General features: G+C 39.4%; 1 protein-coding gene and 1 pseudogene across 6 annotated transcripts; both read left to right on the forward strand.

Annotated features, from left to right (window-relative positions):
* The first annotated feature begins 4,980 nt into the window (after positions 1 to 4,980).
* Positions 4,981 to 132,868, forward strand: LOC105490473 (chordin like 1). 6 transcript variants are annotated; one of them, XM_071089254.1, is made up of 12 exons: positions 4,981 to 5,187; positions 8,679 to 8,806; positions 37,737 to 37,849; positions 40,781 to 40,874; positions 86,503 to 86,645; positions 87,468 to 87,561; positions 106,118 to 106,185; positions 112,725 to 112,893; positions 117,590 to 117,784; positions 124,803 to 124,970; positions 127,028 to 127,117; positions 130,169 to 132,868. In XM_071089254.1, exons 2-12 carry the CDS (start codon positions 8,713 to 8,715, stop codon positions 130,297 to 130,299), a joined length of 1,359 nt encoding a protein of 452 aa, XP_070945355.1. In that variant the 5' UTR covers positions 4,981 to 5,187; positions 8,679 to 8,712; the 3' UTR covers positions 130,300 to 132,868. The 6 variants fall into 6 exon arrangements, with proteins under 6 accessions (XP_070945355.1, XP_011754437.1, XP_070945354.1 ...); XM_011756135.3 differs by having other exon boundaries at positions 4,983 to 5,187; positions 117,590 to 117,799; positions 130,169 to 132,865; XM_071089253.1 differs by having other exon boundaries at positions 4,984 to 5,242; positions 86,500 to 86,645; positions 130,169 to 132,865.
* Positions 132,869 to 138,757: 5,889 nt separating this feature from the next.
* LOC139360671 (uncharacterized) lies at positions 138,758 to 167,867 on the forward strand (annotated as a pseudogene).
* Positions 167,868 to 278,365: the final 110,498 nt, after the last annotated feature.

A 278,365-nucleotide genomic window follows, 5' to 3' on the forward strand; every position in this document is an offset into this window, starting at 1 on the left:
ACAAAAATAATGTTTTTGTAAACGTTAAGTGTGTAAAAGTTAAGTTACAGCTTAACTTACAAGAATACATTAAACCAAAGAGAATCTGCTCCTTTTAATTCCACCTTCGAGAATCTATAACCTACTCTTGCTATTTACTTATTTGTTTTTCCTAAAATTTCCTAAAATTCTAGGAAACAGAATTGTTTTCACTGATGCTAACAGACAGTATTGAAGGTTATACTGTAAAAATAAGCAACACATCACTTTTGTTAAGATTTCATTAGCCAAAGCAAATCCAATGGCCATGCTTAATTTCAAAAAGGGAAGAGGAGTAAAATCCTACCATGAGCTCAAAAGGAGGAAAGCTGGAAATATTAGATGAACCATACCAATTCTTTTTTCTAGCAGTTTTAGAAATGGCTAGCAGGAAGAAAATACAACAGAGAAAATTTTCAGTAACAAACAAGAACATATACAAATAACAAAGGGACTCATTAGAATATAGCTGAATAATCCTAAAGGGTCTTTAGAGAGAATTGTCAACTTCTATATATTGAATCAAGTGTCTGATTAATACAAACTCTAAGTTGGTGGCAGCTTTTCTAAAAAGAGGTAAACCTATAGTACAATATACTCATCAATCTTTATGTATTCTGCCATTTTTTGAAAGTTAGTTTAATAACCTGAGTTTTCTATGTCCCAGTGGGACAAGAAGCACTTAAAAGGCAAAAAGTCTATGCTATCAAAAAATTGTTTTGTATATAATCATTTCATAATACTTTGACTTACGTATTTATTTTTTAATTAAGTACGAGTTCTGCAACACATACAGCATAGAAGATCAGCACACAACAATTACTTGTATTCATATATAATAGCAATGAGTGTGTGGAAACTGAAATTAAAAATACAATAACATTTACAATTGCTCCACAGAAAAAGAAATATGTAGATACGAGTCTAACAAAATATGTATATAAGTCATATGCTGAAAACTACAAAACACTTGTTAATGAAATCAAAGAAGACCTAAATAAATGGAGAGATACTGTGTTCATGGATTGGAATGTGCAGCAAATTAAATCTGTCAATTGTCCCCAAATTGATCTATAGGTTTAATGCAATTTCTAGCTAAATTCCAGTAAGATATTTTGTAGGCATAGACAAGTTTATTCTAAAGTTTATGTGGAAAGGTACAAGACCTAGAGAAGCTAAAACAACCCTTAAAAAGAGGAATAAAGTGGGAGGACCCACTCTATTTGAAATTCAGGCCTACCATATGTCTACAATAATCAAGACTGCATGATACTGGTGGAGGCATAGACACATAGATCAATGGGACCGAATAGGGAAGCCAAAAATAGATTCACACAATATGCCCAACCAACGTTTGACCAAGGTATAAAAGCAATTCAATGAAAGATAGCTTTTTCAACAGATGATACTGGAGCAATTGGACAAAAAAGATAGGCAAACTATGAACATCAACCTAAACCTCATACCTTTTATAAAAATTGACTCAAAATATATCATAATCAAATGTAAAACTTAAGACTATAACACTTTTCAAACAAAAATATAGAAAAAAATATTTGGGATCTAGAGCTATAAAGATTCTTAAACTTAATGCCAAAACACGATTTATATGACAGAAATTCAATACATTGAACCTAAAACATTAAAAACTTTTGTTCTGTGGAAGTTCAAGGGAAGAGGATGAAAAGAAAAGCCACAGACTGGGATAAAATATTTGTGAATAAGATATACAGGTGTCAAATAAACAATGAAAAGATGGTAGATATCGTTAGGTATTAGGGAAATGCAAGTTAAAACCACAATGAGATATCACTATATACCTACCAGAATGGCTAAAATAAAAAATAATGACAATAAAAGATGCTGGCAAGAATGCAGAGAAACTGGATCTCTCACACATTTCTGGTGGGAATATAAAATAGTACAGTTGCTCTAAAAACAGTATGATAGTCCTTGCAAAACTAAACATGCATTTACCATACAACCCAGGAACTATATTGTTGAGTATTTATCCCAGAGAAATGAAAACTTATGTTTATGCAAATACCTGTAGACAATGTTCACAGCAGTAGTAACCAAAATCTAGAATCAACCCTCCAATAGATGAATGGTTTAAACAAATTGTGATATATTCCTACCGTGGAATATCACTCAGCAATGAAAAGGAACAAACTATTGATACTAGGAACAACCTGAATGGGTCTCCAGAGAATTATATCAGGGCGGTGAGAGAAGAGAGAAGAGACAATCTCAAAAGGTTACATACCATATGATTCCATGTAACATTCTTAAATGACAAAATTATAGAGATGTAGAACAATTTAGTTGAGTAGTTGACAGGGAGTAGGGAGCAGAGGAAGGGAAAAGATGGGTGTGACTATTAAAGTGCAATACAGGGTATCTTTGTGGCAATGGCACTGTTCTATATTTTTACTGTGGTGGTGGTCACATGAATGTACACATGTGATAAAATTGCATAGAATTATATACATAGGCAAATGACTGGATATAAAACTGGTGAAATCAGAGTAAGATAAATGGATTGTATCAATGTCAGTGTCCTGGTTGTGTACCATATTTATGAATGATGTTATCATTGGGGAAAACTGGGTGAAGAATATTTGAGATCTCTTTGAATTATTTCTTACAACTGCATGTAAATCTACCATTATCTTAAAATAAAACTTTTTAAAAAATGAGTATGATATTATGCTCTCATCCCTATTTAATAAGTAGAGAAAATAAGGCATGAAGGTAATCATCACTTAAGTTTCTATAAGACCTGGTAGGATTCTAGATTAGGACCCACCCAAATGGGAGTTCCCAATTCAGAAATCAAGATTGGAACTAATACAAAATACCAGGATGACTAACATTTACACTAATGGAAAGCCTTTCAGAGATAAGAGATAAGCATAAGAGATCCTAAGCAAGTTCAATAGAATCAACTCAATAGAACCAATTGAGAATAACTGCTTGCTTTAAACCACTAGGTTTTGGGATGGTTTGTTATGCAGTAATTAGAATTCTACACCAAACAAGGGGAGTGAGTGGTTGTAGCCAAACAGACGAACTTTTAAATCCCAGTGAGTCTATTTATTTTAAATGCCAGAATTTATGTTTGTCTCAGACTATCCCTTGAAACTCATTTTCCAGAATACTCTGTAAGCATGTTGGAAGTAATGATGGGAGTTGGGTAATGCACGCACAAGGGAAATTGAACAACCAGTCCTTGCCCTTGAAGAACTCACAATCTAGTAAGACAAAACATCACTGCATTAAACAGCATGAGAACAGTTGTAAGGCAACAAATCAAATTCAAACCGATATACTACAGCACAAATTGAATGCATGTGGCAGTGTATGGCTACCCAGGCAGCAGGACGGAGGAAGACATTTTGGGCCCTGAAGGCAACATTGCAGTAAGGGCCCCCTTTCCTTTGTTAACAGTGAAATAAACATCTCCAGCAATGCAGGGGCTAGTTGGATACTATTAACACTTCTGAAAAAGAAAAAGGAGGTAACATCCAGGGACAATTATTCTTGTTTTAATTTTTCTTTGTTCTCTGTTCCTGGTAAGTGTTTTGGGTTTTTTGTTTGTTTTTTTTTGTTTGTTTGTTTGTTTGTTTTGGCAAGCCACAATTTCTCTGAGCATCAATTTCCTCATCTACAGACTGGAGATAACAACCAGAGAGTAGTGGGTTGAAAGTCAGGGAATCTGGATTGGAATCTCAAATTTGTCATTTACTAGCTGTGTGACCTGAGACACATCATCCTCTTCCCCCAATTTAGTTTCCTCTTCTGTGAAATGATGAGGTTAAGCTGAATGGTTCAGAAGTTCCCCACCAACTCTTAACACTTGAGACCTCAGGTAGTTCGGTTGGTTTTGAGAGTAAAAAGTAATGTTGATGTATGTGAAAACACTCCGTAAGCCATAAAGTACTATACAGATGTTAGGAATATCAATATTTATCTAGTTCATCTAGAAAAAAGCCCTGCGTTTCTTCTCCAAATTTAGGGGCTTAAAATATTGTCTGTCAAGGCAGCACTTTCTTGGACCTTAGAAGTTTCTGACAATTCTTTGCAACTATCACTTGTTGAATAAACACAAATTTGGAGTAGGCAGGCCCACCAAGGCATCAGCAGTGCTACTGTGATTTCAAAGTTGAGCTCTTGGCCCAACTTAGAAGCTTAGGGACTTACCAAAAAAAATAGTGGGTATGGTGGGTGGCACCATGTTTTCTTCAAGACACTTAACAGTTAGAAGAGCCCCTTTCCATGAGGCTTGGGAGCCCAGTTGGTAAGAGAAAGCGGATTTCTAATCCCTGACCCTACACACACCCATCTCCACTCCGCCTTTAAGGACACCAAACCAAAGCTTTGTCACTCTACTAGCCACAGTGTGGATCTGGGAAACCCCCTGAAATGATAAGCAGCATGCTAGGGCATGATTTGCGAGGCCAGTTCATTCTGAGTCCAGGACACCAGCTCAGGACCAGACCAGGTGAACACCTCGGAAATGCCTTGGTGCCAGAGGAGAGCGGGTGTGGGCTTCCAGGCAGGGGAGTCCGAGGGTAGTCGGTATCTTCAGGGCGTGCGCGAGTGGTGGGGAGCTCCTAGGTGCATCCAGTGCAGAGTGGGAGGAGGGACCGGAGGAGCTGTGCGGTCCCTTTAAGACCCCAACGCTCTCCTAGCCAAAGGAGGGGGGCCTGCAGTGGGGGCGGTGTGTGATGGGAAAGTAGCCGGCTGAGTCTCACACTTTCTAACGATTTTTAAACTTTCGGGCCGGGGGAGCAGAAATAAAGCCATTGTGCCGGGGCGGAGAAAGGGTGCGTGCTTGCAGCGGCTGCGTGCTTGCGGACTTCCCGCCAGCGCCGAGTGGCCGGCTTCTTGGGCCAAGTGGGGAGCGAGCGGGCGGGCGGGCGGGCAGGTGGCCCCGGGCCGCGGCGCCCGCGCCTTGGCTCTGCCCCCGGGAGCCAAGCAAGCCGCTGCTCCCTCGTGGTGTGAGGGCGGTGATGTTTTTCCTCCCACCCACTTTTGAGTTCCCCCTCCCCCCTCGCGCGCACTCTAGCTCTCGCCACAACCTGCGAGCCCCAGACCTCGGACGAGAGCGCCCCGGGGAGCTCGGAGCGCGTGCACGCGTGGCAGACGGAGGAGGCCAGTGCCCAGGTTAGTGAGCATTGCCCGGCGCCCGCTTCCCTCACCTTTTCCAGCCTTTGCACAGGTGGGTTGCCTTCTCTTAGTCGGAGCCGTCCCTGGAAGTTTCCCCAGGGTGCCCCAAATTCCCCTGCCACCCCAGCCGGTTCTATGGTCCAGCAGCTACCAACCTGGATGGAGGTGGGGCCCAAGGCTTCTGACCAAAGCAAGTTGGGGGGTCTCTGAATTCGAACTCACAGCTCGTCCCTCCCCACTCGGCCTGCATTTCTCTCTGCTCTGACGCTTTGAGAGGTCACTTGGGTACTCCACCCTGAGCTACCCAAGGGGCTCTGCAGTCCCTTTAATCACTGCCTGTGTTCCTGAGCCTGTTTTCTCATTTTGCTGATGAATATGTGGTAAAGTTAATGTAACAGAGTAGATGGGCGAAAGGCTCCCTATCCTGTGCTCTGGCCATCTGCCTCATTTTTTGGCCCTGACTACGGGGGTCAGAATTTGAGACACTAGGCTCTGAAAGCAACGTGGTATATTGCCAGAGCATAGGGCCCGGAAAGGCTGCTTTCCAGTCCCTCCCAGCCCTGCCACTAAAGATATTTGAGTTCTCTGTGTACCCCCAGTGCCCATTTTGAAGGTGAAGTTGTGTGGAATGAAATGAAATGATAGAAAGGTGTTTTGCAAGCCAAATGCGAGGCATTGTTTGGCAGTCATAAGCAGCAATGAAGGCATTTCCTCCAACAAGAGATACCCTGGGTTAAAACTGCCATTTTCAGTGGCAACACACCACCAGTTAACCGAACTTTTCTTGCTGGGTGGTAGAGTGGGGAGAGGATTTCAGCTGATGGACAAGGGCCTGAGACTGCAGTGTCTTTCTTATTGTTTGTCGGAAAGAAAATTGCTACCCTAGGGGCTGTCCCACAGATGATAGTCAATGTGAGATTACAAGGTCAGTCAAGCCTCTCGGGAGGATTAAAGAGACACTGTGGGGCGTGAAGAACTGGCTGACATGTGTTCATCCCTTATCCTTCCTGTGGGTATGTCTCTTTGCTTCTGTTCTACCCAGGAGACCTGTTCTGAAAGTGGGCTCCTGACACTTGATGGCCCAGATTGCCTTGCAGTCACAGCTGGGCGAGGAGCAGTTGATCCCTTTGCTTAACGCAAATGAACAATGTGAATACTTGTTTCATGGAAGCACCTTAATAAATACCTTTCTTTTGGTACTTGATACATTTCTTTATCTTGTAAAACACAGGAATTCTCCCATCCCACCTCCACTACCAGTGTTGCAGAGTTTTGGTTTTTTTGTTGTTGTTGCTTTCTTGTTGGGTCCTGGATCCCCTGAAACATGTCAATGGCTATATGTCTAAGTAACCTGTAAAAGAGCCAGTGCGAGTTCAATGGCACAACAGCCTGTGTGAAGCAGACAGAGAGTTAATGCAGAAATAACTCCAGTTAACTGGGTCAAAGTATAATTTGAAAAATTAAGGACAGTTTGGCTCTTTGCAAGAATAAGAGTCGGCTAAGTTTGCTGAGCAGTGCTTGCTTCTGTTTACTGCTGCAGTCCCAACACATGTTTTGAACCACCCCCTTCCCCAAAAGAAAAAGCTGAAGAGATAAAGAGAAATTGAACAGTGAGGAGATCTGGGGAGGGAACTCTTCTTGGTTCATATTTCTGCACAGAATACAAAGGCAGGACTTCAGGATCTTGTACATCAAAAGTGAATATTTATAAAGCGATTCATTTTCTGATGTTCTCCATCACAGCCTGGGAGGCCACACAGATGACAGGAACGCCAAAAGAGATTAATTGCTCTCTAGTTACCAACTTTTTTATTTGCTTATAATATTAGTTGGGACCTAAGAAAGGCAAAAAATCTATGAGCTGCTTTCTTGCCAACTTGAGTTAGGAAGCAATGCTACTGTTCACCGAATCGCCCAACCATTGTACAAGAAAAGCAGCCCTGTTGATTCTTGCATGGGGAGACCCTAAAACCATGGTTTCAGAAACACCCACTGAAATCCAAAGTGGTTAAAAATCTTTCTCTTTCAGAGGCTTGGGGAATAAACTTATTAGAGTAGGCTCAGGAAGAACCTCACTGAGGTGGGTAGCTGTGTTAAATTGTTAATGAAAATGTTTTGTTTCAAAGAAACATGGTAGCCCTCAAGGGACAGTGACATTCTGAGTGATTGAAAGTGGGCCACAAACTCACAGAGGGGACCAAGACATCAGAACTCAGGACTTTGGATGGGTAGGAACATGTCCTAAGAGAATTTGGTTCTTTAAGGAGCAGGGAGGAGGTAAAGAAAGAAGGCAGACAGTGCTGCAAATTTTGCCTGATAGCACAAATTACTCTATCATCAGTTCTTCCTTGGTTATGCATTCATGATTTGAAACCGTGGATTTTGAATGACCCAGGCAACTTCATAGCATTTAAATAGGAGCTGTGCACCTACTTCAGAGCCCAAACATATTCAGCTCTCCAAAATGATCGTTTTGCATTCCTTCAAGTTCTTTATGTGCAATATTTAGTTTGGACTCTCTGGAAAGATCAATGAGTTCATTTCCCATTCAGATTGAATCTGGTGTTTTTAGAACATTTCAATATTTTCAGATCACCCATTGGAAGAATTTTGCAAACTCTAAAGTCTGTGGAAATGACCCATGACTAGATATGAGCTACTGCAAACTTTCTGTGTTCCAAGGTTGAAAAGGTTTAAGATTTCTACTCCTTATACTGGGAATGCCAATCTCATGTTTTGAAGAACTGTAGTTGTTTTAGTGGTTTTTTGCATGGTGGTGCAAGGTAAACAAATTATCTATTTAATTTGCCCAATTTCCCCCAAAAATGGCCCATTTGAAATCTCCATTTTACGATGGACTTCATGGGGGAGGAATATGTCTGAAACATTTTAAGCAATAAAACTTTTCAGGTGTTTAATTGCATCCATTTGCTAATTACATCTATCTTTTCCAACATTAGCTGCCAAACCAAAGATCCTTGTAGATCTCATAGAGGACAGACAAGAAACTGATCAATTTGTACTTCATTCCTAAAGGATTAATGGTAAAAGTAGTCTTGAAGCTAAGATTAGTTAACTTTCATTTCAGAAATTGCTTGGTCTCATGCCTGTTACTTTTACCTTGTTTGCTAAAATAACCGCTTTTGCAAACTAAAGTTTCCCTTTTCTCCCAAAAAAATTTCTTGAGAAATCAACTTTAATTCCCTTAGAAAGGAAGATTTCAAAATTTATTTTCATTTTCCTATGACTTGCCTGTAAGGACTTAGCCTCAGCTTTGGATAGGAATGCACCCTCTTTCACTTGAATTTTCGCCCACAAGCTTTGCAAGACAGGAGAGGCAAGTCCTTTATCTTGTGCAGGCAAACAATACTTACACTTATGTAAATTCTCTGGCATTATTTTTTCTAGCAGGTTAGAAGCCTGAGCATCAGTGACCTCTATCAGTTCCAGATCTGTGTTAAGTCTTTTTTCTGCTTTCTTCTCAACAGCTTGAAGGTTCTGTCACCTTTTGCAGTGGCCCAAATGAGTAAAAAGTGGAAAATGGGAGGCATGAAATACATCTTTTCCTTGTTGTTCTTTCTTTTCCTAGAAGGAGGCAAAACAGAGCAAGTAAAACGTAAGTGTCTTGCATTTGGAAAATAATACACTTCTTATAATGTCTTTGAAAATGTGGCTATAATCTGTAGCAATTGTGATTTAGCCCAAATGTGGCCGTGCCATTATTCTAAGAGAAGAAAGTGAATGTTACTGGTTTATGCATGAATTGATAAAAGAATGAGAGCTTTGAATCAGGCCAACTAAATTTGGGGCTGTTTTTCTGATTATCATGTAGTCTTTGTCTCATAGAACATATGACACATTAGCTTATTTTCTCTTTCCTGTTGTAAACTATACAAATCTCATTACATTTTACGTAACTCTAGAAATATCTGACAGATGAGCTGGAATTTTCCCAAATTTCAGACTCTTCAGCAAAGGCTTTCAGTTTATGAAAAATAATGACACAGAAAAAAAAAAGAAAAAGAAAAAGAAAAGCAGTCTCTGCCTATTCCCTTACGCTGAAAAATGAGGAAGGACGAAACCTTCCTATGAACTGGGCTCAGATGAAAAATCCTTTGAGGAAATTGAGATTCCAGGGACCGTTAGCAAATTGGATGCCATTTATTGAAAAGAACATCCCTGCAAAGCCAGGGAATATTTCTAGAAAGTCAGCGATCCGTGTAATGGGCTAACACATTGGAGAAAGCAGAGAGTGGCAGGAAGTGGGGGCGGGGGGATAATTAACCCTCCTTGCTGCCACGTTTAGGAGATTTATCAGTTACCGTCGACATCTCCGTTCTTGCTGCCTTTGCACAGTGTGGGTCTTACCTTCTTTGGGCCACTTGCAGCCACCTCTGAGGTAGATACTTGCTCTAAATTTGAAGGAAAAGCCTAAGCTCTAGTTCTCCTTTTTGACAGCATCAAAAGAAGCACAAAGTGGAATTGGTCCAAGAGGGGCATTCTCTGCTCCACTGAACTTATTCATGAGAAGGAGCTGTGAAAATATTCATGGTAGGAACTGAAGCAGCATCTGAAGCCCATCACTTAAACCTTTATCTCTTTTATCACATAAGTTAAATAGATCAGGCAGAAGGCTTGCTGACAAGGAGAACAGTGCCAAGCCTATTCCATCCTTAAGTGTGTTTCTGTCCCACTACAATTTTCATAGTAAATGTCGTCTTCTTCCTGGGAGAAGTAGTGTTTCATAGTGTTTTTGATTAGGCTTTTGAGCATAAGCGGTCTATGGTGATATCTAGTATGATTGGGACACAAAAGGAAGTTTAGTGGGGCATGATCTCAGCAAGGAAGCTTGGATCAGCCTTTACTCTTGTATCCCTCAAATTGCATCCTTCTTCTACCGCTTGAATATGGTTCATCTCAGAATCCTCCTCTTCTAGAAGCCCTCCTTGATTTAAGTGGATGTGACAGAAGCATCCATGCATTGTCAGCTCAGCTCACAATTAGCTGGGCTTAGGGATGAAAAATTACTCAATAAGTACAATGTACATTATTTGGGTGATGGTTACACTAAAAATCCAGACTTTATATCCATGTAACAATATATCCATGTAACAAAACTGCACTTGTACCCCTTAAATTTATACAAAATAATCTTCCTGTCTTAGAGAGAAACTTCCCTTATAGCCTGTTAATGATGACCTCATGGGGAAAGCTTGTAACTCTCAGAAGACCATCTCTTATGGAAAGCCTTTCATATTTATGAAGAATTGAATAATATTGTCCATGAAACTTAGACAAAGAAAGATGTGACTTAAAAAAAAATTATAAACCCAAATCGACTACTTTCTAATATTTCCTTGTGCAGATGAATTTGTTCCAAGCCCTTTTGATATTCAATTGGTGCCAAATTGATTATGTAACAGATGGCCTAGGGCACCAGATCTGGTCCAGTGTTTCAGGCTTATTGTCAGATGATGAGGCTAAGGTCATGGTCCTTCCCTTAATGAGCCACTGAGCATCATTATTTGTGTCCACGCCCAAGCTAACTGTTCTGAAGACATGCAAAATCATCTCTGCTAAAGGGAAAACCTCAAAGCATATGTCCTATGTATGTTGCCTTGATATATACATGCACATACACAAACACACACAATATGCATGCACAGAGATTTATATTGCAGCTCTAACAGTGAGAAGTTAGAAGCAGTGGAAATGTCAGTTCATAGATAAATAGTTACAAAAATGATCCAGGTAATGTAATGTAATGCCACCATTAAAAACACTGTTTATTGAAAATTTGGTGGCCCTGAGAAATGCTTGTTAACTTATTTTTAAGTTTCTTAAATTATAAAATTAATGTGTATGCTTATTATGCAAAACAACATGAAAGCATCTGAGCTTCATATGGAACATGTATCCCTAAACTCCCATTCCACTCTCCTGGGATAACCATTATTAGTGGTTTGCTGTGTGTTCTTCCAAACTACTTTCTTTGTTTTATAAAATTATACATACATGTCTGTACAAGTTTTTGTTTTACAAAAATAGGATATTATATACACTTTTCTGTGACTTGCTTTTGCTCAATAATGTGTGTAGGACATCCTTCCATGTCAATACATTGCAATATAATAGTGCCGTATTCTTTCTAATGCCTGCATAGTTTGCAGTTGCGTAAGTTTGCACTGGGTTGTTTAACTAGTCTATATTTGTAGATACTGAGGTTGTTTCCGGTTTTTGCTATTAAAAGTAAGGCATTTATGAACATCTTTAGGCACTTATTCAAGTATTTGTGAGAAATAGTCGAAGTGCATGTTCAGTTTTAATCTTGATAAGTACTGCCAAATTGCCCTTCATATAAGTTGTATTAATTTATGCTCCCACCATCTACGTATGAAAGTACATTTCTAATTCCTTCACCAAGATTATAATCAATCTTTATATTTCGGGGCCATTTTAATAGGACAAATAATCTGTCAGTTTTTCTTGGTACTTTTCTGTTGCTACAGCATCTTTTCAATTATGTATTAGTTCAATTTTATTTCTTCAGTGTATTGTCTATTTTTTAGTTTGGTTGCTTGTGATATTTATTTGTTAAAAACTTATTAACCTTTTATATTTTAAATATTATTTTTGATATGCCACTTGTTTTAATTTTTAAGTTGTATCTTTCCCATATAGAAGTTTTAAAATTTTATGTAGTCAGACCTGTCATTCATTTTCTGTATGGCTTCTGGATTTCTTATTCCTAGGAAGGTCTTTCTCACCCTGTATTTTTATATTTTCTTCTACTGCTGCCATAATTTTATGTTTTACCCATAGTTCTCTATTCCATCTGAAATTTATATTCCCGTATGGTATGCAATGGGGAACTAATTTTTTTTAAATCTCCGGATGGTAGGTTTATGAATGTTATTTTTGCTCACTTTTATGCTTCTGTCTATTCCAAAATTTCCACAATTGGCAAGTTTCACTTTTAAAACAGGAGAAAAGCTCTTTTTAAAGTAAAAGTACATCTTATTTCCCATATTTTTACTGTGCAATTCTAGAGACAAGTTGGTATGGGAGTAGATGAAGAAATAGAGGGGTTTTCTAAAATTAAAAAGGAAAGCAACTGGAAAAACTTCAGAAAATGGGTAAGAGTAGGTATGGGTCATAAACTCTTCATGTCTCTCCTTGTCTGACACCATTTTACCAAAAGAAGGCAAAGTTTTTTATCTTGCAGGGGCTGGTTAGAATATAAGCTTTTAGGTCAAGAATTGGGCTTTGTAGCCTGTTTGCTCTCCTATTTGGGGCATCAGGGTGGAATGACGGGGGATGCCATTATGATCAAAGATGCTCACTCAATTGATTCAGAAATCTGAAGATGTGGAAAAAATGCTTTGTTTGTGGAAAGCTCATCACAAGGAATGGTGAAGGTGGGTGCTGCCACTTGCTGGTAGCTAATTAGCCATAGTTACAATTTCTCTTATAAGAGGCAAGACAGGCTCAGGAAACCCAAAAATACTGATAGTGCGTTGCAATGGATGAATGAGCCATTTGTTGCTTACATAAAAGTTTGTTACTGTTCAGCATCAGCAAGGTTTGAGGTCTTTAGCTGGGAAAAGGTCCTTCTGTATAACTCCATTATGCTCTGTTGTTAAAGTTGTAGTCAATGAGGCCAGGAAACTCTTTTGAAGTTCAAAGGAGCGTAACATTCACAGCATAATATTCATGCAAATATGGGACAAATGGGCTGAAGAGTTTGCCCCTTTGGCAGATCTAACTTAGGTAATGAACTATTGATCAAAGTGAGGTTGAAGAATTGAGTTGTTAAGAATATTCAATTATGTATTTCTAATAGACCAGCCTGTGCCAAGTCTGGCAAAGGTTCTGGAGAGAGAAATTGTTCATGTATTTCATGGAGTCCACTCCTGCTTTACAAGGTGAGTTAACTGGATCTTCAAGGAACCAGATTGTCACTTATTTTTCTCCTCAAGAGAAAAGCTTCCAACATTCAGATTTGGCTAAAACTGGGCCTCTGGACTTCTCAGGAAAGGCAAGCCACCAAAACATTGAAGGGAAGGAAGAAGATACTTAGAAAGTTTGAAACATGTGAAGCCCACTTAGAACTTCTCTGTCTATTGTGAGAGCCAGCCAGGAAGGTGTGAGTTTTCCTGCTCCAGATTCTCCCTTGGACATTTGAGGTGATTGTTGAACAAGCAAATTAGTGGACCTGTTCACATCTTAGAAGTTTAATTAAGTGGAAGTAGAAGAAAGGAATACTTAAAATTAGATAGCTTAATGCTTTTCAAAGTATACTCTTAATTCTTTTTTATTTTGGTGAGGGGGCAGTAGGTTTTGTAATGGAGGCTCTGTAGTTAGCCTAGATCCAATCCCCAGCTCCTTGACTTACTTACGTACCTTGGGAATGTTACCTAACCTCTCCAGCTTTAGTTTTCCTATCAGTACAGTGGGGGAAATAATAGCATAATGAGCATGAGCATTGTCGTTTGAAGAAGAAACGAGATTGTGTACACCAAATGCTTTGCATAGTGGCTGACACATAGTAAGTTTTTCGTAAGTGGTTGCTATTAGAGCAACTCTCTTACAAGTCAAAGATATTATCCCCTTAATTTTAAGGTGAGAAACTTGAAACTCAATGAGGTCAAGTGACTTTGTACAAGGACAAGCAGAAAGGCCCAGCCATAGCTAGAACCAAAACCCAGGTCTCCAAATTAAGTGTTCTGTTCACTATGCCTATCTGCCTCCTGGAATTCTTTGAGAAAGTCAGTTCATTGTCTTGAATAGAAGCCCAGTCCTTTATACATGGCAGCCACTTAATACATAAGAGATGACCCAAGTAAATAAATGAAGATTTTCTAACCCAAATTCCTAAGAGGGGTAGTATACTATTTGGGAATTAAAAGACTGAGACAAGGACTAAAAAAATTTTCAGGAACCTACATTAGCTAAACCAAAGGAAAATTGTGAGGAAGGTTAAAAGTATGTGCCTCTATGTCTATGCTTCTTATATTTCCCTGACTTCTCAGTAGGATTGGAATGTTTTCATAGTTTAATGGAACGAGGACTATGCTTAAAGTCAAGAGACCTGGTTTCTGGTCAGTCTTCCATTGTTTGTCATGTGGTATTGGTTGAGTCATTCGTGTTCTTTGAAGTAAAGATTCACTACTTACAAATTGAATAGAATTATTGACTTCTGGACTGAAAACTAAAGAATAGTGTAGGGGCTGGGGAGATGGAACAAGGGAAACAAAGGCCCTGGTTTTGTGCACTTGGAGCAAACCATATGGATGTTTAATATTGTCACAAGGTAATTGCAAAGAATATTTTATCCATTTAAGATTTGTAGCCTGTCCGCTTCTAGAAAGATTAGATACACATTAGAGATGAAAGAATAGGAGCAAGATAATGTTTTTAAAGATGAAATAAAATAGAGGCCATCTGAAGAAAATAGAAATAATAGATGTTTTTAACATTTGGTTTAGTAGATTATAGCATTTATAATGTAAATTTGGCTTATGCCTCCCAAAAGGATGAAAAGAGAAACTTTGGGTTTGTTGTCAAGAGAAAATTTACAGTTTCATCTACAGAGATTATTCCCACCTTTAACCCACTCAAGCAGTATTGATCATGGGATGTTTGAATAAGGTACATTCTGGGTATCCTTGGTTTCATAGAAAATAGAATTGTCTGTTTGGCGTTTCTTTACTGACCCTCTGTAAAGGAAGAAGGCAAATATTATAATTCAATAAAGGACTTTCTATAAGCATAAGGAAATGCATTCCAGGTACTTTCCCTTTGAATGATCTAAATTGGAGGATAGAACATGGAAATGTTAAATAGATGTTTAACACGTCTACTAGACTGGATTGTCAACTATCAGATGCCCTAAGCAAGCTTTCTATTAACATGATTTGTTTCTGATTTTAAAATAGATGCTCATTGTTAAACATTCAAAAGGTGCATAAAAGTATAAGGAAAACAAAAATGAGCAGTAATCACAATGTGTATGGATAACCATAGTTAATTGATACATATACTTGTAGTCTTTTTTTCTAAGCTCAGTTATACAAACATACTAGTTTACAAAACTGAAGCACTTTTTAAACAGGATGGATCAGGGTTTGTTTATTTATTTATATAAATTTAGGGGGTACAAGTGCGGTTTTGTTACAAGGATATTTTGCGTAGTGGTGAAGTCTGAGCTTTCAGTGTAGCCATCACCTGAATTGTGTACATTGTATCCAACAGGTAATTCCTCATTCCCCACACTTCTCCTACCTCCCACCTTTCCACATCTCCAGTGTCTATTTTTTCCAAAATGTATGTCCATATATACACATTATTTAGCTTCCACTTGTAAGTGAGAACATGCAGTATTTGGCTTTTTGTTTTTGAGTTGTTTCACTTAAGGTCAATTCACAATGGGAGTCTCTAAAATGCACCTGTAGTGAAGAGATATCCCGTGATGTCTGTAAGTGAAAGCTGGGTGGTTTAGATACCAGTTGCAGGATATACATATTTGATTCTATTGTGGAAAGTTCAAGAGCTCAACTTTTATTCTTTACCAAAGGGAACAAAAGTATTCCTGATCAAACAGAAAGTCTCCCTTCACAGAGATTTGCACCGCTACAGTGCTGATAGGAAGAACAATTTGGTTTTTTGAACAGGCATTTTTATTTTTGCCCAAAGTCCTAAGTCATATGACATGGAAGAGATGATATTTGTCTGAAAAAATATTAAGGTCAGATTTCACCAGCTTAGCAGCCTTTCTGTAAAAGGATCTCCTTTTGATGGGTTTGCCCACCTGCTAATAGGAAAGTGAAATAACCACAAAGCAAGTAGTGAGAGGGCCATGCTGTGGGAGGCCCAGGCAGGTGAATCACAAGGTCAGGAGTTCGAGACCAGCCTGGCCAACATGGTGAAACCCCGTCTCTACTAAAAATACAAAAATAATTAGCTGGGCGGGCGCCTGTAATCTCAGCTACTCGGGAGGTTAAGGCAGGAGAATCACTTGAACCCAGCAGGCGGAGGTTGCAGTGAGCCGAGATTGTGCCTCTGCACTCCAGTGGGTGACAGAGCAAGACTCCATCTCAAACAAAAAAACATAAAATACTCAATATATAATTTTGGGCAGGAGGATGATCCAGCAAGAAGGAAAAAGATAATTAACTTCTGAATGAAGGAAAAAGCTGCATACACAGGATGGAGAATTTTGCTGCTTCATTACTTTCTTCTTCTCTGGTGTCCGCAGACTGGAAATGAAGTCTTAAAGTCCTGAGAAAATATGACACAGAGTCTTCAACTCTAGAAATCCAGTTGTCAGAGAAATAAGAAACGTTTTCCCCTTAACTACTATATCTTGCCCTTCCTACATTCTACTTCAAGTTTGATAAGTGACAGAAGAGAAGCACTTATGCCTTTATTTTTTCTTCACTCTTCTAGTAGCCTTTTTAAGAAATAAATAATTTAAAAGGAGTTTGTTTACTTGATGTGTCCGCTCATATAATGAATAGCAGAGATTCATCTTTTTTTTCCACTGACCACGTGTTATAATAGAATAAATATTGTTGTAATACTTACATGACAATGTGTCTACAGTAATAGCTCTTATCAAAAACAGTTCTTGGGAATTTTTTCTTGATTTTGGACTGGTGATGAAGTTACTGACCTTTGCCTAATCCTGGGAGCTGGTCAGTAATGATTGGCAAAACATTGATGGCATAGTGACACGTATCTGTTGTTGTTTACTTTTTTGTCATCATTGTTCCTATTAACAGGGGCCCCTAAAGTAGCAGAAATAGCCACCTCTAATTAGGGCAAGCTGATACGTTTGAAAAATAGCTGTGATGTTGCAGGTTGAAGGTCCATCTCACATGTTGGAATTCCTTTGGGACCAAATTTTACTCTCAGACACCATTAGTTAGCAGTAAGTCATGCATCCTCCAGTTTCTATCTCTCTGTTATTGGCAAGTGATCACCTTAATTTTCTTGCACGTATCTTCCCTGGAAGCTGGCGAGGCATCCTTATTTCAATAAAATGAGCTGATTTGTGCTTTTTGTCCAAGATGATATACTGGAGTTTTATGTATTATTGATTATACTGCATAACTCACTAAATTATCTCCTGGGTAATGTCAACAACTTTTTAAAATTTCAAACTTATAAGCATGTACTGAAATTGACTTTATCATAGTTTCTCAAATTTAGTGATTGTCCAATGTGTTCATGGTGAAATTAGTATAATTGTGCTAACCACTCAGTATTGGACAACCATGCTCAAACTTGTCTTAAAAATTATGGTGTTCCAGCACTTTTGGAGGCCAAGGTGGGCAGATCACCTGAGGTCGGGCGTGGTGGCAGGCGCCTGTAACCCCATCTACTCGGGAGGCTGAGGCAGGAGAATTGCTTGAACCCAGGAAGCAGAGGTTGCAGTGAATAAAGATTGTGCTATTGCACTCCAGCCTGGGCAACAAGAGCAAAACTCCATCTCAAAAAAAAAAAATTATAGTGTTTACTTTTTTGATGTGCTATAAAAATATGAGTGTCAGTAATTGCAGAAGCATTGTTTAATAGCACTAATGGCATTACTGTTCAGCTCCTTGTCTGCCTTCAGTTCCTAAATTTACTCCTTCCAGGAGCTGTAGGTTTCTGTCTGGGTCATAATTAGCCAAATCCCATGTTGCTGAGATAATAAGACCAATACAGTTGATGAAATACCATTATGTTTTCATTTTAGATCAGGTTTCTATCAGCATTTAGTGTTTGAGTAAGATATTTGCATCCTCAAGAAGCATAGTTTGGAAGACACTGGTATGTGGGATAAATGCCACGTGAACAAATGAGGAAAGTGCTGTTAGGTTTAAAGAGAATGAAAAATAACTTTTAGCTGGGGTAATCTTGTCTTCCCATCAAGATTTCAAAGCCCTTAAAAGCATGAGCACTATTTTATGCATTATGTATTGTCACTGATATAAATACAAAAATGCAAAATAGTCTCTGCCAGCTGCACTATTTTATATAGTCTTTGTTGAGTATTACTTGACTTCACTACAAACAACATTGATTTTTAAAAGGTGATCAAAGCTGTATTAAAAAGGTATAGTGGAAAAATAATTTGAGAAAAGGTTAGTAAAGAATATGTGGAAGCTCTTTACTTTCCAAGTTCTAAAAACAGTGACCTGCACCTTACCAACTATGTAGCAGGAGAGGCAGAATTCTGTAAAGGTTATTATAGTCCTTGGTTCTAAAGCTACAAGATATAGGTTTGAATTATATTTCCATACCTTGATTAGTCATGTCAACTTGGGCAAGTTACCAAACCTCTCTGTGCCATTGATTCCTCAGTGGTAAAATGGGGCCAATAATGAGACCTACCTTGTAGGGTTGTTGTAAGAATTTAGTGAATTGAGATATGTACAACCCTTAGAGCAGATCCTGCCTCATAGGAAATGCCCAACAAATATAACTTGTTTTTATTATTGTTATCACCATTCTCATTTGGTTCTATATTTTTCTTGCACTTGGTTCCCTGGCTGCTTTTTACACTTATCATCTACCTCCTAGCCTTTGAGCCAAATTAGGGGCAGAAAATTCAGATGGCTCAGCTTTCAAACTTTGTCTAATAATACTCCTTAGAGGCTGAATTTGGGGAAGGTGTAATCTATTGGCTGAAATCAGTTATTTCGGTTATCTGTGGTTTTCAAGAATAATGGTGAACTCACATATATTGAAGCGATCCATTTAATAGTATCAGTGAAATAATCTATCTTAAAGACTTTTTAGAGAATAGATAGCAACTTGGCTAAAAGTTACATATTAAGAATACCTTCCTCATCACATCAATATATACTGTCCTTTTGGAAGCAGACTTTCCTGCAAGTCAGAATCTTAAACAGTTTGGAAGAGAGTTTTGGAAATGTGGAAATGTGCAAATGCACTTGAAACCCACATTTGTATAGCTTGTTTTATTTTAGTGCTTGAGTAGTCTTTTCAGTGGTCTTTATCTTTTATTATCCCCTTTCTTCTTTATCAAGTAAGAAAAGGGTAGGTTTTTCAACCATGCAGAACATATAGCTGATAGAAAAACTTATTCAGTTTCATATTTTAAATAGGTAAATATTATGTCAACCTCTGAGCTAATCCAAGCAAGAAAAATAATTCAGAATCAAATGCATAATATACAGGTTATAGCTTACTCTGCAAAATGGATTTAAATCTACAAAGTAACTTTTAGCTTACCTCCATTCAAGTTTTAGTTGCCCCAGACCCATGTAAGTATGAATATTTATGCTAGCCTAGTAATGCCATTTGAAGGAGCCACCTTGTAGGATTTGCTTCCACATGTATACTCAGATTCTTTCTGAAATGTTGAAGTAAGTTGTATATTTGAAAAGCAAATCACTTAAATGTTTGTCAGTGAGACTACACATTTATTGTACAGAAACAGTAACTCTCATCTCACCGAAATGGTAGAGAAAGATGCCTTATTTAGATGTTAGTCTTGGGAAATTCATAATCATCTCTCGTCAGTTAAATATGCTGGGATTATTAACATATTTAAAATATTTCTTACCATGTCCTTGAATGTTGTGGAGCAGAGTTTAAAAAGTATTGCTAAGACTTGACTGAAAAACACTCAAATTCTGCCTTAAAAGTATGTTCTGTTTTCTTTCAACTAATAAATATTTTGAGCACCTACTTTTAGCCCACAAATAGAGATTAATATAACAATGTTGACAATGATGATAGTATCATAAAAGGGGAAATAAAAATGGTTACTAAAATGAATATATATTCAACCTTGCTGATAAGAAAAAGAAAGAAATATTGGTTCGATTTTCCCTTACTTACCAAGTTGCCAAAACTTTAAACAGTCCGTTGCTGGGCAGTCTCACTCACTGCTAATGGGAAAGTAGATTACTGCAGCTTTTCTGGAAGGTAGTCTGGTAACGTAAATAAAAATTTTGAAAGTACTCAAAACATTTGACCCAAGAAATCTACTTCTAAGATTTTGCATTAAGAAAATACCTAATGTTGCAAACAGAACTTTATATATAAGGATCTTTGTCATAATTTATTTAATGGAAAGAAATGGAAACAACCCAGTGTTCCAAGATAGGGGATTGGTTAATAAATTGTGGTTCAGCTGTGTATTGGTTTAGAACTATGTAATTAGTCAGGAAGTATGGGGAAACTATTTAATGTCACAGGAATGTTCTGATATGTTAATTTATAATGTAGTTTATAAAATGTATATAATGTATGCTGTTAATTTTGTAATAAAACCTTTATACACATAACACATGGGAAAAAAAATCAGAAAGAGCTTCCTGTTTCCAGTCTGATACACAGTGATCTTGGAGGTTGCTATTCCTGTTGTCACAAGAAAAAAAAACTGAATGAACTGAAAATCAACAATAGATGCAGTAAGATGGGAAATAGAAATAAAAGGTATACAGACTGGGAAGGAAAAAACAGCATTACCTTTGTTCATAGATGACATGTTTTTCTGCGTAGAAAATCCCAATGGATCAACAACAATGACAAACAGAATCCTGTAACTAAGAAGTGATTATAGCAAGGTTGAAGTATACAAGGTTAATATAAAAGTCAATTGCTGTTCTGTCTACCAGCAATTAACAAGTGGAATTTGAAATAAAAAATACAATATTGTTTCTATAAAGACTCCTTAAAATGAAACAGGTATAAATCCAACAAGATATGTACAATATCTATATGATGAAAGCTATAAAACTCTGATGAAAGAAATAAAAAACTAAGTAGAATGGAGAGATACTCCATGTTTGTGGTTAGGAAGACTCGATATTGCCAAGATGTCAGTTTTTCCCAACTTGATGAATAGATTCCATACAATATCAGTAAAAATGCCAGCAAGTTATTTTGTGGATATCAACAAACAGACTCTAAAGTGTATATGGTAAGGCAAAACCCAGAACGGCGAACACAATATTAAAGAAGAACAAAGTCACTACCCAACTTCAAGACTTACTATTAAACTATGGTAATCAAAGTTATGAGTTATTGGCAAAGTAATAGAAAAATAGATCAAGGGAATGTAATAGAGAGCCCAGAAATAGACCCAAATAAACATCATCAACTGATCTTTAATTAAATGGAGAAAAACAGTCTTTTCAATAAGTGGTGCTGGAACAACTGGGCATCCACATCCAAAATATAAATAAATCTGGACATGGATTTCACACCCTTCACCAACATTTACTCAAAATAGAACACAAACATGAGTGTCAAATGCAAAACTAAAAAACTCTTAGAAGATAATATAAGAGAAAAATTTAGGTAACCTTGGATTTGGCAATGACTTACTTTTTTAACTTTTAGTTTAGGTTCAGGAGTACATGTGCAGGTTTGTTAATACAGACAAATGTGTGTCACGGGGGGTTGGTGTACAGACAATTTTGTCCCCCAAATACTAAGCATAGTACTCAATAGGTATTTTATCTAATCCTCTCTCTCCTCCCACCTTCATGCTTCAAGTAGGTCCTAGTGTCTGTTGTTACCCTCTTTTTGCCCATTGGTTCTCATTGTTTAGCTCTCACTTATAAGTGAGAACATGCAGTATTTGGTTTTGTGTTCCTGCATTAGTTTGCTAAGGATAATGGCCTTCAGCTCCATCCATGTTCTTGCAAAGGACATGACCTCATTCTTTTTTATAGCCTCGTAGTATTCCATTTGTGTATATGTGCACATTTTATTTATCCAGTCTACTGTTGATGGACATTCAGGTTAATTCCATGTCTTTGGTATTGTGAATAGTGTTGCAGTGAACATATGCACGCATGTGTCTTTATGGTAGAATGATTTATATTCCTTTGGGTGTATACCCAATAATGGGATTGTTTGGTCAAATGGTAGTTCTGTTTTTAGGTCTTTGAGGAATCACCACACCGCTTTCCACAATGGTTGAACTATTTTACATTCTCTCCAGCAGTGTATAACCTTCCCTTTTCTCCATAACCTTGCCAGCATCTGTTATTTTTTGACTTTTTAGTAATAGCCATTCTGATGGGTGTGAGGTGGTATCTAATGATGAGTTTGATTTGCATTTCTCTAATGATCAGTGATACTGAGCATATTTTCATGTGCTTGTTGACTGCGTGTGTGTCTTTTGAAAAGTGTCTGTTCGTGTCCTTTGTCTACTTTTTAATGAGGTTATTTATTTTTTACTTGTAAGTTTGTTTAAGTTGCTTACAGATTCTTGATATTAGACCTTCATCAGATGCATAGTTTGCAAATATTTTCTCCCATTCTGTAGGCTGTTTACTCTGTGGATGCTTTCTTTTGCTGTGCAGATGCTCTTTAGTTAGATTAGATTCCACTTGTCAATTTTTACTTTTGTTGCAGCTGCTTCTGGCATCTTTGTCATGAAATCTTTGCCAGTTCCTTCTTCTAGAATGGCATTTCCTAGGTTATCTTCCAGGGTTTTTATAATTTTAGGTTTTACATTTAAGTCTTTAACCCATCTTGAGTTGACTTTTTGTATGTGGTTTAAGGAAGGGGTCTAGTTTCAATCTTCTGCATATGGCAAGCCAGTTATCCTAACACCATGTGTTGAATAGGGATTCCTTTCTACATTGCTTGTTTTTGTTGACTTTGTTGAAGATCAGATGGTTGTAGGTATGTGACATTATTTCTGGGCTCCTTATTCTGTTCCAGGCGATTACTTTTTAGATACAACACCAAAGGTTCTATCCAAGAAAGAAAGAGTTGATAAATTTGACTTCGTGAAAATTAAAAATTTCTGCTCTGCAAACAACACTGTCAAGAAAATAAAAAACCACAGACTAGGAAAAATATTTGCAAGGGACATATCTGATAAAGGACTGTTATCCAAAATATACAAAGAACTCTTAAAACTCAATAATAAGAACACAAACAGCTCTATTTAAAAATGGACCAGAGACCTTAGCAGACACCTCACCCAAGAATGTATACAGATGACAAATGAGCTTATGAAAAGATGCTCCACATCATATGTCATCAGGGAAATGCAAATTAAAATAAGAGTGAGATACCGCTACATACCTATTATTATAGAATTGCCAAAATCCAGAACACTGACGACACCAAATGCTGGTGAGGATGTGGAGCAACAGGAATTTTCAGTCATTACTGATGAGAATGCAAAATGGTACAGCCATTTTGGATGACTGTTTGGAAGTTTCTTACAAAACTAAACTAAACATACTTTTACCATATGATCCAGCAGTTTCACTCCTTGATATTTACATCCCAAATTTTAAAATGTATGTCTCACAAAAACCTGCACATAGATGTTTATAACAGCTTTATTTGTAATTACCAAAACTTGGAAGCAGCCAATATGTCCTTCAGTAGGTGAATGGATGAATAAACTTTGGTAAATGCAAGCACTAGAATATTATTCAGCACCAAAAAGAAATGAGCTATCAAGCTGTGAAGAAACATGGAGGAAATGTAAATGCATATTACTAAGTGAAAGAAGTCAATCTGAAAAGGCTACATACTGTATGATTGCAACTGTATGACATTCTGGAATAGGTAAAACTATGGAGACAATGAAAGGATCAGTGGTTGACAGGGGTTAGGCAAGAGAGAGGAATGAATAGGCAGAACACAGAATATTTTTAGGGTAGTAAAATTGCTCTCTTTGGTACTATAATAGTGGATACATGTCATTATATATTTGTCCAAATCCATAGAATGTACAATACCAAAGGTGAACCTTAATGTAAATTGTGGACTTTGAGTGATAATGATGTGTCAGTGTAGGTTCGTTAGTGGAAACAGTTGTACCTTTCTGGCAGGGGATATTGATAATTGGGGACACTATGCATGTGTGGCAGTGGTAACAGGGGGTATATGGGAAATCTCTGTACCTTCCTCCCAATTCTGTGAACATAAGACTGCTCTAAAAAATTAAGTATTAATTTAACATATAAAAATACATAAATACATTTAAAATATTTATACAATACTTTCCCACCCCCCACGGTTTATGGCTACATCAAATTTCTCTTCAGCAACTGCAAGCAAAGAAAGAAAGGAGTGAAATATTTAAGTTGTTGGAACAAAAAGGCTATCAATCTGGAATTCTGTATTCAGAGAATTTATCTTTCAAAAATAAATGATAAATAAAGACTTTCTCAGACAAAAAGTGAGAGAATTTGTCACCAGTAGACCTTCCTTGCAGGAACTATTAACAAAAATTCTTCATAAAGAAGAAAAATGTCGTAGGTCAGAAACTTGGATCTACTTAAAGAAAGGAAGAACATTAGCAAAATAATAAGTGAAATAAAATCTTTTTCTTTTTCTTAATTGATATAATAAAGAACAGTTAGTTCAAAATAAAAATAGCAGTGGTGTCTTACATGTCTGTAGCTTATGGGAAAGTGGAATGAGTGACAGGTGTAATAAGGAATGGAAGGGAGGAATTGAGAAAATTCTGTTAGAACACACCTATGCTACACATGCAGTGGTATAGTGTTATCTAAAAGTAAAAGTGGACTTGGATTAATGTAAATGTATATTGTAAACTCTAGGGCAGCCACTAAAAACTTCCTTAAACAAAGTATAACTGATATACTAAGAGAAGAGAGAAAATGGAATAATATAAAATGTTCAGTTAAAACCAGAGATGACAGAAAAAGAAAGGAAAACAAAAAAAAATAATAAAAAAACTAGGGCAATGAATAGAAAGTCATCGCAAATACGGTCAATATTAAACTAGCAAATCAATAGTAACTTTAAATGTGAATGGTCTATATAAACCAATTAAAAGACAGAAACTGTCAGGGGATTTAAAATCCCCAAAATCCAACTATGTGTTGTCTATAAGAGACCACTTTATTTTTATAAATATTTCTAATAAATTTTATTGTGTACATTTAAGGTATACAACGTGATGTTGTGAGATACATATACATAAAAATTGTAACTATAGTGAAACAAATTAGTATATTTATTCATCTTACATAATTATCCATTTTCCCCCACAAGAGCAGTTATAATCATATTAATTGAACAATTTGTCCCTTCAAGTCAAATTCATCAGTTCTGATGGGTCAGATTCCTCAATTGTGACCAACCATTGAAGGTGAAATTCAAATTTTATTTTTTTAGTGGTTTTATTTTTGAGAAAATTTTTATTTCACCTCTCCCAATGGATAGACATTTATTTCAAGATACACTGTATCCTCTTATTGTCAATACTTCAAACCTACCAGCTACTGACATCTTGAAACAGCATAATTTGTTATCCATGACTCCTGAAAGTTCCTCATGTCACCAACCCTTATATGACACCAATGTAAAGATGGCTGTTTGTGGAAATGTGCTCACCACATTGCCAAGTGTCTTGGGTCTCCTTTTGAAAAGAATATTTTTTTCACAAAAGCCAACATATCCCCGAAAATGCAGCTTCATCTTCTATTGGTATGGTCTGTGGAAGTCACAGAGGCTAGAATTTCGGTCCATATTATGGTTGATAACTACAATTTCTGTTGCAAAGTATGCAAGCATTACTTTGAACTGCATCTAATGAAACTTGGTGGTCTAGGCCATTACTTGCAGATTGCCAAATCCTATTTTAGGAACAATGCTTTCAATTCCCTTTTATTACATGTCTCAGAACAATATCCTGTTAACTAATATGATGGTTCATTTTACTGTATATATGAGAAAAATTTCGTGTTAAACAATATATTTTGACTTTTGGTTTTAGTATGTTTTAGTACAAATATCCAGGGACAAATTCTTCAGTTGAATACATCCAAGAGGCACATTGTTCAGTTGATCTGCTATAATCTAATCATTTAGCAAAAATTCTGAATACAGTACACTATCATTAGCTATGGTTCTCATGTTGCACATTAGATCTTTAAGACTTGTTCATCCTGTATATCTGCTACATTGTATTTTTTGACCTGTATCTCCCATTTCCACCCCTCTACACCATCATAGTCACCACTGTTTTATTCTGTATCTCTGTGAAGTTAACCTTAAAAAAAAGATACCACATAAAAGTGGGATCATGTGATATTTTTCTTTGTGTGTCTGGCTTATTTCACTTAGTGTAATGTATACCAAAGAATATTTTCAGCTATACAAAAGAGATCCTGTTATTGCCATAAGATTGGATTGACTTGGAGGACATTATGCTAATGAAAGAAACCTAGTTTAAATATAAAGACACAGATGGGTTAAAAGTAAAGGGATGGAAAAATATGTACTGTGCTAGCTCTAATCAAGAGAAAGCTGGAGTTGTCATATTAATTTCAGACAAAGAAGACTTTAGGACAAGGAAAATTATCCTGGAAAAATGAGGGGCATTACATATTAATAAAGGGGTATATTCCTCAAGAAAACATAACAGTCCTTAATGTGTTTGCACTTAACAAAGCATCAAAATATGTGAGGCAAAAACTGATAGAAATGCAAGGAGAAATACAAACTATTATAGCTGGAGGCTTCTATACCCCTTTATTAGTAATTTATAGATCCATCAGGTGAAAATCAGTAAGGACGTAGTTCAATTTAATCATCAGTCAACCAGATTTAACTGACGTCTGTAGAATACTGCATCCAACAACATGAGAATATACATTCTTCTCAAGATCACATGGAACATTCACCAAAATAGACCATATTCTGGGTCATAAAGCATACCTTGTGAAACACAAAATAATAGAAATCATACAATGTATACCTCCACGCCATACTGGAATTAAACTAGAAATCAGTAACAGAAACCTGTACAATTCCAAATTATTTAAAGATTAAAAACCACACTTCTAAATAATACATGGGTCAAAGAAGAAGTCTCAAGAGAAATTTTTAAATATTTTGAGCTAAAAGAAAATGGAAATACAACTTATCAAAATTTGCAAGCTGCAGCAAATGCAGTGCTTAGAAGGAAATATATAGCAAGGAATTAATATATTAAAAGTGGAAAGATTTAAACAATAATACAGACTGCCACCTTGGGAAGCTAGAAAAAGAAGAGTAAATCAAATCCAAACTAATCAATAGAAAATAAATTTTAATGGCTGCAAAAATACAGTTAGATAGAATGAATAAGATGTAGTATTTGGTAGCACAATGGGGTGCTTTTATGGATTGTGACATTGGTCATTTCTAAACTTTTTGCCTAAACCAGAATCACAAAGATATTCTCCTTGTGTGTTAGAAATTTTAAAGAATTAGGTTTTAAAGTCTATAATCCATCTTGAGTTTATTTTTATATATAGTATGTGATGTGGATTAAGGTTCATTTTAGTTTATGTTTTGTATATTACTATCCAAATATTTAGGCAGCATTTGTTGAAAGTACTATCCCTTTTCCATTGAATTCCCTTTACACCTTTGTTGAAAATCAATAATTGACCACATGTGGGTAGTTTTTGAATCTATTTTATTCTGTTGATCCATTTGTCTAACATTTTGCCAACACCACGTTGTCTTGAAAACGTCAGTCTGTTGTTGTTGTTTTTGCTTTTGAGACAGAATCTTGCTCTGTTGCCCAGGCTGGAGTGCAGTGGCACAATCTTGGCTCACTGCAACCTCTGCCTCTCAGGTTCAAGAGATTCTTGTGCCTCCGCCTCCTGAGTAGCTATGATTACAGGCGTGTGCCACCACGCCTGGCTAATTTTTGTATTTTTAGTAGAAACAGGGTTTCACCAGGTTGGCCAGGCTAGTGTTGAACTCCTTGCCTCAAGTGATTTGCCTGCCTCAGCCTCCCAAAGTGCTGGGATTACAGGCATGAGCCACCACACCCAGCCAAAAACTGTAATTTTATATTAAGTCTTCAACATGTTTCTTTTGCAAAATTGTTTTGGCTATTCTACTTTCTTTGCCTTTCCATATACATTTTTCATTAGATTACCAATTTTTATAAAAGATCATGCTGGTAATTGGATTTAGATTGCATGGAATCTATAAATCACATAGGAGACAACTGATATCTTAACAATTTTGTGTCTTGCAATCCATAAGTAAAATGTATCTCTCCATTATTTAGGCCTTCATTGATTTCTTTCATCAGTGTTTTTTAGCTTTCTGAGCGAAGATTTTACACATATTTTGTTAGATTTATACTTCAGTATTTTCAAGTTTTGGGGGAAGCTATTGAAAATAGTACACTTTCAACATTCAATTTCTAATTGTACATTATAAAATATATAAATGTGATTTATAAATTCTCTATAGTAACTTTTTAATAGATTCTTATAGATTTTCTATGTAGAAAATTATGTCCATTTGTGAATAGAAAGTTTTATTTTTTTACTTTCCAGTATATAGGCCTTTTATTTGTTCTTCTTACCCAATTTCACTGGCTATTATCTCCAGGAGTAGTGAAGCAGACATCCTTGTATAATTCCTGATCTTAGGGGTAAAGCAGTCTCTTGCCATTAAGTGTAATGTTAGCTATAGGTTTTTTGTAGATGCCCTTTATCAGGTTGAGGAAATACTCATTCTACTTTGCTGAGACTGTCTGTCATGAATGGATGTAGAATTTTGTCAAGTGATTTTTCTGCATCTGTTGCAGTGATTACACGATTTTCCTTCTTTGGTTTGTTGATATGGTGAATTACATTGATTGGATTTTGAATGTTGAACTAGCCCTGGATTTCCAGGATAAGCCCCACTTGCTCATAAAGTATTATCTTTTCTACATATTGTTAGATTTAGTTTGTTAACATTTTGTTGCGAATTTTTGCATCTGTGTTCTTAAGGGATATTGGTCTGTAGTTTCTGTTCTTGTAATATATTTATCTGGTTTTGGTATCGGTGTAAAGCTTGCATTAAATATTCAGTTGGGAAGTATTCCCTCCTCTTCAGTTTTCTGGAAGGGTTTGGTAGAATGTTTGATATAATTCACCAGTGGAGCCATCTGATTCTAGAATTTTTTTTGTAAGAAAGTTTTCAACTACAATTTAAATTCCTTTAAAATATACAGGACTATTCAGGTTAGCTATCTTTTTTGTTTTTTGTTTGTTTGTTTGTTTGTTTGTTTTTTGTGAGACAGAGTCTTGCTCTGTCACCCAGGCTGGAGTGCAATGGCGTGATCTCAGCTCACTGCAACCTCTACCTCCCATGTTCAAGCGATTCTCCTGCCTCAGCCTCCTGAGTATGGGATTATAGGCACCCACCACCATGCCTGGCTAATTTTTGTATTTTTATTAGAGATGGGGTTTTACCACGTTGGCCAGGCTGGTCTTGAACTCCTGACCTCAGGTGATCCACCCACTTTGGCCTCCCAAAGTACTGGGATTACAGGTGTGAGCCACCACACCCAGCCTCAGGTTAGTTATCTCTTTTTGATTGAGCTTTGGTAATGTGTGTCTTTCAAAGAATTAATCCATTTTATGTTGTTTCAAGAATTAATCATTCTGTGTTGTTAAACTAACTGGCTTATAGTTATTCACAGTGTTCCCTTTTTACCCTTACCCTTTTAATGTCTGTAGTCACTGCAGTGAAGTCCTCTTTTGTGTCTCTAATCTTAGTAATTTTTGTCTTCTCTCTTTTTATCTTTGTTAGTCTTGCTAGGGGTTTATCAATTTTATTGATCTTCCTAAAGACCCAGTTTTGATCTCACTGATTTTTTCCTATTGATTTTCTGTCTTCAATTTCATTGATTTCTGCTCTTTATTATTCTCTCTCTCTTTTTTTTTTTTTTTTGGTTATTTTGTCCTACTTTTTCTAGTTTAAGATAATGATTTGAGACTTTTCTCCTTTTCCAATATAGGTATTTAATGATATGAATTTCCTTCTAAGTGCTTTTTTAGCTGAATCCCTAAGTGATGTGCTGTGTTTTCATTTTCATTTAGTACAAAATACTTTCTAATTTCCCTTTTGATTTCTTCTTCAACCCACAGACTATTTATATGCTACCGGCTTCTAAAAAGTGGTTATCTTCCTGTGCTGGGATTATGTATAATGTTCCTTGCTTCTTTTCTATTGTTGCCCTTCTTGTGTGTTTGTGTATGTTTTCCGGTTTTCTACATTGAGCATGTATTAGCTTTCTAATTAGAAAAAAGCCAATGAATATAAAATAACACTCTACATTTTATAGCACTTTATAATTTACAAAGTGCTTCATTTAATCCTCTGACGTCCACTTGAGAAACATAATATTTCACAGATGTTGAAAAGGTTGTCAGGGTTTGAGTGACTCACCCAATGAGGTTATCAGGATTTGAGTGACTTACTCAATGTCACACAGATAGAGTAGGTTAGGACTCAAATCTAGATTTTCTGTCTCCCAGTATATTGTTCTGAATAAATTGAAAATAAAGTTTTGAAAAATAAATTGGAATTCACCTTGTGGGTATTTGGAAAGATTCATAGAGGTTCTTTGAAGCAATCATTGATACGAGGCATCTATCTCAGTTTAGTTTTAATTTAAATCTCTGATTACTAGTGAGGTTAAATATCTTTTAATATTTATTCTCTGGTATTGTTTGGCCATGTCGCCACCCAAATCTCATCTTGAATTGTAACTCCCACAATTACCATGTGTCATGGGAGAAACTCGGTGGGAGGTCAGTTATGGGGGCGGGTCTTTCCTGCACTGTTCTAATGATAGTGAATCAGTCTCACAAGATCTGATGGTTTTTGAAAAGGGAGTTTCCTGGCACACGCTCTCTTCTCTTGAATGCTGCCATGTGAGATGTGCCTGTCACCTTCCGCCACGATTGTTAGACCTCCCCAGTCACGTGGAACTGTAAGTGCAATAAATCTCTTTCTTTTGTAAATTGCCCAGTTCCAGGTATGACTTTATCAGCAGCACGAAAATGGACTAATACATTCTCTGTTCCCATTTCTTCTTTTCTGAATTGCTGTTTCTATACTTAGATTATTTTTCTATTGGATTGGTTGGTCCTAATTGATTTGAATGATTAAAATCTTCCAGTACTAATATTTTGTTTACTATTTGTTCAGAATATCTTCTCTTAGTTTCCTGCTTATCTGTTTTTATTATTTCAATTTTGATCTTCAGGAAAATGTGCACTGGAGTGAGGAAAATTCGTGTGTTTGTTATAAGAGGAGTTCGTGTGTTTGTTATAAGAGGAGTATTGCTTTATTTTGATGAAAAGTGGGAGATAGAAGAGGATGGGATTAGAAGATAAGCCACTTGATCTTGGAAATTCAATTTACCAATCATTTGTCAGTTGCTTACACTTGCATATTGCCTATAATTGCTTATTGCCCACAGTGTACTAGGCCATGTGATGAATAGAGAGTAAAGAATAAATGTTACCTACTTTCAGGGACACTGATGGAGAAATATAACATGTAAAGTAAGGCAGTTAACATGGTATGTGCTCAAGTGAACTGTGGTATAAGATAAGCAGTGGCTCTCAAAATTTCTGTTCCAGCAAAGGGGAGTGAGTGGTTTGAGTTAGTTGGGAGTTGTATTAGTCAGGGTTCTCTAGAGGGACAGAACTGATAGGATATATGTATACATGAAAGGGACTTTATTAAGAACTGACTCACACGATCACAAGGTGAAGTCCCACAATAGGCCGTTTGCAAGCTGAGGAGCAAAGAAGCCATTAGTGGCTCAGTCCAAGCCCCAAAACCTCAAAAGTAGGGAAGCCAACAGTGCAGCCTTCAGTCTGTGACTGAAGGCCCGAGAGCCCCCAGCAAACCCCTGGTGTAAGTCCAAGTGTCCAAAAGCCGAAGAACTTGGAGTCTGATGTTCAAGGGCAGGAAGCATCCAGCATGGAGGAAATATGAAGGCCAGAAGACTTAGCAAGTCAGCTTCTTCCACCTTCTTCTACCTGCTTTTTCTAGCCATGCTGGCAGCAAATTGGATGGTGCCCATCCAAATTGTGGGTAGGTCTTCCTCTCCCAGTCTACGGACTCAAATGTTAATCTCCTCTGGCCACACCCAAAAATACCCAGAGACACCCAGATACACCCATATAGGATACACCCAGAAGGATACTTTGCATCCTTCAATCCAATCAAGTTGACACTCATTGTTAACCATCACAGGAATTGTTTATGCAAGAATTCTGTAAGTTGAATGGGAGCAGGGACTTTGTATAAAAATTTTAGCTCATTTCATCTGCAGCACTTAGCATGTTGCCTGACAGTTAGTGCTCAAATATTTGTTTAATGATTGAGTGATGTTAACATGTGTAGGCAAAGCCAATTATAGAGACCTAACACAATGCATAGTCTATCGTTCCTATACCACCAACAAACAGCTCTGAGAATGTTCTGATACATCCACATTTCAGACATTAGCTTGCATTTCCAAAGAAAGGGAACACAACCTTTTCAAGAAAAAGAACACGTGATATGCACCCTTTATCATTGTAACAGAGCAGTAGTTAAAATTTTGTATTGCTGACTATGGCCTTACAGTATAGTTTGAAATCAAGTAGTGTGATGCCTCCAGATTTGTTCTTTGTACTTAGTCTTGCTTTGGCTATGTGGGCTCCTTTTTGGTTCCATATGAATTTTAGAATTGTTTTTTCTAATTCTATGAAGAATGAGTGTGGTATTTTGATGGGGATTGCATTGAATTTGCTGATTGCTTTTGTCACTATGGTCATTTTCACATTATTAATTCTACCTGTACATGAGTATGGGGTGTGTTTCCATGTACTTGTGTCGTCTATGATGTCTTTCAGCAGTGTTTTTAGTTTCCCTTGTAGAGGTCTTTCGACTCCTTTGTTAGACATGTTCCTAAGTGTTTTATTTTATTTTATTGCATCCTTTGTAAAAGGAGTTGAGTTCTTGATTTGATGCTCCGCTTGGTCGCTGTTGGTATATAGAAGAGCTACTGATTTATGTACATTAATCTTGTATCCAGAAACTTTGCTGAATTCTTTTATCAGTTTTAGGAGCTTTCTGGAAGAGTCATTAGGGTTTTCAAGGTAAACAATCATATTGTCAGCAAACAGGGACAGTTTGACTTCCTCTTTACCGATTTGGATGCCCTTTATTTCTTTCTCTTGTCTGATTGCTCTGGCTAGGACTTCCATTACTTTGTTGAAGAGGACTGGTGAGATTGGGCATCCTTGTCATGTTCCGGTTCTAAGAGGGAATGCTTTCAACTTTTCCCCATTCAGTATTATGTTGGCTGTGAGTTTGTCATAGATGGCTTTTATTACATTAAGGTATGTCCTTTGTATGCTGATTTTGCTGAGGGTTTTAATCATAAAGGGATACTGGATTTTGTCAAACGCTTTTTCTGCATCTATTGAGATGATCGTGTGATTTTTGTTTTTATTTCTGTTTATGTGGCACACCACATTTATTGACCTACATATGTTAAACCATCCCTGCATCCCTGGTATGAAACCCACTTGATCATGGTGGATTGTCTTTTTGATATGTTGTTGGATTCAGTTAGCTACTATTTTGTTAATGATTTTAGCATCTATGTTCATCAGGATATTGGTCTGTAGTTTCCTCTTTTGGTTGTGTCCTTTCCTGGTTTTGGTATTAGGGTGATGCTGGCTTCATAGAACAAATTAGGGAGGGTTCCTTCTTGCTCTATCTTGTGGAGCGGTGTTAAAAGGTACCAATTCTTCTTTGAATGTCTGGCAGAATTCTGCTGTGAATCCACCTGGTCCTGGACTTTTTTTGTTGGTAATTTTTAAATTACCATTTCAATCTCGATGCTTGTTATAGATCTGTTAAGGGTATCTAATTCTTCCTGATTTAAGCTAGGAGGGTTATATTTTTACAGGAATGTATCCACTCTTCTAGGTTTCCTAATTTATGTGTGTAAAGGCGTTCATAGCAGCCTTGAATGATCTTTTGTATTTCAGTATTTGAAGATACTCCTGTTTCATTTCTCAGTGAGGTTATTTGAATTTTCTCTCTTTTCTTGGTTAATCTTGCTAATGGTCTATCAATTGTATTTATCTTTTTGAAGAACCAGCTTTTTATTTCACTTATCTTTTGTATCTTTTTTTTTGTTTCAATTTCATTTAGCTCTGCTCTGATCTTGGTTATTTCCTTTCTTCTGCTGGGTTTGGGTTTGGTTTGTTCTTGTTTCTCTAGCTCCTTGAGGTGTGACCTTAGATTGTCTGTTTGTACTCTTTCAGACTTTTTAATGTAGGTGTTTAGGGTTATGCACTTTCCTCTTAGCACTGCCTTAGCCTTATCCCAGAGATTTTGATAAGGTTCTGTCATTATTATCATTCAGTTTGAAGAATTTTTAAATTTCTATCTTGATTTCGTTTTTCACCCAATGCTCATTCGGGAGCAGGTTATTTAATTTCCATGCATTTGCGTGGTATTGAAGGTTCCTTTTGGAGTTGATTTCCAGTTTTATTCCACTGTGGCCTAAAAGAGTGCTTGATACAATTTCGATTTTCTTAAATTTATTGAGGCTTATTTTATGGCCTATCATATGGTCTGTTTTGTAGAAAGTTCCATGCTCTGTTGAATAGAATGTGTATTCTGTGGTTGTTGGATGAAATATTCTGTATATATCTTGTAAGTCCATTTGTTCTAAGGTATAGTTTAAATCCATTGTTTCTTTGTTGACTTTGTGTCTTGATGATCTGTCTAGTGCTGTCAGTGGAATATTGAAGTTCCCCACTATTACTGTGTTGCTGTCTATCTCATTTCTTAGGTCTATTAGTAATTGTTTTATAAATTTGGGATCATTGTACTGGTATAAAAATAGGCATATTAACCAATGGAACAGAATAGAGAACTCAGAAATAAACCCGAACACTTACAGCCAACTGATCTTCAACAAAGCAAACAAAAACATAAACATAGGGAAAGGACACCATTTTCAACAAATGGTGCTGGGATAATTGGCGAGCCACGTGTAGGAGAATGAAACTGGATTCTCATCTCTCACCTTGTACAAAAATCAACTCAAGATGAATTGAGGAATTAAACCTAAGACCTGAAACTATAAAAATTCTAGAAGATAACATTGGAAAAACCCTTCCAGACATTTATCGGGGGAACACACCCCCAATATTTCAATGTAGGTTCTTTCTATTTTCCATAAGTGTCAGCTGGCTGAGAAATAAAGAGAAAGAGTACAAAGAGAGGAATTTTACAGCTGGGCCACCGGCCAGGGGTGACATCACATATTGGTAGGATGGTGATGCCTACCTGAGCCGCAAAACCAGCAAGTTTTATTAAGGATTTCAAAAGGGGAGGGGGTGCAAGAACAGGGAGTAGGTCACAAGATCACATGCCTCAAAGGGCAAAAAGGAGGCCAAAGATCACATGCTTCTGAGGAAACAGGACAAGGGCAAAATCAGAAACTCCTGATAAGGGTCTAACAAAGATCACAAGGCAAAGGGCAAAAGCAGAATTACTGATAAGGGTCTATGTTCAGTGATGCACGTATTGTCTTGATAAGCATCTTAAACAACAGAAAACAGGTTCGAGAGCAGAGAACGGGTCTGACCTCAAATTTACCAGGGTGGGGTTTTTCCCCACCCTAGTAAGCCTGAAGGTACTGCAGGAGACCAGGACGTATTTCAGTCCTTATCTCAACCACATAAGACAGATGCCCCCAGAGTGGCCATTTATAGACCTCCCTCCAGGAATGCATTCCTTTTCCAGAGTAATCCTTGCTAGGAAAAGAATTTAGTGATATCTTCCCAACTTGCACATCCATTTATAGGCTCTCTGCAAGAAGAAAAATATGGCTCTTTTTGCCCGACTCCGCAGGCAGTCAGACCTTATGATTGTCTTCCCTCGTTCCCTAAAATTGCTGTTATTCTGTTCTTTTTCAAGGTGCACTGATTTCATATTCTTCAAACACACATGTTTTATAATCAATTTGTACAGTTAACACAATTATAGTGGCCCTGAGGTAACATACATCCTCAGCTTATGAAGATAACAGGATTAAGAGATTAAAGTAAGACAGGCATAAGAAATTATGAAAGATTTTTTGGGAGCTGTTAAATGTCCATGAAATCTTCACAATTTATGTTCCTCTGCTGTGGCTCTAGCCAGTCCCTGTGTTCGGGGCCCCTGGCTTCCCGCAGCAGATATTGGCTTAGGCAAGGATTTCATGACCAAAACCCCAAAAGCAAATGCAATAAAAACAAAGATAAATAGCTGTAGCCTAATTAAACTAAAGTGCTTTTGCACGGCAAAAGGAACAGTCAACAGAGTAAACAAACAACCCACAGAGTGGGAGAAAATCTTCACAATCTATACATCTGAAAAAGGACTAATATCCAGAATTCACAATGAACAAATCAGTAAGAAAAAAAAAAAATCCTACCAAAAAGTGGGCTAAGGACATGAATAGACAATTCTCAAAAGAAGAAGATATACAAATGCCCAACAAACATATGAAAAAATGATCAGCATCACTAATGATCAGGGAAATGCAAATCAAAACCACAATGCGATACCACCTTACTCCTTCAAGAATGACCATAATCAAATGCAATACCACCATACTCCTTCAGGAATGACCATAATCACAATGTGATACCACCTTACTCCTTCAAGAATGACCGTAATCAAAAAATGAAAAAACAGTAGATGTTGGTGTGGATGCAGGAAATGTAAACTAGTGCATCCACTATGGAAAACAGTGTGGAGATCCCTTAGATAATTAAAAGTAGAACTACCATTTGATCCAGCAATCCTACTGCTGGATATCTATGGAAAGGAAAAGAAGTCATTATTCGAAAAAGATACTTGCACATGCATGTTTATAGCAGCACAATGCACAATTGCAAAATCATGGAACCAACCCAAATGCCCATCAGTCAACAAGTGGATAAAGAAATATATATATATTTTTTTCTTATATATATATATTTCTTATATATATAGAGTGAGTATATATATATATATGTTTCTACTGAACATATATATATGATGGAATACTACTCATCCATAAAAAGGAATGAATTAACAACATTTGCAATGACCTGGATGAGATTGGAGACTATTATTCTAAGTGAAGTAACTCAGAAATGGCCAACCAAACATCATATGATCTCACTGATATGTGGGAGCTAAGCTATGAGGATGCAAAGGCATGAGAATGATACAGTGGACTTTGGGCATTTGCGAGGAAGAGTGGGAGGGAGACGAGAGATAAAAGACAACAAATATGGTGCAGTGTGTACTGCTAGGGTGATGGGTTCACCAAGATCTCACACATCACCACTAAAGAACTTACTGATGTAACCAAATACCACCTGTACCGCAATAACTTATGGAAAAATAAAATAAAATTTAAAAAGATTTTGTACATCGTTGTCAGACAAACCTGGGTTTGAGTCCCATCTCAGCTTCTTACTGGTTATATGACTCTTGATTTTCCTTATCTTTAAAATGAGACTAATAGCAATGTCTACCTTATGGGTCATCGTGGTGAGGATCCAGTGAGTGAAGTATATATAACACTAATCCCCTAATAGGAATTATATAAATACTCACTATGCCTCTTCCCTTGATGTGTAATAAAATGGGTGGAACTTGTGATTGCTTTTGAATTTTGTGACTTGGTTGATGTTTCCTAACCGGCATATTCTCCATCTCCTTCTTCACAGATTCAGAGACATATTGCATGTTTCAAGACAAGAAGTACAGAGTGGGTGAGAGATGGCATCCTTACCTGGAACCTTACGGGTTGGTTTACTGCGTGAACTGCATCTGCTCAGAGGTACAATCTCTCATGACATGTGATTTCCCAGTTTGCTTCTCAGCATGCAGAGAGGCCTTCAGTGCCCAAATGGCCAGTCACTGTGGGTGATACAATCCTGAAAGAAAGTAAAGAAGCAGACTGGTCGCTCTGTCTCATGCCTATAATCCCAGCACTTTGGGAGGCTGAGGCAGTGGATCACTTCAGTCCAGGAGTTCGAGACCAGCATGGGTAATATGGCAAAACCCCTTCTCTACAAAAAGTACAAAAATTAGCTGGGTGTGGTGGCACATGCCTGTTGTCCCAGCTAGTTGGGAGGCTGAGGTGGGAGGATCACTTGAGCTTGGGACTTCTAGGCTGAAGTGAATCGAGATTGCACCACTGCATTCCAGCATGGTTGACAGAGCAAGACCCTATCTCATAAAATAAAAGAAGAAAGTAAGAAGAAGATTGCAAGGAAAAATAAACATTTTCTGTCTTCTGTCCTCTCTTGCTTTTTGGCTTGATTTTTATGGGTTCTCTGAGTATTTGCTATGGACAGATATTTATGATCTCTTAGCCTAATGATATAGGGCATGGTTGCAGAAGGCAGAAGAGCCTGATAGTGGGAGTGGAGGTGAAAGCTCAATAGAATGTTTAGATTGTAAGACAAAGTAGTTTTTGAAAATTATTTTAAGGCTGACCTTTAGGGAGAATATTAGGACAAATTATAAACTGGTTCATTGGGAGAGTGGATTTTATGTTGTCTCAGCCAATAACTGTAATTAAGACTGAGTTTGTGAAACCTTGGCCTGTACCTCTTAAGGATTAGAGTTCCCTTGGCTTAGCCTTGGCTCCTGTCCAGTCATTTAGAAAGGATTTTGCATGGCTTGAGTGCCATCTTTGCAATAGGTAAAGCAGGTTGTTCCATCTTCTTCCCATGGTCTTGACCCAGGAGCATAGCTCTGGTCCATCTTTCTGAACAAACCTCTACCATCATATGTTAGGCTAGAGTTTCTTGTTGTCTGCACTATAGATATTTGGTTGGGGGCTGTCCTGCGCATTGTAGGATGTTAAGCGGTATCCCTGGCCTCTACCCATTGGATGACAAGAGCACCATCCCCAATCATAATAACCAAAAATGTCTCCAGACCTGGCCAAGTTGCCTGGGGAGCAAAAATCACCCCTGGTAGAGAAGCGGTGCACTAGGCAAATTGGAAAGGGAGGCCTTGTACTAGGCATTGAGAATTCTGAACTTACACAATGGATCTTCAAGACCAGCTTCTTACTTGAGACCTTGTGTAAGGACTGCACCTCTTCCCTCATGCCCAGCTAGAGCAGAAACAATCACTTGCAGCCTGATTCATTTACCATTTGAACATAATTTTGGGCTGTCAGAATTTTGAGCATGTGGAAACATAATTATCAGGTAACATCAGGCAGTATTAAGAGGCTATGAGGTTCTAGAACAAAGACAGACCAAGTTTCCAACCCTGCCTCTGCCACTTATGAGCCACTGGACAAGTTGCCTGACCTCAGTGATATTCGTTCATCTTCCTCTTTTTATAAATGGGATAGTGATATTGCCATTTCATAGGGTTCTGGAACGGATTAAATTTACAAATCCATTTAAATCATTTAAAACAATGCTTAGTCATGGTAAACATTCAAGAAATGTTAATAGCTGTGATTGTCATCATTGCTGTCCTTATCATTGTGGTTGTCATCATCATTATTATTATTAATCTATTAACTCTAGAACAGAATTCAGTATGTAGCATTAAGGAGGATTCCATTTAGACCTCAGCTGGGAGGTGTGGTTTCTGATGTGCTTCAGTGATTTCAATTCAAGATTATACCACCTGCCTCTGAGAAGTGTGATATGTGAGGAGCTTCTGTGTGTTGCCAAATGCAACACTCCAAAAAAATTATTCTAGAAAGTACACAAGAAAAGGAAAAGGTTGTGATAAGGCAATTCCAATTTGGATAAAAGAAGCCTGCCTCTTTAAATGGTTAGGGCATGTATTAAATAGATCATTTGGGGATTGATTAACTGCCTGAGATGGCCTGATTTTGTCGGATTCTTGACGCGACACATTGAAGATGGACAGCTAACCATTGGGAGCTGAGGCTTCGCTGTCTGCAAGGCAGTCAAAATGTTAAAATGATTGATCCCAATGCCAACAGCTCAAGCACAAGGCATCTTCTATTTCTAGGTCCTCTTCACTACTTTATTCCCCCACAACAGCCTGACAAATACAAGTAGCCCTTGCTGCAAATGATTTATGGATGGTAAATGTAAATGAAAAATTTATTTCCGGAGTATGTCTTTCTTCTAGAAATGATTGTGAGCTGTCAGAGCGAGGGATCTTGGAATTGTAGATCAGGCAGGGACGCAGTTGCCCCACCCAGGCATACTACCTAATCAGCTAAATTGCAAACTCTAGCTTGTTCTCAGAAGAATTTTGGCTAAAAAGGAAATGAGAAGAATCACTCGGCCCACTGGGCCAAGGCAGAGTTATATGGAATCCAGGATCCATCTGCTAGGGATGCCTCCTTGCCCAGGGCTGGGTAGCAGCTCAGGGGACCCATTGCTCATTGTGTCTTTCATGTTATTGGACAGGTGATTATGAAATCAGAGTAGGTTCTTGGAAAAGACATGCAGCTAAAGCTGGGGAATGGTAGAAATGCCATAGAGCCAGGCCAGAAGAAGCCTGTCACAATTAATGGGAAGCTTTGAAAATTGGAGGAGTGGTGATCTCAGCCTTAGAAAAATATGCCAGTAAACTATCAACCAACCCAGGAGAGGTGCTGGTGATGAGAAAAGGAAAGAAAATGTTGAATGCATTCAGCTTATTGGGAATGCATTATTCACTGCCTGGGTGAGTCCCTGCATGACTGTTTCCCAAACTGGCTTGATCCCAGCGACCTTTGAAAGACATTTATTTTTTCTCATTGCCTTCTCTTTTTCAGAATGGGAATGTGCTTTGCAGCCGAGTCAGATGTCCAAATGTTCATTGCCTTTCTCCTGTGCATATTCCTCATCTGTGCTGCCCTCGCTGCCCAGGTAAAGCAGTTTGTCTCTTTCTTTCCTAGCTGTGGTTCTCTATCTTCCCTCTTCACCCAACTCATCTCATCTCCATAATTCCCCAGAAGGGAAACTTCCAGACAGATAACAATAGGAACCTTTAGGCAGTCCAAACTGGCCTCTAAATACTTTTTATAGCCCAAATGGGGTACATTCTAGGCTCTAATAAGTTATTGGGTACCCAGTAACAGATTTTTATTGGCATTTTAATCATTTGAAGGTGGGTATCAATCGGAGATGGAAATTGTGGCCCAGAGATTTTCTGCTGTAAGCAGCCTCTTCCTGCCATGGGCAGCAGGCACCAGGAGAGTTGCAGCATGGCGGCATGTGTCTTATGCAATTAGTGCTGGAATTGCATCCGAGCATAGCTTCTAAATTATGAGGGGGCCGTTCATAAATCAAAGGAGCTGACCCAGTGAGGTTTATGACAGTATAAAGCTGCCTGCCTGCTGAATAGTCACCTCCTCCAGACTGCACAGTTATTATGTACACATTGTTAAAGAGTAATTCTAAGGGGCAGCCAGGCAGAGATTTTTCGCAAGGCTGTTAGGATGTCTACTTTCACGATTTGCAGCTAGGATATTTGTCTGAGGCAGGGGCTCCCTCAATGACACTTTGTTCACGTCTGACTGGGGCCTGATTCCGACCCCAAAAGTGTGTGGAATAATTCAGAGAATGCCTGTGGGCCCAATGGCAGTCCTAGAAAAAGCTACTTGACACTCTTGGGATCTGTCAAGTACAAGTCTTATCATCCTGTAAGTTGATTCTATTTCTCTTTAGGGTGGAAATTCTTGAACTAGGGTTCCTGGGTGGGCTTTTGAGGGTCAAAGAACCCTTTAAAATTGCTTGCAGTTTTTGATGTAACTATGTATATGTGTAAATTCCTTTAGAGAACATCCGCAGCTTTATTGTCAGTCCCAAAGGGGTGTTCACGAAGAACCACTACCCTAGCTAAGGTATACACGGTGCTTTTTAAGTGGTGAGGAACTTCCAGAACTTATAAGAGAGAAACCAAATGTATCAGGGCAAAAAATCTTAGGAATAAGGCTGGGAATGGGGTTCAATGAAAACCCAGTCAACTGAAATGTTCCAAGAGTGGAGGATTTTTTTTTTTTTTTTAATGGAGAAGAAACACCCAAACTCTTTTTGTCACCACCTTTATAATATATATTTTCCTGCATCAGTAAATACACCCTAATGAACAAAAGTGATTTCCAGATGGCAGATCATGCCATATCACAGGTTTTTAAATTGTGAGTGTTAGTGCTGATAGTATATGCTTTAAGATGTCAGAGAGTGACTCGGCATATGACCAACCTAAAAGTTGCTGGGGTTTTTTTGGAATCAGTCCCTAAGCGAGGCTTACTGTTTCTGTATGTGTTCATTTGCTTCTTCTTCCTAAACTGGATTGCAAAAATGTGGTATGGGCAGCGGGGTGTGGGGGTGGGGGTGCTCTGGTAAATGGGAACAATGTTTCTGATAAAGTTGTCACTCTGGAGAGCTTTTTTTTTTTTTTTTTTTTTTTTTTTTTTTTTTTTTTTGGTCAACCTGCCAGGTAGCCTGTCAGATAGTCTTATAAAAACTTTTTATTCCCCAGAAGTCTCCAAAAGTGGTCTAATGTCATAGGAACTTATCTAAACTTCTGTGTAAAGATTGGTCTTCCCTGGGAAGAAGGTTGAGGCATGACCCAGACCCAGAGCATACGGCAAAAGAACATAGAATAGAATATGGCTGCACCTACCCCAGATGCCTAACAGGAGGCAAGTATTGAGAAAAAGGGAGAGTATAAGCTAGCAGTTATTTTGAGAGAAAAATAAAGTGTTAAAAGAACTGAGCTCAAAAATTCCAGAGGTGAGAACATTGAAAGAAATAAACACCATTATCGTTAAGACTTAAAAAGCTCATTTTATGGTATGGAGGATAGAAATAAACTATTCCTTTTCTTTTCCTTCTTGCTCTTGCAGCTCACTTCTCCATAAGTTCATTTTTCTTCTTGTTAACTATAACCTTTAACAGCTCTTTCTGTGGGTAATAGTCCTAAAATTCCCTAGTCCTTATATACCAAAAAAGTATTTACTTTGCAATCATTCTTGAATGATAATTTGTCTGGGTATGAAATTATATGTGCATGTTCATCTCCCCTCAGCACTTTGAAGATACTACTAAATGGTTTTTTGGCTTTTTTGTTTGCTTGTTTATTTGTTTGTGGTTAAGAATTCTGCTATTTGTAGTTCTTTTGTGGGTTCTTCTGTTTTTTGTTTTTGTTTTTTCCTTCTAGCTTTTAAAACTTTCTTCTTTTCATTGATGCACACAATGGGATGTGTAAGTTTGATTATTCTCTTCAACCTGCTCAGCAGATGATTTTTTCAGCCAAAGGAGTCAAATTTCTCATCAATTTTTAGTCAGTTTTTTGAAAATTATCTCTTCACCTTCTTATTTTTTCTCATTCTCAAACTTGTCTTTGTTGTATATTATTGCATCTCATTTAATTTATCCTTTATGTCTCCTTTAATTTTCCCTCCTGATATTCTCCCTAAAATGATATATTACTTCAAGTCTATTCTCCAATTCATGAATTCTTTCCATGCATACTATTTAGGCCATCTGTTGGGGTTTGTTTGTTTCCTTGTTTATTTTCAATAACCTTGTTTCCCCTCAGGTTTTCAAGTTATTTAAAAAGACATCTACATGATGCTAATTTATAACCTGTTATTGTTTTGGGGGATCTTATTCTCTTTTTTACCTCTTTAAAATATTTAAATGTTTATTTGAAGTCCATTTCAGATTGTTGAAATATCTAAATATTTTTAGATGTGAATTGTCACCTTTGCTGGGTTTCTTGACAGCTTTTCTCAGTCCTGAATTTTCCTTGGTTTTCTACTTTTTCTTTCAAAGCTCATTATCCATGGGTGTTTTTGTTTGTTTGTTTTTGTTTTTGTTTTTTCTTGCATGAGCCCTTCCTTGTGGAATGGTTGTTGCAGGCTTTATAGTTCACTTTGCTCTAAACCAGGTCATATATTAATGACTCAGTTTGGGCTGCCTCATGCCCGAATGGTCTATTTCTACCTCTGTTTTCTTGTGCACTACTAGTCTCTGATAATGATCATGGACAGAGACCTCATCTACAACTGCCTACCTTGGACAATCAGTGTTTTTTAGGGAACACTGAATGGGGAGAGCTATGTCAGCCCCTGTTTACGTGTGAGTACTATGACCCTAGTCCCCAACTTCGCATGGGAAGCCACTTGCAAGCTGCAGTTTCTCCTCAGCCATTTGGATCCAAACTACCCATATTCAGTCCCAGCTGCTGATGGACCATATGGCTTTGGCTCCCACTTATTGCTGTACTTTCCTCCTCTATTTTATTCCACAAAGAGTTTTTTTATGTTTCTGAATATGATTTTACAGTTTCCACATTTTATTTATTTATTTTTCTAGTTCCACATTTCATCTCTCTTTGTTTTGAAAATAACAGGGAGATTTCTCATGTGCTCTCTTTGCCATATTGAACCAAAATGCAACCAGCTATTCTTTCTTCCTACTGAAGATAAAGCAAGAGTAAATAGCTTTAAATCATAGCAGAGAGGAATGGAGCTTTACAAAAGGAAGAACTTTGGAACACCATGGCTGTTAAATCCTAGAATAAATGACTAAGGAGAATTTTAATCTCTTTACTTAATATTTCTAGAAATAAAAAGGTACCCACCCATCTGAGATAGAGTTGGCACAGTCGTGCTTTGAGACAGGGCAATGGATGTGATGACTCCTCTGTGTTCCTTCCACCCCAGTGATTATTAGGCATGAGGAAACTCATGCCTTCAGGGTCACAGAAATGTTTGGTCAAAGAAAAGGGCTCTGGTTTTCTGTCTTAACCCAATGGAAGGCACTGTGATGAAAATGTCTTCATTTAAGAAGAAAATATTTAAAGCCAAGATGATGAATAAGCTCTGTATAAAAAGGAGAAGACAAACAAGCAAACCATATACTCCAGATATTGGCTTTACATACTGTCCTATAGCAGTATTGACTTAGAGGAGCTTTTGCCTAGGTAGTAACAGACTCAGTGGAAGTGTCCTACCTATCATGCTTAGAGTTTAGTTTCCATTGAAGGAGACAGAGGAGCCATCTCATTTCGTTTGTTTATATATTTCCCATGGCTCTTGCTTTCTAAACTCTACCTCTAAAATTTCCAAGGATCCCACCTATATTTGAAATTGTCTCCTACAGCTCCTGCTAAACCGTGGAAATCATAGTATGCAGGCAGCTCTTCCAGAAATACCAGAGAGAAATCTATGCTGATTCCCACAAAGAGCAAATAAAACTATTTTCATCAGCACTTGTCCAAGTCTTGGCAGAGGTCAAGTCTTAGTCACATACCACAGTGCTCTACTGGGCCCAAAGAGGCTACATGGAGGCTGGAACATTCTTAATGGAAAAGTCAAGACTGCATAGGACTCATGAATGTCATTAAATTCATCCTGGTCTCTAAGCAGGACTCTGTGGAGTCCCTGATAATTAAGAGATTTTAGAGATTTGTAGGAATTAAATTCCCTATCTTCTCTTTTGGGGGAATGAAGTGGTAATGCTGGAAGGGAAAGTAAAACAACATGACTTATTTTCATAATATGTGTGTGTGTGTATAAAATATATATATTTCAGCATATATTTATTATATATATGCACAGAGAGAGAATTTTATCACAAAAAGAAGACTTTTATAGTGATCAGGAGTCTAAATCGTATTATCTAAGAGGGCTTTTTAAAATGGTCATTCCACTGAGAATTTGCTGTTCAGAATTAATAAATTTGGGTTTTCCTGGAAGTATTCCAGCATTCCTGTGTTATTAAAGAGCTCTTATAAAATTGCCAAAATAACTGATTTGATCTGGTTAGCAGAGACCTAATCCACAGTGTTTCCTTTTGGCTAGGTGAAAAAGTTTGGCACTATGAATGGTTTTAATAGGAATAGTGACAGTGTGGTTTTGCCAAGAGAGACAACCAAATCTTAGATATTCAAGGTAGGTGAGGGAAAAGACCTTACCAGTGTTGCACTATAGTGTGTGTTCCCATAAGGAGAATGTGGGAAGCCCTGTGTCATTTCTCTTTCAACAATGGTTGGGTTGTGAGTGAGCTAGCAAACACAGGTATTTCTGCCACAATATGATAGGCACATATCTGAAAATCCTCACATTCTACAAAATTGTACACTGAAAAATAACAGGGCTTAAGGAAAAAGTAGCATTGGAGAAAACCACTCAAAACGTATGCAGCTTTGTAACCAGAATACTAACAAAGCAACTGTACTAATGAAATACTAACACAGTTTAAAAAGGCATCTTACATTTCTAATAAAATATTACAGTAAATATAGACTTCTAGAATTCACCTTTTAAAATGGTAACATTAGCTTGGAGGAAGGATGTTTAAGGAAGAATTGAAGCTGCTGAGTTATAGAGACAACAGTAAATTGCTCAAAGATCAGGGAGAATCATGTAATAAGCACTTATAAGACAGAGCATGCGGCCCAACTGAGGCAAGAGGAAGAATGTAGGGCAAATGGCTTGCTGATTTCAGTTGAGTTAGTGTACTTGGCTTTTAGCTGCAGTCACTTGGTAGTGCAAAATATTAATTTGCTGGGTAATCATATATGAATTAATGCAATTTCTATTTTATACCAACTTCATTCCCTTATTTAGCACTCACATATGAACCACTTGTGTTACACAAATCCACACTATAGTGCAGACTGTGTAAGCTGAGGTAGATACATGGCATTTGACTTTAGACAAGTTTAGAGTAAGAGTTGAAAATCACTTGTCTACTCTGAATTTGCTTTTTTTGTCTTTAATCACTGACCTATCTGCCCTTGTGTTCCCCTTTTCTCCCATCCATGCATTTATATTAAAAAGGAATCTAGAGTCTAGGTCTATGACTATGTCTGTCTATATCTGTGACTTCCACTGTTACAGTAACCAAGTAGACAGGCCTTTTGTGTTTCCTCCAGTTTTTATCTAGGGCAAAGGTTCAAAAGAGAGATTTATTTATTTTTTTATTGTAAAACATGCACAACATAAAATGTATGATTTTAGTGAATAATTCTGTGGCATTAAGAACATTTACAATATTGTACAAGTGGTAAGAACATTTACCGCTAATCTAGTTTCTGAAATTTTTCACCACCCCAAAAGGAAACCTATTACACAGTCACTCTCCATTCCCCTTTTTCCCTAGCCCCTGGTAGCCATGAATCTACTTCTCTATGGATTTGCCTATTCTGGATGTTTTGCATAAGTGGAATCATACAATTTGTGGCCTTTTGCATCTGGTTTCATTCACTTAGCATAGTGTTTTCAAGGTTTACCCATGTTGTAGCATGTATCAGTATGACTTTTCTTTTTAGGGCTGAATAATCTTCCATTATTATGAATAGATCACTTTCGTTATCCATTCATCTGTTGGTAGTCATTTGGGTTGTTTCCACCTTTTGGCCACTGTGAATAATGCTGCTATGGACATTTATATACAAGTTTTTGTGTGGCATATGTTTTCAATTATTGTGTATATACCTAGGAGTGGAAATTCTGGATCTTATGGTAATTTTGTCTTTAATTTATTGAGGAATCACTCTTAAATTTTAAGGTTGCCCCATCTTCTTTTAGTTCATTTCTTTGAGTACCTACTGCCAGCCATCCCCATGGTTGCTGCTGATTTGCTGCTGTTGCCACCATCCATATCTGATCTCCATTGCTCTCTTCTCTCTTCTATTCTCTTCTGAATTCTATATTCATTTGTGTCTTGGATTTTATCAAAAAAGATCAATTCCTTGTTAACAGTAACAGTCAATTCACATATTGTTTTCCTTAGTAAGGTGACTACAATAGCTGTAATGTGCAAGATGATCAATCAGGGTCCACTCCTTTGCCTGCAAAAGATTGGTATATATATTACACATAATAATTATATATATGTATATATATACACACACACACACACGTATATATATATACACACACACACACGTGTGTATATATATATGTCTTTATGGGTCCAGAGTTATCCAAAAGCCTAAGGATTCTGAAATGTTGGTGTCTGGAGAGCAGATATTTTGCTTTATTATTATTATTACTATTTTAGGTTACTGAGGGGTTGCCAAAGGAGATGTTCACTTTTGATCACTAGACCTTCCGTGTCCATACTGACTGTTCTCTTAAACCCCTTTAACTATTTCTATGCCTTATTTCCACTATTTTTCTCATACCATTGGTCCTTGGACACTTGACACAGTACAAGGGGTTAAAACCTTCTTCAAGAAAGTAGCATTCACAGGGCGCGCTGGCTCACGCCTGTAATCCCAGCACTATGGGAGGCCGAGGCGGGCGGATCACAAGGTCAAGAGATTGAGACCATCCTGGTCAACATGGTGAAATTCCATCTCTACTTAAAATACAAAAAATTAGCTGGGTGTGGTGGTGCGTGCCTGTAGTCCCAGGTACTCGGGAGGCTGAGGCAGGAGGATCGCTTGAACCCAGGAGGTGGAGGTTGTGGTGAGCCAAGATCATGCCACTGCATTCCAGCCTAGCAACAGAGTGAGACTCCGTCTCAAAAAAAAAAAAAAAAAAAAAAAAAAAGTAGCAGTCAGTTTACCTTTACCAGATGAGGTGATCTTTGTCTCTGGTAAACTCTGGGAATTTAATTTCTTTTTAAAAAGAATGTGATTTCCTTTTGGTATGCTAGAACCCTTATGTCGTGTAAGAACAAGGCTTTTAGGCGCATTATGGCCTTCCATTATGATAGAGCAGAACTCTTAACTTCTATTTCTTTCAGTGAACATTAACTAAAGCTAGCCTCACACAAAAGTAAAGAAGGCAATACCACATTGAGGGATATCAAGAGGCCCATTGGTCCCAAATAAATCTTCCATTTGCTTTCTATATGCAAGAAACTGCCACCATTATAATAGTTTTCCAGGGTTAAGATAGTGTTTCCCAAAATTTGCTCCAGAGAACATAATTTTGTGGGATGGTAATTGAGTTTACTAGGGAAAACATTTGTATGGTAAAATAAATTTGAGTTTCTGAATTAGAAAAAGTTCAACGTGTGATTTTCAATGTAAGACTTCTCAGAGTCACATACACACACACACACACACAGACATATACACACATTTATAATTTAAGAGGAATAAGTTTTTTATTTTTTAATTGACACGTAATAATTGTACACATTTATGGAGTACAAAACATAGGGATATTTTGATACCTACAGTGTGTAGTGATCAAATCAGAGTATTAGCATATCCATCACTTCAAACATTTATCATTTCTTTGTGCTGTGAACTTTCAAAATCCTCTCTTCTGGCTGTTATTGTGTATCATTTAACCAACCTCTCCCTATCCTCCTCTTTCTGCTACCCTTCCCAGCCTCTAGTAACCACTATTCTACTTTCTGTTTCTATGAGATCAACTTTTTTAGCTTCCACATATGAGTGAGGACATGCAGTGTTTATCTTACTGTTCCTGACTTATTTTGCTTAAGTTAGTATTTTCTTTTTTTTTTTTTAATTAATTTATTATTATTGTACTTTAAGTTGTAGGGTACATGTGCATAACGTGCAGGTTTGTTACATATGTATACTTGTGCCATGTTGGTGTGCTGCACCCATCAACTCATCATTTACATCAGGTATAACTCCCAATGCAATCCCTCCCCCCGCCCCCTCCCCATGATAGGCCCCTGTGTGTGATGTTCCCCTTCCTGAGTCCAAGTGATCTCATTGTTCAGTTCCCACCTATGAGTGAGAACATGCGGTGTTTGGTTTTCTGTTCTTGTGATAGTTTGCTAAGAATGATGGTTTCCAGCTGCATCCATGTCCCTACAAAGGACGCAAACTCATCCTTTTTGATGGCTGCATAGTATTCCATGGTGTATATGTGCCACATTTTCTTAATCCAATCTGTCACTGATGGACATTTGGGTTGATTCCAAGTCTTTGCTATTGTGAATAGTGCTGCAATAAACATACGTGTGCATGTGTCTTTATAGCAGCATAATTTATAATCCTTTGGGTATATCCCCAGTAATGGGATGGCTGGGTCATATGGTACATCTAGTTCTAGATCCTTGAGGAATCGCCATACTGTTTTCCATAATGGTTGAACTAGTTTACAATCCCACCAACAGTGTAAAAGTGTTCCTATTTCTCCACATCCTCTCCAGCACCTGTTGTTTCCTGACTTTTTAATGATCGCCATTCTAACTGGTGTGAGATGGTATCTCATTGTGCTTTTGATTTGCATTTCTCTGATGGCCAGTGATGATGAGCATTTTTTCATGTGTCTGTTGGCTGTATGAATGTCTTCTTTTGAGAAATGTCTGTTCATATCCTTTGCCCACTTTTTGATGGGGTTGTTTGTTTTTTTCTTGTAAATTTGTTTGAGTTCTTTGTAGGTTCTGGATATTAGCCCTTTGTCAGATGAGTAGATTGCAAAAATTTTCTCCCATTCTGTAGGTTGCCTGTTCACTCTGATGGTAGTTTCTTTTGCTGTGCAGAAGCTCTTTAATTTAATGAGATCCCATTTGTCAATTTTGGCTTTTGCTGCCGTTGCTTTTGGTGTTTTAGACATGAAGTCTTTGCCCATGCCTATGTCCTGAATGGTACTACCTAGGTTTTCCTCTAGGATTTTTATGGTATTAGGTCTAACATTTAAGTCTCTAATCCATCTTGAATTAATTTTCGTATAAGGAGTAAGGAAAGGATCCAGTTTCAGCTTTCTACTTATGGCTAGCCAATTTTCCCAGCACCATTTATTAAATAGGGAATCCTTTCCCCATTTCTTGTTTCTCTCAGGTTTGTCAAAGATCAGATGGCTGTAGATGTGTGGTATTATTTCTGAGGACTCTGTTCTGTTCCATTGGTCTATATCTCTGTTTTGGTACCAGTACCATGCTGTTTTGGTTACTGTAGCCTTGTAGTATAGTTTGAAGTCAGGTAGCGTGATGCCTCCAGCTTTGTTCTTTTGACTTAGGATTGTCTTGGAGATGCGGGCTCTTTTTTGGTTCCATATGAACTTTAAAGCAGTTTTTTCCAATTCTGTGAAGAAACTCATTGGTAGCTTGATGGGGATGGCATTGAATCTATAAATTACCTTGGGCAGTATGGCCATTTTCATGATATTGATTCTTCCTATCCATGAGCATGGTATGTTCTTCCATTTGTTTGTGTCTTCTTTTATTTCACTGAGCAGTGGTTCGTAGTTCTCCTTGAAGAGGTCCTTTACATCCCTTGTAAGTTGGATTCCTAGGTATTTTATTCTCTTTGAAGCAATTGTGAATGGAAGTTCATTCCTGATTTGGCTCTCTGTTTGTCTGTTACTGGTGTATAAGAATGCTTGTGATTTTTGCACATTAATTTTGTATCCTGAGACTTTGCTGAAGTTGCTTATCAGCTTAAGGAGATTTTGGGCTGAGACAATGGGGTTTTCTAAATATACAATCATGTCATCTGCAAACAGGGACAGTTTGACTTCTTCTTTTCCTAACTGAATACCCTTGATTTCTTTCTCTTGCCTAATTGCCCTAGCCAGAACTTCCAACACTATGTTGAATAGGAGTGGTGAGAGAGGGCACCCCTGTCTTGTGCCAGTTTTCAAAGGGAATTTTTCCAGTTTTTGCCCATTCAGTATGATATTGGCTGTGGGTTTGTCATAAATAGCTGTTATTATTTTGAGGTATGTTCCATCAATACCGAATTTATTGAGCATTTTTAGCATGAAGGGCTGTTGAATTTTGTCAAAAGCCTTTTCTGCATCTATTGAGATAATCATGTGGTTCTTGTCTTTGGTTCTGTTTATATGCTGGATTATGTTTATTGATTTGCGAATGTTGAACCAGCCTTGCATCCCAGGGATGAAGCCCACTTGATCATGGTGGATAAGCTTTTTGATGTGTTGCTGAATCCGGTTTGCCAGTATTTTATTGAGGATTTTTGCATTGATGTTCATCAGGGATATTGGTCTAAAATTCTCTTTTTTTGTTGTGTCTCTGCCAGGCTTTGGTATCAGGATGATGTTGGCCTCATAAAATGAGTTAGGGAGGATTCCCTCTTTTTCTATTGATTGGAATAGTTTCAGAAGGAATGGTACCAACTCCTCCTTGTACCTCTGGTAGAATTCAGCTGTGAATCCATCTGGTCCTGGACTTTTTTTGGTTGGTAGGCTATTAATTATTGCCTCAATTTCAGAGCCTGCTATTGGTCTATTCAGGGATTCAGCTTCTTCCTGGTTTAGTCTTGGAAGAGTGTAAGTGTCCAGGAAATTATCCATTTCTTCTAGATTTTCCAGTTTATTTGCGTAGAGGTGTTTATAGTATTCTCTGATGGTAGTTTGTATTTCTGTGGGGTCGGTGGTGATATCCCCTTTATCATTTTTAATTGCGTCGATTTGATTCTTCTCTCTTTTCTTCTTTATTAGTCTTGCTAGTGGTCTGTCAATTTTGTTGATCTTTTCAAAAAACCAACTCCTGGATTCATTGATTTTTTGGAGGGATTTTTGTGTCTCTATCTCCTTCAGTTCTGCTCTGATCTTAGTTATTTCTAGCCTTCTGCTAGCTTTCGAATGTGTTTGCTCTTGCTTCTCTAGTTCTTTTAATTGTGATGTTAGAGTGTCAATTTTAGATCTTTCCTGCTTTCTCTTGTGGGCATTAGTGGGCATTTAGTGCACACACTGCTTTAAATGTGTCCCAGAGATTCTGGTATGTTGTATCTTTGTTCTCATTGGTTTCAAGGAACATCTTTATTTCTGCCTTCATTTCGTTATGTACCCAGTAGTCATTCAGGAGCAGGTTGTTCAGTTTCCATGTAGTTGAGCGGTTTTGATTGAGTTTCTTAGTCCTGAGTTCTAGTTTGATTGCACTGTGGTCTGAGAGACAGTTTGTTAAAATTTCTGTTCTTGTACATTTGCTGAGGAGTGCTTTACTTCCAATTACGTGATCGATTTTGGAGTAAGTACGATGTGGTGCTGAGAAGAATGTATATTCTGTTGATTTGGGGTGGAGAGTTCTATAGATGTCTATTAGGTCTGCTTGCTGCAGAGATGAGTTCAATTCCTGGATATCCTTGTTAACTTTCTGTCTCGTTGATCTGTCTAATGTTGACAGTGGAGTGTTGAAGTCTCCCATTATTATTGTATGGGAGTCTAAGTCTCTTTGTAAGTCTCTAAGGACTTGCTTTATGAATCTGGGTGCTCCTGTATTGGGTGCATATATATTTAGGATAGTTAGCTCTTCCTGTTGAATTGATCCCTTTACCATTATGTAATGGCCTTCTTTGTCTCTTTTGATCTTTGATGGTTTAAAGTCTCTTTTATCAGAGACTAGTATTGCAACCCCCCCTTTTTTTTGTTCTCCATTTGCTTGGTAAATCTTCCTCCATCCCTTTAGTTTGAGCCTATGTATGTCTCTGCGTGTGAGATGGGTCTCCTGAATACAGCAGACTGATGGGTCTTGACTCTTTATCCAGTTTGCCAGTCTGTGTCTTTTAATTGGAGCATTTAGTCCATTTACATTTAAGGTTAAGATTGCTATGTGTGAACTTGATCCTGTCATTATGATATTAACTGGTTATTTTGCTCGTTAGTTGATGCAGTTTCTTCCTAGCCTCGATGGTCTTTACATTTTGGCATGTTTTTGCAATGGCTGGTACCGGTTGTTCCTTTCCATGTTTAGTGCTTCCTTCAGGGTCTCTTGTAAGGCAGGCCTAGTGGTGACAAAATCTCTAAGCATTTGCTTATCTGTAAAGGATTTTATTTCTCCTTCACTTATGAAACTTAGTTTGGCTGGATATGAAATTCTGGGTTGAAAATTCTTTTCTTTAAGAATGTTGAATATTGGCCCCCACTCTCTTCTGGCTTGTAGAGTTTCTGCCGAGAGATCTGCTGTTAGTCTGATGGGCTTCCCTTTGTGGGTAACCCGACCTTTCTCTCTGGCTGCCCTTAAGATTTTTTCCTTCATTTCAACTTTGGTGAATCTGGCAATTATGTGTCTTGGAGTTGCTCTTCTCGAGGAGTATCTTTGTGGCGTTCTCTGTATTTCCTGGATGTGAATGTTGGCCTGCCCTACTAGGTTGGGGAAGTTCTCCTGGATGATATCCTGAAGAGTGTTTTCCAACTTGGTTCCATTTTCCCCCTCACTTTCAGGCACCCCAATCAGACGTAGATTTGGTCTTTTTACATAATCCCATACTTCTTGCAGGCTTTGTTCATTTCTTTTTGTTCTTTTTTCTTTTGGTTTCTCTTCTCGCTTCATTTCATTCATTTGATCCTCAATCGCAGATACTCTTTCTTCCAGTTGATCGAGTCGGTTACTGAAGCTTGTGCATTTGTCACGTATTTCTCGTGTCATGGTTTTCATCTCTTTCATTTCGTTTATGACCTTCTCTGCATTAATTACTCTAGCCATCAATTCTTCCACTTTTTTTTCAAGATTTTTAGTTTCTTTGCGCTGGGTACGTAATTCCTCCTTTAGCTCTGAGAAATTTGATCGACTGAAGCCTTCTTCTCTCATCTCGTCAAAGTCATTCTCCGTCCAGCTTTGATCCGTTGCTGGCGATGAGCTGCGCTCCTTTGCCGGGGGAGATGCGCTCTTATTTTTTGAATTTCCAGCTTTTCTGCCCTGCTTTTTCCCCATCTTTGTGGTTTTATCTGCCTCTGGTCTTTGATGATGGTGATGTACTGATGGGGTTTTGGTGTAGGTGTCCTTCCTGTTTGATAGTTTTCCTTCTAACAGTCAGGACCCTCAGCTGTAGGTCTGTTGGAGATTGCTTGAGGTCCACTCCAGACCCTGTTTGCCTGGGTATCAGCAGCAGAGGCAGCAGAAGATAGAATATTTCTGAACAGCGAGTGTACCTGTCTGATTCTTGCTTTGGAAGCTTCCTCTCAGGGGTGTACTCCACCCTGTGAGGTGTGGGGTGTCAGACTGCCCCTAGTGGGGGATGTCTCCCAGTTAGGCTACTCAGGGGTCAGGGACCCACTTGGGCAGGGAGTCTGTCCCTTCTCAGATCTCAACCTCCGTGTTGGGAGATCCACTGCTCTCTTCAAAGCTGTCAGACAGAGTCGTTTGCATCTGCAGAGGTTTCTGCTGTGTTTGTTATTGCCCTGTCCCCAGAGGTGGAGTCTACAGAGACAGGCAGGTTTCCTTGAGCTGCTGTGAGCTCCACCCAGTTCGAGCTTCCCAGCAGCTTTGTTTACCTACTTAAGCCTCAGCAATGGCGGGCGCCTCTCCCCCAGCCTCGCTGCTGCCTTGCCGGTAGATCACAGACTGCTGTGCTAGCAATGAGGGAGGCTCCGTGGGTGTGGGACCCTCCCGGTCAGGTGTGGGATATGATCTCCTGGTGTGCCTGTTTGCTTAAAGCGCAGTATTGGGGTGGGAGTTACCCGATTTTCCAGGTGTTGTGTGTCTCAGTTCCCCTGGGTAGGAAAAGGGATTCCCTTCCCCCTTGCGCTTCCCAGGTGAGGCAATGCCTCGCCCTGCTTCAGCTCTCGCTGGTCGGGCTGCAGCAGCTGACCAGCACCGATCGTCCGGCACTCCCCAGTGAGATGAACCCAGTACCTCAGTTGAAAATGCAGAAATCACCGGTCTTCAGTGTCGCTCGCGCTGGGAGTTGGAGACTGGAGCTGTTCCTATTCGGCCATCTTGCTCCGCCCACCCCTAAGTTAGTATTTTCAAGGCTCTTTCATGTTGCTGTGAATGACAGGATTTCTTTCTTTTTTATGACTGAATACTACTCCATTGTGTATGTATACCGCATTTTCTTTATCTATACTTCTGTTGGTGGAAACTTACGTTGATTCCATATCTTGCTATTGTGTGTAGTGCTGCAATAAACATAGGGATATAACTATCCCTTTGATATACTGATTTCCCTTTTTTTTTTTTTTTTGGATATATACCCAGTAGTAGGATTGCTGGATCATATAGTAGTTTTATTTGTGCTTCTTAAAGAAACCTCCATACTGTTTTCCATAGTAGCTGTACTGATTTACATTCCCACCAACAGCATATGAGTTCCCTTTTCTCCACATCCTCACTAGAATCTATTATGTTTTGTCTTTTTGAACATAACCATTCTAACTGGGCTGAGATGATACCTCATTGTGGCTTTGATTTGTATTTTCCTGGTGATTAGTGATGTTGAGCATTTTTATATACTTGTTGTCTGTTTATATGACAGAGCCTTGATACATTAGTATACATTATGAATCTACCAGAGAGGTATATGGGATGTAATGTTGTCTAAACTTATTCAACCATAGGAATAAGTTTTTTGGAGGCACTTTGCAGAATTAGGGTTCTTTATTATGTGCTTCGAGAAGTGTTGTATTTTGCCATTCAATTTCTAGGAGTAATTTATGTTATAGCAATAAGCTATTGGAGAAGTTTGTTAGGGTAGTAGGCAATTTTAGCCCAAGACCCTAAACTAGTACTACTCAAATTTTAACGTGCTCAAGGATCACCTTGGGAGATTTGATAAAATGCAGACTCCCAGACCCTACACCAAAAATCCTGAATCATTTAGGCTGCAATGGGTATCATGCATTTCACACAAGCATTGCAGTTAATTCTAATGCAGTCGGATTGAGGACTGCACTACAGTAATAGGGCCCAGGGGAGGTTTTGAGAAAGGAGGTCAAGAGAACTGCCCACAGAAAGCCGTTCTGGGTAAGATCTTGCAGCAGTGGGATCTCCAGAGGGCTGTGGGCAACATGACAACATCGTTTCACTGATAATGGAGCACATAGACACTCTGGAAACACATTTTCCTTGTGTGACATTTCCCCAGGACCAACCCTGCAGTAACATGTGCACAATGTGCCATCTGGCCTGCCCCTCTGCTTTCCCAGAGCTCCCACCCAAAGGCTGCCTCCTCTGCCATCTTCCACATTCAGAGTCCTTGGCTGTCATGTCCAGAAAGCAAGACCCTCCGTAGGGAGCTTCCCCCTCTACCCCGCCCATTGTTCATGACTTGTTGTTGGCGAGAAATGAATGGCATTTCTCGGAATTAGCCCAGGAATTTCTGCTGATAAACAAATGAAACTCTCAAAGGGAAAAGCAATCAACATAGTTTGAAATAAAATCAGCGTTTTCAGCTTAGTCTGTTTTTAACTTAGTTTGAAATAAGAGTCACATCTAGGGTACTTTAAGGAAAGAATTAGCAAAATATCCTGTGGTGGGCTTTCATCTGAATTGCAGGATTGACCCTTGAACCAGGGCCTGTTTTCTTCTTCAGTAAGCAGAAGAAGCAATTATTACCTTGATTTCCTGTGACCTGTGATTCTGAGACCTGTCCAGCCATCGGATCAGCTCTGCCCAAGCCCACCCCCACTTCCCTGCCAAGTTGCCTGACACCTGAAATTGTCATTACAGCTTAATCTTTTAAATTTAGGCCTTGTCCTGATAAATTCACCAATATTTGAAGGTAGTAACTTAACTCTTATTAATCATTTTTAATTTCATCTGAACACAGGATTTAGAAAGCAGAATTTGATTGTAGAAAGAGGAGGCAGGTGTTGTAGGGGAAGATCCCGAGGCCGCTAAGCTCAGCTGGGCACCTAAAGAGTTACAAAGGGATAGGGGCCTGTTGAAGGAAGGGTCTAGGGAGTCAAGCTGTACCTACCCCGAAGTCCTGCAGAACACCAGTAGTATTGAGGATAAGTTCTTTATTTGTGGCAGAGGACACAGTGGTTTCTAGGATGAGTTGCCAGCTCTCAAGTTTTTCACTTTAGAGTTGTTAATTTAAAACCAATATGTTCTCAAAGTAGCCAAATATCCTTGCTATCTGTTGCCTAGAGCCAAAGAGTTTCGCTTCAGGGTTTTGGACGCGAAATGACTATAACCCAAAAGGTTTGCCAGATTATTTGCAGCCACTAAGATAAGCAGTTGTCTTTATTAGAATGATTTTTGTCTGATTTTTGTATTTAGAATTTTATACTATCAGCTATTCCCTAAAAGAGATTTTAGGAACTGGCGGACTTAGGGTGACAGTTACTGAAATCTGTTCCAAAATCCGTCTCCTCACAGGACTCCATTTTTGGCCATCAAAGTAGTCTATTTTATAAATGTCTTGATGTGTTGTCTTTTGTCTTTGCCACATACACTCTAAGACACAGAAACTGGGAAGTGGTTCAGCAAATATATGTATGGTTAGGGTAATACTCCCAGAATTGGAGATAGGCTAAGAAATATATGTACTGTATCTCTCAATAAAGGGCTAAATCAAAGCCGTCTGCAGGAGGGGGAGGAAGAAGGCTGTTTGGATTTTAGTTTAATTGGGAAGACAGAGAAATACATCAAACTTGGGAGTTGAGGTTGTTTTTTGGAACATGAAGATAATGTAAGTATCCCCACAAGCTCTTTCTCTTTTCTTCAATAAATTCATCCCATTTTGATTTCTCCACATTCACAAGATTGTGCCCTCAGGGATCTAAGGCCAAATCAGAGTCCACACTCACCATCATACCTTTTATATAGAATATTCATTTATTATTTTAATAGGAGAGAAATGGATATTGAGAAAGAGAGGGCAAGGAAATGTGGCATGCTTTCTTCCTTGTTTTCTTTCTTTGTTTCCCTTCTTTCCTTCCCTCATTCCTTCCTTTTTTATTTTCATTCTCTTTTTTGTTTAATTTGTGATTATTTTCTTGTGCTAAAATATCCATAACATAAAATTTACCATTTTAACCATTTTTGTGTGTACAGTTCAGTAACATTAAGTACATTCACACTGTTGCACAACCATCACCACCATCCATCTCCAGAACATTTTCGTCTCCCCAAACTGAAACTCTGTACCCGTTAAACACTAACTCTCCACTTTCTACTTCCTGTCTCTATGAATTTGGCTACTCTCAGTACCTCATATGAATGGCATTATGCTGTATTTATCCTCTTGTGGTGTATGTTTTTTGCTTACCATAATATCTTTAAGGTTCGTCCAGGATGTAGTGTGTCTCTTTTTTAAATGGGGAAGAGAGAGAAGAAATTTGAGAAGAGGCTGGTGGTAGAGATGAGGAAGTGAAGTCAGGAGACAACTAAGGAGTCTTAGAGGAATCTAGCAAATGTTGTTTTCAAAGCACATTTTTTCTGGAAGACTCCAGAGACCACACTGTCTTTGAAAATGACAGGCATGACAAGCAGTAACTAGCATTGCTGCCTGTGTGAAATGCTAGGTTTCGAAAGATGTATTCCTTATTAACATTCCCCAGGGAACTTCAAGAGTGTCATCTATTAGGAGGTGATTACTGGCAAGTTTTGTCATCTGCTTTTGGAGAAATCCATAGGAATAGAACAGTACCCGTGTTTCTTTTTATCTGGAGAAGTACTTTTCCAAAAGGGCCTCTTCTGACATTGCTTTCTGAGGGAAATTGTGTCTGGAGCCATTCAACATAGCTTTATTAGAAAGATTATTAAAGGATTAGAGTATGAAACCTATGAGTTGATGTTGAAGGAAAACTGTAATTACTGAAACTGGTGAAAGAAAGACCGGCCTTCACTAAGTTTCAGAAACATAAATGGGTCTCAGAGGAGGCTGATCAGCTTTCTCCTTCCACCTCCAAAGGGGAAGAAAGAGTAGAAGTGAGCTTCAGTATAAGAAACTTAGGCACAAAAAAGTAGTTCTGGGCATAAATAAGGGGAATGAAGTCATTTTATAGTCAATATATTAATAGCTCAAACTCAATGCTGAGTAAACACAAGACACACATAAATGCACAAACGCATGCAATATGATTCCATTAATATCAAGTTCAAAATAGGCAAAAGTAAACTATATTGTTTATGGATGTGCATAAATGTGATAAAACTACAATAGAAAGTGAATAATTATCACAATAGTCAGCATGGTGATGAGTTGACCTCCATTGGAGGGTGCTTCTGGGGTGCTGGCAATGCACTCTTTCTTGATCCATGTGGTAGTCACATGGGTGTTTGCTTTGAAAGCATCAGTACAACTCTACATTTATGTTTTAGGTATGTAAGTTATATTTCCAGTATAATATAAAGTGGGATTACATTTTCATTTGTTCCTGATGGTTCTGATTGGAGGCAAAAGTACCAGAAGACCTTGCAAGATTACAACAAAGCATAGGATTTTTATGTGCATATGGCAGTTTGGGGGGTTGTTATATTTGTCTACTTGTTTGCATTGTTTTGGTCTTCTTGATGTTTGGCTTTTGTGTGTGTGTATGTGTTTTGTTTTTTGGTTTTTGGTTTTTGGGGGTTTTTTGTCACAAAGAAGAGAAGTACCAAAACCTAGAGAAAGGTGTGTTCCTTGTCCTTTAAGTGGGCTCTTGGAATTAGTAAGTGGGCATTGATTTCCAAGTTGTAGAGTGCACACTATATCGGCATCTGGATGAAGTCATCTGGCTCCAGGCTTTTATCACTGACCAGAGGACCAGAGGGCATGTTTGGCTTCCAGGAAGTCAGGCTGGTCAGGACCACCTTTGGGAAGGAAGGAGGGCTTTGGACCTGTGGGGTATGCCTGCCCTCCCTCAAAGTGAGGTTGTATTGTGTTATCATGGGGGGAGGAAGGCAGGGGGGCTAGTAAAGAGATGGAGCCTAGCTCTGCTCTCCTTCCAGTTCACTGTGGGACATTCACAGAGCTGATTAACCTCTTTGTACCTATTTTCTCAGCTTGTAAAATGAGATGATAATTCCTGACTTCTCTTAAAGTTTGCATTGACAGCAAACGAGAAAGTTGATATGGGAAATTGCTTTGAAAAGTGTAAGGAGGTATATATAAGCAAGGCAGTGCTCAGCAGTGAAAAGAAGGTATTTAAATCCTAGGTCCCCAGATTTCATCTGGGCATATCTGCAATATGGGCAAAGCCTGAAACCATAGCATTTTGGTACGTGTTCCTCTAGATCCCAATGATAGCAGCCTCATAACCAGGCATTGACCATGTGTCTCCAGCCTCAGGGAAAAGATGAGGGGAGTCTAAAGGAAACAAGTAACAGGTTTAATGACTGTCAGGCAAAAGGTATTAAATTAATGGCATCACCTCTGCCTTACCTTTCTATTTCCTTCTGATTAGATTTCCAGAGGTGCCTGTATGAGTATGCTGCACAATAATGCTGATATTCTCAAAGCTGAGTGAGCTCTTAACAGAAACATAAGGTAGTGTTGTGAATGCACTCAGAAACAAGGTAAAAATCTCTGGACTGCCTTGAAAAATTGAGAGGGATTTTTCTGGGGGAGGACTAGAACTGATACCTCCTCCCTCCTAAATCATAAAAAGGGAGTGCAAGATTCACCATTATGTGTTGATTAGGCTGCCTTATTCCTGTTTGGTTCCTACCTTCTGCTAATTCGTGCTCTTGCTAGAGGCTGTCATCTGGCGCCTCTTGCAGGAGCACAGTGTGCCCCTACTGCAGGGGGCCTCTCAGACCACTGGGATCAGGGAAATGAGCCATTGCTGTAGTGTTACTTCCAAACCAGGGAGGATCAGCACACACACACACACCCCTTCTGCCCCCACCAACTTCTCCAGGGCTTTAGAAATGTCTGAGGACTGTTTTGTTCGTCACAGTAATGGGAGGATGTCGTTGGCATTTAGTGGGCGGCAACAAGAGATGCAAAATGTTCCACAATAAGTAGGAACACAGTGCATGGAAGAAGTGTCCCACACAAAATTCCAGTGGTGGCTCTATTGAGAAATACTGGACAGCAGCCTTAGTCAGAGAAGCCTGGGGAAAGGAGTCTCTTCCTAACCAGAAGTTGGTGGTGTAGGTCCACTCATTCATTCATTCACTCACTCACTCATATTCATTTCACAAAAGTTTACAGAGTATAAGCTTTGAGACAGATCCCATGTTGGTGCTGAGGTTTCAGAGTTCCTTCCTCGAGGAGTTCACAGTCTAGTGGAGGAGACACGCATAACAAGATTATTAAAATGTAATGTGATGAGTACTCTGGTAGAAGTGTGGACAAGGGCTATGTAGGCAGAGAGGGGAGAAGACAGGTACTCTACAAGAGCCAGGAGTCAGGCACAGTCCCAGAGGGGAGTGGACATTTGAGCTGGGTTCTGACAGATGAATGGCACTTTGCCAGATGTAGAAGAGGGAGGTGGGGAGGGCACATGCAGAGGCATGTGTGGGATCCATGACTGCAGTTGAGTATGGTCTGTGTAGGAGGGAGGAGGCTGGAAAGGTCAGATTGATGGAGGCCCAGTCTCAAAGGACCTTGTACATCCTGTGGGTAGACATTATTTTGCAGAGCCAGCCCACTGCAAAAGTAGGGAGGAAGTGCAGTTTGTCTTTAGTGTTCTTGGATGTCTTTTTGCACCCCCTTTCCTCTCTTGCAGTCCCTCACATCCTCACCTCTCTCCCAGCCACTTACATAGGCAGCTGATGAGACTCCTTCCAGCAGAAAGGTCTTAGCTTAACTATAAGAATTAACTAAGGATAGAATTCCAGATGTCAGTGGGAGAGTCTTTGGGCAGAGAACCTGGAAGAACTGAGCACTATGGAGATAGGGCAGAGGAGCTTTGTTCAGTTTACACACACTTGATGTAAGTGTAAGTGTATGTAAGCATGTGGGTGAGCGTGTATGTTGGATTAGGTGACACTGTGTGGTATGTATTTGTGTGTGTGTGTGTGTCTGTGTGTGTGTCTGTGTGTGTGTGTGTGTGTGAATGAGAGAGAGAGAGAAACGGGACAATTATAGTTCCTATCTCAAAGGACTGTTGTGAGGATTAACTGAATTAAGATATCTAAAGGAGTTAGCATAGTGCCCTGCCCGTAGTATACCCTCAATAAATGCAAGGTATTGTTGGTATTATTTTAGAATGCAGGGCCAGAGTTCAGTCTGGAGGAGGGGGAACATGCTTACTACCAAGATGGAGATGAAGATTTTACACTAAGACTTAGTGGCTATGTCTGACTAGTTTCAAGTATGTACCTAGGACACATTCTATCACTGGGATAATATAATTTTGCAGCATGTTGGCTTATCAGAATGTTCATGTTCCCAAGTGGAGTCATAGCATTATACTGTATATATTTGGGTACTTTCTCTATCTCTACTCATAGAACATATGGCAGGTGTTTTACAAATGATGTGGACCTGTCTTGAGGCCCAGATCAGCTGGTCTGTCCTCATGTATAGGAATATAAAATAGAAGAGCCACAGCACTAGGGCCAGAGCCAGGGAGATGCATTAGAAAGGAATTAACTTGAGAGGATCTGAATTAGGGAACAAAAGTCCTAGCCGGAGAAGGAAGGAAGAAGCAAAAAGGGGGAAAAAAAAAACAGGACAGGATACATAAGATCATCCAGCTGCCCCCAAACTGAACTTACAATGTTTTCTGTGTTCTCTTTGGAAGAGGAGTTGGCTTGTCCAGAATTCAATGGAAACTTGTTGATTGACACTGAATTGGGCACAAGTTCAATGTGAGTGCGCCTTCAGCTATTTATTTGATTTTTTTTAAATGCACCCTTTGCAATAAGACTGTTTAGTTTCTACTGGCGCCCTGGGGCAGTGAGTTTAGATTGTTAAAATAGCAGCCATTAACACTCTCTGTGTTATGACACTGTCCTTCCTACCCCCCTTTAGAGGAATCAGGCATGAGGTTGTTTTACAAAAGTTTAATTCTCCTCTCCCCACCAAAAGAAACTGAGATTCCTCCTCTGAGTCAGAGGCACGTTTGCCCAGCCCTAACCCTGAAAACCTCCAAGTCTGCCTACCCGCCTCACCACCGTCCCCACAAACACACGTGACTCTCATGTACATCTGGAACACACACACTTTCACATACACTCTCACAGGCTCACACCCACACCCATCCCACAAGCTAGAGGAGCCCTAGGGAGCCCTTGTGCTTGTCTTGCTGTTCTTTTGTTTTGCTTTCCTTTATTTGCTTTGTTTTGATTTGAAATCAGTCTTTGGGATTACATTGGACAATTTTTTCATGTTATTAATAGTGCTGTGCAGGGAGCATGTAAGGACTTCCTCCTCAGTCCTGGCCATGCTTCCTTCTCCAAATACAATGCTGACTCTCATTGATCAAACTGATCTTTGTCAGACTTTGCATACAATACCTCTTGGGCGAATAGCTCAGGGAGCTCTAAAAGATGCATGAATTCTGGGATTATCTAGACTATTCATGAGTCTGCTTAAAAGGAAATTTTTCATGAGAGGAGTGGATCGTTATGGCTTTCCCAAAGGCCCTGGGGAAAAATCAAAGGAGCAGAGACAATGTAGAAAGTGTGGAACTGCTCAGCTCCCAGAGCAAAGCAATAATCTGACCAATCACAGAGCCCCCACCCCCACCCAAAGTCAGCATTGGTCAGGCTGAATGGCCATCATGAGCAGAAGCCTAGGAGGCATGGAAGGAAAGTTCTGTGTTCTCTGGACATCTATGATACATGTTGTCTATACTAGCACTGTCCAATAGAACTTTTTGCAATGATGGAAACATTCTGTATCTGCACTCTCCAATGTGGCAGCCATTAGCATAGGTGGCTGTTGAACACTTGAAATGTGACCGGTGTGAGACTAAGAAGCTGCGTTTTAAGTTGGATTTAATGTTAATCAGTTTAAATATGAATAGACATATGTGACTAGTGGTTACTGTAGTGTGTGGCACAGCTCTATCCCATTCACTGGATACTTTTGTGCTGCACTGAATTTAATTTTGTACCTCTTCTCTGTTCAGTGTCTTGCAACTACATCATAAACTTCTTGAAGGCAGGAATCATATATTCTACAACTACAGAAAGTTATACCTTGAAAAGATATTTTTTTCCAGCTGCCTCTCCCCATATTTGACAAATAGGGAGACTGCAAAAGACTCTGTAACTTCCCTGAAGTGACAACACTCATTAGTAACATTACCTGAGCCTGGAACCCAGGTCTCCTTGCCTCCCGGACTGCGCTTCTACCACTTCTGCCTTGTAGACAAGTTTTCAAAAGAGGAAGAGTTTTCTTCCTCTCCACTTTCTTCACTGTCTATATCTGAGATTCAGCCCCTGATACTTGGAAATAATTTGGATCTCAAGTCTACATTTATCTCCTCATCTGCCAAGGCAAAAAATAGGCTCTGGACAAATGTCTATGGGGTGGATTAATTCTCTAAGGTCTTTCTGTTGCCTGTTATCTTCTGTATTTTTAAAGAAAATCTGTTTCTGCCTCAGTGTGTTTGAGACAACCATTACTTATGCTGTCTCAGCCCAGGGAGATGGAGCCTCTGTAGATGCGGCCCTGGCCTGTGCAGGTGCTCAGGTATACATTAGAGAAGCCTGTGCAGTGGCCTGGCAGGCTGATAAAAAGACTGTAGCAGTTTGAGACCTGAGCCCCTCTGTCTTCTAAATTCTCTGGACATGATGGTAGACAAGGATGTCATCAGACATAGCGCCCTCCCTTCACCACATTTTCATAGTAACCTAGAACTAAAGGTGCCTCAGGGAGGACTCCAGGGCCACATCTTACTGGTTACTTTAGAAAGTAAGAGAAAATACCCAGTAGAAACTAACCTCAGAATCACCTCCTAAAAGAAAGAACAATTCAACTTGTAGGTCCAAGTAAAGTATCCTTTCATCTCTCTTCTCCTTTCTCTGTTTTCCACCCCAGGCCTTTGCCCTCAACCCAGAGCCAACCTACAGTAACACAGCAATAGCTGAATTGAAGCAAAACCTGTTAACAGTCATCAAAGGCTGAGTTTCAGCCAAGCAGATAGCTCCTCCAGGCAGCCCTTTCAAGAGCCAGTCAGAGACAAGGGGGCAAATAGCCTGTGTCCTATCTGCAGTAGAATGGCCAGATTGTTTGGTGGTACCACCAAATGAAGGAGTGATCTGGTACTAAGATAGAAGGCTTCCAGAGACCCTCCCAGCCCTAAAAATCTTAAGCCCAAATATAGTCACCAGATGCCAAGGACACTGGAGAAAGTCTCTGGAGCATGTAGAACACCAAGCCAATTGGAGTGCCTGCTAGGCCAGCCCAGGATTCCTAGCATTCCGGCCACGCCATTTACACCCCCACCCCCGAAGGGCAGCCAATGGCCACAGCAGAGGCCTCAACCAGCAGGCTGAGACCCTCATCAGACCCTCCAAGAGCCTACTTCTTTACTTCGGGCCTGCCTGCTTGCACTGTGCTGAGTTCAGGGAGGTGGACAAACTGTACCTCCCACTTTAGCCTAAGAATCTGACTTGCCATGAACTCTCCAGGCAATGAATCATTTTTAGCAAGCACTTAAGCAACTTTCCACTGAGTCATTCTGAGGACTGTCAGGTTTACTAATCCTGATATATACTGTGTATATCCTTTGTTCAGATCCCATACCCATCCTGATATTGGAGGAGAGGGGTTATAAACAACAGAATATTAAGGATGCGCTCATTAGAAGTCATTTGTATTAGGGTTCCCTTTGTCCCCTGTCTCTAAAAAGACCTGAAGCACTAAGAGAAATCCTGCTGGTACCAACTTTTGATCTGTGTATGCTTTTGGTTACATAGCTACCTAGAGTATGTACTCTTTACTTGGAGTGGCAGTGCACATTGGATTTCTTTTCCAGACCCTCCATGGATCTGTTTTCCTTTGGCTTCTTTTAGACCAGAGGGCAGCATTTTTTTTTTTTTTTTCTGTAAAGGGCCAAATAGTGTATATGCTAGCATTAGCAGGCCTTGCAGTCTCTGCTGTAGCAACTCTTGCATTGTAATATGAAAGCAGTCATAGGCAATATGTAAATGAATGGGCATGTCTATGTTCCAATAAAACTTTATTTACAAAAACAAGTTGCCGGTCATATCTGGCCTATAACCCCTGTTCTAGACACAACAGGCTAAGTCAAATTAGTAGGTGAGACTTAGTTTCAGCTGCTAGAGTGCTTGTGCATGTCACATTGGGGAAAAATCACTCTTATCCTCCATTCCTTTGGGGAAGAGAGGTAGAAATTGTAGGAATATTTTCATCTTTCCCATTTTGAATATCAAAGCCCATTCCTCATCAAATATTACATACTCTGTAGTAATCAGAATTGGCTAAAGTATGATGCAGTAACAACCTACAAAGTTCAGGACTTAAAACAACAAAGATTTATTTCTTACTCATACTACCTCTTTGTCTTAGGTTGGTGCATGTCATTATCACCAACGGACCCTGGCTGACAGTGCCTTGCCATCGGGAATTTAGTTCCAAAACTATGGGAAGGGAATATAACAAACTGTGGACAAACTGTGGCCTGGCTGTTTAAGACTTTTGGCCAGGAATGACACAGGTTACTTCTGCTCCTCTGGCATTGGCCAGAGCCAGTCACACGACCATGACTTGACTTCTACAGGACAGGGAAATGCAATACTACCATGTGCCTGGAAGGAGGAGAATTTGAATATTGATGGAAAGCCCTAATGACAACCACACACTCTAAGAACTCCTTTTCAGTTTCTTCTTCATGTGATTCCTTGCCTACCTTTAGGTTATCTGGCCTAGTTGTATCTTTTGTCTGACCCTACCTGGCCTTCCTCAGCCATGCTTGTCATTGACATTGATACATGGGGGAGGGACAACTTAGGGACTAAAGCACTGGGACAGCAATTATTCCCTAAAATGCTGTGTAGACCAGCATGAACGTGAAGTCAGGCCTCAGAGCCAGGTCTTACATGCCATTGGATCCAAGGGTTGATTGCCATTGGGCAGCAAGCCTAGGAAAAATTGGACCTCCCATAACTCTGGTTTTGATTTCACTTTAGTTTATTTTTAATGGGAATTTAAATCAGAGAGGAAGTTCTAAGCATATTGACTTTAGGCAGTTCCTTCCCTTAGTGCTATGGAGAGCAGTTATCAAGAGGGAAGAGGAATATGGAATGTGAAAGGTAGAAAGTATAGGTGATATTAATGCAGTATTATGGGCTAAAGTGAAATATATGGCCCATGATTTTAGAAGAAGGAATATATTTGCAAAGACAAAAGAATTAATCGGGGTAAGCCAGTTGCTCTAACAGTCCCCAAATCTCAGTGACTAAAGACAATGAATGTGGGAGTGGAGGGGCCTATAGAGAGGGAGGGCTTTTGCTCCATGCAGTCATTCAGGGACCCAGGCCCCTTTCACTCTAGTGGTCTTTCCTTCCTCTAGAGTCTCACAGTTTATCACTGGAGCCTCTGGTATGTGGTCCTTAGTTTAGGGAAAAGAAAGCAAGGAGAGTTTTGCAGGACGTTTTATAGGTCAGTCTTCTAAGGCATGTTTATCATTTCTTCCCACATTCAATTGACTGGAACTCATTCACATGGCTCCACCTAACTGCAGGCGAGACTGTGGAATGTAGTGTAGCTGGGTGCCAGGGATGGAGGATGGAGATGCGTTTAATGAGCACACAACATTGTGTATTCTGCTGCATACTTGTCTTGAGCAAGGGTGATTCTTTGTAGGAAGGGTTCAGTCTGACTGAGTCTTGACTGAAGTCTTCACTAACATACTCTCAATATTGAAAAGGTTGCCCCTTACAGAGCGTTGTAGGCCTTGGTTGAATGGGAGACTAGTCCTGACCGCAGAAGCCTTAGATAAATGCAATTTCCCCAATTCTTACATTTTACTTCATAATTCACATGGCCTCTGGACCCATATGTAAAAGCACTTGCATTCTCACTGATACAGGTTTGGGATATGTATCCTGGGGCAGGAACGTGAAATAGATGACATTCAGTGGTATCATGAGCAGTGATCCTAGGAAATTCATTCTGAATCCTAAACTGGGCATAAACCATTCTTAAAAAGTAAAAGGAAACCATTAAAATTGGAACTATAGAACTAATCTTTGTTTCATTTTTGGCCTGGCTACTGGGGCATTCAGAGTCCTTTAACACACATAGAAGAATTATGTTAATCCTATTCGTTTTTTTTTTTTTTGAGACGGAGTCTCACTCTGTCACCCAGGCTGGAGTGCAATGGCCGGATCTCAGCTCACTGCAAGCTCCGCCTCCCAGGTTTATGCCATTCTCCTGCCTCAGCCTCCCGAGTAGCTGGGACTACAGGCGCCCACCACCTCGCCCCTTTTTTTTTTTTTTTTGAGAAGGAGTCTCTCTCTTGCTCAGGCTGGAGTGCAGTGGTGCGATCTCGGCTCACTGCAAGCTCTGCCTCCCGGGTTCACGCCATTCTCCTGCCTCAGCCTCCCAAGTAGCTGGAACTGCAGGCCCCCAACACCACACCCGGGTAATGTTTTTGTAGTTTTAGTAGAGATGGGGTTTCACAGTGTTAGCCAAGATGGTCTCGATCTCTTGATCTCGTGATCTGCCCACCTCGGCCTCCCAAAGTGCTGGGATTACAGGTGAGGTATTTCTTATAGCTACTTCTCGGTTCAGGTTTTTTCTATTTTCAATTACTTCATGATATATGTTGTTTGTTGAGAACAGGAGGAAAAAATAAAGCATGGCTTCTTCTTGTTTTATTTAATGCTCGGTTTGAAGACTGGTATTTGTGAAAAAAGATTTTTCTGTGTCTATCGTGACTTCCTGAGCAGTTGGTTTTATATGGTGTAGTTTTGGAAATGAACTTCAGCTCAAAGAAAGGCTCAATTCTAAGTTTGATGTGAGCCAAAGGAGTGCATCACCTCTTCGAGGACAGCTAAATCTTTGCTCTCTAATCTAAAGCTGTTCACAAGAATGGTAAAAGCACTTTTATGTTCCTTTTCTCCCTAGCTATATTTCAAACATTTAGGAATTAGATGATTTGTATCTATTATTTTTTCTAGTACAGAGCTTCACAAACACTTTGGGGCCAGATAATTCTTTGTCATATCATCTATCCTGTGCATTGTGGGATATTTAGCAGCTTCTCTACCCACTAGATGCCAGAGTACCCTTCTCAACTCGTGGCAACGAAAAATGTCTCCAGACATTGCCAAATGTCCCCTGGGAGAAAGTTGGCCCCAGTTGAGAAGTACTACTGTAGTTGTAAAGTTGTTTTTTGTTTTTTTTTTTAATTGGAGGTAGATACCCTCACTTTCCTAGAATCCTGATCTGTATTTGACATTTCTTGCAGAGATGGGAGTTGGAAACAAAGGTTATGGATGGCAAGGAGCTCAGTTCTAAGATTGCCTGCATTTATACCTCACTGGCGTGTGGATTGAGGCCATATGGAACAAATATGACATATGTTTGTCCAGTACAGGTAGCAAAAAGGTTTCTCAATACTCATTAACCTTTGAGAAGCTGACTTGTTTCTACAGCATTATTGAAGGTTCTAATTAAGATGAACTCTTAGAATCTGAATCACTGGGAATCTTATTGAAGTGCAGACGATGATTCAGTAGGTCTGGAGTGTGGGTGTGAGATTCTGCATTTCTAACCAGCTCTCAGGTGGTGTTAATGCTGCTGGTCCCCATACCACACTTTGAGTAGAGGGCTGGTGGTCTCTGGAGAAGAGGAGCTGGCTATCTAGACATGATTTTTAGGTTCTGCAGAGGGAGTTGTTCTTTCCAAGATTGTTCTATTGGCCCAGTAAATAGTGAAGTAATCTGCAGTTCTTAAACATTCCTTCCTTCTCCTCTCAAGAAGGTACAACCTGCAGTGATAGTCTCCCTCCCCTCTCTTTCATTCTCTGCAGCCATTTAAAGGTAATATGAGATAAGTTAGTCAAGTACTTCCTTTTGAGTAGCTACCTCATATTCTTTGGACCTTCTATATGCTCATGTGTGAGGGAGAGTACTTTCCTTTCTGGAGGAAATAGTGGGAAAAACTTAGGAAAAGCCATAACAGTGTCAGAAATAGGTGGCTATTTTATCCTAGCTGAAGTTTCAGATAATACAAAATCCATCTCTAGAGAAATATAGTATAGCTCCACTTCTGGGGTCACTTCTGGTTTGACCACTTCTTAGCCTTTGTTTCCTCATCTATAACTGTAGGTAATAGCAGTAATCACCTTAGAGGGTGAACGTAGGAAGAAAAAAACTAATGAATATCAACTTGAAGCTCTGAGCACAGAGCCAGCTCAGTGTAAGCACAAGCCAGTAAATATTAGTTCCTAATCTTATTGGTGTGATTATTGTCATTATTGGAACTGTGACCCTCAGACTCTTTTTGCCTCTAAATTGTTTGCATATGTTATACTCCTATCAGTGACATCTTTCATCATGTGCAGTGATTCTCAATCAGGGATGAGGTGGTAGGTATAGTTTGAAACCACTCCCACCAGATACCATGGTCTCCTTGTTCCCCTTTTGAGAATTATTGGTCTAAAGCAATGACTGAATCTCATATTGTTTTCCCAGCCTTGGTAAGTCCAAAGATGATAATATACCTTATTTATTTGTTTGATCTCTGACCCCTATCATCACTTTTCACTCTAATCACTTTAATATGAGCATCTGGCTGCCAAAAGAAGAAGCCCAGTTTCAAACTGGAAATTTTTATTAATATTTGACATATTTTTACTTTTCACACCTTTCTTTCCTAAGGAATTGTCACCATCCCATGGCAATCAGTGGTGGAGTTCTTTAGAATCTAGATTTCCTAACACCTTCCCTTTCCTTTCTGTGTATTGTGTAGTCTTAACTAAATGACTCTCCCCGCATCAGGAATTTTGGTCTGGGTTCTTAAAGAATTTCCTAGGAGAAGCAAAATGATACTTTGTCTTTTCCTCTAATAGTTCCATGACATGGGAGATGAGCTGCTTCCCTTGGTCTCCAGGAAGAGGTAGACTGGATATTCCTAACAGCATTCCCACTGCTCTAGCAGCCTGGAGCCTTGTGTGCCACCACCTTCCTTGCAACCTCTGCCAGTGGCCTCCAGGGGCCACTTGCTGAAACCAGCTGCTAACAGTTTTCCAAACAAAATAATATGTGCATTGGGGGATAACTTTTCTCAATTAATCCTCAAGTACTGAATGCCTCTTTTCTTCCTTTAGTGCGTAATCTGATAGCAGTGGGCTCTTTCAGTCACCTCCTGACATATTCTGCCCCCAAGTTCATTATCTCTTTTCTAATCATCTCAGAATAGTTTTTCAAAAATGTAAATCTCATCAAATCATTTCACTACTTAAATAACTTCCCTGGCTTCTCATCATATACGGGAAAAATATCACCTCCTGGACTTGACTTCTTTGTGTCTCCAGGTGCCTGATGTCATTGGGCTGTTGTTGCAAGTGGTTCTGGTTATTAGCACTATAGAGTATTTCACAGGGGAGCGTTTTCTCTTGATTTATAGGGCTTGCTAATGAAAGAAAAGATATTGGAGATGCTATCAGTCATCTAGGAGAAACATGTTAGGTCTTAGCTGAAGGTTGAGTGTGACTAAAGTTGGGAGTGGGGTCCTGGATTTGGCAGATAGTAGTGTCCACAAGATGGCGAATATCCAGATCCTCAAAATATCTAGGTTTTGATGTGGTGCAGGGCAGTGCTTTCCAAGGAGTTTTTCTGGGGCATTCATAGTTTTTACTTAGGTGAAAAAAAGAGTCTGGTGGATAAGTAAAGTCAGAGAAAATGCTGAGTTGTTATTAAACAGGTTTCTTTACTATGGGACTTGTGAGATCCTTTTAACACATTGAAAGGGACACTGTGAATGTTGAATATGGATCTTTTCCCAACCTCATTTAAGCACAGAATTTTGTTTTCACAGAGCATCTTGTGGACTAGTAGTGCTCTGCAGAGCAGACTTGGGAAATGCTGGTGTAGGCAATACAAAGGAATGCTTGACTGAACTCCCCACTGTCTCATCCAGATGCCTCGCATTGTTTCTGTAAATGCTGCTTGAGGGTAGTGACTAATTTGTCCATTTCAAAGGGTCACTGACCTTCAAAAAAAAAAGCCTAGTTCTCAAAGGATTAGAACTAACCAAGTAATAGTAGGACTCATTCTTAATTTATTCAGGGAGAAGAGGAAGGCAGTGAGTGACACATTACCACACAACCTGTCATTAACAATGAGGCATCATGAAGAATCATTGATTTAACATTACACCTCCTGGTAATTAGAGATTTTTAAAACCCATAGTACAGTAGCAAAGGAATAATACAAATCTATCAGATTCACCACGGAAGGGATTCTTTTTATTGAACTACATAATCCAAGTTCACATGAAGATTTGAGGTTGAGGAATTAGCTTCTGAAAACAGAGAGATTTGTGTTTTATCTTCCTCAATTATTAGACTGGATTTTAGTGGGCTTCTCTAGCCCTCATGTTTTGTGGCTCTAGGTAAAATGAAGAGACCTAAATTTGAATCGTTGCTTTGGCACTAAATAGCAGTGTCCCCTTGGCATCTCTGGGCCTCATTTCCTTCTGTCAAAAGAGAAGGCCATTTCCAGTTTCCTCTTGGAGATAGAACCCTAGGAGGCTTATGTAATGAGATTGGAATGGTCCATGAGCTGAATAATGGAGCTGATGATAAAGCTGTTCAGTAAAGTGAAAGAAGAAATTTTGACAGGAAAGAACATAAAGATTGTCTCTGAAGATTGGATTATGAGAAACTTTCACAAGTAAGTACTCTCAGCACACAGAAAGCTGAAAACAAGTGTGCATAACCTTAGAGCCATAGAATCTGGACAGAGTTGCTTGCAGAGATCTCATACGGCTGAAGTGAAATCCACAGCCCCCCTGCTTTGTATGGCAATAGAGAGGGTACTTCTTTTGGGTCATGAAACACTGAGAATCATGAAACACTGTGGATTCTGATTGAACCCACAGACCCTTTTCCCAGAAGAAATCGATTCTGTAACTCATGTCTGAATCACTTTTGAAAATCATACTTATTTCTCTCCAGCTATCTGGCCTTAAATGAAGAACCACCTTGCCTCTGGATATGCGTATTTATATGTTAATGGAGTTAATACTGTATTAAAATTAGCATGTATGACTATTTGAATATTTGTTCCTTCTTGCCGTGCTCTGTTCTTTTTTTTTTTTTTTTTTTTTTGAGACGGAGTTTTGCTCTTGTTGCCCAGGCTGTGCGATATACAGCACAAACTGTGCACTGCAGCAGTGTGATCCCGGCTCACTGCAACCTCTGCCTCCCAGGCTCAACCAGTTATCCTGCCTCAGCCTCCTGACTAGCTGGGATTACAAGCACCTGCCACCACACCAGGCTAATTTTTGTATTTTTAGTAGAGACAGGGTTTCACCATGTTGGCCAGGCTGGTCTCGAACTCCTGACCTCAGGTGATCCACCCACCTCAGCCTCCCAAAGTGCTGGGATTATAGTTGTGAGCCACTGCGCCCGGCCAGCATGCTGTGTTCCAATGCTAGAGCCAGCAGGAGATAGAGAAGTAGAAGGCATAAACCCTGTTTCCTTTGTACTTATTGATCAGTTAAAAAGCAGCATACTTTTATATTAGGTGCTAGACTGTAGGATACAGACAGGCAGACCATGAGAGTTGCTGCAGAAAATCACAGTGTATTTGATGGGCCCTGGGGGCTGCATGTGAGTAAGCGAAGAGTAGTCTGTGGGGAAAGTTGGGGCTAGCATGAGTCAGGGCAGAATTGGCCAGTCAGAGGTAGAGCTTTCTTTAGCCAAGTGGCATATCCTCAGGGGATACATTTTTGACATGAACTTCATGACCCTGGCTGGGCCATGCTGTGATGTGGCTCCCGCACATGGAACTCCAACCTTTGGGTGTGCTTACTCACAAGTAGGTGACGGACACTACAAGACTAGAGTTGCTACCTGTAAGGCAGCACATCACAAGCTGAAGGGACTTTTCTAACTTCTATGGGATGTAGTAACTCTGGACACTGGACCACCAAAGCAGACAAAATTATACATCTCTTTTTGCCTTCAGATAGAATGTATTTGGTAAGCAGGAGATAATCATAATCAGTTGGCTTTGTTGTATGTTGCTTCTTTACTCCCTGAACCTTTTAAAAAAACATAATCATTTTTGTTCTTTATAATATATCCCTGTGAAAGAGAAGCAGGTGAAATGATTACCTCCGACACACACATACACATATCCACACAGAAAGTTCTTTAGAAACTGAAGCCCAGAGATGCAAAGTGATAGCAGTTCCATCATACAGCAAGCAAATAGTGAAACTTAGCTAAGAATACATGGACTCTCCCCCCGCCCCCCAAAAAAAGCCCAAATCTATACCATTTGCAAGCACTCTGCTTCACAGAGACATGGCCCTTTCTTGCACATTCTCTCCTCAAGCCATCCTTCCTAGCCATCTGTCTGACAAGATGGCATATTCAGGCAGGGTCAGCTACTGACTGACAGCAGCTGAAACATTGACGGAAGTGGGATGAAAAACAGCCTGCAGATGGGGTCCGGATGAGGAGGGGGAGAGCTGGGATTAGACTAGGGTGTGAGCTTTCAGCGCCCTCTTCCACTCTCTTCTCGCCAGCTGGAGCAGCAGATGACTGTTTCCTCTCACTCGGCACCTTCTTGGTTGGGACAGAGTGTTGTGTCTGTCTGTTTAGCTGCAGAGTGATCTGCTGAATCTGCTACAAGAATTTCCTGGCCTGGGACCTCACTGGGGGTTGGGCCAATGGTAGAAGTAGGGAGGCCACTAGTCTTGTTGAAGATGTGATCCCACAGAGTCTCCTGGAAGCTTTCAAGCAGGAAAATCTTCCCCCCATCACCCCCTCCTTTAGCTGAGCTGTTTGGCTGACCCACTCCATCTCCCAAAGTGGATACACCATGGCTGGGGGCACTGGGCAAAATTATGACTTGAGATTGATGCCCTCTACCCATTTGTGATTCTCCTTTTCTTTTTAATTTACCTTTCTCTTCTTCACCTGCCTATCACCTACAAAGCACCTTCATTTTTCCCAGGCCTGCTCCAGTCTGATACCCAGCCTTTGTGTTTGTATTGTATAATGTTTGGAGGTTAGTTTTTTTTTTTTTTTTTTTTTTTTTGGTAACAGCTTTATTGAGGTATACATACATACTGAGGTTTACATGCTGTAAAATTCACCCTTTTATGTTGTAAAGTTAAGTTGGTTTTAGTATATTTACAAGATGTTGCATCCATCGCCACTATCTAACTCCAGAATATTTTCATCATCTCTAAAAGAATCCCCATACCTACTAGTAGTCACTCCCATTCTCCCCTTCCCCAGCTCCTGGCATCCACTGTTCTTTCTCTCTGTGTGGATTTGCCTATTTTGGACACTTAATGTAAATGGAATTATATGGTATGTGGTGTTTTGTCACTGGCCTTTTTTTTCACTTAGCAGAATTTTTCAAGATTCATCCATTCTAACAATAATATTATATTTTATGGATATACCATATTTTGTTCACCCACTCATCTACTGATGGACATTTGTGTTGTTTCCATCTTTTAACTATTATGAATAATGCTGCTGCTATAAACTTTCATGTACACATATCTGTTGCAGTTCCTTCTTTCAATTTTTTTGTATATATACCTGGGAGTGGAATTGGTGGTTCATATTGGTAACTCTATGCTCAACTTTTTGAGAGACTGCTAGATTATCTTCCAAAGCAGCTACACTATTATTTTTTTACATTCTCACCAGCAGTGTATAAGGGTTCCAATTTCTCCACCTACTTGCTAACCCTTGTTATTATTGTCTTTTTTATTATAGCCAACCTAGTGGATGTGAAGTGGTGTCTCATTGTGGGATTCCCCCCAACAGCGCCTTTCTCTTTACTGGGGAATAGTTCCAGTCTTGTGCACTCATTACTGTGAAGATATTAAACCTCTCGGAAAGATAGGGCCCTTCTCTAACTAATGATTGAATCTGGGAGCATTTCAGGCATTTTGGCAGAGTGGAGAGGAAGAAAGTTTAGGGACATGATGAACTTGCCACTTTTGGAAGCTCTACCATCGCAGGAGCAATCTGCTCTGCTGATTGTTTTCCCTTCCCACAAAGAGACCATCAAGTGCAGAAGTAATGAAGTGACGTTTTCTTGAAAAGGCAAGACAAGAGCTGGGCAATGAAGGGTGGGAGGCCAAAGGATGCCTGAAGGGGGAAATGGAGAGGCTTCCTAAACCAAAAAATATTAAATCCTTTCTGAAAAGCACCTTCAATAGTGACCTAAAACAAAGATGAAAGTCAAACCAATCAACGATTACTTTTGTTTAGCAATTCTGGAAAACATGTTGCAGGAGAGGACGCTGGAAACGATGGTTAAAATACAGTGGGAGCCATGGCAGTTCGAGCCTGTAATCCTAGCATCTCAGGAGGCTAAGGCAAGAAGGTCAGTTGATCCGAGGAGTTTGAGGCTGCAATGAGCCATGATCACACCACTGCACTCCAGCCTGGGCAACTGAGTGAGACCCCAACTCTAAAATTAATAAAATAAAGTAAAATAAAATTGGAGTGTTGGCCAAGGAGTTCACTCTTTCTCTCTCTTCCATGCCTTTTAGGACTACTCGTAATCACAAATAATATTTGTGACCCTTCTGAGCATAAATTCACCTGTCTGGGGTCCTCAATAAGTCCAAAGTAGAGTCTTAGTGTTTGGTAAATAGCTCTGGCTAGAAAGCAACTGCTTGGCTAAATCACGCCTGATGGTCTTCCCACTGAGATGGGAAAATGGGGCAGATGGTGTTCACCCAGGAGCTGCGGCATAAAAGGATTCTTAGTGGATGTGATGGCTCAGAAGTGAATCTCTAGTAACCACTTGGGATCTGACAATTTTTGAGAAGTTTTACAGGGCAGTGAAAGACTGTGAAAGACTGCACTGGGTAAAAACAAACCTTGTCATTACATTACAGGTGTTGAGAATTTCTAAAATTTACAGTATATAATACTGACTGAAAAGTAAATGTCACTGCTACTTTGGAGTTCAGCATAAGCCTTATACAGAGGCAGGGTCTGCCAGTGTGGTAAGAGGATGACCACTGTAAGGGTTAAGTAGCCCCACATCTCTTTCCCTACCAGCCTGCTTTCTGCCCTCCAGAAACCCTACCATTTATAGCTAGTAGTAAAAGAACAACAATTACATTTATTGGGCATTAATATGTACTTGGTGCTATGCTGAACAGATTATACGTCTTACTTTGTTTGATCATCACAGCAACCTATGGGGTAGGTACCATTATCATCCCCATTTTATAGATGGGGGAACTGAGACTCAGAGATGCTAAGAATTTGCTCAGCTAACAAGCAGTAATTACTAATGGAGCTTTAATTTGAATCCAAATGGGACACTATGAAGTAAGGCTTCCCCTCCCCCTAGGACAGGTCTTGGAAGCTGCATTTTCAGCAAGTTCCCTCATTCAAGTCTTAAGTTCTAGAAAGTTTAACACTCTTTACCCTATGTTCTACAGCCTCATTATGAATAAAACATCAAAGGCCTATGTTACAATGTAATTATCTAGCAAAGGACGCTGTTTTAAAACACTATCTTCCATTTTCATTTCAGTATAAATTACTTAATGGGATTAGTATTAAGACCTGCCAGCATGACCTTAATGTGATGGGCCACAGAAGAGTTAAGTTTTTATGGGGGAGGAGAGTTTGGGGAAAATCTAGAAATCATTGGACTCTACCCAAGGAAAGCAGATCTAGTTAAGTCGTCACATCAAGAGGCCCAGGGGAAAAGGAAGTGATGGCAGTTGGAGTGCTGGGGAAAAAAAAAAAAAGAAATCTAAAGGTAGGCATCACTGATTCAACTGATGGACCCATTTGAAGCAGGGAGCATCCCAAGGAAAACGTCATCTGAATCCACATAGCCTCAGAATATGAGCATTGTTACTTTTTGGAGGTTGGGGGAGGCTGCAGACACCCACTGTTCTTCGTTTTTGTTTTTGTTTTGAGACAGAGATTTACTCTTGCTGCCCAGGCTGGAGTGCAGTGGCACAACCTCAGCTCACTGCAACTTCCGTCTCCCAGGTTCAAGTAATTCCCCTGCCTCATCCTCCGGAGTAGCTAGGATTGCAGGCTCCCACCACCACGCTTAGCCAATTTTTTGTATTTTTAGTAGAAACGGGGTTTCACCATGTTGGCCAGGCTGGACTCGAACTCCTGACCTCAGGTTATCCACTACCTCCACCTCCCAAAGTGCTGGGATTAAGAGGTGTGAGCCACCGCTCCCAGCCCACTGTTTTTGATACATTCATTCTGCAAGATGTGTTGCATGCCGGATGTATGCTCTTACTCTGCCTGACTGAGATGCAGCTAGATCCCAGTGGCTCCTCCCTCCATTGCAGCGGTGCTCTGGTAGAAGGCCATGGGTGGTTTCCCACTAGCACCCTTGTTTGTCTGTGTTCCTTCCATTTGGGCCAAGGACTGAAAGACAGCTCAGATTTACACAATTGCTTTAACACTGTTTAAGAAAGCAGTGTAACAACCTCCACTTTGCCCAGATGGAGGGGCTCGATAATGTCGGTGGAGAGAACCCACTTATTGGAATAAGACTGGGAACACAAAGTCATAGCTAGAATCTCTCCCACTAGTAGGAATACAACCAGGCTTCTGTTGACCAGCTTTGTAGGATTGATTTTCTATGGTTGGAAGGGACCCAAAATGTTCACCTAGTCTAGTCTATGGCCTTCAAGTAGAAGTTTTTTCAAACATAGTCTTCAAATGTAATGAAGAATACATTTATATCGTTCAAGAATATGAATGCATATGTATATGTACATGTATATATGATTATATATCTAGGTATACATATAAAAGAATGCAATAGAAGATCTTATTCACCTGACCCACACTCACCCAATTCTTATCTTCTCCCTACAACATGTAGTTCCCCCATAACTTTTAGTAGTTATATATCTTTCCAGATTTTTATGGAAATGTAAGCAAATATAAATATATATATTTTTAAAATATTTTTTCATTTACATAAAAAGTAGTTTATTGTGCGCATCATTTTACACCTTGTTTTCATCATTTAATAATATATCTTTCTGTATTAGTGCACAGAGAACTTATTTTATAGAACTACATAATATTTTGTTATAATAATGAGCCATCATTTATTTAACCAGATTTCTATCAATGGACATAGAAGTTGTTTCCATATTCAGCCATTACAAACAATGCTGCAATGAATAACTTTTATATGTTTCACATGTGCAAGTATATTTGTAGAATAAATTCTTAAAAATGGGATTGTTGGGTCAAATATATATGTATTTTTAAATGAACATATATTGCTAAATTACCCTTCATTGTGTTTTAATCAATTCTTCACAGACTTACCAAGAGTGTTTTATTCAAACTTTTGGATTTTTCTAAATCTGATAAGAAAAATGGTATTTCATTGCAGTTTTAATTTATATTTCTCTAATGAATGAGGTTGATTTTTTCATGTCCAAGGGTCACTTGTAGTTCCATTTCTGTCAACTGTCTATTTATATCCTTTTTTCATTTTTACCGTTGGGTTATGAATCTGTTTCTTGTCAATTTCTAGAAGCTCTTTATATATTAGGGACAAATAGGATTTTAATCCCCAAACAGCAAATATGTGAAGAGATTCTATTCCAGTGTTTTACAGTGTCTTATGGCAGCAAACCCTTTCTTCAAATGAAATCATAAAAAACTAATAAAAACACATTCACTAATAAAGTAAGACGTATTCTGTTGAAGTAGAAATGGGGAAGGGATTTTTTTTCAGATCCCTCAAGTACGTCTGAAGAATCCTAAAGCAGCGCAGAACCTAGTTTGAAAATAATTTCCTTACATGCCTAGTTGGCCTGTGGTTTCAGTTTCTAATAACCCTTTCAGCAAGGAATATTTTTTAGTATCTAACCTGAATCCTTATTGATGCAGTTGATACTCCTCCCCACTTAACAATGACAATTTGTGATTATCTGACCTCTCTTCCTTTATGAACCTTTATGTGTTGTTTATATACATTATCATTTAACACCTTTTTGTTCCTTCCCCTCCAATGAAAGCAGGATTTTACTTGAAGTCAGGGGAATGTCCTATTTTTCTTTGTAGCTTTAACGTAACGTAGTGCCAGGTATTGTCAATGTATAGTCAAGTATCTATTAGTGCCAGGTATAGTCAAAGACCTCCACAAGTGCTTGTTGAAGGAGTAAGAAAACAAGAGAGAAATAGTGTTTTGACTCATGTCTCCATAGCACCTACCATACACATCAGTACAAAGCAAATGCCTTTCAATTAGTTATCATCCACGGAAATTGGGAAAATTCCTTCATATTCTTCAACTTTACTGCTTTCCTCTCTGTGCCCTCTTTCTAGAGCAACATCGTCTACCATTTATTGTGAATGTTATGTACCAGATACTTTTGGGCTTTTAAAATTAATTATCACTAGCCGGGCGCGGTGGCTCAAGCCTGTAATCCCAGCACTTTGGGAGGCCGAGACGGGCGGATCACGAGGTCAGGAGATCGAGACCATCCTGGCTAACCCGGTGAAACCACATCTCTACTAAAAAATACAAAAAAACTAGCCGGGCGAGGTGACGGGTGCCTGTAGTCCCAGCTACTCGGGAGGCTGAGGCAGGAGAATGGCGTGAACCCAGGAGCGGAGCTTGCAGTGAGCTGAGATCCAGCCACTGCACTCCAGCCTGGGCAACAGAGCGAGACTCCATCTCAAAAAAAAAAAAAAAATTAATTATCACTAAACCTCACAGCCATGTAAAGTAGAAGGCGTACTGAAACCTTCCTAAGATCACAGAACCAAGACATGCCAAAGTTGGTGTCTTAGTCTGTTTGAACTGGTATAACAAAACACCATAAACTGAGTAGCTTATAAACAACAGAAATTTATTTCTCACAGTTCTGGAAGCTGGAAATCCAAGATCAAGGCACCATCAGATTTGTTCTCTGATGAGGGCTTGGTTTTTGGTTCAGAAACGATGCCTTCTCCCTGTGAGCCTATATAGTAGAAGGGGCAAACAAGCTCCCACAGGCCTCTTCTAATAAAGGCAGTAATCTCATTCATGAGGATGTTGCCCTTATAACCTAATAACGTCCCAGAGGCCCCACCTCCTAAAAGCCATCACCTTGGGGGTTACGATTTCAACATATGAATTTCAGAGGCACACAAATATTCGGATCATAGCAGCTGGGACCTCAGAGACCAATGTCTGCAGACCCCAAAGACCAGGCTCAGTTTTTTTCTCTTGCATCGCTGTGAGATACGCACAAAGGAACAGCATCCTATTCTAGGGGTTTCTTTCGTGGCCTTTTTGTCATTCTCTCTTCCCATATGTTTCTGAGACCCGGGGTAAAGCCCTTTACATGATATAGTTTTACTTTGTTGGATGTATGTGTCTCTCTGTGTGTCATGGGTAATTAAAGAGAATATAACCTCTTCTTTCTAGCCTTTACCTTCATTTCCATGTCGCTTCTCCACCCACCACCCCCCCAACAGCCTGCAAATGTTCCAGGACTGTATCAGTAGAATGACAGAGAACCAAAGAAATGCTAGAATCAGGCTCAGCCATCAGAAGAAAAGTAGGAACCAAAGTAATGGCAGTAATGGCAAAAGAAAAGATGGCTTGGCAACAAGGAGATTAGCAACTGATCTCTGAAAGCTCTGGGGAGGTTCGTATTTATAACATTGGGAGTAGATTTTTCTCCTGACGTGCAAGCTGCTTTTCTGACTATCCAATAACTGTCCTACTATGGAAATGATCATTTTATAGGGTGGGGAGAGTGGGGAAGAGAGCAGTCAGTATGAGGACTTGGTTCCAGCATGTGGGAAGAAGGGTAGCACCAGGAGAGGAGAGAAGGTGTACAAAAAGCAGTGAAGTGGAACCACAGACTTCGTGGTAAAATTTGCCAGTTGCTCTGAAGGACCAAAAAAAAAAAGGTCTGTGGCAGTTATTGACACTGGGGTGTTAGTTAGTGACAAGGTGTAAGTGTACCCTCTCATAGAAGTCTTGGGATTATAAAATCTGATTGCAAAAGGCAGCCATTTAACCTAGAGGAATGGACTTCCAATAGTGGCATTTTAAGCATCAGTGTGAGAAAAGGTGGTAAGAGACATTTAGGATAAGGGGGTATTTTTTGAGCATCCCGGAAATCATAGTTCTACTTACATATGAGATCATCCCTCACTTGGGGAGAAGAAACCTCCTCTTTCCCAACACATCTGTGGTCACATGGCTTAGTGCTTGTCTGCTCACCCTATGATGGTTTTTTCTCCAGTTCTCCTTTTAGTGCTAGGTGGGAATTTGACTGGAAACAGAAGAGATGGGGGAGGCTAGAAGTCATGCAGCCTGGTCCTTCCTATTGTAGCATTCCCTGAGGGGCCCTGTAACCAGCTTTGCTTTGAAGTGATTTTCTGCTAGTTTTCAGTCAGGAACCCGGAATGTGTTCCAAGGATAGTTGGTTACTAGCCCAGCCAACTTTGAAAATCTGGGAGAGGAGAAGGTAAAGTGTGAGGTGGCTTTTCTTCCTTCCGCAGTTAGGAAGCATGCTGTGTTGGCCCTCTAAAGATGCAAGGGGAGATTTGAGTCCATATCGCATTCCTAGAAATATTGAGGCTTAAAGAGGTAAAGTGCCTTGTACAAGATTGTGGGGAGTCGGTACCACTGAGTTGGGATTATGACTCAGTGATCCTACTCTGAAGCTTTAACACCCATTCTGTGAAGAGCACAAATTTGAAGGCAGGAAAGCTATGTTTCTGAGTTGGCTCTCCTGTTAAACAGCTGTGTGACATGGGACAAATCTTTTGGAGTACTAGTAGCCTCATTTTCAGTAATTCGCCCCCACCGCTAACATATACACCATTAAGGTTGTTGGAAGAATGAAATAAGAATGAGAAGATGTTAAGACTTTTATTGCATAAAACTAGCCTTAAGCATGACCATAATTGGTTTCTTTTTCTTTGATTCTACTGTGTCTTCCTCTCTTTCTCTTTCTCTTTCTCCTTATCTCCTATTGAGTAGAATAAGACTCCAATGCCAGGTTACTCAGAAGACTATTGCAAGGAAGATTCTCAAGATCATTCTTTCGCTGGAAAATCTCACCCTGCAGTTGCCTTGCCATTGATCCCTTGGTAGAAGGCCTGGTTCAAAAATCAAGCCACATTCTTTTGAGGCAAAATAATTCCAAACTTCTTTTTTTGTTGTTGTTGTTTGTTTGGTATTCCAAACATCTGCCAGCTCCTGTAAGAGCCATGGCAAATATTATTTTGTAGGTCACTGTAGTTTTCCTTCACCACATAATGCTGAGATTTGAAATAATTAGAGCCCAAGGGGCAAATGGGTCTGCTTCTGTCCTTTCTCTGATGGGTTTCACTCATGTCTGCCAGCTGCAGCTGTCTGATTGTATACGCTTGTGGGCAGGGGCAGGGCCTCTTAGCCCAGACAGAGAGTCAATTAGTATGAATTAAACTCTTTCTAGGAGCTAAGGCTGTCTTTATAGGCAAAAGTAAGGAACTTTCTTTATATCCTGTAAAGGGTCATTAATAAGTAGTTAACACTCTAAGAGTGAATTGCTCAGAAATAGATGTTAGATCAGTTTATATAGCGAAGTATAGAATTGAGTTAGTTACCCAAATCACTGAAGCCAAAGGAAGCGCATTGTCTGTTGTCTGGGTATTTTAGGCCACAACATTAGGGACAGCATAGCCTTCATGTTCTAGTGGTTTGGGTTTTGGTTTTTAATTAAATGGTCCCTTCCTTATTATAGGTTTAAAGTGATTGGCACTCTTTTTGATAGTGGCTATGAGAGAAGGTTCTAGAATCAGTCAGACATCAATTTGTATCTTAGTGCTGCTACTTGCAAGTTGTGTCACCTTGGGTAAGTCAATTGATCTCTTAAGCCTTAGTTTCCTCATCTGCAAAATGGGCATAATCATAATGTCTACATCAGAACATTATTAGTAAGAGCCAATGAGATTATGTATGTAAAAGCACTCACTCCTGCCTGGCACATAGCTAGGGCTTGATAAATGGTATCTATTATTGTATTATTATTATTATGGATGTTATTATTGTTAGCCTTATCGTTTTCACTACATCCTGAGAATGATTTCATTCTTTTGTTTGTTTGTTTGTTTTGTTTTGTTTTATTTGAGATGGAGTCTCGCTGTGTCGCCCAGGCTGGAGTGCAGTGGCACAATCTCGGCTCACTGCAAGCTCCACCTCCTGAGTTCATGCCATTCTCCTGCATCAGCCTCCTGATTAGCTGGGACTACAGGCACTCACCACCATGCCTGGCTAATTTTTTGTATTTTTTAATAGAGACAGGGTTTCACTGTGTTAGCCAGGATGGTCTCGATCTCCTGACCTCATGATCTGCTCGCCTTGACCTCCCAAAGTGCTGGGATTACAGACGTGAGCCACCATGCCTGTTTTTTTAAACAGTTGTATTGAGGTACAACTTACCCACCATAAACTAGATTCATATTCCTTATAGTTTTGACTGATGGAAAGAAAGGATGGTTCAACTCTCTAAGCCCCTCCTTAATGAAACATACAGTTCCCCTGATTTCTCTCCTTCCACTGTCTCATGGCAGGCACTTTCCAAGCTCTGGTTGTATCTATTGTTGGTTTCAGTTCCTTTTTTCACCACTCACTAGCTTTGTGACTTCAAATAATTCACATAACCTCAGCAACCCTATTTCCCTAAAATGAAAATGAAGGTAAGAATTTACCCTACTTGATTCACAGGGTTGTTATAAAGCTCCATTGTAATAATATATGTGAAATCTCTTTGTAAATGGTCTGCTGGGTTACTATAATTCACAAATATGAGTTTCAATAATATTCAAATGTCATACTGTGTGCTTCAGACATTAGATGCCTTGAGAGGTCCAGATTGTGGCTGGAGTTATTTAGAGAATGCTTCGTGGAGGAAAGGGGGCATAAGCTGAACCTTCAAGATCAGATAGGACTTCAATGGGTAGAAAAGAGTCGGGGAGTGGGCAGTCTTGGTGGAGGGATTAAAAATAAGCAAAACCACAGAGGCTGGAACAAATAGATAAGCACAAAAGTGATTTAAAATGTGGGTGGTGGCTGGGCGCCATGCCTCACACCTATAATCCCAGCACTTTGGGAAGATGAGGCAGGTGGATCAATTGAGTTTGAGACCAGCCTGGTCAACATGGTGAAACCCCATCTCTACTACTACTAATACTAATAGTAACAAATAGCCAGGCATGGTGGCAGGCGCCTGTAGTCCCAGATACTTGGGAGGTTGAGGCACGAGAATCGCTTGAACCCAGGAGGCAAAGGTTGCAGTGAGCAGAGCTCGCACCATTCACTCCAACCTGGGCAACAGAGTGAGACTCAGTCTCTAAATAATAAATAAATAAATAAATGTTGGAGGGAATAAAGTTACCAGGGCAATTATAATAGATGGGTCCCCTTCTGAAGCAACCGGGGGAAAAGATTAAATAGAGGTAGCATGGACTCCTTCCTTTGAGGAAAGATAATATCTTATTCATCTAGGAATATTAGCTCCGTCTAGGCAGGGACCTTGTCCGTGTTCTCTGATCCCTCTCTAACACATATTACAATTCCCGGCACATAGTAGGTGCTCAGTAAATGGTCAACAAATAAAAGAATGGATAGATGGTTGGATGGATGGATGGATGGATGGATAGATGGTAATGTCAGCTGCTATATTTGTCTGGCTATTTTAATGTTATTTAAAATCATTGGCCACTGGAGCAAGGACTGTCTTAAAACTCCCTCTATGTAGTACAGGTCCGTCTGCTGTTGGGATTTATGAAATTCTTTTCAATGATGCCAATACTCAGTGTAGTTTTTCTCCACCCTGTTCTAGAAGACTCCTTGCCCCCAGTGAACAATAAGGTGACCAGCAAGTCTTGCGAGTACAATGGGACAACTTACCAACATGGAGAGCTGTTCGTGGCTGAAGGGCTCTTTCAGAATCGGCAACCCAATCAATGCACCCAGTGCAGCTGTTCGGTAAGACCATACATCTTAACATTCCTGCCAGGCCCTACCCAAATACAAGAGCTTCCTCTGTATTTGTACTTCCATTTGTGCCTGCACTGTCAGGTGTTTGAATAAAACATGAGTTGCATTAAATCATAATCATAAATTTAGGAGAATTTCATTGTGGACTTGCTTTCCTAATGGCCTTCCAGGAACCCTTCTAGCCCTAGAAGAATATGCTTCTAAGAACTAAGAACAAGGTTTAAGGAATAACATTTGGAAGATAGAAATTTAGGAAATCAGGATTATTGCAAAGACAGATCTAACCACCAAGTAAATTTTATCCTCTCCCTTGCCTTGTGCAAGACTGAGCTGTGACCATCAGATCATCTTGTATAGTTTTGTATTATCCCAGAGAGCTTGTTCCTTTGGTTTGGAAGGGAGAGTCTAGTGAATATTACAAATGAAAGCTATGAAATAAATCTTCATTCCTTTAAACCCCCAATCCAGCTGGGGGACCAAGGATGCCATGAAAAGAGAAGAAAGAAACAAGACTATAATTGGTGGTTCAAAGGCTCAATGGCATCCCTGACAGACTACTTTGTACCACCTTAGACCATGATGCTCGACTAGGATTGCTAACTTTTCTGTGACTTAGTCTCTGGCATGGAGGAATTGTAGGAGAAAAAAAATAATGTGTAATAAAATGTAGGAAGTACCGAGAACTGACAATGGGAGAGCTGGGGGGAAGGACATGCCATGTTCTGAGTCCCTGCTCTATCTCAGGTATTAAGTGAAGCCTTTACACTTATCCTAGATGCTTCTGATCTTAATTCTATTTCTCCTTGGCAGGAGGGAAATGTGTATTGTGGTCTCAAGACTTGCCCCAAATTAACCTGTGCCTTCCCAGTCTCTGTTCCAGATTCCTGCTGCCGGGTATGCAGAGGTAGGTGTGTTATATCCCAAGAGCCCTGGGTGGTGCTATCCTGTGTAGTAGAATTCAGAAAAGAGGAAAATGCCTGTCCAGTGTCCTAGGGAAAGGTAATTTTTATGGTAGCCTTAGTTTTTAAAGGTAGTTTAATTAACAAAGGGCAAAAGTAATTAAAACATTGATTTTAAAGACCACAGTCTTAAAAAAAAAAAAAAAACTGCACTGGATGGATTGCTGTGCTTCAGGGGAGGATGGGAGAGAGTCATCAAATGTGAAAGTGAATATATTTATTTCTCCATCCTTAATCCCTTCTAGCTTGGCCCTTAAATTATTGTATCATAAAACACAGACTATTTTCGTTCATAGCCTTAAAAGGAAGAGTGGACCTTGCAAAGAACTGATGTGGCCATTTTGAAGACTGTGCAGGGCAAATTTAGGTATATTTTTAAAACCCCATAATAAGATGGTGACAAACTCAGTAAAAGCAAAAACAGAAAGCATTTTCTCAAATTATATTCAAAATTGAATTATCTTCTCACATCAGTCTTTTCTTCTTTAGGTTTATATATATATATATAGGCACTAGTTTTTTTCTGTAGGTTCCTGGGATCAAATGTAATCCCCTTTAATTTCTCCTTTGTTACCTCTTCTCAAATTACCAAATCTGTCGGCAGTTATCTGTATCTCTCCCTTTTCCCACTTTCCCACTGGCAATATCCTAATTTTGTCCTCTTTCCTTCTGTCCAGTCAACATATTTTTTGACCATCTACTGTATGCTCAGCATTGTGCTAGAATTGGGGTATTTATATTGATAAATACAGTAGACATATAGGGCGGTGCTAGACCATATGTCATCTTTATGTGAGTTACAAAAAGGATTCCCTTACGTAAGATACTTTATTGCCATTTTTCAGAAAATCCCAAGGAATGCACCCCTGTAGCTGTGGCATCCTTTTGCAGTACACAACGTACACAACAATATATATATAGCATACATAGCAGCCAAGATACGTTCTTTGCTCTTATGGAACTCACCAGAAAAGACAAATAATAAGCAAACATGAAAATACAGACAATGTGAGTACTATGCAGAAAATAAACAAAGGACTGAGACAAAAAATAAGTAGTTTATTTAGATTGAGTTGTCGGGAAGGCCTCTCTGAGAAGGTGACATTTAAGCTGAGACCTGAAAGATAAAAAGGAGTCATCCATGCAAAGAGCCCAAAGAAGAGCATTCCAAGTAGAGCGAAAGGAAAGTTCAAAGGCCCCAGGCAGGGAAGAGCTTAGAGCATTCAAAGAGCCTAAGGACCAGTGTGGCTGAAATGTAGTGACTGTGGTTGAAACTGGCATGGGATGAGGCTGGAGAGGTGACTAGAAGTTAGACCATGCGGGACTCTGAGGGCCATGGGAAGGATTTTGGATGCCCATTTTTAATGCATTGGGAAGCTATTGGAAGGTTGTGAGAAAGAGTATGAAGTGATCCAATTAACATATTATAAGATCTCACTGGCTACTGTGTCCAGACTAGATTGGAGGGAGGCAATAATGCAAGTGGAGAGACTAGCAAGATGGTTAGGGTAGTACTCTTTTCAGTGTGAGAAAACGAGTGCTTGGACTGGGAACACAGTAGTGGTTCAGAGTGGAGCCTTTGGAGCCAAACTGCCTTGGTTCTAATCCCAGCCTTGCTACTTTGTAGTTGGATGACTTTATTCAACCTTTCTACCAATCTTTAAAGTGAGGATAATGTTAGCTCCTACCTTCAAGATGTTTGTGAGATTTCAATGAGATAAGAGAAGGACCTGGCACAGTGTCTTGTATATACTGAGGACTCAATAATTAGAAGTGGACAAATTTGAAATATATTTGGAGCCTTGGTTCTCAACCATGGGTGCATATTGGAATTACCTTGGTAGACTTATACCAGATCAGGAGGAGGAGGAGGTGATTCAAATATGCAGCTAAGGTTGTGAACCACTGAGTTAGAGGAAAAAAATTACAGGATTTGCTGGTGGGGGATGCGTAGGTGACTCCTATATATTACTGCCATTTTAATCTTCCAAAAAGTGATCCATCACCGTGTTACACCCCTGTTCAAAAATTGTATTCCAACATCTATTTGGACTTACTATATGTCAGTCCCAGCTCTAAGCATTTTACAGATATGAACTCACTTAATCTCATGACAACCCTATGTGATGAGTACTGTCATTCTCCCTGTTTTATGGATGAGGAAACTGAGGCAGAGAGAGGTTAAGAATCTTACCCAAGGTCAGGTAGCTAGTGAGTTGAAGAGCTAAATTTGAATCCTGGCAGCCTGGCTCCATATTTCAGGCTTTTAACCACAGTGTTCTGCCACTGAAAGGGATGACTCCCTGTTGCCGCTCAAATACATATCAAACCCCGACTCTGACAGTGAAGGCCTTTTGTGGTCTAACCTCAGGTTACCTTTATAGGTCAATATTCTTCCATTCATGCACCTCAGGGCCCACTGCATTGTTCCTGGGCTCTCACCTTTTTACCTTTGCTCTGTCCTCTTCCACTCGATGTTTCTCACACTTTAGTGCATTTCAGAATTGCTCGAAAACTTGTTGAAGTTCAGATTCCTGGATCACACCTGCAGAGAATCTGATTTAGTGGCCTTGGAGTGGGATCCAGGAATCTGCATTTAAGCAGATCCCATCATTCACTCTGATGCAGAATGGTAGTCTGTGGACTGTCACTTTGAGAAATCGTTCCTGAGACCATGTAGGTAACTTGGGACAACCTGGAACCATGGTTTTTTTTTTTTTGTTTTTGTTTTTAATCTGAGTTTAGTGCACTTAAATTGAGCCTATTAAAATTCTGAAACCTCAGTAAACCAATGGAAAAGCAACCAATTTCAGTTTCTGATTGGTTAAAGCATCTAAGTCCAACCATATGGCAACCAGTTTGGGATGAATGAGTGGTGGCATTTCATGATAAGGAACTGTGAGAAAAAGGAGACAAAAGGGCTGCCTAAGTAACAACTGCACATGTACAGGTGGGATGGAGAAAATGTTTCCTCTTTCTGGAAAATTCTTTTTCTCCATCCCTGCCTGTGGAAATCCTGCTAGTCCTTCAAGACCTAGCACAAATGCAGCTTCCTCAGATTCTATTGCAGGCCGTCCTCAGGTCACATTTTGATAAGTAGTAGGTGGAAGGCCTTTCTTTTCTGCCTTCCCACTTCCGTCCCTAATTTCTCCACGCATAAATCCTGCTTATCCTTCAAAATCCAGTCTAAATGCCACTTCCATGAAACGTTTTTAAATCCTGCAAGCTAGAAATAAACCTGTCTCTACTCTAAGACTCCTCAGCACTTAACCTGTGCTTCACTGGGAGCATTTATCACCACGTCAACTTCTGTTTTTTGTTATTTGTGCGCATGTACTATCGTCCGTATCAATGCATAAACTCTTTAAGACAGATACTCTTTTTCATTTATCTTTATTTCCCCCACTGTGCCAAAGTAGGTGCTCTTTAAATGAATGCACACTAGATTGGAATGATTGCTAGAAATTTAGTCATGATTTGAATTAGGTGCTACCAAAAAAAAGAATATGGTTTTTGTGCATTTTTCCCCCTGAATTACTGATTGACTGTGGTAGATGGTGTTGACTATACACTGATTCCTGGTCAGTAGGAAATTACTTGGTCTCATTCCTGATCTCCAAGTTGTTGTTTTTCCCCCATACCACTTTAGGACACTACAGTTAACATTGCTTTTTGGAAGGACTGACCTTGTTTGGACTACCAGTGTATGCTCATCCCTTTTAATATGCTATTTGTACCAGCCCTCATAAGTCAATATGCATTTAGTTACAGCCTAATTTAACTTATGTTTTGGTAAGGCCCTGGATCTTTCCATATATGTTTCTCATAATGTGTGTGTGTGTATATGTCTGTACTACAGTGTAGCTATTACATTCCAGTCAAGAAAGATGGATATTTTGTTCCTCACCTCCTTTCTCATCTTTGCCCCAACTTAATTTCAGTGTGGCTCAAAAGAAAGAAAATCCATACTGAGCAGAGGTGTACATGTGGTTGCTAATATAACCAGCTGGTCACATAATCCAGCTGTTAGGCTGAGATTATTCCCTTTGGGGAAAAGGATATGTGGAATCTAAACTGAAAAACAATTGATAATAGAAAGGAAAGGCAACAGTGAAAAGACATGTCACTGCAACCTAGAGGCAATACAGTATAATGCAAAGGACAGAGGCTCTGAAGCCAGAAGGTCATAGATTTGACATTGCAGGGCTACCACCTACTAGTGCTGTTATCTCGGACAAACTATTTAACCACTCAAAGCCTTGGTTTTGTCAGGTATAAAAATGGAGATTATGCTTAGTACCTATGAAATGGTTATGCAGATTAACTGAGATGGCATAGAGTGCTAGGAGAGGGCCTAATACAGAGTTATTGGTTTATGAGTAATAATTATTATATTTTATATAGTAATTACTATATTTACCCTCGAGTTAAGTAGCATTGCACCTTCTCCTCTATCTCTGATAGTTTTGCCTTTTTAAAATTTAATCTCCAGACAGAATTTTAGTTCTAGTCCTTTTTGTGGTAACAGATCCTGGAACTAGCTATTTTCTCTACTGTTCTCTTGTTACAATTTAAATTTCTTTTCTTTTTTACGTCCTCAGAAGCAACAGATAAAAGCTAGTTATTACTGGCCATGTATTGTCCCTTTATGTACTCGATAATTCATTAAGTTCTTTCTTTGCAACCTCTTATCCAGCCTAAATGCACAATTTTCTTTCATCTTCCTTTATAAAAACTAAATCCTACACTTTCATAAAAATTGTTGTTCTTTCATTGCCTCCAGTTTCTTTGCATCTTTCAGCTGTATATAATGTGGTTGAAACTCCTTTGAAGTTCTAACTTTTGAGGCACCTAGTTATTTTTTTCCCATGGAAATGACGTTTTTACAACAATGTATCTTATATAAGCATATTACTCATACAGCAGGGAACCCAGACACCTCTCCCCTATGCTGGCCACCCTAACTGCAGACCAAATACTGAAGAAGAAATAATCTTTTGACTGCTGAACTTGCAAACCTTCATATAAAGGGCATTGAAATAGCCTTTCTACACTGTCCCCAAACCCTAATGTGTGTCTTTCTTCCTGGGTCAGACAGCAATCCTAGGCACGGATTGAATCTCAGCCCTAGCCTCTGTTGGCTAGACATGTCTTTGAGGCTAGGACAGTCAAGAAGAGCGTTGGCACAATGTGTGTCATTGCTGGCACTTCAGCAAACCTCATTAGGACTGGAAGCACAGTGCAAACAGTCACTGGAACCTTAAGGGAAACTTTATCAGAAGAAAAAATCTCTTCAGAGATTATACTACTGCCACATCCTGGGAAGGCAGGCTTCAAACCCAAACCCACACCCAGCTTCCCTCCACCACTGATCATTTCTACTTCCTGTCTCCTGCTTATTTTGTCAAAGCAACAGGGAAGGCTATGTACTTGGACACTAGACAAGGGAAAGGTATTTGGGGTAGGTATTAACTGTATTGAAAGCCAAGTATGCATTTAGCAAATGGCATCTAAATGTAGCACGTACAATGTGCCAGACCATGTTCTAAGCACTTATGTGTGGAAGAGCTCACTTGATCCTTGCAAAAACAATAACAACTATTTATATCCCCATTCTACGGATGAGGAAGCTAAGGCAGAAAAGTTGAGTGATTTGTCCAAGGACAAATGGTAGTAAGTGGCAGAGCTAGAAATTTAACCTGGTCAGTCTGGCTCCAAAGTTTCAAGCTCCTAACTTCTATACTACCTTTTGGGACCCATTCATAGGAGTATGACAAGGATATCTCCTAGTACAGGGGAGTAAAGGGAAAGAGGGGACATGCATGGCACATTGTTATGTGCAGATACTCCTAAGAGAGTATCTTACCACACTTTCCATCTTTTCCCATCAAGGCCTTAACTTACCCTTCTCTCACTCTAGGCTTAAAGTGTAAATATCTTAAAGTGTCTTGAGTGTAAATATCTACTTTCTTTCATTCAGCAAACATTGTTAAGCAGTCACTAAGAGCCTGTCACTGCACCAGTGCTAGAGATACAATGGTGAACAAAAATGGACATGGAACCTGCCCTCATGGAGTTTTAGTGGGGAAGACAGACACCATATCATGATATAGGTAATTATAAAATTGCAACTGTGCCACATGCCACAAAGGAAAGGTGTTATAAAAGCTAATAATTGAGAGGGGTTGACCTAGTCAGGGAGGTGAAGGAAGACTTCTAAGACTGTCTCTCCAGCCTCAACTCACACCACATTCCTCCTTGTTCTCTGCACTCCAGGGTGAGGGAAGATTGGCTCAAAAATTAGGGAGATAACTGGTGGCAGTCATACACTTCTGGGATCTCCAACTTCTGATCTGACCATGAATCCAGCCCCTCCCCAAGGCTGTAGGTGTCCATAATGTTCTTTCTACATTATGCGTGATACATAATACCCTAATCTAGGAATTTTCTTTTACTCTTCTTTCTTTTGGCTGTTTCCTCTTTTTCAGAGACAGGGTCTCACTGTCACCCAGGCTGTAGTGCAGGCACAGTTATAGCTCATTGCAGCCTCAGCCTCCTGAGTAGCTGGGACTACAGGCCTGCACCACCATGCCTGGCTAATTTTTTTTCTTTTTTGTAGAGGCATGGTCTCGCTATGTTGCCCCAGGCTGGTCTCAAACTCCTGGTCACAAATGATGCTCCTGCCTCAGTCTCCCAAAGTGCCGGGATTACAGACATGAGCCACTGTGCCTAGCCTAGGAATTTTCTTCTTGAGAAACTACTTGATCATGCTACCATTTCTTACCATATTATCCAATCTAAATTTTTCATCTTGTTTTAAAGACCTTCTGTGAAACAGTCTGATCCTTCCTTAACCTACTTTCCAGCCTCATTTCTCTGACACCAACACACACATCTGCTTTAGGCTGGCTGGCTGATCTCTTTGTTCTGTTACATGCTATGTTTCTTCCTACCTTCCCTCCTGTTATGTGCTTCACTTACACTGTTACTTTTCACAAGCTTAGAATAGCCCCCCCTCCTCTTCTACCTATTCACATCCCACTCATCTTTCAAGGGTCCAGTTGAAGTTGCACCTCTTCTAATAGTTTTGCCTAATCACTCGAGTTCTCATTGATCTTCTTTGACCACCTTCAGGGCTTCATCTGGTTCATAGAGTTGAGCATTCAAAAATATATTCTTGCACTGTTATTGCTTTGTGTCTTCCTGTTTCCCCTAGCATAATATTAATCATATATCATGCTGACTGATTTATTTAAAACAAAGAGAGCCACAGTCACAAAAAGCTCTTGACAGCATTCCAAGTGCAGACGCAGTAGGGAGGGAGGAGAAATGGCCGAACTCACAATTTGCTCAACCCAACCCCATTCATCCAACATATGTCAAATGAGCCCAGGGAGAAAATGGAAGTCAGTTTTTATGAAATTGTGATATTTCTGCTAACTCCTTCAAGGTAAATGAAACTGGAAGCAACTGTTTAAAAGTAATTAGTCAGTGTTCAAGATAACTGCCATTTTACCTAAGACACTTGATTTCTCTTTCCAAAAGAGCAGCAAAATTGCACCTCAGATCCCATCTTGGCTAGAATCCGGGATCTTCAGGGAAGTGGTATGTGAGATACTTCATTGATTTTAAACATCATAAAAATTGACCAGATTTTTCAAAGTTTTCAAAAGCAAAGAAAACTGAAGAAAATAACAGCAAATCCAAATATAGATTCTTACAAATCAGTCTCAAGTTGTTTTTGTTTTGGCCCACATTTTCTGCAGAAACACCACCATCTCCTGGTCGTGATGATAGGAAAGAAACATTGTTAATGAGAAACACTACTTTAAAAAATGAAAATTCATCTTATATAACTGAAACCTTATGCCTGTTGATTAGCAACTCCCGACTTCCCCCTCCAAGGTGAACAAGTTCTATGGATCTGCAGTACAACATTGTGCGTATAGTTAACTATATAGTATTGTACACTTAAGTTTGTTAAAAGGGTAAATCTCATTAAGTGTCCTTACCACAATAAAATAAAAAAATAAAATTAACTCAGTAATTTTTGAGTTTATATGTTCTCACCTAAACTTCAAAATACAGTCTGTCCTCTATATTCACTGGTTGCACATCCATGGATTCAACCAACTGCAGATAGAAAATAATTTTTAAAAACACGTTAACAGTAACAGTACAACAATTTTAAAAATACAAATTTTAGAAACCAATATAGTAAAATGACTATTTACATAGCATTTACATTGTATTACATTTTATAAGTAATCTAGAGATTATTTAAAGTATATGGGAGTATGTGTGTAGGTTATATGCAAACACTATGCCATTTTTTATCAGGGACTTGAGCATCCATGGATTTTGGTATCTGGGGGGTGGTCCTGGCACCAATTCCCCATGGATACTGAGGGACGACTGTGTATTGAGATACTCTGATCTTTTCATAGCTATCAAAGAGTCTCGCTGTCATTAGTAATACCTTTTCAAAAGTGAATCATTTATGTTCATGCGTATGGGATCATTTTAGAGATTTGCCATCCTCACCTACCACTCCTCAACTTCTAAATCCCAACTGGATCTCCTTCCATGGAAACATTCCAGATTATTTTTGCTTTCTCTCCATCTCTTGTGTTCAAAATTCATCCCCATGTGCTTGCTGACTGTCCCAGGACCCCGTCCCTCTGAGGTCATCATGTTCCTTCTTGGCATGTTTCTTATGTCTAGAATATTTCTTCTTGAATAGAAAGTCATTCAGACAGTGGATGGGAAAGCGTTGACTTTCATATTGAGTTTAACAAATTAGTAGCAGTGATTCCTAATCGGCCATCTACGATGTCCTCTCAGGGTCAATAATACCCCATTCTGTTTCTGGGATTGGAGGACTTTTGTGTGTGTATATGAATCTGTTTCTACAATAAAAATAAGGAATTCCGAGTGAAGCATTTCAGAGCAATTATTTCTTCATGAGTGGTTAAAGCCACTCTTTCTTCAGTCTTATTCTTTCTAACTCCATCAGGGAATTCCATAGCTGCCCAGAAACACCATTGGATGTGCCCATTACTCACATTAGAATAGTCTTTGTGAGCTTAGACTCCAACAATTCATAGAAATCACCCTGATTTGTTGACTGACAGTGCAAACAGAGGTAAAAGATACATGAGAAAGAAGAGCAGTGTATACAACTGATTGCTTTTCATTTTCAGGTTGACCAGGCAGTCAACATGGGTAGGTCATTGAGTTTCCCCTCTGGGTCCTGCTTTTTATTTTGAGTTCATGGATGTGGTAGCACAGGACTCTACTTTATTTGGGTACTTGGATATTTTTTTAAGACAGAGTCTCACTCTGTTGCCCAGGCTGGAGTGCAGTGGCGTGATCTCAGCTCACTGCAACCTCTGCCTCCCAGGTTCAAGCGATCCTCCCACCTCAGCCTCCCAAGTAGCTGGAACTACAGGTGTTCACCACATCTGGCTAATTTTTGTGTTTTTAGTAGAGACGGGGTTTCCCCGTGTTGTCTAGGCTGGTCTTGAACTCCTTACCTCAGGTAATCTACCCGCCTCAGCCTCTGAAAGTACTGGGATTACAGGTGAGAGCCACCTTGCCCGGCGGGTACTTGGATTTTTAACACTTCACTTTATAACTTTGTAAATTGTACTTCTACCAATTAAGCAGATATCTGTCCTGTCAAGCCTCATTTTTAACCAAGAGAGAAAAGAGATTTTAATTAAGATGCAAACTCTTTTTTAAAAAATTGGAAATAGAGGACTGGCATAATTATGAGAAATTCTAAGCCAGTTTAGAAGGCACAAGCCGAAGAAATCTCTCTAGTCATTTTTTAAAATATCTCCAGGACCCTGTCTTCCAATGACTTAGAGATGAAAAGATTCCTTTTCAGTATGTAGGCATACAGTTATATTTGCTAAGCTTTGTTTGCTTGCTTGTTTGTTTGTTGGTTGGTTTGATTCAAACCCTTTTCTTTGTTAAATACATAGCACACTTGTGGGAGTCCCTTAAGCCAGATATTCCCCCATGTGTAAGCTACCCTTGAGGAGAAGGAGGAAAAAGAAGTGGAGGCAAAGAATGGGAAGAAAGGGGATTAGGAATAACAGCTAACATTTAGCTGACACAGTGTGCCAAGCACAATTCTAAATGCTTTGCATATACTAATTCATTTAATCTTCACAACCCTATGAGGTAGGCATTATTGTCTCCATTTTAGCAATAAGGAAACTGAGGCACATAGAGGTTAATTCATTTGCCCAAAGTCACATAGGTAGGAAAGAGCAGAGCCAGGATTTGAATCCAAGCTGTTTGGCTCCAATCTGTTCTCTTATCCATTATATTATACTGCCTCGCAACTTGGGGAAGCAAAGCAAATTTGGAAACTCTTACTTCTGAGGCTACTGGGAGGAACAGACTGTGTGATGACCATCTTTCCGGGAGCCAGATATGGTAACAATCCAGCAGATGCATTGGGACTGCTCTTGGAAGGAAAGAATCTGTTTCTCACCATAAACTTGGATCTGTTTAAACACATCTCCTTTGAAAGAACAGAGTGTGGATGGTGGGCACCATCCAGCTCATAGTTTCTCTATTCACTCTCTTCTGATTTCCTCCTGAAAACGCATGCATTCTCACAATGCACTTTTTGTAAGTATTTATGATTTTTCTGGACAAATAATTTTGTACTCTTCTTCAGATTTGGCTTGCTACTATTGGCAGGAAGTCCCCCCATTGTGTGTGTTTTGGTATTTCTCAAAGAGCTATTTTGTTAAAAATGCCAAGATCTTATATTGACAGCCCAAACAATAAAGTACTTCATTTGACAATAAAGTATTTTTTAAGAAAATAACTCTCTGATCCTTTTTATGGCTGTATAGTATTCCATGGTGTATATGTGCCATGTTTTCTTTATCCAGTCTATCATTGATGGGCATTTGGGTTGGTTCCAAGTCTTTGCTATTGTGAACAGTGCTGCAATAAACATACGGGTGCATGTGTTTTTATAGTAGCATGATTTATAATCCATTGGGTATATACCCAGTAATGGGATGCTGGGTCAAATGGTATTTCTGGTTCTAGATCCTTGAGGAACTACCACACTGTCTTCCAAAATGGTTGAACGAATTTACACTCCCACAAACAGTGTAAAAGTGTTCCTGTTTCTCCACATCCTTTCCAGCATCTGTTGTTTCCTGACTTTTTAAGGATCACCATTCTAACTGGCATGAGATGGTATCTCATTGTGGTTTTGATTTGCACTTTTCTAATGACCAGTGATGGTGAAATTTTTTTCATATGTTTGTGGGCCATATAAATGTCTTCTTTTGAGAATTGTGTGTTCATATCCTTTGCCCACTTTTTGATGGGGTTGTTTTTTTTTTTTTCTTATAAATTTGTTTAAGTTCCCTGTAGATTCTGGATATTAGCTCTTTGTTAGATGGGTAGATTGTAAAAATTACCTCCCATTCTTTGGGTTGCCTGTTCACTCTGATGATAGTTTCTTTTGCTGTGAAGAAGCTCTTTAGTTTAATTAGATCCAATTTGTCTATTTTGGCTTTTGTTGCCATTGCTTTTGGTGTTTTAGTCATGAATTCTTTGCCTATGCCTGTGTCCTGAGTGGTATTGCCTAGGTTTTCTTCTAGGATTTTTATGATTTTGGGTCTTACATTTAAGTCTTTAATCCATCTTGAGTTAATTTTTTTATGAGGTGTAAGGAAGGGGTCCGGTTTCAGTTTTCTGCATATGACTAGCCAATTTTCCCAGCACCGTTTATTAAATAGGGAATCTTTTCCCCTGTTGCTTGTTTTTGTCAGGTTTGTCAAACATTAGATGATTGTAGATATGTGGCATTATTTCTGAGGCCTCTGTTCTGTTCCATTGGTCTATATATCTGTTTTGGTACCAGTATCGTGCTGTTTTGGTTACTGTAGCCTTGTAATATAGTTTGAAGTCAGATAGCATGATGCCTCCAGCTTTGTTCCTTTTGCTTAGGATTGTCCTGGCTATATGGGCTCTTTTTGTTTCCATTTGAAATTTAAAGTAGTTTTTTCTAATTCTGTGTTTTACAGAACTGGCAGATTTCTTGTAGTGCTGTATATCATCATTGGAAGCTCAAATGCCTATCAATGGAGAATCCTTATACTAGTTTCCTTTTAAAGCTTCTTTCAAATTTCAACACACTTGCTCCCTCCCAGCAGAATTTATAGAATTAGATGTTTGGCACAGGCTCCCTAAGATCATCTGCTTCTACTCACTTCTTCATCTCCAGCTTTGGTATGGAGCACTGGCATTAAAGTCCTCCCCCATGGAACCCAGCACATGGTAAGGAGAGACTTCACAATGGGTTTATTCCTCCCTGCTGTCTTCCACTTTGCCCTGATTCTGCGGATTTCAACTTCTCCTTCAAAAAATACAGAGAATACTTCCCCTGTCTCAGGGATTTGTCTCATGTCCCTTTGCCTTATGATTAGAGTGACTATGTAATTTACCATCTCAACCAAGGCACATTTTGAAAGCAAGAGCTGCAATCTTAATAATTATGCCTGCCAGAAAAACAGGCAATAAAACTGGATGGTCTGAGATAAATCCACTCTATGGCTACCCTATTTATGTTGTCTTGTATGGTTCAAAAGTGGCCACATGCTGGCTTAGTTTTGCTCTCTGAGGCTTATCTTCGTGGGTATCTCAGAATCTCATTGTACACTTAGTGCTTTTGAGAGAACAGGGTTTACTTCTCTGACCTGCTCAAGCCACCAGAGATTAATGGAAGCCATGGGAGTTAGAAACAGTCTGAATTTCAGCCTAGCTTTTGGCCACTTTTCAAATACTTGTTCTCCATTTCTCCCACTACCAGAAAGCCAACCCATTACAGCTTCATAGGGTACCACTCAGAGTATAGCTGAGGTTTGAATAAACAATACATGTGGCTTTTAAGGTTAAATGAATATTGTTTGACATACAGTACACTAGAGTTGTTTTTCATTTCGGTTCAAAAAATTGGTTAAAATTGTATCTTATTGCTTCTTGAAATTAACTAGGATCCATCTGTATCCATTAGAATCACTATTTTTTATTTTGTTTGGTTTTTTACAAAAAGCCTTGGCTGAATGAAAAAGCCTCCATCTCATTCAAGATAATTTTTCCAGTGATCAGACAAAAAGAGCAAAGAAACAGATTTTTTAGGGTATTGGTGCCTACTTTTTTTTCAAGATATAATATCTAAGATTGCAAACAGACATACCTATTTTCAGCTATCCAGATAGACTATACCCAGGTCTAGAGAACCACTTATAGCTTTATAAAATGTCAACATCTGAGACGATAATTCCAGTTTAATTATGGGTTTAATTAAATAGCATAACTCAAATGTTAAAACCTTTAGCAGATACATTATAGACTTAACAGAACATTCAAGTTTAGAGAATGCAATTTTGATGACTTTGAAAGCTTAGAGACAACAGAAATGCTAACAGTCCCTAGTATTTATATATTTAATATATATAATTTATAATGTATATAGTATATCTTATATGTAAGTATAGTGTATATATACATATATGTGTGTATTTATATTCAGGTTAAATATCCCTTGTTGAAAATGCTTGGGACTGGAAGTATTTCAGATTTCCGATGCTTTTGGATTTTGGAATATTTGCATTGTACTTACCAGTTGTGCATCTATAATCTGAAAACCCCAAATCCAAAAATGCTCCAGTGAGAGTTTCCTTTGAGCATCGTCAGCACTCAAAAAATTTTGGAGCATTTTAGACTAGGGATACTGTATATCATACAGGTGTAGTATGATATATATTATATATCATACAGGTTTAGTGTGTGTGTGTGTGTGTGTGTGTGAAAATGAAATAGGGAATCTTTTCCCCCCTTGCTTGTTTTTGTCAGGTTTGTCAAAGATCAGATGGTTGATATATAGGCTCCATTAGTTTTTAATGAAGTGTTGAAATTTAGGTATGCATTCTTGTCTGCAAATGCTCATCAAATACATGTCACAACACACTCATCTGATTTGTGTTCCAGGGTATTAGTAGTCTGCTCCTATGCCTGATAGTGAGTTGCCTCCTTGATTTGACATCTTACCTCTCTGCTCATTTGTAACAGGGGCTATGTGCTTCTATAATGCTTTGAGATTCTGACTGGACTATAAGTATTTAAAGACACTCTTTAATTAAAATCCTTTTAAAAACTCTAGGGTATAAATTCAATAAACTGAACTTCTCAGAAGGCCAGCTAAGTAAACATTTTATGTCAATACCAATCATCAAATCCACATTTTAAAAGGACATTTGATGAAGAGAGCTAGTCTATCATTTTTCTTTTGCAACTTGTTTTCTCCCTTTTGACTACTTAAATTAGGCTTGAAACCACATTATATAGCTTTTACATTTTGTTTTACCATTTGCTGGTAAATCTTTACTGGTTTCTATTCTTCTCTCTAGTCCCGTATTTTATTTGGCCCAGCCCCACTACTGCCCACTGAAACAAAGGGGACAGGTAAATCTAAGCTCATCCCTGCCCAATCACTGTCCCCAGCTCTCCAGATTTGCAACCCAAGAGTTGTCAGATACTGATTTCCCCTTTGCCTTCTTTCCCCATCATCAAATCTTCCTTCAGGGTCTCATCAGTTTCTTTTTATCTGTAGGAGTCTCATTCAATCCTTCTTGTGTGCACAGATGCTCATGGCCTATTACATATTACTATAGCAGCTTCCTGTATGGCCTCCCAGATTCGAGTTACTCCCCAACTAGTCTGCACTCCATTGCCAGAATGGGCTTCCACAAATATCATTTTTACCATAGGAACCCCTACAAAAAAATTGTCAACAGAATCAAATGTGAATTCTTCAGCCTTTTACAAAATTATATGTTTTTTCGAATTTTTACTGTTTGCTTTTTAAAATTTAATTATTTTCTTAAAATTTTGTGGGTACATAATAGGCGTATATATTTATGAGGTACATACGTTTTGATGCAGGCGTGCAATGTGAAATAAACACGTCATGGAGAATAGGGTATCCATCCCCTCAAGCTTTTATCTTTTGAGTTACAAACAATCCAATTACACTCTTTACGTTATTTTAAAATGTACAAGTAAGTTATTATTGACTATAGTCACCCTATTGTGCTATCAAATAGTAGGTCCATGAAGCAATTATTTACTACCCCTATTTACCTCAACAACCCACCCCACTCTCATTCTCCCTCGCTGCCTCCTTCGCTCTCCTTCTCCTCCCTTTGTCTCTACATGTTCAATTACCAGCGTAATTTATCTTGTTTTCATATCTGAAGTTTCTACTCAAGCCACACCTTGCTTGCTGTCTCCAGTATGTGACTTGCTGTTTACAAAGCTCTGGTCCTTTGCCAGTGTCACCCCCTTTGGTTGAGGTACTCTGCCTGTATCACTGTCTGTTTAAGCTGTACAGCATCTACTTCTAAAAATGTAACTTAATGGTTCTTTTAGGAAGCTTTCTATGATTACATCTGACTGAGCACTCCTCCCTTCAGTGTCGCCTAAGCATGTGTATTTCATTTGTATTTGCTTTTTGTGTGTGTTTTTAGGCTGTTTCCTATATTGATTTCCCATCACCTCCAACCTGGGTGTAAATATCCTGAGGGCAAGGGCCCAGCCTGATTTTTTCCTCTTTCTGCTGTAGTATCAGGCTCTTCACCCAAGAAGTGTTCAGTGCATGTTAACTGACTCTTGGGCATAATTTTCTAGTTATAAACATAGTTGAAATCATCTTTGTTTTACAGTAGTCAGTCAGGGTTTCTACAGAGTTCAGCTTGCAGTCTACCATCTTTACTCAGACATGGAATAAAACAGGCAGACAAGAGTATATATACTATTGACCAAGCACTTAATTCTGTATCTTTTACTGCAGTTCAATTCAATACATATATTGAGCGCCTGATGTGTACCCAGCAATATGCTAAGTGCTCCAGCCTGGTTATTCACAAACTCCTGCATCCATCAGAATCCCCTGAAAGGCTTGTCAAAACCCAGGATCACCAGCCCCCACCCTGAGTTTCTGACTTAGTGGGTATGGGTTGGGATCTGAAATTTGGCATTTCTAACAAGTTTCCAGGTGAAGCTGATACTGCTAGTCCAGGAAGCAGATTTTGAGAAGCAGTGGTCTAGGAGATACAGAGGTGGTCTAAGACATAATCTCTCATTCCAAGGAATTTACAGACTCTCTAGGGAGACAAGGAAAGTCCAGAAAACATTTAACAGTAATAAATATTGTACAGTGTTTTAGTATTTATTGATTTGGCAAATATTGAATAAGTACTAACTATGTCCCCAGCATTGCCCCAGATGCTGGGGTTACATCAATAAACACAATAGACAAAAATCCCTGCTGTCGTGGGGGGATTCTAATTGGGGAAAACAGACAATAAATAAAATATAAGAAATATGAGATAGTAATAAGTGCTAAGGAGAAAAAGCAAAGAGCAGGCATAAATATCAGATGGGCGTTGGAATTGTAGATAGGGTGGTCAGAGAAGGCCTCCCAGTTCCATCATTTGACAAGTATTTATTGAGCGACTGCTATGTATCAGGCATGGTTATAGATGATAGTGATATAGTAACACAGGTAATGAACCCTTTTCTTATGGAATGGACATACCTATTTGGGAGCCAGGTAACCTGGGGCTTTGGTGTTAATTCTCACAAACTCATTATTAGACTCTGAATGGCGACTTCCCCTCTCAGCCATGGTTTCTCCATCTGTTAAATGGAGCAGTTGGACAAAGTTATGCTTGACGTCCTCTATACTTCTAAAACTTCAGGACGCTTAGTCCTTTAGGCAATCAGAAATATGTAAGAGTGCTGGAAGAAGACTTTGTAGACGAGAGAAAACCTAAATGGTTTTCACAGGCATGGGGAAGCTATGGGGCATGGGAGATGGAAGGTAATTTCAGAAGAAGAATAACATGAGCTAAAGCACGGAAGCAACAATGGGAGTCCCGTGTTCAGTGAAGAGCAAATAGCTCAAAGGGTTCCCATTGTAGAGCAGCTGAGATCATTGGGTGGGAGGTAGGTGTTCAATAAGGATGAGGTAAGGGGTGATTGTAGAGAGTCTTGGTTGGGAACCCACTGAGGATTTTGATCAGGGAATGACACGATTATACAATCAAAGTGGTGTTTTACTGTTTTACAAAGATTAACCTAGAACTAGTTAAATCTTCAACATTCATTATTTTTTCATCAGATAATGTTTGAATTATGAAGATTCACAGCTATACTTTGTTATAAGTCACTGCCTGATTCTAATATTGCTATCAAACTAATGTTTAGGTCGTTTTCAAGCCCTAAAAGCCTATGATACTGCGTAATCTCCCCTAACACTACTACCACATGCTTGAACCGGTAACATGTTACTCTTTGTGTGTGTGTGTGACAGAATCTGGCTCTGTTGCCCAGGTTGGAGTTCAGTAGCATCATCTCGGCTCACTGCAACCTCCACCTGCCAAGCTCAAAACAGTTCTTCTACATCAGCCTCCCAAGTAGCTAGGACTATGGGTACACACCACCATGCCCGGCTAGTTTTTGTATTTTTTGTAGAGACAGGGTCTCCCTGTGTTGCCCAGGCTGGTCTCAAACTCCTGAGCTCAAGCGATCTGCCTGCTTCAGCCTCCCAAAGTGCTGGGATTAAAGGCATGACCCACTGCACCCAGCCTGTTACTCTTATGAAGGCTTGAGAGAGTAATCAGAATAGAAAATTCTTAGTACTTACACTTTTTGGTGTTCCTGGTTATCTTATAAAATATTTGTTGAATATTAGGTTTATCTTCAGCCATATGTACAATTTAAATAGTACTCATTTCAAGTGATGCAAACATCTCTAAGACAAGGCTCTTCCTATTCGCTTGCTTGGTCATAAGTAACACAAGAGCAATATTCTTGGAAATTAACCTCTTGTTTTTTAATTAGCTGAGGTATATCCACATCTCTTGTGTGTTCATTGCTCTAGAAGCTGAAAGTAGAATATTCTTCTTATAAGCAGTTACTTTGGAAGATAATGATAAGGAGTTCTCTGTCCAAAGAGTGGGTCATGTAGACCTAGAGAAAGGTGTGTCATAAGAAATTATGACAGATCAAATCCTCAAAACTCATTGTTTAATGGTAGTTTAAACAAAAGTTAAATATGACCTACAAAATACTTAACTGTCATGAAGTAAAATGAGCAAAAGTGACAATGATGGCTAAATTAGGTGGAAAGTGATTATTTTCCTTTCATTTTCCAAATTTTGCATAATGTTGCTAGGTCATCTATTTAGAAAGTGGCAACTTTCTTCAGAGTTGTTTTGGAAAATGAGGCACACCCAGAGAAATCTTTCACAACCGCTTTTTGAAGGACAGCCACAAAAGCAAAAACACTTCGAGAACTTTGGGATCATAGTATCAAAATGTTGCTGGGTCACAAGGGTGATAGCTTTCCCTTCTATGAATGTGATTTGCTCTTTATTTCTTTTTAATAAACAGGGGATGGAGAATTGTCATGGGAACATTCTGATGGTGATATCTTCCGACAGCCTGCCAACAGAGAAGCAGTAAGTGTGAATAGCTCAAATAATTCAACACTCCACAGCATCAGGCCAAGCTTTCCTCTCCCCATGGCTACTATTCTAGCAAATCCAAAAAAAAAAAAAAAAAAGACCCCGATTTCTAACACCATTTTTCTTCCCTTTTCTCAAAGTTTTGAATGTCATCACCAACTGGAAACCATTTAAGTACACTGTAAAATTGGTAACTGGAAGCAGGAAATGTGCACAAAGAAACCATAGCCCCAGCCCTTTGTCTAGGTCAGAAGTTGGTATTCTTTTAGGATGACTTGCCAAGTCTATGTATGTTCTCTAAGGAAGCCAGGTCACTCCTGTCCTCAACAGTGAGGACCTTCTGTGGGGTTGTAAGATACAACCATCTTTTTGGTTGGATTTGGTAGGTACTTCAGATGTGTCCACATAAACTCTCTCCCAAGCCTTAGGCGCTCAGTCATGCAGTTGGAAGAGAGGAAAGGTAGCAGTCTGGATTCTCCTCCCTTCAGCCTGGCAATGTCTCCCTTCTGTTCTCTGCACTAATCTCAGAATAAGCCTCACAAGTAGGCATCTTTCTATGTAAGTAATAGCATCTTTTGTTCTTTTGTATTTTGAAGTAATTTATAAACTAGAATTCTTCTCTAAAAATATATGTCTAAGAAGAGTTACACTTCAAATTTCTTAAAATCCGAAAAGGAGATGTTCCAATTCAAAGAATGTATCATACAAAATGCACAGTGGTGACCATTGCACATAAATAGGTATTCATCACATCCTTGTACAAAAAAAGTATGCAAGGACATTCATTGCATTGTTGTTTTCATAAAAGCAAAACAAATGGAGACAACCTAAATGTCTACTATGGACTTGGTGTGTACATCCAATTAATGGGACACTGTACAATTGTTAAAAAGAATATGGTATGTCTAAATGTAGTAAAGTGAATCGAGCTCCAAGATATATTAAGTAACAAAACAAGGTGCAGAATGAAATTTTACACTACCACTTCTTTATGTAAAAATTGTATGTGCATGTGTATAAATGTATATAAACCAATCTGGAAGGTCACATACCAACATGTCAGGTGTGCTAATCTTAAAAGAGTAGAAGCAGGCAGGTGGAAAGGTAGATTTTGACTCTTTATATTTTCTGTATAATCTGATATTTTCCCATAAGCATCAATTATTTTTGTAATAAAATATAATCGATTTTCTAAAACCTTAGAACATCACAGCAAATATTGTATATAAGGCAGGAGTCCAGGGAATTACAGGGCAAGCCTGAGGATATTGAGCATATGAAGAAGGTGTTGATAGGGGATGCAGTAGAATGACTCATACAAACATCACAGTGCTGCTGAGGCTGGGCTTCCCGGTCATCACATGGGCCACTTCTGACTTGCATGCTCCCAGCTTGCCAACACCCAACCCAATGATTAAGCAGTGAGATGGAACCATTTCTATTTGTCTTACTGTCTATCAGTATTATTTTCTGGACACTGCTGTTTCTGAATAGTTGCAGAAGAATTGGGGAGAAGGGGTTTGGAGAACAGTACTCTGGAACTCTCAAAAAATCAGCATCCTGCAAGAGAGGGTGGGCTTCCCTGTTTGCTGGTTAATATAAACCCTGAGGAAAGATGTTCTCCATGCAACTCTATCTGCTTTATAGTAAGTGAGATTCCTTCCAGAGCCTGACAGGAGATGACGTCAGTCTCAGTTTTCTGTGTTGTGTGTTCCTCTTTTTCTCAGCCCCGATTTTTTATTGTGGTAGGAAGTTGAGCGTGGCTGAATTAGTGACTGTCAACCAGAAGTCATTCTAAAACAAATTTAGGGTTCAGTCACCTTAAGCTGTGTGGCTTATTCCCTGAGAGGCCCCCACACTAAGCACTGTGGCCACCTTAGCAGTCTTGCTGGTAATGCCATGAATTAGCCTTTCTTCTTGACTTCATTTTACACTGTCCTCAACTCCAACGCTTATCTTTCAGCTTCATTGGCAGGCCTAGTGATAGTACTTCCTGTAGCAAAAAAGGTCAGGTACAGAATGTGGGCCCTTGAAATAGTTGTTGATTTTCAAAGTTCAAGACCTATCTTTAGAAACAAACATTTGGGCCTGGTAGACCAAAATGGCCATATGGTTTCACTTTATTATAAATAAATATTTTCCTTTGTTCTGAAAGGGATAGATATTGTGGGATATGATTTGAATAATAAATAGCATCTGTAGTAATGGAAAAATATATACCTGGCGCGTAGTAGTCACCCAATAAATAAGTGTTGAATGAATGGGTGTGGGAGGTGGCGTAAAATGTGTGTGATGGTATAGTGGGGAGGGGGCTCCTCATTAATTTTAATGCACAGGAATTTGTCTCAAATCAGAAATAAACTCCAAATTTGTTGTTTGCTCTTGACCAGCCTAAAATGAGAAAATAGGAGAATCCCTTCTGAATATCCTTTGCAGGCCCAACTTCCTCAGGGGAAGAAGAAAAGGCAGCCCTAACAACACATTTCCTATCCAGTAGACTGTCCTTTTCGTAAACTGTTCCTATTTACCCCAAACCAGCAAAACCTCTGTTCAACAGAAATACAGCTGACTGGTTTCTTTTGCCAAGTGGTCTGAAAACCATCAGCTTAGCAAGTTTTATGAAGTGCACAGGAAGGGGAACCAGTGGTTCAAATATGACCCCTTTGTAAAAACCTGAAACAGTTTTTGTTTGATTTCTAAGTTGTAATTTCTCATGAATTGGTCCTGCTGCCATTGATGGGGAGTATGTGCACGCGTGCACACGCTTGCGCATGTGTGTGTGTGTGTGTGTGGAGTGGTGTGGTACGTGGGGAGGAAGAAGTAGGCACAGACTAGAAAGCCAAAACATGAAAGCATGGATAATTTTGTTTTGGACAACAGCCAAGCCCTGATTTTTGCCCCCAGTAGATTACATTGAAATGTACCATTAAACAAAGTGAAAGGGTTTGGGATAGAAACAACATGAAACAGATAAAAATCCATGTCTCATTCACATTGTCAGAACAATGGTTTGGGACGGAAATTGGCCTAAGTGTCTTCCAGCCAGGGATAGTCCTAGGTTCGTAGTGATTAAGATACAATGTTTTAATGGCTGTATGGATTAGAATATATTCTGAAGCTGCTTTTTAAATTAAACTTTTTTATTTTGAGATAACTATAGATTCACTTGCAGCTGTAGGAGATAATACAGAGAGATCCCATATTCCCTTTGCCCAGCTTCCCCAAATGGTAACATCTTGAAAATCTATAGTACAATATCACGAACATGAGGGCCCTTTCTGGACCCTGATGTTTTCTTGTCTGCACCAATAAAACTCTTACATTGTAGACTTTAGAACATGAAATTCCTGGGGAGCCTCTACAATAGTGGGGATTTTTCAACACCAGAAAAGAATTGTTTTAGAGCCACCTCTGAAGCCTGAAATATTTTTCAGTCTTTCAAGTAAGTAAATCAAAAAATACCAAAATACTGAGCAAAATAAAAGATCATAGCTATATGGTCATTTCTAACTGGTTTTGACCTGCTCTCTCAAGCAGCCTATTTGCAGCTAATTTTTAAGATAAGCTCCAATTTCGCTTACTTCAGGGCATTAATAACCTTTTTCTCCTTTGCTCTGAGTTACAAGGTCAGAATGGCCCCTCATAAGTCTCTTTCATTTGTTTACGGGAGGAACTCTTAAAAGAACCATTACCCTTAAATCAAAGTCGCACACCGCCACCACCCACTCCAGCCCCCAAACAGAAGATCCTTTATGTCAGTGATTCCCAACCTTGGCTTCAAACCAGAGACTCTTGGGGAGTATATAAAAATCCTAATGCCCAGGCCTTCCCCCAAACCACTTACATAAGGATCCCTCGGAGTGGGACCCAGGTATGAGTATTTTTTACAGCTCACCAGGTAATTTTAGTGTATAGCCAAAGTGGAGTATGTGGTATATGTGGTGGTGAACATTGTAGCTGAATGAACTTCCGTATCTGAAAGAACTTGTCTTTGGAGCAGCTTTTAGTCAAATGGTTATAGACCACTGAGTTTGACTGGACATTCTCTCTTCCACTTTCTCCTTCTTCTCCTTCTCTTCCTCCTTCTGTTCATCTTCCCCCCACTTCTACCATCTCCAAAACTCAATCTTCGTAGTCAGCTTGAATAAACTGCCTCTCCTCCCTGGCTTCCCTTTGTAAAACAAAAGACTTCAACAAGATTAGGTTCTAGGGGACTGACTGGTCTACAATAGGGTCTGTGATCAAAATTCTTGAGGATTTTTTTTTTTTTTTTTTTTTGAGACGGAGTCTGGCTCTGTCGCCCAGGCTGGAGTGCAGTGGCCGGATCTCAGCTCACTGCAAGCTCCGCCTCCCAGGTTTACGCCATTCTCCTGCCTCAGCCTCCCGAGTAGCTGGGACTACAGGTGCCCGCCACATCGTCCGGCTAGTTTTTTGTATTTTTTTGAGTAGAGACGGGGTTTCAACGTGTTAGCCAGGATGGTCTCGATCTCCTGACCTCGTGATCTGCCCATCTCGGCCTCCCAAAGTGCTGGGATTACAGGCTTGAGCCACCGCGCCCGGCGGAGGATTTTTTTTTTCGTCATGATCATTGTCCTACCATTATGATATGTCCCAGGTCTGAGACGTTGGTGCTAAAGAATAGCTTTTTATTTTGTGTTCACCATCATGAGTCAGAGAACTTCTTGTACTTGCAGCTTATCCTAGGTCAACAACCTTCCCTCTCCAATTCTATCCCAGTCTAACTGCTTCTTTTTAGGATCAGTGGGACACCAACCAGCCAAACTGTCCTCTCTGTGTTCCTTTGGCAAAACTTTGCCAAACTTCAAAAAGGACAGAGCAACCTGTAATGGCCTTTGTGGAATGTGAGCAATTATGGCAGAGAAGTACGAGCCATTGTGGGAATGAGGAATATTTGCACTGAGAATCCTATCCATGTGCATGAAAACAAATTGATGCAGATTCTTATTTGTGTGAATTTTGATAGCAATGCACCAGCGTAGGCTCCTCTTAGATAGAGAAAATAATGTCTTTCAAAAGGCTAAAAACAGTCCTCTTACTTCAGCTCCTGTTTACTCTCCCTTTCCCCTACCAGTGGCCCCTTCCTGCCAGGAGAGCAATAATAGTTCCCAAAGCGAAATTTGCAACGTGTGTGTCTGGCCCATAACTTTAATCAGTGTTTTATGGGATGATATGGTCAGGGGACCCCATAACTATCTTCCCAAGGTTCCTCACTATTTCTGTCACTGAATATAAAAATCTTCCTTTTCAATTGCCTGTGAAAGATTTTTTTAATGGGTTCCCCCTCCTTCACCCCTAACAATTGCGTACAAAATACAATTAATCTTACTTGGCTTTAAGCCTTAAGGTTCCATTCTTCATTCATTTCATCTTTTTCTACCCCCAGCCTACTTTAGCTTCTGGGAGAGGGGTGGATAGCACAATAGTCTGGTCATCATGTGTGTTGAACCCTTGCTGAAAGATTGCTTGTATGACAAGACTCTAAGCTTTTCTTAGGTGCCAGTTTTGTTCACTCAACAAATATTTGATGAGCACCTTCTAGATGCCAGGCACTAAATTCTAGACACTGGAGATGTAGCAGTGAACAAAAAGTCCTTGATTTGTAGAGCTTACATGCCAATACTGTCGTGTGCTATCAATTCTTCTATCTATAAAATACCTAGGGTATTTGTACTGTGCTGCATTATCTTATGCCATTACCTGTGTTTAGAGTCTCAGTACATCTTATCAAGACTATACTCGAATCTCATCTTTTCCTCCTATCCAGTTCACCCAATGCATGATCAGGATTCAATGCTCTGAAACAGTTCCAATTACATTACTTCTCTAACTTAAAAAAAAAAAATCCCTCAAAGCCTTCTATGCCCTCACCTCTATTGCTTACCAAATAAAGTCTTCACCCCTTAGCCTGTAATTTAAAGTCCTCCATGATCTGGCTTCAACCCACTTTTGGAATGTTATCCTGCAACTGTTCCCTTTTATGGACTCGATGTTCTCTGCTTCACCTTCTCAACTTGGAAACCTCTGCCTGGACTACTCCCCTTATACTCTGGCTGTAAAAAAGTCTACCCATCCTTCATGGCCCAGATCACAAACCCTCCCCAACTAGAAGCTCTCTCTTTCTCCTCCTGATTTGCGCAGGACTTCTTACTTCTTCTGCGGCCTCTATTTACATTCTGCCTTGCGTGCAGACTAATGTCTTAACTCTTAAACTGAAATGTGAGAGTCTTGGCAGCAGGAAGGACACTTTAACCTTTTTGGCTCTTTTCTCCCTAAGAAGTTTGCATGTGAATCTAGTCCTATCTTTTAGAAGAAGAGAGATAAACCTCAGCATGTTGCCAATGATGCTTTTACATGACTACATCCCTGTTTCTATTGGTGTAGGTGAGCATGCAGCTGAAATAAGAGCTCACCACTATAAATCAAAATTATTGAATGACTTCTAATGTGTATAACTTAATCTCTGTGATCTCATTGGTGGCTTTTGTATGAAAATTGTTCTTGTCATTTTACAGAGACATTCTTACCACCGCTCTCACTATGATCCTCCACCAAGCCGACAGGCTGGAGGTCTGTCGCGCTTTCCTGGGGCCAGAAGTCACCGCGGAGCTCTTATGGATTCCCAGCAAGCATCAGGAACCATTGTGCAAATTGTCATCAATAACAAACACAAGCATGGACAAGGTAAGGGGCATCCTTCTTTTGTATACTTCCACAACAGGGCCTCAGCAGCCCTGGTCTTTGCAGGGCTGGAGCTGGGAAAGGACTCTTTCTCCCAGGAATAGCCCATATTCACTTGTGGCTCATTTAGCATCAAGTCCATAAAGTGGGTATAGTCAGGTGACTCCAGGAGACTCTTTGGACTTCCTTAAATGCAGCCAAAAGAGCATAGTCTGGCCCCTTTTGTGCTTATGAAATAGCCTCTTGTATTTTCTCAATTGTCCCTGGGGATTGTAGGTCATTTGGGAAAATTCCTTGGGTCTTTAACAGAAAGAGTGATTGTCTGTGTTTTAGTAGGGGACCCAACATTCAAAGGTACTCAGTGCCCAACATCACTGAAGCTCTTATCTATACCTTAGAAATAGCAATTCTCACACCTCAGTGCACCCCAGATTATCCTGGGCTTCTCGTTAAAGATACATATTCCTGGCCCCACACTCAGATTCTGGTTGAATATGTAGCATATGAGACTGTCCTTAGAAATGAGTAATCCAGGTGCAGTGGTTCATGCCTCCCAGCACTTTGGGAGGTTGAGGCAGGAGGATCACTCGAAGCCAGGGGTTCAAACTAGGCTGGACAACATAACAAGACTCTACAAAAAAAAATTTAATGAAAAAAAAAATTAGCCAAGTATGGTAGTGAGTGCTTGCAGTCCTAGCTACTTGGGAGGCTAAGACAGGGGGATCACTTGAGTCCAGGAGTTCAAGGTTACAGTGAGCTATGATTGTGCCATTACACTCCATCCTGGGTGACAAAGTGAGACCCTGTCTCTAAATTAAAAATTTTAAAAAGGTAAAAGAGTAATCCAGTGAGAAATCCCAAAACCACCTGGCTGAGCACCAGGAAGACTGATCAGGTTAAGACTGACATGCTGTCCACTTAGTTGATCAACTGGCTACAACAGGCACCCACAGACTTCCATAGCTTCCAATTTCTTCTTGCACAGCATTTTCTGGCCTCCACCTGCTCCCTGCGCCCCCGCCCCGCCCCGCCAAGCACGCACATACCAGTAGCAGGAGTCAGGGGAGGAGAAACTCAATCAAACAATTGACTGCTTCTTACTTTTTTAGGCCTCCTGTCAACTAGCTCGTTGGAGCAAGGGCTCAGCTGGTTCCTTTTATGAAACCACAAACATGTTTTGTTTCCTTTAAAGGGAAAACAAATCAAAAGCAGTTCTCTGAATGGGTTAAAAGCAATAAATTATTAAACCAAATGATTGAATAACATGGGTGAAAAACAATCCGTTACAAAGAACTCCTACCATAAATCTCAACAAAGCTAGTCAAGCCAAAGCTAGTTGATCACATCTGTTACTAGTTAGATGTAAATTTCAGATTACAGATAAAAAAATTAAATTGCTTTTGAAATTTGCAGGCTTAAAAAAATTCAAAATAAAACTGTTAATGGAAAATGGTGATGTATTAGAAGAATTGGAAATACTTACTATCGATCTGTGTTTGATTTGAATTTTATTATTTTTAAGTTCCAAGGATTTCTGATAAAAGTTTATGAAATAAGGAGGGAGAGTTAGGTTAAGATAGTTTGATTTTCAATTCTAAATTGCCTCCAATAGATTCCATTTGTTGTGAAAGTATTTCAAAGCTTTTTAAAGGTGTAGGGAAATGGATTTTGAAAATCCTAAATCCCACAATTTCCACAAGGTCTCTTTAATTTCAGGGCAGAGGCTCATCCCTTGATTTTCTCCATGGCCTACAAAAACCCCAGCTGGTTTACATTTATTCATTTGCCCCCACTGATTTGGATGCAACAGTTCTATTCTGACCTTTCTAATATAGTTCACTGAGGAATCACTTGTCCCCACCCCCAACTCCCAAGCTGGATGATTCAAAATCATCCCGAGAATTTTTTGGGTAAGGAGAGGGTTGTGTTTCCTTGTCGAGAATTAACCTCACCCCATTCCACTGCAGAGTTTGAGCTCTCACCCAGTCTAGACCATTCCTTTAGTCCAAATGTTCAGGGGAGAGGGAACCTAGCCATATAACACTGGGAGTCCTGCCTGCCCTGCTCAGCATGGGTCGTTCTTTTCCTTAGATCTCTTGCTAATAATGTGGTCCTCTGATATATCTACTTGGCTCCTTGTTAGCATCAAATAAGAAAAATGATAGGACTCCACCATTTTGAACTTGAATCCAGCCTAAATTTTCTTGAAGCATACTATATATCCACTTGATCACACTGTCTAGAAGGGAACATCACTGTTTGGGGAGAAAAAAAGAGGTAGGGGCAGGAAAGAGAACAGCACATCTGGCCTGTCTTGTGTGATCCTGTCCACAGCCCTGACCTCACAGTTGAGGTGTCAGCTCTGCATTTTGTCTCATTGTAATATTGTGAGCCACTCCAGTTTAGGTTATTGGAAATCTTTACATGGGTTGACCACTTAGAGTGTCCAGTATTCTAGCAGCTCTTGCAAAGGACAGGAAAAGGCAGCCAACATTATTCTTATATCTTAATGCGACTCAGTGGACTTGATGAGAAAGAGCCCAGTGATTCATCCTTCTGAGGCCATTGTCTTGCAGCCAAATCAGCCAATTCCTAGAAATGCCTCAAGTGGGACTGTGGGACTATTTCTCCCCAACAGCCCAGCCTAAAGTGATACAACCCACCCTAGAGATGTTGTTGATTGGGATGCCCACAGGTTTCCCTGGGTGTGATGAGGTGATGGGAATAATAAGAAACACACTCAGTCCTAGTCATGACTTGAAATCTCCACAATGTCTCAGCACTCTCAAAAAAGGAGATAACTCATCCTCAGACTTCCCCATCTGCAGCCCTGTGCAGTTCTTATCTTGGAGCCTAGGTCCATGCCTTATAGTAGGAGCCAGATATATTTGGTGTTGATTTGCATAGAAAGATGCTCCTGTGGCCCCTTCCCTTTTTAGGCCCCTCAGCCTGCATCCCAGATGCTTGCTCCGTTTTTTGGGTGTGTCAGGGGAGGGGACAGGGTCTCGCTATGTCACCCAGGCTGGAGTGCAATGGCGCCATCATGGCTCACTGCAGTCTCGACTTCCCGGGCCCAAGTGATCCTCCCACCTCAGCCTCCCAAGTAGCTGGGACTACAGGCATGCACTCCCACACCTGGCGATTTTCGTATTATTATTTTTGTAGAGACTGGGGTCTCTCTTTGTTTGCCAGCTGGTCTTGAACTCTTGGGCTCAAGGGATCCTCCTGCCTCGGCCTCCCAAAGTGTTGGGATTACAGGCAGGAGCCACCACACCCAGCCAGATGCTTGCTCTTTTAAGGCCCTTCAGAAGACATGGGGCCAATGACTTAACTTCCCACTTAACAAATGTCAGACTGCCAAAGGATATCTGTGAAGCAAGCAGTGATCAGCTGTAGCCAAATATCTATAGCCACTATGAGGTGGGAGACTGAGGAAACTGCCTGAAGATTAGAGGCATAAAAGGCTATCCTTTCACAAGTTACCCAGGAGGCCGGTTGGTCCTTTCTCAATCTTGACTTACCACCTTCCTTCCCACACCAAAGAGTGCCCAACACCATTAAGCTTCATACTTATATATGTTGGTGGATCAGACAGACTCATCGCATTTGACATTCTGAATGGATTTGCTTCAGGATCTGGAAGAAACTGTCCCTTTGGGAAGAGCAGTAATTTTTGCATCTAGCCTCCATGGAAAGCAAATCTCCCAAGGAAATTTTCATGCCTGGAAGCACATCCACTTGAGGCATACAAATTTTCTATAGAATTGGAAACACTAACATTACATTCTACTAGAGATAGAACTCTGCTTTCATGCATTCATTTATTCTCTCATATATATATATATAGCTGGGCTTGGTGTCTCACGCCTGTAATCCGAGCACTTTGGGAGGCAGGCGGATCACGAGGTCAGGAGATCGAGACCATCCTGGCTAACACGGTGAAACCCCGTCTCTACTAAAAATACAAAAAAAATTTAGCCTGGCGTGGTGGAGGGCACCTATAGTCCCAGGTACTTGGGAGACTGAGGCAGGAGAATGGCGTGAACCCGGGAGGTGGAGCTTGCAGTAAGCCAAGATCGCACCACTGCACTCCAGTCTGGATGACAGAGCAAGGCTCCATCTCAAAAAAGAAATATATATATATAGGCTGCGTGCGGTGCCTCATGCCTGAAATCTCAGCACTTTAGGAGTCTGAAGCAGGTGGATCTCTTGAGTCTCAGAGTTTGAGACCAGCCTGGGCAACACAGGGAGACCCCGTCTCTACAAAAATTAAAAAAAAAAAAAAAAGTAGCACAGCATGGTGGTGCATGGTAGTCCCAACTACTCGGGTGACTGAGGTGGAAGGATTGCCTCAGCCCGGGAAGACAAGGCTACAGTGAGCCACGATCACACTACTGCAGCCTGGGTGACAGAGCAAGATCCTGTCTCAAAATACATATATATATAGACTGCCTACTATGTGTGAGGCCATTTATAAGCATCCAGAAGCTGCTGCTGAAGAATTTGGAGAAACTGCTGTGAGTAGAATATGGCCCAAGCTGTTTTTTGGTCACAGATACTACTCGGTAAACATAGCCCCATGGCTATGACAAGAACAAAAGATGGTTGATGTGTTAAGTAGTTCAGGGCTTGGGTTCTGAATATAGGGTTCCATTTTAGCTCTTTAGCTTTTAATTGCTAATACTACATTCTCTTTCAGTGTGTGTTTCCAATGGAAAGACCTATTCTCATGGAGAGTCCTGGCACCCAAACCTCCGGGCATTTGGCATTGTGGAGTGTGTGCTATGTACTTGTAATGTCACCAAGCAAGAGTGTAAGAAAATCCACTGCCCTAATCGATACCCCTGCAAGTATCCTCAAAAAATAGATGGAAAGTGCTGCAAGGTGTGTCCAGGTAAAAAAGCAAAAGGTGCGTTGGTTGGAGGCCCTGCCTTTGGTTGACTGAGATTCCCACATAGTCTTTCTAAGCTTTCTTTGGGCATCAGAAATATAACCTTTCATATAATTATAATGATAATATTTCTAATAATAATGAATTTCATTCTCTCCTCTCTTGAAAGACTGAAAAGACAGTTGCTTGGAAGAAATTTACTACCCAGAAATATGCTTGTGTCTACCACACCTCTCATGTATCCTTGAGTGTTGAACTTACCTGCTTTTCTAAATAGTAGAGAATTTAGGCTATCATGTTGATTAGGAAGAACAGTAGCAGCTTTCATTTATATCACTATTAAACCCATCAAAGTACAATCACATCCATTTCCCTTTTAAGACAGGACAAGAGGCAGGTGAGTTAGAGTAGAAGGAGACCAGGTTCTGATCCAAGCCTAAGGTGTTGAGTGACCTTGGAGATGTGCCATATCCACTCTGAGCCTCATTAGCCTTATCTGTACAATTGAAAGTTTAGAAAAATTATCTGTAAGCTCCCTTCTAACACTAGAATCCTATAATTATATTGTTATTTATCTTTTAAAGATAAGAAAACTGAAGTACATAAAGTCAAATGACTTGCCCAGATTCATTCAACTAATCGATCATAAAACCAAGGCCTATAACCCAAGTCGCTTCCAGCCCATTGTTTTTTCTATGCCAATAGAAAATATTGACTGATAAAAAAAGACAAGTTAATTATTTAAATTGTAGTTTTTAAAACATGAGCTAAATAAAATATTTTTTTTATCATTGATTGATACTAGGATTTATCAATCCCTAATAATGGGGTTGACAGAATATAGGATGGGTAATCAAGCATTCTGTCTCTGGTGTGCCACAGGTTTCCTGTGTGATCTATAACAAGTCACTTCACCCCTCTGAGCTTCAGTTTCCTTCTTTGCAAAATGAGAGGGTCAGAGTAGATTTTTTGGGGGGCCCTTACAGCTCCAGCATTCTAAGAGTCAATGATTTAGTCAATCCCAGGCACATGAATTCATCATTTTTTATGCTTTCTGCAAAGCATTTTTATAAACAGAGATGAAAATTCAAACATTTTAAAAAGCAGGTAGAGAGCTAAATTATATACTTCTTCAACTTAGTTCCTCATGACTAGAAGGCAAACATGCCCTGAATCAATGTATATTTTTTGAGCATTTTCCTGCAGGCCAGTGGTACTCAAACTTGTCTAAATATTGGAACCCCTTGGAGAGCTTCTACATATACCTGTGTCCCATCCCCAGAGACTATAATTTAGTTGATTTGAGGTATGGTCTGGGCTGTGGCATTGTTAAAAGATCCCAAAGTGAACATTATGTGCAGAAAAGTTTGAGAACTACTGCTGTAGGCCCAGGGTCATTTATGGTCTTGCTACTCAAAGTGTGGTTTATGGACTGGCAACAGCTAGGAGCTGGTTAAAAATGTTGACTCTCAGGCCCCCACTCAAGACCTACTACATCATAATCTGCATTTTAACAAGAACCTCAGGTGATTCTAATGCACATTACAGCTTGAGAGGCACTGATTTTGGGACACAGAATCTTCCTCAATGTAACAACCCCCATCTTCCAGAGTACATAGGGGGCAGGGTGTGGACAGGAAGGACAGGAGCTATTTGATAAGGTGTAGAGAACGGGGCATTGAAATTTATGAGAAAATGTATTTATTACGAGTACAGAGAGAACACATTCTTTTTTTTTTTTTTTTTTTTTTTTTTTTTTTTTGAGACAGAGTCTAGCTCTGTCACCCAGGCTGGAGTGCAGTGGCACAATCTCAGCTCACTGCAACCTTGCAACCTCCGCCTCCTGGTTCAAGTGATTCTCCCGCCTCAGCCTTCCGAGTAGCTGGGACTACAGGTATGCACTACCACACCCAGCTATTCAAACTCCTGAGCTCAAGTGACCCACTCGCCTCAGCCTCCCAAAGTGCTGGGATTACAAGTGTGAGCCACTGCATCCGGCCAACAGAGAGCACATTCTAAGGATGATATGGACATCTGGGACACCCAGCAATGATCACCTATTATGACTTCCAAGTCTGTGGTCTCACTGCATCCTCAAACCTTTTAGTGTCACATAGTGGTAGTTTCATGAACACAATTTTCTCTTCTGTCAGGAGTCTAACACTTAATAGTTTAAAAAGTAATGCAACAAGATAATTTCAGACGAAAACTAATATTTACGTAAATTACCCATGATAACATAAAGCTTCTCATTGTATAATATTCCAATTTTAATCTCGGGCCTTCAGACCAAGTCTTATTTCATTGTGTGCTTGAAATTTTATTGATGCTGGTGATTCAATTAAAAAGTAAAATAATCAAAAAGTTGTGAGGACGGGACAAACAAGTCATTGCTTTTAAAACAATTGTCCTCTCAGGTTGGTAATGTTTATTAAAACATTTGGTGGCCGGGTGCAGTGACTCACACCTGTAATACCAGCATTTTGGGTGGCCAAGGCAGGAAGATCTCTTGAGCCCAGGAGTTTGAGACCAGCCTGGATAACATGGTGAGACCGCTATCTCTACAAAAATAAAAGAAAATTAGCCAGGTATGGTGGCACATGCCTGTACTCCCAGCTACTTGGGAGGCTGAGGGCTGAGGTGAGAGGATCATTGCCTGGGAGATCATGGCTGCAGCGAGCCACGATCACACCACTACTCTCTGGCCTGGGCAACAGAGTGAGACCCTATCTCAAAAAAAAAAAAAAAAAAAAGGCTAAAAAATTCCACTTCTAGGAATCCTAAGTAATCAGAGACATACACAAAGATATACAAATAAGAATTTTTGCTACAGTGCTGTTTACAATACTGAAAAATTGGAAACAATCTGAAAGTTCACGAATATGGGAATGATTAAACAAATTATGGTGTATCTGTACTGTGGAATATTAATATAGCCATTAAAACTCATTATAGACTAAGATTGAATGGCAGACAAAGATGTTTGCAATGTATTTGTTAAGTAAAAATAGCAAGCTAAAAAACAATATGTATATTATGATCCCACTTTTTGTGTTAAAAAAGAAAGCATTGACCAGGTGCAGTGGCCCACGCTTGTAACCCCAGCACTTTGGGAGTCCAAGGCAGACAGATTACTTGAGCCCAGGAGTTCAAGACCAGCCTGGACAACATGGCAAAACCACGTCTCTACCAAAAATACAAAAATTAGCCAGGTGTGGTGGCATGTGCCCATAGTCCCAACTACTCCTACTTGGGAGGATGGGTTGAGCCCGGGAGGTGGAGGATGCAGTGAGCCAAGATCGTGCCATTGCACTACAGCCTGGGCAACAGCCAGACCCTGTCTCGAAAGAAGGAAAGAAGGAAGGAAAGAAAGAAAGAAGGAAAGAAAGAAAGTGTTTATATATGCTAAGACAAAAAAGAGAAACACAAAGACTGGAGGAGCATACAGCAAAATGTTAACAGTGACCATTTTTAGGTGACTGAATTATGGGTAACTCTTATTTTCTTTTTTATTTATTTGTAGTTTCCAAATTTTCAATAGTAAATATGTGTTACTTTTGTATTTAGAAAACGTAATAAAATTTATCATGTAAAAAACTGCCCACCAGTATCCCAGTTGGCAATGTATTGAAGTCTGAATGATTAAACCAATTTTTCTGGAAGAGCTATTTTTCCCACTTTCCTACTCTGCTCAAGTATGTGGAGATAGACGATTGATTGAGCAACATGGAAGAAGAGAATTTCTGTCTCATTCTGTGTATCTGCCTCTCAGTGAGCCAGACATGGGTGTCTGCATGTTGAATCGCTCCTTAGTCACATTGCCTGAGAGTCAATATCCACATAGCCAAGGGCACCTGCTCCAGGTACTCTGCAACTGCAGAGCATCAGAAGGCATGCACTTGCTCATGCATTCAATCTGGAAATATGTTTTAAGTACCTACTGTGTGCAAGACACGGTTACACGCACTGAGGACAGAGATGTGAACAAGACAAAGGCTACTTGCCAGCATGGTCTTTACATTCTAGCGGAAAAGAAAGACAGTGAACCCAAATCAGTAAGGTAATTTTAGATTGTGATGAGTGCTGTGAAGAGAAGCCAAACAGGAGCAAGAGAGAGTGAATGGGGCAGGAAGCACTTTTAAAGGAATGGTCAGGGAAGGCTTCTCTAAAGATATTTGAGTAGAGTCCTGAATGACGTGAAGAGGTGAGAAGTGGGATAATCATGACATTACTGGCCTTTTAAAAAAATGACACATGACACAGAAGAAAAGGAACAAGGCAGTGAGGAGAGAAGTAGATGGAAGGAAGAATGAACGGTAAATTCAGTTATGTTGAAAAGGGAAAAGAGATAAATAAAATTCTCTGATAATCCAGCCACAAGCTTCATTGTAACAAGTAATTGCAGGCTCCTACGATAACAAACTAGGACCAATATTAAAGATGTGAGTTTCCTCTCTCTCTCTTCCCTTTGCTCTGGTAGAGGCTGACCTTGCCTTGCATATCAGTGGCCACCCACGGGCTTGGGTAAGATGTCCACTTGCTGAAGGTTCCCCAACTCACTTCTCACACTGACGTGCCAAACCCCTATTAACCTCAGTAGGGAAGGCACCAGGTTTAAGAGGCCAAAGAAAAGATCCAGAGCCAGCAAACAAGACATGGAGTTTTATTAGGGGCTTACGTACAGGGGAGAGAGTCCAGTGGAGGTGGGCTGGACAGGAGAACCACCTTACATATAGAAACAGTCCAGTGGCAGTGGGTTGGGCAGGAAAACTGCAACCTCTTGCAAACAGCATGCAGTTTATATAGCATTTTCACTGAACACTCTCCCCTTAACGACGACCACCTGGCAACCTTCATCTAACCCAAAACTCAAGGCCCCAATGCCCTGTGCAGCCCCAGGGATGAGCCTGGGGTTCAGATGGTCCTCATAGACAAGGAAATAATCTCCCAGTTGGCCACGCCCGGATTCCCAAGCTGGGAACACACATTCAGATGCGTCTGCCATACAGGGTCATTCTAAGGGTACACTTAAGTTATTGCTATCATGAGCATTTACCATACATACAACCACAATACCATCCCAATAACTGGAATTTCCATAATTACATACTCCTTTTAGGTTATGGCATTAAAAGTCCCTATTAAGACTTAAAAGTTTTCCCAGCTGGGATAATACCTCTCCTTCATTACCCCTTCCGCAAGGAATTCTGGAAGGCTCAGGATGGGAACATTCTCTTGGGCTGTGGAAATGGCCAGAAATGACTTCAAGCACATTGTCTTCCCCAAAAGAAAATGAGAGTAGGTGGACATGTAGTGATCAGAAAGCACCTTGAAGTGCAGAGTGTGAAAAATGGCGGATATTGCTGAGTAGGTAGTTCTAAAGACAAACTTTGCTTTTCTTAGCATTTTCAAGTACCAGCCAGGGTTAAGTCAATAATGAGTTTTGTTGTTTGTAGATCCCTTCAGTCAAGTAAATTAAGCTCTTGGAGGGAAGGAGGTAGTGGTGCAAGATGACTCTTCAGGCTACTGGGAGAACTTTTAGTATATTATAGGTACTGCCAGTGCCATCATGGATTTCATGTCAGCTATAGCTGTAGCCAATATTAAACTGGTGAGCAAAGTTTGAGAAATGAATTTGGCTGTCATTCTAAAGGTAGTAATTGAATACATAGAAGTCTCTGTACACTCAGTGACCTCCTCCCTCTCTCCAACCCATGTAAAAAGTGCTAGCACATAGCCCTTAATTACCTAACATATCACCAAAAAGACTGGCCCACCAAGTAAATAAATAGCTAAAAAGGACAAAAGGAGGAAAACAAAAAGCTTGATTCCACAATAATCCACAAATTGAGTTTTCCAATCTGGAATCGTCAAGAGAAGACTATGGTTTTGTCCTTGCAATGCCAAATGGTGGTGGGGGTGGGAAAGCTAATCAGGTTACCAAGAGACATACAATAGCAATTTGATTACAATTTCTAGTCCAAATGTGTCTGATTGGCTAACAGTGAGTCTCCCTAATTAGAGTCACAGACCCAAAGCATTCAACACTCAGTGGTTTCATCCTCAACAATTCAGATATTCTTACAGATGGCATCTGTTGTTCTGATTTGAGTGTACACTTTAAGTACGCAGCTCAAGAGAGTACTGATTACAAGGCCAGCAAGGAAACTTAACTCACTGATAACCAACAAGAAGAAACTTTTTAAAACAGGGGGCTGAGGAAAGAGGAGGGTGGAGTGAAATGGAGAGTATTAGGGGGTTGGTGCCTCTATGCCTGCAAGCTGAAATTCAACAGTTTAGTTTACACATTAAATGATCCATAGTTGAGGGACCTGACCAATTTTTTGTGTCTCCCAACCATTCATTTGGCATAGCATACATATGACTAATCTGACATCTAGATTTTGGCACTGGTGCTGATCCGGTATTATTGTTTCCCTTACAAACAAATCAAAGAGCATTCAGAAATGTCAAGCCAATTTGGATAGATCCTTTGGGCAAGTATATGCACATAAATGAGTGTCATGAATGTTTTCTAAGTATACCAAAATGATGTCAGGGATGTTAACCAAAGCCCTTTTTCAGCCCATTCCCTGGGCCTCACCTGGCAACACTGAGCTGGACAGAGCATGATCCTGACCCTGTATGGAAAATCCCATGTTCCCGTAAGTGCCTAGGAGATTTGTACCTGGCTACATTTTTCCTAATGAAAGTCCACGTCTCGGTGACAATAGTAGGGGGCCAGTGTTCCAAAGAATTTTGAATTCTGTCAACACATGGACTTCAATCAAAGGTTATGTGCTCCTTTGTGATTTGTGGCTTAATCTGTGGCTTGTTGCAGTGGCAGCCTAAGCTGGGCTAATCAAGTATCGGTGGAATTTCTGTCTCTCCAAGAATGTTCTTGTTAATTGTCCACTTTTGATAAGTCTGAGATGTTATGAACAATGAGATACATAAATGTAGAAGTTCACTTCTAGCTTTAGAAAACCATGACAAAATTCTACTTGCTTCCTGATTCCAGAAGAACTTCCAGGCCAAAGCTTTGACAACAAAGGCTACTTCTGTGGGGAAGAAACAATGCCTGTGTATGAGTCTGTGTTCATGGAGGATGGGGAGACAACCAGAAAAATAGCACTGGAGACTGAGAGACCACCTCAGGTAGAGGTCCACGTTTGGACTATTCGAAAGGGTGAGCAAGACAACATTAATTTCTCATCTTTGTAAGGGGGCACAGAAAAGGATGAGAGGACTCACTTTAATTTTGCTTCAACCTGTTCCTTCGTTTGGATTAGAAGTTTTTTTGATTGCTTGGAAACTGATACATCTAACGCTATTGTCATTATGGCCTTTCAAATTTAACGATGGCCTATGCTAAAGATCACGTATTGACCCTTGGGTTTCCAAAGCTGTCTTTTTCACGCCACCAAAAGCTGGAGAAGTGATTCTCAACCCTGGCTGCCCATCAGAATCATCAGGGAGAGTTTTGGTTTCCTTTAAATACCAAATATCTGGGCCCTACCCCCAGAAATTATGATTAGTTGATCTGGAGTGGGGCATGGGCATCAGTGTTTGTTCATAATGTGTCTCAAGTGATTGTAATGTGTAGCCAGGATTACAAACTATCAAACTGTAGTCTGTCATTCTTTCCAGAGTAAAGTTCAACAACCATGGAAACCCATTCATTCAGGGCAAAGCTAAGTCCCTAATATTGTGATGTGTATTATGGGGTAAAACAAATTTAAAACATCCTCCCTGCCCTCAAGAGGGTTATAGTCTTACTGGAGAAACCCCAGTCACAATGTTCAGTTCCTTTTCTGATTATTCGCAGTGACTACCACAGCAAGCCACATTCTGTTCATTGTGATCGTACAGCTCTTCTAACTTTTTGCAGGCTCAAGGCTAGTGCTGATTTAGTGTAGTCAAGGTTCCTCGTACTCCAAGTGGATAAGTGAGATTTCAGCTGGAAAATATACACATCTTTTTGCTACTGGCTCTCACATAAGGCTCAAGAGTACTCAAACTTCTGTGTGCTTCAGCATTACACAGGGAGCTGGTTTTAAATGCGGATACCTGGCTCCATACCAGAGATAGGAATTCAGTAGACCTTGGGTAGAGTCCAAACATTTGCGTGTTTAACAAATAGGCAGATGATTCTAATGCACGTGGCACTTGGACCAAGCTTTGAAAAAGACTGCTCAGTGTTTATGAGGCTTTTTTCTCTCCCTTTAGACAACAGTCTTTATCTAAAGAATGCATTTCTCCCTAACCCTTAAAAAAAAAGATGCTTGAACATGTATATGTTTCTCATTCATGCTTATTTTTGGTCTATGCCTAGGAGTGTTGCTTTGCCATCTTTAACTCCCTAGCTCATCCATAACAGGACACCTAGGACTAGGCACTGGTTTATTGCGATTCCCCAGCAGTGGGCCCACTATTCATCATCCCACATCTTTCACCTCTCAGAGGTGTGCAGATGAATTTCAACTTGCTAATGTAGCATCTGAATAGCCCCCTGTTCACAGTGCTAGGTTATCAAGGTCTATGCTTGGTGGACACAAAAAAAAGAGGCTTAATCTACTTTACCCGTTTAAATGGGCTGGTAACATGTTGCTCCTTAACTATAAGGGCAGTTGCCAGTTGTCTACCTGTTACTGTGATAAAAGTTATTCAGGCAAGGTTGAGACTGTGGAGGGCACTCTATTTTAACTCTCCCCATTTATGAATAAGGAAGGCTGAAGGATCTGAATATTTCCCAAAGGAAAATATGCTTTTCAGTGGGTTCAATGACAAGGGTGGCTTCTCCATTTACAAAACCAACCTGCCTGCAATCCCACTGCAGGCTCTCAGTGCTTAGCCAGGAAGGCAGCCCAGTGGTTTGGCATGGACACAAGTCTACCCAGGTTGGGGGCAAGGGCAGAATTTCTAATACTGCCTTTAGCTGAAGAAGCTCCAGTAAGCACTTATGCTAGATTCCATGTGGCTTTCCCTAGGAGAGAGTCCCATGGTCAGCAGCACTATCTCCATCCACTGGAGAAGCCGAGGGGAAGCCAGTAAGCCAAGGAAACAAATGGAGTCAATTATAACCCTTGAGCCATCCAATTTCCTGGTTAAGCACATTACACAGCCCAGCTCGATACTCTTAAGCCCTAGTAATGAAATGATATGCTGAGCCTGAGCAGAAAAAAGGGAGTTGATGGTTCCAGATTGAGTGCCTGACCACTTGCTCCACTTTTTGCTTGGCCCTAGGCATTCTCCAGCACTTCCATATTGAGAAGATCTCCAAGAGGATGTTTGAGGAGCTTCCTCACTTCAAGCTGGTGACCAGAACAACCCTGAGTAAGTAGTGCTTTTCTTGACTGCTCCCTGGAAAGCACATCCAGTTTTCTATTTAGCATAGCCACAGCTAAAGTCCCTCTGCAAACTCAGTGAACATTAGCACTGCTCAGTATCAACACTACAGGATGTTCCATCTCTCTTCTGGCTGACTTAGCAGTGAATGGGGTGTCTGAATGTAATCTGAAAAGCTTGGACATGGTGAATACAAACCCAGATGTAGTCTGAGTGTAGGATACCTCAGGTCAAGGGTTCCTGAATGTCTTTAATGAAACTGCTAAACACAGAGTCTCAAGAGGGTTGGAGAAAGCTCATAAGATTCCAGGTCTGGTATATTTGTGGAGACTTCACATCTGGAAGGGTGTGTCCTCTGGTGGTGGGTTTGAAAGGCAAAGAGAAATTGAAGGCATATCAATTCCTGTGTTGTGTGAAAGCTCTTTTACTCGTTGGGAACTGCCCCTGGGTGGTCATGTTTCCTTAAAAGCATTCAGGCACTCAAAAATACTTGCAGCTCTCCCACTTTCCACACTAGATGGAGCCTAGGGACTAAGATACTGCTAGGCATTGGGGCGGGTGGTGAGCACTTCTAATGGGCTAAAAGGCACACAGTTTCTATCCATAGGGAATTATAATGGATGAGACAGAACATGAAACTGCCTTCAGTATGAATTAGTATAGTTCTGAGGAGTTAAATATCAAAGTGCTCAGGGGAATTTGCAAAGAACAATGAGATGAGAGCCAGGTGGGCTTAGTTGGGGAAGGCTTCGGGGAGGAGGTGTGTTTTGAAAGAGAAGGGTATGACTGGGCAATGGGTCAGGAAGTCAGTCCAAGAAAAGGGTGCAGCCTAAGAGAAGACTCAGACAGGAGCAAACAAGAAATGTGGGTAGGGGAGAGGAATGATCACAAAGGCCACAGAAGGTGCACTAAAATATTAGAAGATTTGGAGGTAGAAAGCAGTCATAGGGCCTGAAAAAAGCCAGTAAAATGTTTAGACATAAGGCAAGTAGCATCTGTCGTTGCTGCAAACTTACAAATAGCATAGAGATATCAATACGGTGCTTTGGAAAGATGTCTTTCGGCTATCAGATGCATCTATTACATTAAGCACATACTTGATGAAACCAGATTATGAAGTGCCCAATTTATCATGCTAGGACATTGGAATTGATCTCCAGGCCAGAGAATGCCAGTGGAGGTTTTTAAGCAAGTGAATGGTGCATTCAGGTCTGCTTGCTTGCTTGCTTGCTTGCTTGCTTGCTTGCTTGCTTTCTGTCTTTCTGTCTTTCTTTCTGTCTTTCTTTCTGTCTTTCTTTCTGTCTGTCTTTCTTTTGGAAAGAGGTCCTCACTGTGTGGAGTGAAAGGTGGACCCTTAGTAAGAGAAGTGGGATAGTCTGAATTAGGAAGTAATTATACTATATTAAATCAGTGAGACAGGGGAGGAGAGGTCACTGTGAGAAACATTTCTGAGGTTAAATCAACAAGATCAGCATCAAGGAGAGAAATGAGTTTGGAATGGGTCTGATATTCATAACTTGACTGGGTGAATAGTAATACCATTCACCAACAGTGAAACTGTGAAGAATAAGCAGGTATTGGTGAAAAAGAGTTTCACTTGGAACATGTTTAGATTAATATGCTTAAGAGCCACCTGAGCAGAGTTATCCAATAGGCAGCTGGAAAGAGAGCCAAGGCAGTCAGTTGCTTGTCTTTGGTAGGACTAATAGAAAATAACAGGACAGTATGATAATTCAAATGGAAAAGTTGGGAGTCCTTACATGTGAGTAAGAAAGGAGGCAGAGTCTAGGATCCTAGGATCAATGACAGGACTTTTGAAGTTACTTGTTTTAGTTCATACTGTGAACAAGGCATTATGCTAGGTTCCAGGGGACTTAAAAAATGATTTAGATGTACTCTGTGCCCATGGCAGGATTTGGGGTATATAATGGAGTAGAAGGTATGTGCCTCAAACTGTGTGTAGCTGAAGGAAGTTGGTATGATCCTACAGAGTCACCTAGGAGCAAAGAAGAACAAACCCAACTCCTTTATATAATGTGCATAGCAGAGCGCAGCACATTATAGAGATTCAGTAACAGCTGGTTCCTTGCCCAAATCCTCTTCTCGTTTTTTGTTTTTCCTTCTGTCTTCCCATTGAGTCACAGAGAATGGGGAAAAGGGATAAATCCAAGGGAGAAAGGAGCAGATAATTCAAGCCCATAGGGAAGGTGGGTCATGTTCTCATGTGGCTAAGGGAAAGAAAAGAGGTTCAAGACAGGTTTGGGCTTAAGAGGAGTTGGCTTAACTTGGACTAGGAGTTCTCCAGTTGCAGTACCATGAGCACAGGAATAAAAAGAAGACAAAAGACAGTATCCAGGTGGGCAGAGACAACAGGGGATGGAAGGGCTACAGCCAAGTTTACTCTGAGTGGAAAGGGATTCCATGGGGTATGTAAGAATGGATGAGGAGCCATGGGAAGTGACTTAGGGTGCTAAGGGGGTATAAGGACAGCATGTGGACATAGGAGAAAGCAACGTCAAGAAGTTTTTAACAAAAGATAGCAGGAATAGAGAAAAGAGTGATACATAATCAAATAGTAATCAAGTAACCCAAACCAATATTTGGGAACCCTAAGGGTAAGCAAAGCCCCAGTAATACAGTAGGTGCTGTTTTCCAAAGTGCCTTTTTGACCTGGTGCCAAGTAAGCTGCCTAAATAGCTAACAAGCAGATATTGATGCATTTTGCAAATGCTAAATATACTGTAAAAATTCCAAGAATAACACTTAGGTTTTGCTCTTGAGGAGGGGCAGTTCTGTATTATTCTTGGGATTCTTACAAATGCTATGGGTTGAAATGAAAACTTCATTTCCCATTTTCCATATCTGCCACTAGAAAAGGGTTTTGGGGGCATTTTTTGAAACCAGCTGACATTTGTATTCCAAATCCCCTGGTACATCCATGAGTAAGTGGGTAAGCATGGGGTATATTGGTTCTATTCCTAATTTGCTCTGCTCTCCTCTTACACACTCCCGGCCACTTTGTGTTTATTTGCCTTTTAGGCCAGTGGAAGATCTTCACCGAAGGAGAAGCTCAGATCAGCCAGATGTGTTCAAGTCGTGTGTGCAGAACAGAGCTTGAAGATTTGGTCAAGGTTTTGTACCTGGAGAGATCTGAAAAGGGCCACTGTTAGGCAAGAAAGACAGTATTGGATAGGGTAAAGCAAGAAAACTCAAGCTGCAGCTGGACTGCAGGCTTATTTTGCTTAAGTCAACAGTGCCCTAAAACTCCAAACTCAAATGCAGTCAATTATTCACGCCATGCACAGCATAATTTGCGCCTTTATGTGGAGTGGTGTGTCAGCCATTGAACATCTCCTCCAAAGAGACTAGAAGAGTCTTAAATTATGTGTGGGAGGAGGAGGGATAGAACACCACAACACTGCTCTAGTTTCTTGGAGAATCACATTTCTTTACAGGTTAAAGACAAACAAGACCCCAGGGTTTTTATCTAGAAAGTTATTCAAGCGAAAGAAAGAGAAGGGAATTGCTTAGTAGGAGTTCTGCAGTATAGAACAATTATTTGTATGAAATTATACCTTTGAATTTTAGAATGTCATGTGTTCTTTTAAAAAAAATTAGCTCCTCATCCTCCCTCCTCCCTCCCTCCCTTCTTCTCTCTCTCTCTCTCTCTCTCTCTCTCTCTCACACACACACACACACACACACACACACACACACACATGTCCATACTCACATTAAACTAAAGCTTTATTTGGCAAAGCTGGCCGAGACTCTATGTTACTTTTCCCTTGACTGGATCCCAAGTAGCTTGGAGGTTTCGGTGCCCAGGAGAGTAAATAATTGTGAACAAAAGGCTCTGCCCTTAGGTCTTTGTGGCTATTTAAGTCACCAACTATAGAGGCAGGGTGAAGAATAAGAACACTATTTCATGGCCTCATTCACTCACTTAGAAATGGCAAATAATTTTTCCCTAATGATACCACTTTTCTTTTCCCCCTGTACCTATGGGGCTTCCAGAAAGAAGTTAAATTGAGTAAAATGATCAGAAACTGAATCCATTTAAGACAAAATAATTGTTGAAGAAAGAAGCTGATAGAAGTCAAAAAGGCCATCTTTTTGCTTTCACATCAGTAAAATTTACCAAGTAATAGATCAGTACTCACTAATATTTTTGAGACATAGTTGTCTGGCCAGAAAAATTTTATTAAATTACTAAATTCTAGAAGCTCTTTAAAAGGGAAGTTTTCCTTCTTCTCCAATTACAGGAGTTGATTTTTACTTTGCAAAGTGGCTTGTTCCTCATGAGTATCTGCATGTTGGCTCTTCAGTTAAGAAAATTATTGATCATTTAGGGAGCTGGATGTTCTGATATTTTTATCCTAAACCTTCCTACTATCCTTGCCTTATTCATCAAGCAGGTATTTTAGCTGAGAATTCTAGAGAAGGCTTCTCCTAAAATGTCTACTTGCAGCCCAATACCAGAGCATAAATTATCCATTCTGTGGTCTGGCTTTAGAAATCATCTTTGTGGGAAGACTTAATTCTTCACAGCAAGGCTCTCAGGCATGCCTTCTAGATTTGTTCCCTCTGAGGGGCAGGAATGAACTGTAGAAATGTTTTAAGGACCCAGAAACCCCATATGTCTCATTCCATGACTATAGGTGAGAGAATTTTTCCTAAGAGGATTTGACACCAATAGGGGAAAATGTAAAATGTTCAGTCTTTATGACAACCTGGCATAAAGGAGTCAATTTTTATAAAAGAAACACAAGGGCCTTATGGCCAGGGCTTCTGGGGACAAGACTCTCACCAGTTCATCACACACGTTCTCCTCGGAAGAGAGAAGCAGGACATCCCTGTTGAAAGGTCACAAAGCATTTGTGTGTGTGTGTGTGTGTGTGTGTGTGTGTGTGTGTGTGTGTGTGTGTGTGTGTGTGTGTGGTAAAGGGGGGAGGGTGTTATGCAGCTGCTCCCTACATCCCAGAGGTGGCAGTGTTTCCATAATGTGGAGACTAGTAACTAGATCCTGAGGCAAAGAGGTGTTTCTCCTTCTGGATGATTCATCCCAAAGCCTTCCCACCCAGGTGTTCTCTGACAGCTTAGCCTTAAGAGAACATGCAGAGAGTTTCCCTAGATATACTCCTGCCTCCAGGTGCTGGGACACACCTTGCAAAGTGCTGTGGGAAGCAGGAGCTGGGGAGCTGTGTTAAGTCAAAGTAGAAACCCTCCAGTGTTTGGTGTTGTGTAGAGAATAGGACATAGGGAAAAGAGGCCAAGCTGCCAGTAGTTAGTAGAGAAGAATGGATGTGGTTCTTCTTGTGTATTTATTTGTATCATAAACACTTGGAAAAACAAAGACCATAAGCATCGTTTAGCAGTTGTAGCCATTTTCTAGTTAACTCATGTAAACAAGAGTAACATAACAGTATTATCCTTTCACTGTTCTCACAGGACATGTACCTAATTATGGTACTTATTTATCTAGTCACTGTATTTCTGGATTTTTAAATTAATAAACAAGTTAATTTTGAAAAATCATCTGTAGTCTTGTTGCATAAGTAATTGACTCTCTGGTCAATACTGACCTTGGACAGGGTAATAGGTCATGGGTGGGTGCGGTAGTTTCACAATCACCTTGACATTCTTATACTATAGCACAGTGGTTAAGAGTGTGAACTTTGCAGTCAGACTATTTAGATTTTTAAGCCCAGCTCTGTACTTACCAGCTGTATTTGTCAGTCTCCCCAACTATAAAATGGTATAATAGTGGTATTATTTCCCTTTGCCTGTAATCTTGCAGTGAGCTTTAATTTAGTCATTGCATATAAAGTGATTAAAATAGTGTCTGGCGCATAGTGAGTATTCATTTATGACCATGGATATTCACAGATGTCATGGCACTGAAATTGGCTGTTGATTTCTGATCTCCCTTTAGGTCAAGATACTTAAGAGATTGGGTACAGAAGGCCATTGACTTAGGTTTCAGTGTGGCCTCAATTTTGGTCTGCTGCTCACATTATTTTTTTTACAAGCATTTGTATAGGGATCAGAGTAAGAGTTTTGTCACATATGTTGATCCAAACCAAATCCCCTCAAGCTCCCAATACTAGCTAAATTTATGCTATCACAGAAGCCAAAATATGAGAGTGCTTCAAGAGAGTAGTCAAACGTGTCAGGTCCTGCTGAGAAGTCAAATAATATAGATACAGAAAAGTATATATTGGTGTTAGCAACACAGAAGAAAAGTGTTGGTGTAGTGATTGGAACAGAAACCAGATGGGAGTGGACTGTAAGAAGTGTGTGGAGAGATGAGGAATTGGAGACAGCAGCTAAAGACAACTCTTTGGAAAAGTTCTACTGCAGAGTATGGAGAGATACGGTGAAGGAAGGAGCTGGAGAAGGATATGAGGTCAAAGGAAAGCCATTTTGTCTTAAATGTGGGAGCTATTTGGCCATATCTGAATACTGGGGTGGCAGGGTCCTATAGAAAAGATTGAAAACAATGAGGAAAAGGAGATTAGCCTGTCGTGTGAGATGCATAAGAAGCCATGCCTCCATGCTGCACCCCTGGAACTCACAACAGTTCTTGACCCACACCCTGGATGGAATTTTGGCCTCTGGTTGCCAACACTCATGCTGAGCTGTGCGTAGTACCCCTTTACACCCAGCATACTTTCTTCTGAAATGTTGGGCTTTAGATCCCAATATTGCTCCACCTCCATTGAGGGAACTGCAAATAACTCAAACCAGACAGCTTGGCCCTCTTTCTCCGCTTAGCCACATCCGCATTCCACCCAGTCCTGTCAATTTGGTCTCCTAAATGTAGAAAATGTTTACAGGTTTTTCTTCCCTATAGTCTCCTCACCTGCCGCCACTGTGATTCCCAGGAAGCACTGAGAAGTTCTGCCTGTTACAACATGTTACCCACCCTTTCATTCCTTTCTTGCTTTGACCCTTGAAGAAGATCAGAATATGACACCCCCAAATATGACACTTTGGTAGAAGGATTATTTTGACCTGCAGGCAATTGAGAACCAACAGATATAGACACAGTTATCTGCCTTCCCCTTATCTGCCTAAAAGCAGAGGATGAATTTCCCTTTGAGAAAGATGCTGCCCTAATATGGTTTGGGTTTATGTCCCCACCCAAATCTCATGTTGAATTGTAATCCCCAATGTTGGAGGAGGGGCCTGGTGGGAGATAATTGGATCATGGGGACAGATTTCCTCCTTGCTGTTCTTGTGATAGTGAGTGACTTCTCATGATACCTGGTTGTTTAAAAGTGTGTAGCCCCTCCCCCTCCTCTGTCTTTTCCTCCTGGTCTGGTCATGGAAGAGATGCCTGCCTCTCTTTTGCCTTCTACCGTGATTGTAAGTTTCCTGAGACCTCCCCAGAAGCCATCGTGCTTTCTGTAGAGCCTGTGGAATCATAAGTCAATTAAACCTCTTTTTTTTAGTATAAATTACCTAGTTTCATGTATATCTTTACAGCAGTGTGAGAATGGACTAATACACCCCCATTCATACCAGGGAGAGAAGAGTGACTCTAATCATTGAAGATTGGAAGTCAGCAACAAGATGAGTTTTCAGAAACAGACTGCTATGGTTTGGATATGGTTTGTTTGGCCTCACCAAGTCTCATGTTGAAATTTGATCCCCTGTGTTGGAAGTGGGACCTAATGGGAGGTGTTTGGGTGATGGGACAGATCACGCATAAATGGCTTGGTGCTGTCCTTGTGGTAATGAGTGAGTTCTTACTCTTGGTTCCTTGGAGAACTGGTAGTTAAAAAGCCTGGCCTCTCCTCCTCTGTCTCTTGCTTCCTGTCTCACCATGTAATCTGCACACACAAGCTTCCCTTCTTCCACCATGAGTGGAAGCCACTGGAAGCCCTCACCAGAAACAGTTGCTGGTGCCATGTTTTTTTTTTGTATAGCCTGCATAATCATGAGCCAAATCAACCTCTTTTGTTTACAAATTACCCAACCTCAGGTATTCCTTTATAGCAACACAGACTAAGACAAAGACTTTACTAAACTAGCCCTTACCCTCCATTAGTTCCCCTGTATATGTTCTAGTCACTTTCCGACATTTTATCCTCCCTTGAATCCCAAACCTTTCCTTTGTTAAAAGGCCCTAAGTGTAACCACTTGAGTATCACTTCCTTTCTATGAATTTCTGTGCATGTAAATATTAATAAAAATTGTGTGCTTTCCCTTCTGTTAATCTGTCTTTTGTTAGTTTAATCCACAGTCTCCTAGTTACTGAACCTAAGAGAGTAGAGGAAAAGTTTTTCCTCCCCAACACCTACTTCCATGATGGGCTCTGCTAGAAAAAGAAAAAATGTCGATTGACCGCCTGTACCACCACACATATCAACACTGCTGCCAACTGCGCTATTCCTGGTAGGGGCTCTTGCTGCTGGTCTAGAGATGCCACCACAGTGGTGATGCTCTGGAATCCTCAGCATTCTCAAATGGTACCAGATCCTGTGCACAAGTAGAGAGAGTACCCTCTTTCCTCCCAACCTGTGATGTTACACTCTATCAGCTTATGTGAAACCAGTTAACAAATAGTTCTTGAGTGTGTATTATGTGCACCAAAGCAGGGTCTTCCTGTGTCTCAGAGTCTCACAGTTTTTTATGGAAACAAGTCATTCAGATTCTACTTTTATCCCTTTTGCCAGTATGCGGAGTCTGTGCTGAGTACAAGCCTCCAAGACAGACAGACTACTGTCTTCCAAATTCCTCTCCTTTTGCGGGCACATGTACTGCTTCCATTCCCCTCTGAAACCCTCACATAATTTGACATCAAGGGGCCCACCCCACCAGCCTAGCAAACATGCCCAGACACCTTTGAAAGCTCCACATGGGAGAGGTAGCTTCTTGAATGCAAAGCTCCACCTACAGAACACTGTCCCCCAAATATTTCATATGCATGTACAACTTTGTGCCTTTGAATATGCTCTTTCCACCAGTACAGTGTTCTTTCTTCTTCTGTGACTGGTCAACTTTTCCACTCATCCTTCAAACATCACTGCCCCTGTGGAACCTTGCCTGCTCACCTCCTGGTTTGCCACCATGTTCCCTTTCTCCTTATGTACCCTATCTTCCAACCATGGCAGGCAACTCAGGATCCTGGAATTTACCACATTCTCAGGACTTCTGAGCCTTCATACACAGCTCCCTTTGCCTGGAATGTTTATTCCCTGATGTCTCTACTTAACAAACACCTACTAATTGTTAAAAGCTCACATTGCGGCCGGGCGCCGTGGCTCAAGCTTGTAATCCCAGCACTTTGGGAGGCCGAGACGGGCGGATCATGAGGTCAGGAGATCGAAACCATCCTGGCTAACACGGTGAAACCCCGTCTCTACTAAAAAATACAAAAAACTAGCCGGGCAAGGTAGCGGGCGCCTGTAGTCCCAGCTACTCGGGAGGCTGAGGCAGGAGAATGGCGTAAACCCGGGAGGCGGAGCTTGCAGTGAACTGAGATCCGGCCAAGCCTGGGCGACAGAGCGAGACTCCATCTCAAAAAAAAAAAAAAACAAAAACCTCACATTGCTCAGCTCTGAAAACTTGAAAACTTGTCCACCTCCTTCAGGCAGGTTAGTTAGTTCTTCCCTACCCCATGCTTCCAGGAAATAATCACTAAAGTATTCCTGTGCCAGCCACTATAGTAATCAATTGACATTCATGTTTTTTCATTTAATCCTCACCACAGCCTTGTGTGGGAAGTATCATTATTGACCCTATTTTAGACTTGAGAACATTGAAGGCATTCACCTTTTACATGCCATTATATGTAAAAACATGAAATGTTTGCTCAGTCATGGTCTCCATGATTAGATTGGAAGGCGCTGAGAAGTAAGGGACCCAATGTCCAGCACGTCCAGACATTCAGTAAATACTTGCCAAGTGAAGAGTCCATCTGGTGAGATTCTTTCTCCGTTTGGGAGAGCAAGCAGTTCAGGGAATACATAAATACGCAGAGGCTAGGCAGATTTTCAGGACATTTTCTCTGTACCCTACTCTAAAGAAAACTAATAAAACTTGCGTTAACAAGTACAAATGAAGAAAAGTTCTTGTTTGCTTTACAAACTGATTTGCCATAAGATGTCTTTCAAAATAAATGATAAATATTGGATTTACACATTGATTTTTCTAAATGCTTAAAGCAAAATGTCCTTGCATGTGCGGCATAGGCTTCACAGTAATACCAAGCTGTGAAGAATTTTTGCTAAGACTTCAATATTGTGGATAAGTAATATCTATATTTCTACATATGCTATCTATAATAGAATATAATATTTATAATAGCTATAATATACATCACAGGCCAGGCATGATAGCTTATGCCTGTAAGGGCAACATAGTGGGGCATCCATCTCTACTAAAAATTTAAAAAATAGCCAAGCATGGTGCACATGCCTATAGTCCCAGCTACTCAGGAAACTGAAGCAGAAGGATCACTTGAACGCAGGAGTTCAAGGCTGCAGTTATCTATGATCATGCCGATCATGCCACTGTACTCCAACCTGGGTGACAGAGCAAGACCCTGTTTCATAAATATATATAAAACAATACTTATATATCTTTATATCTTTCTCTGTGTGTGTATGAATACTTACGCTCCAACATGGTGTGTATGGAGCCTTCACAAAATGGCCCGTACAACAGACCCAATGGCTGACTTCAAGTTGATGTAGACAGAAGGAATTCTAAATTGCCTCCCAGTCTAAGTAGTCCCCAATCTAAGAATAACATATTGGCCAAAAGTTTAGAATTCAGCATGCATTTTCTTACTGAAACATCATTCTATTTGATCCTCAGATTCCCAGGCCAGTCCACACAAGCCTCTTGAACCCTGAATATAGCCAAGTTATATATAGTACTAATTAGTACCCGCTTAAGCTCCATCCTGGGGGCAGGGGCAGGTGGTGAGGAGAGGAGTGAGCAGGGAGTTTCCTCTCACTTTTCTGGATGGGATGGATGGGAGGGAGGCAAGGCACAGGCCCTAGGCAAAACCTCAAAGAATACAAAGTTTGTATTTGACAGCTTCTTCTCTCCATGTCATCATACACTCTCTGGGTTCTCAGTGCCCTCATTCCTCTCTTCAACTCCAGCTATCCCACCTGCCTTGTTCCACAAAGAACCTCAGGCTCCCCCATTAACCACCTCACACAACAATCAAAACCTAACTCCCTCCAGGGCAGCTGTCTGGAATTAGGAAGAAAGCAACTTAAGTGAAGTAAATGATAATTGCTTAACCCTCAGATACCTTTTCACTTTTAAATACTTTATTATTCTTTATTACCCTCAAAATGCATTCCCCAATTACAAAAATAAAGGCAGAGGGCTAAAGTGAGTGAAAACCTTCTGGCAGTGGAAACAATAGAAGGGAATTTTGGGGATGAGAGGGATGAGATTTTGGTTGATGGTAGAAGTAGGCAGCACCAAGTAAATAGGCCATACCTGTCCTTCCTAAGCATCCGTAATCCGGGCCTTCTCCCCTTACAAAGAGTGCTAATATTATTCCTGCTCTTCCAGCTTTCTCTCTCTTTCACTTCTGAACCTGCTACTTCTCTAAAATGCCCGGGTTTGGGTTTATTGTGAGATGTAGCAGCTTGCATGGCAGCCAGAGGCCCTGGTGAGGAGGAAGGGGCTAATGGTCTACATGTGTTCCTGAAAACTGTGCCATTGTCCTCTGGCATTCACATGGGCGTTGCCATAGGAGGGAGCAGCTCAGAAAGGAATTCTGAAGCTCTGGAATGCATCCGCATAGGGAGCCCACTTCATCAAGAGGTAAGTGGGGGAGGGGAAGGAAACGCTGCAGAAGGGCATTGGCCCTTTTCAGTCCTTCAATAAAGCTGTTCACCTCTGTTCAACTTATCACCAAAATTAATAACAAAATAACTTTGGGGTCAAAACTATTGAGGAGTTCACCCCAATCAGGGAACCAGGAGAAGACAGAGTTAATACACGCAAACAATTCCTATTTCTTGTTTCGTACATCTCTTAATCTTTGTTTCCTTATCTGTAAAATAAGGATAAGAATAATCTCTATGCCATGGGGTTCTTGTCAGGCTTAAATGAGTTAATAAAGTGTTCATGAGAGTGACTGACGTATAAATGCACAGTAAATGCCTTTTAAAAAATTAGACCAGGTGTAGTAGCTTATGCTCGTAATCCCAGCAATTTGGGAGGCCAAGGCAGGAAGATCACTTAGAGACCAGCCTGGGCAACATAGAAAAACCCCATCTCTAAAAAAGTTAAAAATAAATTAGCTGTGTGTGATGGCACATGCTTGTAATTCCAGCTGCTTGGAGGCTGAGGCAGGAAGATCACTTGAGTCCAGGAGTTCAAGGCTGCAGTGATCATTCCCACTGCACTGCAGCCTGAAGGACAGAACAAGACCCTGTCTCTAAAAAAAAATAATAAAAGAAAAATAATTTTTAAAAACTAGGGGAACCCTTTGTTCTTGAACTCTAGTAGTTAAAAGAAAAAGGAAAACAGTCTCAGGCTGGGTTAACTTCAAACAGAAAGTGGAACCTAAGCCTGTCTTTGAAGGAAGTGCCAACCTGAAATGGCCAACCAGGAGAAGCCTTTTTGGGGGTCCTGGTATATAACAGGAGAGGAGGCTGTCCCTACAGGGCTTCAGTCAAAACTTAGTAAGAAGAAGAACCTGACTGTAGTGCCAAAGAGAGGAGGAAAAAGCTACACACTAGAAATTGGGAGTTGTGGCTGTTGCGTTTAGTTTTAATTACATGACTACAAGGTGGGAAAACTGGTTAACCACACTTCTTTTCTAAAAAAAAAAAAAAAAAAGATCTTGGGGTTGTTTTTGACCATAATTTCAATAAAAACCCACAGTATGACATGTGACATGGTTATTTCCAATGTCCGTTTACTCATAGGCTATAATAACAGAAAGGCTTTCATTCATTCATCAGCTATTTATGGACCACATACAGTGGGCCAAGCACAACACTTGTTTCTGGGGTTCCAATGGTGAACAAGATAGATGCAGTATCTGCCCACATGGAGATTACAGTCTACTAGGGAATACAGACACTAGACAAGTTATTACACGTGTGATGGGTAGTATGAAAGGGCGAGTCCAAGGTGCTGTGACTAAGTCATAGGGACTTGTCCTCATCATGGAGAAGGAAGACCTTCCAGCGGAAATGACACTGAAGGTGAGACTTAAAGAAGAGTTAGGAAATGGGGTTCCATACCATATTTTGTTTGAAAACAGATTTTCACTGCCTTAAAAGAGAACAACCATTGGACTAAAGCATTGATTCTTCAGGTGATTCCTGTTATAATATAGGTGCCCCTGGTAGAGACAGCTGGTAACCACTATAAATATTTCCCTATAAATAAATTCCACCAAGGAAAATAAAAAGTAGAGCCTTGGGGGGTTAGAGCACAAGACAGGAACATTTTGATGGAGGGAAGGGATATAAATCTGAAGTATTATCTGAAAATTCAGGCTTAAATGTGGCTCTCCAAGGGGAGATGAGGGAATCACTTAGGAGCTGGAGTGGGGGCAGTGGTGTACCAAAGTGAGAAGTATTTTATCAATGAGTGTTTAGAATTGCCAGCATGTGGTTACAATAAAAGTCTGACCAACTTTTAGTCGGTTTTAATATTGTTTTTAAATTATTCATAAACGATGCACCAGCTTATTGATTGAATCCTGTTGGAGCACTCTCCACCCACCCCACCCCCCCGCCACCACCCTGCATGCCACTAGATGGCAGTCACACAGAAGTTGGAGAAAGGCAAACACTAGTAGTAGTCAGCACAGTTATCAGGAGCCCTTTGCTCTGCAATTCTAAGAAAATCAGCTCTCTGGAGTACCTCTTGGGATATGGCCTCTTCTCAAGCAGCTGAAGTCATTATTGTACACTTGCCGTGTTTGTGCAGGGGAAAGTAGCCATTTATTGCCCTGAACTCATGTCAGGCAGAGAGGAGAATTGAGGCAACTATCTGGTTGTCAGGCAACCAAAAACCCCTCCTGCAAGGACTAGCTGATTGTTTTCTCAAATGTCCCTTTTGCTTTGGCTAGCAGAGACCCAGTCTGAGTACGATTACTCTCCTGGATCTGAAACAAAGGCATAATCACATGGGGTGGGATTGGAAAGGACCAGATATTAACCCCAAGCCACAGGCAAGGGGATGTCTGGAGCAAGAAAACAGGCTTGAGAAGGCTCTGATGCAATGCAGTGGGTAAGGAGGAGGGTGTTTGGGTGAAAGGAAAAGGTCAGTGTGCATTTGAAGTCAAAACTGTGGCCTATGGGATGCCCTGAAGTTTTGGAAACTGAGGACAAGCTCCAAGAATATTGAGACATTCTGGCAAGTTTGGAGAGGGAACACCTCCAGAAAAACACAGACAATTCGAGCTGATTGAAAGGCTTTGGATACAAAATGGGATTCTGTGTTGGATGAGAGGGGAAAGTTTGTAAGCAAGTATAGGGGAAGGAAGTTCTGGGACAGAGCAAAAGGAAGGGAGGACCTCAAAAGTAAAGGAATTCTAAACGTCTTTCCAAGATGGTAGTCTGCTAAAGTTTTGGGGTAAATATGACTATCTCCTTGCCCTCCCAACAAACTAAAAAATAGACAAATTTGGTCTTGGCCACCTATTTTGCTGTCCCCTCGTACCTTTTAGCTCCCATCCCTGGTGCTCAGCACCCTCTTTTTTCCCTTGGAGTGTTTTCCAACATTGGTAGAAGTTAGAGAACATTTGGGGTTTGGCTCTTTGGAGTGGTACTAACCAAGCAATAATTCATCTATCAAAGTTTGACTACTATTATACGTATAAAAACTGTCAAATTCCTGAAGCACACATGGCACACAGAAGACTAATTCTAACCCACTAGACCTGCTTGGAGCCATTGCTGATCCCCATTCTGCTTTTAGGATGAAAGTGTTTAATGCCTTACCCTGAAGCAAGCTGATTAATTCAGACTAATATGTCAATGACTGCTAATAAGTTGATGCCCTACTAAATGAAACATTTGTACCCTATGAAGAAAGGTCTTTGTTTAATTTAGTGGTTCCTAAACATTTTGAGTCCATATAACTTATTTTATCAATCAAAACTATCTGATTATCCCATGACGGTAGTTGTACTTCTAGTGTCTGCTGATTGAGAAAATATATAATGAAAAAAGTTACTATACAGTTAAAAAGTTACATATGCAGAAGGTTTTTTCCTTTATTAATCACAACAGTACCATGTATGATTGAGAAATAGTAGCAAACATGTGTAAGATATATTTAATCAAAATAAAAGCCTTGTTCACAAGCTGATTTGCAGGTTTCTCACATAACTCCTTGGCTCCCCAGAGTATTGTGGCCCCAGATTAAGAACCACTGTCTGAACGAGAACAAAAATGATTGAAGCAGAAACTTTAAATCTCTTTGAAAGCTTCATACTGAAGATACTTTAATGTCAGGAGGGTAGGGTAGAGCCTCTCCCCAGTACCTCACAGATGTATTTTCTGTAGGAGGTCTGGGCAGGGCTAGTTAATAGCTAACAAAATAAAAATAAAGAAATGTTCCTGTTTCAGGGAGCCACCCTAAGTGCTCATGTGAATAACTTCCACAGAGACCAATGCTGGAGGAAGCTGGTGGAATATTCAGGGTTTAACTTTTGGAAGTAGAGATTGCCAAACAATAGACCATTCACTAAAGTTTGGCTACCATCAAAATACAAAAGAATCAATTTCCCCAAACAGGGCTAATGGAGAAAAGCCACACAACTGTGAATATACAAAAACCCACTTAATTGAACACTTTGAAAGGGTAAATTGTATGACATATGAATTATGCTCATTAAAAGTGTTATTTTAAAAACAAAATGAGTATCATCAGGAGCACTTAGTTCAACACAGTTGCCAATATTAAGTTCCCCATATCTGAGCACCTTGTACCTCCAATATCCAGGGCCTGTGAATTTAGGCTATCCTCAGCTCCGCAGAAGGTGGACTCTTACTGATATTGTCTATCTGACTTTGTATATTCTGAGAGGAGATGATAATTAAAAACATCAGATAGTAAAGTAGAGTAGAGTGGAGGGGTTAAAATACCAACACTGAAATCAGTCAACCTGGTTCCCTGTCCTTGCGTATGACTTTGGGTATGTCATTCCGTCTCTGTGAGCTTCATATTTTAAATCCATGTGTTTCATCACATTGCTTGCTCCTGCCTCCTGACATTGCTTTATATAGAAGTGTTTTCTTTCATCTCTGAATATTTGAAGATTTTCTAGATATCTTTGTTATTGCGTTTTAGTTTATTCTATGAATATCACTGTATGATTTCTATTCCTTTAAATGTCTTCTTTTTTGCTACTTTATATCTATATATTTTTCATTTTAGATTCAGGGGTACATATGCAGGTCCCACAATATGCCCTCTCTTGGAATGTGTTCCATATATACTTCAAAAGAATGTGAATTCTCCTGTTGTTGGGTGAAGTGTTTTACAAATGACAATTAGGTCAAATGGTTGTTAGTGTTGTTTTGGTCTTCTGTATTTTTAAATTTTTTTTTAATTTTATTTATTTATTTATACTTTAAGTTCTGGGGTACATGTGCACAACGTGCAGGTTTGTTACATAGGTATACATGAGCCATGTTGGTTTGCTGCACCCTTCAACTCATCATTTACATTAGGCATTTCTCCTAATGCTATCCCTCCCCCAGCCCCCCACACCCCCACAGGCCCCAGTGTGATTCCTGCCCTGTGTCCATGTGTTCTCGTTGTTCAACTCCCACCTATGAGTGAGAACATGTGGTGTCTGCTTTTCTGTCCTTGTGACAGTTTGTGTAGAATGATGGTTTCCAGCTTCATCCATGTCCCTGCAAAGGACATGAACTCATCCTTTTTTATGGCTGCATAGTATTCCATGGTGTATATGTGCCACATTTTCTTAATCCAGTCTATCATTGATGGACATTTGGGTTGGTTCCAAGTCTTTGCTATTGTGAACAGTGCCGCAATAAACATACGTGTGCATGTGTCTTTATAGTACCATGATTTATAATCCTTCGGGTATACACCCAGTAATGGGATTGCTGGGTCAAATGGTATTCCTTGAGGAATCGCCACACTGTCTTCCACAAAGGTTGAACTAATTTACACTCCCACCAACAGTGTAAAAGTGTTCCTATTTCTCTACATCCTTTCCAGCATCTGTTGTTTCCTGACTTTTTAATGATTGTCATTCTACCTGGCATGAGATGGTATTTCATTGTGGTTTTGATTTGCATTACTCTGATGACCAGTGATGATGAGGGTTTTTTTTCATATGTTTGTTGGCTGCATAAATGTCTTCTTTTGAGAAGTGTCTGTTCATATCCTTTGCCCACTTTTTGATGGGGTTTTTTTTTCTTGTAAATTTGTTTAAGTTCTTTGTAGATTCTGGATATTAGCCCTTTGTCAGGTGGGTAGATTGCAAAGATTTTCTCCCATTCTGTAGGTTACCTATTCACTCTGATGATAGTTTCTTTTGCTGTGCAGAAGCCCTTTAGTTTAATTAGATCTCATTTGTCTATTTTTGCTTTTGTTGCCATTGCTTTTGGTGTTTTAGTCATGAAGTCTTTGCCCATGCCTATGTCCTGAATGGCATTGCCTAGGTTTTCTTCTAGGGTTTTTATGGTGTTGGGTCTTACATTTAAGTCTTTAATCCATCTTGAGTTAGTTTTTGTACATGGTGTAAGGAAGGGATCCAGTTTCAGCTTTCTACATATGGCTAGTCTGTTTTCCCAGCACCATTTATTAAATAGGGAATCATTTTCCCATTGCTTGTTTTGTCAGGTTTGTCAAAGATCAGATGTGTGGTGGTATTTCTGAAGACTGTTCTATTCCATTGGTCTATATATCTGTTTTGATACTAGTACCATGCTGTTTTGGTTACTGTAGCCTTGTAGTATAGTTTGAAGTCAGGTAGCATGATGCCTCCAGCTTTGTCCTTTTTGCTTAGGATTGTCTTGGCTATGCAGGCTCTTTTTTGGTTCCGTATGAACTTTAAAGTAGTTTTTTCCAATTCTGTGAAGAAAGTCAGTGGTAGACTGATGGAGATAGTATTGAATCAATAACTTACCTTGGGCAATGTGGCCATTTTCACAATATTGATTCTTCCTATCCAAGAGCATGGAATGTTCTACCATTTGTTTGTGTCCTCTTTTACTTCATTGAGCAGTGGTTTCTAGTTCTCCTTGAAGAGGTCCTTCATATCCGTTGTAAGTTGGATTCCTAGGTATTTCATTCTCTTTGTAGTAATTGTGAATGGGAGTTCACTCATGATTTGGCTCTCTGTTTGTCTATTATTGGTGTATAGGAATGCTTGTGATTTTTGCACATTCACTTTGTATCCTGAGACTGCTGAAGTTGCTTATCCGTTTAAGGAGATTTTGGGCTGAGATGATGGGGTTTTCTAAATATGCAATCATGTTATCTGCAAACAGAGACAATTTGACTTCCTCTTTTCCTAATTGAATACCCTTTATTTCTTTCTCTTGCCTGATTGCGTGGCCAGAACTTCCAATACTATGTTGAATAGGAGTAGTGAAAGAGGGCATCCTTGTCTTGTGCCGGTTTTCAAAGGAAATGCTTCCAGTTTTTGACCATTCAATATGATATTGGCTGTGGGTTTGTCATAAATAGCTCTTATTATTTTGAGCTATGTTCCATCAATACCTAGTTTATTGAGAGTTTTTAGCATGAAAGGCTGTTGAATTTTGTTGAAGGCCCTTTCTGCATCTACTGAGATAATCATGTGAGTTTTGTCATTGGTTCTGTTTATGTGATGGATTACGTTTATTGATATGTGTATGTTGAACCAGCCTTGCATCCCAGGGATGAGGCTGACTTGATCATGTTGGATAAGCTTTTTCATGTGCTGCTGGATTTGGTTTGCCAGTATTTTATTGAGGATTTTTGCATTGCTGTTCATCAGGGATATTGGACTATAAATTCTTTTTTTGTTGTGTCTCTACCAGGTATCAGGATGATTCTAGCCTCATAAAATGAGTTAGGGAGGATTCCCTCTTTTTCTATTGATTGAAATAGTTTCAGAAGGAATAGTACCAACTTCTCTTTGTACCTCTGGTAGAATTCGGCTGTGAATCCGTCTGGTCCTGGACTATTTTCGGTTGGTGAGCTATTAATTATTACCTCAATTTCAGAACCTGTTATTGGTCTATTCAGGGATTCAACTCCTTCCTGGTTTAGTCTTGGGAGGGTGTATTTGTCCAGCAATTTATCAATATCTTCTAGATTTTCTAGTTTATTTGCATAGAGGTGTTCATAGTATTCGCTGATGGTAGTTTATATTTCTATGGCATCGGTGGTGAGATCCCCTTTATCATTTTTTATCGAGTCTATTAGATTCTTCTCTCTTTTCTTCTTTATTAGTCTAGCTAGTGGTCTATGTATTTTGTTGACCTTTTCAAAAAACCAGCTCCTGGATTCATTGATTTTTTGAAGGGATTTTTGTGTCTCTATCTCCTTCAGTTCTGTTCTGATCTTAGTTATTTCTTGCCTTCTGCTCACTTTTGAATTTGTTTGCTCGTGCTTCTCTAGTTCTTTTAATTGAGATGTCAGAGTGTTGATTTTAGATCCTTACTGTTTTCTCTTTTGAGCATTTAGTGCTAAAAATTTCCCTCTACACACTGCTTTAAATGTGTCCCAGAGATTCTGGTACGTTGTGTCTTTGTTCTCATTGGTTTCAAAGAACATCTTTACTTCTGCCTTCATTCGTTATTTACCCAGTAGTCATTCAGGAGCAGGTTGTTCAGTTTCCATGTAGTTGTGCAGTTTTGAGTGTGTTTCTTAATCCTGAGTTCTAATTTGATTGCACTGTGGTCTGAGAGACAGTTTGTTGTGATTTCTGTTCTTTTACATTTGCTGAGGAGTGTTTTACTACCAATTATGTGGTCAATTTTAGAATAAGTATGATGTGGTGCTGAGAAGAATGTATATTCTGTTGATTTGGGGTGGAGGGTTCTGTAGACGTCTATTAGGTCTGCTTGGTGCAGAGCTGAGTTCAAGTCCTGGATATCCTTGTCAACCATCTGTCTCGTTGATCTGTCTAATTAATATTAACAGTGGGGTGTTAATGTCTTCCATTATTGTTGTGTGGGAGTCTAAGTCTCTTTGTAGGACTCTAAGGACTTGCTTTATTAATCTGGGTGGTACTGTATTGGGTGCATATATTTAGGATAGTTAGCTCTTCTTGTTGAATTGATCCCTTTACCATTATGTAATGGCTTTCTTTGTCTCTTTTGATCTTTGTTGGTTTAAAGTCTGTTTTATCAGAGACTAGGATTGCAATCCCTGGTGTTTTTTCTTTCCATTTGCTTGGTAAATATTCCTCCATCTCTTTATTTTGAGCCTATGTGCATCTTTGCATGTGAAAGGGTCTCCTGAATACAGCACACCAATGGGTCTTGACACTATCCAATTTGCCAGTCTGTGTCTTTTAATTGGGGCATTTAGCCCATTTACATTTAAGGTTGATATTGTTATGTTTGAATTTGGTCCTGTCATGATGATGTTTGCTGGTTATTTTGCCCATTAATTGATGCGGTTTCTTTATAGGGTCAATGTTATGTACAATTTGGCATGTTTTTGCAGTGGCTGGTACTCATTGTTCCTTTCCATGTTTATTGCTTCCTTTAGGAGCTCTTGTAAGGCAGGCCTGGTGGTGACAAAATCTCTCAGCATTTGCTTGTCTCTAAAGGATTTTATTTCTCCTTCACTTATGAAGCTCTGTTTGGCTGGATATGAGATTCTGGGTTGAAAATTCTTTTTTTTAAGAATGTTGAATTTGGCCCCCATTCTCTTCTGGCTTGTAGGGTTTCTGCCAAGAGTTCCGCTGTTAGTCTGATGGGCTTCCCTTTGTGGGTAACCTGACCTTTCTCTCTGGCTGCCCTTAACATTTTTTCCTTTGTTTCAACCTTAGCGAATCTGACAATTATGTATCTTGGGGTTGCTCTTCTCGAGGAGTATCTTTGTGGTGTTCTCTGTATTTCCTGAATTTGAATGTTGGCCTGCCTTGCTAGTTTAGGGAAGTTCTCTTGGATAATATCCTGAAGAGTGTTTTCTACTTGGTTCCATTCTCTACGTCACTTTCCAGTACACCAGTCAAACGTATGTTTGGTCTTTTCACATTGTCCCATATTTCTTGGAGACTTTGTTCATTTCTTTTCACTCTTTTTTCTCTAATCTTGCCTTATTGCTTTATTTCATTAGTTTGATCTTCAATCACTGATATCCTTTCTTCCACTTGATTGAATCAGTTATTGAAGCTTGTGTATGTGTCATGAAGTTCTTGTGCCATGGTTTTCAGCTCCATCAGGTCATTTAAGATCTTCTCTACACTGTTCATTCTAGTTAGCCATTTGTCTAACCTTTTATTCAAGGTTTTCAGCTTCCTTGCAATGGGTTAGAACCTGTTCCTTTTTTTCTTTTTCTTTTTTTTTTTTTTTTAGAGATGGAGTCTCACTCTGTCGCCCAGGCTGGAGTGCAGTGGCCGGATCTCAGCTCACTGCAAGCTCCGCCTCCCGGGTTTACGCCATTCTCCTGCCTCAGCCTCCTGAGTAGCTGGGACTACAGACGCCTGCCACCTCACCCGCCTAGTTTTTGTTTTTGTTTTTGTTGTTTTTTTTTTTTTTTTGGTAGAGATGGGGTTTCACCATGTTAGCCAGGATGGTCTCGATCTCCTGATCTTGTGATCCGCCTGTCTCGGCCTCCCTAAGTGCTGAGATTACAGGCTTGAGCCACCGCGCCTGGCAGAACATGCTCCCTTAGCTCAGAAAAGTTTGTTATTACTGACCTTCTGAAGTCTACTCCTGTCAACTCGTCAAACTCATTCTCCGTCCAGTTTTGATCCCTTGGCAGCGAGGAGCTGTGATCCTTTGGAGGAGAAGAGGTGCTCTCTGTTTTGGAATTTTCAGCTTTTCTGCTCTGGTTTCTCTCCATCTTTGTGGTTTTATCTACTTTTGGTCTTTGAAGTTGTTGACCTACAGATGGGATTTTCGTGTGGATGTCCTTTTGTTGATGTGGATGCTATTCCTTTCTGTTTGTGACTTTTCCTTCTAACAATCAGACCCCTCAGCTGCAGGTCCGTTGGAGTTTGATGGCGGTCCACTCCAGACACCGTTTGCCTGGGTAACACCAGCAGAGGCTGCAGAAAAGCAAATATTGCTGCCTAATCCTTCTTCTGGAAGCTTCCTCCCAGAGAGGCACCCGCCTGTTTGAGGTGTCTGTCGGCCCCTACTGGAAGGTGTTTCCCAGTCAGGCTACATGGGGGTTAGGGACCCACTTGAGGAGGCAGTCTGTCCATTCTCAGAACTCAAACGCAGTGCTGAGAGTACCACTGCTCTCTTCAGAGCTGTCAGACAGGGACGTTTAAGTCTGCAGAAACTGTCTGCTGCCTTTTGTTCTACTAAGCATTGCCTCCAGAAGTGGAATCTATACAGCCAGTAGGCCTTGCTGAGCTGTGGTGGGCTCCACCAAGTTTGTGCTTCCAGGTCTCTTTGTTTACACTGTGAGCTACTCAAGCCTCAGCAATGGTGGACGCCCCTCCGCCCACCAATCTACAGTGTCGCAGGTCAATCTCAGACTGCTGTGCTAGCAGTGAGCAAGACTCGGTGGGCATGGGACCCACCGAGCTAGGCACGTGAGGGTATCTCCTGCTCTGCCAGTTGCTAAGACTGCAGAAAAAGTGCAGTATTTTGTCAGGAGTGTACCGTTTCTCCAGGTACAGTCTGTCACAGCTTCCCTTGACTGGGAAAGGGATATTTCCAGACCCCTTGCACTTCCTGGGTGAGGCGATGCCCTGCCCTGCTTGAGCTCGCCCTCTGTTGGCTGCACCCACTGTCCAACCACTCCCAGTGAGATAAACCAGGCACCTCAGTTTGGAATGCAGGAATCAACCATCTTCTACATAGGTCTCGCTGGGAACTGCAGACCAGAGCTGTTCCTATTCGGCCATCTTGGAAGCACCCTCCAGTCTTCTGTATTTTTAATGACATTCAGTTTACTTGTTCTATCAGTTACTGAGAGAGGAATATTGAAGTTTCCAAAAATAATTGTCTATCTTTATTTCTATCAATTTCTGTTCAAGTATTTAAACTTCTGTTGTTAGATGCATACATATTTTAAATTGTTATATCTTCAGGGAGAATTGACTCCTTTATAATTATAGAATGTCTCTCAGTATCTCTAATAATACTCCTTGATCTGAAGGCTACTTTATCTGATATCATTATTCCAGATTTCTTTTTTTTTTTTAATTTTAAGTTCTGGGATACATGTGCAAGATGTATAGGATGTGCATGTTTGTTACACATGTAAACATGTGCCATGGTGTTTTGCTTCACAGATCATCCCATTACCTTGGTATTAAGCCCAGCATCCATTAGCTATTATTCCTGATGCTCCCCCTTCCCCTGTCCCGCTAACAGACCCCAGTGTATATTGTTCCCCTCCTGTGTCCATGTGTTCTCATTGTTCAGCTCCAACTTATAAATGAGAACATGCAGTGTGTGATTTTCTGTTCCTGCATTTGTTTGCTGAGGATAATGGCTTCCAGCTCCATCCATGTCCCTGCAAAACTCATGATCATGCTCTTTTCTATGGCTGCATAGTATTCCATGGTATGTATGTACCACATTTTCTTTATCCAGTCTGTCAATGATGGGCATTTGGGTTGAATCCATGTCTTTGCTGTTGTGAATAGTGTTACAATGAGCATATGCATGCATGTATCTTTATAAATGAATGATTTAAATTCCTTTAGGTATATACCCAGTAATGAGATTGCTGAGTCAAATGGTATTTCTTGTTCTAAATCTTTGAGGAATCACCAACTGTCTGCTACAATGGTTAAACTAATTTACACTTCCGCCAACAATGTAAAAGTGTTCCTATTTCTCTGCAATCTCACCAGCATCTGTTGTTTCTTGACCTTTTAATAATCGCCATTATCACTGGCATAGGATGGTATCTCATTGTGGTTTTGATTTTACTTTCTCTAATGATCAATGATGTTGAGCTTTTTTTCATATGTTTTTTTTTTTTTTTTTTTGGCTACATAAATATCTTATTTTGAGAAGTGTATGTTCATGTCTACTTTTTTAATGGGGTTGTTTTTTTCTTGTAAATTTGCTGAAGTTCCTTGTAGATTCTGGATATTAGATCTTTGCCAGATGGATAGATTGCAAAAATTTTCTCCCACTAGGTAGATTGTCTGTTCACTCTGATGATAGTTTCTTTTGCTGTGCTCTTTAGTTTAATTACATCCCATTTGTCAATTTTTGCTTTTGTTGCTATTGCTTTTGGCAGTTTTGTCATGAAATGTTTGCCCATACCTATGTCCTCAATGGTATTGCCTAGATTTTCTTCTAGGGTTTTTATAGTTTTGGGTTTGACGTTTAAGTCTGTATTCCATCTTGACTTAATTTTTGCATATGGTGTAAGGAAGGGGTCTAGTTTCAATTTTCTGCATAAGGCCAACCAGTTCTCCCAGCACCATTTATTAAATAAGGAATCTCTTCCTCATTGCTTGTTTTTGTCAGGTTTGTCGAAGATCAGATGGTTGTAGATGTGCAGTCTTATTTCTGATTCTCTATTCTATTCCATTGGTCTGTGTCTCTGTTTTTGTACCAGTACCATGCTGTTTTGGTTACTGTAGCCTTGTAGTATAGTTTGAAGTCAAGTAGTGTAATGCCTTCAGGTCTGTTCTTTTAGCTTAGGATTCTCTTGGCTATACAAGTTCTTTTTAGTTCCATATGAATTTTAAAACAGTTTTTTTCTAATTCTGTGCAAAATGTCCATGGTAGTTTAATGGGAATAGTATTGAATCTATAAATTTCTTTGTGCAGTATGGCCATTTTCACGATATTGATTCTTCCTATCAATACGCATGGAATGTTTTTCCATTTGTTTGTGTCTTTTCTGATTTCCTTGAGGAGTGGTTAGTAGTTCTTCTTGAAGAGATTCTTCACTTCCCTCGTTAGCTGTATTCCTAGGTATTGTATTATCTTTGTAGCAATTGTGAATGAGAGTTCATTCAAAATGTGGCTCTCTGCTTGTCTATTGTTAGTGTATAGGAATGCTTGTGACTTCTGCACATTGATTTTTTACCCTGAGACTTTGCTGCTGTTGCTTATCAGCTTAAGAAGCTTTTGGGCTGAGACAGTGGGGTTTTCTAGATATAGGATCATGTCATCTGCAAACAAAGACAATTTGACTTCCTCTCTTCCTATTTGGATATGCTTTATATCTTTCCCTTGCCTGATTGCCCTGGCCAGAACTTCCAATACTATGTTGAGTAAGTGTGGTAAGAGAGGACATCCTTGTCTTGTGCAGGTCATCAAGGGGAATGCTTCCAGCTTTTGCACATTCAGCATATTACCTGTGGGTTTGTCATATATGGCTCTTATTATTTTCAGGTATCTTCCTTCAATACCTAGTTTATTGAGAGTTTTAACATGAAGGGATGTTGAATTTTATCAAAGGCCTTTTCTGTGCATATTGAGACAACCATATGTTTTTTGTCATTGGTTCTGTTTATGTGATGGATTATGTTTATTGATTTGCATATGTTGTACCAGACTTGTATCTCAGGGATGAAGCCAACTTGATTGTGGTGGATAAGCTTTTTGTTGTGTTTCTGGATTCAGTTTGCCAGTATTTTATTGAGAATTTTTGCATCAATGTTCATCAGGCATATTGACCTAAAGTTTTCTTTTTTTGTTGTATCTCTGCCAGGTTTTGTATCAGTATGATGCTGGCCTCATAAAATGATTTAGGGAGGAGTCTCTCCTTTTTAATTGGAATAGTTTTGGAAGAAATGGTTCCAGGTCCTCTTTGAACCTTCCAGATTTATTTTGTTTAGTGTTTAAGTGGGTTTGATATAGAGAGCATATAGTTGACTCTTATGTTTTTATGTATTCTGAAAATCTCTTTTTTTGACAAATAGAAATTGTATATATTTATGGTGCACAATGTGATTGTTTTGGTATGTGTATACACTATGAAATGGTTAAATCAAGCTAATTTAGATATCCAGCTCACATACTTATCATTTTTATGTGGTGAGGATATTTAAGATCTACTCTCTTAACAATTTTCAAGTGTACAATACATTATTAACTGGAGTTACCACTCTGTACAATGGATCTCCAGAACTTATTCACCCTGTCTAATTGAAACACTGTACTCTTTGATTTAGATTCCACATATAAACAAGATCATACGGTATTTGTCTTTCTGTGCCTACTTTATTTCACTTAGCCTAATGTCTTCCAGGTTCATTCATGTATTCACAAATGATAGGCTTTCTTTCTTTTCTTAAAGGCTGAATAGTTTTCCACTGTGTGTATATATGTGTGTGTATTACATTTTCTTTACCTATTCATCTGCCAATGGACACTTAGATTGATTCCAAATTTTGACTATGGTAAATAATTCTGCAATGAACGTAGGAGCGCAGATATCTCCTCGACATACTGATTTCCTTTCTTTTGGATATATGCCCAAAAGTGAGATTGCTGGATCTCATGGTAGATTTTTTTTTTTTAAGAATCTCTGTACTGTTCTCCATAATGAATATACTAATTTACATTCCCACCAACAGTGTGTCAGAGTTCCTTTTTCTCCACTTTCTCACCAGTAATTGTTATCTTTTGTCATTTTGATAAAAGCAGGTGTGAGGTGATATCTCTTTGTGGTTTTCATTTGTATTTCCTGATGATTAGTGATGCTGAGCATTTTTTTATACACCTCTTGGCCATTTGTATGTCTTCTTTTGGGGAATGTCTAGTCAATTCCCATTCTTTAATCCAATAATTTTTCTTGCTGTTAAGTTGTTTGAGTTTTTTATATATTTTGGATATTAACCTCTTATCCAATATATGCAAATATTTTCTCCATTTCTGTTGGCTGTCTCTTTGCTCTCTTGACTGTTTCCTTGGCTATGTGGAAGTATTTTAGTTTGACGCAATGCCGTTTGTATATTTTTACTTTTTTTGCCTGTGCTTTTGGTGTCATATCCAATAAATCATTGCCCAAATCAATGTCAAGAAACTTTTCACCTATATTGTCTTCCACTAGTTTCACAGCATCAGGTCTTATGTCTAAATCTTTAATCCATTTTGAGTTGATTTTTGTGTACGGTCTTAGATAAAAGTCCAATTTCTTTTTTCTATTTTTTTTTTCTTTTTTGCATGTGGATATTTAGTTTTTTCAACATCAATTGTTGAAGGTATTATTTTTTTCTCATTGTGTATTCTTGGTACCTTTGTCAAAAATCAGTTGGATGTAAAATGTATGGACTAATTTCTGTGCTCTCTATTCTATTTCATTGGTCTGTATGTCTGTTTTTATGTCAGTACCATGCTGTTTTGATTACTATAGCTTTGAAGTAGATTTTGAGAACAGGTACTGTGATGCCTCCAGCTTTGTTCTCTTTGCTCAAGATTGCTTGGATATTTGGGCTCTTTTGTGGTTCCACGCAAACTTTAGGATTGCTTTTTCTATTTCTGTGGAAAATGCCATTGGTATTTTGATAGGAATTATTTTGAATCTATAAGTCATTTTCAGTAATATGGATATTTTAACAATATTAATTCTTCCAATTCATGAACACAAATATTTTTCCATCTATCTGTCTTCTTCAGTTTCTTTCATCAATTTTTTATAGTTTCCAGGGTACAGATATTTCACTTTCCTGGTTCTCTGTCTTTTGATAAGTGTGTTTTGCACCACTTACATTAAATGCAATTAGTGATATGGTAGCATTTAAGTCCATGATTTTATTATTTTCTGTGGTTGTTCCTCTGTTTCTACTCTCTTGCTTTCTTTTGTAATCATTTGGATATTTTTCAGTATTCCATTTTAATTTGTCCTTTGAACTTTTAATAAATATTTTTGTATATTTTTAGTAATTCCTGTTAAAATATACATCGTTAACTTTCCAAAATTTTAATTTGTAAAATTAATATTTTATCATTTCAAATGTACTACAGAAATCTTTCCACTGTATGGATTCCCTTACACTCTCTCTGTATGTTGTAGTCATTACATATATATACAGACGAACCTAGTTTTATTGCACTTCACTTTATTGCAGTTCACAGATAATGTTATTTTTTACAAATTGAAGATCTGTGGAAACCTTGTATTAACAAGTATATCGATGCCCATTTTTCCAACAGCATGTGCTCACTTTGTATCTGTGTGCCATATTTTTATAATTCTCACAATATTTCAAACCTTTTCTTTCTTATATCTATTATGGTGATCAGTGATCACTGATATTTGATGTTACTATTGTAATTGCTTTGGGGCACCACAAACCGTGCCCATATAAGACGGAAAACTTAATTGAGAAATGCTGTGTGTGTTCTGACTGCTATACTTACCAACTGTCCTCTCATCTCTCTCCCTCTCTCCTCAGGCCTCCGTATTTCCTGAGGCACAGCAATATTGAAATTAGCCCAGTTAATAACTGCACAATGGTCTCTAAGTGTCCAAGTAAAAGGAAGAGTCGCATGTCTCTCACTTTAAGTCAAAAGCTAGAAAAGATTAAGCTTAGTGAGGAAGGTATGCCAAAAACTGAGATAGGTCATAAGCTGGGCCTCTTGACCCAAACAGTTAGCCAAGTTTTATGCAAAAAAAAAAAAAAAAACAAACAAAAAAAAAAACAGTTCTTGAAGGAAATTAAAAGTGCTACTTCAGTGAGCATATAAATTATAAGAAATTAAAACAGCCTTATTGCTGATACAGAGAAAGTTTCACTTGTCTGGATAAAAGATCAGACCAGCTAAAACATTCTCTTAAATCAAATCCTATTCCATAGCAAGGCCCTAACTCTCTTCAATTCTATGAAGGCTGAGAGAGGTGAAGAAGCTGCAGAAGAAAAGTTTGAAGTTAACAGAGGTTGGTTCATGGGGCTTAAGGAAAGAAGCCAACTCCACAACGTAAAAATATAAGATGAAGCAGCAAGTGCTAATGCAGAAGCTGTAGCAAGTTATCCACAATATCTATTAATAGCTAAGGAAAAACTCTTCTGTACATAGGCCTAGGCAAAGAAATTATGATGAAGACCCGAAAAGCAAATGCAACAAAACAAAAGTAGACAAATGGGATTTAATTAAGCTAAAAAGTTTCTGTACAGCAAAAGAAACAATCTACAGAGTGAACAGACAACCTACATAATGGAAGAAAATATTTACAAATTATACCTCTGGCAAAAGACTAATATCCAGAATCCACAAGGAACTCAAACAACTGAACAAGAAAAAAACAACCCCATTACAAACTGGGCAAGGACATGAATAGACATTTCTTAAAAGAAGAAATACAAGCAGCCAAAAACACATAAAAAATGTTCAACATCACTAATCATCAGAAAAAAAATCACATTAAAATCACACTTAGATATTATCTTACATCATCAGATTGGCTATTTTTAAAAAGTCAAAAAACAACAGACGGTGGTATAGATGCAGAGAAAAGGGAATGCTTAGAGACTGTTGGTGGGATGTAAATTAGTTCAACCTCTATGGAAAACAGTGTAGATATATCTCAAAGAACTAAAAATAGGACTATTCAACCCAACAATTCGACTACTGGGTTATTTTCCTTTCCCAAGGGAAAATAAATCATTACGTTAAAAAGATATCTGCACTTGTACTTTTATTGCCGCACTATTCACAATAGCAAAATCATGGAACCAGCCTAAGTTTCCATCAATGGTTGATTGGATAAAGAAAATTTAGTATATATACACCATGGAATACTATGCAGCCATAAGAAGGAATGAAATCATGTCCTTTGCAGCAACATGGATGGAGCTAGAGGCCATTATCCTTATTGAACTAACTCAGAAAAAGAAAATCAAATATCACATATTCTTACTTATAAGTGGGAGCTAAACAATGGGAACACATGGGCATAAAGATGGAAATAATAGACACAGGGGACTCCAAAACAGGGTAGGGTAGGAGAGGAATGAGGGTTAAAAAATTACCTATTGGGTACAATGTTCAATATTTGGTTTATGGGTCCACTAGAAGCCCAATCCCCACCACTATGTAATATATGATGTAATGTGCCCATGTAACAAACATGCACATGTACTTCTGAATCTAAAGTACATTTAAAAATAAAAGATCCGACTAAGATAATTGATTAGGGTAGTTACACAAAACAACAAATTTTCAATATAGACAGTACAGACTTATATCAGAAGAAGATGCCATCTAGGACTTTCATAGCTGGAAAGAAAAAGTCAATGAATGCCTAGTTTCAAAGCTTCAAAGGACAGGCAGATTGTCTTGTTAGGGACTAATGCAACTTGTGACTTTAAGTTGAAGCCAGTGCTTATTTACCATTCCAAAAATTGTAGTACAGGCAGAGTATATTTAAGAATTATGCTAAATATACTCTGCCCATACTCTACCAATGGAAGGGCAAAGCCCTGTTTACACTGAATGTGGTTTGTTGAATATTTTAAGCCCACTTCTGAGACCTCCTGCTGAGAGAAAGAGATTCTTTTCAAAATGTTACTGATCATTGGCAATACACCTGACCATTCAAGAGTTCTGATGAAGATGTATAAGGAGATTAATGTTGTTTTCATGCCTGCTAATGCAATATCCATTCTTCAGCCCATGGATCATGGAGTCATTTCTACTTTCAAGTATTATTATTTAAGAAATACATTTTGTGAGCCTATAGCTTCCATCAATAGTGATTACTCTGATTGATCTGAACAAAGTACATTTAAAAACTTCTGGAAATAAATCTCCATTCTAGATGCCATTAAGAGCATTTGTGATTCATGGGAGGAGGTCAAAATATAAACATTAATAGCAGTTTGGAAGAAGTTGATTCCAACCCTCATGGATAACTTTGAGGGGTTCAAGACTTCAGTGGAGGAAGTTACCACAGATGTGGTGAAAATAGCAAGAGAACCTGAATTAGAAATGGAGCCTGAAGATATGTTTGAATTGCTGTAATCTCATAAAACTGAATGAATGAGGAGTTGCTTCTTATGGATGAGCAGAGTGTGGTTTCTTGAGACGGAGTCTACTCTTGGTGAAGATGCTGTGAATATTGTTGAAATATGGATTTATAATATTATATAAACTTAATTGATAAAGCAGCAGCAGGGCTTGAGAGAATTGACTCCAATTTTGGAAGAAGTTCTACTATGGGTAAAATGCTATAAAACAGCATTACATGCACAAATAAATCTTTTGTGAAAGAGTCCATTGATGCAGCAAGCTTCATTGTTGTCATAGCCATAGTCACCCCAACCTTAAGCAACCACCACCCTGATCAGTTAGCAGACATCAGCATTGAGGAAAGACACTCCACCGGCAAAAAGAATATGACTTGGTGAGGGCCCAGATGATTGCTAGCATTTTTTAACAATAAAGTATTTTTAAATGAAGGTATGTTCATTTTTTTAGACATAATTATATTGCACACTTAATAGACTACAGTATAATAGAAACGTAACTTTTATGTATGCTGGGAAACAAAACAATTTGTGAATTTGCTTCATTGAAGAGGTCTGGAACTGAACCTACAATATTTCTGAGATATGCCTGTATTACATTTACATACAATAAAAACAGTGTTATAATTTTTGTTTTCAAACATTATAAGACATGTTTAAAACCAAAGAGAAGAATAATAGTCAATTATATTTACCCACATAGTTACCATTTCTCTTGTTCTTCCTTCATCCTTGAAAATCCAAGTTTATTCTGGTATTATTTTCTATTCACTTCAAGATATTATCTTTGGTTTTTAGAAATATGAGTATGATGTATCTATGCATGATTTTCTTTCTATTTATCCTATTTCAGGTTCACCGAGTTTCTTGAATCCTTCACCAAATTTGGTACATTTTTGGCCATATATCTTCAAACATATTTTTTCCACCCATTCTGTTCTCTCCTGGGACTCCAGTTGCATTTGTGTTAGGTCTTAAGGTAGTGTCTTATGGGTCCCTAAGACTCTATAGGTTTTTTCCCATCTTATTTCTCTCTTTGCATCACACTGGATAATTTTTATTATGCTATCTTCAAGTTTACTAGTTCTTTCCTCTGTCATTTCCTTTCTGCTATTAAGCTTATCCAGTGAATTTTCATTCCTTATGTAGTGTTTTTCAGTTTTAAATTTCCATTTTGTTCTCTTTTTAAAAAATGTTTATTTCCCTGCTGATAAATGCTATTATTTCATTGGTTACAAGCATATTTTTGTTACGTAATTGAGCACAGTTGTAATTGCTGCTTTATATCCTTTGCCAACTGTCTTAGCCCATGTGGGCTGCTATACCCAAATTGGGTAGCTTATACACAACAGAAATGTATTTCTCACAAGTCTGAAGGCTAGATAGTCCAAGGTCAAGTTGCCAGCAGATTCAGTGTCTGGTGAAGGCCTGTTTTCTAATTCATAGAAAGCATCTTTTAGCTGTGTTCTCAAATGGTGGAAGGAATGAACAAGCTCTCTGAGGTCTCTTTCATAGGAGAACTAATCCTATTGACAAAGGCTCTCCCTTCATATCTTGACCTTATTACCTGTCAAAGGTCTCACTTCCACATACCAAAACATTGGGGATCAAGTTTCAACCTGCTGTCAGTTTGGAAGAGACACAAACATTCAGACCAAAGCATCCACTAATTCCAACATCATGGTATCTCTTGGCTGGTTTCAATGGTTGTCTTTTTTTTCTTAAAACAGGATCACATTTTCCTGGTTCTTCATATGTCAAGCAATTTTGTATTACAGCTTGGACATTATGAATGCTAGGTTGTAGAGGCTCTGAGATTCTTATGCATTCTCTTGAAGAATATTGATATTTAGCAGTAAATCAACATGATTGGACCGAAGCTGCCAATTCTAATTATTTAGCTGGGCTGCTTTGCATCTGTCCCACATATACATGGTTCAGGGGTCAGTAATGGACTTGAGAGGAATTTGATGGCCCCATCTCTGAGTCTGTCCTTTCTGGAATTACCCTCTCACTTTCCAGTGGCTGTGGTTGTCCAGAGCTCTGTCTTCTGGTTCTTCAGTTCGGAAAGACTACTGGCTATCTGTCAGAGTGTTAACTGCTTCCCACAATCCAAACATTGGCCTACCCTCAGGCTAAAAGGAGTAAAACGTGGGAAACTCACTCCCTCCCTTCTTTTTTTTCATGTCCATGGTTTTTGCTCACTCATCAGTCCTTTGTGTCATTATTTATTGTATTTTCTTCAGAGCAGTTGATGGCAAACTTTTTCTATACAAGGCCAGATAATAAATATTTTTAAGCTTTGTGGACCATATAGTCTGTCATAACTACCCAATTCTGCCACTATAACATGAAAGCAAAAATGCATATATAAATGAATGGGTGTGGCTGTATTCCAACAAAGCCTTATTTACAAAGACAAGTGACAAGCCAAATTTGGCCTGTGGGCCATGGTTTGCCAAACCTTACTCTGTTATTTTCAAGAAGGTCGAATCTGATAGAAGCTTACTTGGCTGTACCAGTAGTTGAAACATCTCATCAAATATTTTGTTTTAGCTAATTCATTTTAGGATACTTACACATTAATTGGCTACATAGAAATAAATTAAAATTAATCCAATTTAAAGTAGAAGAAATAGAAAAAGGTACATAAGAGAATGTCAAAAAATCACATAGGGGCTATAACCATCTTTTCATATATGCAGTATGAACTTGATGAATACGAGTGAGGTCAATGTGTGATTATGAGGCTTTTTTTAAGATTGTTTGACTTTATAAAGTACAAGATTCATTACTTTACTCAGTGAAAGTTCATTGAGCATATAATTTGTCAGATATTGTGCTAGGTAATGGGGATACAATGGTGATCCAAACAGCATAGCATAATACTTAAGAGCATGGACTCTAAGACCAGACTCCCTAAATTTGAACCCTGGCTCTGGGAGTCATTAGTTTTGTGGGCTTGTCCAAGTTACTCTGCCTCTCTGGGACTCAGTTCCCTCCATATATATGACAATAATAATGCCTCATGAAGCCACTATAAGAATTAAATGAGGTAATTATAAACTACTGAAAAATTGCCTGACACATAGTAAAACTTACATAAGTGTTTGTTAAACAATACAATCTTAGGCAATCTCTGCCTCCTAGGAACATACAGTCTTGTGGGAGAGACTGACTTTAATTTGTTTAAAAAAGCTCACAAGCAAATATAAAATTCAAGTGTCGGTTAATGCTACAAGGGAGATTTACATGGCGCTCTAAGAGTTTGTGTTACAGAGATTTGACCAGGGAAGGCATCTCTAAGGAAGTGATATTTGAGCTGAGGATAAGCAGGAGTATATTAGGCAAAAACATGTTTGGGGAAGAAGCAGGAAGGATGACACTATTTCCTGTCTTCCTAACCAAGCACTCTGTTTAATGATGGCATGGCCCAAGTCTCAAGCTTCTGTCTTCTCCATCATACCCAGTAGACATGGAGATGACCCTCACTAAGTGTGCCGGGCAAGTCTGATGATGTTTGTAGCAAGAAAGGGCTGCCATTCTTGAGGATTATTCTCCTCTTGCCTGGCTACCCCAAATCTGGGGAAAATCTTCACAAACCAACTGTACAAAGAATGCTTGGGGGTATTAAAGCATTTGGTCTAGAAAGCAAGGCCACTGAAGAAATCCAGCAGTTCAGATGATGAATGTAACTCTCCCTGTTAGCACTTTGGCTGTTGTATTGTTTCAAAGGCATTTGCTCCACAGATTCAGCCTTGGGAATCAAAGGAACTGTGCTGAGAAGACACTGTGGGCTGAGGCTCCTCGTGCTTCTTTGTGGTGTTCAATTCCTAAGCCCACGATCCTCTGGAGGGGCATTCTTTTCAAACCAAGGTCTCTATTTCATCACATGTGGCTAATGGATCAGAATCATCAGCCACCTGCAACAATTTTATTTCCAGGGTTCTCTCTCTTGTCAACTACAGATCAGGAAACAAATGTATGAAAGTGGATATCTTTTTTCCTTTTTCAAAATAGGAGCAGGTGGCATCATTTGCAGTATGGAACTGCTGAAAACCTTAAACAATTCATTTCAGGGCACTTTCTGGGGAACATTTCCATCCGGTGTAGTGATGTGGACCAATCCAACCCACCCATTTTGTTTAGTGCACTGCTATATTTTAAAATGTTTCTTGCTCATTTTGAGAAACCAGATAAAAATTATAACAATACTTTATTTATGATGGAATTCTTTGTTTGCAATTCACTGAAAACCTGCCCAAGTAGTCTCAACCAAACAAAAAAGGAACTTACTGAACAATGTAACTGTATAGTTTGGTGAAAACTGAAAACCTAGCCTGAGCCTTATGCTGCTCATTCAGTCTCTTGCTCTCTTTCTCTATTCCTCAGCTCGACTTCCTCAGTGAGGACTCCATTCTCAGGTCCAGTCTCTCTTCTTGGTCTAAAAGAGGGACGTGACTGCTACTTCCAGGGGTGCACACTACCCCATTCATGTCAAAGAAAAGCATTTCCCCCCAGTATTCCAAAGCCAAAGTGTTAAGATTCAGTCTGATTTGAACATTTTGGGTTATATGGCCACCCCCAACCAAACACTGTGTCCAGGGGATGAAACAAGAGTCTGGCTTATACTAGTTTGTGTTCCATAAGTCCATTGGTCAACTGCCTCAAAATTACATGTATCCTCAAATGGGAATCAGGATTTTTGGGAAAGGAGAAAGTAGAAATGAGTGATGGAAAGGCAAACAACAAATGTCCACTCTGTGCGACACAAATTGTCGCTTATATTATGTAATTGTTTTAACTTTAAACTTGTCTAAACCCCTTCACACCCATTAGCACACTAGAGCCTTGCAACAACCCTAACAGGTAATCAATACTGGAAATATTGTCCCACTTCACAGATGAGGAAACTGAAGCCCAGATGAATCAAGTGAATTCAATAAAGCTGCACTGTTGCATAGTGTTAGAGACACTTGACCCTTGGGTTGTAGAAATCTGATCCTCTAACAACAAATCCATATATTTGTATGAATTATGTTCATTGTATCTTATTTTTTAATCCCATAACCCACTCCCATTCCCTTCCTTCCTAGTCTCACAACCTTTCTAAGATATTAATATTTAACATGTAGTTTTTGTGTTAGATTGTGTTCTTTCAAACTGTGTATTGGTTTTTGTGTGCATATCTTCTTAACCTATATAAGTAGTACGATCTTATGTTGCTCTTTCTGCTTCCTAGATTTTTCTCTTTTTTTCACTTTAAAAAAAAATTATTTTACTTTAAGTTCTGGGATACACGTGCAAAATGTGCAAGTTTGTTACATAGGTATATGCATGTCATGGTGGTTTACTGTACCTACCAACCTTTCATTTAGGTTTTTAGCCCTGCAGGCATTAGCTATTTGTCCTGATACTCTCCCTTCCCTCCCCTCACCAACAGGCCCTGGTGTGTGTTGTTCCCCTCCTTGTGTCCACGTGTTCTCATTGTTCAACTCCCAATTATGAGTGAGAACACGCAGTGTTTAGTTTTCTGTTCCTGTGTTAGTTTCCTGAGGATGATGGCTTCCAGCTTCATCCATGTCCCCTGCAAAGGACATGATCTCATTCCTTTTTTATGGGTGCATAGTATTCAATGGTATATATGTACCACATATTTTTTATCCAGTCTATCATTAATGGGCATTTGGTTTGGTTCCATATTTTTGCTATTGTAAATAGTGCTGCCAAAAACATAAGTGTGCATGTATCTTTATAGTAGAATGATTTATATTCCTTTGGGTATATACCCATTAGTGTGATTGCTAGGTCAAATGGTATTTCTGGTTCTAGACCCTTGAGGAATCACCACACTGTCTTCAACAATGATTGAACTAGTTTATATTCCCACCAGCAGTGTAAAAGCGTTTCTACTTCTCCATAGCCTCGGCAGCATCTGTTGTTTCTTGAATTTTTAATAACTGCCATTCTGTCTGGCGTGAGATGGTATCTCATTGTGGTCTTGATTTGCATTTCTCTAATGATCAGTGATATTGAGATTTTTTCATATGTTTTTTGGCAATATAAATGTCTTCTTTTGAGACGTGTCTGCTCATGTCCTTTGCCCACTTTTTGATGGGGTTGTTTGTTTTTTGTTTTGTAAGTTTGTTTAAGTTCCTTGTAGATTCTGGATATTAGACCTCTGTCAGACAGGTAGATTGAAAACATTTTCTCCATTCTATAGATTACCTGTTCACTCTGATGATAGTTTCTTCTGATGTGCAGCTAGCTTTTGGGTTTGTTTGCTCTTGCTTTTCTAGCTCTTTTAGTTGTGATATTAGGATGTTGATTTGAGATCTTTCTAGCTTTCTGATATGGACATTTAGTGCTATAAATTTCCCTCTTAACACTGCTTTAGCTGTGTCCAAGAGATTCTGGTACATTTTCTCTTTGTTCTCATTGGTTTCAAAGAACTTCTTGATTTCTGCCTTAATTTCATGATTTACCCAAGAGTCATTCAGGAATAGGTTGTTCAAATTCCATGTAGTTGCGTGGTTTTTAATGAATTTCTTAATCCTGAGTTCTAATTTGATTGCACTGTGGTCTGAGAGACTATTATAATTTCAGTTCTTTTGCATTTGCTGAGGGGTGTTTTACTTGCATTTATGTGGTCAATTTTACAATAAGGGCTATGTCGCACTGAGAAGAATGTATATTCTATTGATTTGGGGTGGAGAGTTCTTTTTTTATTATTAAAAAGTAAACTTTAATGTCAAAAATGCAAAGTTGGGGAAGACAGAAAAGATCACACACAAGGCTGTCACTTCGTACTTGGAAGGTTGCACAGTGGCAGGGCAGAGGCGCTCCTCACTTCCCAGACAGGGTGGGGGCGGACAGGGGTACTCCTCACTTCCCAGACAGGGCGGAAGCTGGGCAGAGGTGCTCCTCACTTCCTAGACAGTGGGCAGCTGGGCAGAGTCGCTCCTCACATCCCAGACTGGGCGGCAGCTGGGCAGAGGCGCTCCTCACTTCCCAGTCAATTGGCGGCGGGGCAGAGGTGCTCACTTCCCAGACGGTGGGGCAGCCGGGCTGAGACGCTCCTCACTTCCCAGACAGGGCAACCCCCGGGCAGAGTCGCTCCTCACTTCCCAGACGGTGGGGCGGCCGGGCAGAGATGCTCCTCTCTTCCCAGACGGTTGGCAGCCGGGCAGAGGTGCTCAATTCCCAGATGGTGGGGTGGGCGGGCAGAGGCGCTCCTCACATCCCAGTCAGTTGGCTGCCAGGCAGAGGCGCTCCTCACTTCCCAGACGGTTGGCGGCCTGATGGAGGTGCTCCTCACTTCCCAGGTGAGGTGGCCAGGACAGAGACGCTCCTCACTTTCCAGTCAGTTGGGCAGCCGGGCAGAGGCGCTCCTCACTTCCCAGAAAGGGAGGCCACCGGGCAGAGACGCTCTTCAATTGCTAGACAGGGCGGCGGCCAGGCAGAGGCACTCCTCACTTCCCAGACAGTGGGCAGCTGGGCAGAGGTGCTCCTCACTTGCCGGATGGTGGGCAGCTGGGCAGAGGCGCTCCTCACTTCCTGGACGGTGGGCAGCTGGACAGAGATGCTCCTCACTTCCCAGACGGGGCAGCGGTGGGCAGAGACGCTCCTCACATTCCACACTGGGCGGCGGCAGGGCAGAGGGGCACCTCACTTCCTAGATGGTGCGGCAGCCGGGCAGAGGCGCTCCTCACTTCCCAGACAGTGGGGCGGCTGGGCAGAGGTGCTTCTCACTTCCCAGACAGTGGGGGGGTGGGCAGAGTAGCTCCTTCACATCCCAGATAGTAGGGTGACTGGGCAGAGGCACTCCTCTCTTCGATTTGGGATGGAGAGTTCTGTGGATGTCTATTAGGTCTGCTTGGCCCGGAGCTGAGTTTAAGTCCTGAATATCCTTGTTAATTTTCCATCTCATTGATCTGTCTAATATTGACAGTAGGGTGTTACAGTCTCCCCCCACTGTTACTGTGTGGGAGTCTAAGTCTCTTTGTAGGTCTCTAAGGACTTGTTTTTATGAATCTAGTTGCTCCTATATTGGGTGCATATATATTTATGATAGTTAGCTCTTCTTGTTGAATTGATATGTTTAGCATTATATAATGCCCTTGTCTTTTTTTTATCTTTATTGGTTTAAACTGTGTTTTATCAGAGACTAGAATTGCAACCTCTGCTTTTTTTTTTTTTTTTTTTTCTGCTTTCCATTTGCTTGGTAAATTTTTTTCTCCATCCCTTTATTTTGAGCCTATGTGTTTCTTTGCACATGAGACGGGACTCCTGAATACAGCACACCGATGGGTCTTCATTCTTTATCCAATTTGCCAGTCTGTGTCTTTTAATTCGGACATTTAGTCCATTTACGTTTAAGGTTAATATTGTTAGTGTGAATTTGATCCCGTCATCCTGATGCTAGCTGGTTATTTTGCACACTAGTTGATGCAGTTTTTTCATAGTGTCATTGGTATTTTGGTGTGTTTTTGCAGTGGTTGGTACCAGGTTTTCCTTTCCATATTTAGTGATTCCTTCAGGAGCTCTTGCCAGGTAGGCCTGGTGGTGACAAAATCTCTCAGCATTTGCTTGCCTGTAAAGGATTTTATTTCTCCTTCATTTATGAAGCTTAGTTTGGCTGGTTATGAAATTCTGGCTTGAAAATGCTTTTCTTTAAGAATGTTGAATATTGGCCACCACTCTCGTCTTGCTTGTAGGGTTTTGATGAGAGGTCCACTGTTAGCCTGAAGGGCTTCCCTTTGTAAATGACCTGGCCTTTCTCTCTGGCTGCCCTTAACATTTTTTCCTTCATTTTGACTTGGAGAATCTGATGATTATGTTTCTTTGGGTTGATCTTGTCATGCAGTATCTTAGTGGTGTTATCTGTATTTCCTGAATTTGAATGTTGGTCTGTCTTGCTAGATTGGGGAAGTTCTCCTGGATAATATCCTGAAGTGTGATTTCCAACTTGGTTCTATTCTCCCAATCTCTTTCAGGTACTCCAAGTAATCATAGGTTTGGTGTTTTTATACTGTCCCATATTTCTCAGTTTTAGTTCATTCCTTTTCATTATTTGTTCTCTAATTTTTTCTGGAGGCCTTATTTCAGCAAGATGGTCTTGAAACTCTGATATTCTTTCTTCCGCTTGGTCAATTTGGCTATTGATATTTGTGTATGCTTCACGAAGTTCTCATGCTGTGTTTTTCAGCTCCATCAAGCCGTTTATGTTTCTCTCTAAACTGGTTATTCTAGTTAATAGCTCATATAACCTTTTATCAAGGTTCTGAGCTTCTTTGCAGTGGGTTAGAACATGCTCCTTTAGCTCAGTGGAATTTGTTATTACACACCTTCTGAAGCCTACTTCTGTCAATTCATCCATCTCACCCTCCATCCAGTTCTGTGTGATTATTTGGAGAAGAGGCACTCTGGTCTTTTGGGTTTTCAGCATTTTTTTCATTTATTCTTTCTCATCTTCATGAGTTTGTCTAGTTTCAATCTTTGAAGCTGTTGACCCTTGGTTGGGATTTTTGTGGGGACTTTTTTTGTTTATGCTGTTGTTGCTTTCTGTTTGTTTGTTTGTTTTTCTTTAAATGGTCAGGTCCCCCTTCTGTAGGGCTGCTGCAGTTTGCTGGGGGTTCACTTCAGGCCTTCTTCATCCGGTTTGCTCTCACACCTGAAGATATCATTTGAGGAGGCTGGAGAACAGCAAAGATGGGTGCCTGCTCCTTCCTCCGGGATCTCTGACCTTGAGGGGCACTGACCTGATGCCAGTAGGAACACTACTGTATAGGGTGTCTGACAACTCCTATTGAAGGATCTCACCCAGTTGAATGGCACTGGGTGCAGGACCCATTTAATGAAGCACTTTGACTGTCCCATGGTGCAGGGGGTGTGCCATGTTGGGGGGAAACCCACTAGTCTGGGCTGCCTGGATTCCTCAGAACTAGCAGGAGGAAAGACTAAGTCTGCTGGTCCATGGAGAGTATGGCCACCTTTCCCGCTAGGGGCTCAGGCCCAGGGAGATCAGAGTTCTCTCCCTAAGCCCCTGGCTGGAGTTGTTGGAGTTCTTGCAGGGAGGCCCCACCCAGTGAGGAAGGATGAGTCAGGGTCAGGCCTGAGGAAGCATTCTGGTGGCAGTCTGCCACAGCCAGTGTGTTGGGCTGCAGGGAATACCTCTTGGGACCAAGCAGTCCAGCCTCCTTGGCTTTTGCAAGGGAAAAGCACTGCCTGGAGCTATAGAGATGGCTGCCACCCTTGCCCTGCCCTGGAAGCTTAGTGTGTTAGGCAGCTAGCAGTCCCAGTGTTGGCTGCCAACCATCCCCCAAGGAGCTCAGATGGTTTAGACAGCAGGCAGGCACAGCTGTGGTGATGCTGCCCCTCCCCGCAGGAACTCGGCAAGCTTAGGCAGATTGTTGCTGAGTGACTGTTGAGAATCTGTGCACCTCCACGGTTGTGACCCTAGGCCCTGGTTTTTCTTTAAATGGTCAGGTCCCCCTTCTGTAGGGCTTGAAACTCTGATATTTTCATGGGCTCAGGAGTGGGATCTTCTGATCTGTGAGTTGCATAGTTCTGTGGGAAAAGCATGATTTCCCAGACTGGGTAGCATGCTCTCTCACCACCTCCCTTGGCTGGGGACTGGGGGCTCCCCTGCCCCGTGTGGCTCTCAGGTGGGCTGCCACGCCACACTGGTCTTCTTTCTTCTCTGTGGGTCACACGAGCCACCTAGTCAGGCCTGATGACAGAACCTGGATACCTAGGTTGCCAGTAGGGGATTTGCACAGTGTTTCAGTTCTTTTCAATGGGAGCCTACAATTGCTGCTGCTTCTAGTTGGCCATCTTGGCCCCGCCCCACCCCCCACCCCTCCCATTTATTAGTTTTTTCATTCAACATCATGTTTCTACATCAATCCATGTTGCTGTGCATACATTTAATCTGTTACTTATAAGTGTTATGTAATACTTCATGGCATGCCTCTACCACATTTTACCTATCCACTGGTTCAGTCAAGGGCTCCCCCAGGGATTCTGCTACCTTCCACCACCACAAATAGCACTCTCATGAACATCTTCATACATGTCTCCCCATGGTCTTATGTAAGGATTTTCCTGGATAATATACTCAAGAGCAGCATTGTTGGGTCATAGGATATATGTATATTAATATTTTAATGTGACTACATTAGTTATATGACCCTCAAGCCAGTGCAGCCTTTCTTGGCCACTGTTTCTTCAATTGCAACTCCTATGAAACATTTCAGATTCCCCCTTTCTTTTATATAGGCATACTATTTTTTAGCTTTTATACCACATTTTTACTGTGCCTTTTCTATGTTTAGCTACGTGAATACTTACAACTTTGTTACAGTTACCTACAGTATTCAGTATGATGATATGCTGTACAGGTTTGTAGCCTAGGAGTAATAGTTTATACCATAGAGCTTAGGTGTGTAGTAGGATATACCATCCAGCATTGTATAAGTACACTCTATGATGTTCACAGAAAAACTAAATCACCTAATGACACATTTCTCTGAACATATCCCTGTCATTAAGTGATGCATGACTGTATGACTGTGTATTTTATATGTATATAGGTGTTATTAATTTTTATAAAACTGCATTACTACCAACAACAGAAATGAACAAAAATCCCAAATAAAACATGACCAGACATGATTGTAGAAAGATTTCTCTGGATATTCCATGAAAACGCCTTGTAAAGAAACAAGATGACTTAGGAAGCTACTGCACGAGTTCTGATGACAGAAAATGGTGGATTGGACTAGGGAGGTGGCAATGAGAATAGAGAGAAGTGAGTGAATTAAGAAAAAGAAGATTTACAAAATAGAATTCACAGACTTGATGAGAGAATTGGCTGTGGGGAGTGAAGGAGAGGAGGGCATCAATGATAACTCCAAGGTTTCTGCCTTGGATAGAATATTTGTGTCATTCACTAAGATGAGGAGCACAGGAGAAGTGAGTTGGGAAGAACTGATGTGATATGCTCAATTTTGAACACGTTGATTGCCACGTGCCTATGAGATAACCAAATAGGAAGGGATGTCAGAATAGAGGCTGGGGCTCAAGAAGTCCCAGTTTTACTGCTTAGTGACTATGATAACTTGGACAAGTCATTTTGAGAACTGGAGCCTCAGTTTCCTCATCTGTAAAATGGAGTAACAAAACATTCATCTTTATTAGTGTTATTAAAGTTATCAAATGTAAAACTTTACGTGAGAAGGTGCTTTGTAAATTCTAAAATTCATATAAATGGTAATAATAAATATTTTCATGGGGTGTGAAATGGATGTGGGGAGAAAGGGAGATTTTCCAGGGACATTCAGGAATTCTTTGGCCTGCAGAGAGACTAGAGAGCTCTGTCTGATTCATGGTGGCATCGCCAGGCAAATTCCAATCTCTGGGAAACTTATTCCTATAAAGAAATTATTTCCAGTGACTTGGTGTCATGGCAATTTAGCTGACTAGGGCCAGGATTGGAAGAATTGGAGGGAGGCTGCTTAATCCTGGCAGTGGGAAATTGGGATGAGGCCAATGCAAATGTGGCAGATTGAGAAACATTTTTGCAGACAGAAAGCATTTTTTAAGATTTTTATTGTGGTAAAATATACATAATATAAAATTTACCATTGTAATTATTTTAAAGTGTACAGTTCAGTGGCATTAAGTACATACACATTGTTATGCAACCATCACTGCCATCCATCACCAGAACATTTTCGTCATCCCAAATTGAATCTCTGTACCCGTCAAGCAATAACTCCCCATTTTCCCCTACTCTTGACTCCTGACAGCCATAATTCTACTTTCTGTCTCTATAAGTTTGACTACTCTCAGTACCTCTTATAAATGGAATCATATATTTGTGCCATTTTATTTGGCTTATTTCACTTAGCATAATGTTTTCAAGGTTCATCCATGTCATAGCATGCATCAGAATCTCATTCCACAGAATTGCCATTCGACCCAGCAATCCCATCATTGGGTATATACCCAAAGGAATATAAATCATTCTACCAAAAAGACACATGCACACATATGTTCATCACAGCACTATTCACAATAGCAAAGACATGGAATCAGCCTAGGTACCCATCAGTGGTGGGCTGGATAAAGAAAATGTGGCATATATATACCATGGAGTACTATGCAGCCATAGAAAAGAATGGAGTTATGTCCTTTGCAGGAACTGAAGGCCATAATCCTAAGCAAACTAACACAGGAACAGAAAACCAGATACCACATGTTCTCACTTATAAGTGGGTGCTAAACACTGAGTACACATGGACACAAAGAAGAGAATAATAGACACTAGGGCCTACTTGAGAGTGGAGGATGGGAGGAGGCTGAGGGCCTACTTGAGGGTGGAGGGTGGGAAGAGGCTGAGGATCTATAAACTACCTATCGGGTACTATGCTCCCTACCTGGGTGACAAAATAATACGTACACCAAACACCTGTTACACACAATTTACCTAGATAACAAACCTGCACATGTACCCCGGAACCTAAAATAAAAGTTTAAAACTAAATACATACATAAATAAATAAATAAATAAATAAATAAATAAATGTGCTTTTATTATACACAGTTAATCAACATGGCAATATTTAGTGATTTATAGAAGATGAGTGAAATCTTATCACTTTATTGGCTCATGGGAGACCCTTTTACTTTTCTATGCAATTATGTTGCTGACTTTTTATTAATGAATTATTTGAATTTAATTGTAGGAGTGCTATTTTAACATTTTCCTCTGGCCCTCAACACAATAAAGAAAAGTATTACCACAAAAAAAGAATCTCATTCCTTTTTAAGGCTAAACAATATTCCCTTGTATGTGTGTACCACCATTTATTATATATTTGTTGATTGATGGACATTTGAGTTATTTGTACCTTTTGGCTATTGTGAATAATGCTCCTATGAATAAGGATGTACAGATATCTATTCAAGTCTTTGCTTTCAATTCTTTTGGATATGTACCTAGAAATGGAGTTGATCGATCATATATGATCGATCATATAATAATTATATGTTTCTTTTTTTTTGAGGAACCACCGTACTGTTTTCCACAGTGGCTACACCATTTTACACTCCCACCAATGTGTGCAAGGGTTCCACTTTCTCTATAGCCTTCCCAACGCTTATTATCTTCTGGGTTTTTGTTTGTTTGTTTGTTTAAATAATTATAATAACTAAATTAATGGGTATGAGGTGATATCTCATTGTGGTTTTGATTTGCATTTCCCTAATGATTAGTGATGTTGAGCATTTTTCATGTGTTTTTTGGCAATCTGTATATCTTTTTTGGAGAAATGCCAATTCAAATTCTTGGCCCATTTTTGAACTTGGTTGCTTGTTTCTTGATTGTTGAATTGTAGGAGTTCCTTATACATTCTGAATACTAACCCCTTATTAGATATATGATTTACAAATATATTCTTTCATTCCATGGAATGACTTTTCACTGTGTTAATAGTGTCCTCTGATTCACAAAATTTTTAGTTTTGATGAAGTTCAATTTATTTCTTTTTTTCTTTGTTGCCTGTGCTTTTGAGGTTACACACAAGAAGTAACTGCAAAATCCCATGTCATTAAACTTTTCCTCTATATTTTCTTCTGAGTTGTATAATTTTAGCTCTTATGTTTAGATCTTTAATCCATTTTAAGTTAATGTTCGTATGGAGTATAAAATAAAGCTCCATCTTTATTCTTTTGCATGTGAATATCCAGTTTTCCCACCACCAGTTGTTAAAGAGACTGTCCTTTCCCCATTGAGTGGTCTTGGCACCCTTGTTGAAATCATTTGACCGTAGATGCATGAGTTTGTTTTTGGCCTCTTGATTCTAGTCCAATGAAAATGTCTATATGTCTGTCTTTATGCCAGTACCATACTATTTTGATTACTATAGCTCTGTAGTAAACTTTGAAATCAGAAAGTCTGAGTCTTCCAATTTCGTTCCTCTTTTTCAAGGTTGTTTTGGCTATTCTAGGTCTTTAGAGATTCTATGTAAATTTTAGGAGTGATTTTTCTATTTCTGTAAAATTATTGTTGAGTTGCATTGAACCTGTACATTGCTTTGGGAGAAAGAATTTTTGAGTCATTTTCAAAGGTGATATTTCAGTTAAACCAACACTTGTGTTTCATTTGTTGCTTATAAAAAGCACACTCGTGAGTAAAAAATTTAGGAAAGGCAAAATGATAATAATAATGATAAGTATCTGGAGAACAATGTTCTGGATGGAGAGTCAGAGATCTTGGGCTATGCAATATGGTTATAGACACAGCCTGTGTCCTTTTGCAAGTCAGTAGCATATACTATGCCTTGGTTTCTTTTCTTTTTTTTTTATACTTTAAGTTTTAGGGTACATGTGCATAACGTGCAGGTTTGTTACATATGTATACTTGTGCCATGTTGGTATGCTGCACCCATCAACTCGTCAGCACCCATCAACTCGTCATTTACATCAGGTATAACTCCCAATGCAATCCCTCCCCCCTCCCCCATCCCCATAATAGGCCCCGGTGTGTGATGTTCCCCTTCGTGAGTCCAAGTGATCTCATTGTTCAGTTCCCACCTATGAGTGAGAACATGCGGTGTTTGGTTTTCTGTTCTTGCGATAGTTTGCTGAGAATGATGGTTTCCAGCTGCATCCATGTCCCTACAAAGGACACAAACTCATCCTTTTGTATGGCGGCATAGTATTCCATGGTGTATATGTGCCACATTTTCTTAATCCAGTCTGTCACTGATGGACATTTGGGTTGATTCCAAGTATTTGCTATTGTGAATAGTGCCGCAATGAACATACATGTGCATGTGTCTTTATAGCAGCATGATTTATAATCCTTTGGGTATATACCCAGTAATGGGATGGCTGGGTCATATGGGACTTCTAGTTCTAGATCCTTGAGGAATCGCCATACTGTTTTCCATAATGGTTGAACTAGTTTACAATCCCACCAACAGTGTAAAAGTGTTCCTATTTCTCCACATCCTCTCCAGCACTTGTTGTTTCCTGACTTTTTAATGATTGCCATTCTAACTGGTGTGAGATGGTATCTCATTGTGGTTTTGATTTGCATTTTCTGATGGCCAGTGATGATGAGCATTTTTTCATGTGTCTGTTGGCTGTATGAATGTCTTCTTTTGAGAAATGTCTGTTCATATTCTATGCCTTGGTTTGTATCCACCCTGAGACCCAAAGGGCCTTTGAGGTAGCTCCAATTGGCCTGTTGTGGAGCTGTAAAGCTGCAGTGATATGCAAAGAGACTTCACAGGGAGGCTTTATTGGTGGCTCATAGCTGTTAAATCAGTCACTCTAATTGAACCCAAAGGAAATAAAATGACCATCTGTTTATTGACATGATGGATATATCGGCCTTATCTAATGAAGTCATCTACAAGTCTTGAAAACTATCCAGAAGGAATAATTTGGAAGGATGTGAAGAACTTTGGAAAATGTGTGCCCCCACCCCAAGCTTAACTCACCCAATTCCAAACTTCCTGTGCCTGGACAAGCTATATCCCCTTGACCATATTACTATTAACAATATGAACATTTATAAAACAAACTTAAAGCCAAGTGAAGCCAAAATGCAGATAATACCCCCTTCAAGTTTGGGCCTTCCCTACTCTGAGATAAGAGGCAGTACCTACAACCTCACCCCTAGAGTATTTCTTTTTGTTGTGACCTATAATACCTTACCCTATAGCTCCTGTTTTAGTTATATATTGCTGCATAACAAGTTACCCCAAAACTTAGTGGCTGCAAACAACAAGCATTGACTACCTTAAAATTTCTAGATACCAGGAATCCAAGAACAGCTTTACTGAGTGGTTTAGTTTCAGAGACTCTCATGAGGATGCAATCAAGGCCTCAGCTGGGATTGTAGTCATCCAAAGGCTCAATCAGGGAGGATCTGCTACCAAGCTCACACACATGGCTATTAGCAGGCCTCAGAAGATCTTCCAAGCTCACTCACATGTGCCTCCCCATAGAACTGCCTCATAAATGGCAGTGGCATACCCCAGAATGAGTGATCTAAAAAAGAGTGAGGGAGAGCCCCCAAAATGGAAGCCACACAATCTTTGTATAGCCTAACCTCAGAAGTAACATGCCATCACTTCTGCCATATTCTATTTGTTAGAATTGAATCATTAAATGTGGCCTAAAAAGTAAAGAATTACATGGGGGTTCAAATCCCAAAGGGTGGAAATCATTGGATGCCATCTGAGAGGTGAGGACCACAACCCTCGCCCTGTCCCACATTTCTGCAGCCTTATTTTGGGGCCATCAATCCTATGACTCTAAGGACTCCCAGCATATAGGCTATTTTCACTTTCTCATACTTGCCATGCTCCCTTTCCCCCACCCCCATGACAGGACCTCTGTTCAAGTTGTTTTATCTCTGCCTGGAATACTCTTCCTATTCTCTTCATTTACTTAATGTCTGCTTATCTTTCAGGATTCAGCTCAAGAATTAGTTTTTTAACACCTCTTTTTCATTGATAGCAGTGGTATATTTATAATTTGGGTATGATTGAGGAACATCTGTCTTCCTCAAAAAACAACATGAGAATAAGAACCATGTCTGTTTGTCTTTACCATTGAACTATCAGTACCTATCAATATTCCTGACGTATAGTAGGTGCTTAATAAATATTTGTTGAGTGAATTAATGAATGAACAAATAAATAAAATACCATCATCTGAGTAATATGAAAATAAGGGCTCCAAATATCTGCCAAAGTAATAATATACACAAGCAAATGCCCATGACCCGCTGACTTTGTGATATGATTGTCATCAACAGGGCTCAGACTTCAGGCCTTTAGTTGAGATGTTCACATGCTTGGAGGTGACCTTATATTGACTTTGAGAAGAGTAGAGAGTGGAGCTGCCAGATATATCTCTAATGGGATTGAAATTCTTATTCTTAGAGGAAAGCAACACTTTAATTCTCAACACAGGGAGGGATAGAGCAGGTTGCACAATCACTATTGCCAAAAAGTTGTTTTTTAATAGCAAAAATAGCAGAATGTTTTACCCATCTAGTCTTGCCCTCACTTGGAAGCAGGAGAATGGCATGGCATTTTGATGTGCTTTCTGGTTCCTAGGGTTCTAAGGCATTCGTCTCCTTAACCAATATCCTCAGTAAGTGGTAGAGATTAGCTTGGTCTTAGAAAACCTCTGTGAGAGGAAGATATCGAGTGCCTCTGGAGCTTCTCCTGAGAAGAGCTCCTGGATTTGAAATCAAACATTCCTGAAAACAAGGCCAGCTCTGAAGTGGAAAAGAGTGAGCAGACCCTTTGTGCCCATGTAACTCACTCATTCTCCCAAGAGCCTTTTAAGGGAAGGAAATGGTGAAAGGCCCCACTTACCACAGCATAATTATTCAGGCTGATAAGCGAACAAAGAGACCACTGTCTCAATGGGGTTTGCCACCAAAGAGGGGAGTCTTTGAGCTGGATTTGCTCCAGCATCCCAGGGCTGTTGAAAGATTGGATCATTAAAAGTTTATGGCCTCATGGAGCTATTTTAAGCCTGTTCCATCCCTCAATGCTGGCCTCAAAGCTGCCACAACTTCTTTCATCCCCATGAACTGTGGCTTGGAGTGAACAAAAGTGAGACTGCTCCTTTGGAGGGAGAGGAGCCTGGGGCTGAAAGATGGGGTTGCAGGGGAAAGGGTTTGTTGTACCTAATGAGCTGCCTGTCAGCACTGTTGTCACTGCCATTGCCACCATGCTACTCAAATATTCTCAGGAAGCTCAGTAGATGGGGCATGCTCACACGGAATCAGAAAAGAAAGCAACTGCCCTGCCCATTCTGAATAAAGCAGAGTGTACCAAGTAAGAAAACTGAGTCCTAACCTCCTTGCTTGGAGGAAAAGAGAGTGGAGAGGGAGGAAGATAGGGCCTCTCCAGGGATTAATTGGTTATTCTGGAAGCAATGCAAAATGTTAAATTTGAGCTGAGGGCTGAGGTATCTAATGCCAGAAGACTATGCCTTATGTCCACAGACCTACAGTCCTGGGCTTTTCTTATCAGATGCTCCCTTTAGAGGTATACAGAATAAGTAACTATTTTGGAAATACATAGTAATTATGTTAGTGAGTGTTCTAAAAGATTTTCAAAACCCATGGGGCTCCCACTAAAAATAGGTTCCCAATAACTCATTCAACAAATATCTTTGAATGTCTACTATATGACAGAAAGTGTCCTAGGCCAGTTGAATGTAACAGTGGACAAAGTAGACAAACGTCACGACCCTCATGGAGTTGATATGTTAGTAGGGGGTGACAGACCATAAGTAAGATAATTTAGTAACTAAATACTGTGTTAAATGATGATGGATACTATGAAGAAAAATGAAGCAGGGCTAGGAAGGATACTAAATACCATGCTTGGTGGTAGGGGTTCATGATTTTAGATAGGTCAGGGAAAATGTCATGGAGAAGGTGACATTTGAGCAGAGACTTGAAGACAGTGAAGGAAGGAGTCATGTGAATGTCTGTGGGAAGATTGTTCCTGACAAAGAGGAGGTCATGTGGTAAGACCTGGCATGGTTGAAGAACAGCAAGGAGACTAATGTGGTTAAAATGATGCAAGGGGAAGAGGTGTGGCGGGAATTGAGATTGAAGAGGTAACAGGGGACCAGATGGTGTAGTGCCTAAGGATTTGAACTTTATGATGAGTTAGATGGGAAGCCTTTCAGTAAAGGAGTAACACAATCTTACTTACATTTTAAATAGATCACTCTGGCTGCTACTTGGAGGATAGACTATAGGGAAGTGGGAATACTATTAGGAGAAAACTACAGAAATCCAGGCAAGTAAGTACGGTGATTTGAGCCAGTAAGGTGGTAGTGGAGAGAAGAGACATACTGATATATAGAATTTGATATACAAATTACAATATATATAGAAAGTAGAGTTGACCAAAATTGCTAATGAGTTAGGATGTATATAATATAAAGAAAGTTAGAAATCAATAGATCACTAAAAGTTATTCCTCCAGTATAACTGAAAGTTTGTAGCCTTTGATCAACATCTCCCTTTTCCCCATCCTTCCTCCTCCCCCGACCCCAGTCTCTGGTAACCACCTTTATTACAGTGACATTGATGGTTTTTTTCTTTCTTTTTTTTTGAGATGGAGTCTTGCTCTGTCACCCAGGCTGGAGTGCAGTGGTGTGATCTCGGCTCACTGCAACTTCCACCTCCCGGGTTCAAGCAATTCTCCTGCCTCAGCCTCCCGAGTAGCTGGGACTACAGACACCCACCACCACGCCCTACTAATTTTTGTATTTTTAGTAGAGACAGGGTTTCACCATATTGGCCAGGTTGGTCTTGAACTCCTGACCTTGTGATCTGCCCGCCTCAGCCTCCCAAAGTACTGGGATTACAGATGTGAGCCACTGCACCCGACGACATTGTTGTTTTTATATTCCGCATGTAAGTGAGAAGATGTGGTTTTTGTCTTTCTGTGCCTGGTTTACTTCACTTGGCAAAATGTCCTCCAGGTTCATTCATATTGTTGTGAATGACAGAATTTCCTTCTTCTTAAAGCTATATAGTATTCCATTGTGTATATACATCACATTTTCTTTATTCATTCATCAACTGATGGACACTTAGGTTGGCTCCATATCTTGGCTATTGGATGATGGTTAAAGAGTACAAAGCCCCAGTTAGACAGGAAGAGTAAGGTTATTTTCTTCTTTACGATATATTGAACTACATGGTGAATATACTAAATAATAATGTATTGTACATTTCAAAATTGCTAAGAGAGTAAATTGCAAATGTTCTCAACACAAGAAAAGATACGTATTTGATGTTATTGATGTGTTAATTAGCTTGATTTAATTCTTACACATTGTGCTCACAAGTCATAAGATTACTTTGTACCTGACAAATACATAAAATTATAATTTGTCAATATACAATTTAAAGAAAGAATGTTTGAATTCAAAAACGACAACGAAGCTTTTGGCCTAAGCAACTGGAAGGATCACCTTGTCAGCAACTGAGATGATGAAGATAAGTAGAGAAGCAGATTTGAGAGGTGGACATCAAAGTTTGGTAACTATTGAATTTGTGTTTTCCCAGTCCTGGAGGGACCAGAAAAAAAAAAAAATGGCAGCAGCTGGTGGCTATATTGAATGGGTCATGGAAGAAAATGGACTCGAATAACCTCACCATAGTTGCAGAAAGAGCTGGTTTGTGGTAGATTGAGGAAACAGACCGACTTGGACCTGAGCCTTCCTCTGCCTCTCCCTTCTCTTGCCTGGATTCCAGTGCCTCCACTGCCCCACACTCATCCTGCTGGTCAGTCCCTTATGCTGTATTCCAGGGGTTGATAAATTTTCTGTAAAGAGCCAGATCATAAATATTTTAGGCTTTGTGGGCCAGTTGGTCTCTCTCACAGCTACTCAACTCTGTCATTGCAGTGCAAAAGCAATCATAGACAACACATAAATGAATGAACATGGTTGTGTTCCAGTAAAAATCTATTTTCAAAACCAGACCATGACCCAATTTGGCCTATGAGCTGTAGTTTTTCATCCCCTGCTCTAGACCTCTGTTGACCTGTCCACCGAAACACAGGCTTCATGTGTCCACTCAACCTTGTGACACAATTGCAATCTAATTTCAACATGAAATATTAAATGGGCACCTCCAGTAGCTATCCCTCAAATATGGCTGGATATTAATGTCTTGGTGGCAGAACAAATGCTCTCATTGGCGTTATTTTACTCTATAAAGTAAATAATCCGAATCAGACCCCAAAGAAGATCTTTTCATTTCAAATACAGGGAAAAAAGGTATCTCACAAACATTTAAATTTTTCCTGAATTTACCCTTATTTTTTAGAAAAAAGTTACTGGCCGCTGCTCTACAACTATCTCTGTCCTCTCCAAGCCAACAAACATGTCCTCAGTCCAATTCCTCTGAAGACCCTGAGAGGTGACTTTATAATCCAGTTATAAGGTGTTAATGGCTGCCACTTCCCAGAAAGGTTACCATCCAAAACTTACTTTTGAGGGTGCAGCACTAAATGGTCTGCCCTTTCTGGGGTCAGCACAAATTGGTTGACCTGTAAAACATCCAGCGCCAAGTGTAAGGAACAGCTCAGTTCACATGTGTGATCATTGGAACTTGGTGGACCTTTGCAAGATGGACTGTTACAATGAGCAAATTTGGATAATGCTCTTAATTTATGAAGAATATTAGATATTTTTAAAAGATGTACAGAAAAATATAATGAACACCTACATACCCAAAACCCAGATTAAGAAATAAAATATTATAGATATAGTCAAAGCATTTTTTAAACCTCTCTGATCTCTTATTCTTATTTTCCTCTTATTCACACAGAGGTAACCTCTGTCTTGAAGATACCTGTGTCCCTTCTTTGTAATTTTTTTGCTTATAAATATATGCATAAGAATGTATCCCTAAATAATATACAGCATTGTTTTTCATGTTGTTAACCTTTGTATCAATGATATAATAACTATAAATATGTTTTCAAGTTGGATCTATAATTGACACATGTACTTCAAGTTTACTCATTTGCACCACTACAGCCTTCCATTGTAAGAATAACCTGATTTTATTTATCTATTATTATTCCATCAATGATTTCTTAGGCTGACACCAATTTTACACTATTTCAGGCAATGCTGCAAGGAACATTCTGATTCAGTCTCCTGGTGCCATATGTGAGAATTTGAATGCTGCTTTTTTGCTGAACTTCTCAGTCAATGTTCATAGAACACCCACTCTATATTACAGTGGCACATGTGGGAAGACAAAGTTCTCTCCTGGAGGATCTGGTGACCAAAATGCTAAAAGGTCTTCAGAATTCTTTTATCTCATTGTGGTTGGCCAAATAGTTTTGACCTAAACCAAACAAACAAGCCAGGAGAAGATGAAATGGCAAGGTCAAAATAACCTTCTTTCTTTATTCTCATATCAGTATCTTGGTCCCTGAGAGTCAAAGCAATTTATTCTTGTTTGGCCACAGACTTTTCTTGCTTGGCCTGATGGATCTGCATGCATCAGCGATGGAGGGAGACTTAAGTAGTCAATAATAATCAGTTTCTAATGTCATTTCATTAAATGCCACATATGACCAGAGACTTCCAGATGGTAGAGTCAAACCCAGGCTGTCTTGCAGTGCAAAGGCAGAAGGTAACTGAATAACTAGCCAACTCCCAGATTTCCAAATTGCTCCCCAGGCATTTCCTGCTGTTGCTGTGTTATGGAGCTAGACTAAAGGGTATCTGATGTTTACAAATTTTTACTAAGGAAGACTCATGCTGTAAAGTCAGTGAGAAACTTGACAGTTTGGACATTAATGTGGACTGACGTTTTTTCTTAAAACATTTCCCAAAGATTTTCTGTTCCTCACTGTGTTCATGTTTGCCACCTTTACGGAGTTTCCCCTAGAGACTGTCAATTGTCTAGGTCTGGCAGAAACAGGGAAAAAATTTTGAAGCATCAGTACAGATTATCACTTAAGTCAAGTTATAATGGAGGTATTTTCTCCCCTTTTGCTCCCCACTATTCATTGCATACTTTATCTCAAAAGTATCCGATACTACTTACTGTTTTTAAGAACCCAAGGAATCAATGCAACTCTATTATCTACAGATGGCAGCCCTGCATTTTGGCTAGTCTGAAAAAAAACCACTGTTTAAATCCTTACAGACACATTTACTTTCTTAGATTAACCCCTTTACAACTGCCACATAATTTCTCATGATCTCCCTTTAGGTATGCAGCCCAAAGCCTAGTAGGGAGCTCTGAGTTACCTTAATAACTCTCATGCCCCATTCCACACATGAAATCTATTTTCCTTTTCCATACGCTAGTGCTTTCTCAGGAAAAGACTGAATAAAATATGTCAATGTTAGGCTGTTTCAATGTGATACTTAATCAAGGTATTAATTAGAGTAATTCCTATTACATAATCATATGAAAAACACAATAAAATAGATCTCTTGGGACTGTGGTCAATCATTTCTGTAAGTGTAGTATTTATTACTACCAGCAAATGCTAAATGAAAGCTGGTAAACAGAATAAGTTTATTTTTTAAATTTATAATGTATTTTGACATGTACTAGAAAAATACAACTACAGTATTATATCAAGCCCATTATTTCAGAAATATTGCTGCTTAGGATGAAGCTACATTTTTTAATTGACAAAAATTGTATATGTTTATGATTTATAACATGCTTTCATATATATTTATGTATAACATTTTTACATATATGTAATGTCATGGCTAAATCAGGCTAATTATCATATGCTCACATACTTATCATCTTTGTGGTGAGAATACTTAAAATTTACTCTTTTAGCAGTTTTCAAGTATCTAGTACATTGTTACTAACTATAGTCACCATGTTGTACAATGGATCTCTTGAAAGGCTACATTTTTTAAAGTGAGTCAATTTGATAAAAAATATTAAGTGAATAATAGCACAGATGTTTTACAGATATAGCAAAAATAGTAAAGGTGGTATGTAAATGAGTGATGCTTAGAAAACACTGATGTAGGTAAATGTTTTTGTTGCCTTCCAAGGATTCTGAAAAAATGACCCAGGAGTTCTAAAATCTATTTAGATATCATTTAAAAATATTTGCAAACAACTTAAAATTTTTAACTAAAGAAAATTAAACTAAAAGCAATGCATACACTCAAAAATGTTATAGATGCCAAATTTTAACACATTGAAGACCAACAGTGCATTAACTTGAGCTCCTCAATAGACTCATTTTTGTGCAGAATTCAAAATAAACTTTGTCATTCAGTTTAATTAAAGCATATACCATAATTCTACAGCATACTGTTGGATAAGGGAATAGAATGCCATTTGCAAATATTTATCTGTGTGGGTCAGAATATTAGAGTATTCTATATATAGAATATAGAATATTGTGCAACCAAAACAAATTACAGAAATGAATGGCTACAACTGCTTCATAACTTCCTATTTCAAATGTTTGTGTTTATCAAAATAGTCATATTTATTAATTTTTATAATTATGTATTTGGGTTATCAAACATCTTAGTAAATTACTGCTTTTATCTGATTTGTATATTCAGGTCATGTATAGAATTTTATTTGAAAAGGGAGTTTCATTAATTAACAGGTGTGAAAAGCATTGGTGGAGATGAAGCAGCCAGTTGAATTACTAGAATTTTCACTAATGCATTGGGATTTTATATAGAATGAGAGAGGAAGATTCTGCTTAGTAATAAGAGTTAACATCCATTTAGCACTTCTTATATTTGTCAGGATAGATGAGGTTATGTTGCAGTTACAAATTACTTCAAAATTTCAGTTGTGAACCACAAGAGTGTATTTCTCACTTACGCTGCATATCTCTCATGGCTTGGTTAAGCCTCTATTTCAAGCTGTCTTTACTCCAGGACTCAGATTAAAAGATCAACCTCTGTCTGGAACATTGCAGGTATATTGCAGAGGGAAAAAAGGAATATGACAAACCACATACTGGTTCTTAAAGCCCCTGCTTGAAAATAACTGGGCATTTTTGCTCATATTTCACTGACCAAACTGAGTCACATGACCACACCTGCATTCTACAGGGCAGAGATGTATAACCATTCCACGGGGAGGAGCACTGCCAGAAGGGGCACAGAATATCAGTAAACAGCTCTACAATCTACCTTACTTATTATGTGCCAGGCCCTCTTCATTTATGACTTACAGCAACCTGGTAGGGTAATTACTATAATTACCCCATTTTAGAGATAAAGAAATGGAGGCTCAGAGAGTTTAGATGACCTGCTGAAGGTCACACAACTGAGTAGTAGACAAGCTGGGATTTACAGCGCAGCCAGTCTGGCTCCAGAGCCTGTGCTCTGAACTATTCTATAGTGCTTAGGCTGAGCTTCCCACCAAACTGACAGGTATTGAGCTTCCCACCAAACTGACAGGTATTGCCCTTCAGCACTAGCCCACAGTGGGTACGTTAAATAGATTATAAAATTATAGGGAAGACTAGAACTCCAAAGGAGCCTTCAGTATAATTCCATAGTGTATTTAATGTATTAATGTATGAATTCCACAAAGATGACAGTTTCAGTCATATTCAAATACAAAAATCAGACACACTCAAAATAGTGATAGTTCACTGCAGCTCAGATATTTTGTTATCAAAAGGTACTTCTTTTGGTAACAAAACAGTTGGTATATTTATAAAGATTACTGCTAGCCTTAGAATTAACCATAGCATGTAATCTAATTGTCTTCCTTCCTCCATAAATTAGAAATAAGTCACCAAAGGCAGAGGCTCACGCAATCCTGCTTTGGGGGTATTCCTTAATTTATACTCAAGAAAAAAAGGATTCTGAAACAAAGAGCCTCATTAGGCAGACTCTGACTAAGGAAGGACCCATGGGCCTTAGGGTCAGAGGATCTCTATTTTGGGGAACCGTACCACTAATATGGCAGCTTCCGAGTGGAGCCAGGGCCTGAGTTTTTGTATAGATATGATGCCCCTGGGGACCAGTCTATCAGGAAATAAATCACTAACTGGGCTGGAATTTCATCAGGGCAAAAGGTAGCTGGAGTTGTGAAACTGAGGACCCCTAACAAACTGGGGTAATAAACCCTGACCACAGACTGACCAAATTCACAGGTTGAAGTCTAGAGGTAAATTCGATGGGTAGATTTCATTGCCATAGTAGCAATCTCTGGACTTCTCCATCCTCATTTCCTAATAATCCTGTCTTTACCTGGAACATTTATAAGCTTTTAAGCAGGTAAGTGAGTAGATAAAAAATTGTTTTTTAATGTAAAATCTGCAAAATGTCCCAGCTGAGCATACCTGTGTTTTAACTCATTCTGTCCCCATAACAACCCCATGGGAAAGATACTCATGTTAACCTGATTTTATAATGAGGATACTAAAACTTATAGACATATGTGAACTCCAGGAAGGCAGAGAATGTGACTATGTCACCTATACTTCCAGCACCTCACAAAGTGCCTGACACATAGCTGATGCTCAAGAAATATTGATAATTGAATGAATGAGTAAGTAATTGATTCCTTTTGCACTATGCACAAGCTATTAGGCCTCATTTATGTTATTTCTTCATGCAGTTCACTCCTTATAATTCTGCCTGGTCCACCATCACTGTCTGACCTTTATTAAGGCTTGAGGTGGGGTGACAGTGGGAGAAAGGTGGTGGCTTAACCAATCGAATTCAAATTATTTCTTTCCACATTTGCTTTTAACAGCAAACAAAGTAATGCAGTCCTGGAGAAGGCAAATCTTGAGGAAAATGTTTTCCCAAGACTATGTGCCTCATCTGTTTCCAAACACAGTCTCCACAGGCCCCATATATATTTTTAATGTAATTTACACTCCCCATCTAAACAAGGCAGTCTAAAAAGGGCACTATTCTGTATTATAGATTTTGGTCTTGATTTCCAGCCATCAATGGAATTAACCACATTTTGGCCTTGGAGAGGTTGCATTCCTGATTCTCTCTGCCATCTCACTTATAAAGGCAGAGGAGGTAAGCAGGGTGCCAGGGAGAAGGCATCAGCTTGGCATCTGTGGCATAACCACTCAGAAATTCCATTCTCTGCAAAATCCACATCTCCTTCCTGTAGGTCCTGTGGCTGGGGCCCACAATTAGGACAGAGGCCACACAGCTGCTCTCCCTTTAGCCCCTTTTCCTACCCCCATCAAGGGCAGAAAGATGCTGATGCCCAGACATCCAAGGGGGCAGGGACTTTGTCCTCTTGAATCTCCTTCCCCGAGGACTTTAAGAATAAGAAAAACTTTTCTTTGTTGGGACTAAATCCTGAATACACAAGCTCTTCTTTGCCATTCCAAGTAGGTGGTTTTTTGAGGGTTGATCTTAGAGCCACTTCAATTGCCAGGGTCTTCCACTGGGGCTGTGGTTTTTAAATATTTCTTAGCTATGAAACATTTTCTTTTTCTTTTTTTTTTTTTTTTTTTTTGAAATGGAGTTTCGCTCTTGTTACCCAGGCTGGAGTACAATGGCGCAATCTCGGCTTACTGCAACCTCCACCTCCCAGGTTCAAGCAATTCTCCTGCTTCAGCCTCCTAAGTAGCTGGGATTACAGGCATGCGCCACCATGCCTCGCTAATTTTTTTTTTTGTATTTTTAGTAGAGATGGGGTTTCTCCATGTTGTTCAGGCTGGTCTCGAACTCCTGACCTCAGGTGATCTGCCCACCTCGGCCTCCCAAAGTGCTGGGATTACAGGCTGAGCCACTGCGCCCAGCTTTAGCTATGAAACACTTTCTAAAAATGAAACAATATATAAAATAGACAAAAAGATAGAACTCTGAAAGCTTTCTCTCCTTATATCAGCCTCTGAACATTCTCCATGTCTGGCTTACTGACCTCTGTATCCCCGCTCTTTATTCAAAGCCTAGTACATAGCGGGAAATCATGATCGTGTATTGAATGAATAGTGGATGTCAGCGATTTGTGGCAGCTGCTGTTGTTACATGACTTGTCCTCCTGTGATGTGTGTCTGCCTGTGTATGTGCACTGAAAGAAAGAGGCACTAAAAGCTGAAGACTGGAGTGCATTGGAGCTGAGTGGCCAAGTCTTTGATGATGAGCTTGCAACAGTTGGAGTCTGAACAGGAGATGAATGGTGAATGGCTCAGCAGGCTGCTAAGTCCTGCAGATTTGCAGGCAAAGCTGGTTGATTTGCTTCATTCACTTGTTAAACCATTTCTGAGTAGCTGCCATGTGGTAGGCTAGCTCTTCTAAGAGATAAAGATGACTAAAACACAATCCCAATCCCTGCTCTCGAGAGGTTCATGGTCTAGTGCAGGAGATCGATATGAAAACAAAGCAATGCCAATAAGCAGTGTAATGAGTGTAATGGCCATAATCCATTTTTAAACAATTAAACTGACATATCGTTTCTTCCCTGGAAGTCTTGATGTCCTAGGTTTCACAGAATCTGTAGGTTCCTACTCTTCAGGGGAGGGTGGATACCAAAAAGTCATTTTTTAGCTTTGACTGACAGATTACATTTTGCTTTTTTAATCTGTAGCTGAGGGTTTAAAAAAAAGGATCCAAAAGCAAAGTACACAAAGTATGTGATACATCTTAATTTTCACCAAAAGTTAGCATTTATGTTCATTACGAATATAGGCAACAACAAAGTAATGTTACCCGTACCCATGACTTTGTCACCAATAAAAATGACAGATATTTTATATCAAACTAATATTCCTATAGTTATCTCAAAATATTATTTACTCTCATCATTACTTCAAAATTATAGTGGTTACTAGTCCTGCCACTAGATCTTATCATTTAATGCATTAATGAACTACAGGTATTATTCTATCATGAAATTGTTTTCATATTTTAATAACTGTATTTCAATATAATTGGCTTTCTTTATAATCCTACATACATTTTTATCTATTTAAAAACAATATTCTGAGAAGGGGTCCAGAGATACCATCAGACTGCTAAAGGAGACTACTATGTCACAAAATGACTATGAACCCTTGTTAGACAAGTTTTAAGAGTGAGATTTTATCAAGGAAGAGAAGAATTTTCAAATGCCAAAAGCTTCCCTTATATATTCTAAGCAAGCACAGGGTTTTACTCTAAGCCACGAGAGAAAAGAACTTAGTCAACGATGCAAAGGAAGTTCCCACCTGCCTAGAGAGTAAAGACCACTTTTAGGATCTGTGATATGGAACTGTGGAAGAAAGAAGAAAATGAGAGGGGCAAGTAGACAGATACCAGACGGGCCTGATAAAAACCACACAAGCAGTGAGGCATGTTCCTCACAGACTAGGAAGAAGTGATGCCTCCTTAGAGAAGTCCTGCATTCATCCTGGTGTTGAAGCAATCTGACACATCCAGGTGGTAAAAAAGCAATAGGGGAGGAAGTTTTCTAAGAGCATGAATCTGATATAGCACTTCTGTTTCTTCATAGTCTGCCTCTGGCATGCAGAAAATCCAGAGTTTGAAGGAGTAGAAAGGACCAGTGGGTCACTAGAAGCCTGGGTTTGGAATAACAAAACTATAAAATCAGGGAGGTTTGCATCTAGAAACAAATAGCTAAAACCAGGGATTTCAACAACAGGTGCAACCAATGAAGCCCTTAAAAGACTGAAGGGACCTACTGCACATCACTTTTCACATAGCTGTAAGAATTGTTCCAAACCAGCCCCTCCATAGCAGAGAATAGTGAGCATTCAGAAAAATGAGCATGGATCGAAGGCTCCATTCTCCCTAACCCCACTTCCTCCAGATACATTATTTTATAGGAGGGGAAATGAAGTTAAAACATGCAAGACTCAACATTTATCCAAAAAGGCAGCTCTTTCCTCTGGCACAATGAATTATGTGTCTGTACTCCCTCCCCTCTACTCTCATGGGTGGAAAGTTCCTAAGGTAGCTTAGTTCAATTCTAGGGAATATTTTTGCTCATCTGATTTGCTGGGTATACATTCCAATCCCACTGTACATATTTTTGTGTCATGATGTAAAAGTCAGTTCAGATTCAAGAGGAAGGCAAAGGGAGAAGTGTTCAGTTCCATGAGAATGTGCATGGTGAGATAGGTGTGTCAGAAAAGGCAGTACTAAGGAGAGAATGCTTGAGATGGATGTGCCTTGAAAGATGAATATGTTCTCTGGAGGCAGTCAGGTACTTTACTTGCAAAATCAACCTTCTTGGTCAAGAAAATAACTGTTTACATGATATGATTTGAAGGGTATCATAAAGGAAGGACTTCTAATGTCCCCAAAATAGCACCCAGAACACCATCACTCAAGATCTATTCTTTTGATCTTGAATGGTTTCTAAACAAGTGCTTCTCAAACTATAAAGTGCATATGAAAAACTTGCAGATCGCCGGGTGCGGTGGCTCAAGCTTGTAATCCCAGCACTTTGGGAGGCCGAGAGGGGCGGATCACGAGGTCAGGAGATCGAGACCATCCTGGCTAACACGGTGAAACCCCGTCTCTACTAAAAAATACAAAAAAAAAACTAGCCAGGCGAGGTGGCGGGCGCCTGTAGTCCCGGCTACTCGGGAGGCTGAGGCAGGAGAATGGCGGGAACCCGGGAGGCGGAGCTTGCAGTGAGCTGAGATCCGGCCACAGCACTCCAGCCTGGGTGACAGAGCGAGACTCTGTCTAAAAAAAAAAAAAAAAAACTTGCAGATCTTGTTAAGTTGTGGGTTCTGATTTAGTAGGTCTGGGGTAGGACCCGAGAGTCTGCATTTCTAACAGGCTCCCAGGGGATGCTGGTGCTGCTGGTCCATGGACTACATTTTGAGCAGCAAGGTAGTAGAGTACCTTAATATGTGTAGCTAATAATAGCTAACATTTACTGTGCTTATATGTCAGGCATTGTACAAAGCCCTTCCAACACTATCACCTCATTTGATCCTCACCACAACTCTATGAGGAAACAGAATTTACAGTAATCAATTTCAAAATTTTTTCAATAATTTGCAGTTCACTGCTGAGGTGAACCTGGGACAGAATACTGGCCACCCACCTGTCTTAGACCCTAACACTTAGCTATTGCATCCCAGAAGGTATAGCAACTTACAGTGACAGTTTTTGTTGCACTTGGTGTTTTTTTCTAAAGAAGCTAGACCTTTTTATGGCAGCCAGCATGTACAGCAGATATAAATATTATTGATTTGGTTAGCAGGGCTAAGAAAGCCAAAGCCCAGTTGCTTAGCCACCCATTCATCTCCCATTGTGGCCTTCAAAGCACCACCTCAGACCCCTGGGGCTCTAGTTTACAACCTAGTGATTTGAAATCTTATGAGTTACCCTTCCTGGGGAGATTAGTGGACAATTCATTGAGAGTCAACTCAGGGTCTAGATGGAGTCTCAGTAAGGGGCACTGGAAACAGAGAGGGCACCAAAAGGAGAGAGTGGCTGTTACAAACACAGTCACATCCCTGTTTGCTCAGAATTTGTTCTATATTGGTAATGTCTTCTCTGAAGCTTGTATGAGTTTACCTGGTTTCTCCATTTCTCCTCACCATTGGCTTGTGCCCCTGAGCCCAAGAACAGAAATGGCTTCCTGGTTTACTCCTCCTAGCATCTCAGCTAATTGCTACCCCAAAGCCCTGACAACCCTTATGCCCTCCTGGGGCAAGCTTTAGAGCATCTAGTCCCAGGGTTTTAAAACTTTGCTTTGGGAAATGTGGAGCTCCTCTAGACCCTTCAGTCACACTACTGGGTGGATATAAGCAGGAAGGATGAGTAGAGGAGGTCGGCAAGGACAAGTGATTTATCCATCACAGAAGCAGATAATCTGAGAGCCTAAAGAGCTGGGAGTTCCAAAACTGCTGATTTTTGTTTCTGATACAGACCATTGTTGCAGGAAGTCAGGGACCCCAAATGGAGGGATCAGCTGGAGCTGCATCAGAAGAACATAAATTGTGAAGATTTCATGGACATTTATCAGTTCCCAAATAATACTCTTATATTATGCCTGTCTTTACTTTAATCTCTTAATCCTGTTATCTTCATAAGCTGAGAATATATGTCACCTCAGGACCACTATTGTACAAATTGATTGTAAAACATGTGTATTTGAACAATATGAAGTCAGTGCACCTTGAAAAAGAACCGAGTAACAGTGATTTTCAGGGAACAAGGAAAGACAACCATGAGGTCTGACTGCCTACGGGGTCGGGCAGAATAGAGCCATATTTTTCTTCTTGCAGAGAGCCTATAAATGGATGTGCAAGTAGGAGAGATATCACTGAATTATTTTCCCAGCAAGGAATATTAATAATTAATACCCTGGGGAAGGAATGCATTACTGGGGGGAGGTCTATAAATGGCTGCTCTACTCAGAAGTGTCTGTCTTATGCAGTTGAGATAAGGACTGAAATACACCCTGGTCTCCTGCAGTACCCTCAGGCTTACTAGGGTGGGGGAAAACCCCGCCCTGGTAAATTTGAGGTCAGACCGGTTCTCTGCTCTCAAACCCTGTTTTCTGTTGTTTAAGATGTTTATCGAGACAATACGTGCAGAGCCGAACATACACCCTCATCAGTAATTCTAATTTTGCCCTTTGCCTTGTGATCTTTATTGCCCTTTAAAGCACTCCCTGTTCGTACACCCTCTCTCCTTTTGAAATCCCTAATAAAAGCTTGCTGGTTTTGCGGCTCAGGGAACATCACAGACCTACCAATATGTGATGTCACCTCTGGCAGCCCAGCTGTAAAATTCCTCTCTTTGTACTCTTTCTCTTTATTTCTCAGATTGGCCGACAATTAAGGAAAATAGAAAGAACCTACGTTGAAATATTGGGGGTGGGTTCCCCCAATAGACCATCCTGATATAGGCATTCTGAGTCCTCCTCTGCTAACTGTGACCTGATTAATGCTGTGTCTCTTGGTTTCTGATGTGGGCTATGGAATGCTTCCCACTGCTTACCTTACCCCAGTCATCTCTCCTTCTGAAGTCAGGGGAGACTTTCTGCCATGAGTCTCAACAGATTCTGAAAATAAACACTAGATAACACTAAATGCATTTCAACCCTAAGATTGTCTCTGATTATGCTCGCATCTCATTCAGCTATCTGTTTCAAATGTCATCTCCTTGGAGGCTTCCTTGATCATCCTATCTAAAGAAGCACTCCCATGCCCTGCTTTGCTTTCTCATAGCACTTATCACTAACTGACTTTGAACTATATTTATTGTCTCTCTCCCTACTAAAATGTAAGCTCCAGCTCACTACAGTTTCCTGCAAAATGTAAATTTTTGCCTAAGACATAATGGATGCTCAATAAACATATGTTCAATGAATGGATAGATGGATGGATGGATGGATGAATGGATGGATGGATAGATGGATGGATAGATGGATGGATGATTGAATAAATCCAACTCACACTTAACCATAGACTTATTCATTAGATCTGTGGAGCTTCACTTTTCACAGGAGGCATATAACATGAGTTACACATTCCCTAGAACGTAGCAGTGGCTTAATAACTAACTGAATGAAAAAGAGAAATGACTATAAGGAGAGGAGCTTTGCTTAAATGAATGATTTTTGCACTTGTGAGGGCATTGTGAGCACCCACCTTAGGAGGCTATAATATCACAATCAGAATCATTTAAAAAGCACTAAGGCACTTTCTAATATTAAAAATATGTGGTTCAAATTTAAAAATTACTTATAAATTTAAAATATTATAAAGTGAAAATGTGAAAAAAAAGATTGTTTTCATGATAAAAACTACAAAAGGGACATGAGCTTTTTGTTCATCAAAAAGTCAGTATACCCTATAATGATTGCAGGCAACACTGGACTGGCAGTCTCTAGGGGCACCTCTCACTTGAAAATTCTGTGATTCTAAGCCTAGGCACATCCCATGGCATGTGATCCTGCTGTACAACATCTCTTTCCTAAGGAGTGCCTCTCATGAAAGAAAATGTTGCTCAAATTGTTTTCCCCGTAGAAAAAATAAAAATAAAAAATTACCAAACCACAACTGACCTGTGGTTAAAGCAGTCTTGAATGAGTATTAACAAGAAGAGGATGAAACAAAGGCAAATTTTCCCTCTCCTTCCCTCCCCCATGCTGATCACATTCCGTTTTTCAAGACAATGGCAGCTATCCAGCAGCGTTTAATTTATGCAAATCCACAGCAGCTCATAGGTGGAAATGACATAGCAAGGGGCCACAGAAGGCAGACCTTGATGTTCTAATTGAGATTCTATCCTCGGATGACTGTGGAGAATGTAAAATACCTCATATATAATCTGGGCTGCTTCCACTAGTGTCCAAACTTGCTGCCAGAAGAGGGGAATCAAACACTGGCAGGCTTTGACTTTTGAAAATGACTGTTTAAAATTACACAAATAATACCTGGTCATTGAGAAAACAAGTAGAGTATAAATAAATCAAGAAGTCATAAAAATGATCAGAAACTCAGGGATAACTACTGTTAATATCAATATTCTAGACCTTTTTCCAAGCATACATATACATGTATTTTTCAAATCTTGAAATTATAATGTACATTTTTTTCACTTAGCATATATTATAAAGATTCTTTCTTTCAAGACATGCAGGTCTACATTATAGTTGCAGAGAACAGACAGTGAATATGTAATTATTGGGATGATTATTCTAAAAGTGGGACTCCAGGGTCAAGGAGTATGTTCATTTTAAGATTTATGATCTTACCTTTTCCTGACATTTAGTATTATCATACAAAAATAACAATAATTATTATTACTACTAAGAGCAGCAATTATTGAGATCTTACAATATGCCAAACATTATTTTAAGCATTCTATACATATTATCTCCATTTAATCCTGTAAACTAAAAATAAAATCGTAAGCCCCCCAATAATTGAACAGATGCCTTCTTGGTCAAGGGGACCCCAGAGAAATCTGAAAAATTGAGTTTTTGATCATGATGGGAAGGGAGGTCAAACACACCTCGTTATACCCCCTCCCTTTTTGTGTCTAGGCACAACTGAGCAGTAGTAATGTTAAAATGGAGATGATAAGACTGACAAGACAGAGTCTTCGTGGCAATAAGATGCTTAATTATAAACAAGACCTAAGGCCATGCTAGGGAAGAGTTAAGTCAGACTCATAGTGTTTTCCTGGGTGTGGAACAGGGAGAGAGGAAGAACAAGAATGGGATGACTACTAATGCTTACGCAGTTTCTTTTTGGAGATGATGAAAGTGTTCTAAAATTAAACTGTGGTGATGGTTGCACAACTTGGTGAATATGTTTTAAAAACCCTATTGGATTATATAATTAGAATGGGTTAATTTTATGGTATGTATCTTAGAGCTCAGTAATGTTGTTTTTGTAAAAGCTTATATACATAAAAGTGGTTAAGTTTGCTTCACACCACTTTGCCAGGAGTTTTGATCACATGTGATGGAGTCTTTTTGTGGTCTTAGTAGATGAAGATCAGATAAAAGATCAGTCCCTCTCCTGAGTCGTGTTAACCAGATTGCACCATAGCCCTCTAGGATCTTTGTAATCAAGTTGTCTGTTTTGAGTCTTATTAGTCATGGGAATACTCATTGTCCTGTGGTCTGCCACATTCAGGATAATTTCATGCTGCAAATGAATCATATTAGAAAGCAAAAACCTTGTCTATTCTATTTTCCATTGTATCCACAGTACCTGTATGGCACATATTAGGTGCTCAATAAATATATGATGAATGAATAAATTGATGGATAAATAGACAACAGAATTAGTTGTGGCAAGATTTCGTAACTAGAAAGACTTGAAAATTTGAATCTCATGTCCACTACTTACTAAATATGCAACATCCAGCAAATCACTTAAATTCTCTCAAACCCCATTTCTTGTAAAATAGGGAAAATAATACCTCCTTCATAAGCAGTAAGGTTTAACTGAGGCAATACATGCTATGTGATAACTCAGTAAATGTTAGTTTCCTTCCCTTTTCTTCCCCAATTAGAGAAGACTTGAGGCACTGCAGAGTTAACTACTGATAAATAGATTTATGTTCAGTCCTGAGGTGGCAGTAAACATGAGCATTGACACTTTCCTAAGCACAAATTTAATGTCATGTGATATCTGTCCTCAATCGTGGAAGCTGGCAGTGAAATTTGAGCCCATAAAATGCCAGAATTGGGAGGGCTCTTTGTAAGAGATCATCTAGTCCAAGCATTATACTTGACAGAGAATTCTCAAATGCCACGACATTAGTGAGCCATTTGGAGACTCTGGCTTAATAAAAATGAGTACGCAAAGAAGTAGCTGGCAAGGTGAATGGCAGACATCTGAGGGACCATTAGCGAGAAATTCCAGGAATGATTTATTGTCCTCACCCCTGAAAAAGACCCCTGTGATATTTGACAGCTTAATCACCATGGGTGTATTTATACAGGGTGAGGCAAAGGTCACTGTACAAGAGAGAACCACTAGAGGAACAGGTGTTGATCTTCAACCTTCTAAATATATTAGTCAAAGCCGAATGTCTGCAGCTGGAAAAAAAAAAAAAAAAAAAAAAAAAAAGTCAGCATATTTATACAAGGTCCTGCTTACACTTCAATTTTAAATTTTAAATTTGAAGAAGGACTAAATTTTAGTTTTATCATTCAATCTTGGACCTCGTTTTCGTATGAAGAAACTATCTAAATTTGGTTCCCTGATGTCCAGTGAAAGGTGGTATAAAACTAAAAGAGATAGATAGTATATTTATTATTAAGGTCCCAAATGGAGAATCAAAATGATAGCTAATGAAAGAAATAATTGCCTCATTTGGAAAGTAAATAAAATAATTAATTTACTAACTTGTTTTCCATAGTTAACTTCAAGTGTGACAGATATGTCTATTTTTATTGTATGGAGAAAATGTATGTCACAGAGTCTGTCTCTTTATTTATAAAATACACAGAAGCATCAAGGATGATACTGGAAACCTAAGAGGAAAAACAACACTAGGAGGCAGTAGAGCCTAGTGGTTAGGAGCAAAGGCTTGTTATTCAGTCAAGATCAAAGTCTAGGCTGATGTAGGAAATAATCAAACATTCCATTGACACACACACACACACATACACACACATACCACAAACTCACACATTCCGGATATACAGAAATGTCTTTTTTTTTTGAGACAGAGTCTCACTCCATTGCCCAGTGGCGCGATCTTGGCTCACTGCAAGCTCCACCTCCTGGAGGCAGAGCTCACGCCACTCTCCTGCCTCAGCCTCCCCAGTAGCTGGGACTACAGGTGCCTGCCAGCACGCCCAGCTAATTGTTTGTATTTTTAGTAGAGACGGGGTTTCACCGTGTTAGCTAGGATGGTCTCGATCTCCTGACCTCCTGATCCGCCCGCCTCCACCTCCGCCTCCCAAAGTGCTGGGATTACAGGCGTGAGCCACCGCGCCCAGCAAGTTTAATACTCTGACTATGGTAAATTTTAAGCTGCCATGACATTACTGGGAAAAGATGCACAACAGCATACCATTATGTAGCATTTCCTCCATTCAGATACAATAGATGTAAATAACCTCAAGAACATAAATACTAGTAAAATGTAGTAAACTAATTAAGGATTGACAGGTTTGGGTGTGAATTCAGTTTGTTTTTAATATAATTTAATTATAATTTTATAAAATGTAATTTTAATAATAGTTGTCTTAACAGCCAGATGGCAAATTTTCTGAAAACATTACAATTGTTCATCGCTAGCTGATAGGAGCTGGCTCCAGCACACCACTGGTTAACCCAAAGAATGTATAAAGAAGGAAATGATAATTAATAATTTTTTTTTTTTTTTTTTGGAAACGGAGTCTCGCTCTGTTGCCCAGGCTGGAGTGCAGTGGTGTGATCTCGGCTCACTGCAAGCTCCGCCTCCCGGGTTCACACCATTCTCCTGCCTCAGCCTCCCAAGTAGCTGGGACCACAGACACCCGCCACCACCTGACTAATTTTTTGCATTTTTAGTAGAGACAGGGTTTCACCGTGTTAGCCAGGATGGTCTTGATCTCCTGACCTCGTGATCCGCCCCCCTCGGCCTCCCAAAGTGCTGGGATTACAGGCGTGAGCCACTGCTCCCGTCCTTAATAAAATTTTTAAATGGACAAATTATAGGGGTGATGAACAAAACTAAAAGCTCCTTCTTTGAAAAGATTAATATAATAGTCAAATATGTGTCAAGACCAATGAAGAAAACAGAAAAGATACAAATAAAGCACATTAGGAATGCAAAATGGGATAAATGCATACATATAAAGCAGAAAGTTTTAAATTATTAGAGAATACTATGTATGGCAATGATTTATGCTGATGATTTAGAGGAATGGATAATTTTCTAGAAAAATTTCATTTAACAAAATTGTCTCAAGAAACCAAAAATGTGAATATACTAATGACCATTAAAGAAAATAGACTTGAAATTGAAAATATCACTCCAAAAACAGATCTGCCCAGGCGGGTTTTGTGGGTGAATTTTACCAAACCCTCAAGGAAATGATAATGTCATCTTTTAAAAACTCTTCTATGAAATAGAAAAAGATTAAGAGATACCCATATTATTTTATTTGCTGGTATAACCTTGATACTAAAACAGAACAAAAACAGTAAGAAAAGTACACATTGGCCTCCTTTATGAACAGAAACTAAAAACAAAATCCTAAATAAAATTTAAATAAAACTCACAAATCAAATCAAATCCATCAGTGTATAGATACAACCACCATCTTAACCAAATATATCCAGGAATGCAAGGATAATTCAACATTAGGAAATCTATCAAGTCACTGGATTACTGGAATCACTGAGAATTGGCCATTGTGGTTGCCATGTTGAACAGGTATCTTCACTAGAGCAGATTAACATGGCTTCAGGTATATAGTTTGTGTCCATTGATTTAGAACATGTATTATTTTCTATCCCCTTCGGAAAAAGGTATCAGAAACAGATTGCATTCACATGGAATGGAAAAAAATAAACATCTACAATTTTGCCCCAGGTACATTTTAACTCTTTTGCTTTCTGTCATAATACAGTCTAAAGAGATCTGGACCATCTTCACATTTCGGGACATCACATAGATTCATTGCACTTTTGACATCATGCTCATTGGGCAGAATGGGCAAAGAGGTGACTTAATCACTGGAGGACTTGGCAAGACACACGTGTGCTGCACATGGTGAAAGATAAATCCTACAAAGTTTCAGAGACCTGCCATTTTGTTAAAATTTTTAAGGTTCCGGTGGTCAGGGACATGCCGAAATATCCATTCCATAGCAAAAGAATACTTGCAGCATCTTGCATTCCTTACTACAAAGGAGGAACCACAATATCTAATACATCTCTTTGAGTTCTAGAGGTGACACATTCTACAGTGGCCCATATGCTGGATGACAGAGAATGCTGTCAACTTTGAGTGGAACTAGGAGAAAAAGAGGGCTCTGCAACAGATTAAGGTTATGATTCAAGCTGCTCTTCTGTTTGCAGCATATGATTTGAAAGACCCTACGACATGGAGGTTCCAGTGGTGAGAAAAAAAATCAACGTAAAATTAATGGCAAATTGTGGTGGAAAAATCACAGTGCTGGTCTCTGAGATTCTGGAGCAAGACCATCTGCAGCAGAAAATTACATACCTTTTAAGAAACACCTCTTGGAATGTTGCTGGGCCCTAATAGAGATGGAGCACTTAACTATGTGACATTAAGTGATAATGAACCCAGAACTGCTTGTTATGGCCTGAGTTTTGTAATACTCACCAAGGCATAAAGTCAGTCTGGCCCAGCAGTAGTCCATCATAAGACAGAAATTGTACTCCAGGATTGAGATATAAAAGGATCAGAGGACAATAGTAAGCTACATGAGCAGGTAAACTAGACCCCGCCCCAACCCCCCACCCACTACCGCCACCATGTCACCCATGGTGTGCTAGCACTCTTCCTTCGGCTTGCTCCTATGGCTATATGGGTCACAGGTTGGGTATAGGTACCTAAATAATAAACAGATCACAGTATGTACAACATTTTTATGTAGTGTCTTCTAAAACTTTATTGAAGAACATAAAAGTAGACCTAAATAAATTGAGACATAAACCATGACAATTATCTTAAGATTCTTCATAAATGTTAATCAATCCCAAACAAAAATCTCAATAGTGTTTTTTTGGTATAACTTGACAAACTGATTCTAAAATTTGTATGGAAGGATTCAGGTTCAAAATTAGCCAAGAAAATCCTATAATGCACAGAAGAGCTTGCCTACCAAATAGCATGGATTTTTATAAAACAATATAGTGATGGCACAGGAATAGTCAAATAGATCGATACAACAGAAAAAAATCCAGTAGTAGAATCATATATATATATATATACATATATACATATATATATAGGAATTTCATGTACGATACAAATAGTTTTATAGATCAGTGGAGAAAGGATAAACTGTTCAGTAATTGGTATTGGGATAATTAACTTTACTTTGTAAGGAAGCAAACCAATTTCCACATTGGCTAAACCATTTTACATGCCCACTAACAAAGTATGAGGTTTCTGGTTTTCTCCATACCTTTACCAACAACTTGTCTTAAAAATTTTTTTTTTTGTTTACTACAGTCTTCCTGGTAAGTGTGAAGTGATATCTACTTGTGGTTTTAATTTGCATTTCCATAGTGAGTAATTGATTAATGATGTTGGGATTTTTTTTATGTGATTTTTGGCCATCTGTATATCTTCTTTGGAGAAATGTATCTGTAAGTTCTTTAGCCATTTTTAAATTGGTTGTTTGTCTTTTTGTTGTTTAGTTATAGGAGTTCTTTCTATATTCTGGATATTAAACCATTATCAGATATATGATTTACCAATATTTTCCTCCACTCTACAGATTGCTTTTTTACTTTTTTTATTTGTAATTTGTAATTTTTGTGGGCATACAGTAGACGTTTATATTTATGGGTTACATGAGATATTTTGAAATAGGCATGGAATGTGAAATAATCACATCAGGGTAAATGAGGTATCCATAATCTCAAGCATTTATCCTTTGTGTTACAAACCATCTAACTATATACCCTTTTAGTTATTTTTGAATGTACAGTTAAATTATTTTTTACTAGCAAATACTGTTGTGCTAGCAAATACTAAGCCTTATTCGTTTGTTCTATTTTTTGTACTCATTAACCATCCCCAATTACCTCCCACTCCCTCCCCCACTACCCATTCCTGCCTCTGATAACCATCCTTGTATTCTCTATTTCCACGTGTTCAATTGTTTTGAGTTTTAGCTCCCACAAATAAGTGACAACATGCAACATATGTCTTTCTATGCCTAGCTTATTTCACTTAGCATAATGACTTCCAGGTTCATCCATGTTTTTGCAACTGACAGGATCTTATTCTTTTTTATGCCTGAACAATATTCCACTGTGTATATGTACCACATTTTCTTTATTCGTTCATTTGTTGATGAAGTCTTAGATTGCTTCCAAATAATGGCTATTATAGATAGTGCCAAAATAAACATGGGAGTGCAGATATCTCTTCGACATACTGATTTTCTTACTTTTACATATATACCTAGGAGTGAGATTACTGGATTGTATGGTGGCTATATTTATAGTTTTTTGAGGAACCTTCAAACTGTAGTCCATAGTGGTTGTATTAACTTACATTTCCACCAACAGTGAATGAGGGCTCCCTTTTCTCCACAACCTCCCTAGGCATTTGTTATTGCCCAGTTTTTGAATAAAAGCCATTTTAACTGAGGTGAGATAATATCTCATTGTAATTTTGATTTTCATTTCTCTGATGACCAATGATGTTGAGTACCTTTTCATACCTGTTTGCCATTTGTATGACTTCTTTTGAGAAATATCTACTAAGATTTCCTGCCCATTTTTAATCAGATCATTAGAATTTTTCCTATAGAATTGTTTGAGCTCTTTTCATATTCTGGTTATTAACCACTTGTCAGACAGGTAGTTTGCAAATGTATCCTCCCATTTTGTGGATTGTCTCTTCACTTTGTTAATTGTTTCTTTTGCTGTGCAGAAGCTTTTTTACTTGTGATCCCATTTGTCCATTTTTGCTTTGGTTGCCAGCACTTGTGAAGTATTACTCAAAAGATCTTTTTGTTGTTGTTGTTTTGATTTGGGTTTTTTTTGTTGTTTTATTTTTTGTTTTTGTTTTTGTTTTTGTTTTTGTTTTGAGACATGGTCTTACTCTGTCACCCAGACTGGAGCACAATGGCAGTGGTGTAATCTCCGCTCACTGCAACCTCTACTTCCTGAGCTCAAACGATCCTCATGCCTCAGCCCCCCAAGTAGCTGGGACTACAGGCATGTGCCACCACGCCTGGCTAGTTTTTGTATTTTTTGTGAAGACAGGGTTTCACCATGTTGCCCGGGCTGGTCTTGAACTCCTGGACTCAAAGGATCAACCCACCTCAGCCTCCCAAAGTCCTAGGATTACAGACATGAACCATTGTGCCCAGCCTACTCAAGAAATGTTTGCCCAGTCCAATGTCCTTGAGAGTTTCCCCAGTGTTTTCTTATAGTAGTTTCATAGTTTGAGGTCTTAGATTTAAGTCTTTAATACATTTTGATTTGATTTTTGTATATGGTGAGAAATATGTGTATAGTTTCATTCCTCTGCATAGGGATATCCAGTTTTTCCAGCACCATTTATTAAAGAGACTATGATTTCCCCAATGTACGTTCTTGCCATCTTTGTTAAAAGTGAGTTTGCTGTAGATGTATGAATTCATTTCTGGGTTCTCCATTCTGTTCCGTTATCTATGTGTGTGTGTTTATGCCAAAACCATGCTGTTTTGGTTACTACAGCTCTGTAGTTTAATTTAAAGTTAGGTAATGTGATTCTTCCAGTTTGGTTCTGTTTTATTAGAATAGCTTTTGCAATTCTGGGTCTTTTATGGTTCCCTATAGATTTTAGGACTGTTTTTTTCTATTTCTGGGAAGAATGTCATTGGTATTTTGATAAGGATTGCATTAAGTCTGTGTTTTGCTTTGGTAGTATAAACATTTCAACAATATTCATTCTTCTAATCCATGAATATGGAATTTTATTTTCCTTTTGTGTGTGTCCTCTTCAATTTCTTGTGTTAATGTTTTATAGGTTTCATTTTAGAGATCTTTCACTTTTTTTGTTTTTTGTTTTTTTTTTTTTTTTTGAGATGGAGTCTTGCTCTGTCACCCAGGCTGGAGTGCAGTGGCGTGATCTTGGCTCACTGCAAGCTCCGCCTCCCGGGTTCACACCATTCTCCTGCCTCAGCCTCCCGAGTAGCTGGTACTACAGGTGCCCATCACCACACCTGGCTAATTTTTATTTTATTTTTTGTATTTTCAGTAGAGATGAGATTTCACCATATTAGTCAGGATGGTTTCGATCTTCTGACCTCGTGATCTGCCTGCCTCGGCCTACCAAAGTGCTGGGATTACAGGCATGAGCCACACCATGCCCGGCCTCTTTCACTTCTTTAGTTAAAATAATTCCTAGATATTTTATTTTATTTGTAGCTATTGTAAATGGGATTACTTTTTTTATAGTGTTTGCTGATGGCATATAGACATGCTATTAATTTTTGTATGTTGATTTTTGTATCCTACAATTTTATTGTATTTGTTTATCAGTTATAAAAGTTTTCTCTGTTGAGTCTTCAGATTTTTCCAAACGTAAGATTACATCATCTGCAAACAAGGATAATTTGACTTTTATTTTCCATTTTGATGTCCTTCTTTCTCTTATCTGATTGCTCTAGCTAGGATGTGCACTACTATGTTGAATAACATGAGTGTCAGTGGGCATCCTTATCATGTTCCAGATCTTAGTGGAAAGGCTTTCAGTTTTTCCCTATTCAGTATGATATGAGCTATGGGTCTGTCATATATGACATTTATTATACTGAGTTATGTTTCTTCCATACCAAGGCTTTTCAAGGTTTTTAACATGAAGGGATGTTGAATTTAAACAAATGATTTTTCAGCATCAACTGCAAAGATTATATGATTTTTCTCCTTCATTTTTTTGATATGATGTATTACATTAATTGAATTGCAAAGATTCAACCATACTTGCATTCCTGGGACAAATCCTACATCGTCATGATGAATAATTTTTTTACTGTGTTGTTGAATTTTGTTTTCTAAAGTTTTGTTGAGGATGTTTGCATCAATACTTATCAGTGATATTGGCCTATAGTTTTATTTGATGTGTTTTTGTCTGATTCAGTTTCAGGATAATACTGGCATCATAAAATGAGTTTGGAAGTATTCCCTTCTGTCTCCATTTTTGCACCAATATTCACCAGTGATATTGGCCTATAGTATTCTTTTGTTGGTGTGTCTTTGTTTGATTTTGGTATCAGACCTCACAGAATAACTTTGGAAGTATTTCCTCCTCCCCTATTTTTCAGAATAGTTTGAGTAGGATTGTTATTAGTTCTTCTCTAAATGTTTGGTAGAATATAGTGGTTCAGGGCCAAGATGGCCTACTAAAAACAGTGGCATTCGAGGCTCCCATTGAAAAGAATTGTAATAAGAGTGTGAATCCTTCACTGGCAACTAAGGTATCCAGGTTTTCTTATCAGAACTGACTAGGAGGCTGGTGTGATCCATGGAGAGGGAGGAAGAACAGTGTGGTGTGGTGGCCCACCTGAAAGCCACATGGGACAGGGGAGCCCCTTCCCCCCCAACCAAAGGAGGCAGTGAGTGAGGATGCTACCCAGTTTTTCCACAGAACTGTGCAACCCAGGGATCAGAAGATCCCACTCACGCACCTACGCCATCAGGTCGTAGTGTCCCAACGGTGGAGCTGTGCAGATTCTCAAATACCTCTCAGCTAGAATCTGCTTAAGCCTACTGAGCTACTGGGGGAAGGGGTGACCAGCACCACAGCTGTGGCAGCCTGCTGTCTATGCCATTTGAGTTCCTTGAGGGAAGGGCAGCAGCCAGCGCTGGGACCCACAACTGTCTAACAAGCTAAGCTCCCTGGGCAGGGGAAGGGAAGCATCCCTCTGTATAGCTCCAGGCTGCATTTTTCCCTTGCTGGAGACAGGGAGGCTGGAAGGCTTGGTCCCAAGACATGTCACCCACAGCCCAACACACCAGCTGTGGCAGACTGTGACAAGAGTGCCCCTTCAGGCCTGACCCTGACTCATCCTTCCTCATTGGGTGGGGCTTCCCTGCAGGAACTCCAATAACTCCAGCCAGATGCTCAGGGAGAGAACCCAGATTTCCCTGAACCTGAGCTCCTAGGGGGAGGGCTGCCCACAGTCTCTGTGGACCAGCAGACTTAGCCTTTTCTCCTGGTAGTTCTGAGAAATCTGAGCATCCAGATGAGTGGGTTTTCCCCCAGTGAAGCACACCACCTCCACCAAGTGACACAAAAGAGACTGGAGGCCAATATTTAACATCCTTAAAGAAAATAATTTTCAACCCAGAATTTCATAACCAGCCAAACTAAGCTTCATAAATGGAGGAGAAATAAAATCCTTTACAGACAAGCAAATGCTGAGGGATTATGTCACCACCAGGCCTCCCTTCCAAGGGCTCCTGAAGGCATCACTAAACATGGAAAGAAAAACCCAGTACCAACCCCTGCAAAAACACATGAAAATATGAAGACCAATGACACTATTAAGCAACTGCATCAACTAGTATGCAAAATAACCAGCTAGCATCATGATGACAGGATCAAATTTACACTTAACAATATTGGCCTTAAATGTAAATGGCTAAATGTCACAACTAAAAGGCACAGACAGGCAAATTGGATAAAGAGTGAAGACCCATCGGTGTGCTGTATTCAGGAGTCCCATCTCATGTGCAAAGACATACATAGGCTCAAAATAAAGGGATGGAGAAAAGTTTACCAAGCAAATAGAAAGAAAAAAAAAAGCAGAGGTTGCAATCCTAGTCTCTGACAAAACAGGCTTTAAACCAACAAAGATTCAAAAAAAAAATAAAATAAAAAGACAAAGAAGGTCATTACATAATGGTAAACAGAACAATTCAACAAGAAGAGCTAACTATTCTAAATATACAAGCACCCAATACAAGAGCACCCAGATTCATACGAGTTCTTAGAGATCTACAAAGAGACTTAGACTCCCACACAATAATAGTGGAAGATTTTAGCACGCCACTGTCAATATTAGACAGATCAACGAGACGAAAAATTGACAAGGATATTCAGGACTTGAACTCAGCTCTGGACCAAGAGGACCTAATAGACATTTACAGAACTCTGCACCCACCCCAAATCAACAGAATATACTTTTTTCTCAGCACCACATAGCTCTTATTCTAAAATCATCCACATAATTGAAAGTATAACACTCCTCAGCAAATGTAAAAGAACGGAAATCATAACAGTCTCTCAGACCACAGTGCAATCAAATTAAAACTCAGGATTAAGAAACTCACAATGATGAGTTAATGTGTGTAGCACACCAACATGGCACATGTATACATATGTAACAAAACTGCATGTTGTGCACATGTACCCTAGAACTTAAAGTATAATTAAAAGAAAAAAAGAGTCCTTTTAGAAAGAGGAGCAGGATGCTGGGAAAGGAAAAGATGAGAAATAGGACAGTTATAACATTATTAAATTTGTATAAATCTGACTTGGAACAAAAACTTAAAGAAGACCAAATCATGTGAGATAAATATGCTGAAGTATTAAAATGGGACTCTTTTTCTAGCAGTTTACAACTGACAATAGAAATTAACATTCATGTAAAAGTACAACAAAAATCTGTACAATAAACTGAGATGTAATAATAATGGACAAATACAAATATACATGCTTTATGTGATAAGTTTAAAAAAAAAAAAAACTCACTCAAAACCGCACAACTACATGGAAATGGAAAAACCTGCTCCTGAATGATTGGGTAAATAAGAAAAAGGAAGGCAGAAATAAAGATGTTCTTTGAAACCAAAGAGAACAAAGACACAACATAACAGAATCTCTGGGACACATTTAAAGCAGTGTGTAGAGGGAAATATATATGCCCACAAGAGAAAGCAGAAAAGATCTAAAATTGACATCCTAACATCACAATTAAAAGAACTAGAGAAGCAAGAGCAAACAAATTCCAAAGCTAACAGAAGACAATACATAACTAAAATCAGAGCAGAACTGAAGGAGATAGAGACACAAAAAAACCCTTCAAAAAATCTGTGAATCCAGGAGCTGGTTTTTTTGAAAAGATCAACAAAATAAATAGACTGCTAGCCAGACTAATAAAGAAAAGATAGAAGAATCAAATAGATGCAATAAAAAATGATAAAGGGTATATCACCACCGATCCCACAGAAATACAAACTACCATCAGCGAGCACTATATATACCTCTACACAAATAAACTATAAAAGCTAGAAGAAATGGGTAAATTCCTGGACACATACACCCTCCCAAGACTAAACCAGAAAGAAGTTGAATCCCTGAATAGACCAATAACAAGTTCTAAAATTAAGGCAGCAATTAATAGCCTACAAATCAAAAAAAAAAAAAAAGTCCTGGACCACATGGATTCACAGCCTAATTCTACCAGAGGTACAAAGAGAAACTGCTATTATTCCTTCTGAAACTATTTCAAACAATAGAAAAAGAGGGAATCCTCTCTAACTTATTTTATGAGGCCAGCATCATCCTGATACCAAAACCTGGCAGAGACACAACAAAAAAAGAAAACTTCAGGCCAATATCCCTGATGAATATCAATGTGAAAATCCTCAATAGAATACTGACAAACTGAATCAAAAAACCTATCCACCCTGATCAAGTCAGCTTCATCCCTAGGATGCAACACTGTTTCAACATACACAAATCAATAAATATAATCCATCACATAAACAGAGCCAATGACAAAAACCATATGATTATCTCAATAGATGCAGAAAAGGCCTTCGACAAAATTCTACAGTGCTTCATGCTAAAAACTCTCAATAAACTAGGTACGGATGGAATGCATTTGAAAATAATAAGAGCTAATTATGAAAAAACCCACAGCCAATATCATACTGAGTGGCCAAAATCTGAAAGCATTCCTTTTGAAAACTGGCACAAGACAAGAATGCCCTGTCTCTCCACTCCTATTCAACATAGTATTGAAAGTTCTGTCCAGGGCAATAAGGCAAGAGAAAGAAATAAAGGGTATTCAATTAGAAAAAGAGGAAGTCAAATTGTCTCTCTTTGCAGATGACATGATTGTCTATTTAGAAAACCCCATCACCTCAGCCTGAAATCTCCTTAAGCTGATAAGCAACTTCAGCAAAGTCTCAGGACACGAAATCAATGTGTACAAATCACAAGCATTCCTATACACCAATAACAGACAAACAGAGAGCCAAATCATGAGTGAACTCCCATTCACAATTGCTACAAAGAGAATAAAATACCTAGGAATACAACTTACAAGGGATGTGAAGGACCTCTTCAAGGAGAACTACAAACCACTGCTCAAGGAAATAAGAGAGGACCACAAACAAATGGAAAAACATTTCACACTCATGGAAAGGAAGAATCAATATCATGAAAATGGCCATACTGCCCAAAGTAATTTATAGATTATATGCTATCCCATCAAGCTACCATTAACTTTGTTCACAGAATCGGAAAAAAACTACTTTAAATTTCTTATGGAAACAAAGAGGAGCCCATATAGCCAAGACAGTCCTAAACAAACAGACCTAAGTGGGAGGCATCATGCTACCTGACTTCAAACTATACTACAAGACTACCGTAACCAAAACAGCAAGGTACTGGTACCAAAACAGATAAATAGATCAATGGAACAGAACAGAAGCCTCAGAAATAACCCCACACATCTACCACCATCTGATCTTTCACAAACCTGACAAAAACAAGCAATGGGGAAAGGATTCCCTGTTTAATAAATGATGCTGGGAAAACTGGCTAGCCATATGCAGAAAGCTGAAACTGTATCCCTTCCTTACACCTTATACAAAAATTAACTCAAGATGAATTAGAAACGTAAATGTTAGACCTAAAACCATAAAAACCCTAGAAGAAAACCTAGGCAATACCATTCAAGACATAGACATGAGCAAAGACTTCATTACTAAAACACCAAAAGCAATGGCAACAAAAGCCAAAATTGTCAAATGGGATCTAATTAAACTAAAGAGCTTCTACACAGCAAAAGAAACTATCATACGAGTAAACAGGCAACCTACGGAATGGGAGAAAATTTTTGCAATCTATCCACCTGACAAAAGGCTAATACCCTGCATCTACAAAGAACTTAAACAAATTTACAAGAAAAAAACAACCCCATCAAAAAGTGGGCAAAGGACACAAACAGACACTTCTTAAAAGAAGACATTAATGCAGTCCACAAACATACGAAAAAAATCTCATCATCACTGGCCATTAGACAAATGCAAATCAAAACCACAATGAGATACCATCTCATGCCAGGTAGAATGGCAATAATTAAAGTCAGGAAACAACAGATGTTGGAGAGGATATGGGGAAATAGGAATACTTTTACATTGTTGGTGGGAGTGTAAATTAGTTCAACCATTGTGGAAGACAATGTGGCAATTCCTCAAGGATCTAGAACTAGAAATACCATTTGACTCAGCCATCCTATTACTGGGTATATACCCAAAGGATTATAAATCATGCTGCTATAAAGACACATGCACATGTATGGTTGTTGCGGCACTATTCACAATAGCAAAGACTTGGAACCAACCCAAATGTCCATTAATGACAGACTGGATTAAGAAAATGTGGCACATATATACCATGGAATACTATGCATCCATTAAAAAGGATGAGTTCATGTCCTTTGTAGGGACATGGATGAAGCTGGAAACCATCATTCTCAGCAAACTATTGCAAGGACAAAAAACCAAACACCACATGTTCTCACTCATAGGTGGGAATTGATCAATGAGAACACTTGGACACAGGAAGGGGAACATCACACACTGGGGCCTGTTGTGGGGTGCGGGGAGGGGGGAGGGATAGCATTAGGAGATATACCTCATGTAATTGACAAGTTAATGGGTGCAGCACACCAACATGGCACATGTATACGTATATAACAAACCTGCACATTGTGCACATGTACTCTAGAACTTAAAGCATAATAAAAAAAAATAGAAGATATTTATGCAGCCAACAAGTACATGAAAAAAGCTCAACATCACTGGTCATTAGAGAAATGCAAATGAAAACAACAATTAAATACCACCTCATGCCAGTTAGAATGGTGATCACTAAAAAGTCAGGAAACAACAGATGCTGGAGAGGATGTGGAGAAATATGAGCACTTTTACACTGTTGGTGGGAGTGTAAATTAGTGTAAGACAGTGTGGCGATCCCTCAAGGATCTAGAACTAGAAATACCATTTGACCAAGCAATCCCATTAGTGGGTATATACCCAAAGGATTATAAATCACTCTATTATAAAGACACATGCACATATATGTTTATTGCAGCACTGTTCACAATAGCAAAGACTTGGAACCAACCATTTCTAATTACATTGTTTGATTTTTTTACCATTGAGTTTTAAGAGTTCTTTATATATTCTAGATATTAGTTCTTTTTGGCACACATAGTTTAGAAATATCTTCTACCAGTCTGTAGCTTGCCTTTTCATCCTCTTCATGTAGACTTTACATAACAAATGCTTTTAATTTTGATGAGGTCCAATTCATCAGTTTTTCCTTTATGGAATATGTTTTGGTGTAAAATCTAAAAACTCTCTGCCCAGTCCTAGATCCCAAAAATTTCTTCTCTGTTTTTTTCTAAAAGTTTTATAGTTTTAAACCCTGAAAGACAACTGGGCAATCCCATTCAGGAGATAGGCATGGGCTAAGATTTCATGACGGAGACACCAAAAGCAATTGCAACAAAAGCAAAAATTGACAAATAGAGTCTAAATAAACTAAAGAGCTTCTGTGCAGCAAAAGAAACTATCAACAGAGTAAACAGGCAGCCTACAGAATGGGAGAAAACATGTACAGTCTATATGTCTGACAAATGCCTAACATCCATTATCTATAAGGAACTTTAACAAATGTATAAGAAAACAAACAACCCCATTAAAAATGGGTAAATGACATGAACAGACACTTTTCAAAAGAAGACATATGTGCAGCCAGCAATTATATGAAAAAAAAAGCTCAGTATCACTGATTAGAGAAAGGTAATTCAAAACCACAATGCGACACCATCTCACACCAGTCAGAATGACTATTATTATATAATATGTATTATATATAGTTTTATTATATGATAAATGACTATTATTAAGAAGTCAAAAAATAACACATGCTAGTGAGGTTGTGGAGAAAAAGGAACTCATACACTGTTCGTGGGAGTGTAAATTAGTTCAACCATTGTGGAAGAGAGTGTGCTGATTCCTCAAAGACCTAAAGACAGAGCTACTATTTGACCCAGCAATGCCATTACTGGGTATATACCCAAAGGAATATAAATCATTCTATTGTAAAGACACATGCATGTACATGTTCATTGCAGCACTATTCACAATAGCAAAGACATGGAATCAACGTAAAGGCCCATCAGTGATAGACTGGATAAAGAAAATGTAGTGCATATACACCATGGAATACTATGCAGCCATTAAAAAATATCTTTTGCAGGGATATGGATGGAGCTGGAGGCCATTATCCTTAGCGAACTAATGCAGGAACAGAAAACCTTAATGTTCTCCCTTATAAGTGGAAGCTAAATGATGAGAACACATGGACACATAGAGGGGAACAACACACACTGGGGCTTATCAGAGCATTGGGAGTGGGAGGAGGGAGAGGATCAGGAAAAATATCTAATGGATACTAGGCTTACTACCTGGGTGATGAAATAATCTGTGCATCAAACCCCCATGACACCTGCGTAACAATCCTGAACTTGTACCCCTGAACTTAAAAGTTTAAAAAATAGAAGTTTTATAGGTTTATGTTTTACATTTATAGTCTATGATCCATTTTGAGTTAATTTTTAATATTTAACCATTTTTTTATATTGGGTACCCACAGATATAAAGATGGGACCAACAGGCACTGGAGATTCCAAAAGGGAGGATCGAGGGGGCTACAGGTTGAATAACTACCTATTGGGTACTGTGTACACTACTTGAGTGATGAGATAAATAGAAGCCCAAACCTCAGCATCATGTAATATACTCATGAAACAAAACTGCACATGCATACCCTGAATCTAAATTAAAAAATAAAAATAAAAATGAATTTAAAATAAACAATTTTTAAAATAATTATATCAATTTTTGTAACTTTTTGAGGATGAGGTTTTTATTTTTTGCTTATGGATGTCTAGTTGCTCTGACTCTTTTTATGTAAAAGGCTATCTTACTTCTATTGAACTGCTTTTGCAACTTCGTCAACAATATAATTGTGTGTGTTGCTATTCTATTCCATTATCTATATGCCACCTACCTATGTGTCAATACCACAGTATCTTAATTATTTTAACCGTAGAGAAGGAGTTAATATTACAGTAATTTATCCCACTTTATTCTGTTTTACAAGATTGTTTTAGCTATTCTAGGACCTGTGCCTTTCTATGTAAATTTTAAAATAAACCTGTCAATGTCTACAAAATAAATACCTTGCTAGGATTGTGATAAGAATTGTATTAAACCTAAATATTAATTTGATGATAATTGACATTTTTACTATGCTGAGTCTTCTGATCCATGAAGACACTATGTCTTTCCATTTAATTAGGTCTTCCCTGATTTCTTTTTTTTTTTTTTTTTTTTATTATACTTTAAGTTCTAGGGTACATGTGCATAACGTGCAGGTTTGTTACGTATGTATACTTGTGCCATGTTGGTGTGCTGCACCCATCAACTCGTCAGCACCCATCAACTCGTCATTTACATCAGGTATAACTCCCAATGCAATCCCTCCCCCCTCCCCCCTCCCCATGATAGGCCCTGGTGTGTGATGTTCCCCTTCCCGAGTCCAAGTGATCTCATTGTTCAGTTCCCACCTATGAGTGAGAACATGCGGTGTTTGGTTTGGTCTTCCCTGATTTCTTTAATCAGTGTTTTCTAATTTAAGCATTCAGATCCTATGTGTTTTGTTAAGTTCATACTTACATATTTCATTTATTTCAAAGTAACTGTAATTTAATTTTATTTCCTGCATGATCTTTTTTTAGTATATAGAAATGCAATTTATTTTTGAGTTTTGATCTTATATCCTGTGACCTTGCTAAATTCATTTGTTAGTTCTAAGGAAATTTTTTGTAGGTTATTTGGGGTTTTCTACGTAGACAGTTCTGCCATCTGTAAATGAGAACATTTTATTTCTTCTTTTCCAACAGGTATGCCTTTTATTTCTTGTTCTTGCCTTATTGCAGTGGCTAGAACTTCCAGTATGATGTTAAATAATAGTAACGAGATGAAAATCCTGGCCTTTTCCTCAATCTTAGGAAAAAGAGGATTCAAAATTTCACTATTAAATATGACATTAGCTGTACTTTTTTTGTAGATGCTCTTTATCAGGTGTAGGTAATTATTCTTTGTTCTTTGTCCTAAGTTGCTGAGAGTTTTTATCATGAATTGGTGCTAGATTTTTGCCAAATGCTTTTTGCACATCAATTGATATGATCATATGATTCTCCTTCTTTAACTTGTTGACATGTTGGATTACATTGACTGAATTTTTAATGTAATTTTTATAATTATTATAAGTAGTAACTACTGAACACTGATAGTCTTATCTCATTTATAAATAGCAATAGTCATGTGAGATGGGTACTATTATTATCAGCCTAATTGTACAAAGGAAAAAAATAAACTTAGGTTAGGGAACTTGTGTAACATCAGTCAATAAAAGGCAAATTTGGGAAGCGAACCCTGGACTGGTTTACATCATTTACTTTGCCTTCCCACTCTGTTAGCCTCCCTTCAAGTGCTTATCAGAAGTTCTTTAGTATGGGAGCTTCTACTATTGCGTAAATAAACGAGGAACTTGACTATACTAATTTTGGCTCTTCACAAAGATTAGGAGCCTCTCCTTTCTTGTTCTTGAACTTGAACAACAATCCATTTCCTGGAAATCGTTAAAACTGTTGCTGAGTCAGAGCCACAGCTCTTGAAAATGTCTTCTTGAGAACTGTGGATGGGTGGGGGTCACAGAGGCAGTGATGATTAAACTCAATTATTCCAATTTCAGGATTAGCTTGAGTGGCTGACTGAGCCTCCCATCCTAGAGATAATACTGTCTTATCGAGCTGCCCTTAAAAGGATTCATATGTGTGCAAAATCCGTCATTCTCCTTTAGCGACATACTGGAATTACGGATCCTCTGATGACTCAGAAGGGGCTTTCAAAGCAGAGTAGGAAAAGCTACTTCATGTAATTATTTTCCCCAAATGATTAAATTAAGCTTATTTCTCTGCTGATGGAATTTTCTTCATTTTTTCAAATAAACAACCGCAGGATTTTTTTTCCCTCTAGTTTGCTGAATACTATACTTACAGACAAAAGAGATGTCTGACATAAACACTTTGGTAGCAGAATTTACAGTGTTTATTAGATTTCCCTTTGTTTTCTTGATTAATCCAAATAAACATTTCCCTCCTCTTTTAAAGGAAAAAAGTATTTGGGGCCAACTCTTTGAGATCATTTCTCTCTCCCTCTTGCTCTTGCCCTTGCTCTCACTCTTGCTCTTGTTCTCTCTCACTCTCTTTGTTTCTTTTTAACCCATGACCCCACCCTCTGTATCTCACATGTATCTCTTTCTTCACAAGCTCTCCTCCCTAACTCAGTTTTTTTTCTTTTAATTTCAGATAGAAATTTTAAAGAAAGACCTGTGTCCCAGCTTCTTTAGTTTTTATTCCTCCAAAAATGGCTTCAATGACTATGTCTCATAGTATTTTGCTCAGTGGACTTGAGTTTTGCACTTACCTCCCTTCCCCTTAAAAGCTATGATGCCCACCGCGGATCACGAAGTCAGGAGATCGAGACCATCCTGGCTAATACGGTGAAACCCCGTCTCTACTAAAATACAAAACTCAGCTAGGTGTGGTGGCAGGTGCCTGTGGTCCCAGCTACTTGGGAGGCTGAGGCAAGAGAATGGTGTGAACCTGGGGAGCGGAGCTTGCAGTGCCACTGCACTCCAGCCTGGGTGACAGAGCAAGACTGTCTCAAAAGAAAAGAAAAAAAAAGTTATGACCCCCACCAGTTCATGGGCAGTCGGGAGCCATTTCACCCTGAAGGTATCAGAAAAGGGGCTCACTTCTTGACTTCCCTCCAGTGAGTCCAAAGCCTGAGGGATTTCTTTTATTTGGTTTCCTGGGCTCATTTATACTATCTCCTCATTTTCCATCTCTGTCTGAGAACCTTAGTCAATTGAACAAGCTCTCATATGTTCATCCAAAGCAGAAGTAAAGAAAAAAAAAAAGCAAAATGAACCACTGCATCCAGTTGTTTGTGATCCACATTCTGTGGAGGTGAAAGAACCCCTTTCTAGAAAAATAATTGGGCCAGCCAAGAGCTGCCATTTAGTGCTGGCAAAGTGGACAGCTGCCTCCTGAGGACTAATAACCAACGTCCCTACTTACTCAGAGTCAGATCTTTAGATCTCTTTCTGTCCCAGTCATGGAGGGCCTGACAGGGCAGATATAAGGAAGAGTAGAGGCACATTGGCTGTCATCTTCCTAGAGAGGGAAATTACCTGAGCAGGTGCAGCCATAGGAAGGAGGAGAGAGAGCTGAGGGGTACAGTGTCCCAGGCCCTTGTAGGCAGTGGATGAAAAATCACACTGCAGCATGAGGAAGGCCTCAGGAAGAGAGAGCTGAGGTTTCTCTAAGCTAACAGTAGCAATATTGCAAACTTGCTCTTGGCTCACTCTAGCCAAAGTCTAACCCCAAATCTTGTGTTTTCCTTGGCTAAATAATGTTCCCTGTCATGTCCAGGTGATTTCCCCAAGGCCTCTTCAGAAGTATTTGTGTGTCCTGGCCATCCGACCTGCTGCATTTTTTTTTTTTTTTTTTTTTTGAGACAGAGTCTCACTCTGTCACCCAGGTAGAGTGCAGTGGCACAATCATAACCTTTACATTCTGTAACCTTTAACTTCTGGCTGTAATCATATCAACCTTTAACTTGACTGTAACCTTTAACTTCTGAGCTCAAGACATCCTCCTGCCTCAGACTCCCAAGAAGGTGAGACTACATATGTATGCCACCATGCCTGGCTCATTTTTAAAAATGCTTTGTAGAGACAGAGTCTCACTATGTTGCCCAGGCTGGTCTTGAGCTCCTGGGCTCATGTGATCCTCCCACCCTGGCTTCCCAAAGTGTTTGAATTACAGGTAAGAGTCACGATGCCTGGCCTCCAAATTCTATTTCTCTCACAGAGAAGAATTCCATAAGGAATAGTAATGTGTAGCTGAGTGAACCTTTAGCTGGTAAGATATTCTGGATTCTGACAGCTGCAGGATAAGAACACATTTCGTGGCCACCATTAATGAATGTGTTTGTGGCTCCAGCAATGTATCTCCAAAAAAATATATGCTGATTGGCTAAACCATAGAAGTTAGTTTGGCCTGGGCTGGACTGGACCAGGTTAGAGCAGAGGCAAGCATTGTGAGATATTCATAATACTGACGTTGGCTGGGATATAAGCATCTCCCCTGCCTCATCACCTCCATCCCTCCAATTATAAAAATAATGGGACAGAAGGTAGCTAAAGACAGTGTAAAAGCTGAAGTTGCAAAATTGAGGGCATTCTTGTGGAGAAGGGGAGAGAACGGAGATGGAATAAGATAAGCCTTTACATAGAAAGAAGCTCAGAACTCTCTGGCTAGGCAGGAATTGACAGTTAGGTTTCAAGAAGTCTGAGGAGCAGATAATTCTGGTGATTGGATAAAGTTAGGTCAAAGACCAAGGGATCAGGGGTGTTCTGGTGGTTAGAAAAGCCAGTCCAACCAGGGGCTACTTACTAGGGAATGAGTTGCCCTTAGGAGGTGTTATACCAAATTTTTTTCTGGAATAGGAACACCTCCCGGATACACCAATTGCAATAATGACCAATCAACATTTATTGAGCCCAAGGTATGTACCTGTGCTTGATCAGGGTTTAAGACACTAGACCATGAGTTCACAGCCCAGTGGTGGAATTTCCATCACAATCCAAGGTGCTTACCACCTCCTGATTGCTGGGCTCCATCTTGGGGATTCAGCAGTGAACAAAGCAGTGTGGCCTCTAGAGACAGACTTGTTTGCCAAAATATTTTTCTTCTTTTTCCCAAGCACATGATTAGACTACATTCCCCAGCCTTTTTTTGAAGTTACATGTGGTTATGTGATTGCATTCCAGCAAACAGAAGAGAACAGAGGTGATGTGTGCCACTTATAGACCTTGCCCATAAAAACACCTAAGGTGCATGATCTTGTCTACTTTCTCCCATTAGTGGGCTAATGGACGGGGACTTTGGAAGCCACATACAAAAGAAGCTAGCTTCCCATCACCTCGGTCCTAAATGACTTCACGGAGCAGAACATGTAACACTGCCACCTACTCTTGCTATCACCAACTATATGTGAGTGAAAAATAAACTTTACTTTGTTAAACCATTGAGATTGAGATTTGGGGATTTTTCTCTTCCTGGAGCTAGCATTATCTTTTTAAGTGTAAGTTTTTAAAAGTTTTTTAATTGACAAATAATAATTGTAAATATTTATGGGATACATAGTGGTGTTTTAACACATATAATGTATCATAACCAGATCAGGGTCATTAGTATATCCATCATCTCAAATATTTATCATTTCTTTGTAAGGAACATTCAATATCCTCCTTCTAGCTACTTGAAACTATATGACACATTATTGCTAACAATATCTTAACTCCAAAATCAGTGGTCCTTGCTCTCATGGAGCTTGCCATATAGTGGGTATAAAGTAGAAGAGTTTCTAGAGTCCTGTGGAAACATAAAGGAAGAAGCAATCAATTTGGCGTAGGGCAATAGCAGAAGACTTCTCATAGACTGTAACATTTGAGATAAGTCTTAAAGGAGAAAAAGATTCCCCATAAGAGATAGTAAGTCAGCCTGGGGGCAGCATATGCAAAGGCTCTAAGATTAGAGAGCTCAATGAGACTATGGCTGAAGAGCAGAAGGTGGTGGGGTTGAATGAGACCCATCAGGATTCAAGCACTGATGAGAAATGAAAAACTGCCAGGCCACTGTGGGGATATATGCCTAAGTGACCCCAGGCATCAGTGTATTTAGAAACATCTGGAGGCTGGGTGGAGGCCAGCATGAGGCAGTCTCTTTCATGACGTCAATCCAAGTGAATCCCCAGACAAGAAGACCACGGGCCAAGAAATAAAGGCTGTGACCTTGGTTCTTGCTCTTGGTAAGTCTGGATTTTCTGACCCCTACACTGTACCCTTTCCTTCAACACTTTCACCCCTATTTTTACTGGGAAAGGAATTCAATTAGTGGTCTTGCCCTAACCCCTCCCATTTACAGAGAATGTTCTTCTAGGCAACAATCCACAGGCTGTGTTCTGCAGCTGTGGCCTGTGAACACCTTCCAGGAGGCAGAATCCTAGGAGGCAAAAAGTCGAAAGAAAAGAGCAGCCACCTGCATGTCTTGTTGTGTCTGATTAATTTCAAACAAATATTCCAATGTTTCAGATGTTCCTGGACAGCTCTCCAACATCCTGCAATTAACCTAAATCGATATGCTCCATACAGGAAGATGGAATGAAGGTGACTCCAATCTCAGGGATGAAAATAAATAAGTAAAACCATAGGCTGAACTGGAAGGGAGCTTTGAGATCACCCCAGTTGAAATGCCTTGTGTAACAGATGAGAAAACTGAGGTTCAGGAAGGGGTCATAGCTTGTCTTATGTCAGAGTGAGTCAGGAGCACAGACTGGGCCTCCAGGTCTCAATTCCCAGCCCAGTGCTCTTTCCACTATACTAATCAAGCATCTAGACCACTTGGAAGAAGCATGCTGAAAGCTACTGAGGAAGAGAATAGTGGGTGGTTCCAAGGCAGGAAAGTTTAATATCCAGCCAAAATGTTACAGACAAGAGTCAGTCACATGCTTTCTGTTTATAGTCTTTCCACTGGGCTGTGTGTGTCTGAGAACAACAGGCAGAGGAAAAATTAATTTAATTCAAGCCTGTGCCTGGTCTAGTTTGTAGAGGAAGGAAACAGTCATCTCTCTGATATAACTTGTGGGGTGCTGATGAGCCTCTCCTGGCCCAGATGGTCTTCCCCATCAACCTACTATTTCAGGTATGTATTAACTCTCCTATAGGCCGCCTTTAAAAGAGCCTTGGAAAGAAAACACTGAATGCTGTTTCCAGCGACTAAAATCTTGTGAATTAGGTCACTATTTGATTTTCAGGGATTCTATACATCCACACCGAGGAAAGTAGCAAATGATGTAAGCCAGGAATCTGACCAATAGATCATGGAGTGCTTGGATTTCCTTAGAACTCTCCTGTCCATCTAGAGAAAGTGCCTGCTTTGGAGACTAACTGCAGTGAGAAAAGAGCCTAGAGAAATGGATGGGGCATAGAAATCCAGACAGCCTCACACTGCAAGTCCCAGGGAGCTCTGCTTTGTGCCCATTTCAGTTGTATTTACTGTCATCCTGAGGTCTCGCTGACCACACCCTTGAATTCACCACACAAGAAGTCATTTTTTCACCCCTTCTTGCACCTGGATTCACCATGATCATTCCTCCTTCTGATCCCTGATGTTAGTATAATGTGTGATAGCTTATAAAACTCTCTCTCCCTGTATCTTACAAGGCAGATAACACAGGTAGTCTCATGCTTATAATTTTACAAACAGGAAACCCGTGGCTCAGAGAGATTTTGTGACTTGAACAAAGTCAAAAAAGAAATAGAAGTCATTTTCAAGTCAACCTGGAACCTAAGTGTTCTTTCTGTCTCCAAATCACATCTTCTTTCTCTACACCAGAACTTCCCAAAGTGTTCTTCATAGAGCACAAGTTTATGGAGAATTACATTGGCAGAAAGAGAGGTTCCATGATCTAATAAGCTTTTGCTTATTTTTCTAACCTCTTTGTGTTGATACACTAGGCACATCAGCATGTCAAAGGATCCGAGAAGTTAACCTGTATAATCTAGAGTGTTCAAAAGTTACTTATGAATAAAAAAAGCTCACATTAATCAGGCAGTTACTGTGCCAGGCCCTGTGCTAAGAATTTTACTTGCATTAGCTTATTTTGTTCTTCACACAATCTTATGATCTTCATACTGTGTTTACCCCATTTTACCAATAATGAAACTGAGGCTCTGAGAGATAAGGTGATTTTCCCAAGTTAGTACAGTGAGAACAAGACGAGAAGGGTTCCCAAAACCAGCAGACTATTATAATGTTTACCCACAGAAACTTTCTACCCATAAACTCTGTTTACATCCCTCAGAATTAGCCTCTTGCAAAGGCAATTTTGAGAAATACAGTCCCACTTTCACCAACTTCTTACCTATAACCTTGACTTGTTCCTACTGCCTCATCTTTCAACACCCAGAGTCACCCATAAATGATGTTACTTTCAACCACTGATCAGTGAACCCACAGACTGGAGCATAAGACAGATATTTGGCTACTGGGGGAAACAAAAGGTATGGAGAGCATGAGCACTGTGCCAGGAAAGTAGCCAAAGAGTGAGGCCGTGATAGATGAGACAGAAGGGCATCACCAATCAAACATGCCTGTTTCACAGTTTTGTTTGTTCTGTATGTTCAGAGGCCAAATCAGAACAGAATTTCCAGTTGAATCTATCAAGCCCATCTTCTCTCTACTCATCACAGTAACTGGGGTGATATATATCCACTGTGATGTCTGCTACTGGTTGCAATGCCAGGTAAATTGACCAAGGTTGCTTGGTTCAATCAAAAGTAGTGATTGAAACCACTGTATAATGATCCCACCACTGGGCGTGGGCACACACACACACACACACACACACACACACACACAGAAATTCACAGGGCCAAGAAGACTGGCTGGTGAGGTGGATTCAGTCAAACAACTAGTCAGTATAGTGGAGAGAAAAAAATTAGTAAGTCAAAGGAAATGCCTGACTAAACTGGTCTGTCAATTCAACCCACTCACTCAGTCATCAGAAAAGCTCCAAAAGACACAGTTCAGTTGTCTTTAGACATATGGAGAGAGATAATGAGACAGAACTCAGAGGGGAAAAGGTGAATTGCAACACAAAATATTTAGGTTAAATGTAAGAAAAAGCTTTTTGATACACTTGTGAATGAGAACAAGCTATACTTCTCTGTCAGTGCCTGCCTTGTTTCACTTAAGGTAATAACCTTCAATTCCATCCATTTTGCTGCAAAAGGCATATTTTATTCTTTTTATGGCTGAAATAGTATTCTATTGCATATATATACCACATTTTCTTTAATCAACAATTGATGGACACTTATGTTGATTCCATATTTTATCTGTTGTTAATAGTATTGCAATAAACATATGAGTGCAGGTGTCTTTTTCATATATAGATTTCTTTCCTTTTGGTTGATACCCAGTAGTGGGACTGCTGAATTCATTGGTAGTCTATTTTTAGTTATTTGAGAAATTTCCATACTGTTTTACATAAAGGTTGTACTAATTTACATTTCCACCAACAGTGTATGAAAAATTTCCTTTACTCTGCATCCTCACCAACATCTGTTGGGGTTTTGTTTTTGTTTTTGTTTTTGTTTTTGTCTTTTTAATCATAGCTATTCTGACTGGAGTAAGATGATATCTCATTGTGGTTTTGATTTGCATTTCTCTAGTGATTAGTGATGTTCAGCATTTTTTCATATACTGGTTGGTAATTTGTTTGTCTTCTTCTGAAAAATGTCTGTTCATGTCCTTTGCCCAATTTTAAATGGGATTATCTGTGTGGTTTTTGTTGTTCTTGTTGAGTTGTTTGAGTTCCTTGTACATTCTGGATATCAATCTCCTGTTGAATGAATAGTTTGCAAATATTTTCTTAAATTCTGCAGGCTGTCTGTTCATTCTGTTGATAATTTCTTTTGCTGTGCAGAAGCTTCTGAATTTAACAAAGTCCCATTTGTCTATCTTTTTGTTTCTGTTGCCTGTGCTTTTGAGGTTCTTTGCCAAGACCAATGTCCAGAAGAGTTTTCCCTAGGTTTTCTTCTAGTTTTTTATGGTTTTGAGTCTTATGTTTAAGTCTTTAATCCATCTTGTGTTCATTTTTGTACATGGTAAGAGATAGGGTTCCAGCTTCATTCTTCTGCATATGGCAACATAATTTTCCCAGCACCATTTATTGAAGAGAATGTTCTTTTCCCAGTATATGCTTTTGATGGCTTTGTCAAAGATCAATGGGCTGTAAATATATGGCTTTATTTCTGGGTTATCTATTCTGTTCCATTGATCTATGTGTCTTTTTATACCAGTACCATGCTGCTTTGGTTACTATAGCCTTGTAATATAATTTGAAGTCAGATAATGTGATGCCTCCAGCTTTATTCTTTTTGCTCAGGATTGCTTTGGTTATTTGGACTTTTTTTTTTTTTTTTTGGTTGCATATGAATTTTAGAATTAGTTTTTCTAATTTGGTCAAAAGTTAACATTGGTATTTTTATAGGGATTACATTACATGTGTAGATTGCTTTGGACAGTGTGGTTATTTTAACAAAAATAACAAAGCAAAGTTAGAATCAGTGTCTTGACTTTTAGACTTTTAGGCATGTTGAGATGATTTTTTTTTCTTTTTTTCTTTTTTTTTTTTTTTTAATCTCTGCTCACTGAAAGCTCCACCTCCTGGGTTCATGCCATTCTCCTGCCTCAGCCTCCCAAGTAACTAGGCCTACAGGCACCCACCACTACGCCCGGCTAATTTTTTGTATTTTTAGTAGAGATGGGGTTTCACCGTGTTGGCCAGGATGGTCTTGATATCCTGGCCTCATGATCCGCCCACCTTGGCCTCCCAAAGTGCTGGGATTACAGGTGTGAGCCACCGTGCTGGCCTGAGATGCTCTCTTTCTAACAAAGCCAACTGGGATCCTGAAAAAGCTGTCTTCTTGCTGCCAAACAAGTCTGGCTGATTTTCATATCAATCAGATATTAACCTAATATTAATTGACACTAGTTAGATATTAATCCAATCTATAAGCATGGGATTTTTTTCCATTTGTTTGTGTCATCTCTGATTTCTTTAATCAGTATTGTGTAGTTTTCCTTGTAGACATCTCTCAACTCCTTGGTTAAATTTATTCCTAGATATTTTTTTGGGTAGCTGTTATAAATGAGATTGCCTCCTACATTTCTTTCTCAGCTAGATCATTATTGGTGTATAACACTACTAAATTTTGTACTTTGATTTTGCATCCTGCAACTTTAATGAATTTTTTTATTAAATCTAATATTTTTTGGGTGGAATCTTTAGGTTTTTCTAGATATAAAATTATATCATTGACAAACAAGGATAATTTGACTTCCTCTTTTCCAATTTGAATGCCTTTTATTTCTTTCTCTTACCTAATTATTCTGGCTAGGGCTTCCAGTACTATGTTGAATAGAAGTGATGAAAGTGGGCATCCTTGTCCTGTTCCAGTTATTAGAGAAAAGGTTTTCAACATTTCCCCATTCAGTATAATGTTAGCTCTGCATTTCTTGTATATGGTCTTTATTATTTTGAGGTATGTTCATTCTGCACCTAGTTTGTTGAGAGTTTTTATTATGAAGCTATATTCAATTTTATCAAATGCTTTTTTGAATCTATTGAAATGATCATATGATTTTTGTCCTTGATTCTGTTTATATAATGTATCACATAATTGATTTGCATATATTGAACCATCCTTGCATTCCTGGTATAAAACCCACCTGATCAAGGTGTATTATCTTTTTGATATGCTGTTGGTTTCAGTTAACTAGTATTTTGTTAAGAAATTTTACATCTATGTTCATCAGAGATATTGGTTCAACAGAGACATTTCCTTTTGTTGTTATGTTCTATCCTGCTTTTGGTATTAGCATGATAATGGCTTCATAAAATGATTTAAGGAGGATTCCATCTTTCTCCATCTTGTGGAATAGTGCCTAAAGGATTAGTACCAATTCTAATTTGAATGTCTGGTAGAGTTCAGCTCTGAATCTGTCTGGTCCTGGACTTTTTCATTGGTAATATTTTTATTACAATTTCAATCTTGCTGCTTGTTATTGGACTGTTCAGGGTTTCTATTTCTTCCTGATTTAAGATAGGAGGGTTGTGTCTTTCCAGGAATTTATCCGTCTCCTCTAGTTTTTCTAGGGATGTTTGGGATACTATATGAGGAACAGCCAGACCTGCCTGGCAGCAAGAAGAAGACAGCTGTTTCAGATTCAGGGATAGCTTTGTCAAAAAGAGACCATCTCAAGGTGTCTAAAGGTCAAATCACTGATCCTGACTTTGTTTGTTATTTTTGTTAGAATGTAGAAAGTATGAGATATAAGAAGCCCCCTTTATTTTAAAAAAAGTGGGTGAAAAGAGCCACATGAAAAAAAAACACAACCTTCCTTTTTTATTTTTTCTAAAAAAAAAAAAAAAAGGTGAAAAATTTTTAAGTTCCTAAAATTACTATGTCATGGTTACTTGTTAGATAATTTCACTAATGCAATTAGAAATAAAAGCAAAGTACTTGATATTCCAATTAGGCCAAGGCCATAAGAGAATGGAAGTTGCTTGAGTTGCTTGACATATGCAGATGGAATGGCAGGTCAGCTTTTTAACATCTGATGTGTGTGAGAAATATTCTCCATCCAAGATCTTTTGGTAAGATCATGGTATTTCAGATGTATTTCATGGTATTTCAGCTATAGTTCTAAAGCTGGGTGCACACAATCACCAACCATAGTGATATGTATTTATACATTTCCCTCTTTGAGCTATTTCTTTATTAAAATGGTTCATCTGCTCATAACTGTTATACCTGTGGACTGTCATTGTATACCTGAGTGTTCATGCTTGCAAAAATATGTATGTTGTTATTGCCTATTTTGTTGCATGAAGTGGCCTATGAAGTATTCTATCATGTTTGTATGTTTCTCAAATAAATCTCTCTTTTTAAGATGTAAGTAAATATCTTTTAAAGTATTTCAACTTATTTTTTCTAGAATTATATTTGCAGGATTTTGATTTTTGGGATTCTAGAATTCAAGAATTTTTAACTTTTGGGATTTCAATATTTGGGATTATGGTGTTTGGGATTGTGTCTTTCAAGATTATGATCACCTCCCTCTGAAAATTACCACCTAAGAAAAATTAAAATTTTTCACGGGTGCTGAAAGGTAAAAAGGGAACCAGCTATATTCTGCCAGCAGTAAGTCAGTTGGCACCAGCTTTGTCTGTGAAGAATGAGACACCATCCACCCCTAAAATAAAGCAAATCAAAAACGAACAATGACTTGGAACCCACAGTTGATGTGGAAAACTTTTTGTTTATCGAATGCATCAGGGGATCTACTCTTGGGGAGCTCATTAACTTAATTGGATTTACAGCTCCATTCCCTCAGGGCTCATTTTGCCATTCTGAAACAAGAATGGAGGAAATAGCCAACATGTACCAGTTATCTGTTGCTGTATCACAAACCACTGCCAAATTTAGTGATTTAAAACAACCACCAGTTATTTGGCTCATGTTCTGTGGTCCCCCAGGGCCAGGATTACAGGGAGCTGAAGTGAGCTTCCTAGGGCACAAAACTGAAGGAAGCATTCACTCTTATGGTCATGCTGGCAACCCTGTACTTGCATGACCCTCAAAGTTAGTGCCTCTTCTCATTTTTTGCTTTGAGTGCCTCACTTGTCTCACCACAGTCCCAGCCCTGATGGTTCTTGTCTAAACCAGGTGGGGTAATCACTGCTGGAGTCTCTTTTTCCTTTTCTCTTGAAAGAAACTTATTTTTTCACCCTGAAAAATCTTTTTTTGTTTGTTTTTGCCAAGTAATTTTAGCCCTACTCACTCTATGTGTTTTGCAGGCCATACAAAGACTCTATTTGCCTATAGGTTATTTGTAATACAGTTGACCCTTGAACAACACTGGATTAAGAGTGCTGACCTCCACCCACAAGCAGTGAAAGACTTGTGTATAACTTTTGACTCCCCAAAAGCTTAACTTCTAATAGCCTACTGTTGACTGGAAGCCTTACCAATAATATAAACTGTCGATTAACATATATTTTGTATGTTGTACCTAGTATATACTGTATCCTTATAATAAAGTAAGCTGGAAAAGAGTTTGCTATTAAGAAAATCATTAGGAAGATAAAATATGTTTACTATTCATTAAGCAGAAGTGGCTCATCATAAAGGTCTTCATCTTTATCATGTTCATGCTGAGAAGGCTGAGGAAAAGGAGGAGTTGGTCTTAATATCTCAGGAGTGGCAGAGGCAGAAGAAAACTTGTGTATAAATAAACCTACTCAGTTCAAACTCATGTTATCCAATAGTCGACTGTATTCTGATTTTTACCAATTTCTTCATTTTCTTTCTATAATAACTGAAGTGAATTATAAACCCAGTTGAAATGATAGAAATTAGGCAGTACTTTAGAGTGCCTATTTGATTTATTGGTTAAAATAATTGGTACAGTTTAATTAAACTACAATGTAATCTACCCCATGTCTGGGGGAACATTGGAACTACTTGACGGTTCTTTCATATTCACATCTCCTCCTGGAAAAAGTAATGATTTTATAATAAAGCCTTATGCAAACACAATGTATCCTGAAAAATGTTAATGATATTTTTTATAATTGGTCAAATGGGGGAAAATCTCTATTGGTATTAAGTAGACATATTAATGTTATTCACTCCACTGCTAAAAAAGGTAACAACACTACAAAGACTTTTCGTATCCAAGTTTTAAATCAACTTAATGTTATAGACTATTAATTTTCCCCAGGAGCCAACAGATGAATAATTTGAAAATGGACACTATAATGGTGCATATATAAAAAGAAAACTATAAAGCATTTTAAAATATCAACTCTGAGTTTTATGGGTCATTAGCTCTCCAATTCCACTGGGTTCTTTTATGCTCTTGTAATCAGCTTGCCAGTCAGCTAGCGGCTAGATGATCAAAAATAGTCTCACTCTCTTATCCAGCATTTCTTAGGCTATTGGCGGAAGCAATAAGGGTGACTGGACCACAGATCTGTCTTTATTCAGCAGGTTACAACAGGTTTCTTCACTTGTGTCCTTCACAGGATTTCTATAAACAATGAAAGAGAACAAGTCCCAATGTGCAAATAATTTTCAAATGTCTGTTTACATGTTCTATATAGTCCCATGGTCAAGGAAAGTCACACAGTCAAACCCAGATTCAGTAGAGACAGGGATTATACAAGGATATGGAACAGAGAAATATGAACACATTTGTAGTCGTTGCTATACCAATCTACTACAAGGCCCAAAGGCGAATTACAGAAATAGAAGAGAATGGCTCTGGTGAATGCATCAACCAAATAAAGAACTAAATTTTAATCAAGAGAGGTCCAGAGAAGGATTTTCTCCAGACTGCATCAGCCACACAAGAAGGAACTTCCTCACTGAAGAAATGAAGTTGGATTGATGTTGCATATACATCCCTCAGAGGTTCACACGTGAAATTTCAAAGAACCTGTCTCATGTGTGAATTGTTCCCTAAATCACTCCCTGGCCAGAACCCTGAGAAGGATATCTCCAACACTCCCACAGGGCATACATCACAGAAGGGCTTAGGGATTCTACCTATTGCAATTCCTCCTCTCCACTAGGTTGAGAATCCTTGTTTTAGAGGAAAAGCAACCTTAACTCTTACCCCTAAATATATAAATACCATTTCGCCATTGGATGTAAGCACTACTTCCGTCTGAAACTCAACCGCTCTCCAAATCTGCATCCAGTTGCATAAACAAAGGGAAGTTACATTTTTCTTAATTGGTTTCAGGTAGAATTTGACATATAAACCAATAAAAGAAATACCTAAATATTTTCTCCTCCTTCTAACCTCATCTCCTATTTAGTTAACTCCTATTTAACTCCTAATCTCCTATTTTTTTTTTCATTGAAGTATTTATTACGTACCATCATAGACCAGGTACAGTTCTAGGTACTTGAGTATTAGTAAATAAACATGATCATCACAGAGGATGCACAGGAAGCAGTTAATAAATTCAAGAGGAATTCAGCCTCACAAATTATGAAATATTGGGAAATCATTCATCATGTAAAAACTGGATATAAAAAGAAACTTTTCCTGTAAGAGCCTCTTCAAAAAATAAGATAAAAACCTACAGCCAAGCCAATAAAATAGAGCACATATCTCAGCAGAACTGCAGACAATTATGCTGGTATTACTACTTTTAGTTGGTGTTGTGCTGGAGGTTGAAATGAGTCCAGTAAAGCAAGGAAAATATATATATGTATAATCTAACGACTAAAGTGGAAAAATAAGAGTCGTTACTTACAGATTATGTGATTGTCTATGTGGAAACGGAAAAGAATCACACCAAGTACTTTGGACTGAATGATAACCCCGAAAATTCATATGTTGAAGCTTCAAATCCCAATGTGACTGTATGTGAAAATAGAGTCTTTAGGAAGTATCATGAAATGATGTCAAGAGATGGGTGGGGGAGAGGAAGGGGGAGAGAGAGATGGTGGGGAGAGAGGACAGAGGAGGAAGGAGAGAGGAGAAAGAGAGAGACCTATTTGCTGGTTTCCATCCTGTGAAGACATGAGGAAGTGGGCATTTACATACCAGGAAGAGAGCTCTCACCAGAAGCTGACCATGCTGGTACTCTGATCTCAGACTTCCGGCCTCGAGAAATGTGAGAATATAATGATTTTTTATTTTTTTCATACGGAATCTTGCTGTCACCCAGGCTGGAGTGCAGTGGCCAGATCTCAGCTCACTGCAAGCTCCGCTTCCTGGGTTTACGCCATTCTCCTGCCTCAGCAGGAGTAGCTGGGACTACAGGCACCCGCCACCTTGCCCAGCTAGTTTTTTTTTGTTTTTTTTTTTGTATTTTTTAGTAGAGATGGGGTTTCACTGTGTTAGCCAGGATGGTCTCGACCTCCTGACCTCGTGATCCACCCGTCTCAGCCTCCCAAAGTGCTGGGATTACAGGCTTGAGCTACCGCGCCCGGCAGAATATAATGTTTTTAACCTATATGTTTTATTTACAATTAAATGAATTTGCAAGCCATTTGGTCTGTGGTATTTTGTTATGGTGGACTGAGCTCATTAAGGCAGATTAAAAACAAAGAAACAACAAAACTAAAAATGTGAAGCAGCTTTGAAAGTGACAAATGAGTAGTGGCTGGAAAAATTGTGATGTGCAAGCTGGAAATAAGGTTGGCAAGGGTGATTCTGGTGAGGTGTCATTGGGGAATGAGGAACATGCTATTGGGGAATGAGGAACATGCTATTGGGAAATAAGACAACCCTTGATATGAAGCAGTGAAGAACTTGGCAGAACTGTATTCTAGCATTTTGTGCAAGGTAGAGCTCGAGAGAGATAAAATTAGGTATTTATCACTAACATCTGTAATTGAAGTATTAAAAGACACAGGAAGCTTCATTCTTCCTGACTGCTTACAGGGAAATCCAAAGAGGAGACTTGAATTGCAGAAGCAACTATTAAGGAAAAAGGAACCAGAACCTGGAGATTTGGAAAATTCTCAGCCTATCCATACCGCAAAAATTAGAAAACTTGTGCTGAAGAGAATCCTGAATGTGTGGCTGAACAATCATTTGATAAAGAGATCATGAGTGGGATTCATGGACTATATCAGCCATCTTAACAGAAGTGAGGAGAGAGACTGGATTATACTAATCTCCTATTTAACTCCCATATCTATCTGGAATTTGGAACCAGATACAGTGAACCACATTGCCCCAAATGTGTCTCCAAGCAACTCTGTGGCTATTTTGATGGTGATAAAAGATGTTTTATCCCTTCTTTGGAACTCTGAAGAGCAGAGTTCTGAAGAGCATTTTCCTTGCCTGCTAGGTATTTTCAATCAAACATTGACAACACTGTTATATGTAAATGGGGAGACAAAGGAACAATTGGATCGCTATAGAATCAGTCACTTTACCTTATATGGTGTGAAAGCTTATCCCAAAACAAATCACTTGGAGCAATTGTCAAAGACATCAAGGGTTTATTCTGAAAGTGTCAGCAGTTTCAGTCACTCATTCTTCCCTGGAAATCATTCCAGATGAAGAGGATCTGAGCAGCTCATTTTCACGTGGTAGAACCAGAAAGCACATTATTCACTGGCAAGATGAGCTGACTGTACCTTATCCATCAACAGTTATTCCCCAGGCAGATTATCAGAATGCAGCTGTTGAAGTAATCATGGAAAAATGTATTCCCACACACGTAAGATAGGTCATCTTCAGATGAAAGACCTTGCAACTGAGGCAGGGCTTATTTGAGAATAAGCACTCGGAGCCCAGTTTTAAGAAAACTCCTACATTGTTTGCTTAACAAAGGATCTGAAGTGGTAATGGGGACACCAGGGAAAAAGTTACCCCAGACATTACAGCACATGCAGCTTGCCAGAGATGGATCAATTCCAGCAAGAGCCAGCACATTCTCTAAAATAGTGGGTATTTTCCTGCCATTGTGTAGTAGCAACTTTTCCCTTTCACCAAATTTTGACTGTAAATGAGAAAGAAATAGGCCCTTTCGAAACTGAAGGCAATTAATTCCTGCAAGCAAAGTTTCCAAAACTGTTTCCATGACCTTCCCTATGATCCCTAACAACATTGCTCATTCTAGAAAAAAAAAAAAAAAAATGTCATTTAAGGACCAATGTTTTCCATCTGCTATTTGAGTTCTCACACTGATTTAATAGGCGTTGGTAGAGTTACCACTAAATTTTTGAAACACAATTAATTTTGATCATTTGCCACATGTGTGAAGGAAGGTATCCCGCTAGGACGTTGGACTTAATCAGGATAATGGTCTTTGGCCTATTCTTTGGGAAGAAGAAAAGTCATTGGATTGTATCATGACTATATGAGACAGGTAAAGTAGGGTTTGAATGCTAGCCAAAGGAGTTTGGGCTGAGCTTACCCCTCCACAGACATACTTTCTGATTCATTTATACTGATTGTCTTGTTGCCCTTCTAACTTTTATGCTTCTAATTCCTATATTTCCTGTGTTGTTTCTCCACTTGGAATTATTTTCCTCTGTTTCCTTTGCCTATGAACATCCTAATACATTTCAAAACCTAGATCAAGTTCTCTGTCTCCTGAAAAACCTTCCTTGACTGCCTCAGACTAAGGCCATCTCTCTCCGTAATCAATAATACCCACACTAGCATTTAGCTGTATACATCTTGTATTGCTCTATGATGGTTTCTTAAGTCTTAGCTTTGCCCCCCTAATTTGATTCCAAAATCCTCAATGGCAGGAACGATATATGTTATGTTGTTCATTAAATACTTTTTCTTCTACACACACACACACACACACACACACACACACACACACACGAGTGTCTTCACACAGGTGAAAATAAATGTTAATTATCTAATGTGTCAGTAAGGGATCATTGAAGGCTCTTCTGTAGGTAGATAGGATTTTAATGAGAGCGAAAACCTCAGAATTATTTTGAAACAAATTTAAGGAAACATAAAATATATCATATTGCTTTCCAAACTGATAAATCATATCCCAGCACAATTAGTTAAATTGATTCATCCTACGTGGAAAATTTGTACAGATGTGTCTACTTTGAGGAAGGGTGATAATTTCTGTTTTCTTTGTTCACATGTACATGTAGTCATTTTGGTTGGATAGTCAATCAGTTAAGTGACTGTTATTTATGAGCCACTATTTCCTTCTTTTCAACCAGTGGTTATAATGTCAGACATATATAAAATCTCTGTGGTGAAAGTGCCTGCCATAAGAGCCAAGCTAGCCCAGTGATATAAGCGGTGTCACCACAGTCAGGATGGCAGCATGGGTAATAAAATAATTCTGAACTGGAGAATCAGGAAAGTCAAGTTCAAGTTTAGTCCCTGATATAGCTAGGTGATTAATTAATTAATCACTTCACCTCTCTGTGTCTCTTTACTCATCTGTAAAGAGAGGATCAACAGCTCAAAAAAGCCAAGATGATAAAGAGTCACCGCACCTTAAATCTGGCTGAGATGATGTCTGAACAGACAGAAGGAAATTTTTTTCCACCAGCTCTGGGCTGTACCACAGCTACAACATACTAGGTATAGCTGATAGGCATCAGAAACAGTGCACTACCGTGGGGTTCATCCATCTGGCAAAGACTGGCACATTGTGCCTTATGAACTCGAGCTATGTTGAAAACACAAGCTAGTTTTAGCTTATTACTGTCTTAGTTCACCCTCATGTCATCTGAGTCTTTATGGAAAGGGATGTTCTCTAGAGCAGGGAATTTTATTGAATGCCGTAAATATGAGCTGTCACCTCATGTCAAAGTTTTCAGCTTTGGTATGGCTTAAAATAATTCTCTTTTAGGAAGAAATTCAAATGTTTAATTGCACAGGCTGTGTTTTATCACTGTGTGTTGGGGAAATAGAGGGATAAAGATTAATTATGTTGGTCAGATGAGTATTGTACCTCCCCCCACCCTGAAAAATAAAAAAACACTGCTAACAACAACCTACAGATGTTAACTGGAAGAATGGGCTAAACCAGTATGTAAAAATTTTATACAATTATTCATTCATTTAACAGATGCTTTCCTGAGTACATAATCTACATCAGGAATTGTGTTAACTACTGCTTTATTAAAAGACAAAATATGGTTCTTGTTCTCCATCCAGGGTTCTGTCTCCTGTTCCTACTGCCTTTTCTGGATACCATGGTGAAGATTCTGGGTATATTAGGGCTGTAGGTTGACCTCTTTGGGCTTCCAAGTTAAAGCCCTACTACTCATGCAAGGGTTAGCCCATCTGAGAGGATAAAGCCTCATGCAGAAGTCTTCACCCTATTTCTCAGTTATCAGAGTCAAAGTGCACAAATATCAAAAAAAGAAAAGTTAAAAGAAAGGGAGAAAAGCAAGCAAAAATTATACTAAGAATGTAAACCGAATAAATTTTTAAATAGCCATGAAAATCATGTTAGTCAGCCACAAAAAGGTCAGATGAGTCAAAGTTTCTATGAGCTTTCATGGACTATATGATACTTCTTTCCTCAGCCAAGACTGGTGTTCTTGGATCTCCACGGTTCTCATCCACTGTGGGGAGGCCCAGAGATGTCTATTATGGACATAAAAGTCCCAAATATTGAATCATTGTTGGCTTCTAAGAAGGAGAGAGCAAAAATGAGAGCAAAAACCTCATTCTTCAGGGTCTCAACAACCATTTGTTTAATGTTCCAGTAGTTGGCATTGAGGGATAGAAAATGAAATAATGGGTATCCCCATGGCTGAACAGAACAGAGCAACTGGTCATCCACAGGTGAGTGACATTTGAAAATCTAGGTAGAAAGTCAATATCCAGGCAATACGTTGGCAAATAACAGGGCCCCAACCACTGGGCAATGTGTATATGACAGGATTCCTATGCCAAGAGGACATAGACAAAGTGTAACTGGGCACTAGATAGTTAAGACAAAATGAACAATCGAGAAACAAGACTGAAGGGAAGATAACAGAGCTAGAACACAAAGTCAGGTCTCACCTAAAACAAGATTAACCTAATACCCTTTTCCAGAATATTAGACAAAGTGACTGTTAGTCCTTTCTGACCATAGTCAGGATTGGTCCTAGAGAATGGGTCGAGCCGAAGCCTGCCAGAAGGAGTCAAGCATCTTCAGTTCTGGGAAGGGGAGACAACACAAGCTTGAAAGCAAACAGCATGTGATACTCAGAGTCCTGCCCTCTAACAGGAAGCTAATAAAAAGAATCAAGCCAAGGTATTATTGGCTAAATATGTCAACCTTTTCCAGAGCACTCTTACATTTTAATCTAATAAAAGAAATAACTATGTAAATATATGTAAATGTATTTCTGGATGGATTTGAGGGGAAGGTGCAGAAAGTAAGAAAAAGCCTAAGTGTTACCAAGTCTAGGAGTCCAGAGATACAAATTACCTACTTTGTGTAATGTGAATGTTTTGCCTAGATTGCAATTTGAGACTATATTCTGGGAATATGGATTTCTATAGAATTGAATCTGCCTGCTCATCCTAACCTCTGAGAGAAAACAAAGATATGGAGCAGTGGGTGAGGCATCCAAAGATATGGAGCATTGAAAGCAGCCACCTGAAACCCATCTGGATTTGGGTTTGCTATTTTAGGAGTCAGAAACTGTTTATCAGAAACCGTGACATAAAAAATTCTAAATTTTACAACTTGGCTCCATGTTTGCTATTTGTGCTGGCCCATGTCTGTTCTCCTGCAGTGATTAGCCTTCCTATGCCCCTGCTTATTCTCCTGTAGTGATTAGCCTTCAAACCTCTAGAGCGAGGATCAGCAAACTTTCTGTTAAGTGGCAAACAGTAAATATTTCAGACATTGTAGAACATCAAAGTCTTTATTACAACTGCTCACCTCTGTCATTATAATGCAAAAGCAATCATAGACAGAAAATAAACCAATGAGTGTGGCTGCATTCTAATAAAACTTTATTTGCAAAAATAAGTAGTGGCCTCAGATTTGGACAGTGAAGTGTAATTCACTGACCTCTGCTCTGGACTCCCAAATGGACTATAGACTTATCATTAGAAACAGCAGCAGGGTGAGGCACCAGGAAGATTGCAAGCCACTCTGCAATCAAGTTTGGGCAGAAAGAGTCCGAGTAAGTCAGCTATGGAGGAAACGGAAGCAGTCAGAAACTTTGGGCCCTGCTACTGCAAAGAAAGAAAGGATCTCAGAAAGTAGGTATGGCTCTTACAATGAGATTGAGGTTGATCAGTTGGAAAACCTTGTGTGGGACTCTCTGGTCAATGCTTCACATGGTACTTCTGAAATTATAGCAGAAAACTACTTCCTTTACTTATCCATAGGGCCAATTCTGGAAGGAAAAAAATTTAGATGAAAGAAAAGTAAAGAAGGAAAATTAGCTCAAGGAAGCTTGGAAACAAAGTCTGACTTCCCTTTATTGAAAGAACTTGGGCAAGAAGATATCTGAGAGTATCTGGGACCCTGGCACAGCCCTGTGGCTCTGAGGCCTACAGGGAGATTTGAAAATGCAGATTATAGTTATAACAGCCAAAGGAGTAATTAGCAGTCATTAAAAGAACTCCTTTTGAGGTATGAATTAAACTGTTGAGTTTTTCTTGAACTTCTGTGAATGTACAAATGTTACATTTTGTTCTTCAGGGTTCTTAGGGACTAATAAGTATGCAGACGACCCTAAACCACACTTAAAATACAAAATAGATGTATATGGGTGAAGAAACATGTACATATGCTTAGAGATTTTTCTATTAAGACATATTTTCAACTGTGCCCTACAAATAACAACTGGATCCTAGACATGCAGCCAAAGTTTGTAGAATCCAACTCTAGTCCCCGTGAAAACAAAAACTTCTGTTTCTCACTGTCTTCTGATATCCTAGCAAACACTCAAAGGTGAGGGCTATTAGGAGACAAAGGATTTGCTATCCCAAGGAGAAAGAGTTACAATGGGCGAACAACCCAAACTTCAGTCTCCCTCAAGTCAAAATGATCTGATCCTGTTACTACTTAACTCTCTCCAGAAAGAGAAAGGCACACCCAAAAGGACTGTTCCAACTTAGTCACAATCATGGGGTAAGCCAGCTAAGTAACTTAGGGATGGAGGGGAAGGGAAGTTTACAAAAACACACCCTCAAGCATGTGCATGTACTCTACAGCCAAAATGAATCTGAAGAAGAAACAACTCCTCATTTTCCACATAGTTTTCATTAGGTTTTCTCTCTTTTGTTGTGTGAGCAGAAGACAGTCTCCTTGGTAAATAAGGAAGGCTTGAAACAGAATCTAGACAGAGCTCATGAATCAGACATGATGGAAAATTGGTGACTCTAATTCATTAACCCAAGCCCATGACCCCTCAATGGCAGAGAACTAGAAATTCAACTCTCTTGGTTTATGGAGCCATCTGCATAAGCTGGGACAACTTAGAAACACTAAGACATTTCAAATACACTCAGTTTAATCATGTGCCTGTAGATTAGGCCTTAATATAAAGAGACTCCATCTATTGCAAACTTGTTTGCACAAAGGCATGCTCATATATGTTATGAACGGTGCTTCAAATATGGCTCTCCTTATACCAAGACCATGTTCACAAAAAAATAGTCAACTATTTTGACTGAATAGACCAGAAACAATTTAAGATTTATTCTACCTGCTAGCCAGGTATTAACTAGTAGAATTCTTGGAAATTACTATGAAGACTATATGATTTATTATACATTAAATACCTCATTATTCTATGAGAGAAAATGAGCCTAATTTGTGGCAACAGAGATGTGGTCTTGACAACAAAAAGTCCTTCTGATATGGTTTGGCTCTGTGTTTTGGCCCCACCCAAACCTCATCTTGAATTGTAATCCCCATGTATGGAAGCAGGGACCTGTAATCCCCACTTCTCAAGGGAGGGAGGTGATTAGATCATGGAGGCAGTTTCCCCCATGCTGTTCTCATGATAGTGAGTGAGTTCTCATGAGATCTGATGCTTTTATAAGTGTTTGGCAAGTTCCTCCTTTGCTTGCTTCTCTCTCCTGACACCTTATGAAGAGGTACCTGCTTCCACTTCACCTTCCACTGTGATTGTAAGTTTCCTGAGGCCTCCCCAGCCATATGGAACTGTGAGTCAATTAAACCTCTTTTGTTTATTATCTACCCAGTCTCAGGTAACGTCTTTAGAGCAGTGTGAGAATGGACTAATACAATGCCATAGTGTTTACTCATTAAAATAGGTTAGCCATTGACTTGAAAGTGGATGGGCACACTTGAGTTCTACCCCAGATCTACTACTTGTTTTCTTACGTAAACCTAGGCATGTCACTTAGCCCTCTGATCTGCAGTTCCTCACCTGTAAAGTGGAATACTGATACCTATTTTGCATGGTTGTGGCAAAGATTAAAGTGAAATGAGACCATTGCATTGACTGTAACTGAAAGCATGCTTCAATTTAACCAGTGTTTATTGAAAGGCTACCATGTGCCAGACACTGGGAGTTACAAAGATGTAGACAAGAGCTCTTGGGTTAGTGAATGAAATATCCACATACACAATATGGTAGAGTGCCGTGAAAGCCCAGGAAGAAAGAGCAACTAACACGTGGGGAAGTTTGAGGTTGACTTTGATAATTTTGCCTCTAAATAGGAAGAAGTGTGCGGTGGGCTACTCTTAAGAGGGTGGTGGTTGTCTAGGGAGTGTATTCCAAACAAGCAACACACTGTGAAGCAGGGCAAGGTCTAAATAAAATCTTCAATGACATGAAGCACTTGAAAAACATACAGTGCCCATAATGCCCCTACTCCGTAAGTAATTCAAAATCGAAATTTTGTGTAAGGTACTACAACTAGGTTCTGAATTTATCCAAGGAAATAATAAGCAATTATATAATGCTTACAGCGTTCCAGGCATTGTGGTAGGCATTTTACATTTGCTAACTCGTCTTATCTTTATAACAATTCTATGAGACAGATATCATTACTGTCCCCCATTTTACAGATGAAAAAATAGGTTACATAGAGATCAATTAACTTTCCCAAGGTCACATTTTTGATAAGCATCAGAGACAGGATTTGAACCAAGTTTATGTTCTTAATTGCCATGTTATTCAGCCACTTTGAGCTCTCTCTCTTTCCTCTCTCACCCTCCTCTCTCCCTCCCTCCGACCCTCCCTTCCTTCCTGCTTGCCTGCCTGCCTTCCTTCCCTTCCTTCCTGTCTTCTGAGAAATCAAATATCAGCAATTTGGCCCTTACAGCTGCTTTTCTTAAACAACTTTAGACATCAAGGAAATGTATTCATCCTTCTCAAACTGTAACTTGTGTGATTGTATGATGACAGAATATAAAGTCAGAGACTAAACAAGGCTCATCTTCATGGAACATCGATTTTAGCAAAGCATATAATGGAGCTAAAATTTACTGAGTATTTAATATAACTCAGTCATTTAGGCTTCAATACAACCCCATGAAGTTGGTAATATGATTATGTCCACTTTAATGATAAGAAACTGAGACTTACAGAGACTAAGTAACTTGTCCAAGTTAACATAGTTAATAAGCAATAGAGGTAGCCTAACTTGAATCCTAACTTGAAGCCTGACAACTGATGCCAAATATTCTTAACTACTATGCTCCATATCTTTAAAGCATAGATAGATAGTAGAAAACAAAATGCATATACATAACAGTTGGAAGAAATGTCCAACTTGTAGCCAACTTGTTCAGGCAATAACCTCAGATCCCAATGATAGAGCAAAAATACTGTCTTGTGAGCATCAAATTCTGGTTCCCTGTGTTAGTTAGGGTCCCAAAAATAAACCGACGATACATTCAGGTTAGGAGAATTTCAGGGGAGTTGCAATAAGAGACTATATGAAAGTAAATGAAACATAGGGGACACACAATGGATAGTGCAATAACTCAGAGCTATTAGCAAAGCTGTTATCAGACCTAGATCTGAAGAGACAACAGGGAAGAATAGTTACTAAAGTTAGAAGAAAGTGGTGTAGAGAAGGCTGCCTTGAGAGAAGTGGTGACCTTTGGTTGAGGGACACAGCCATCCCAAGGAAAACTCATAGCAAGAGAACCAAAGGAATCAATAACCTGAACTCATTCTCATCCTTCCCTCTGACCTCCTGCGGCAGCATCCTATTAGCCAAACTCAGCCAGATGCCAGAGGGCAAGGGAGTTGGTTGATGTAATGGTGTAGTTCAGATTATGGAGGCCAGAGAGCAGGAAAGAAAGGGGAAAAGACTGGATTTGGAAATGGCAAATAGAAGATAACCAGCACAGTTTCCTTGTGAGGCTGTGAGACCTACCAGAATGTAGTTACCACTTTCTCAGTCTGTTGATACCATGGAGACTCAACATAAGTGACCTCCAGGTCATCATTCCAGCTCACAAACACTAAAATTCACAGTGTGTTAAGATATCACTAGTTGCTCTAATAAGCTCAAAACTCTCAGTGTCATAACACAGTAAAAGTATTTCACAGTTCAATGTGAATGTTTCTGGATACGAAGGGCTTCCGCATCGCATCGACATCAAGAACCCAAATCCTTCCATCTCATGCCTCTGCCCTCCTGGGGGAGCTTGGAATTTTCTCTATTCAGCCAGCAGATGAAGAAATAGACTAAAGTCACTGCTTCTTAACTACTTTGGTGTAAAATAACACAAAGCAATTCCTCTAAAGTTCAATTAGAATTAGTGATATGGCCCCATCTAAATGTGAAGGGGGCTGGGATATGCAGTTCCTGGCTAGATAGCTGCTATTCAACAGCAACCCCCCACTGTGAAATGGCAGCAGGAATCTTTGGGGGTCAGTAAGGCATCTTTGTCACAGGTAGCTTTTCAGACTAATATAAATGTAAATTATTTATACAGACTAACAACATCCTACCAACCATTTAATCAAGCAGTTATTGCAGGACGCTATAATGGTAGGCATTGTGTGGAAGAGAAAGGAAGTGTGCAAGCATAGTAACTATCCTTAAAAGATTTACAATGTTTGCAGGTAAAATATCTAAAATTGAATCAATTATTCAGTTGTTTTCCAGTTCCTGATGCTTGGGTACCATGGAAATATAAACATACGAATGGTTGATTTAACTAATTCTTTTTTTTTTTCATTTAGATGTTTGCAGGCTTTCTACACAAACTCAAATAATTCTCTTTCTGATTAACATTGATCCATCAGTTTTGTTAAGCTACCAGTAACTTATTTGTTTACTCAGAAAATATAGTCAAGCATTTTGTCTGTAGCTGTAGCAACAGCGTTGGGTCCCATAATCACTACAGATTAGCCCCCTTAGAATTTTAAGGCCATTCATTTAATCCCAAGAAATAGTTACTAAGGAGCCTAATTTTATTATCTCATAGAAAAAAAAGAATTCCAATCATTTAAATGTAATTTTACCCCCAAGTTTTCAACCTCTAATTCAATTTTTATTGATTTAGGGTTTTTCTTTTTTCCTTCCATATATCCTTTAAGGGCACCTTAGTTATTTTATTCTTTGAGATTGAATTTTGTGAAAAAGAGCAGCGACACACAGATCAGGTTTGGTTTGTAAAAGTCAAAAGCTGCCTGGCAGAACAATTAGTAAGGAGACTGTGAGAAAGACTGGAATCCACAGATACAGACAAACATCTGCATTCCTGGCATGCCAGTCTCGTGTTTTGTTGGAGGAAATATTGCACTTCTAATGATGTGAATATGTGATGTTTGTTTTTCTTCTTTAGATCAATAAAAGGCCATAGTAAGTTTCAAAATAAATAAAGCAGCAGCTACAGCGGGCTGCCACTGAGGACATAGCACAAAATCTATGGAGGCTCCATTCAGAGCTTGGATAATTGAAGTTTGCAGTTACTTTAAAATTTTAAAATTAGCCTGCCAAACTTTCAGCCTCCCCATGTACCACCCAAGAGTTGCTCACAAGAAGCAAGACCAGCTCCTGCAAATTGCAGCTGCTTTTCCTGGTCTTTCCTTAAGAGATATTAATTAGCAGTGAAAGGGTTGTAGATCTATGATAGAAGGAAGAGGAGCTCAAAGCCTAGTAAAAGCCCTACATCATGGAGAGATTACCATTGCTACCATACAATGCAGATCAGATGAAATTAAAATAAACTATCTGACAGAATTCACTGAATATGGGGCTCTGCTGACTGGCTACACTTCCTCTAGCACAGCCTTTTCACCATTTCAGTGGAAATGAAAAAGGGCCTTAAGATATTGTACACTGGAGAGGAACCAGTCCAACAGCCAGTCTTATGCTTAGACAGAACAAGTGGCCATTATGAAGTGTTGTTTTGGTGTTCCAGAAAGATCTTCCTGCCCAAAATAGCTATTCTTCTTCACTTCTGTGCCTAAATTCCTTTCAAGAAAACCAAAGCTCTTTCTTTCACAAATTGAAATAAAATGAAAATATTAATCTTATCAGGGTGCCTGGGGCTCTGATGCTTGCCCAAACATTTGGCCAAACATTGTTCCAGGTGTTTCCAGATGAGGTTAATATTAGAATAGACGAATTCAGTAAAGCAGATTGCCCTCCTTAATGTGGGTGAATTCATCCAATCATTTGTGGGCCTGAATAGAACAAAAAGGCTGAGTAAGAGGGAACTCCTCTGCCTGACTGCTTGAGTTGCGACATCAGTTTTTTCCCTGCCTTCAGACTAAAAATTGAAACATGAGTTCTTCCTGGATCCCAAGCCTGCCAGCCTTTGGACTGGAATGACTCTGTATCTCCAGCTTGCCAACTACAGATCTTGGGACTTATCAGCCTCCATAATTGTGTGAATTAATTCAATGTGTGTGTGTGTATATGTGTGTGTGTGTATGTATGTGTGTACGTGTGTGTGTGTGTGTGTGTGTGTGTGTAATCTACCCATCCTACCCATCCTATTGGTCTATTTCTCTGGATAACCCTGACTAATTTAACAAATGCAACTTATCATTTCAAAAAATTTATGGTTATTGCTTTTTGTGTATCTAAAGAAACCTTTATCAACTGCAAGATCTTGAAGACTTTCTTGTATATTTTATTCTATAATTTCTACATTTGACTTTTACATTTGGTCCATGATCCACTTTAACCTAATTTTGTGTATGAAGTGAGGTATGAACTGAAGTTCTCTTTCTCTCTTTAAAGTAGTTGTGCCTCAAATCCTTTTTCAAAAAATAATAAACTTCATTTTTTAGAGCAATTTTAGGTTCACATGGAAATGCTAGGAGGCCGAGGTGGATGGATCACCTTAGGTCAGGAGTTCAAGACCAGCCTGGCCAACATGGCAAAACCCTGTCTCTACTAAAAACACAAAAATTAGCCAGGCGTGGTGGTGCGTGCCTGTAATCCCAGCTACTCGGGAGGCTGAGGCAGGAGAATCATTTGAATACGGGAGGCAGAGGTTACAGTGAGCCAAGATCACACCACTGCTCTCCAGCCTGGGCGACAGAGTAAGATTCTGTCTCAAAAATAAAATATAATAAAATAGAAAATAAAATAGAAAAGAAGAAAATTGAGTGGAAAGTACACAGATATCTCACTCCCTCCTCTAACCTCCCCAGCATCAATATCATTTGCTACAACCAATGAACCTACACTGAGAACATCATTATCAACACAAATCCATAGTTTGCATTGTTTCACTCTTTGTGTTGTAGTGTACGAGTTTTGACAAATGTATATTGACATATATCTATAATTATGGCATCATACAGAATAGTTTCATTGCCCTAAAACTTCTTTGTGCCCCACTTTTTATCCCTTCATCTCCTCAAGTCACTGGCAGCCACCAATCTTTTTACTGTCCTTGTAGTTCTGACTTTTCCAGAATGTGATATAGTTAGACTCGTAGAATATGTATGTAGCCTTTTCAGATTGGCTTCTTTCACTTAGTAATATACATTCAAGTTTTTTCCATGTCTTTTCATGGCTGGGCAGCTCATTTATTTTAAGTGTTAAATAACATTCTATTGTCTGGAAGTATCACAGTTTACTTAATCCATTCACCTACTGAAGTTTTGGTAATTATGAATAAAACTGCTACAAATATTTGTTTGTAGGTTGTTGCATGCACATACATTTTCAACTTTTGTATTTAACTTTGTATGAAATTTCCAAACTGCCTTCCAAAATGAGGGTACCATTTTGCACGCCCACCAGCAGTGAATGAGAATTACTGTTACCCCACATGTTCACAAGCATTTGGTGGTGTCAGTGTTTTGGATATTGACCACTCTAATATGCATGTAGTGGTATCTCACTGTTGTTTTAATTTGCAATTTCCTAGTGAAATTTGATTTTGAGCACCTTTTCATAAGTTTAATTTGCCATCTGTATATCTTCTTTGATGAGGTGTCTGTTTAGACCTTTTGTCCATTTTTTAATTGGATTTTTCATTTTCTTATTGTTTAGTTTTATGGGTTCTTTGTACGTTTAAAGTAACAATCTTCTATCAAAGATATATTTGCAATTTTTTTTCAGTCTGTGCCTTATCTTCTCACTCTCTTCCTAGTGTCTTTCACAGAGCAGAACTTTTTAATTTTAATGAAAGTCTAACTTATCAACTTTTTTCAAAGATATTTTATCAAAGGCACAATCAATGAGAATCATCGCCAGATCCAAGGTTATCAAAGGTTATCAAGGTTATCTATGTTATCTTCTAGGAGTTTTACAGTTTTGTGTTTTACATTTAAACCTATGATTCATTTTGAGTTAATTTTTCTGAAGGGTGTAAGGTCTATATCTGGATTTTTTCGTGTGCATGTTTGATATCCAGTTGTTCCCGAACCATTTAGTCTCTTTGGACTATCCTTTCCCCCATTAGATTGTCTTCACTCCTTTGTCAAAGATTTGTTGACTATATTTGTGTAAGTCTCTGTGTGGGCTTTCTATTATGTTTCATTGATCCATTTGTCTATTCTCTCACCAACAACCCACTGTCTTATTGCTGTAGCTTTACAGTAAGTCTTGAAGTTGGGTAGTGCCAGCCCTACAATTTTGTTCTTCTCCTTCAATATTGTGTTAGCTGATATAGATCTTTTTGCTTTTCCATAGAAACATTAGAACCAGTTTATCAATACGCACAAAATAACACTGGGATTTGACTGGGATTGCATTGAATCTATAGTCAAGTTTGGGAAAGTTGACATCTAACCAATATTGAGTATTCCTTTTTATGAACGTGAAATACCTTTCCAGTTATTTGTATCTTCTTTGATTTCTTTCATCAGAGTTTTCTAATTTTTTCATAGATCTTGGACATATTTTTGTTAGATTTATTCCTAAGTATTTCATTTTTCTCATGTTAATTAAATGGTCTAAGTGTTTCTAATTTCAAATCTCAATTGTTCATTGCTGGTATATAGGAAAGCAATTGATTTTTCTATATTAACCTTGTATCCTGCGACCTTGCTATAATCATTTATTATTTCTGGGAAGTTTATTTGTTTGTTTTTGTCAATTCTTTGAGATTTTCTACATAGACAATCATGTCATCTGTGAATACTGACAGTTTTATTTCTTCCTTCTCAATCTGTATATCATTTCTTTTCTTATTGCATTAGTTAGGAGTTTCAATACAGTGTTGAGTAGGAGTGGTGAGATGGGACATTTTTGCCTTGATCCTGATCTTAGAGGGAAAGCATCCAGTTTCTCATGACTAAATATGATGTCAGCTGTAGGTTTTTTATAGATGATCTTTATCCAATTGGGGAAATTCCCTTTTCTTCCTAGTTTTCTGAGAGTTTTTATCATGAATTGAAGTTAGATTATCAAATGCGTTTTCTGTATCTATTGATATGATCATGGGATTTTTCTTCTTTAGCTTGTTGATGTGATGAATTACCTTAATTTCTTTTTGAATGTTGAACTAGCCTTTCATAACTGGAATCAACCCCTGTTGGTCATGGTATATAATTCTTTTTATATATTGTTGTATTCTATTTGCTAATATTTTGTTAAGGATGTTTGCAACTATATCCATGAAAAGTATTAGTCTGTAGTTTTCATTTCTTGTAATGTTTTTGTCTGCTATTGGTTCTAGGGTAATGCTAGCCTTATAGAATGAGTTAGAAATATTCCTTCTTCTTCTACCTTCTTTGCCTACCCCAAGATAATAAAGACTTTCTTTTATATTTCCTGCTAGAATTTTTATATTTAGCATTTATATTTTATATTTGGGTCCATGATTCACTTTAAGTTATTTATTTTTCTTTTTGTATGAAATGAGGTATGAGGCCGGGTGCAGTCGCTAACGCCTATAATCCCAGCACTTTGGGAGGCCAAAGCAGGTGTTCAAGAAGTCAGGAGTTCAAGACCAGTTTGGCCAACATGGTGAAACTCCATCTCTACTAAAAATACAAAAATTTGCCAAGACTGGTGATGTGTGCCTGTAATCCCAGATACTCGGGAGGCTGAGGCAGTAGAACTGCTTGAACCTCTGAGGCAGAGGTTGCAGTGAGCCAAGATCCCACCACTGCACTCTAGCCTGAAGGCGATGGAGTAAGACTCTGTACAGAAAGGAAAAGGAAGGGAAAGGGAAAGGGAAAGGGAAAGGGAAGGGAAGGAAAGAAAGGAAAGGAGGAAGGGGGAAGGGAAGAGAAGGGAAGAGAAGAAGGGAAGAGAAGGGAAGAGGAGGAGGGAAGAGAAGGGAAGAGAAGGGAAGGGAGGGGAAGGGAAGGGAAGGGCAAAGGAAAGAAAGGGGAAAGGAAAGGAGAAAGAAAAGGAAAGGGGAAAGGAAAGGAGAAAGAAAAGGAAAGGGAAAAGGAAAGGAGAAAGAAAAGAAAAGGAACGAGGTATGAGTTGAGGTTAATTTTCTTTTTCTTTCATCATTGGATATTCATTAGTCTCAGCAACATTTATTGTGTGGCTCCATTTCTGGACTCTAGTCTGTTTCATTAATATGTGTGCCTATGTTTATACTGATAGCATGTTTACTTGACTACTGTAACATTATATACAGTCTCGAAATAGTATCAATCACCCAACTTTGTTCTTATTCAAAATTATTTTGGATATTCTAGGTTCTTTGCATTTCCATATGAATTTCAAAATCACTTTGTCATTTTCTCCAAAGCACTGCTGAATTTTTTCTTGAGATTGCATTGAATCTATGGTTCTATTAGGGAAAATGAACATCTTAGCAATATTGAGTCTTCTGACACATTCAAATAATGTGTCCCTCTGTTTATTTAAGTCCTCTTTGGTTTGTCTCAGCTATGTTTTCTACTTTTCATTGTCCAGATCTTACATGTATTTTGTTAAATTTATCCCTAAGCATTTCATAATTTTGATACTATAATAAATGGTACTATTTTATTTAATTACAATTTCCAAATTTTATTCATGGCATACAATTGATTTTCATATATTGACTTCGTATCTTGCATCCGTGTAAAATGTATCCATTAATTTTAGTAGTCTTTCTGTAGATTCTTTAGGATTCCCTATGAACATAATCATGTTGCCTAGGAATAAAGATATTTTCATATCTTTCTCCTTAATATTTATTGCTTTTATTTCTATTTTGCCTCATTGCACTGCCTATAACCTATAATAAAATCTTACTTATTCATAAATTTAGTGAGAAAGCATTCACTATATCACCATTTTGTAGGACATTAACTGTCTTTTTTGTGTAGATGGCCTTTATCAAATTGAGGAATTTACTTCCTTTTCATAATTTATGTGTGTGTATATATAAATATATATTCATAAGTAAACATTGGTTTTTACCAAATGATTGTTCTTCATTGAGATTATTGTAAGTTTTTTATACTTTGGTCTTTAATGTACTGAGTCACATTGATTTTTTAATGTTAAAGCAATTTCGCATTTCTGGGGTAAACCCCACTTGGAGATGATGTATTATCCATTTTATATATTACAGCATTTGATTTGCTAATATTGTCTTAAGGATTTTTGTGCCTATGATTATGAGGTATATTGGTCTGTAATTTTCTTCACATATTAATCTAATTTTGATGTCAGGGTTATGATGGTCTCTGTTTTCTGACAGTATTTTTATGAGAGTGATATGATTTCTTCTATAAATACTTAATAAAATTCACTATCTGGGCTTGGGGTTCTCTTTGAAGAAAGGTTTTTCATTATGAATTCAATGTATTTAATAGATATCTATTTGAATTTTTCTATTTATCCTTGGTTTAGTTTTAGCAAGTTGCTTATTTTAAGGAACTTGCCCATTTCATCTATGTTGTCAAATTTATTGGCCTAAACTTGTTTACAATATTCCCTTATTATCATTTTAATGTTTGTAGATTCTTTAGTGACAAAGATTGCTCCAATTTGTATATTCTCTTTTCCTAACTGGTCTTGCTATGGGTTTATCAATTTTATTAATCATTTCAAAGAGCAAACATTTTGCTTATATATTAATTTTTTATTATTTATCTAATTTTTACATCATTGGTTTCTGCTCTAACCTTTATTATTTTTTAAATTTTACTTACTTCAAGTTTAATTGGCTCTTCTTGGGTTTTGCTCTGGCAAGCAGTTAATTCATTGCCAGCTATTCTTGATGCTGTCAAGGATTCGTTTTAGGCTTTATTAGGGTGAAGCTAGATTGGTGATTACTCTAAAAGGTGGTCCTTACTCCTAAGTTGTGTTTTTTCTTGAGCCCCAGCTAAATGCCCAGGATATCAATGAGGTCTCTCCACTCTGACTGGTCCAATTCTTCAACACTCTCCAGGACTGTGCTACCTCTAGTATCTTCATTCAACTCTCAAACTTGCTGTAGCTCAGTCTCATGGAGTCTCACTCTATACATGTAAAAACAAAACTTTTGCCAAAGACACACATGGAAACACCTCTCAATAAATTTATGGGAACTCTTTCTGTGCAGTTCATTCCTCTTTTGGTACTCTACTCTGCAATTTTCATCTGCCTCAATAACCCCAAAATTTAATCTCTGCCTCATCAGCTCAAGAGTATTGTCATATTCCATTTGGGATCCACTTTCCTGTGCTGTGTTCAGGAAATTGTCCCCGGATAAGTAACCAGAGTGACCATGGGACTCGTCCTATTATAAGTTTCAGTTTTCTTGGAGATCACTCTCTTACACTGCTTATTAGCTGATACCTGGAAACAATTGCCTCATACGTTTGTCCACTTTCCCAGCTGTGTACAGTAGATGCACAAGTCTGGTACTAGTTTCTCTACAATGCCTAGAAGCAAAAATCCTCAATGACTTGTTTTTGTTTCCAATATTTCTACTTGATCCTTAACAAAAAAACTTACCAATATTCATTCATAGTATCCTGTTCCTATTTAATGGACTCTATTCCTTCATCAATTTTAACATTATAAACGTTCTTATTTTACATCCTCATTTAGAATATCCTACTATACCTATTTATTCAAGTATGAATTTCCCTTTGATCAGTGTCTGGAGTGTTTTGGCCTCAGATATTTCCATATGTTTTATAATTTTTGTTTGCAAGGTCATCTTTAGTAGAACTTATATTTTTAGAAGTCCTTCATGTGCCTCTGTGCTAGGTTCCCAGTGGGACCATTTTGTTTGCCTCTGCCAAGAACATATGAAATTCATAGTTTCAAACTAGATTTTAGGTTAACTTTTGATTCAGTGATTCCCCATCATGTGTGCAGTGCCAATTAGGATCTCACACCCACGTAGGCCCAAATACCATTCATGGATGGTGCAAAGCTTTTTCAGCACCAAGTTCTAAGCAGGAAGGCCAGTTTTAGCTCTCTGGCGTGTACTGCACACCCTATACTCCCATGTGAATATTTAAAATCTCAGTCCTTTAGGCCTATGTTCATTCCTTTTGCCCTCACAGCCTCCCTTATGGTTCCGTGATTTCTCTTTCTTTGTGATACTTAGAAGATCACTTTGTTGTTTTTAAACTTAACTATGTATTTTTAATATTTATTGCTGTAATTCTATATGCTTAGAATAAAAGTGGCAGACCATCAGTTTTAGTTCTTTACTTGAGCTGCCTGTACACAGAACCTTGTCTGGCCCCTACCTCTGCCCTTCGCAATTGCAACATCTTGCCTGCAAGCCTAATAATAGCTAATGTAAATAATTTCTTCTTCTTCTTCTTCCCTCTCTTTTTTTTTTTTTTTTTTTTTTGAGACAGAGTCTAGCTCTATCACCCAGACTGTAGTGCAGTGGTGTAATCTGGGCTCACTACAACCTCCACCTCCCAGGTTCACACGATTCTCCTGCCTCAGCCTCCTGAGTAGCTGGGATTACAGGCGCACGCCACCACGCGTGGCTAATTTTAGTATTTTTAGTAGAGACAGGGTTTCACCATGTTGGTCAGGCTGGTCTCAAACTCCTGACCTCGTGATCAGCCCACCTCGGCCTCCCACACTGCTGGGATTACAGGCCTCAGCCACCACACCTGGCCTAATTTAAATAATTTCTAACAAGTATTAAGCACCTACTGTGTGCCAAGCATTGAGCTTGATGCAATATTATTAGTTCAGTTAATCATCACAGCTACTCCTTGAGGTAGGTTCTAATACTATGCAAATTTTATACACATGAGGAATTTAAACATCAAAGATGTTGTGACCCTTATACAGGTATTAAGTGGTAGAACCAGATTTAAGTATGTGCCTACAACAACTATGCTATATGGTCTTAACTAGTGAACTCTCAAGATTGAACTTTTAGAGTGACCAACTATGTCCAGAACTGTCCTGGTTTTAGCACTGTACGTTCTACATCCTAGGAAACCCCTGCGTCCTGAGTACCTGGATAATTGGTCACCTTTGTTTATCTGACAGTAATTTACTAGTCACAACCTATATGGATTTTGCCTTCCAAGAAATGACTGGTGACAATAAATGCAGAATTCACTTACTATGGTGATACCTGAGACCAATCTAATTACCTTTCAGTGAAACCATCAACTCTGGTTCATCTAAAAGGTGGAACAATCACAAGAACATGGCAGGATTATTTACTGTGCCTCACTGATATATTTGAGAAAAAAATGCCACCGTAAGTGGAGACACAGGCCCAAGTTTTTCCATCACCCTGTCATTCTTGAAGTTCACTGCAATTAACGCTGTTTACCATATTCCTTTGAGATCCTACCTAATTGGAACCTACTAACTAGATTAGACTATGTCAAATGGCCTCTTCAATTTAGAAGTGACAATAGGGTACTGGCAGTTTTCTGGTATATTTGATCAGTGTAGGCAATCAACCCACATAGATTGGTGCATCCAAGTGGACTTTAAGAGGCTAGAGTTATTTGCTTTACTTGTCTTCACATTAGACACAATCTCAGCTAGCTTACTGCAAATCTTCTTTTAATGTTGAGTAAGCCCAAGCTAAATGGCCTTTCTCATAACTCTGTCAGGCCCTCAGCCCCTAAAATCCCAAGGAGAGTATTTGGGTTTAAGGAACAGGACCAAAAGTGACACTTGAAAAGTTCAAAAATGTACTCAACCAAATTGGCAATATCTATCTACCTGGAAGAAGATTTTTAGTGAATTAGATGAATCATATTTCTCTATACTTATGCAATAAATTGTCACTAGTGGGCTGACTGTACATCTTTGCTTTCTGATGTATCTAACTTACTACTAAAAAGGCACTAAGGGAAATTGCAGCCCAACATTTCTTAAGCTTCCTCAAGATGAAAGGTCTTATACAAGGACATTGTATGAGTATGGTCTTTAAAATAACATAAGCTATTTCTAAAAGTCTCAAAGCTACCTGCAATTTTACCTGTAATTGCTTCTGACTCTAAAAGCTAGAATTACAAGCATGATTTTAAAGCTTTTGTTGATGCCCAACTGGTAAGCATTTTGTTTGGCTCTCTTGGTTTCTTTTAATTCACTTTGGTTGCTCTGAGTTTCTCAGTGGTTTCAAACATGAAATGCAATTGAACTTACTGGTATCTCTTTCTTTGATTGCATTCGGCTGCCTGGAAAATCAGGTATTTTTCAAAACTAAGATCTAAAAGTGTTTTTCTATTCTACTGTTATGAAACCAGAATGTGGTAATATTTTCAAAAGTTGTGCAAACAACTGAACTTAATTCAAGTTTACAGAGTATCCAAATAAGCAAAAGTTATTTTTTATATATAATTTTTAAAAATTAATTTTTAAAATTGAATCTGCCTATTAGAGGGAATTTTTATTAAATTAGTGTTTAATACCAAATTGTTAGCTGTTGTCCAAGTCATTGCACAGGGAAAACCTTACCCATTTCCTTCCTATAGTGCAGACCCTCCAAATATATTCTTGTTCTCTTTTCCACTTGATCCTTGGAAACAACACAACTCTTTCTTTGGCAGCCCTTGCACAGTGTCTTCTCTGGGTCCTAAACAAATATTTTTGTTATCTAAACTATATAGCTAAAACATTGGAAAGGGAAGAATGGAGAAAAACTAAACTCAAAATGTTATCATCATTAAGACTGTAAGTATTGGTGGGTCATGAATATGAATAGAGGAGCAGGAATTGGGTACATTACCATAGGAGGTAGGGCTTGGAGCTAGTGTGAAAGATGAGCTGGGTTTCAGGAGTCAGGTGTGCAAACACATACCGCAGGTTAGTGTATAGAAGTTGCACAATGCCTAGGCACCATTGAAAAACTATTTATTGAGCACCAACTATGTACCAAGGACTATTCTAGGTGCTTGGGATACAGCAGTGAATATGACAGACAAAAATCCCTGCTGTACTAGAGCTTGTATTCTAATGCCATTAAGATGTCACTTCCTGCCAAATTGAGCATCCAAATGCTTTGAGTTTGTCCTTTCATCTCTATTCCCACTACCACAGCCACAGTTTTGTCCTAAATTTCCTCCTGTCCAAGTAACGATCACCTCCTAACTAGTTGCCTAATCTCCAAGTTAACATCCCTGAAACCCACCCACCTAATTGCCAACAAATTAATTCTTCCAAAGCACATCTTTAAGTATATTACTCTCCTGCTCCAGAACCTTCAATAGTTTCCCATTATTTTGAATTAATCCTAAAACTCTTTAATATGGCATTTGGGGCCATTCACAAAATGGCCCCAAACTACCTTCCCAGCCTTATATCACACCACTGATCTACCCCTACATTTCAGCTATTCTGTACCTTCTCAGCTTCATTTATTTCCCTACCTTATTCCCTTTGACTTGAATTCTGTTCCCACAAACAATCCCACATGTCCAAATCATACTTGTCCTTCACAGTCTATCTGGCAGCTTAAAGTGGATAATCACCGACAATCTGTATATGTGATCTCCTTTTCATTCATATGACCTCCTCATCCACAGAGTGATTTTCTTAGCTTGCTTTTTCCCAGCTTTCTCCCAAGAATCAAATCCTAGTCCAGGAGCTGGGGACCTTACAGCATGTGGACAGAACTACTCCATGATGACCTAACTGATTGAGTTGAGTAGTGTAATTAAGTGCCGCCTGCCCTAGGTATCCTGCACTGTCCTGGTGAACAGACTTGTCCTGGTTTCTGCCTCCCTCTTCCTTGTCTGCCACATGTGGCACTACGTTCTGAATGTTTGTGTCCCCTTGAAATTCATCTGTTGAACTCTTAGCCCCCAAGATGATGTTATTAGCAGGTGGTAGGGTCTTTGGGACCCCATCAGAGTGGAACCTTCACGAATGGGATGAGTGCTTTTGTAAAAGAGACCTGAGAGGCAACCCCTCACCACTTTCACCATGTGGGGACACAGCAAGAAGGTGTCATCTATGAGAAAGTGGGCCCTCCACAGGCAGCACCGGCACCTTGATCTTGGACTCCCCAGACTCAAAACTGTAAAAAATAATTTCTGTTGTTTATAATGTACTCAGTCTAAGATATTTTGTTGTAGCAGTTCAAATGGATTAAGACATGTAGTACTAAGAAACTTCATATCTTGTGACCAAGACCTCAAATGACAATGATGGTTTCACTTCATCTACCAACTAACTCCACGACTCTTCCTTCATTGGCTACTTGCTAAGATCATTAAGTGTGAGGAATTACACTCAGGTAATTCTCTCTATAAACAGGTAATAGTATAGTAGTCTATATGCAGAGCTCACCTTCAGTGCCAAAATTTAAAAATTTCAGATAATCTGCCTTCCCCTCCCCATTTTGCCGATTGTCCAGGCTGTCCAGAATCCAGAAAGCTATTCAGGATCCACTGCATCCTATAGTTACTCGTGTCAGCATTCATATGGGCAGCCCCATAAAAGTGATTCATGATTGTTGCTCATGAACTAACACTCACCCCAATTCCCCCCAACAATATTTTCAACCAAAGCCCTTTGTTTGGTGACTCTCTAAAGCAACAACAGTTTTGACTAGAAAATATAAAATACTCATAATATGATAAATTATGAGAAGACTCACAACATTATAACGATGATGATAATAATAGGTAAAATCCATTAAGTGTTCAGTATATGCCAGGCACTGTGCCAAGTACTTTGCCTGTATTATCTCAATTCTTACAATGCTAGGAGGTAGACACTATACTATTTTTGTCTCCATTTTACAGATGAGAGAACTGAAGCATACAGAGATAATAGTAACTTGTAAAATGTCACACAGCTACAAAGTAGCAGTAACCTTGACATCTGCTGATTGTGTTCCTATAGTCATTGCTCCCTGGGATGTCAACTTCAAACCCCTTTCTCTGGCTTTCAAGGCCCTTGACTAACAACAATCCTCTTATTCTAATTTCTGAGTACTGCTGAATAAGGACTCTTCCCTTTAGCTAAGCTAATTATCCCCACTCTGGAGAATAGTATTTCTTCAATTTGGGAGGTCTTTCTTTTATTTTCCCCTGCTCTCTGGCCTTCTTCCTTTTCAAAGCACACTTCCAAACACACCTCTAGGAATGCTTACATTAATCAACTCCATCTCTACTATTTAGCCTAGAAAATCTACTAAGAAATGTAGGAGCATTAAAACATCACCAACCAGTTCACAATGCTATTCAAAGAGCTGTCCTGCCCTGCCCTTGGCCTCTAGGTTAAGAATGACTCTGACTTCATTCACTCAAAAAAATATTTACTAGGAGCCTATATTATATGTGAGACATAATTTTAGGCTTTGAGGATACCACAGTGAGCAATTATTGCCTTGGTGGGCTTACATCCTGGTTGGGGAGACGATGAACAACATAAATAGGTCATTGTCATAGTATGTTAGATAGCAGTGAGTACTAAGGAGAAGAATAAAGAGGGAAACATAGTAGGGGGTGTTTTGTAAGGGTGAGGGTTGCAATTTTTAATAGAGTGGGTAACGTAAACCTCACTGAGAAGATGATGTTTGACATAATTCATGTAAAGGCCAGAGATGACCCACCTAACATCCACTTCTAAACACTTGATTTTTCAGCCTCCACCAGGAAAATTAGTTCAAATGTGGTTGCATGTTGAAAGTGGATTTTAAAATAGTTACTTTTCATGTTCAACTGTAGGTGGCAGTGGCCAACAATTGTAGAAAAACAAATCAATAAGGCAGCTGAGGGAATTACAATAACAAACTGCTGCAACTGAGAATGTTGCTTCAATAGCTATTTACTAATATGAACAGATTCTCTTTAGGGAGAAGAGCAAGCCTTCAGCAAAGCTGGAAGTGAGTGCCATTTCAGCATATGACTTAATGCCAGAGGTATTCTGAATCAATAAAGATGCATTGCCTATTTAACTTGAATATAACTTTTCTGTTTTGCTGACAATTATTTGTGGGTGGAAAATGCATCAAAAATATGTGTTTGAGGTAACAAGAGACATAGATTAATTTCAAACATATAAACAAATATGTTTTGAAGTTCAATGAAAACAAATTTGTTTTGGAGTCAACACCTAATATTCTACATTACAGCCTAAAGTCTAGTTTTTTGTTTGTTTTTTGGGTTTTTGTTTGTTTGTTTGTTTTGTTTTTTTTTTGAGATGGAGTCTCACTCTGTCACCCAGACTGGAGTGCAGTGGCACCATCTCGGCTCACTGCAACCTCTGCCTCCTGGGTTCAAGCAATTCTTCTGCCTCAGCCTCCCTAGTAGCTGGAACTACAGGTGCGAGCCACCACGCTAATTTTTGTATTTTTAGTAGAGACAGGGTGTCACCATATTGGCCAGGCTGGTCTCAAACTCCTAGATCTCATGATCCGCCCACCTTGGCCTCCTGAAGCTCTGGGATTACAGGCATGAGCCACTGCGCCCGGCCCTAAAGTCTAGTTTTTAAGCCAAATAATAAACCCATTAAGATAGAAGTACAGAACAGAAATATTGACACATTCTTCACACTGAGAATATGCATAATCCAAATTAATGCAATTTGAGTCCTGCATTTCCATAATTTTTTACGTATTTGCCACACTGCTTAAATGCTTTTCAAGAGGGTTTTTTTAAAGTTGATGGAGGAAAGAAAGAAATGGACCTAGATATTGAATCCTGGCCTTGGCCAATTCAGTTACTCTTCACCAACGTTAAGTATACATATATACTGAAAGGTCAGACTACATCCTAATTACTGCATTCTTCTAGGAAATGAGAAAAAAAAAGCCAAAAAAAGCCTTGTTCTTTAGTATTCCTTCCATGAAGCATGAACATTTCATTGTCCTTCTACCATTTGAGTCTTCTCTTCTTCTGAGATACTTGTGGTAATTTGTCTTCCATAGATTCTTCCAGCAGAATCTTGATTTTCCTTGGCTTGCTTCAGTCCCAGTCATCCACAAAGGAATAGTTGGAGGGCAATAACACTTTTGAAGAAAATAGTATAATCTTTGTGTTTTCATGTGGTTTTCATTCTGTGTTAGATTTCTTGTCCTCACCATGGTGTCTCACTACATATATTCTTTTCCCCAATCTGCCCACTTTTGGTATCTGTATTATTCTTCTTCGAGAAGCTCTTCTCCCAAGTATCTAATCCATCATCATGGTTCTCCTAGCCATCAGCTTTTCTTCTCTCCATACTCGCCCATATACATGACTCCCAACTCTGGCTCTAGCAGAAATCTCTCCCTGGGACTACAGTCCTATTTCTCCAGCTCTATATGGCCCGTGTCAGTGGTCCTTGGTCACCTCAAAATCAAGCTTATTTCAATATAAACCCATGATTTTCTCAAAAAATTGTTCCCTTTTTTTGTCTCCCCAGTCATCAAAGCTTGAAATCTTGGAGTGAGTCATTTTTGACTCTTTCTTCTTCTTCTTGTGTCATAGTCAAGCAGCATTCAAGTCCTCTAGTCTTAGTTCTTACTATTGACCATATGATTTAGTGAATGGCCCCTTCAACCTCCATGTCGCATGTAAGTAAATTCATCAATATGATCATATTTAGCCCCATGTGTTAATTTTGTTGATACCTCTGATATACACTCCTTACTCATACTTTCTATTCATCACACCAACATCATAGTTTAGGATTTCATCACTTAAGACAATATGGTCACTTTGGGGAGACTCTTGTGTCCTCTCTAAATGTGATACTTTGCATGTTTAATCTCTCAGAGATGAGCAGAATAACTATTCAATTAGTGTGGTGATGTTTAGTCTTAAGTGTCATAACAAAATACTAAAAACCCACAGAGCAATACCACATCTACAGTATTATATGCATGAAAGAATGATGCATATAAGTTAACAACAACAAATCATAAAAAGTTAATAGACTTTATAACTATAATGAAATAAATCAAAGAGTATCAAAACTAAGGGCAAAAGAAAAAAGTACTGCTATGTAATCAATGGTCTTAAAGTTCAGGCTTGATACAGCAGATACAGGGTCAAGAGTCACCTCAGCAGACTCTGGTGCCAGGCAGGTCCCTGCAGACTGAAGTTCCAGGACAACCCCCTCAAGACACAGGTTCCAACTAAAATAAATATATAAATAAAAATAAATAAATGAAAATTGATTTTCAAAAAAGGATTATAAAAGAGCATTGTGAATAATTGTATGAAAAATTCTGCTAGAACAACCCAAGTAGATAATAAAGATATAATGGACAAATTCTTAGAAACACACAACCAACAAAGATTGAATCATGAAGAAATAGATAATCTGAATAGACCTATAACTGGTAAGCAGATTGAATCAGTAATCAAAAACCTCCAAATGAAGAAAAACTCAAGACCAGATGGCTTCACAGATGAATTCTACCAACATTAAAGAATAATTAACACCAATATTTCTCAAACTCTTCCAAAAACTTCAAGATGAGAAGATGCTTTCTAACTCATTCTATGAGGCCAGCATTATTACCCTGATATCAAAGCTAGAGAAACACTGCAAGAAAAGGAAACTACAAACCAATATACTTCATGGATATTGACGCAGAAATCCTCAATAAAATACTAGCAAACCGAATTCGACAACATATAAAAAGGATTTTAGACCATGACCACATGGGATTTATGCCTGCAATACAAGGATGGTTCAGCATATGAAAATCAAAGCAATATATGACATAAACAGAATGAAGGGCAAGAAGGTATATGATCATCTCAATTGATGCAGTAGAAGCATTTCACAAATATTCAATATTTTTTCATAATAAAAAGAAAACTCTGGACTAACTAGGAATAAAATAAAACTACCTCAACATATGAAAGGCCATATATGCAAAACCCACAGCTAAAATCATGCTCAACGGTGAGAGACAAAGCTTTTCTTCTAAGATCAGCAACAAGACAGTGGTGCCCTTTCTCATCACTTTTATTTAACATAGTATTGGAAGTCCCAGCCAGAGCAATTCAGCAAGGAAGGGAGAAAGGAAGGAAGGAAGGAAGGAAGGAAGGAAGGAAGGAAGGAAGGAAGGAAGGAAGGAAGGAAGGAAGGAAGGAAGGAAGGAAGGAGAAAGAAAGAAAGAGCAAGAAAGAAAGAAAGAAAGAGGCCAGGTGCGGTGGCTCAAGCCTGTAATCCCAGCACTTTGGGAGGCCGAGACGGGTGAATCATGAGGTCAGGAGATCGAGACCATCCTGGCTAACACGGTGAAACCCCGTCTCTACTAAAAAATACAAAAACTAGCCGGGTGAGGTGGCGGGCACCTGTAGTCCCAGCTACTCGGGAGGCTGAGGCAGGAGAATGGCCTAAACCCGGGAGGCGGAGCTTGCAGTGAGCTGAGATCCGGCCACTGCACTCCAGCCTGGATGACAGAGCCAGACTCCGTCTCAAAAAAAAAGAAAGAAAGAAAGGAAGAAGAAAGAAAGAGAAAGAACGAAAGAGAGAGAGAAAGCAAGCAAGAAAGAGAGAGAGAAAGCAAGAAAGAAAGAAGAAAAGAGAAATAAATGCTATCCAAATTGAAAAGAAAAAAATAAAATTATTTTTTTCAAAAATAACATGATCTTATGTGCAGAAAATACTAAAGATTCCCTAAGGAAACTGTTAGAACTAATAAACTAATTCAACAAAATTGCAGGACACAAAATCAACACAGAAAAATTAGTTGCTTTAACAATGAACGATTAGAAAAGAAAATTAAGAAAACAATTTCATTTACAATTGCATCAAAAAGAATAAAATGCTTAGGAATAAACTTAACCAAAGAGGTGAAAGACTTTTTCACTGAAAACTGCAAAATATTGCTGAAAAATTATTTTTAAAACCTCCAAAATCGGAAAGACATCCCATGCTCTGTTCACAACTGGAAGACTCAATATCATTAAGATATCAGAGGGGATTAAGATGGCAGATAGGAGGCAGGACTAGCTTGCAGCCCCCACCTGGACAGAGAGAGCAGTGTGTGCAGACTTACATCATTAACTTTTGCTCCAAGAACTACCACAGGAACATACCAGAAAAGTCGAGATAATCCACAGACCCTTTTAAGGGCAGGATCACTGCTGCAGGCTCCCTGAGATGCCAAAAACCTGTAAATCTGCTTGCTTTCTCAGCGGGGAGGCTGGTGGTCTGGGGCAAGTTCTCAGCCCTGGTCACCAGCCACCTGGAAATAGACTCAGTGCTGTTGAGGGGGCATAGTGGGAGTGAGACTGGACGTTAGGACTGTGAGCTGCATGGGAGTGGGATGAGGACTGTGACTGCCGACTTTCCCCCACTTCCCTGGCAACCCGTATGACTCGGCAGAGGCAGCCATAATCCCCCTGGGAACATAACTCCATTGGATTAGGAAACACACCCCCATTCCCCACAGCAGCTGCAGGAAGCCCAGCCCAAAGAAAGGCTGAGCTCAGACATGCCTATCCCTGCCCCCACCTGGTGGTCTTTCTATACCTGCCCTGGTAAATCTCTTGGGAGCTCTATGACCCTGCCCACCACCTGAGAAACCTGAATGCTTAACCAGGTATCCCTAGGGCAAGTTTGCCTCCTCCCTATAGGACCACAACTGATGCACTCTTGAAAGTACCTACCTCCTGGCTGGAGGCCAACCAACACAAAACCAGCCCACTAAACAAAAACACAAGCAAGGACCCTCACAGAGTCTACTTCACTCCCCTGCTACCTCCACTGGAGTAGGTGCTGGTATCCATGGCTGCAAGACCTGAAGATGGATCACATCACAAGACTCTTTGCAGACACTCCCAGTATCAGCCTGGAGCCCAGGAGCTCTGCTGGGTGACTAGACCCAGAAGAGCAAAACAATCACTACAGTTCAGCTCTCAGGAAGCCACATCCCTGGGGGAAGGGGGCTAGCACTACATCAGTGGAGCACCCCGTGGGACAAAAGAGTCTGAATAGCACCACTTGAATCCTAGATCTTCCCTCTGACATAGTCTACTCAAATGAAAAGAAAACAGAAAAGCAATTCTGGTAATATAATCAAATGAGATTCTTTAACCACCCCCACCCACCCAAAAGATCATATCAGCTCACCAGCAATGGACCCAAGACAAAATCTCTGAATTGCCAGAAAAAGAAATCAGAAGGTTGATTATTAAGCTAATCTAGGAGGCACCAGAGAAAGGTGAAGTCCAACCAATAGAAATAAAAAATATGATACAGAATATGAAAGGAAAATTCTTCAGTGAAGTAGATGGCATAAATAAAACACAATCACAACTTCTGGAAATCAAGGACACACTTAGAGAAATGCAAAATGCACTGGAAAGTCTCAGCAATAGAATGGAACAAGCAGAAGAAAAACTTCAGAGCTCAAAGACAAGGCTTTTGAATTAACCCAATCCATCAGATGAAGAAAAAAGAATTTTTAAAAATGAATGAAACCTCAAAGAAGTTTGGGAATATCGAGTGGCACCCAAGATGGCCAAATAGGAACAGCTCCAGCCTCCAGCTCCCAACATGAATGACACAGAAGACGGATAATTTCTGCATTTTCAGCTGAGGTATAAGGTTCATCTCACTGGGGCGGGTCAGACAGTTGATGCTGGTCTGCGGGTGCAGCCCAACCAGTGAGAGCTGAAGCAGGGCGAGGCATCACCTCACCTGAGAAGTGCAAGGGGGAAGGGAATTCCTTTTCCTAGCCAAGGGAAATTGAGACATACAACACCTGGAAAATTGGGTAACTCCCACCCTAATACTGCGCTTTGCCAAGGGTCTTAGCAAATGGCACACCAGGAGATTATATCCCACACCTGGCCTGGAGGGTCCCATGCCCATGGAGCCTTCCTCATTGCTAGCACAGCAGTCAGAGATCTAACTGCAAGGCGGCAGCGAGGCTGGGGGAGGAGCACCCACCATTGCTGAGGCTTAAGTAGATAAACAAAGCCACCAGGAAGCTCGAATTGGGTGGAGCCCACTGCAGCTCAAGGAGGCCTGCCTGCCTCTGTAGACTCCACCTCTGGGGACAGGGCATAGCTAAACAAAAAGCAGCAGAAACCTCTGCAGATGTAAAAGTCCCTGTCTGATAGCTTTGAAGAAAGCAGTGGTTCTCCAGAGGTTGAGATCTGAGAATGGACAGACTTAAGTGGGTCCCTGACCCCTGAGTAGCCTAACTGGGAGACATCCCCCACTAGTTGCAGACCGGCACATCACACCTCACACAGCTGGGTACACCCTGAGACGAAGCTTTCAGAGCAAGAATCAGACAGCAACACTTGATGTTCAGCAATATTCTATCTTCTGCAGCCTCCGCTCCTGATACCCAGGCAAACAGGGTCTGGAGTGGACCTCAAGCAAACTCCAACAGATCTACAGCTGAGGATCCTGACTGTTGGAAGGAAAACTAACAAACAGAAAGGGCATCCACACCAAAACCCCATCAGTATGTCACCAGCATCAAAGACCAAAGGCAGATAAAACCACAAAGATTGGGAAAAAGCAGTGCAGAAAAGCTGGAAATTCAAAAAATCAGAGTGCATCTCCCCCTCCAAAGGAACGCAACTCATTGCCAGCAATGGAACAAAGCTGGACGGAGAATGACTTTGACGAGTTGAGAGAAGAAGGCTTCAGTCGATCAAACCTTTCAGAGCTAAAGGAGGAACTACATAACCAGTGCAAAGAAACTAAAAACCTTGAAAAAAGAATGGATGAATGGATAACTCGAATAATCAATGCAGAGAAGACTTTAAAAGAACTGACAGAGATGAAAACCATGACATGAGAACTACGTGACAAATGCACAACCTTCAGTAACCGACTCAATCAACTGGAAGAAAGATTATCAGTGATTGAAGATCAAATGAATGAAATGAAGCGAGAAGAGAAATGTAGAGAAAAAAGAGTAAAAAGAAATGAACAAAGCCTCCAAGAAATATGGGATTATGTGAAAAGACCAAATCTACATCTGATTGGTGTGCCTGAAAGTGATGGGGAAAATGGAATCAAGTTGGAAAACACTCTGCAGGATATCATCCAGGAGAACTTCCCCAACCTAGTAAGGCAGGCCAACATTCAAATTCAGGAAATACAGAGAACGCCACAAAGATACTCCTCGAGAAGAGCAGCTCCAAGACACATAATTGTCAGAATCAGCAAAGTTGAAATTAAGGAAAAAATGTTAAGGGCAGCCAGAGAAAAAGGTCAGGTTACCCACAAAGGGAAGCCCATCAGACTAACAGCAGATCTCTCGGCAGAAACTCTCCAAGCCAGAAGAGAGGGGGCCAATATTCAACATTCTTAAAGAAAAGAATTTTCAACCCAGAATTTCATATCCAGCCAAACTAAGTTTCATAAGTGAAGGAGAAATAAAATCCTTTAGAGACAAGCAAATGCTGAGAGATTTTGTCACCACCAGGCCTGCCCTACAGGAGCTCCTGAAGGAAGCACTAAACATGGAAAGGAACAACCGGTACCAGCCATTGCAAAAACATGTCAAAATGTAAAGTCCATTGATGCTAGGAAGAAACTGCATCAACTAACAAGCAAAATAACCAACTAATATCATAATGACAGGATCAAGTTCACACATAACAATATTAACCTTAAATGTAAATGGACTAAATGGTCCAATTAAAAGACACAGACTGGCAAATTGGATAAAGAGTCAAGATCCATCAGTTTGCTGTATTCAGGAGACCCATCTCACATGCAGAGACACACACGGGCTCAAAATAAAGGGATGGAGGAAGATCTACCAAGCAAATGGAAAACAAAAAAAAAGAAGGGGTTGCAATCCTAGTCTCTGATAAAACAGACTTTAAACCATCAAAGATCAAAAGAGACAAAGAAGGCCATTACATAATGGTAAAGGGATCAATTCATCAGGAAGAGCTAACTATCCTAAATATATATGCACCCTATACAGGAGCACCCAGATTCATAAAACAAGTCCTTAGAGACTTACAAAGAGACTAAGACTCCCATACAATAATAATGGGAGACTTCAACACCCCACTGTCAACATTAGACAGATCAACGATACAGAAAGTTAACGAGGATATCCAGGAATTGAACTCATCTCTACACCAAGCAGACTTAATAGACATCTACAGAACTCTCCACCCCAAAGCAACAGAATATACATTCTTCTCAGTGTCCTTTCTACACTTCATCATTAAGCATCATTAATTATCAGAGAAATGCAAATTCTATTCAAATGCAAATCAAAACCACAATGAGATACCATCCCACACCAGTCAGAATGGCTATTATTAAAAAGTCAAAAAAATAACAGATACTGGCAAGTTTACAGAGAAAGGGGAATGCTTACACACTGTTGATGGGAATGTAAATTAGCTCAGCCACTGTGGAAAGCAGTTTGGAGGTCTCTCAAAGAACTTAGAATTACCATTCAACCCAGCAATTCCATTACTGGGCATATACCCAAATAAATATAAATCATCCTACCATAAAGATACATACACATATATGTTTATCATAGCACCATTCACCATAACAAAGACATGGAATCAATCTAGAGGCCCGTCCAAGACTCCTTCTGCTTGAGAAAAGCAGAGGATAAAGTAAATGGGACTTTGTCTTGCACCAGCTCAGCCACCGTGGGGTAGAGCAGCAAGCATGCTCTTGAGGTTTCTGATTGCAGGATGTGGCTCTTGGATGACATTTCTGGACCTGCCCTGGTTCAGAGGGGATTCCACTGCCCTGAAAGATGAGTCCCAGGCCAGGCAGCATTTACCACAAGCTGACTGAAGAGCCCTTGGGCCTTAGGAGAATATCAGTGGTAATCTGGAAGTACGTCCTGTGGGCCTGTGGTGGCAGTGGCCACAGGGTGAGGTTCCTCCTCCTGTGAAAGTGGGAGGGAAGAGTGGAAAGACTGTCTCGTGGTTTGAGTGCCAGCTCAGCTGAAGTACAATAGAACACCAAGTAGATTTCTAAGGTTTTCTACTCTAGTCCGTGACTCCCAGACAGCACCTCGGGACCCAGGCCTGGGAGAACTCACCACCCCGAAGGGAAGGACACAGGCCTGGCTAGCTTTATCACCTGCTGATTGTAGAGCCCCAGGGCTTTGAGTGAACATAGGCAGTAGCCAGGGATTGGTTACAGCAGTTCTTGGACAAGACCTAGTGCGGCATTGGCTTCAGGTCTGACTCAGTGCAGTCCTAGTGGTGGTGGCCTCAGGGGTGCTTATGTCACTCCACCCCAAGCTTCAGGCTCAGAACAGAGAGAGAGATTTTGTTCATTTGGGAGAAAGTAAGGGAAGAGAACAAGAGTCTCTGCCTGGTAATCCAGAGAATTCTCCCAGATCTTGTTCAAGACCATCAAGGCAACACCTCTACAAGTCTGCAAGAACCACAGCATTACTGGGCTTGGGGTTCCCCATAAACCAGATGGAGCTTAGATCACAACACCCAAGTCCTTTCAAATATCTGGAAAGCTTTCCCAAGGAGGATGGGTACAAACAAGCCCAGACTACAATGACTATAATAAATACTTAACTATTCAATGCCCAGACATAGACAAACATCTACAGGTATTAAGACAATCCAGGAAAATATGACTTCACCAAATGAACTAAACAAAATACCAATCCTGGAGAAACAGGGATACGTAGCAACCTAGATGACCATCAGTGGTGAACTGGATAAAGAAAATGTAGGACATATACACTGTGGAGTACTATGCAGGCATTAACAAGAATGAAATTATAATTATGTCCCTTGCAGCAACACAGATGCAGCTGGAGGCCACTATCTTAAATGAATTAATGCAGGAAAAGAAAACCAAATACTACAGGTTCTTACTTATAAGCGGGAGCTAAACACTGAATACACATGGACACAAAGAAGGGAACAATAGACATCAGGGCCTACTTGAGGGTGGGAGGTGGGAGAAGGGTGAGGATCAATAAACTACTTATTAGATACTATGCTCACTACTGGAGTAACAAAATAAGTTGTACACCCAACCCCAGCAATACACAATTTACTCATATAACAAACCTGAACATGTACCCATGAAGCTAAAACAAAAGTTGGAAGGAAAATGAATTTGTCCATTTCACCTATGTTATCGAATTTATTGGCATATAATTGTTCATAGCATTCCTTTATAATCCTTTTTTATTTCTGTAAGGTTGTTAATAACGTCATCTCTTTTATTTATGATTCTAATAATTTGAGTCATCTTTTTTCCTTGTGCAATCCACCTAAGGATTTGTCAATTGTGTTAATCCTTTCAAAGAACCAACTTTTGTTTTTGTTGATTCTCCCTATCGTCTTTCTATTCCTATATCATTTATTTCCACTCTAGTATTTATTATTTCATTCCTTCTGTTTACTTTAGGTTTAGTTTGCTCTTCTTTTTCCAGTGTCTTAAGGTGTAAGATTAGGTTACTAATTTAAGATCTTTTTTTAATTAGAGCTATAAATTTCTCTCTAAGAACAGTTTTACTGTATCCCACAAGTTTTGGTATAATGTGTCTTCATTTTCATTAATCTCAAAGCATTTTCTAATTACTTAAGAATATATTGCTTAATTTCTACACATTAGTAACAGCTCAAAGAAGGCTTCTTACCCCATCCATACCATCTCCTTCCCTATTGGTTGCCTTCATTCCTGTCCATAGCAATAACTGATGGTAACATAAGCAGAGTGCAAGTGTCCTCATGCCCCGCTTTTTATTCTTCTTTCTCTACTACAGATTGACATTGTTAAAGAGGGTCTTTCCTCTATCAGTTGACTGTGTGTATCTTAGGAAAAAGCCTAAAATATATTTTGTTTTTGCCAAGTGCCTCTGAAGCCTCAGATGCTACCTTAAAGTGTTGCCCAGGATGGTTTTATATTCCTGAGCTCAAGCAATCTGCCCACCTCGGCCTTCCAAAGTGCTGGGAATACCGATGTGAGCCACAGCGTCTGGCCCAACAATTACAATTTTTTGGAAATAAGGCTTTATGGGGGAACTTCAAACCCATTTTGCCTCCTCATGACTGCCTGGCTTCTGGGTCTCACAACAGCCATAGTTGTGAAGCTGTTGATTTTCAAGGCTACCTCTGTGCTGGGTGAGAGACATGGAAATAGAACAAGTTTAAATGCCACAAAGCTCACTATTCTTGTCAAGATTTATTGATTTTTCCTGAATGAATAGTTATCACAACTTTGGTTAATTTCCAGAGTTTTTTAAAAGGTTGATTTTGATATTTTTTCCTAGTTCATTGTTGCTTTTATGAAGGAGTGGATTTTTGGAAGTCCTTACTCTACCAATCCAGAAATACTCTTATAGCAGTGCTTTAATCATAAAATGTTTGTTATTTTATGAACAAGGTCCAAGTACCCCCAAACCTGTTATACATATATACCACTCACACCCACATATATCACATTAATAGCTACACACACACAAAGAGGGGGAGAGAAAAGAGTTTTCATTCCATTCAATCAACAGCCAAGTGGGTTGAGGTAAAGGAGGGAGATGCTTCAAAAGTCAGTTTTTCTCTTGCCTTCATTCTGTGAATACCTCAAACACCCCATGCAGGTAGATAACAATCTAAACCATGGAAGCCATTACTGACCCGTGTACCTCAGATCTTAAAGAAATCATTGTTGGCTTAATGAAAATAGTCAGTAGACTAAAAAGGAGCTGCCCGGGAAAGATTTTTAATATACTTAACCTCCTCTCTGTTTCTTTTATGTTTATTGTTATGGCTTCTATGTTTGATATGACTTTATAGAATATAGCTTCAAGCAACATAAATATGTAACTACTCTTCTTAATTGTATAATTCTTTCCAATGCCTACTTAATTTAGAGTGAATTTTTTTTCTTCCTGCCTTGAGTAGAATTCTTATTTCAATTCACTTTGGGAAACATTCTGAGGTAGCATCTGAAGCTTCAGAGGCACTTGGCAAAAACAAAATATATTTAAGGCTTTTTCCTAAGATACATACAGTCAACTGATAGAAGCAAGACCCTCTTTAACAGTGTCAATCTGTAGTAGAGAAAGAAGGATAAAAGTGGGGACATGAGGACACTTGTGTTCTTCTTATTTTATCATTAGTTACTGCTATGGAGAGGAATGCAGGTAACCAATTGGGAAGGAGAATGGTATGAATGGAGTAAGAAGCCTTCTTTGAGCTGTTATAAAACATTTCCCCTTACACTGGTTTTGAACCCTTATCAATGCTAAGACCTCTTTAAATTCTTCTAAATCTATCAATTACATATTCACAAAATCAAAAATAACTCAGGTTGGAAGAGACCTTAGATTTCATAAAGTCCAGTCCCCATACCATCTAATACTTCAAATTCATCTACAACACATCTGCCTAGTGAGCTTTCAACTTCTGTTTGCTCACTTCCAGTGATGGGAGAGCTCATTACCTCTTGAGGCAATTTATTTCTTCTTTAAATTGTGCTGAACATTAATAAATTATTTTTTATATTGAATTAAGAGCAGTTGCCATGGAATACCCCCTGCCACATACACACGTGTGCAGTGTTATGAATTACCATTTAGAGAAATAAAGATGACATCTAATCCCTCTTCCCATATAGCACAATGATGTCCATCCAAGTCTTCTCTTCTCCAAGTAAAACATTCTTCGCTCTTTTATCACACCTCTCAGACCCAGCTTGTTTTACTGTATATTAAGTTCCAATGTGTTGGTAAATGTTTAACAACTGCCTTTCTGGGGAAGGAAGGATGAGGGTGGATGGGTGTTGATTTGTAGTATTTGCCAATTTCTGTAGTGTAAATACTTCCATCATGGCTGATTTTAAGCTACCAAAATGATGTCGCTGAAAGCAGTTAGGAAGAGATGCACATAATTAGTGCTAATCAACTGCTGCAAGTCAGCCTCGGCACACTGGTCTTGGTCACTTTATCCCTACTCAGTCCTTTGGAGTCAACTCTACAGCAAGTATTTGATCTACCTAAGACCAGACATTAACCCAGGGTACATGGGATACGTGTTCCACTCCCTTGAATGAAAGTAGGCTTTCTACATTCTTCACCCTCTGCTCTCCATGAATGTATGGAAATTCATCAGCCCCTTGCCAAATCAGAAAACAGAGTCAACTGGGGATCTACAATGTCTTTCTCAATAGATTGGCAATTCAATGTCATGTTCTCTAGTGGTCAGAAAGAGTTAATGTGACTCTTTGTACCCATATTGTCTATATGTCATGGCCAATCTGCCAGAGTAAATAAATTCTTCCTGAATCAAGAGGAGGGATTAGGTTCAGAGTACAATCAGCCCTCCATATCTACACGTTCAACCAACTGCAGATAGAAAATAATTGAAAATAATGATAAAAATAACAATACAACAACAAAAATAATGCAAATTTTAAAAATACAGTAAAACAACTATTTACATAGTGTTTATATTTTATTAGGTGTTGTAAGCAATCTAGAAATGATTTAAAGTATACAGGAGGATGCGTAGGTTATATGCACCATATTATATAAGGGACTTGAGCATCCACAGATTTTGGTATCTATGGGGATCCTAGAATCAATCCCTCATGGATGTAGAGGGGATGTCTGTATAATTCATTCCTTCTAAAGGCACAGTTAATCTCATATACAGCCTATTCTTCAGTCCTCATTCATCAGAAAAAAACTCTCAGACTTCCTTTATCTATATCCAAAACTCTAAACTCCAACTGGCTGGTACTAGTGAGTTATGGCTCACACTGCTTTCTGGTGAGTGATGAATTTACTTGGTTGGGCATTCAATTGACTTTACTGTCTCACATGGAAGTCTTGATAGGTCACCTTTAAAATTCAGTTGGCAGCATTTGTCCATTTTCCAACGACTTTTAGGTGTCATACTGAAGATAAAACAAATGGTATTTTATATAGAAATACATACTCAGACATTTAGAAGTGGCTGAATCTACCAAAACAGAAACTTGGGGCAAGCATCCGGCCATGCTTTACCTTTCACTCCAATTGTTTGGGAAGCTGTATTAAGCTCTTCTTTCTGGGCCTCATGGTCCAGAGATTCTGGAGCTTTTGTCTCTTTTCACTTTTCCTTGTACTGCTGGAAGACAAACTGGTAGAAATAAGCAAGAAGAGATTATTCTCAGTCAAATGAGATTTTCACGGTTAAAATATAGTGATACAAAAATTTTATTTAGTCCAGTGGTCCTCAATCCTATTCTACATTGGAATTACCTGTGGAGCTTTAAAAAAAAAAAAAAAAAAAAAAAAAAAAAAAAAAAAACTTATGCCTGAGGCTACCCCCAGAGTTTCTGATTAATCTGGGAAGTAACCTGAGCATCAGGACTTTCAAAGCTCTACTGTTGTTGCACCATCAAAATCGGGAACCATTGATTTAGACAACTGATTTGTGTTGTCTAAAAACTTTTTCACTACTGCTTTTGTAACCAATTAATGCTGACTTAGTGATTTAAAACAGCACAAATTTATTACCTTATAGTTCTTGAGGTCAGAAATCTGAAATGGGTCTCACTGGGCTAAAATCAAGGGGTAAGCAGAACTGTGTTCCTTCTGGAGGTTCTAGGGGGTAATCTACTTTCTTACCTTTTCCAGCTTCTAGAGGCCACCTGTATTCCTTGCATCATGGTCCTCCTCCTCTATCTTCAAGGCCAGTAACATCAAGTCGAGTTCTTATCTTCTCATGCTACATCATTCTGGTTCTCCCTCTACTGCCTCTCTCTTCCTCTTATAAAGGCACTTGTGATTACACTGGGCCCACACATATAATCCAGGCTAACCTCTCAATCTCAAGACCAGCTAATTTGCTACCTTAATTCCCATTTGACATTTAACATAACATATCCATAGTTTCCAAGAAATAGGATATGGATATCTTTGTGGAGTCATTGACCTGTCTATCATACTTGGGTCTCTCCTGGATCATCTATAACAATTCTTCACGGAAGGCAAAGGGATTAGGTGGAGAAATGCATAACAAAGAGAAAATAGCTAAATCAATTTTGCTTTCCTTCAGAGCACCTGAAGAGAGACACAGTCACACATTTGTGTTTAGATGCTCATTTAGTGATATATGTAGTCAATAAACACTTATGATTGAGACAAATATACACTAGTCACTCAATAAATGCCCAATGAATGAATGAATGAATGAATGGCTGATTATATGTTTCTGAATGTGAATTTCCTCAAGTTTTCTACACATCTCTGTCTTGAATTATCTGTGGCCCAGATTTTTTTTGTTAACAAAAGAGCATCACTGTCCTGTCAAGATCAAACCTTCACTACAACACAGTTTGGGCAAACAGAAATATTAAAGGCTGAGGTGTCCATGATAGAGATAGAATCCTCAATAGCAAGGCCAAGTGAAAGCAACAGCAGCAGCAGGAATAGTGGTCAATGACTTCTGGGCCTCATCACAGCCTTTGGTGGCACATGACCTCCTCTTCCTAGTGTCAGAAATGAAGATAGTATTTGATGTTCTGTACCACCTTGAAGTCTTATTAGTTCAACAAGCCAAATGGTATAAAACAAAATCCCTGAAAATTGACAACATGAAGCAGTTACTTTGGTAGATAATGCTATGAGCATTTGGCTCTATAATACTCAAGAACTGCAGCTCTGAATCCTTACAATCCCATTTCTGCCGGGGCCAGTTTTCATCCAACATTTGTCTCTCCAGTTCAAAAGAATTTGGCTTTTCCACATGGTTCATACATTCATGCACCTTGGATCCTGAGAATGTGGCCATTTTAATTAGGGTCTAGAAATCCTGATGCTAATTCAAATGCTAGTGAATGACCTCTGCTCCTGTCTGAGCACCTAATTGTATTCTCATTTCAGAATTTGGGCTGGGGTAATGTCTGCAAAAGCCTGCTAGAGTGCTAAAGGGAAAAATGACAGACTCCAAATGGTTTCTGACTGTATTCTTTGTGCATACCTATGAGGCATCCTCCAGAACACTCAGAAAAACCTTTTCAGGTTTTAGAGACCAGAATCCGCAAAATGTGGTTTATTCTTCATAGTTCACAACTCACTTTGCCATTCTGAGATTCAACTCCATTGCCTCCATAACAGGGTTTTGCTGGGTACCCCTGTATTTGCTGGCTACTGTCACCTCTGCTAGGTACTGCTTCTGTTTCCATGGGCTGCCACTTGGAGTCCTCAAGGCATCAAATCTTCATGGAGTTCTATGGTGAAATGAAAGGTATGAGTCTCTCATTTTATTTACACTCTGTCAAAGGAGGGATGAGTTACAAACACATCTAAGTGACATAAAACAGTGTTTTCCAGATTGATCCTTCTCTCCCCAACTAAGGCTGTGTAATTGGAGCCTGCCAGCCTGGTTCCTGTCCAGTTAGAATAAATTTTTTCCCGGATGCTTCTCAGTCCCTCATGCATGTAGAGTTGCATGCAAGGATACATCTAAGTCCCAAACACAGGCACAATTTAAACTTAGAATTGGACTTCTTGCTATATAAGGTTGATCTTTTTGGTCCTTCCCAAAGTATTGGCTAAGAGGTTAACGGTCTTCTCTCCAGAGGGAAATTGAAAGCTTGAGTCAAGGCCATGAGAAGAGCTGAGATCTTGGTCTTGTTAATACTTGGATTCCTTCCCTAAATAACATCTACAACTTTTTCTGCAGACATCACCAGGAGTTCCTCATAGGGTCAAGTGTTTTTATCAAAGATCATGTATCTCAATTATTTTAATGTATCCAGTGAATTTTCTAATCAGGATTCTGGGGAAAAAAGTATTTGAATTGAGGTGAGTAAAGGAAGGAGAATTTTGTCAGAGAGCGCAGATACATGGAAATACAAATACCTCTTTTGGCCACATCTGAAGTTGTGGAATCCCAAAGCATTTCTGAGGAAAGAAGGTGGTGGTGGTAAATCAAATAACTGATTTTAGAATTTTAAACCACTAGCTAATAATTTTGCAATTAAGCAGTTGTTTACATTGAATTATTGGCTTTTAAAAATATCCAACTATTTGAACACATTAAACTGCCATTTGTTTATTTTCCCCCACCAAACCTGTTGGAGTATATGTGAAAACAAAGTGTAAATTCATTTCCTAAAAATTGGGAAAAATTAGTGGACCCAGAGCAACTAGTAGAGTATAATGTAGAAATGTAAGGACAGAATCAGTTGGAAAAGGAAGATGGAAATCAAAACTTCAAAAGAGAACTCTGAACATCATTATAGTCATGTCAGAATTCCTGACTATGAACCACATATACAAAAATGAGGTCTGGAGCAAGGGCATTGCTAGAACACAGCTTTCCCAGTACTTCTACCTTGAAATGTCTAGTTGGAGGCCATGAGATAGATTAGCTGAGTTTCAATTTGTTTTAAAGAAGGAAATATTTTTCTTTTAAAAATCAGAAGAGAACTGCCTTTTTATAAGAAGGCATAGTAATTAAGAGAACAACTTGTGAATTTAGACAGACCTTTTTTTAAATCTACTATCCCCCACTTAACAGCTGTGTAAACTTGCAACATTTCTGAGCGTTCCTGATAAGAGAAAGATAGTAGTCCACCAAAATTTGTACTCCCCCTTCCTTAGAGTACAATTGTTACAGGGAAGCGGCTGCCCAGAAAAAAACTACATTTTCCTGTTCTCCTTGCATCTAGATGAGGCCATGTGACTAGTTTCCACTAATGAAATAGAATCTAAGGCCCTACTGTATAGTCAAGGCACAGCATGGAAGGAGCCAGTGTTTCCTGAAACACTTTATGGAGAAAGCTACCCACGAATCAAGAACACCAACACTGGATTATTATACGAGTGAGAAGTAAACTTCTATTGTGTTAAGCAACTGAAACTTTCAGGTTCATTTGTGGCAGTAGTTATAGATCTCTAACACAGATTCTGAATCCCCACTCTAAAATGAGACTATGGATGTGTGCATACAGGCAGTTGTGTGTGTCACCAGATTTACTATCTAAGAGGTCGTCAGAGAGAGCTGTGTCAGTAGAATGAGGACTGACATAGAGGACTGATATGCTTTGGCTTTGTGTCCCCACCCAAAACTCATCTCAAATTGTAATCCCTAGGAGTTTAAGGAGGAGCCTGGTGGGAGGTGATTGGATCATGGGAGTGGTTTCCCCCATGCTGTTTGGATGATAGTCAGTATGTTCTCATGAGATCTGATGATTTTATAAGTGTTTGGCAAGTTCCTCCTCTGCTCACTTGACTCTCTCCTGCCACCCTGTGAAGAAGGTGCCTGCTTCCCTTTCCACTATGATTGTAAGTTTTCTGAGGCTTCCCCAGCCACACGGAACTGTGAGTCAATTAAACCTCATTCCTTCATAAATTATCCAATCTCTGGCAGTCCTTTATAGCAGTGTGAAAACAGACTAATACAAGGACACAGAGGACTTTGGTTTGATGACAAGGGCTAGTAGATAGGCAGGTGTTAGAAATATTTGATTGTGAAAGTCCTTTTTCTAGGAGTGTTATCTGACATAAATCCTGTTCCCAGTGAAGAATCCGTAAAAGGAGAGCACTTTTCTACACCTAATGAGCTCCGAAAAATGTTGGATAGGAGGCAGGGCTAACTTGCAACTCCCACTCAGATGGACAGAGCAGCGTGTGGAGACTCACAACAGCACTAATGATCAGGGAAATGCAAATCAAAACCACAATGAGACATCACCATACTCCTACAAGAATGGCCATAATCAAAAAAATTAAAACATAATAGATTTTCGCATGGATGTGGTGAAAAGGGAACACTTTTACACTGTTGATGGGAATGTAAACTAGTACAATCACTATGGCAAACTGTGTGGAGATTCCTTAAAGAAATAAAAGTAGATCTACCATTTGATCCAGCAATCTCACTAATAGGTATCTACTCAGAGGAAAAGAAGTCATTATACGAAAAAGGTATTTTCACACACATGTTTATAGCAGCACAATTTGCAATTGCAAAAATATGGAACCAGCCCAAATGCTCATTGATCAACAAGTGGATAAAGAAAATGTGATTTATACATATACATATATATACATGTATATATCCCGTGGAATACCACTCAGCCATAAAAAGGAATGAAATAATGGCATTCGCAGCAACCTGGATGGAATTGGAGACTATTATTCTAAGTGAAGTAACCAGAATGTAAAACCAAACATCGTATGTTCTCACTCATAAGTGGGAGCTAAGCTATGAGGACACAAAGGCATAAGAATTATACAGTGGACTTTGGAGACTCAGGAGAAAGAGTGGCAGGGTGAGGGGTAAAAGACTATACATTGGGTACCATGTATACTAATCAGGTGATGGGTGCACCAAAATCTCAGAAATAACCACTGAAGAATTTATTCATGTAACCAAACACCACCTGTTCCACAAAAACCTATTGAAATTTTTAAAAATTTTAAAAATAAAAAAAGAAAGCTAATGAGCTCCAAGCTGTAGAAGTCTATACTATGCTCTCATCTCTTAAAGGGAAGGTCTTATTTATCTTTACACCCCTAGTGCTTACCTCTTATGCTAGCACACTGTAAGTAAGCAATAAAATCTTGTTAACTCAACCAAAACATCAACTGGTGAATAAATATATAAAATGTGGCATGTGATATATAATGGAATGTTCTTTGGCAATAAAAAAAGAAGTCTGGAGTGGCAGGCAAGATGGCTGAATAAGAATAGCTCCAGTCTGCAGCTCCCAGCGAGATAAATGTAGAAGGCAGATGATTTCTGCATTTCCAACTGAGGTATCTGGCTCATCTCATTGGGACTGGTTAAACAGTGGGTGCAGCCCATGAGGGTGAGCAGAAGCAGGGTGGGGCATCAGCTCACCCAGTAAGCACAATGGGTCAAGGAACTCCCTCCCCTAGCCAAGGGAAGCCATGAGGGAATGTGCCATGAGGAATGGTGCATTCTGGCCCAGATACTATGCTTTTGCCACAGTCTTTGCAACCCACAGACCAGGAGATTCCCTCTGGTGCCTACACCACCAGGGCCCTGGGTTTCAAGCAAAAAACGGGGTGGCCATTTGGGCAGATACAGAGCTAGCTGCAGGAGTTTATTTTCATACACCAGTGGCACCAGGAAAACCAGTGAGACAGAGCTGTTCATTCCCCAGGAAAAGGGGCTGAAGCCAGGGAGCCAAGTGGTCTAGCTCAGTGTATCCCACCCCCATTGAGCCCAGCAAACTAACATCCACTGGCCTGAAATTCTCACTGCCAGCACAGCAGCCTGAAGCTGACCTGGGATGCTCCAGCTTTGTCGGGGAAGAGGTGTCCGCCATTATTGAGGCTTGAGTAGGCAGTTTTCCCCTCACAGCATAAACAAAGCCACCGGGAAGTTTGAACTGGGTGGAGCCCACCAAAGCTTGGCAAAGTCGCTGTACCAAGACTGCCTCTCTAGATTCCTCCTCTCTGGGCAGGGCATCTCTGAAAGAAAGGTAGCAGCCTCAGTCAGGGGCTTATAGATAAAACTCACATCTCGTTGGGACAGAGCACCTGGGGGAAGGGGTGGCTGTGGGCGCAGCTTCAGCAGACTTAAACGTTCCTGCCTGCCTGCTCTGAAGAGAGCAGCACAGCACTTTCTCAAGTGGGTCCCTGACCCCCATGCCTCTTTATTGGGAGACACCTCCCAGCAGGGGTCAACAGACACCTCATACAGGAGAGCTCTGGCTGGCATCTGGTGAGTGCCCCTCTGGGACAAAGCTTCCAGAGGAAGGAACAGGCAGCAATCTTTGCTGTTCTGCAGCCTCTGCTGGTGATATCCAGGCAACAGGGTCTGAAGTGGACCTCCAGGAAACTCCAGCAAACTCCAGCAAACCTGAAGCAGAGGGATCTGACTGATAGAAGGAAAACTAACAAACAGAAAGGAATGGCATCAACATCAACAAAAAGGACATCCACACCAAAGCCCCATCTGAAGATCACCAACATCAAAGACCAAAGGTAGATAAATCCATGAAAATGGGGAGAAACCAGCACAAAAAGGATGAAAATTGCAAAAACCAGAATGCCACTTCTCCTCCAAAGGATCACAATTCCTCACCAGCAAGGGAGCAAAACTGGACAGAGAATGACTTTGATGAATTAACAGAAGTAGGCTTCAGAAGGTGGGTAATAACAAACTCCTCTGAGTTAAAGCAGCATGTTCTAACCCAATACAAGGAAGCTAAGAACCTTGAAAAAAGGTTAGAGAAATTGCTAACTAGAATAACCAGTTTAGAGAAGAACATAAATGACTTGATGGAGCTGAGAAACACAGCACGAGAACTTTGTGAAGCATACACAAGTATCGACAGCCAAATTGATCAAGTGGAAGAAAGGCTATCAGAGATTGAAGATCAACTTAATGAAATAAAGCATGAAGACAGGATTAGAGAAAAAGGAATGAACAAAGCCTCCAAGAAATATAGGACTATGTGAAAAGACCAAATCTACATTTGTTTGGTGTACCTGAAAGTAACAAGGAGAATGGAAGCAAGTTGGAAAACACTCTTCAGGATATTATCCAGGAGAACTTCTCCAGCCTAGCAAGACAGGTCAACATTCAAATTCAGGAAACACAGAGAACACCACAAAGATACTCCTTGAGACGAGCAACCCCAAGACACGTAATCATCAGATTCACCAATGTTGAAATGAAGGAAGAAATGCTAAGGGCAGCCAGAGAGAAAGCTGGGGTTACCCACAAAGGGAAGCCCACCAGACTAACAGTGGATCTCCCTGTAGAAACCCTACAAGCCAGAAGAGAGTGGGGGACAATATTCAACATTCTTAAAAAAAAAAGAATATTCAACCCGGAATTTCATATCCAGTCAAATTAAGCTTCATAAGTGAAGGAGAAATAAAATCCTTTAGAGACAAGCAAATGCTGAGAGATTTTGTCACCACCAGGCCTGCCTTACAAGAGCTCCTGAAGGAAGCACTAAACATGGACAGTAACAATCGGCACCAGCCACTGCAAACACATACCAAATTGCAAGGACCATCAACACTATGAAGAAACTGCATCAACTAAGGGGCAAAATAACCAGTGAGCATCATAATAACAGGATCAAATTCACACATAACAATATTAACCTTAAAAGTAGATGGGCTAAATGGCTTAATGCCCCAATTAAAAGATGCAGACTGGCAAATTAGATAAAGAGTCAAGAATGATTGGTGTGCTGTATTCAGGAGACCCATCTCACATACCAAGACACACATACATAGGCTCAAAATAAAGGGATGGAGGAATATTTACCAAGCACATGGAAAGAAAAAAAAAAAAAAAAAACCGGTTGCAATCCTAGTCCGTGATAAAACAGACTTTAAACCAACAACGATCAAAAAAGACAAAGAATGCCATTACATAATGGTAAAGGGTTCAATACAACGAGAAAAGTTAACTGTCCTAAATATATATGCACTCAATACAGGACCACCCAGATTCATACAGTAAGTCCCTAGAGATGTACAAAGAGACTTAGACTCCACATAATAATAGTGGGAGACTTTAACAACCCACTGTCAATATTAGACAGATCAATGAGACAGAATATTAACAAGGATATTCAGGACTTGAACCCAGCTCTGGACCAAGTAGACCTAATAGACATCTACAGAACTCTCCACCCCAAATCAACAGAATATACATTCTTCTCAGCACCACATCACACTTATTCTAAAACTGACCGCATAATTGGACATACCTCAGCAAATGCAAAATAACAGAAATCATAACAGTCTCTCAGACCACAATGCAATCAAATTAGAACTCAGGATTAAGAAACTCACTCAAAACTGTACAACTACATGGAAACTGAACAACCTGCTCCTGAATGACTACTGGCTAAATAACGAAATTAAGGCAGAAATAAATAAGTTATTGGAAACCAATGAGAACAAAGACACAACATACCAGAATCTCTGGGACACAACAAAAGCAGTGTTTACAGGGAAATTTATAGCACTAAATGTACACAGGGGAAAGCAGGAAAGATATAAAATCAACACCCTAACATTTCAATTAAAAGAACTAGAGAAGCAAGAGCAACCAATTTCAAAAGATAGCAGAAGACAAGAAATAACTAAGATCAAAGCAGAAATGAAGGAGATAGAGACATGAAAAACCCTTCAAAAAAATTAATGAATTCAGGAGCTGTTTTTTGGAAAACATTAACAAAATAGATAGACCATTAGCCAGACACGTAAAGAAGAAAAGAGAGAAGAATTAAATAGACACAATAAAAAATGATAAAAGGGAGATCACCACTGATCCCACAGAAATACAAACTACCATCAGAGAATACTATAAACACCTCTACACATATAAACTAGAAAATCTAGAAGAAATGCATAAATTCCTGGATAAATACACCCTCCCAAGATGAAACCAGGAAGAAGTCGAATCCCTGAATAGAACAATAACAAGTTCTGGAATTGAGGCAGTAATTAATAGCCTACCATCCAAAAAAGCCCAGGACCAGATGCATTCACAGCCGAATTATACCAGAGGTACAAAGAGGAGCTGGTACCATTCCTTCCGAAACTATTCCAAACAACCAAAAAAGAAGGATTCCTCCCTAACTCATTTTATGAGGCCAGCATCATCCTGATAGCAAAACCTGGCAGAGACACACAAAAAAAGAAAATATCAGGCCAATATCCCCAATGAACATTGATACAAAAATCCTCAATAAAATACTGGCAAACCGAATCCAGCAGGACATCAAAAAGCTTATCCACCACAATCAAATCGGCTTCATCCCTGGGAGCCAAGGCTGTTTCAACATACATAAATCAGTAAACGTAATCCATCACATAAACAGAACCAATGACAAGAACCACATGATTATCTCAATAGCTGCAGAAAAGGCCTTTGATAAAATTCAACACCCCTTCATGCTAAAAACTTTCAATAAACTAGGTATTCATGGAATGTATCTCAAAATAGTAAGAGCTATTTATGACAAACCCACAGCCAATATCATACTGAATGGGCAAAAGCTGGAAGTATTCACTTTGAAAAACCTGCACAAGACAAGGATGCCCTCTCTCACCACTCCTTTTCAACATAGGAGTTCTGGCCAGGGCAGTCAGGCAAGAGAAAGAAATAAAGCACATTTAAATAGGAAGCGAGGAAGTCAAATTGTCTTTCTTTGCAAATGACATGATTGCGTATTTAGAAAACCCCACTGTCTCAGATGAAAATCTCTTTTAGCTGATAAGCAACTTCAGCAAAGTCTCAGGATACAAAATCAACATGCAAAAATCACAAGCATTCCTATACACTAGTAGTAGACAAACAGAAATCCAAATCATGAGTGAACTCCCATTCACAATTGCTACAAAAAGAATAAAATACCTAGGAATACAACTTGCAAGGGATGTGAAGGACCTCATCAAGGAGAACTACAAACCACTGCTCAAGGAAATAAGAGAGAACACAAACAAATAGAAAATCATTCCATGCTCATGGATAGGAATAATCAATATGGTGAAAATGGCCATAGTGCCTAAATTAATTTATAGATTATATGCTATCCCCATCAAGCTACCAAAAGATTGACTTTTTTCACAGAATCAGAATAAACTACTTTAAATTTCATATGGAACCAAAAAAGAGCCCATATCGCCAAGATAATCATAAGCAAAAAGAACAAAGATGGAGGCATCATGCTACCTGACTTCAAACTATACTACAAGGCTACAGTAACCAAAACAACATGGTACTGGTACCAAAACAGATATATAGACCAATGGAACAGAACAGAGGCCTCAAATAACACCACATGTCTACAACCATCTGATCTTTGACAAATCTGACAAAAACAAGAAATAGGGAAAGGATTCCCTACTTTATAAATGGTGTTGGGAAAACTGGCTAGCCATATGCATAAAACTGAAACTGGACCCCTTCCTTACACCTTATACAAAAATTAACTCAAGGTGGATTAAAGAATTAAACGTAAGACCTAAAACCGTAAAAACCCTAGAAGAAAACCTAGGCAATACCACTCAAGACATAGGCACGGGCAAAGACATCATGACTAAAAGACCTAAAGCAATGGCAACAAAAGCCAGAATCAACAAATGAGATCTAATTAAACTAAAGAGCTTCTGCACAGCAAAGAAACTCTCATCAGTGTGAACAGGCAACCTACAGAATGGGAGAAAATGTTTGCAATCTATCCATCTGACAAAGGGCTAATATCCTGAATGTACAAAGAACTTATACAAATTTACAATAAAAAACAAACAACCCCATCAAAAAGTGGGCAAAGGATATGAACAGACACTTCTCAAAAG

Source organism: Macaca nemestrina, chromosome X (genome assembly GCF_043159975.1).
Source record: "Macaca nemestrina isolate mMacNem1 chromosome X, mMacNem.hap1, whole genome shotgun sequence".
NCBI classification, from domain to species: Eukaryota; Metazoa; Chordata; class Mammalia; order Primates; family Cercopithecidae; genus Macaca; species Macaca nemestrina.

Coding starts and splice junctions, on each gene's coding strand:
- LOC105490473 (XM_011756134.3), top strand. CDS start 8,713: ATGAGTAAAAAGTGGAAAATGGGAGGCATGAAATACATCTTTTCCTTG. Junction 40,875..86,499: donor GTGCTGCCCTCGCTGCCCAG/GTAAAGCAGTTT, acceptor ACCCTGTTCTAG/AAGACTCCTTGCCCCCAGTG. Junction 127,118..130,168: donor GGTGACCAGAACAACCCTGA/GTAAGTAGTGCT, acceptor TTTGCCTTTTAG/GCCAGTGGAAGATCTTCACC.